The following is a 288,358-nucleotide window of genomic DNA, read 5'->3' as shown; positions in this document are numbered from 1 at the left end:
AAAAAATGCAAAAAAATAAACTTTTGCAAACCTTTATTATAATTTTACTTAGACCTCACCTGTCCTTATTTTAAGGTGGTGCACAGTGTAAGTATTGTATATAGGACACTGAGGACATCTAGTGGTGTTTTCACTAACAGCATCTTATTGCAGGTGTCTACAAGATGAAAAAAGAGATTCCTTTTAATGATGACGCAATTGCAAGCTTTTGAGGCTATTTGGGTCTCTTCATCAGGTGTCTCAGGTGTTATTACATAGATTTAATAAAAATATATAAATATCTGGAGTAATCCTGTTATTTTTACTATATCCATGGAAGATGTCTGAACCGCTTTTCTTATGAGATCTGTACAGCAGCATGAGGTATCTAGAAAGGGAGCAGGAAAGCTACTGAGCATGTTAGTCCACATCTGAATGCAGGAGAATAAGGACCAGAATTCTGACCACAGGAAATACAGCAGGAGGAGCTATTAGAGAGGAAAATGTAATGTGCATAATATAACTTACAATATTTGTATTGCATGTATCCTATATAATAAATCCCTGTATGAGTGCGCTGTGTCCCTATGTGTTTCACCAGTTTTGCACTGGGCATGCGCGGCAGAGCGTCCAATCAGGATACAGCGCTACACACACACACACACACAGCGCTCCATAACTGTTTAAGGCTGCATGCACACGTCCGTGGTGTGTTGCGGACCCGCAAATTGCGGGTCCGCAACACACCAGCCCGGCACCCCCATAGAAATGCCTATTCTTGTCCGCAAGCTGCAGACAAGAATAGGACATGCTCTATCTTTTTGCGGAGCTGCGGACCCAAAGATCGGGGCCGCGCACCGCAAATGCGGACAGCACACTGTGTGCTGTCCGCATCCAATTCGTCCCCATAGAGAATGAATGGGTCCGCACCCGTTCCTCAAAATTGCGGAACGGATGCGGACCCATTTTGCGGACGTGTGAATGGAGCCTAAGCCCTTCCATGCCGTGGTCCTTAGGCAGCGCCCCCGGCAGCGGCCCGATGGTTGAAGGGTTTATTCCCCCCCGCAGCCACCCCCCTTTCAAGATGGCAGAGCGTGCAGCACCCCCCCTCTTCCTGGATGCGGAGAAGGAGGGAGTCCCTCCCCACTGTGTGCGTCTGCCGCTGGCCATCAATGAGAATAGAGAGGAGTAGAAGGGAGGGACTGTGGCCACTGCGCCACCAATGACTGTGGCCACAGTCCCTCCCTTCTACTCCCCCTCTTCTCAGTACCTAAGACAATCACCCAAAAAATAAAAAAAATATGGCTTTCAGAAAATGGAAACACAAAAACATGATTTATTTTTCCAAAAATGCCTTTATTGTGTAAAATAAAAGAAAAAATGCAATATTAGGCATCGCTGTGTCCGTAACAACCTGCTCTCTAAAAATAGTATGTGATCCAACCTGTCTGGTTAACGCCATAAAAAAATAGAATAAAAAATTTGCCAAAAAAGCTATTTTTTATTACCTTACATCACAAAAAGTGTAATACCAAATGATCCTTTGTGGTGAAGCCATTCCTTTGTTGATTTGGATGTATGCTTTGGGTCGTTGTCATGCTGAAAGATAAAGTTATCCGCTAGTAGTCTTTGTAATTCTGCCTCATATTTTTTAGCATCCATAACAAATACTCCTCCCCCTTTATCCGCTGGCTTTATCACTATTTTGTGATTGTTCTCCAAACTTCTTAGGGATTCCTTTTCTCCCTTAGTCATATTATACCTGTATGGCTTTGTGTCCATTTTCTCTATCTTATTTAGTAGACCTCTTTTAAACGCATCCACACACTCGTTTTCTTTATTTTTGGGGTAAAAGTTTGATTTTTCTTTTAGCTGCGTATGGATTATATCACCTTCCTGCAGGGGCGTAGCTAGAAATGACTGGGCCCCATAGCAAAAAAAATGTATGCCCCCCCCTCCCGGATCTCCCATGTGTGTTTTGCGGATCCGCAAATCCACAAAACACGGACACCGGCAATGTGTGTTCCGCATTTTGCGGACCGCACATCGCCGACACTATATAGAAAATGCCTTTTCTTGTCTGCAATTGCGGACAAGAATAGGACATGTTCTATTTTTTCGGGAACGCAATTGCGGACCCGGAAGTGCGGATCCGCAATTGCGGATGCGGGCAGGACATGGTGTGTCCCCATAGAAATGAATGGGTCCACAATTCCGTTCTGCAAAATGCGGAACAGAATTGCGGACGTGTGAATGGACCCTTACCCCTACACCATGCATTACAAAATCCATACCCCATGCCATATAATATACAGTATAGTTCATACACCATGCTGTACACAGTATAATCCATACACAATAACCCCACAGTGTAGGTGTTATACTGTATATTGTATGGCATGGTGTATAGATTATACTGTATATTGTATGGCTTGGTGTATGGATTATTCTGTATATTGTACCGCATGGTGTATGGATTATAATGTATATTGTACGTCTTGGTGTATGGATTAGTCTGTATATTGTACCGCATGGTGCAGGGATTATACTGTATACTGTAGTCATCTATAGTGCCAGGTGTGGACACAGACAGCAGAGGGCTCCTGTGCAAAAAATGTGCCTGGGCCCCCCACCCCCATGCCAAATTCTCAACCTAACCTATTCTACTCTAACATTACATACAGCAATACAAAACATACAGGGTAAGGCTATTTTCACACCTGTGGCAGTACGATCCGGCCACCTAATCCGGCAGAAAATTCAAGGAATCGACTGGACACAAAGCACAGCATGCAGCGGTTTATGTCCCGCTGATTCTCTGCATTTTTGCCAGATTGTGGCCGGATCTCTGCTGTACCCCATTATAGTTAATGGGACTGGCAGGCATTCTGTCTGCATCCAGCAGTGTCGGATCCAGTGAATTTTCAGCTCGAACAGCTGGCCAGGATCACTAACGCAGATGTGAAAGTGGCCTCATACAGCGCCACATACCTCTTATATCCAGTGACGTCTCCTCTGATGTAAATGTTCTCTTTCTTCATCTTCTCCATTCAGACCAGACCGCCATGATGATTTCTTTCAGCCATCTCACGTCTCTGCTGAGTTTGACAGACATCTTAGTTTCCTACTTTTCATCATCCTCCAATTAACATCCCATCATCCACCCCCAATATTGAGAAGCTGTTCTCTCCAAAACTATACTGCAAAAAGAACTATGCTAAGCTGATGCTGTGCCAGGGTGCCCCCACAGTAATGGTGCTCCCAAAGTCCCAACAATAGTAATTATTTCTTTGCCAGAGTGCATTTAGTAGTAATAGTGCTCCTACAGTGCCCCCAACAGTAATTGTGTCCCACAAGTAATAATGCTCCAATAGTCCCCAAGTTGTAATAAAGCCCACCATAATGCCCCAATAGTAATAATTCTCTTTATAATGTGTGACAGTAGAACCCCCCCCCTTATAATGTGCACTAGTACAAAAAATGCCTCGTTGTGTGGCAGTAAAAAAAGAAATACCTCCTCTTAGTGCCCCCAGCAGAGCCAATGTCCCCAGAGTGCCCTCATATGTTCCAATGACCCGTACTGTGGGCCACTACAAAAAACTTACTGCCACCAGTTGAGCTTAGGTGCCCATAGTGACCTAATAATTTGTGCCAGTGTAAAATACTCCCATATAGTCCCCCCAGAAGATGCCCCTATAGTGCTCCTTCCCCGTCACCATAGTGCCCTCCATAATGTGGCACTATAAAATGCCCCTATAGACTGCCCCACATAGATGCCTCCATAATGCTTCTTTCCTCCCTTCCCCATAGTGGCACCAAAATGGGTGCCAGTATTAAATGCCCCTATATAATGCCCTCATAGTGCTCTTGTCCCCCACTTCTCCATAGTGCCCCCCTATAATGCGTGCCAGTATATAGGGCCCCCAGTAGATGCCCCCATAGTGCTCCTTCCCCTCTTCTCCATAGTGCCCCCCATAATGTGCCAGTATATAGGGCCCCCATAGTGCTTCCCCTCTTCTCCATAGTGCCCCCCATGTTGTGCCAGTATATAGGGCCACCATAGTGCTTCCCCTTTTCTCCATAGTGCCCCCCCATGTTGTGCCAGTATATAGGGCCCCCATAGTGCTTCCCCTCTTCTCCATAGTGCTCCAATATTGTGCCAGTATATAGGGCCCCATAGTGCTTTCCCTATTCTCCATAGTGCCCCGTATTGTGCCAGTATATAGGGCCCCATAGTGCTTCCCCTCTTCTCCATAGTGACCCCCCCATATTGTGCCAGTATATAGGGCCCCCTAGTGCTTCCCCTCTTCTCCATAGTGCCCCCCCCATATTGTGCCAGTATATAGGGCCCCATAGTGCTTCCCCTCTTCTCCATAGTGCCCCCCCATATTGTGCCAGTATATAGGGCCCCCCCATATTGTGCCAGTATATATGGCCCCAATAGTGCTTCCCCTCTTCTCCATAGTGCCAACCCCCCCCCCCATATTGTGCCAGTATATAGGGCCCCCACCCCCCTTCTTGCCACAGTATAGTATAAAATTAAATAATAAAAACAATAAACTCATATACTTACCTCCATGCTGCTGTCAGCGATGCGATGCAGGCCTCTTCCGGCCTGTGTCCCGCGCTGTATGGCTCAGGTGGCGCGATGATGTAATCGCTCCGCCTGCACCGGCCTCTGATAGGCTACAGGCCTAGTGCCTGTAGCCTATCAGAGGAACAGGCAAGGGAGACGCCTCTCCCCTGCTCCATTCATCTGTATCGCTGTCCTGAGGATGGCGATACAGATGAATATGGAGATGAGTGCTTCCACAATGGAGGCGCTCATCTTCACTCCTACTGCTACCACAAGAATAAAAAAAATAAAAAAACTCAGCCGGCGGCCCGGGTCCCCAGTGGTGTAGGGCCCCATAGCCATTGCTATGGCTGCTATGGCGATCCCTACGCCACTGCCTTCCTGTTGTGCATTCTTCAGTATTGCAGATTGATTGTTAATGCAGTATTTTGCCACATTAAGCTTTCTGATATATTTATGAACATCTACAAATGCTTGAAATGTATTTAACCCTTTAGATGGTGCAAACTTTAGTTCCTGTTCAGACAAGGTGTAGCTGCTGAGGTTAAAAACCCCTATTTCACTAGCTTGCTTTTTTTCCGGGTTTGGTCCTATGTTTTTTACCCCCTCTTTTTCCTCTAGGAGGAATCTTTTTGTGGGGTTCCCTGTTGGATTATACTCTCCTTTGTCCCGTCTTCTTTCTGTACTAGGTCTCCTATCTCCTCCCTTTGAATTCCCTTTGTCATTTTATGAGGAAAATTTTGTTCATTAATTGTTACTTCTATTTGCATCTGTGTCTCTATATTGGTGTCCTTTTTATTATTACTTTCACTTTGGTATCTTTGTTGGTAATTTCTTCTACCATCACTATATTCTCCATTATAGTACCGTCAATTTTAATTATTCCCATATTGGTGATAAAATTGTCTATATGGTGGTCTATTCATACCTTGTTGAAAATGATTGTAACTTTGTCTATAAGAACCTCCTCCCCCACTGTATGGTCTGTATCCTGTATGTTGATAATTCTGATAGGGTTCCCTCCATGTTCTATGTACTTGACCCTCCCTATTTCCATTATAGTGAGTCCATTTATTTGTTCATTCACTGCCATTATAGGGATTATAAGTCCTATTATTCATCTTCACCGTGATTTTCTGATCCCCGACTTTGCCACTCTGTATATGTGCACCTGTGTTCAAGTTGTCCCATTCCTCTTTTTTTGGTTGTTGTGTACCTTTTTTATTTTTTTTTCCATTTATAAATCTTATCATTTACATACTCATTGCATACTTTGCTATATTTCTTTTGTTTCTTATTTTTTATTTCTTTCTTCACTGCTACCAGATTCATTTGACATTTACTACTTAATTCCATTTATTCTTCTTGAGCTTTAAAAGGTTTTAGTAGTCCCTGTAGTCTTTCTACATTGTCATTAATTTGTTTGAGCTTTTTCCTTCGTATCCGTATAATATATTCTACTGCTTTCAGGCCGCAGTCATTCATGAACCTTTCCCATTCTTTCTGATCCTCCAGCTCATCTGAATTCAAAGGTAGCTGCCATCTCAACCCTTCAGGGATTTTTCCTTCAGAGAAAAATTTCTCTAGAGACAAAATATCACAGGTTGTGCTGATTTCCTTCATCAAATCTCTCTTTATCTCAACAAACATATCATCCAATAAGTCCACTTTTTCTTTTTCTTTAGTTGAAAAAGTGGACTCAATATCACATACCAAATTAGCCCTAAAATGAAAAATATCCATCATATAACGTAACTGGTAATCCCACAAATGACAAGTTTAGTCTTATACCTGTGAGTTGTGTGGTTGGGTTTATACTTAAATCACCTACAGGTGAAGTAGGGGGAGGGTGGAGTTGAGGGTAAAGGACTTGTGGGAAGGTTTTTGGATGTACGCCGCTGACGAAGCCAAAGGCGCGAAACCCGGGTCGGACTGTGAGAGGACGCGGGAGTTTTATACATTTATAGATTTTATGCCTGTTTTGTGAGTATAATAAACCCATTTATATCTACTGTGACTTACGGTACTTCATTATGGGTCAGAATTTCTGCTATCTGTAGGATTACTATAACAGTGAAGACAGAAAACAGAAAAAGGACAACAGATCATCATTCACCTGCCTACATCCCGCTTGTGTTTGTGAGTATTCTGGCAAAGATATAGCGGTGTTTGCTTAAATGGTGCTTCACTATCAGTGCACCTTTCTGATGTTTCACAGGATGTTTTAAGATAGAAGACGTCTGTGAGACTCGATTCCACTGTGAGGAAGCAAAAGTGTTAATACCTGTGATAAGTTGTGTGGAAGAAAAACGCGCGGCCTCATATATTTTTACTACATAATACTTACTCTTTTGTACTACATTGAACTGTCAGTATTAGGCCGAATGCACACGGCCGTGTTCCGCGGCCGAGAGCGGTCCGTGGTATGCCGAGCTGGATTCCTGTTCAGAGCGGGAGCGCACGGCGTCATTGGTTGCTATGACGCCGTGCGCTTCATGCCGCTGCTGCACTACAGTAATACACTCGTATAGATCATACGAGTGCATTACTGTAGTGCAGCGGCGGCATGAAGCGCACGGCGTCATAGCAACCAATGACGCCGTGCGCTCCTGTTCTGAACAGGAATCCAGCCCGGCATACCACGGACCGCTCTCGGCCGCGGAACACAGCCGTGTGCATTCGACCTAACACTGACAATTTACCTGTGAGACCCAGCCTGGGGGCTGGACCTGACCTCATAGGCCTCCATAGCTGTCCTGCCCCAAGGTCTTTGCAAGGCGTGGGGCTGCCATAGGAACTATAAGCCCCTCATAATCGCAGTGCTTGTGGTCTCCTCCTGGAAGCGCTGCATCAGATTTCCAAGGCTGCAGCTCTTGCTGACTCCTTCCCTCTTATTGCTGTGAAGAGACCAGGATAAGGACATAAGCGCTTATACATACATACATTGCTTAGGATACCAGTACTAAGTACCGGGGGCACATAAAAGAATAGCGTCCCAAGGTGCGGTCCATGATAGGGCCAAGGAGGGATGCTAGCTATCCTAGACTAATGCATAAAGCACAACTGTGGGGCTCTTATGCATCAGAGTCCTTGGGAATCCACAGTGGGATAACAGAGCTTCTTGGGTCTGCAGCTCTACTCCCAGAAACAGAGTACCCAAGCACATCTCCGCCCAGATGCATTTAAATCCTGAAGGTGGGCCATGCCCTTAAAAACATTGCGGGAAACAGATTCCCTCACTTGTGTTTCTTCAAAAAGAGTCACTGTAACACAAATGATGGGCACAAGGGGCTTAGGTAATCATCTGAGTCTACAAGTGGGTACAAGTGCTTGTGACATTGCAAAAACATCTCAAGGAGCACAGGTGGCATTTGGAAGAATGTGACAAAAAGTTTCTTAACAGATCTCAGGTGGGTCTTTCTGCCTAATCTGAGAAGGTAAGGTGCAATAGGCGCCAACTTGAAATAGATGGAGGGAATCACTTTTGTAGGCAAGGGTCAGGAGGGTGGCTGTGAAGAGCCCATACACTAAAACAGACAAACAGGGTCCAGTCTCATGTTTCTCGCTCTGGAGGGGCAGTGCTTCGATGCATTGAGTAACCTCTTCTGTGCCGGTGCACAATGAATGGAGTGTTTCTGGGCCGTTATATCAAGTGATGGTGAGTGTGAAACACCTCCACAGAGTTTGGTTAACACGAGGTGGCTGTAGCTTCCACTGAATTTCCTCTCACAAAGCAACAAAGCCTCTCTTAGGGTCCACACAATTAGGCCAATGATAATAAGGAACAAAGGTAAATCCTGTTTGGGATGCCAAATTATGTAGCGATCCCCTGTGGGAGCCAGTGTAGAGGATGGGAGTTGTAGTGGCCCTGATGTAGTGTAGTTGTGTCACAGTGTCCTACCTCAGGCCAACACTCCTGGGGGTCTGTTGCAGTGAAAGTTGTAGCACTGAAGAATGAAGCTTGAGTTGAACATAACAAAATCCTTTTTACCCTAATAAGTGTAATGTAGAACTTGAAAATACAAAGAGTAGGAGCAGGCTTTAGTGCAATTCTCTTCTGGCACCAGCAAGAATATTGCGGCAGGTGGTTGATGGCAATTCAGCACTTAGATGATAGTGGCCTATTGGTTGTTTGGTGATGTGGGTGGCATTAGCCGTATTCCCTTACTTCATAGCAGTGTCTGTAGAAGCTGAATATAGCAGTTCACTCTGCTGTCTTTATCCTCTCAAGACTTTGCTTGAGGCAATTTTGTAACGGTTTTGTCAGGAGGAATCTGTAACAGGAGTAGAAGCAAAGTAGGCTGTGTCCTCTCCACTCTGTAGCTACACGAGAACGTCCCTCTCTTCACTGGAAGCAGCACTAAACCACCCTGTTCCTGTCAACCTTTGCCATACCTTCCTAGCTGATAATAATAGCCTGAAAACAAACAGTGAAATACAATGCATAACAATTTGGAGTACCCCAGGTATACTATGCTAACATATGACAGGCAAACCTCTAGCCCACTGGTGGTCACTGGTAACACAGCAAAGCGGTATTTAGAGGGTGTTGGTATGGTTAAAGCGTACAGATAAGCAAATATACAGAAATAAAAGATCAGTGAAGTATCCACGGTGGAAGAACAGCTGAAAGTTGACCAGACCTACAATTAGGTGTATCTATGGGATTTGACCATGTGGGGTTTACAGTATGAGGTTTTTAAAGGGTTTCTGTCACCAGAATTTACCCTATTAAACTAGCTGACATTAGCGATGTGCTAATGTCAGCTGAACCTTAATAGCTTATTCCTACTGTTCTCTATGCCCCCGTTACTCCAGAAATATAACTTTTATAATATGCTAATTAGCCTCTAGGTGCAGGGGGGGGGGGGGGGTTTGCCCCTTCTCCTAGAGGCTCCATTCTCCCACCTCTGGCCACGCCCTGCTACACTATGCGGCAGTGTGATCCGGCAAGCAGTTCCATCGTCGGAACTGCCTGTCGGATCTGCCAATCTGGATGTGACTAAAAGCATTCGTGAAACGCATCCGGATGCGGATCCGTCTCACAAATGCATTGCGAGAACGGATCCGTCTCTTCACTTGTCATGCGGACAGACGGATCCGTCTTGTATCTTTTTTCAATATTCCAATATTTTTAATGCCGGATCTGGCACTAATACATTCCTATGGGGAAAAATGCCGGATCCGGCATTCAGGCAAGTCTTCAGTTTTTTTTGGCCGGAGATAAAACCGTAGCATGCTACGGTTTTCTTTTTTGCCTGATCAGTCAAAACGACTGAACTGAAGACATCCTGATGCATCCTGAACGGATTATAACAGTGCCCGGCCCTTTAACATTTACCCCCCCTTTAACAGTGACCTTCATAGTGGCTGCCCCTTTAACAGCGACTTTCACAGTGACTACCCCTTTAACAGTGACCTTCACAGTGAACGCCCCTTTAACAGTGGCCGCCCCTTTAACAGTGACTTTTACAGTGACCGCCCCTTTAACAGGGACTTTCACAGTGACCCCCCTTTAACAGTCACCGCCCCTTTAACAGTGACTTTCACAGTGACCTCCCCTTTAACAGTGACTTTCACAGTGACCCCCCTTTAACAGTGACCACCCCTTTAACAGTGACTTTCACAGTGGCTGCCCCTTTAACAGTGACCGACCCTTTAACAGTGACTTTCACAGTGGCCACCCCTTTAACAGTGACCACCCCTTTAACAGTGACTTTCACAGTGACCGCCCCTTTAACAGTGACTTTCACAGTGACCACCCTTTTAACAGTGGCCGCCCCTTTAACAGTGACATTAACAGTGACCACCCCTTTAACAGTGACTTTTACAGTGACCACCCCTTTAACAGTGACCACCCTTTTAAATGTGACTTTCACAGTGACCACCCCTTTAACAGTGACCACCCTTTTAACAGTGACTTTCACAGTGTCCGCCCCTTTAATAACAGTAACCTCCACTGTGCCCGCCCCTTTAAGCAGTTAAGAAAAATGGCTGGGTTGTTATGGAAACCTGAAGTAAAACTGTGTTTATAGCGGTTGGGATTTGAAGAGAAAGAATTGCAGGCTTGTATTGGCTAATGTGGGTAATTGTTTGGGAATATCTCAGGAGCGGTATATCCTAGAGAGCTGAGACCTGGTCTAAAACCTTCCGGGCACCTGATGTACCTGTGTGCCAAATTTGATGAAGATCGGTCCAGTCGTTTGGTCGCACATAAAGAACGTCCAGACAGACAGAAATTCATTTTTATATACAGTATATAAGAGATAAATCATTACAGTATTATTAGAGATGAGCAAATTTCTCAAAAATTCGATTCGGTTATCTGAATTTATTTGTGGTGAATCGTGTTAAAAAACAACTATTTCCTTGCTGCAGAGAGCCTATATAGTGGTGTAGAACAGTGTGTCTTGCAGTAACACGCATAGTGAGTCTGCTGTGGTAGTGAAACAATACTGTGAGTCAGTATCACTTCACACTTCACTCATTTGGTCAATTACAGGGCCCAAACTGACCAAATAACTCAAGTGTGAACTCAGCCTTACAGGTCAATGTTAGCACCAGGTATCAAGAACCGTGCAGAGGCCCAAGATTCTACTATAGCGTACAAGATCACACTCCTTCTACACCGTCGTCAGCTGATTCCACAAAACCTTTTCTATTAAACGCTTATACAAGTAAAGCCCCCCGACAAAGTGGAGAGGGTGTCAGCAGTAAGTTTATATTGACAACACTGATTATTTTGCCCTTTCTCTGATCCGTCAGAACAATAACCCCCAAAAAACTGATTCTGTCTGTTGAGCATCCGCCTTCACTTAGTCAGCATTTGGTCAGTAATCCATCTGTATTTTTAAAGCCAAAAAAAACAGGAGTGGATCCAAAACAGAGATGACTCGTCAATGGAATATTTGCATGTCTTCTGTGTTTTGTACCCACTCCTGCATTTGGCTACCAAATCATAAGCCAATTCTGATGCAAAATAGGGACCATGTCATACAGGCTTTACAGCTGCTACATAGACAGGATCTGTTGTGCGTCTCATATTTCATTCCTTCTGACAGATCAGAAGAAGGGTCAAATAAATGATGATGTCAACCAGGCCAAAAAGGAAAAAAAGTGGCCCAGTCATGGGCCCAGTGTTGAGGTGACAGCAGCATGACGAGACCACAGAGTGGCCCATTGAAAGAGTGTTGAGTTGGCAGCAGCATGAGGAAACCATAGAGTGGTGTTGTGGCAGCAGCATGAGGATACCAAAGAGTGGTGAGGTGGCAGCAGCATGAGACCACAGAGTGGCCCAGTGACACAGTGTTGAGTTGCCAGCAGCATGAGGAGACCACAGAGTGGTGATGTGGCAGCAGCATGAGGAGACCACAGAGTGTTGAGTTGGCAGCAGCATGAGGATTGATATGTAGAGAAAATCTAAATCGCACATCCTCATTCCTATGCTTCTGATATGACAACTGTTTTCAATTTTCAGCATTTCTATTTGATAAAGCATGGCTATACAGCACTATTATCAATCATTTGCTGTGCACTATAAAGAGGCATTAGTATACAGTTTGATCAATGAGCATAGGCCCACTTACCGCGAGAAGGTTGCCTCTTGTTTAAGTGGGAATCTACTCTAACCATGGCGCGGCGCCATGCGGCGACCACCCCGCCTCCACACCGCTCCAGCAGGCAATGGGATCCAGCAGCCGCACAGCGGCCCCACAGTACAATGAGGCCACCTGGGCCCTGGGTCTCATTACTCCACCGGCACGGCACAGAAGCAGCGATGGCCGCCGTCCAGCGCCGCATGTGAACTGGTGCAGAGAGCTCACCTGTTCACAACCTCTCAGGAACTCCAACTGAGATGTGGTAGGAATTTATAGACCCTTTGTAGACTTCTGCTAATTAAAAGCACCTGAGCCAAATGGGGAGGAGTGCTGATTCAGAGGGGGGAAAAAGAAGTTATAGCATAATATGTATTGATATGTAGAGAAAATCTAAATCGCACATCCTCATTCCTATGCTTCTGATATGACAACTGTTTTCAATTTTCAGCATTTCTATTTGATAAAGCATGGCTATACAGCACAGAGCGGTGATGCGGCAGCAGCATGAGGAGACCACAGAGTGTTGAGTTGGCAGCAACATGAGGAAACCATAGAGTGGTGATGTGGCAGCAGCATGAGGATACCACAGAGTGGTGAGGTGGCAGCAGCATGAGGAGACCATAGAGTGGCCCAGTGACACAGTGTTGAGGTGGCAGCAGCATGCGGAGACCACAGAGTGCCCCAGTGACGGAGTGTTGAGTTGGCAGCGGCATGAGGAGACCACAGAGTGACCCAGTGAAATAGTTTGGAGGTGGCAGCAGGATGAGGAGACCACAGAGTGGTGAGTTGGCAGCAGCTTGAGGAGAGCACAGAGAGGCCTAGTGACATAGTGTTGAGGTAGCAGCAGGTGTGGCATTAGGCGGGTGGCAGCATCAGAATAGTAGCTGAAGCAGGTAGCTAGAAGAAACAGGTCTCTTTTGACAAAGTGTAGGTGTGGCACCATGGATGATCTAGTCTGATGCATCAGGCACTGGTGTTTGAAAATCCTCGCCTGATTCATCTTCACAAAGGTCAGTTTCTTCACATTTTGGGTGGACAGGCGAGTTCTCCTTGGGGTAACTTTGGCCCCCGCCGCGCTAAACACCCACTCTCATGCTACACTGCTGGCCGGTCAGGAAAGCTTGTCTAGGGCAAACTCGGCCAGTTGCGGCCACAAATCGAGTTTGGCTGCCCAGTAGTCCAGGGGATCTTCGATGTTGGGTGGCAGGGTGCATTCCAAGTATGCCACAACCTTCTGGTTCAGGTTCTGCTCTATGTCTAGCTGTTGCTGCTAGTGAGTAGTTTTTTCAGTAGGCGGGTGAAGAAAACTGCTCATAAGCAACTCTAGACTTAAGTTGCTGCTGATGGAGCTGGTACTGCTCTTGCCCCCTCAGCAGCCATGGCAGTGGAACGTGAGCTCATAGGGCCCCCCCCCCCCCGCTCAGACCAGCGTGAGGAAGGGCGATGGCGCACAAAAGGCAGCGGCCAACATAGGATGTCTCGATAGTAGTTCAGTTTGTCCTCCCTCTCAGCGGGTGGAAAAAAGGCCTCCATTTTGGAATGGTAGCAAGGGTCTAACATGTTGGAGATCTAGTAGTCATTCCTCTGCCGAATGGTGACAATTCACCTGTCACTACGCAAGCAACTGAGCAGTCATCGGGCCATTTGCGCAAGTGACTCAGAGGGACTCCTTGCCTCCATCTCCACTGCATACTGCCACGGTGTGTCTGGGTCCTCTGCCTCGTCTTCCTAATCGCCCTGTAGCTTCTCCGGCTGCTTCTGCTCCTCCTCTCCTGTCACCTGTGTAGAAAAACCACCCATTTCTTTACGCATTGCTTGTGCTCGAATGTCCTCCTCCTCCTCCTCTAGTTCAGCCCCCACAGGGCTCATGTGGCCGTGAGATGTAGTCGCCACGTCTCCTGTCCCCTGGCCAGCCAGATTTAGCAGCATCTGTTCCAGGACATGAATCAGTGGAATGATGTTGTTCACCTCGTAGTCCTGGCGACTGACAAATAAAGTGGCCTCTTCAAAGGGCCCAAGCAAACGGCAGGTGTCACGCATGAGCTGCCACTGGCTAACATCAAAGCTACACAGGGAAGTACCTCTGTCCTCCTGTATCATCAAGAAATCATTTATGGCCTTTTGTCTGTTTATATAATCGGTCCAACATATGGAGGGTGAAATTCCAATGGGTGGAAACGTCGCATATCAGCTTATGTTGGGGGACCCCGTTCTGCTGCTGCGGCTCAAGGAGGGTGTGCTTTGCGGTGTATGAGTGGCTGAAGTGCATGCAAAGCTTTCTGGCCATTTTCAGGATGTCTTGCAGATGTGGTGAAGACTTCAGGAACCGCTTTACAACCAGATTGAACGCGTGCGCCATACAGGGCGCATGGCTCAGCCCTCTTTGACGCAGGGCCAACACCATGTTCTTCCCGTTGTTGGTCACCATGGTTCTGATTTTCAGTTGTCGAGGAGAAAGTCAGGATTCGATTTCTTGATGAAGGACGCGGAGCAGTTCCTCCTCTGTGTGACTCCATTCGCCCAGGTAAACTAGGTGCAGAACAGTGTGACACCGCCATCCCCTGCATGTGGTATGCTGGAGGAGCACTGTGAATTGTCCCTGCAGTGAAGGCTGAGAACATGTTGGAGGATGAGGAGGCAGAGGCGGACATTGTCGCAGGACCAACGATGTGATAACATAGACGCAGAAGCTGCGTCACCTGGCCAAGTTGCTGTTGTGGCTGGGCAGGAACCACATTTACCCAGTGGGCCGTAAAGGACATATATTGTCCTTGACCGTAGTTACAGCTCCACACGTCGGACCTGACGTGCAGTTTGGCAGACACCGACAGGCTCAAATAATGGCCCACCTTCTGTTCTGCATATGTGTGCAGGGCTGGTACTGCCTTTTTCGCAAAGAAATTACGGCTTGGGACTCTCCACCTCGGCTCGGCACAAGCCATTAGTTCTCTGAAAGGTGCAGAGTTCACCACTTGGAAAGGGAGGGACTGCAGCACCAGCAACTTGGCCATGAGCACATTCAGCTTCTGTGCCGTTGAATGAGTGCACACATACTGTTGCTTCTTGGCAATCACTTCGGTGATCGATTGCTGACGGAATGACTAATGAGGAGTAGGAGGAGCAGGAGCATCAGGACCAGCAGATGATGGGAAGGACAGACAGCTCCTTTCGGCTTAGGTGGTGGAACCTTCACTGCATGAAATTTGATGCATGCCACTGGGTTATGTAGCGGTTGCTGTGGCAGGCTAGACCACCACATCGGAGCCACGGTTCTCCAAGGCCACTTTATGGGGACGCTGCATGTGTTGACGCAGGGTCGTGGTGACAACATGGGCACCCTGGCTACGCTTCACCTTCTGCCCACAAATTCGGCAAATGACCATGTTTACCTCCTCTGGTGGCCTAACAAAAAATTGCAACACCGCCGAGTATGCCATTTTCCCCCCAACACTCCGCGCTGACTGCCTGCTATCGCTGCCTCCGTGAACCCCTGCACTGCTACATTCCAGGCAGGTAGAAAAAAAAATGAAAAACCTACAAGAACCTCTCTATAAACATAAATAATTACCCATGGACTAAATACATCTAGCCAAACCACAAAAGAAAACTATGGGATGCCAATATATATGAATATATAAAACAATCTTTATTGATCAATTACAAATATACATAATGAATCAATTAGCAGAAAAACACATGATGGAAAAAATAAATACAGAGAAAAAAAAAATAATATATATATATAGCCTGGGCACACCCAGTAGGAAATTGATTAGAGATAAGCGAATTTCTCAAAAATTTGATTCGGCCGGTTTGCCGAATTTCCGAAAAGATTCGCTTTGATCCGAATTTATTCACGGTGAATCGCTTTAAAAAACTGTTATTTCCGGGCTGCATTGAGGTGGAGGTGGCGGCAGCATCAGCATCAGGAGGAGGCCACAGAGTGGCACAATGACAGAGTGTTGAGGTGGCAGCAGTATGAGGTAGTCACCGAGTGGCACAATGACAGAGTCTGGAGGTTAAGACAGCAGCAGCATCAGTAGGAGGCCACAGAGTGGCACAATGACAGACTCTGGAGGTGGCGGCACCATGAGTAGGCCACAGAGTGGCACAATGACAGAGTGTGGAGGTGGCAGCAGTATGAGGAAGCCACCGAGTGGCACAATGACAAAGTCTGGAGGCGGCAGCAGCAGCAGCATCAGTAGGGGGCCACAGGGTGTCACAATCTCCAAGTGTGGAGGGGGCGGCAGCATCAGGAGACCACAGAGTGGCAAGGTGACAGTGTGGAGGTGGCGGTGGCATCAGGAGGCCACAGAGTGGCAAGGTGACATAGTGTGGAGGTGGCGGCAGCATCAGGAGGCCACAGAGTGGGAAAGTGACATAGTGTGGAGGTGGCAGCAGCATCAGGAGGCCAGAGCATGAGAAGGCCACAGAGTGGCACGATGACGAGAGATTGCGGAGGTGGCAGCAGCATGAGGGGGCCACAGAGTGGCATGACGACGAGAGATTGTGGAGGTGGCAGCAGAATGAGGAGGCCACAGAGTGGCCGCTTCGTCTATTCATTTATAGGGAATATGGGACAGAACAGAAGGTTAAAATTTCTCAACTTTATAAAATGTAGCTTAAAACACGATTTAATAATACACATTCTCCAGCACAAAAGGCTTGGCAAATTGATTGTCCATGAATTTCCCTCGAAGACTGGGATAATATATTGGCGAATTTAAGTTTACGTTCTTATAATTTTAATCAAGTTTTGGTTCAATTTAATATTAAATACAGACAATGAGAAGACACAGCGTCAAGATAGCTTTGAGCCCGGAAGAGTTGCAAAGTTCATCAAGATACGTCACTAAAGATTTTACCACATATAACCGCAGCGCTGACCACTGTATTAATTTTGTTTTTCGACCAAAATACTTCAATAAAGATTTTACCACATATAAGCGCAGCGCTGACCGCTGAATAAATTTCGTTTTTTGACCGAAATAGTTCAATAAAGATTTTACCGCATATAACCGCAGCGCTGACCACTGAATAAATTTTTTTTTTTGACCAAAATACTTCAATAAAGATTTTTACCACATATAACTGCAGCGCTGACCACTGAATTAATTTTGTTTTTCGACCGAAATACATCAATAAAGATTTTACCACATATAACCGCAGCGCTGACCGCTGAATAAATTTAGTTTTTTGACCGAAATAGTTCAATAAAGATTTAACCACATATAACCGCAGCACTGACCTCTGAATAAATTAAGTTTTTAGACCGAAATTGTTCAATAAAGATTTTACCGCATATAACCGCAGCGCTGACCACTGAATAAATTTTAGTTTTTCGACCGAAATACTTCAATAAAGATTTTACCACATATAACCGCAGCGCTGACCGCTGAATAAATAGTTTTTTCGACCGAATTACTTCAATAAAGACTTTACCGCATATAACTGCAGTGCTGAACGCTGAATAAATTTTGTTTTTCGACCAAAATACGTCAATAAAGACTTTACCATATGTAACTGCAGCGCTGAATGCAAAATAATTTTTTTTTCTACCGAAACACGTCACTAAAGGTTTTACCACATATAACTGCAAAAGTGAACGCTGAATATATTTTGTTTTTGTACTGAAATAATAATGACTGCAGAAGTGAAATGCGTATATATTTTTCGTTTTGTACAGAAATAGGACACTGAATGCTTTCACCACATATAACTGAAGAGGTGAAATGCGTATATATTTTTCCTTTTTGTATTGAAATAGGCCACTAAACTCTTTCAACACAAATAACTGCAGAAGTGAAATGCGTATATATTTTTCTTTTTCCACAGATATAAGCCACTAAAGGCTTTTCAACATAGCACTTGCACCCCAATAACAAGAACAAATTGCTGAAATGCCAGAGCTGTATAATGGCTATTTGGATCTCCAAATAATGTTTCCCTGCACTTGTAAATCGCTTTTTTTTTACAATGAGGTTTTTCCAGCACTGTCCCTAGCTACTTCAGACGTCTCTCCCTGCACTAAGATGCTGTTAAATGATTCCTCCCTATCGTTTCCCTACAATTTGAATAATGTTTCACTGCACTTGTTAATCGCTTTTTATTCACAATGTTTTTTTTTCTAGCACTGTCCCTAGCGACTTCAGACGTCTCTCCCTGCACTAAGATGATGTGAAATGATTCCTCACTATCATTTTCCTGCAATTTGAATAATGTTTACCTGCACTTGTTAAACACTTTTTTTTTCACAATGAGGTTTTCAGTATAACTCTCCCTAGTTAGACCAACCTATAAGAAAAAACCTCAAATTGGGTATATAGATACACTGGGGTCTTGTATGATATACTGAGCCAACCAACAAAAAAAACCAATAACCCCATATAGAATAAGAGAGCACACATATAAAATATATGTAGTTTATTAAAGACACATTAAATGACAATAAATATAACGTAAAGGCACAAAGTAAAGGGGGTGGTGATGCGCCCCATGTGGTGGGACCAAAATCAATATCCCTCACATATACCGGACTAACAGGGAAAAGGGGGTCACAGACATTGGGTATAAAGCTGCATACTAATGGGAGAGCTGTAAGTTCACACAAAGTAACCTATAACCATGTGTATGCTACTGTCACGGCCACGGTTTTTGCCGTGACTCCTTGGGAGCCGCATACAGTTGCCCGCGGTTTGGGTTGTTGTTTCAACCGCAGCTTGAGGCTTGATGTTGTTTGCCTCAAGTGCGGTTGCCGCGGACAACAGGTATGCGGTTGCTGCGGCAACAACCACAGTGTGTTTGTTGTGTTGGACACTGTTCCTTTAAGTTGGTGTTTTCCCTTTCCTGTGGTGCTGGAAGGGGTAACTCCCTTTCCAGTGTGTGTGATGTCACTGGGTGTGTCTGACCGTTGGGTGTGGCCTCTTTGGCCTATAAAGCCTCTTACTTTGGCATGGCTCAGTAGGTTGCTTCAGTCATGCTTTGCTGTTGCAGCCTCCTGTGATTTCCATCTTCTTGTAAGGGCCACCCTTCCGGTCATTAGTTCTAATACCGTGATGTGTTGTTGATGTCTTGTGTCTCTGTGTTTTGTGCAGCTATGGATGTCCTGGTCCCTGTGTGTCTTCATGTGTGTGCTGTTTACCTTGTCTGTGTGGACAGCCTTTCGTTAGCACGGGTTCCAGTCAGCAAGGCTGAGATAGATTTGTGTGGAACTGTTTGGTTCACCTGTTTTATCCATAGTCCTGTTTATGTACCCCCTTCTTCATGCTGCTTGGTCAGTGAGACTCCTGCTCCTCCGTGCCTAGGAGGAGTGGGTTGTCTTACCCTGCTCCTTAGCCCAGGGACCGTTCGGAGGGTAAGTCAGGGATCCGAGGTTCCTGCGCATGGGTCCTCCTACCATCAAGGTCGGCCCATGCAGGTAGGAGACAGGGTCAGCGTTAGGGACGCAACAGGAGGTGACCTGCTCCCTGATTCTGTGTTGCTGGTGAGTAGCGACTGGACATCTTCCCCCACCGCACGGCTGAGGATTTCCCCCATCCTCAGCCGTGACAGCTACATACAATAATACAAAAAAGTCAATGTGGTCACACACAGCACACCTACCCCCCAATGGTACCATAGATGGCAATCCGATAAATGCGGATTACCAAATAGTAACACAATCAAGGGCAGAGCAGGAATGCTGTGTGTAAGCAATGAATCATACTGAATTAACAAAGTAACAATGCATGAAACAAAAACACAAATTACCCATGGTATGCCGGAACCCAAGGTCTGTGACCAGAGCTGCACCTCTGTGCCTGCAACGTCTGTCCCTGCCCTCAGAAGGCTGGAAAAAGTCTGAATCTAAGATGGCCGCCATATTTATAGGGCTGTGACATCACAGGGCTGGCTAGCTGCTGATTGGCTGCATGCATGGCATTATTGGTCATCCCGCCTTACCAGAGTTCCTTGCCCCATGTCCTCACACGTGTAGCCGCCATTTTAGGAAAAATTGTGATTCATTACCACGAAGTGCGATGAAATTTGCATTCTTTGTGAATCTAATTTTTCCTGAAATTCAGATCGAATTCCACTTCGTCTGATTCAATTCGCTCATCTCTAATAGAGATGTCTAAGAAATAATAAAAAGTTAAAATGTGGGAGATATCCTATATAGCACCCTGGTACTTAAAGTTAAGGTTTAGGAGGTATCCTATATAGCACCCTAATACTTAACAATACTACCACTCATAGCCAAAAACCTCCTATGTAACCAAATGTTTGATAAATATCATCACAGATAGGTGATACCATATGCACAGGATCCTAAATCATAGTACAATACCTAATAGATATCACACATATATACTTGGTATTATGTCCTAATAAATCATATGCACAAGGTCCCAGACAATAATTTGGTACCATGGGTACAGTGCACTGTAAGCACAATTGTTGAATTACACATGCAGCGTCTCAAAACCCTCTGTACGTTGACTCTGTAATAGAATGTAATAGAATAACATGTAATTATAATGTGGCGCTGAAAGTGAGACCCAACATCGAGATACAAATGTTTATCCCACATAAATACTAATCAATACGTATTATGGGTATCTCCTCAGATGCAAATACATACTGTGGCGAAACCACCCTCGCCACTGGGTTTTGGAGAGGACTGGCTGCTGGCCTCTTGCCCCAGGATTATGGACCATATACTAACTTTTAAACCCCTGAACCGATTCAAGTGAATTTTGAATAGGTTTGTCCCCAAGTTATACTGTTTAAATTGATGTTAGTTATATGTATGGCCAATGTAAACTCACAAAGTTGTAACAATTTATAATAAGTGTAACTTGTCAGCTTGGGAGAAAATGCTGGGTGTGTTTCTATTGTGCCATTGTCCCATTGTGTGTTTAAATGGTGATGTCTGTTCTATTGTCTGCACATGTGTATTGGTGACTTCTCTTTGTCTTGAGAGATAATTGGATTACGCCTCGGGTGTCTCGAGGGCAGAGAGGAGGAAACCATGATGCATTGTGGGGATGTGTTGTGTCTGTGTGTCCTAAGTGCTGTTTATCTGTCTTATGTCACAGTCTTCATTCTGGTCCCCTAGGGGCGTGTACACCAGATGGGCTGTACTTACATTGTATGTGTTGTAAATTACTGATTGGTTGTATTTCAAACCCCTGTGGGCAGTACTATGTTTGTGGTTTAAGAATCAAAGAGGCTGTACGTGAAGTACAGTCAGACCACTGTTTGACCCTCAACACGGAGCCTTGTCTCGTTATTGGGGGGATTCGCTGTATGCTGTTAGAAGACCGATTGCCAGAAGTGTAAGCTGATCCCTGTTCGTCTGCTAGCAGCTATTCGTGAGGTTCCAGTTTGGAGTGCTACTTTGTATCCAGTTCGGGGGTTTGGTGTATCCTGCAGTAGCTGTGCCTGTCTCTCAGAAAGGGGCATATCGCCTAAACGGATTTTAACCCCTTGTCTGCTGAAACGGGCCGTTACATTGGTGGCAAGCAGCAGGATCGTTCCCACAGCCCAGAAGGACAGCTACAAAGAAACATCATTCCCTGGAATTACAATTTGAGGGCAACGCATGTCCCAGTACAGCGACCCTGACAGCACCAGAATGGAAACAGCAGTGGAGTACGATGAGGGTGTCATGGATGACCGAGATGCAGTCCGCAAAGGCATCTGGTACCAGGTACTGGGTATTGTGGAGTATATGCAGGACGAGAGACTCCCCACGGAAGACCAGCGGTTGCAGAAGCGAGTAGCCCTGCGGATGCCCTTCCTGGGAGAGCAGCCCCGGGAGGAATGGGTAAAGGAATTGGAACTCCTAGCATGGCGGGAGCTGTGGCTGGAAGATGCCTACCAGGCGCTCTGGTGGTATGGGGCACAGTACCTACCCAGGACAGCTGAGCATGACAAGCCGGAGGGAGAGGAGTTTGATGGTCCTGGCTTGTTATGGGAGACTTTTTTCAGAGCTGGAGTTTGGGAGCCCTACACAAGCCCGGTTCCATGATCTCTTGGAATGGAGGGAGAGCAGGTATGACTGGGACGACACTCATGAGATTGAGCAGGACCTGGTCCACCTGGTGACCCGGGAGATGGAGCTGGAACAGGGCTACCAGCAGCTGTTCCACGCCAGTGAGAAGGCTCAGCAGGACAGTAAGGTGACAGACCCAGTCTCCATTCCCCAGCGGCAGTGTGAATTGCAGGGAATTGGGAGCCCAGTCTCCATTCCCCAGCGGCAGTGTGAAGTGCAGGGAGAGGAGAGCAGCGTCCTCCCTCCCCAGCGGCAGGCTGAGTTACAGGGGGCAGAGGTAGTAGTTCCTGCCCCCCAGCAGCAGAGTGATATGCCGGGAAGGCAGTGTGAAATGCAGGGAGAGGAGAGCAGCGTCCTTCCTCCTCAGCGGCAGGCGGAGTTACAGGGGGCAGAGACAGTCGGTCCTGTCCCCCAGCGGCAGAGTGTCCAGCAGGGAATAGAGAGCCCAGTCTCCTTTCCCCAGCAGCAGGACACTGTATTGGGAGCGGAGACGGTCGGTCGCCCTCCCCAGCGGCTGGAAGTATGTATGGGAGAGGAGCTTGTTACCCCCTCTCCCCAGCGGCAGCTTAACACGCCAGGGGGAGACAATAAGCCCCACAACTGTGCAGATGGGACCGTGGTCTCTGCACTTACAGCACAGGGGGTAGAGACAGTCGGTCTCCCCCTCCAACAACCAGGCTCCAACCAGGCTTCTTCCGTGGTAGCGCTGGCACCAGGGCAGAGTACCGCTGATCCCTGCCCACAAAGCAACCTCCACTCCAAGCCAGGGAGCAACACAGAGACCGGGAGTACCAGCTTCCAACATAACCTTGGTGGACTCACTGGACAGAGACAGGCTACCAAATGCAACAGGTCCAGTATTGGGTTGTGGGTGGGCTGCCAGACTAACTCAGGTACCGACCGGCGTGAGGTCAGGTATCTGGTTAGTCTTCCCTGGGGGGGGGAGATGTGTGGCGAAACCACCCTCGCCACTGGGTTTTGGAGAGGACTGGCTGCTGGCCTCTTGCCCCAGGATTATGGGCCATATACTAACTTTTAAACCCCTGAACCGATTCAAGTGAATTTTGGATAGGTTTGTCCCCAAGTTATACTGTTTAAATTGATGTTAGTTATATGTATGGCCAATGTAAACTCACAAAGTTGTAACAATTTATAAGTGTAACTTGTCAGCTTGGGAGAAAATGCTGGGTGTGTTTCTATTGTGCCATTGTCCCATTGTGTGTTTAAATGGTGATGTCTGTTCTATTGTCTGCACATGTGTATTGGTGACTTCTCTTTGTCTTGAGAGATAATTGGATTACGCCTCGGGTATCTCGAGGGCAGAGAGGAGGAAACCATGATGCATTGTGGGGATGTGTTGTGTCTGTGTGTCCTAAGTGCTGTTTATCTGTCTTATGTCACAGTCTTCATTCTGGTCCCCTAGGGGCGTGTACACCAGATGGGCTGTACTTACATTGTATGTGTTGTAAATTACTGATTGGTTGTATTTCAAACCCCTGTGGGCAGTACTATGTTTGTGGTTTAAGAATAAAAGAGGCTGTACGTGAAGTACAGTCAGACCACTGTTTGACCCTCAACACGGAGCCTTGTCTCGTTATTGGGGGGATTCGCTGTATGCTGTTAGAAGACCGATTGCCAGAAGTGTAAGCTGATCCCTGTTCGTCTGCTAGCAGCTATTCGTGAGGTTCCAGTTTGGAGTGCTACTTTGTATCCAGTTCGGGGGTTTGGTGTATCCTGCAGCAGCTGTGCTTGTCTCTCAGAAAGGGGCATATCGCCTAAACGGATTTTAACCCCTTGTCTGCTGAAACGGGCCGTTACACATACATATACCAGGACATACTCTGAGACATGATATACAGCTACTTGGATGATGCCCAAAGCTCTGACACCTCAACGCGCGTTTCGCTCCTCATAGCTTCATCAGGAGGTAATGCCAGTTAGTAAAATAGGGGTATATATACAAGAAAGCGGAGCGATAAAGTCAAATCACCTGGCACACGCTGATAGTGGCGCAAATCCGCCATGATGTCCAGCTTTGTCGTTCGGCGCTCCCACGTCCCCGTGCCGCACACTTATGCTCAGCGCGATGATGTGTGACGAAGCACATACCGACAGAGCTGGATAGCGCATGTGTTGGATCGCGTCTCAGCGCGTGCCCGTGACTAGGATCTTAAAGGGGAAACCATCCTTGATAAGTATAGCTACAGGTGACATACACTGCCTGTCCAAAAAAAAAAGTCGCCACCTGAACTAAGCAAATAGTTATGAGCCTCCTATTGGATAATTACTGCATGTGCAATTATCTTTCAGCTGGCAATAAGTTATTTAACCCCAACTGGTGCAGTGAGTTGCTTCTCATTTCTTAAGCAACCATGTCGAAAGATACATCTCGTGGTCGTGGAAAAGATGTAGTCTGTTTGAGAAGGGTCAAATCATTGGCATGCATCAAGCAGAGAAAACATCTAAGAAGATTGCAGAAACTACTAAAATTGGGTTAATAACTTACTTTAATAGTGAAAGTAAGTGCATTTCCACACGCACAATACAAAGGGACTCAAGGGATTGGGACTGGACAGCTGTTGTCACAACTGTGACTGATCCAGACAGGTCTGGGAGGAGATGGTCGCAGCGACTTGCTACTCGCGATAGCTTGTGAGTTTGCTCCGTGGTTCAGGGTATGTCATCTGGGTTTTGCCTTGTGAACCTTTTTGTCCTGACTGGGAGTTTGTAGGCATCCTTCTCAGGTGAGTCCTGTCTGCCACTCCCAGCTACTATATTAGTTTCAGTTTCACTTGCAGTCATTGCCAGATATAGTCCTTACTTCCAGTGCTACTCTGACCTTGGAAGGAGATCGTTTGATGGTGTTGCTGTGGAGCTCTTGTCCGGCGTGGACTGTCGTGTTTGGGATCGCCTTCTCTGCTCGTGACTGGATAAGTCTATCTCTGCTGTTGTTTGTTTGTTGTTGTCTTCCCCTGTTGTTTTCCAAGACGTGAGTGATGGTGACTAGTGCTCCCATCGGCCTTTCCCCAGTCCAGTGTTAGGGCGACTGAGGGTTTAGGCATCCTGCTCGCCGCACGGGTTCACATCCCGTCTAGGGTATCAGGGCAGACAGGTGCCAGCTAGGGTTACTCAGGGGTGGCCATTCTATTTCCCATCCGTAGATAAGGGTCCCCCCTTCCCCTCCGTCTGGTGCGACACTGCTGGGATAGCGGTCGTGACAGCTGTGTAGCCATCAGAAACCACTAATCAGTGAGGCAAACCAGAAAAAAAGGCTTGAATTTGCTGGGAAGCATAAAGATTGGATTCTGGAGCAATGGAAGAAGGTCATGTGGTCTGATGAGTCAAGATTTACCCTGTTCCAGAGTGATGGGCGCATCAGGGTAAGAAGAGAAGCAGATGAAGTGATGCACCCATCATGCCTAGTGCCTACTGTACAAGCCTGTGGGGGCAGTGCTATGATCTGGGGTTGCTTCAGTTGGTCAGGTCTAGGTTCAGCAACAGTATGTGCTCCAAGAATGAGGTCAGCTGACTACCTGAATATACTGAATGACCAGGTTATTCCATCAATGGATTTTTTCTTCCCTGATGGCACAGGCATATTCCAAGATGACAATGCCAGGATTCATCGGGCTCAAATTGTAAAAGAGCGGTTCAGGGAGCATGAGACATCATTTTCACACATGGATTGGCCACCACAGAGTCCAGACCTTAACCCCATTGAGAATCTTTGGGATGTTCTTGAGAAGGCTTTGCGCAGGCAGTCAGACTCTACCATCATCAATGCAAGATCTTGGTGAAAAATTTATGCAACACTGGATGGAAGCTTATCGAAACAATGCCACAGCGAATGCGTGCCGTAATCAAAGCTAAGGCGGTCCAACGAAATATTAGAGTGTTTGACCTTTTTTTTGGTGGCGACTTTTTTTTTGGGACAGGCAGTGCATATGGAATATAAGTATTAGTAATAAAAGCAATCTATATTGCTAATAGTCATATATCAGCGATACATTAACTGATTATTCAGAAAGACAGCAAGTATATCTCTTAATGATATCCAATAGATAAATAAATTAAAGTAAAATTTCATAGATAGTTTAAGTCATTATATGTAATAATATATATACCAGTTTGCAAGAAAAAGTATGTGAACCCTTTGGAATGATATGGATTTCTGCACAAATTGGTCATAAAATGTGACCTGATCATCATCTAAGTCACAACTATAGACAATCACAGTCTGCTTAAACTAATACACACAAAGAATAAATGTTCCTATGTTTTTATTTAACACACCATATAAATATTCACAGTGCAGGTGGAAAAAGTATGTGAACCCCCTAGACTAATGACATCTCCAAGAGCTAATTGGAGTGAGGGTGTCAGCCAACTGGAGTCCAATCAATGAGATGAGAATTGAAGGTGTTGGTTACAGCTGCCCTGCCCTATAAATAACACACCAGTTTCTGGGTTTTGCTTTTCACAAGAATCATTGTCTGATGTGAATGATGCCTCGCACAAAAGAGCTCTCAGAAGACACAACGATTAAGAATTGTTGACTTGCATAAAGCTGGAAAGGGGTATTAAAGTATCTCCAAAGCCTCGTTGTTCATCAGTCCCACGGTAAGACAAATTGTCTATAAATGGAGAAAGTTCAGCACTGCTTGCTACTCTCCTAGGAGTGGCCGTACTGTAAAGATGACTGCAAGAGCACAGCGCAGACTGCTCAATGAGGTGAAAAAGGAATCCTAGAGTGTCAGCTAAAGACTTACAAAAGTCTCTGGCATATGCTTACATCCCTGTTAGCGAATCTACGATACGTAAAAGCACTAAACAATAATGGATTTCATGGAGGATACACAGAGGAAGCTAAAAATCTAAGGAAAAATGAATTCCTAAGTTTATCAAGACATTTTTGCAGGAGAACTTAAGGCCATCTGTCCACCAGCTGAAGCTCAACAGAAGATGAGTGTGTATGCAACAGGACAACGACCCAAAGCATAGAAGTAAATCAACAACAGAATGGCTTAAACAGAAGAAAAATACGCCATCTGGAGTGGCCCGTCAAAGTCCTGACCTCAACCCGATTGAGATGCTGTGGCATGACTTCAAGAAAGCGATTCACACCAGACATCCCAAGAATATTGCTGAACTGAAACAGTTCTGTAAAGAGAAATGGTCAAGAATTACTCCTGACCGTTGTGCACGTCTGATCTGCAACTACAGGAAACGTTTGGTTGAAGTTATTGCTGCCAAAGGAGGTTCAACCAGTTATTAAATCCAAGGGTTCACATACTTTTTCCACCTGCACTGTGAATGTTTACATGGTGTGTTCAATAAAAACATGATAACATTTAATTCTTTGTGTGTTTATTAGTTTAAGCAGACTGTGATTGTCTATTGTTGTGACTTAGATGAAGATCAGATCACATTTTATGACCAATTTGTGCAGAAATCCATATCATTCACATACTTTTTCTTGCAACTGTATCCAATAAATAAGTAAAATCAAAATTCATATGTAGTGTATCTAATTATATGTGGTAGTGAATACATAATCCAATATGTGCACGAATAAGAATAATAAAGCTTTCATATATATTATATGTCCCAAAAATAGCATTATAAAAGTGTCTAATAGATGGGCGGGATGTACTCACACCCCAAGGACCTAACGAAGCAGGCCTTGGTGGATGGGGTACATCTCCCCCAAATAATAAAAAAGTGTATAAGTGACGCAATGTGATAAAAAAAAATCTTATTTTATATATATAACTAAATGAGGCTTCCCGACCTCCCCCTTGCTGCCACCTGCTGAATCTCAGCAAAGCTACCACCCTGCTGGGTCAGGCCGCTGCCTCACGTGGCATGCTGCCACCCGCTTCTCCTAGATGACGATGATGATGCCACTTCTTCACCCGCTCCCAAGTGGCGATCGGCTACAACATCATCATAGTTTTGAGCACGAATATTCGAAAAGCTAATTTTTATCTCAAATATCGCTACTTCGAGAATTCGTGAATATTTCGAATATAGTGCTATATATTCGTTATATCGAATATCATCATTTTCTCTATCTGAACACATGATTCCTCCTTGCTTCTTGCTTGTGGCCAATGAGTCATTGGCCCACAAGCACTTAAGCAGGGAGGAATCATGACTTCAGATGGAAAAAAATGACGAATATTCTAAAAAACAAATATATAGCACTATATTCGATATAGTGCTATACACTGCGTGCAGAATTATTACCAAATGAGTATTATGACCACATCATCCTCTTTATGCATGTTGTCTTACTCCAAGCTGTAATAGGCTCGAAAGCCTACTACCAATTAAGCATATTTGTGATGTGCATCTCTGTAATGAGAAGGGGTGTGGTCTAATGACATCAACACCCTATATTAGTGTGCATAATTATTAAGCAACTTTCTTCCTTTGGCAAAATGGGTCAAAAGAAGGACTTGACACGGTCACGAAAAGTCAAAATAGTGAGATATCTTGCAGAGGGATGCAGCACTCTTAAAATTGCAAAGCTTCTGAAGCGTGATCATCGAACAATCAAGCGTTTCATTCAAAATAGTCAACAGGGTCCGCAAGAAGCGTGTGGAAAACCAAGGCGCAAAATAACTGCCCATGAACTGAGAAAAAGTCAAGCGTGCAGCTGCCAAGATGGCCACTTGCCACCAGAGTTGGCATATTTAAGAGCTGCAACATCACTGGAGTGCCCAAAAGCACAAGGTGTGCAATACTCAGAGACATGGCCAAGGTAAGAAAGGCTGAAAGACGACCACCACTGAACAAGACACACAAGCTGAAACCATCAAGACTGGGCCAAGAAATATCTCAAGACTGATTTTCTAAGTTTTTATGGACTGATGAAATGAGAGTGAGTCTTGATGGGCCAGATGGATGGGGCCCGTGGCTGGATTGGTAAAGGGCAGAGAGCTCCAGTCCGACTCAGACGCCAGCAAGGTGGAGGTGGAGTACTGGTTTGGGCTGGTATCATCAAAGATGAGCTTGTGGGCCTTTTCGGGTTGAGGATGGAGTCAAGCTCAACTCCCAGTCCTAATGCCAGTTTCTGGAAGACACCTTCTTCAAGCAGTGGTACAGGAAGAAGTCTGCATCCTTCAAGAAAAACATGATTTTCATGCAGGACAATGCTCCATCACACGCGTCCAAGTACTCCACAGCGTGGCTGGCAAGAAAGGGTATAAAAGAAGAAAATCTAATGACATGGCCTCCTTGTTCACCTGATCTGAACCCAATTGAGAACCTGTGGTCCATCATCAAATGTGAGATTTACAAGGAGGGAAAACAGTACACCTCTCTGAACCTGTGACTGGGAGGCTGTGGTTGCTGCTGCACGCAATGTTGATGGTGAATAGATCAAAACACTGACAGACATCCATGGATGGCAGGCTTTTGAGTGTCCTTGCAAAGAAAGGTGGCTATATTGGTCACTGATATGTTTTTGTTTTGTTTTTGAATGTCAGAAATGTATATTTGTGAATGTTGAGATGTTATATTGGTTTCACTGGTAAAAATAAATAATTGAAATGGGTATATATTTGTTTTTTGTTAAGTTGCCTATAATTATGCACAGTAATAGTCACCTGCACACACGATATCCCCCTAAAATAGCTAAAACTAAAAACAAACTAAAAACTACTTCCAAAAATATTCAGCTTTGATATTAATGAGTTTTTGGGTTCATTGAGAACATGTTGTTGTTCAATAATAAAATTAATCCTCAAAAATACAACTTGCCTAATAATTCTGCACTCCTGTATATTCGTATTTTAGAATAGTTGTCATTTTTATCCATCTGAAGTGAACACTGAACACTATTTAATATAGTGCTATTATTCCATTTTAGAATATTCGTCAATGACCTCACGCTGCAACTCCTGCTGCCATCCCCCCCCCTTTTCTTTTTTTCTGCTGCCTGTGACCGAAACATTTTGGCCACTGCCCGTTTCCTGTAACCTCACCATAGAACGGCAATGAAGACATATTCTTTTTCCTATTAATACACCCCAAAAAAAGAAATATAACAATCACATTTCACCCCAGAATGGCTATGGGACGTACGGAATATTTCCTTTTGATACACCCTGTAAATGGCTGTAGTACAATGTAACTTCACCGCTGAACGGCAATTAAGACAGATATTTCTTCTGATTAATAAATCCTCCCCCCCAAAAAAAATAAAAACACTCACCAATTCACCACAGAACAAAAATAGAAAGTAGGTTTATTTCCCTTCAATACACCCCGTAAATGGCTGTAGCTTCACTGTAACTTCACTGCAGAACGGCAATTAAGACGTATTCTTTTTCCTATTAATACACCCAAAAATAGTAATATAAAAATCACAATCACCGCAGAATGGCTAATGGTACGTACGTATCATTCCTATTAATACACCCTGTAAATGGCTGTAGTACAATGTAACTTCACCGCTGATGATGACAATTAAGACATACATTTTTTCAGATTCATAAACTCCCCACAATTCACCGCAGAACGGATAATAGAAGTAAGTTAATTTCATTCAATACACCCTGTAAATGGCTGTAGTACAATGTAACTTCACCGCTAAATGGCAATTATGACACAATTTTTCCTTTTTCCCTATTAATACACCCCCCAAAAAAGTAAAACAATGTAAAATCAACGCAGAACGGCTAATAGGATGTACGTATCTTTCTATTAATACACCCCGTAAAGTGGCTGTAGTACAATATAACTTCAGATCTAAACGGCAATTATGACATATGATTTTTTTCCTTTTATTTCCTATTAATACACCCCCCAAAAAATGTAAAACAACATAAAATCAATGCAGAACGGCTTATAGGACGTATGTATCTTTCCTATTAATGCACCCCATAAATGGCTGTAGTACAATGTAACTTCACCGCTGAACGGCAATTATGACATAATATATATATATATATAATTTTTTTGGCCTGTATCACATAGACCTTGCACCCCAATCACAAGCAAGGTTCTACACTCTCCTATTGTACACTCTCTTATTGCCACCTGTTCTCCTTTTATAGTGTGATAATGCCTCCTATCCTTTCCCTACACCTTGAATAATCTGTCCCTGAACTTGTAAATAAATTATTTCAACACCAGTGAAGTCTTTCCCTAGCACTGTCCCTAGCACCCGCTGACGTCTCTCCTGCACTAAGTACACTGGGAAAATGGCATAATCCAAGATGGCTGAGGCTTTTTACAGGGATGTGACATCACAGGCTGGCTGACTGCTGATTGGTCTGTATGCATGGCATTGTGGGTGATTCCCTCGTTCCCAGAGTTCTTCAGCCATGTCCTCACTCGTGCAGCCGCCATTTAGGGAAAAAATGTGATTCGTTACTCGAAGCGTGAAGAAAATTCGGATCTAATTCCACTTCGTCAACTTCGATTCGCTCATCTCTAATTATTATACAAAACAACAGCTCAAATCTAACATTTACCTATTGTGAACTGAGTTAAATTTTTTATAAGCTTAGCGTTTGTGAGGTTTCAAGAAGCTGGTTGCATGTAGTGTAGTTTTATATATCTGCTTGTTGTGCCGTCAGATAGACAAAATGTGTAATCTTTAATATATTTAGAATTAGGCAGATTTGTTCATACTTTTTACAACACATATTCATCCACTCTATAATGAAAACATATATGATATATGTATTATAATGATTAGTACACATCAACATCATGTGCATTGTAACATCCAGGATCATGTGGAGCCCTATATAAATTTGTACCTACTGGCTGGTCTGTATTGCGAATTATCCATGAAAAGGACTATTTTCTCAAGAGGATACAGTCCACTGGAGGAATGGTGATTCAAAATAGTATGGAACATTGAGGCCACTCAGCAACCAAAGTGGCTAAGGCTACTTTCACAATAGCGTTCGGAGCGGATCCGTCTGATGTTTCTCAGACGGATCCGATCCGATAAAGCAGACGTTCGCATCCGTTCAGAACGGATGCGTCTGCATTAAAACTTAGAAAATTTTCTAAGTGTGAAAGTTGTCTGAGCGGATCCGTTCAGACTTTCCATTGAAAGTCAATGGGGAACGGATCCGCTTGAAGATTGAGCCATATTGTGTCATCTTCAAGCGGATCCGTCCCCATTGACTTCCATTATAAGTCTGGACGGATCCGCTCGCCTCCGCACAGCCAGGCGGACACCCGAACGCTGCAAGCAGCGTTCAGGTGTCCGCTCACTGAGCGGAGCGGAGGCTGAACGCTGGCAGGCGGATGCATTCTCAGTGGATCCGCCTCCACTGAGAATGCATTAGGGCCGGACGGATGCGTTCGGGGCCGCTCGTGAGCCCCTTCAAACGGTGCGCACGAGCGGACACCCGAACGCTAGTGTGAAAGTAGCCTTACAGAGGTCACCTCTCTTGCTGGAGTTCATGCTGGTCTGTGTGATAGTCTGCACAAGACATCAATCTGCTCATTTAAAATATATTGCTCTCTGAGGGACATTATAAATATCATATACAGAAATAGAATCAAACCCTTTATCTTTATCTTTCCATGATCATGAAAAATAAAAAAAGATCAGACCTTCAAATGTGTCCACGGTTCCTCTATTGTTGGCATAATTGTATGTATATATTGTAAAGTAACATCATATAAAACATATATTGCAATCAAAAGTATTATTGAGAAATATACCATGCCTCCCTCCCTCATCACTATTTTGATTTAGACTGTGTGACAACTGGCTGCAGACAGAACACACTGACACTGCTCTGTCTACAGTAGGCAACCAGCTTTTCGCTGTAGCTAGTGACCCAATGGATCAAGGCTGAAAGGGTTAACTATAGTGTTAGGAGTATTATGTGAGAGTATTATTTTATTTCCTGCCTTTGTGCTGTTTGAAACTGTTATTCAGCTGTTTGTCACCTGTAGACTGGGCTTGGTCATTTTTAGTGGTTTAAGTAAGTGTGTATAGTGGGGTGCCACTTAAAGAGGACCTTTCACCAGAATAAAACATCTAAACTAACTATACAGCCATGTAGAGCGGCGCCCAGGGATCCCCCTGCACTTACTGTTATACTCGGCGCCGCTCCGTTCGCGCCGGTATAGCCTCCGGTATCTTCATAGTTAGGCTCCACCCAGGGGAACCTGACGGCGTCTCATTTCTCCCATGCTGTAGCGCTGGCCAATCGCAGCGCTCAGCTCATAGCCTGAGAGAAATAAAAACCTCTCAGGCTATGAGCTGAGCGCTGCGATTGGCCAGCGCTACAGCATAGGAGAAAGAGACGCCGTCAGGTTCCCCTGGGTGGAGCCTATACCGGGCGAACGGAGCGGCGCCCAGGTATAACAGTAAGTGCAGGGGGATCCCTGGGCGCCGCTCTACACGTCTGTATAGTTAGTTAAGATGTTTTATTCTGGTGAAAGGTCCTCTTTAAGCAGCTCTGTGCACAGGGAACAAACAGCAAAAATGAGACTTAAGGAGAACATTTTAGGTGGCATCCACTGAGAGAGAAAGATGAATAGTTTATTTCTGGATAGTAGAGTAGCCATTACAGAGGGATTGTGCATGAAGCAAGTCTGTAGAGGTAATCCTTGTGTAAGTCTTCTGGATATTTGGCTGGGTTAGAACCTTCTGGCTTGCAGTCATACCCAAGTGACTGTTTAAAGGTCTGCTTTGAGGTCTGCACGTGCAGCTGGGCATTGCAGACAGAAGTTTGTGAGAGAACCTGCAACCGCTCGGCTCATTGGGAAGGAGACTTACACAGTGTATTGGAAAGTGTCTGAGAGCCCTATACTGTACTCCGTTTGCCAGTCTTAGGTCCGTTGGCAAAGTTTAAGGAACCTTGGGTTGGACCACTTCTGGATGTTATATTAATGCTGCCTATTCTTCTTGAAAAGTTTTAATGTTAAAATTACAGCAGATGACTACCCCCATTGGTTTGGCAGCTTGCACTGCTTATTCACTTCATTTCTTATGCCACTGGCCATCCATCTCTATAAATACCAAGAGCATCCGCACCCAACATCAGGCAAAAAGATTGCAAATCAGGGTGTGCCCGAGGGGACAAGGGTGTGCTCCCATGCCACACTGTGTGTGGCCCCGTCCTCTTCACCTCACGTTTGCCACCCGGGTCTTGCTGCATTAAGAATCAGGAAGAAATATCTGTGGTCCCTATTAAAAGAGTTCTCCAGGAATGATTTGAAGTGGCTGCCAACAACCTGTCCTAGAATATGAGGAAGACTGGTATCTACCACTTCTGGTTCTAGAGCTGCCTAGGGGTGGTGAATGGCTGGGGCCTCACTACACACTACACTGGTTCTACAGTAGATTCTAATGATGTGATCCTACCTATGATATGCCATCATGGCTGAGCAGCCAGGCAGGAAACTGAGGCTACTAACAAAATGTGCAGTATATGCAAGTGCCAGAGCATACATGAAAAAGAAAAGGTTCCAGCATCCTGGATTGTAAATGTTGCCGTCGTCTTTATTAATCTCCGGTTAAAATACAAGTGTAAACATCACCTCCCCCCACCCCGCCCGGTTAACATGTTTCGAACTTAGTAGTTCTTACTCATAACATCATGTGGTGTCCGGTCTCAGGGGATAAAATAGTCTCCACCCTCCAATGAATGAATGGGGGTAAGGGAAAAATTAGTAAAGGGATGTATGCCATAAAATCCACAAACAACATCATATAAGGGGAAGTATGTACATACTAACAAACAGACTAGCAGGTCCCCTTACTGAAGTATATTGGATCAAAAAAACGCACTGTGTGAATGTATACACTGTGCTAATATACCAAAACAGTTGGATTAAAACCTCTGGGGAATAATCTGTACCACATTTCAGGTTATTGATTCCTAGTCCAAGTTATAAAAAATGGCTTATCTTTATGATATAACTAGCTGAAGGACCCGGCTTCGCTCGGGTATATTTAATCTATTTCATTTAATGTTTGTGTGTGTCGTTAAAAGATATCAACACTTTCCACTATAACAGTGAAATCTACAGCACCCAGCGCCCAAAATAGGGACCTCCACAGTCCCCCACCCCTTAACACTGACCCCCCATTTAAATTGGACCTCCACAGCAGCCCACCCCCTTAACTTTGACCTTTACAGCAGCCTTCCCCTTTAACAGTGATTTTCACAGCATACCACCCCCTTGACAGTGACCTCCACAGGGGCCTGCCCCCTTAACAGTGGCCATTACTGGATCGGGGGTGTGTCCTTTTGAACAGCTCACTCTAAGACAGCAGCACTCCCTCCCACCTCTGCAGCTAACGGAAGTTGATTTTTACCTTCATTTTTTAAATCCCTGTCGGCTAAGGAGTGGGGGGGGGGGGTGGCGTGGCCTAACCAGATATGGGCGTGGCTTAGTGGGACCTAGAAGTTGATTTTTAACTTAATTTTTTCAATCTCAGTCGGCTGAGGAGTGGGAGGGGGCGTGTCCTAACTGGATCAGGGGCATGTCCTTTTGAACAGCTCACTCTAAGGGTCCATTCACACATCCGTAGAATGGGTCCGCATCCGTTCCGCAATTATGTGGAACAGCTGCGGACCTATTCATTCTCTATTGGGCCGAAAAAGATGCGGACAGCACACAGTGTGCTGTCCACATCAGCATTTCTGGAGCGTGGCCCCGATCTTCCGGTCTGCAGCTCCAGAAGAAAATAGAGCACGTCCTATTCTTGTTCGCACTTGCGGCCAAGAATAGGCATTTCTATCGGGGGGGTGCCGGCTGGGTGTATTGCGGATCCGCAATTTGCAGATCGCAATGCACTACGGACGTCATTGAATGGGCCTAAGTGTAGTGGAGCCTAAGTGAGTGTGAGCTTGCAGGGAGAAAGGTCACCCTCCCCTCCCACCCCCCCTGCAGCTGACAGAAGTTGATTTTTACCTTCATTTTTTTCAATCCCCGTTGCCCTCAGGAGTTGGAGGGGGCGTGGCATAACCGGATCAGGGGCATGGCTTAGCAGGACCTGTGGGTAAGGTTTTAAGTATTTTGTTGGGTGGCACAATTGTGGCAGGGGGCGTGTCCTCGGGTTCCTTCCTGCAAGAATGACGCCCCTCTGGGCACCTTTACTGGTACATTTGCATATCAAATAAACTGGATTTTCAGAGGATAAAAACATCTATTGCTGGAACCAAGGCATATCTTGAAATAAGGTACTAAGTGCTATTAGGCCATGGCTTTACTTCAATAGTGATTATCCTGGTGACAGATTTACTTTTAAAGCTCTCCTATAGCTAGTGAAGATAAATGGGCTGGGTTGTTATGGGAACCTGAAGTAAAACTGTATTTGGAGGCTGAAGGAACCTGACAGCTTCTATTGGCTGATAAGGAGTCATGTGACCAAGCTTCTATTGGCTAACAGTGATGGTCAGTTCGCAGTGTTCGCCAGCGAACACATGCGGCTGCCATCTTTAGTAAGGTAGGCCTCCACCCGTCCGGCGATGCACAGGTAAGCCCTTTACCTGTGCCGGGAGCCGGTCTGAAATCAAATGCAGTCATCAGGAGCAGCAGTGTGCAGCCGCCGGGGGCCTCCATCGGACTGTTCTCGGAACTGCCTGCTCCGGTGGACGCATTTGATTTCAGACCCGGCTCCAGCACAGGCACAGGTAAGGGCTTACCTGTGCATCGCCGGACGGTGAGTCTACCTTACTAAAGATGGCAGCCCGCATGTGTTCGCAGGATGAACACTGCGAACTGACCATCACTGTTGGCTAATGCATTTTTTGGGAAATATCTCGGGAACGGTGCGTCCTAGAGAGCTGAGACCTGGTCTAAAACCTTCCCGGACCACCTGATGTACCTTGTGTGCCAAATTTCTTGATTGTAAATGCGATGGTGCAGATTCTTTAGCGGACATATATACATACACACACACATACACTCAGCTTTATATATTAGTACTTGTCCGTAAAGACCTTATGCTAAATTTCGCTTTAGGAGTAAAATATTATATATTTACCACATGTATTTAGTATAGCTCCTTTACTCTCAAGTCTAAATGCTCCATATGTACTCCATATCAGGTTAACATTGATATAAATACATGAGCTTTTTCCTTAGATTGATTCCCATGGGATAGCGAGTCTTCAATTTGAGATCCCAATATGCTTCACGTAGGAGAATTTTGTGTTTGAGGTTACCTCCCCCCCCCACTTAGATGGTATAAACACTTTTTCAAAAGCATAAGTGCGGAGACTATCGTTTTCCTATTATGTTTATTAATAAAGTGACTAGCCGCACTTGAAACACCCGTCGCCTGGGGGTTTAGTAATGTTAATTCAAGTGCTCCCGGAATCTGTTTTGAATTTCCTATTTGTGCTACCTGCATACATGATGTCACAGGTAGTACATTTGATTATATATATCACCCCCTCACTATTGCAGTTTATACAACTTTTAATAGGAAAGCTTTTCTGTGTGTGCTAGGCATCATCAAAAAACTTAGTTATTTGCGCATATTTGCAAGTTTTACAGGGGTATGTCCCACATCTAGTAAAACTTGATATTTCATCCAGGTATCTTTTGGATACTGCGAGTGCGCTTAAAGAGTGAAGTGGATAACCTACAGTCAGGTCCATAAATTTTGGGACATCGACAAATTCTAAAATTTTTGGCTCTATACACCACCACAAAGGATTTGAATGAAACAAACAAGATGTGCTTTAACCACTTGCCATCTGGGCCATTTGCCCCCTTCCTGACCAGGCTAATTTTGCAAAACTGACATATCTCCCTTTATGTGGTAATAACTTTAGAACGCCTTTACTTATCCAAGTCATTCAGAGATTGTTTTCTCGTGACACATTGTACTTCATAATAGTCATAAATTTGAGTCAAAATATTTCACCTTTATTTATGAAAAAATCCCAAATTTACCAAAAATTTGGAAAAATTTGCAATTTTCTAAATTTCAATTTCTCTGCTTTTAAAACAGAAAGTGATACCTCATAAAATATTTATTACTTAACATTCCCCATATGTATACTTTATGTTGGCATCATTTTGGAAATGTCATTTTATTTTTTTAGGACTTTAGAAGGCTTAGAAGTTTAGAAGCAATTCTTCAAATTTTTAAGAAAATTGCAAAAACCCACTTTTTAAGGACCAGTTCAGGTCTGAAGTCACTTTGTGGGGCCTACATAGTGGATACCCCCATAAATGACCCCATTGAAGAAACTACACCCCTCAAGTTACTTAAAACCGATTTTACAATTTTTGTTAACCCTTTAGGTGTTCCACAAGAATTAAGGAAAATGGAGTTCAAATTTTTTAATTTCACTTTTTTGGGCAGATTTTTCCATTTTACATCAAATTTTTTCTTTAACACATCGATGGTTAAACAGCCAAACAAAACTCAATATTTATTACCCAGATTCTTGCGGTTTACAGAAACAGCCCACATGTGGTCATAAACTGCTGCATGGGCACAAGGCAATGCCCGCAGAATAAAAGGAACTCTACATGGTTTTTAGATGCTATGTCCCATTTGAAGCCACCTGATGCACCCTACAGTAGAAACTCCCAAGAAGTGATCACATTTTGGAAACTAGGGGATAAGGTGCCAGTTTAAATTGCTACTATTTTTTGGGTAACATATGATTTTTTGATCATTCATTATAACACTTTATGGGCAAGGTGACCAAAAAATTGGTTGTTGTTAGCACAGTTTCTATTTATTTATTTTTACAGCGTTCACCTGAGGGGTCAGTCAAGTGACATTTTTATAGAGCTGATTGTTACGGACGTGGTGATACCTAATATGTATACTTTTTCTAATTTATTAAAATTTATACCAATAATAGCATTTTTGAAACAAAAAAATTATGTTTTAATGAGCTCCATGTTCTGAGAGCTATCGTTTTTTTTTTTTTTTTTTTGAGAGATTTTCTTATGTAGGGCACTTTTTTTTTGGGCGCTGAAGTGGTGATGGTTTTTATTGGTACCATATTGATGGGACATACGCCTTTTTCGAATCACTTGGTGTTGCAGGTTTTTGTGATGTAAGGTGACCAAAAATTGCTACTTGTTGTTTTGACACTTTTATTTTTTTTTTACGGTGTTCACCGAGGGGGTTGCGTCATGTATGTGATATATTTATAGAGTGGTTTATACGGACCCGGCCACTACCAAATATGTCTATTTTAATTAAATTTTTTTCTATTTTTAACTTTTTTTTTATTCATATCTTACTTGGGGAATTTTTTTTTTTAACATGAGAAACCTTTTTTTATTTTATTTATTTTTCTCAACCCTTTATTTTTTTTATTCTTTATTTTACACTTTTCGTCCCCCATAAGGTCATACAAGACCTCTGGGGGACATTTACTTCACTTTTTTTTTTTTTTTCACTGTTGATTTCTCCTGTAACTGGGGCTGACATACAGCGCTGTACAGCCTCAGTGCAGGGCTGATTGAGGTCTCTGAAAGACCTCACACAGCTCCTGCACTCTCCGGTCACGGCGGTCACATGACCGCCGGGCAGGAACAGGAAGCGATCTAGAAGGCAGGGACACCTGGGAACTGTCCCTGCCTTCTCTCTGGGTTGCCCTGCTGTCACTGACAGCGGGAAACCCGATCAGCAGCTGCACGATTAGTGTGCAGCTGCACTTTCTGAACGGACGTTCAGGAACGTCCATTCAGAAATAGAGAACCACCTCCCGGACGTTTATATCCTATGGGCGGACGGGAGGTGGTTAACTGCAGACTGTCAGCTTTAATATGAAGGTATTTACATCCAAATCAGGTGAACGGTTTAGGAATTACAACAGTTTGCATATGTGCCTCCCACTTGTTAAGTAACCAAAAGTAATGGGGCAACATAATAATCATAAATCAAACTTTCACTTTTTAATACTTGGTTGCAAATCCTTTGCAGTCAATTACAGCCTGAAGTCTGGAACACCTAGACATCACCATACGCTGGGTTTCATCCCTGGTGATGCTCTGCCAGGCCTCTACTGCAACTTCAGATCCTGCTTGTTCTTGGGGCATTTTCCCTTCAGTTTTGTCTTCAGCAAGTGAAATGCATGCTCAATCGGATTCAGGTCAGGTGGATGACTTGGCCTTTGCATAACATTCCACTTCTTTCCCTTAAAAAACTCTTTGGTTGCTTTTGCAGTATGCTTTGGGTCATAGTCCATCTGCATTGTGATGCGCCGTCCAATGAGTTCTGAAGCATTTGGCTGAATATGAGCAGATAATATTGCCCGAAACAGTTCAGAATTCATCCTGCTGCTTTTGTCAGCAGTCACATCATCAATAAATACAAGAGAACCAGTTCCATTGGCAGTCATACATGCCCACGCCATGACACTACCACCACCATGCTTCACTGATGAGGTGGTATGCTTAGGATCATGAGCAGTTCCTTTCCTTCTTCATACTCTTCTCTTCCCATCACTCTGGTACAAGTTGATCTTGGTCTCATCTGTCCATAGGATGTTGTTCCAGAACTGTGAAGGCTTTTTTAGATCTCGTTTGGCAAACTCTAATCTGGCCTTCCTGTTTTTGAGGCTCACTAATGGTTTACATCTTGAGGTGGACCCTCTGTATTCACTCTGGTGAAGTCTTCTCTTGATTGTTGACTTTGGCACACATACACCTACCTCCTGGAGAGTGTTCTTGATCTGGCCAATTGTTGTGAAGGGTGTTTTATTCACCAGGGAAAGAATTCTTTGGTCATCCACCACAGTTGTTTTTCGTGGTCTTCCGAGTCTTTTGGCGTTGCTGAGCTCACCGGTGAGTTCCTTCTTTTTAAGAAAGTTCCAAACAGTTGTTTTGGCCAAGTCTAATGTTTTTGCTATCTCTCTGATGGGTTTGTTTTATTTTTTCAGCCTAATGATGGCTTGCTTCACTGATAGTGACAGCTCTTTGGATCTCATCTTGAGAGTTGACAGCAACAGATTCCAAATGCAAATAGCACACTTGAAATGAACTCTGGACCTTTTATCTGCTCATTGTAATTAGGATAATGAGGGAATAACACACACCTGGCCATGGAACAGCTGAGAAGCCAAACGTCCCATTATTTTTGGTCCCTTAACAAGTGGGAGGAACATATGCAAACTGTTGTAATTCCTACACCGTTCACCTGATTTGGATGTAAATACCCTAAAATTAAAGCTGACAGTCTGCAGTTAAAGCACATCGTGTTCGTTTAATTTCAAATCCATTGTGGTGGTGTATAGAGCCAAAAATGTTAGAATTGTGTCGATGTCCCAATATTTATGGACCTGACTGTATTTGCTAGTGTACTTGGTCTTCTCAACACAATTCTGTATCCATTCTTGAGGACATTATATAAAATATTGTCCTCATATAAAATCGGGAGGCATTTACATATCGCTTGTTCTATTCGGGGAAACTGTCTACTATAGGTGAGGACAAGTGTGGGTTTCTCTATAACTTCTACTCCCCTTTGAGTTGCCAGAGCATAGTGTGAAGTGAGACCCTGATCCTTCACCCCTCTAGGCAGTTCTGCAAGTGGAGGCAACCAATACTGCTAGGACAGGTTGGTGGTAGCCGCTTTAAATGATTCATGGAGAACCCCTTTTTAAGGAATATAGACATTAGGGATGAGCGAATCGATTTCGGATGAAACATCCAAAGTCTATTCGCATAAAACTTTGTTCTAATACTATACGGAGCAGGAGCTTGGAACCGAACTCGAGTTCGGGAAATGTTTTTTTACAGTATAAATCAATTTCTGAAGTTATTATGCGAAGTCTCGAAAGACTTCGCGAAGTAATATCTTCGGCTCATCGGAGCCAATCCATTCTAATAATGTACATAATAAAATGGAACCTGATCCCTATAAAGATAGGAGTTTAGGAATTTTGGTTCAAACAGAAAAAAAAGGGTGGTTTAAAGATAAAAAGTAATTATTTCTGGCATGGCAGGCATTTCTAGCTTATTCCTGTGTGTCTAGTCAGGAGCAGGAAGTGGAGAGCAATCGGTACTGGAGCAGTGAATCAATGAGGTCAGTAATGATTTTTTTTAACCCCCTTCCTGGCCCCTTAAAAAAATAACCTGTTCCCCTTGACAACCCTTCTAGGTTTCTTTTACACATAAATTCAGGACTCTTCTTTGTAATGGCCACTGTGCAGTTTCTTTACCTCAGTTTTCTTTTTCCTCAGAGGCTGTTTCACTTGCTTTTTGGGGCTGTTACCTCCCTGTCTGTTGCTGCACTATCTCACACAGCTTGTCTCTCTGGCTCTGAGTCACACACTGTCTCAGCAGCCTCCTAGCTAAAAGGGTGGAACCAGCCACACTCATATACAACAATTAAGGGGCTGGCCGGCTGATTAATTCTCTACTCTCTCAAAACACAACCTCCGAGGTATACAGTGCATAAAGTACAGTACATTAACCCTTTGCAGTGGGCTTCCAGAACACTGCATATCCCTTTCTTCAAAGGAAGTCGTCCCCGGCACACTCTTGCCACAAATTTCTTGAACACCTGCAAAACATAAAAAGAGCATGCATGAATATACAACATCATTGGCATAGTTGACAAGGCCCAAAGACAGCTCTAGGACCTGGGGGTGATGATATTTGGATAAAGGCAAAGTCCATAATAATCCTTTTCACTCTATTAAACAGTTTATTTAGTTAAAAAAAATACATGGGGCTAAGGGGCTTAAAGGGTTTTTGCCACTTCAGCAAATAGCATTTATTATGCAGAGAAAGTTTCCATGGTTACGACCACCCTGCAATCCATCAGGGGTGGTCTTGCTTATACACTATAGAAAAAGCACCAGCTTAGGCTACTTTCACATTAGCGTTTTTTGCGGATCCGTCACTGATCTGCAAAAACGTTTCCGTTACAATAGTACAACCGCATGCATCCGTCATGAACGGATCCGGTTGTATTATGTCTTCAATTTGTCTTAAACACCATTGAAAGTCAATGGAGGACGGATCCGTTTTCTATTGTGCCAGATAGTGTCACATTGTGCGCCAGGACGGATCCGTTTGGCTCCACTTCGTCAGGCGGACATCAAAACGCTGCAGGCAGCGTTTTGGTTTCCGCCTCCAGAGCGGAATGGTGACTGAACGGAGGCAAACTGATGCTTTCTGAATGGATCCTTTTCCATTCAGAATGCATTAGGGCAAAACTGATCCGTTTTGGATCGCTTTTGAGAGCCCTGAATGGATCTCACAAACGGAAAGCCAAAACGCCAGTGTGAAAGTAGCCTTACTTGAGCTCCCACGGTTCCAGCCACCAGAGAGGCTGGCATCTTTTCTTATGGTGTGCAAGCATGACCACCGCTGATGGATTGCAGGGTGGTTGTAACCATGGAAACAAGCAGTGTCCTTTGCTGGCTTGGTTCATTTTTCTATCACATTATACACTACTCGTTTCCATGGTTACAACCACCCTGCAATCCATCAGCGGTCGCCATGCTTGTACACTATATAAAAAATGCCAGCCTCTCTGGTGGCCAGGACCGTGGGAGCTCATGTAAGCTGGACTGCAGGGTGGTCGCAACAATGGAAACTTTCTCTGCATAATAAATTCTATTTGCTGAAGTAGCAAAACCGCTTTAAGTTCTTCAGTGCTTGGTGGTTAAACAACTTTACAGAGGGCTTTAGGGCAAAAAGTCCAACTCTGGGCACATTTTTTTGAATTGTGCAAAACACAGTAAGGACGTCTTTGGAGAGAGTCCTTAGTGGAGACTCAGGAGTGACTTGGGCAACTACTAACCCACAAACAGACAAAACAGTGAGTCTCTCAACCTAGCTTTGTGGTCTCCAATGTCAGGACAAGGCTTGGCAGTACCTGTAGTGGCATGGTCTTGTCTTGTAATCGCCTCCTCACCGATGATCAAACAGCTAGAGTCATCCCACATGGCTTTGGGTCAGTAGCTGGCAGTGGGCCTCTCTGTGAAATCACTAATTGCGGCCACAGATAGTACATCTTCTGCTTCTTGATTAGTAGCCTCAGTTGATGGTATAGAAGTAGGCTCTGGAACTCCAGCAGTAGCCACTGTAGCTGCACTAAGAAGTCTGTGGGCTAGGATAGTTTCTCCTCTTGAGCCTGATAGGCTAGTATGGGGTCTTCTCAGATTTCAATTGGAGCAGGGAGAATTGGATGTGTAGGAATCCTGTTGCCTTTAGCATAAGGGCCCTGTGAGGTACTTGAGGCAGCCCATTGACATCACTCCAGCCAGAATGCACTCAGCTGCTTTAGGTTCTGTGGAAGCAGCACCAGTGGCTTCCGGTGTATGTGGTTGGTCACTGCTAGTCTCTGGTATCAGGGCTAGAAGGAGCTTGCTTAAAGAAGCTCTCCCACAACCCCTTTTTTTTTTTTAACAGTGACTGTATTTGTGAATGTGTCATGTGATCAGTACTTTTATTTCTAACTGACACAGCTAATTACGTGTAGACAGGAAACCAGTTTCTCTATGTATTCCTATGGGAGCCTCAAGGAATGAATAGCAAATAGTGGCCAATAGGCTAGAGAAAGGAGCTCATAGGGTAAGTATGTTCAGCAAATCGAATTTCTACTGTAAGAAATGGTTTGCTCACCTATTGCGGTTGCACCAATTGGGAGCAACCACAATGAAGGCCAAGTATAGAAGATCAACGGTTGGTGCAGCCCAAATTTATCCAATCACCTTGGGCAGTAGCCACCCCACCACTCGGGTAACAATAGGAAAGAAGGAAACGCTGAACTTTACGTTGAGCGTATGGACCGCAGAGGGCGCACTAACACAACCGGTCGTATAAGCAATTATTCAACTGAATAATTGCTTATACGACTGGTTGTGTTAGTGCGCCCTCTGCGGTCCATACGCTCGACGTAAAGTTCAGCGTTTCCTTCTTTCCTATAGGAATGAATAGAGAAGTAACTGACTTCCTGTCCTGTGTCAGTTGGAGTGCTGGTCACATGACACAGCTAAGGATCAGAAGGGAGGTTATATCTCACTGGTCACTGGTAAGGAGATTATCTTCACTATAGTTTACATCATGTACCTTTCGAACAGGTCAGAGAATACAAATTTTTGTGGAAGTTTTTCTTTAAGACAGCAGGGCTCCAGCATTGCATTCTCCATAGCACTATGGGCTAACATCCCCAGGACAGGACACTGTCATATGTGCTACATTCCTGCTGCTTATAGTACCAATCAGTCTGGCAAAATAGTCCACAGCAAAATTCCCCACCTACGGTTTTTCTTGATTATACAGTCCAAAACCAACACTTTTGCCTTGTGTTGCTATGGGTGATGGCTATTAAATAGGTGCATGTCTCTTTAAAACTTGTAGCTGCAATTCTGCTGGAGAGACTATGCTCCCAGGTGAATGCTGAAATATTGTTGCCCCCAGCAATACTTAGTATTGCTGTTTTTATTAATTCTCTTTCCCTTATGTCCAGCACAGGGGCCTGAGCAGTATTGGAGCACTGGCTCCCAAGATGGTGGCACCCTCTACTTCTGGGAGGGTCCAGCTGGTTTCTTTGTCCCCCAGGAACTATCTGTAGGAACTTCTGTGCCAGTCTTTTTCGGCACCCAAGTTCCACCTTGTGGGCAGGCTGTTTCTTTTCTCTCTCTGAGAGGGATGTAACTGCAATTTTTCCACACTAAGTGGGCGGTTCTCAGCAGTGATAACACATTAAGAATTCCTGTAGTTAACCCCTTGTGGACTGGTCAGCGTCAATTCATCTAGCACAGATGTCCATCTACTGACAGTACACAAGGTTAGCAAGATTACTAATGCACAACACAATAAAGTCTATTTTCAGCCTCACACATGAGGTAGGCACAAAGGAATGATCCTGTTTGTGACGCCAAAAATGTGGAGTGATCCCAGGAGGGTAGAGTGGAGAAGATGGGATAAATTTTACTCACAGTGGCAGCTTTCACTTTGGTGTTCCCTGAGTCATGCAGTGATAGGAGGAAGCACCCTTTTTCCGTCAGGACATATTTTGGTTCTGGGACCCCCTGTCTGGTAATAGAGGTGCCCATGTTGTAAATAGGTTTTGGTGTGCAAGGCAGAGTCCCTGAATTTTGCAATGCAATGCAGATGTTGGTACAGTCAATGACGAGGCCAATATTTTTACAACAAACAAGTCATACTTTACTGAGGAACTCGGCAGTTTACCCATCCATGCACTTGCATGATAGTACAGTCTTTACAGATATTTTAGAAAATTTCTTCCAAGGTTATGTGCATGGGAGAGTAAGCAGTTTACTAATCTCTGAGTTTTTCTCCAGGTAAGCAATAGAACCATTCTATAATCTGCACAATCTCCCTCAATTTCATCCAATCAATGGGGAGTCCCACTGTATGTCAGACTACTTTCTGTTCCTATCCCAGGTTGCTGACTCTCTCCATGCCCCAGCTAGATTAATAGGCCTTTTCTGCTGTACCTACTGCAGGAGCAGATTAGATCAGGTAAATCAGGCTGATTCTTAAAGGGGTATGTCCCACAAAATTTTTCTAAAGTTTGAACATCAGGACCTGAATCTGAATACTCTTGTAATTGTAATGTAATAAAAAAATTTGCATAGCCTTTGAGTTATTCAATAAAATGTATCTTTATAGCGCCCACCTGCGGCTTGTTTTTATCTTATTTCTTTGTCTGACTCACTGTGAAGGCCGCACATGCTCAGTTTCATCCTCTCAACCTGCTCCTGAGCTGTGATAGGGAGAGCATGGAAAGCTTCAGCAGAAAAGACACTCCCCTTGAGCTTGATATAAATCTAGCAGAGCAATGATGGGGAGATCTCTGTATCCCATGTGATGTACAGGGCTTTGTTCTAGCTTTCTTAAATAGAGATTGTCTTGTACTATTTTATCGGCCAGATTTTCTTTTTTTTACATTAGACATGGAATACCCCCTTTAAGTATACGAGCGATATCTGAAACTTCTAGTCCCACCAAATGGTAGTGAAATCCATAGCCGTAACTATAGCTTTACCTTTCACTAGCATGTATTCTCCAGGACTCTCCTTTGAAACGGCCGCTGTGCAGTCTCTTTTACCTCAGTTTCCTTTATTCACCTTGTTTTCCAGGCCTCTTATCTCCCTGTCTGTTCTCTGTATTCTCTTACACAGTTTGTGTTTTGGCTCTCAGCCACACACTGGACTCGGTGGCCTCCTAGTTAAAAGGGTGTAATCAGACACACCCAGATACAGTACTAGGGGATGGCTGATTAATTCCTACTCTCCATATGTAACATCCCAGAGTATGTCACTAAAACTCTGTCACCCAGCTCATGATGTTAAAGTGTTAATGTACTTTCCATCTGATGTAATCTCAATGTAACTTTGCCCATGTCTATGTCTGTATGGAATGTATATGCTGTAATATCCATGTACACCAGAAGGTGGCAGCAGTATGTAGCAGAATAAGCCAGTTCGTATATCTAGACTGGAATAGACCATTCCAGGCTAGCTTCCCCCCTATCTGAGGAGGAGTGGAAGGGTTCCCAGATCCTACTTCAGAGGGAGAAAGGAAGTTCTAGGCAGTGTACCAGCCACCCCCCCTGTTGGGGTAGCTGTGTGAATAGGAGCTCCGAAAAACAGAGATCTTAACCAAGGATTCAGGCCCTTGCCTGAGGCCCCAAAGCAATACTTCCCAGCCTGAGTTCCTTACCTCAGCTGGATGACAAAGAAAGCAGCCAACTTCAGAGCTACTAGATCTCCAGGAAGAAACCACCATTCCCTGCGAGCAGTCTGTAAGTACAGATTCAAAATACAAGGAGAAGATAAGTACCCTCCATAGCTAGTCAGGCCCAAACAAAGCAGACTACAGACAGAGCAGAAGATAGATACCTGCCAGACTCTTAAAGGTGTATGTTCAGATGCAGAATATAGATATAATTCCTGCCACATATTGCCAAAACCTGCTGGGACCTAAAGACTATTGCTGTAACATTGTTTGGATCTAGAGCTGCATAAGATAACCTCAAGTAAAGACAAGTTGGACCCTATTCTCTGTGTGGAATTCCATCATTCCTCCATTACTCCTAATTACAACACAGATTTTGTTGCATGTGAGCCAGGATACAGGAGTCCGGCCGTACTAAGGTAGGAGACACCGTTGACACAATACAGAGACAATATCCCCCTCTGGCATTCCTAACCTAGTACATGAGCTATACCATCTTAAAGGGCCCTTTTTACAGTACCTGCGCAAGCTGCAACTGGCATCACGAACTTAGTTACACCTAAATCTGACCCACTGCATAGCAGCCCCAATGACCCAGTGTCCTGCTCATTGCATCAAGTGGCGTCACGAACAAGATCGGAATATATTGTGTGTCCATCCCTAAACAGCAGAACCGCATCTAATTGCGCCAAAAAAAACCGGACTTAAACCGCATACTGCACAGTATAACAATCAGGGCTGAAGATTGTACAGAAATCGCTTAAAAAGTGATTGTCTTACTTGCATTGCTGTGCCAAAGAGAGCGCTGCACGTGCGCTGTAGCACTTGAAGAGTTAATTCGGCATTGTGGAGATTCGCCATATTCGCTCCAAGATGGCGCTGCATCTTCATGCTAGAAGACAAAGAAATCAAGAAACGCCCTCCAGGAGCGCGAAAATTAGGATACGCCCCCAGAAGCGGGAAAATATGACTACACCCCCTCAGGAAAAGCGCGCAGATATCGAATACGCTCCCTTCAGGAGCGGGGAAACTTGGAGAAACGCCCTCTATGGACTTGTCTATGATCAGGCCAGAGGTGATAAAAGCTCCACCCTCTGTGCCCCTCCTTTAGTATTAGCCATAAGCGTTGTGCCGGAGCACAGTAAGATGGCCTATCCACGACCAAGATGGAATGCCATGGCCATTGATGGGGAGGACGTATACCCCGAACAGCCTATGGAGATCCGGGTCTCTCAACTAATACAGAGACGCGGACCCTCAGCTCTTGTTGCCCGACAGGAGGCCGTGGATACCCCTGCACTCCAGATCCCTGCTGCATCGACTCTACCTGAGCTACCGGAGATGCCTGAGATGACTGATGAAGTCCCGGTTCCTGATAGCGGTGTTCCAGACCTGGTAATCGAGTACCAGGAGGCCGTGGATCCCTCCGCCGTGTACAGTGCACCCGCGGAAGCTGACGAACGTGCCCGGATGGATGTAGACGTCATACCCGCTCCCGCAGAGGCCGTCGCTGACGTCACCCCACCAGCAGAGAGGAGGCCAGTGAACCAGATGGCGCCTGAACCCCAGGAGGACCAGCGGAGGACACCGGAACCGGCCGCCCGGCCACGACATCAGGTAGGAGCTACCCCGCTCCCTGAGGCCCAGGCCTGGTCCATGTCCGCCCACCGCCACATCCCAGAGACCCCATCACCGCCAATCAGCCTGAGGCTACCAAGCCACAGCCACCTACTGGTGCGGTGGAGGCGGCCAGGGATTTCACTCCACCGCCCCAGCTACAGCCAGCTCAGCAGCCTCAACCCAGAGGTACCATGCGATCACGCAATTTGCGCCAAGACGGCTTGCGAATTACAAGTCGGCCGTAGAAGTGAGGAGTGAAGGCGTTCCTTGATAGCCCCAGTCGGAAGATCCTGTCCAGACCTGACGTACCGAACCGGTCCTATGGTGTCTGTAGAAAGAGGCGTAGGTTATCCTCCCGGGACAACCATTTAGGCACAGAAGTGTTTTGTAGGCCGCAGAATCAAGTGAAGCGACACTACTTGCCCAGGAGAGGCACAACTTCTACATTGGGGACCAAGTCGAAAATACCCACAGGCGGTCCATGCAAGGGACTATTTGCCAGCTGGAGTTACCTGCTCCAGAAACCTCTATCCTGCCTCACCCCAGAGACCTGGCAGGAGGATCCAGGCTCTGCAGCAAAGACCAGATGTCTGCAAGAAACCCCAGATGGCCGGCTGGTCTTCAAAGAGAAAGCGCAACCAGCCCCTGCACCTCTCATTCCAGATCTGTCACCTCCACCAACCCTGAGGGTAGGACAAATTAATAACTCAGTATTGACCTTTAATCCTAAGGTCCAACCATGCGTCATACCCCCCTATGTGCTCCCCTGGAAGCAGTCCCAGACATCTGCTCCCGCACTCCCTGAGCCATTGAAGCTAGAAGTTCTTCCCCTTCCTGCACCGGCTGTGGATCCCGCTCTGCAGCAAGCAACAGCTACCTTCTCTAGATTGGCAGTACAGCCAATCCCTACAGTAACCGGTAGAGGCCGCTGGCGCACCACCGTCAACACTACCCTCAGCCACCAGCAGAGGCAGGAGTTACCTCTAATGAGGTTCAGCAGCTCCAGTAGTGACGAGGAGCTGGACACCTACCTGTAAGGTGTCCCCACTACAGAAGAATAACCACCAGTGACATTGTTCTGGGAGCCACTCTGTGGACTGCTACCTGACGGGTGAGGACCTGTTGGCATGTTGTGCTTTTAACCGTTTTTGTTCCAGGTTGCCAGTTGTCCTCATCCAGATGGTCATGTCAGTAAGGACTCCCCCCATCAGCACTTTAACCCCTTACATCCAAGTTGGAAGTTTTATCCCCTTTCTCAGGTTACTTGATAGCTTGCTGCTATCATTATATTAACTTTTAACCCTTTGGATTACAATTAACTCATTGCCCTGTGGATTGCAAGATGACTTTTATCAGATTCCAGAGGATTCTACTTCAAGCACTTCCAGGAATACGGACTCAAGTTATTGTTGAGCCTATCCTTGCACTTATAAAATTTGCACTATTTTATAAAATGTTTTATTGCAACATAAAAGCTTGCACTTTATAATTTATGTCATTGTAATCAGTTTACAAATGTTATGTAACGTTCAAGATATCCTGCCCATTGTGTGTATTATCCTTCCAGGTGCCACAATGTGAATTTATGCACTGATCAAAATGATTGCACTTAACCATTGCACTTAACAAAAAATGTAGCAACTTACCTAAAGTGTGCCTTTTTACAGCACTTGTTCTCTCTCCCCTCATACGGACTGTCATCATACAGACGTTGTACACCAATGGCCTACACCCTGTGATGTATACCCATAGGTACCCAGGGTAGGACCAAATGGTAAGTCCTGACAGGTCCAGATTACTTCACAGGTACCCCTGCTGCTTCGGGAATCGTTAGAAGCCTTAGGCTGCTCCTTCCCGCTTGTTAAATGTTCCGGATTGTTCCCATCCGGAGGTGTCTCATTTCCAGGAGATCCATGGGAACGTACTGCCCTCCTCCTGTGACATTGCCAGAAGTGTACGGAGACGATAAATACCTCCCCTTCTGAGCCTTTTTGCCTAAGGTAAGGCGCCTCAAACCTTAGAGCCACAACTTAGCTTCCTCTTAGACATCATAGTGATCGTGCTATAAGCCAAATTTCTTCAGGCTATGATGCAGGGAAGGGAATACAGGATAAAGCCACCCTTTCATTTGCGGGCATTCCATTACATAATGGTGGGATTACGGAGTAAAGACACCCCCATTCTTTGATGTTTAAAGGATCCAGAACATACAAAGTCAGTTAGTAAAGGTTATGCTTTGTGCAGTTATAGGTTACCTGGTTATACCAAGATAAGGAAACTGTGTGTTGGACACCTTATGCTAGCGGGCAGGAACCTCGAGGAAATCGTTATGTGTTTTGTCTTTGTACGTCATTTATATGTATATTCATGCAGCACTTTGTATTGTATTGGGTACCCAGAGCTTGTTCCTTTTATTATAGCATACGCCGAGGACGGCTTAAAGTAAGCGGGTATGTAACATCCCAGAGTATGTCACTAAAACTCTGTCACCCAGCTTCATGATGTTAAAGTGTTAATGTATTTCCATCTGATGTAATCTCAATGTACATTGCCATGTCTATGTCTGTATTGAATGTATATGCTGTAATATCAATGTACACCAGCAGGTGGCAGCAGTATGTAGCAGAATAAGCCAGTTAGTATATCTAGACTGGAATAGACCATTCCAGGCTAGCTTCCCCCTATCTGAGGAGGAGTGGAAGGTTCCCAGATCCTACTTCAGAGGGAGGAAAGGAAGTTCTAGGCAGTGTACCAGCCACCCCCTGTTGGGGTAGGCTGTGTGAATAGGAGCTCCGAAAAACAGAGATCCCAACCAAGGATTCAGGCCCTTGCTGAGGCCCAAAGCAATCTTCCCAGCCTGAGTTCCTTACCTCAGCTGGATGACAAAGAAAGCAGCCAACTTCAGAGCTACTAGATCTCCAGGAAGAAACCACCATTCCCTGCGAGCAGTCCTGTAAGTACAGATTCTAAATACAAGGAGAAGATAACTACCTCCATAGCTAGTCAGGCCCAAACAAAGCAGACTACAGACAGAGCAGAAGATAGATACCTGCCAGACTCTTAAAGGCGTATGTTCAGATGCAGAATATAAATATAATTCCTGCCACATATTGCCAAAACCTGCTGGGACCTAAAGACTATTGCTGTAACATTGTATGGATCTAGAGCTGCATAAGATAACCTCAAGTAAAGACAAGTTGGACCCTATTCTCTGTGTGGAATTCCATCATTCCTCCATTACTCCAATTTACAACACTCATTTTGTTGCATGTGAGCCAGGATACAGGAGTCCGGCCGTACTAAGGTAGGAGACACCGTTGACACAATACAGAGACAATATCCCCCTCTGGCATTCCTAACCTAGTACATGAGCTATACCATCTTAAAGGGCCCTTTTTACAGTACCTGCGCAAGCTGCAACTGGCATCACAAGCTTAGTTTTACCTAAATCTGACCCACTGCATAGCAGCCCCAATGACCCAGTGTCCTGCTCATTGCACATACACAACCTCCGAGGTACACAGTTCATAAAGTACAGTACAGTACATTAACCCTTTGCAATAGGCTTCCAGTACACTGCACCTGCAGCGCCACCACAGAGTAAATTAAGCATTACATGTTCCCCATTCAAATCAATGTACTTTCTGTGCAATATATAGGGTTCGGACCGCGCTTCTGGTCCAGGTCAGTATGCAAGTTCTTTAATCCTTCTCACTTCCTCGTTTGCAGAGAGAGCCTGAGGGCTGCAAATACCCCTCAAGTAGATATCCTGCAACCAATGGAATTATAATAGTGTAAATCCGTATGTAACAATAACCTGCATTGCACTGATTGTACTCACACACTGCGTATCACACAAGGCGTAAATGTAATCTCTCCGTGGTAGGTTGCTCTTATTCTGTCGAAACAGCCACGTTTCCATACAATCTGGTTCAGTCCCCACACGGACTCAAATGGTATATACCACAGACAAATCTGTGTTTCCTTTCTTCAGATTCCTGAAAGTATTCTGTGGACAAGAATGGCTTCTGCAATAGTGAAGCTCCGTAATACTTCTTTAAAACTTTTTATTTGTCCATACTCACAAGACAACTTTCTTAAAACAGCTTTTAAAACACATAAAATTCCCAGCGTCTGCTGCTTCTGCCCGACCCGGGTTTCACTCCTAGAGCTTCGTCAGGGGCACACTTTCTGTGGAATGCAAGACAGGATAATGCTTTATTCACGGGTCAGTGTTTTGGTCAGTGATTTCCATCAGTGATCAGAGACAAAACCAGGTGCGGCTCTAAACACAGAACAGGTGCAGATCTTTCCCCTATACCTTATGTCTGTGGAGGCTCCAATCCTGGTTTTGGCAAATCACTGACCAAAACACTGATGTGTGAATAAGGCTTAAGTCCTCCACTGTGAGAGAAGCTCTTTGTAGCTGCTTAGTCACTTCGGCCAACAGATGAAAATCCTGAACAGAAGACTCCTTCTCTGACTCAATTTGAGCTAAAAAAACAGGTGTAAATATATGATGTGCTTTAAACACTTTTTGCGCCTTACTATACAGTTTTGAAATTGTCTTGAACAAAAAGCACGGTGTAGAGAAAAGTGGTGTGCCCTAATAAGTGCCAAATTGCACTCAAATTTTGGTGAAAAATATTGGTCTAAAGAAGAACAAATGAAGAAGTGGCATAACGAAAAGTGCCTAACATTGAGCCACTGTCATAAACTTGGCATATGTTCTGCCTGCCTGGTCTCTGCCTATGTTTCAAGCAGTGAATTCAAAAAAATCTAGCCCTATTTCTTGTTCAGTTTGGAACATAATACATTGACATGAGTAATTTTTGTTCCTGGATGCAGCAAGTCAATAGTTACTTGGTGTCTCAGGATATTTGATGACAGTGGTTAGGCAGACACAATTGATGTCGATGGGTGTACATATCTTGCCTAAAGGATAAGGCAATATGATTGCATAATGATGTTTTTTTACCATATTGTATTCACATAAAACAATCAGTAATTATAAGAGATTTTTTTACTTCTCTAGCAACATTGTATGGATGACATATTGCTAAAACTTATACCACCTGTGATTGCCATGTGATCCTAACACTACTGTTCAGTCCTCTCCTGACATGAACACTAACCTGACATGAACCTTTTGTGCAGTTCTACTAACCTTTATGCAGTTCTGCATGTTTGACCTACTGCATATGTGGAATTTCAAATCTATGTTTTCTACTATTTTTATGACAAAAACTTCTCAACCACTTCAAAAAGGTCAGTAGTTGATGACAGCCCTTCAAAGTCCAATAAACTTGTATCAATCTTAAAGTTGAAAAAATCATCATCCAAATCTTTTATACTTTCATCGCAGTCGTTGTCAATCTCGTCCTGCCCGTCGGAGATGCTGCTTTCTGAGGTAGGGATGATGACAATACGTGGAATTGTGGCATTAATGATCCAATCTAGACCTCCGCTCATGTCACTATCCTTCAGTGGGTTACTTACAATATTGTCTTTAACAATGGATTCTAAGCCTAGTGGATAGGTAACTGTGTTGAATGAATTTGATAGCAGAATCTCTTGTGTGCTCCTTTTTTCAGACCTCTTAAGTGGTTGGTGTAGCGTACATATGGTTGGCACAATCTAAAGAGGTAGAAATATAGGTACAGTTACTTAGACATAGGATTTTTACAAATTAATGATACTTACGGTACATAAAGTTAACGGTAGCGGCATATAATGAAGTGCTTTGCATATAATATTTACAGAAAAAGCAGTAAACAAAATTTAAAATTCACACTAAGTAATAGCTGTAGTCTTAGAAATATAATCAGGAGTTATACGCTTACAAGCGTTATACACTGCTCAAAAAAATAAAGGGAACACAAAAATAACACATCCTAGATCTGAGTTAATTAAATATTCTTCTGAAATACTTTGTTCTTTACATAGTTGAATGTGCTGACAACAAAATCACACAAAAAAAAAAATGGAAATCAAATTTTTCAACCCATGGAGGTCTGGATTTGGAGTCACACTCAAAATTAAAGTGGAAAAACACACTACAGGCTGATCCAACTTTGATGTAATGTCCTTAAAACAAGTCAAAATGAGGCTCAGTAGTGTGTGTGGCCTCCACGTGCCTGTATGACCTCCCTACAACGCCTGTGCATGCTCCTGATGAGGTGGCGGACGGTCTCCTGAGGGATCTCCTCCCAGACCTGGACTAAAGCATCTGCCAACTCCTGGACAGTCTGTGGTGCAACGTGACGTTGGTGGATAGAGCGAGACATGATGTCCCAGATGTGCTCAATTGGATTCAGGTCTAGGGAATGGGCAGGCCAGTCCATAGCATCAATGCCTTCGTCTTGCAGGAACTGCTGACACACTCCAGCCACATGAGGTCTAGCATTGTCTTGCATTAGGAGGAACCCAGGGCCAACCGCACCAGCATATGGTCTCACAAGGGGTCTGAGGATCTCATCTCGGTACCTAATGGCAGTCAGGCTACCTCTGGCGAGCACATGGAGGGCTGTGCGGCCCTCCAAAGAAATGCCACCCCACACCATTACTGACCCAATGCCAAACCGGTCATGCTGGAGGATGTTGCAGGCAGCAGAACGTTCTCCACGGCGTCTCAAGACTCTGTCACGTCTGTCACATGTGCTCAGTGTGAACCTGCTTTCATCTGTGAAGAGCACAGGGCGCCAGTGGCGAATTTGCCAATCTTGATGTTCTCTGGCAAATGCCAAACGTCCTGCACAGTGTTGGGCTGTAAGCACAACCCCCACCTGTGGACGTCGGGCCCTCATATCACCCTCATGGAGTCTGTTTCTGACCGTTTGAGCAGACACATGCACATTTGTGGCCTGCTGGAGGTCATTTTGCAGGGCTCTGGCAGTGCTCCTCCTGTTCCTCCTTGCACAAAGGCGGAGGTAGCGGTCCTGCTGCTGGGTTGTTGCCCTCCTACAGCCTCCTCCACGTCTCCTGATGTACTGGACTGTCTCCTGGTAGCACCTCCATGCTCTGGACACTACGCTGACAGACACAGCAAACCTTCTTGCCACAGCTTGCATTGATGTGCCATCCTGGATAAGCTGCACTACCTGAGCCACTTGTGTGGGTTGTAGACTCCGTCTCATGCTACCACTAGAGTGAAAGCACCGCCAGCATTCAAAAATGACCAAAACATCAGCCAGGAAGCATAGGAACTGAGAAGTGGTCTGTGATCACCACCTGCAGAACCACTCCTTTATTGGGGGTGTCTTGCTAACTGCCTATAATTTCCACCTGTTGTCTATCCCATTTGCACAACAGCATGTGAAATTGATTGTCACTCAGTTGCTTCCTAAGTGGACAGTTTGATTTCACAGAAGTGTGATTGACTTGGAGTTACATTGTGTTGTTTAAGTGTTCCCTTTATTTTTTTGAGCAGTGTATTTATGTGTATTCTGCAAATTTAAGATTATTATATTTGTGAGTTTATAATATAAACATTAAAGAGGTTGCCTGGAGAAAACCAGACAACTCAGGGGATCAACTTTTTTAAAGAATAGATCATTACTTACATAACAGATCTCATATCACTGCTTCAGTTCTCCTGGCAAGACTTTGTTTTCCCTGCTACAATGGTGACTTTATATCGACAACATGTGACACCACTTCTGCAGCCAATAACTGGCTTTAGCAGTGCACTGAAGAGGCCAGTGATTGGCTGCAGCAATCATGCACTGTCAACATGACATCACTGCTGCAGATGGGAAAACAGAGCCATGCCGGGAGAACCGGAGAGGTGTGGAAAAACGTGGCAGGGATGATGATGACGACTGTGTGTTGGACAGGACCTGGGAATTGGGTCAGGGTGACGAGGATGTGATGAGATCAGATGAGGTAGTGGTGGTGATATAGGGCAGAACTCATGTACTCTCAAAACAAAAACAAAAAAATTGACATGGGCAGATCTACTTCTTCGGTGCTGCCACTATTGTTAGTGTAGGGTCAAAAGCTGTTGGACCTAGGACAAGCTTGGGTAGCATTGGCTCTTTGTGGGCATCTCCCATGTAGACATTTTTATCTACATTTCCATTCACCAAAACCATTGCAGTGTGCAAGCTATGCAAGCAGAGAATGGGATGTGGCCTTGTAAGCACAAATGTAGGAAGTACTTTTTTTCTTCAACACACGTGGAAAAATTGAACTGCCCAGCAATGTGAGCAACACCATCCTCCTTCACCCTGTGGTTATTATAGTACACAGACCACATCCAGAAGTAGAGAAGTAGTACATGGTCGTTGTCATCATCACAATAAATATCAGCTACTGCTTCTCCTGCTCGTACAACTCCTCCTTCATTCCACTGTCAGTCATCCATAACTGAACAAGTGGGCAGGAAACAACAAGGTGCTGCTGCTATTACTATCCCTACACAGATGCTCTTCTCTGCCTTGTCCATCATGTCTCATATTGTGCTGCTGTCACTACTACTGCCCCTACACAGCTGCACATCTTCTGCCTTGTTCATTATGCCCTATACTGTACTGCTGCTGCTGGGAACCCTACCCTACACAGTATAACAAACATGAACCTGCTCCAAAGGGATCATTTTTTCATGACTTTTGTAAAAAGGTATTGCATCTTTACTTTCCATCACAATATATATATATATATATATATATATATATATATATATATACATACAGTACAGACCAAAAGTTTGGACACACCTTCTCATTCAAAGAGTTTTCTATGAATTAACACAATGTGGAATTATATACATAACAAACAAGTGTGAAACAACTGAAAATATGTCATATTCTAGGTTCTTCAAAGTAGCCACCTTTTGCTTTGATTACTGCTTTGCACACTCTTGGCATTCTCTTGATGAGCTTCAAGAGGTAGTCCCTTGAAATGGTTTTCACTTCACAGGTGTGCCCTGTCAGGTTTAATAAGTGGGATTTCTTGCCTTATAAATGGGGTTGGGACCATCAGTTGCATTGCGGAGAAGTCAGGTGGATACACAGCTGATAGTCCTACTGAATAGACTGTTAGAATTTGTATTATGGCATGAAAAAAAGCAGCTTCCAACAGGTCTTGAAGGAGTTCCAACAGTCTTGAAGGAGTTCCCAGAGATGCTTAGCACTTGTTGGCCCTTTTGCCTTCACTCTGCGGTCCAGCTCACCCCAAACCATCTTGATTGGGTTCAGGTCCGGTGACTGTGCAGGCCAGGTCATCTGGTGCAGCACCCCATCACTCTCCTTCATGGTCAAATAGCCCTTACTTTCAAAGTTTTCCCAATTTTTCGGCTGACTGACTGACCTTCCATTTCTTAACGTCACTGATGGCCACACGTTTTTCTATACTTCGCTGCTTTGTTCTTGCCCATAATACCAATTCTAACAGTCTATTCAGTAGGTCTATCAGCTGTGTATCCACCTGACTTCTCCTCAACGCAACTGATGGTCCCAAACCCCATTTATAAGGCAAGAAATCCCACTTATTAAACCTGACAGGGCACACCTGTGAAGTGAAAACCATTTCAGGGGGACTCCTCTTGAAGCTCATCCAGAGAATGCCAAGAGTGTGCAAGTAGTAATCAAAGCAAAAGGTGGCTACTTTGAGAACCTAGCATATGACATATTTTCAGTTGTTTCACACTTGTTTGTTATGTATATAATTCCACATGTGTTAATTCATAGTTTTGATGCCTTCAGTGTGAATCTACAATTTTCATAGTCATGAAAATAAAGAAAACTCTTTGAATGAGAAGGTGTGTCCAAACTTTTGGTCTGAACTGTATATATATACAGTGGGGGAAATAATTATTTGACCCCCTCACTGATTTTGTAAGTTTGTCCAATGACAAAGAAATGAAAAGTCTCAGAACAGTATCATTTCAATGGTAGGTTTATTGTAACAGTGGCAGATAGCACATCAAAAGGAAAATCGAAAAAATAACTTTAAATAAAGATAGCAACTGATTTGCATTCATTGAGTGAAATAAGTATTTGAACCCTCTAACAAAAAAGACTTAATACTTGGTGGAAAAACCCTTGTTTGCAAGCACAGAGGTCAAACGTTTCTTGTAATTGATGACCAAGTTTGCGCACATTTTAGGGGAATGTTGGTCCACTCCTCTTTGCAGATCATCTCTAAATCCCTAAGGTTTCGAGGCTGTCTCTGTGCAACTCTGAGCTTGAGCTCCCTCCATAGGTTTTCGATTGATTAAGGTCCGGAGGACTGACTAGGCCACTCCATGACCTTAATGTGCTTCTTCTTGAGCCACTCCTTTGTTGCCTTTGCTGTATGTTTTGGGTCATTGTCGTGCTGGAACACCCATCCTCCCACGACCCCATTTTCAGTTTCCTGGGCAGAGGGAAGGAGGGTTGTCGCTCAGGATTTCACGATAACATGGCTCCGTCCATTTTCCCGTTTATGCGAATAAGTTGTCCTGTGCCCTTAGCAGAAAAACACCCCCAAAGCAAAATGTTTCCACCCCCCATGCTTGACGGTGGGGGACGGTGTTTTGGGGGTCATAGGCAGCATTTTTCTTCCTCCAAACACAGCGAGTTGAGTTAATGCCAAAGAGCTCTATTTTGGTCTCATCAGACCACAGCACCTTCTCCCAGTGTTTCCAATGGTTTTCTTGGTGACTGTGGTCCCTGCTAATTTGAGGTCATTAACTAACTCCTCCCGTGTAGTTCTAGGATGCTTTTCACCTTTCTCAGAACCATTGACACCCCACGAGGTGAGATCTTGCGTGGAGCCCCAGAGCGAGGTCGATTGATGGTCATTTTGTGCTCCTTCCATTTTCGAACAATCGCACAACAGTTGTCACCTTCTCTCCCAGCTTCTTGCTAATGGTTTTGTAGCCCATTCCAGCCTTGTGCAGGTCTACAATTTTGTCTCTGACATCCTTGGACAGCTCTTTGGTCTTTCCCTTGTTGGAGAGTTTGGAGTCTGCTTGTTGATTGATTCTGTGGACAGGTGTCTTTTATACAGGTGACTAGTTAAGACAGGTGTCCTTAATGAGGGTGACTAATTGAGTAGAAGTGTCTAACCACTCTAGTGGGAGCCAGAACTCTTAATGGTGGTAGGGGTTCAAATACTTATTTCACTCAATGAAATGCAAATCAGTTGCTATCTTTTATTTAAAGTTATTTTTTCGATTTTCCTTTTGATGTGCTATCTGCCACTGTTACAATAAACCTACCATTGAAATGATACTGTTCTGAGACTTTTCATTTCTTTGTCATTGGACAAACTTACAAAATCAGTGAGGGGTCAAATAATTATTTCCCCCACTGTAATATATATATATATATATAGATCCAGAAAAAAGAGCGGCACTCCAGTAGATAAAAGCAAGTGAACCCTTTATTCACCCAGGTGGTGCAACGTTTCGGCTCCAAGCATGAGCCTTCTTCAAGCTTGAAGAAGGCTCATACTTGGAGCAGAAATGTTGCACCACCTGGGTGAATAAAGGGTTCACTTGCTTTTATCTACTGGAGTGCCGCTCTTTTTTCTGGATCCATTTATTGGGGTACAAGTCTATTCCCCCAGAGACGTGCACCCATACCTCTCCTTTTCAGCCAGTGCCGCCATTTTTTCTTCATATATATATATATATATATATATATATATACAGTGGATATAAAAAGTCTACACACCCCTGTTAAAATGTCAGGTTTCTGCGATGTAAAAAAATGAGACAAAGATAAATCATTTCAGAACTTTTTCCACCTTTAATGTGACCTATAAACTGTACCACTCAATTGAAAAACAAACTGAAATCTTTTAGGTAGAGGGAAGAAAAAATATAAAAATAAAATTATATAATTGCATAAGTGTCCACACCCTTAAACTAATTCTTTGTTGAAGCACATTTTGATTTTATTATAGCACTCAGTCTTTTTAGGTATGAGTCTATCAGCATGGCACATTTTGAATTGGCAAGATTTGCCCACTTTTTGCAAAAACACTCCAAATTTCTCAGATTGCGAGGGCATCTCCTGTGCAATGCCCTCTTCAGATCACCCCACAGATTTTCAATCAGATTCAGGTCTGGGCTCTGTCTGGGCCATTCCAAAACTTAAATCTTCTTCTGGTAAAGCCATTCCTTTGTTGATTTAGATGTATGCTTTGGGTCATTGTCATGCTGAAAGATGAAGTTCCTCTTCATGTTCAGCTTTCTAGCAGAAGCCTGAAGGTTTTGTGCCAATATTGACTAGTATTTGGAACTGTTCATAAATCCCTCTAGCTTAACTAAGGCCTCAAATCCAGCTGAAGAAAAACAGCCCCAAAGCATGATGCTGCCACCACCATGCTTCACTGTGGGTATGGTGTTCTTTTGGTGATGTGCAGTGTTGTTTTTGCGCCATATCTTTTGGAATTATGGCCAAAAGTTCAACATTGGTTTCATCAGACCATAACACCCTTTCCCCCATGCTTTTGGGAGACTTCAGATGTGTTTTTGCAAAATGTAGCCTGGCTTGGATGTTTGTTTTTTTTTAGTAAGAAAAGGCTTTCGTCTTGCCACTCTACTCCATAGCCCAGACATATGAAGAATGCAAGTACCACACAGCCAGTACTTGCCAGATATTCCTGCAGCTCCTTTAATGTTGCTGTAGGCCTCTTGGTAGCCTCCCAGACCAGTTTTCTTCTCGTCTTTTCATCAATTTTGGAGGGACGTCCAGTTCTTGGTAATGTCACTGTTGTGCCATATTTTCTCCACTTGATGATGACTGTCTTCACTGTGTTCCATGGTATATCTAAAGCCTTGGAAATTATTTTGTACCCTTCTCCTGACTGATACCTTTTAACAATGAGAGCCCTCTGATGCTTTGGAAGCTCTCTGTGGACCATGGCTTTTGCTGTGGGATACGACTATGAAAATTTCAGGAAAGACCAACTAGAGCAGCTGAACTTTATTTGGGGTTAATCAGAGGCACTTTAAATGATGGCAGTTGTATGCTGACTCCTATTTAACATGATTTTGAATGTGATTGCTTAATTCTGAACACAGCTACATCCCCAGTTATAAGAGGGTGTGCACACTTATGCAACCACCTTATTTTAGTTTTTTTTTCTTCCCTCCACCTAAACAATTTCAGTTTGTTTTTCAATTTAGTGGTACAGTTTATAGGTCACATTAAAGGTGGAAAAAGTCCTGACATTTTAACAGGGGTGTGCAGACTTTTTATATCCACTGTATATGTGTGTGTATATATATATATATATATATATATACACTCACCTAAAGAATTATTAGGAACACCTGTTCTATTTCTCATTAATGCAATTATCTAGTCAACCAATCACATGGCAGTTGCTTCAATGCATTTAGGGGTGTGCTCCTGGTCAAGACAATCTCCTGAACTCCAAACTGAATGTCAGAATGGAAAGAAAGGTGATTTAAGCAATTTTGAGCGTGGCATGGTTGTTGGTGCCAGACGAGCCGGTCTGAGTATTTCACAATCTGCTCAGTTACTGGGATTTTCACACACAACCATTTCTAGGGTTTACAAAGAATGGTGTGAAAAGGGAAAAACATCCAGTATGCGGCAGTCCTGTGGGCAAAAATACCTTGTGGATGCTAGAGGTCAGAGGAGAATGGGCCGACTGATTCAAGCTGTTAGAAGTGCAACGATGACTGAAATAACCACTCGTTACAACCGAGGTATGCAGCAAAGCATTTGTGAAGCCACAACACGCACAACCTTGAGGCGAATGGCCTACAACAGCAGAAGACCCCACCGGGTACCACTCATGTCCACTACAAATAGGAAAAAGAGGCTACAATTTGCACGAGCTCACCAAAATTGGACTGTTGAAGACTGGAAAAATGTTGCCTGGTCTGATGAGTCTCGATTTCTGTTGAGACATTCAAATGGTAGAGTCCGAATTTGGCGTAAACAGAATGAGAACATGTATCCATCCCTGATGGCTACTTCCAGCAGGATAATGCACCATGTCACAAAGCTCAAATCATTTCAAATTGTTTCTTGAAACATGACAATGAGTTCACTGTCCTAAAATGGCCCCCACAGTCATCAGATCTCAACCCAATTAGCATCTTTGGGATGTGGTGGAACGGGAGCTTCGTGCCCTGGATGTGCATCCCTCAAATCTCCATCAACTGCAAGATGCTATCCTATCAATATGGGCCAACATTTCTAAGAATGCTATCAGCACCTTGTTGAATCAATGCCACGTAGAATTAAGGCAGTTCTGAAGGCAAAAGGGGGTCCAACACCGTATTAGTATGGTGTTCCTAATAATTCTTTAGGTGAGTGTATATATATATATATAAAACACCAAATCTGTTGTTACTTCCCAAAGAGAGATACATTTTGGCCCACTTGTTAAAAATTGACCATTGCTTCTTCCAATGCCACTGTATGTATAAGCACCAGCAGGCATTTGCCCCCAAAAAGTAATAATTTTTGGACTCCTTATGAAAGTATAGTAATATTCAGTGATGGCCAGTTCGCCGTGTTTCCCCACGAACACATGCGGGCTGCCATCTTAAATCACAAGTCCGGCGATGCACAGGTAAGTCCTTACCTGTGCTTGCGCCGCGAGCCGGTCTGAAAACAAATGTGGTCACTGGGAGCAGGCAGTTCCAAGAAAAGCCACGTGGGCCTCATTGGGTGTTCTCGGAACTACCTGCTCCCGGTGACCGCATTTGTTTCAGACCGGCTCGCGGCGCAGGCACAGGCAAGGACTTACCTGTGCATCACCGGACTTGTGATTTAAGATGGCAGCACGCATGTTTTTGCGGGAGAACACGGCGAACTGGCCATCACTGGTAATATTCTGTAAAAAACAAAGTAGTTGACATTGTAGCAAATATTATTTTTTTTTAAATGTGCAGAAAAAACTAATTACAAAAATATAGAAAATGTAAATCACCCCCCCTTTCCTTAGAATAAAAAAAATAAATACATAAATAATAAAAAAATATAAACATCATGGGCATCACAACATCCGAAAATGCCCCTACTATTAAAATATAAAAATATTTTTCCGATATGGTAAATAGCATAAAGGAAAATTAGCATTTTTTTCATTGCCTCTCTTACTTCAAAAATTTTAATAAAATGTGATCAAAAAGACACACACACTGAAAATGGTATCATTAAAAACTACAGATCATCCTGCAACAAATTACCCCCAAATAGCTCATTAGACATAACTATAAAAAAGTTATGGGGGTCAGAGTGTGATGATGTAAAAAAAATATTTTTCAAAGTTTTAATATATATATATATATATATATATATTATTGTTATAATCGTACTGAGAAAAAGAATAAAGGGCACAGGTCAGTTAGGGAATGCCATGGGGAAAAAACATGCAAAACTGTGGAAGAATTAAGATTTTTTCCAATTCCACCCCATTTGTAATTTGTTTCCTGCTTCCCACTATATTGTATAAAATGGTGGCATTAGAACATACAACTTGTCCTGCTAAAATAAGCCCTCATATGGATATGTGAACAGAAAATTTTAAAAGTTAAGGCTCCAGGAAGACAGGGAAGAAAAATGAAAATGCAAAAACAAAAAAACCTAATGCTGTATTGTTGTTATAAAATATTAAAGACCATTAAAGGGGTTGGATATTAAGAGACCTCAAAGTGTCATACATGATTTTCCATGTCTTTTGTGGTACTTTTAACTGGGGTCACATTTATTCAGAACAAATTCAAAGTGACAGAATTGCCACCAGGACCCCAAATGGAGGCAGCATGAACTGCATGACTTAGGTGGGAGATGTACATAATAATTAACAACTGTTATCTATTGGGGATCATTAAATCATTTTAGCTGTAGTAAACATTGGGATTAGTTCCATTCTTTCTACTCCACAGCCACTAGATCCCAGTCTTAAAGGTCATCCTGGGAAGTGGTGGAATGGGAGATTGGCAGCATATATGTCCATTGTGCAACTAACAAATCTGCAGCAACAGTGTGTTGATCTTGTTTTCAAATTGGCTCAGATCTGCAATTTTTCTCAAATTCATGCCACAAAAATGTAAACTGTCTAGAGTTGCATTAAACAAAGAAGCCCTTTCCTTACCACCATGTATTACCTTTTCTCCTGGTAACGTATTGCAGCTCCATGCCTTGAGAGATTCTCTCCTTTTGGTCTTTTTTTAGATTTGAAGAAAACGAATTGCTTCTTTGAAAACAAAATATTCTTGAAGACAGCCTCTTGCTCCACATCACTTAATATCTACATGTAAACTAACAATGGGGAATTATCATGAATTTTCTATCTTCTTTTCTTATTTATTATTGAAATCCATGTTAGTTAAGATGTTAGCCAAGGGTTACCGTTCTACTATGGAATTGCAGTCACATAGGAATACTGCATAGTTTTGTAAAAACCATTATGACTTAACCTTGTAAGTTGTAACCATATAAGAGGATTCACTGCTATTTCTTCATATACCTGACATTTGATTTCAAGATGATTTCAAGAATAAAATGCTTTTTCCCCCCTCCGCATTAAGAGTATTAGGCCTAGTTCACATGTCAGTGTTATATTCAGTGATTTTCCATAAGTAAATGTGAGCCAAAACCAGGGGCAGGTGTCATGCCCCTGCTCAGGCTATGTGCAGAGGTCTGCCAGATTAGCAGCACGTTGTCTAGGTTTTTGTTTTGTTTTGGAGTCAAGCTAGATCCGCCCTCCCTTCAGGTACACTGGGTGGGGTTGTTGGTTTCAGTTTAATCACACCCACTCCAGTGTTCCCTGCGGGTTATAGCTTCTGTCTGGCTCTGTGTTTGCAAGGAAGGAAGGACTTGGCTGTTCCTGCTCAAAAGATAAGTTGGGTTTTTGTTCTCTTGTGGTTTGCTGTCTAGGCTGTTAGAGAGACGCCTGCCCCTTCAGGTTCTGGAGGAGCAGCTGCCTCTATTTCCCCTTTCATCATCTTAGGGATTTTTAGGGTATTCTCAGCCCAGGCACGAGGACACGTTATTCCCACCTTAAGGGTCTGAACGTGGGCTTAGCAGTATATGGAGAGCTGGTAGGGATTTATCAGGAGGTGACCTTGATTCCCAGTTTCTCGCATAGAAACTTGTTTGTTTATTTATCTGTGTTTCTATATCCTGTCCGCCGTGACAGCAGGTCAGTAACACAGAACAGGTGCAGATCTTTCCATTATACCTCCTCTCTGTGTTGGTTCCACTTCTGGTTTTGGCTCACAATCACTGATGGAAATCACTGACCAAATGAGTGTAAAAGTGTGACCTAGGCCCAAAGGATTTTCTGGGCGTAGAATATAAATGACCTATCCTCAGGATAGAACATCATAGTAACATGGTACATAAGGCCGAAAAAAGACATTTGTCCATCCAGTTCAGCCTGTCATCCTGCAAGTTGATCCAGAGGAAGGCAAAAAAAAACAAAACTGTGAGGTAGAAGCCAATTTTCCCCACTTTAGGGGAATAAAAAAATTCCTTCCCGACTCCAATCAGGCAATCAGACTAACTCCCTGGATCAACGACCCCTCTCTAGTAGCTATAGCCTGTAATATTATTACGCTCCAGAAATACACTGCTCAAAAAAATAAAGGGAACACTTTGTAAAATATAAAAAACTAACCACTATTTTTAGTAGGATAGGTTATTTAAAGGACCATGCAAGGGCAGCACTTGTGTTGAAGTGATCACTTTTGACAGGTTGAGACGACATATAGCATTTGGGAAGGTTAGGAATTCTCCTTCTCAGCATATTATTATTAGCTTTACAAATAAGGTATACATAGAAATCCCTTGATGTAAGGGAATTTACTTGTTAAACCATATATGTCTGTTAGAATGTTAAATTTAGGATACAATGTATCTCTATGTAGAGTCAACCTATAAAATGGCTTTGTTTCATGACATAGGCAGAGCATTCTTGCACGGACACCCTGTTGCTCTCACACACACAGACACACACCACAGATTCACCCATACACGTTATTTTGGGGAAATCTGCTTTTTCACATTATTTAATTGTTTAATTGCTTGCTTGTAACCTTTCAAGACTTATTGCTGTGCTATATTTTTCTCTTTCTAAACTTTGTGACTTTCTTTTTATGAGAATTAAATCCTTCTAATTTTTATCTTTCATCACGAACTTTGCACATTTTGTTGGGCTCCTTCTAAAGCATTTCTTGAAAAATAGAGTAATGCAGGACGTTATTCTACATTGGCGAGCCAACGGATTTTTGTTGAATTCCTTCAGTTTGTAAAGAGGTGGGCCCAAGAGAGTAATTACTATTATTACAAGCTTCAGGAAAACAACAACAACGAATCTAAAGAAGAAGACGTGAGCCACACATCTGTTGCAAGTGTCACTTCCCAGACGTATTACAGACGGAGGCTTGTGAAGAAACTACACAGAGATCCTTCCATTGACTGTGGGAAGAAGACGTAAGAAGGGGACTTCAAGGATACGGTACCTGAGTAAGTAATGGAATTTCTTAATTCTTATTCAGATAAAAGTAAATTGGAGTTTAAAGTTGTAAGTAGTCATACTAATGCACAATTATGGGCAAGTTTATATAGTCAATGTGAAGAAGAAAACATAAGAATTGACAAAAAGTTGTTGTGTATGGATAAATTGCAAAAGAAGCTCAGGAATGTATTACATATGGTGAAAATATTCAATACATTAGTTCTTGAAGACAGGCAGCCACAGACTCAGACACATAGTATATGTGTGAATAATAAGGACACACATGATACAGACACACAGGAACACATAGAAGAGGATGATTTTAATGATTGTCCAAAGTGTCAAATTTTGGCACAACACATGGAAGATCTGGAAGATCAGATGGAAACTAGGACACAGCTTATATCAAAATTATGCCATCGTACGAAAAAAGTTTCTATTATTACAAAAAGTGGCATAGATACGGGTGCGTCCTACATTCCAGACACTAGTCCAGCTGATGTAAATGAAGACATAGAGGCTGAGGAAGTCAAAAGGAGGAAATTACATGACAGGGCAGCCAAGTTAAATTTAAAAATACATGATCAGTTAATAAAAATTTGTAAAGATATCCCAGCTTATACGGATAAGATGGATGCATTTCACAATGCTGATATCTTTGAATCTAATGCTGATAAGTTCAATCTAAATAATGAACAGAAAAACAAAGTATTTAAATTATGGCTTCCCTCATATATGGCAAGGAGATTAGAGATCACACCAAGAGTAAATGATGAACGTGAAATAATACATAGTTCCCCAGCAGATCGATTGAGGCAACTACTTTTATTTACTACTGGAGAATCTACTCCTACAAAAGCGGCCAAATTAGAGACCGAGAGATTAATTGCCAAACAGAGTAAAACTAACCCTAAAATGTTCTTCAATTATATAAATGTTAAAAAGTATAAATCTGAAGGTGTCGGCCCTTTAAAGAGTAATGAGGGGGGAGTCGCAGAGAGCGACGAGGAGAAAGCAAAGCTGTTAAATATTTTTTTCTCCAATGTATTCACTGAGGAAAATAAACTGTCAGATGAAATGCTGAATGCTGAAATAAATTCGCCATTAAAAGTGTCCTGTCTGACCCAGGAAGAAGTACAACAGCGACTTAAAAAAATCAAATAGACAAATCGCCAGGACCGGATGGCATACACCCGTATCAAAGGAATTATGTAATGTCATAGCCAGACCCTTATTCTGATATTTGCGGACTCTGTACTGACAGTGGAATGTCCACAGGATTGGCGCATGGCAAATGTGGTGCCAATATTCAAAAAGGGTCCAAAACAGAGCCTAGGAAACTATAGGCCGGTAAGTTTAACATCTGTTGTGGGTTAAACTGTTTGAGGTTTTCAGAGGAGATGCTTTGTTAGAGCATCTTATGGGAAATAAGCAAATAACGCCATATCAGCATGGCTTCGTGAGGTTCGGTCATGTCAAACTAATTTAATCAGTTTCTATGAGGTGGTAAGTACTAGACTTGACAGCGGCGTATCAATGGATGTGTGTATCTGGACTTCCTCCAATGCATTTGACACTGTACCTCATAAAAGGTTAGTATATAAAATGAGAATGCTCGGACTCGGAAGAAAACGTCTGTAAGTGGGTAAGTAACTGGCTCCAATGATAGAAAACAAGACGGTGGTTATTAACGGTACATACTCAGATTGGGTCACTGTCACTAGTGGAGTACCTCAGGGGTCAGTATTGGGCCCTATTCTCCTTCAATATATTTATTAATGATCTTGTAGAAGGCTTGCATAGTAAAATATCAATTTTCGCAGATGACACTAAACTGTGTAAAGTAATTAACACTGAAGAGGACAGTATAATACTACAGAGGATCTGGATAGATTGGAGTCTTGGGCAGATAGTGGCAGATGAGGTTAACACTGAGAAATGTAAAGTTTATGCCACATGGGAAGGAATAATGCAAGTCACCGTACATACTAACTGGTTAAAACACTCGGTAACACTGACATGGAAAAGGATCTAGGAATTTTAAATAAACAGCAAACTAAGCTGCAAAAAAACAGTGTCAGGCAGCGGCTGCCAAGGCAATAAGATAATGGGTTGCATCAAAAGGGGCATAGATGCCCGTGATGAGAACATATTCCTACTACTTTTCAAATCACTGGTCAGACCACACATGGAGTACTGTGTACAGTTCTGGGCTCCTGTAAACAAGGCAGACATAGCAGAGCTGGAGAGGGTCCAGAGGAGGGCAACTAAAGTAATAACTGGAATGGGGCAACTACAGTATCCTGAAAGATTATCAAATTAGGGTTATTCACGTTAGAAAAAAGACGACTGAGGGGAGATCTAATTACTATGTATAAATATATCAGGGGGCAGTACAGAGATCTATCCCATCATCTATTTATCCCCAGGACTGTGACTGTGACGAGGGGACATCCTCTGCGTTTGGAGGAAAGAAGGTTTGTACACAAACATAGAAAAGGGTTCTTTACGGTAAGAGCAGTGAGACTATGGAACTCTCTGCCTGAGAAGGTGGTGATGGTGAGTACAATAAAGGAATTCAAGAGGGGCCTGGATGTATTTCTGGAGTGTAATAATATTACAGGCTATAGCTACTAGAGAGGGGTCGTTGATCCAGGGAGTTATTCTGATTGCCTGATTGGAGTCGGGAAGGAATTTTTTATTCCCCTAAAGTGAGGAAAATTGGCTTCTACCTCACAGGGTTTTTTTTGCCTTCCTCTGGATCAACTTGTAGGATGACAGGCCGAACTGGATGGACAAATGTCTTTTTTCGGCCTTATGTACTATGTTACTATGTTACTATGTTACATTTGAAATCCTTGACATGTTAAAGCCCACTTTACAGGATGATCCATTTGCATTCTTGATAAAATTTGAACAGGCGTATAGAATGGTCATGGAAATTGAGGATGAGTCTGAACCCATTGCAATGATAAAGTCATTTGTAAAACGGTTCAAATATCTTGATCCAGTCTCCAGGGAGTTAGCACTAGGAAAGCCTACGTTACAGGAAGCGGCAACATTTATTGATCAAATAAGGAGATCCATAAAACAAAGTAGTATAAGGGTCAAAGTTGCTGCAGTCCAAAAAAAGGATGAAAATCAGGTAACAAATTAAAATCGTCCTAAATCAAACCCCTCCCATGAAAGAGACCAATATAAACAGAAAGGAAAGGTGTCATTTCAAAGAGGACAAGTTACTTGTTATTATTGTGGGAAAATAGGACATTTAAAATGGCAATGTAGGAAATTCCTAAATGAGACACAGAATGCAGGGAAAGAAAATGGTTTTGTGCCAACTGCTCCTTCTCCAGAGCAGGATCAGTCACAATCACCATATGCACCTCTAATAAGACAAATTAGAGAAATAACATTGAATAATTCGTACAAGGGGAAATCTTATGGTAATAAAATTGAGGAGACAGCTGGTTTGTTACCTTCCCCATGACTAGGACGAACTATGACCTCTCGTCCTTTGGAATTAGTAGCTCCAGTTTCATTAGATGACTGTGGAAGACCTTTTGTAAGGGGATCCTTACAGGGCAATGAGGTGACATTTCTCATTGACACAGGAGCTCAATTAAGTGTGACTAAAGAGGATTTGCCTCTAACTCCAAATGCACCTGTTTGTACAATTGTTGGTTTTAGTGGAAAGAACGGAACTAAGTCAATTTTAGCACAGAATGTTAATTTAGAAATACCAGGCTATCTGAAAACTAAAATAGACATTTGGCATAGTACTAATTCTGAAAACATCATAGGAACTGACCTAATGAAAAAATGGGGTTGGGTCATTGACTTATAAGGTGATCTGGAAAGATGTTGATGGATCTAAACCGGTAGTCATTGATCCCACTGAATACAGTCATGTTGGTACTGTTTGCCTAACTGAAGTTGTTTCTTCTGAACATTTGTGGCCAGAAACTGGTGATGATGAAGTTCTAAAAGAAATTGTACAATGTACTCCTTCTTTGCGGGCACAATTCAGGAATGATGTGGGCACAATGAAAGATGTATTAGTCAATGTCGAGGGGAGAGACCCTCCTCCCCAAAAGCAGTACAAATTGCCACCTGAATCAATTGGTCCCATGTCTAAAATCATACAGGAACTGCTTGATCAAGGTGTCATTAGAAAAGCTAATTCAGTAACAAACAATCCTTTGTGGTGTACTGTGAAGCCTGATGATTCATACCGAATGTTATTGGACCTAAGATTGCTGAATAAGTATACCCCAAATGTGGCACCCATTGTTGCAGATACTCATGACATAATGGCACGACTGAATGCTAAGGCAAAGTTTTTCTCTGTTTTAGACATCAGTAATGGTTTTTTCAGCATTTCTCTTGCAAAGAGCTGTCAATACAAATTTGCATTTTGTTTCATGGATGAACAATATGTATTTTGCAGATTACCTCAAGGAGCACATTTATCACCTAGCATATTTCATCAGGCAGTTGCAAAAGTATTGTCCAAATTTTCAAGACCCGATTGTCTGTTGCAATATGTTGATGATATTCTTTTAGCCACTGAGGATAGAGAGTTGCATTTGTCTCTCTTAGCAGAATTATTTTCGTTGATGCACGAAGCAGGTTTGAAATTGAACACCAAGAAAGTCAATCTGTTACAGACTGAAGTGAGATATCTTGGAGTGTTAATCAGTCATGGAAAGACAGCCTCTTCAAGAAAGGATTGAGGCTATTGCTTCTCTTCCCATTCCAACATCACACAAGGCTCTGAGACATTTCTTGGGTCTGGTAAACTTTTCCAGAGAATTCATAGAAGGCTTTGCAGAAAAAGCTAAACCTCTTTATGATCTCTTGAAAAATAATGATGATGACTCTTTTGGACCATGGGAAGAGGAACAACAGAAGGCATTTGAACTTTTAAAGCGAAGTATGCAAAAGTCTCCAGCATTGTCAACAGCTATGACTCAGGCACCTTTTGCTTTGCAGGTTCACACCTCAGACACGGCTGTGTCAGCTGTACTCTTGCAGTTGCAAGGGGGAGAATGGCGGATTTTGGGCTATTTCTCTAAGCTTCTCACACCTGTGGAAAAAGGGTTTGAAATTTGTGCAAAACATTTGGTGGGTGTTTATTTTGCTGTTAAGGCAACAGAACACATTGTTGGATTTAAAAAAATCATTCTGCAGACTCCTCACTCCACACTAAAACTTCTCCTTGAGAAAAACCTACCAGGTGTGTCAAATCAAAGATTTGCACATTGGTTGTTGTCCTTATCATCAAAACAAATTGAGATTGATCACAAGGCCAAGTATGTACTTCCTCAATTAATGCAGTATGAAGGGAAAACTCATGAATGTTCAGAAACATTTTATGAATCATATCCTAGCTTGTTTAGGAGAGATGCAGAGAACAGTGATGAACCAGTATTTGTTGATGGTTCAAGATATTGTTCAGGGGGAAAGTATTATACAGGTTATGCTATCTTGTATCCTAAAAGAGGATATGTAGTTCAGCATAGACTGCCAGGACATTATTCAGCTCAGAGAGCAGAGTTAGAAGCTGTCAAGACAGTACTGACTATTGATGAGAAAGAAAACAAGAGTCCCTTGGTTATTTATAGTGACAGCTCATATGTCGTGAGATCACTGACAGACTATTTACTAGTGTGGGAGAAAAGAGGATTTGTAGATTCCTCTAACAAAGTCTTGGTTCATAGTGATACACTAAAGGACATATTCAAAATAGCTTCAAAACATCCTAATAGCTATGCTATAGTCAAAGTCCCAGCACATAAGAAAGGCGAACATGAGTTAGTTATTGGAAACAACACTGTAGATGCATTGGCGAAGGAAGCAGCTATGACAGGAGAATTGAAGGAAGAAATTGAATCTTTGAAAGCTTTACCAGTGAGGAAAACAGACACGCATTTTCCTTCTTTTGCAGAAGAACAAGCGAAGGATTCGTCCCTTGCAGCTTCTCAGGTTGATCCAAAACCTCCCTTTGTTTGTGAAAACGGGGTTTTGTGTCATGACTGTCAGGGGGAATTGCGTCCTGTTGTCCCAAAGCATTTACAAATGGAATTCACCAAATACAATCATGAGAGTTTAGGTCATTTGGGTCAGGAAAAATTGTTAGGAATTCTCAAAGAGAAATTTTATTGGGACAAAATGGAGAAGACTGTCCAAGATGTTGTTCAGTCATGTCTCATTTGTGCTCAAGTCAACCCACGACCTAAAGGACAAAAACCTCCATTTTTACGAATTGCACCTGCTGATTAGTGATGTCGCGAACATAAAATTTTCAGTTCGCGAACAGCGAACGCGAACTTCCGCAAATGTTCGCGAACTGGCGAACCGGGCGAACCGCCATAGACTTCAATAGACAGGCGAATTTTAAAACCCACAGGGACTCTTTCTGGCCACAATAGTGATGAGAAAGTTGTTTCAAGGGGTCTAACACCTGGACTGTGGCATGCCGGAGGGGGATCTATGGCAAAACTCCCATGGAAAATTACGTAGTGGACGCAGAGTCGGGTTTTAATCCATAAAGGGCATAAATCAACTAACATTCCTAAATTGTTTGGAATAACGTGCTTTAAAACATCCAGTGTGTGTATACGATCAGGTATGATGTTGTATCGATCAGGTAGTGTAAGGGTTACGCCCGCATCACAGACATTGACAGACCAAACTCCCCTTTTAATGCACCGCAAACAGTTCATTTGCACAACCGCAAACTCCCCATTTGCACAAGGTTGGATACCAAGCTAGCCACGTCCCGGTGATGTCATTGAAGGTTTCTTCCTCCACCCAGCCACGTACAACACCAAGGGTCCCCGAAAGGTCAATTGAATTGATTTTTCGAACGGGGAGATGGTTAAAAAAACGCTGGCTCCCTCCCCTTTGTTTTTATCCACGGTGACTGCGTCTGCGCCGTGCAATTTACTGTCACACCCGATATGAGTGGTATTTTCTGTAGTACTATTCTCATCAGTTTAATCCCTCTAACGTCCCCAATCTGGGTGCCATTTATTGAATAGATTTTTCGAACGGGGAGATGGTATCAGTGGTTGGCACTGGCAGTGGGCACACTACAGTCAGTAGAAGCGGGCCTGACACACACTGGCAGCAGGCAAGCAACTGAAATTACACTAAAGTGTAAAAATTAAATGCCTTATTTATCGGCAAGCTACTGTGCCACCCGGTATGAGTGGTTGGCACTGGCAGTGGGCACACTACAGTCAGTGGAAGAGGGCCTGACACACTGACTGGCAGCAGGCAAGCAACTGAATTTAGACTACTGTCTAAAAATTAAATGCCTTATTTATCGGCAAGCTACTGTGCCACCCGGTATCAGTGGTTGGCACTGGCAGTGGGCACACTACAGTCAGTGGAAGCGGGCCTGACACACACTGGCAGCAGGCAAGCAACTGAAATTACACTAAAGTGTAAAAATTAAATGCCTTATTTATCGGCAAGCTACTGTGCCACCCGGTATGAGTGGTTGGCACTGGCAGTGGGCACACTACAGTCAGTAGAAGCGGGCCTGACACACACTGGCAGCAGGCAAGCAACTGAAATTACACTAAAGTGTAAAAATTAAATGCCTTATTTATCGGCAAGCTACTGTGCCACCCGGTATGAGTGGTTGGCACTGGCAGTGGGCACACTACAGTCAGTGGAAGAGGGCCTGACACACTGACTGGCAGCAGGCAAGCAACTGAATTTAGACTACTGTCTAAAAATTAAATGCCTTATTTATCGGCAAGCTACTGTGCCACCCGGTATCAGTGGTTGGCACTGGCAGTGGGCACACTACAGTCAGTGGAAGAGGGCCTGACACACACTGGCAGCAGGCAAGCAACTGAAATTACACTAAAGTGTAAAAATTAAATGCCTTATTTATCGGCAAGCTACTGTGCCACCCGGTATCAGTGGTTGGCACTGGCAGTGGGCACACTACAGTCAGTGGAAGAGGGCCTGACACACACTGGCAGCAGGCAAGCAACTGAATTTAGACTACTGTCTAAAAATTAAATGCCTTATTTATCGGCAAGCTACTGTGCCACCCGGTATCAGTGGTTGGCACTGGCAGTGGGCACACTACAGTCAGTGGAAGCGGGCCTGACACACACTGGCAGCAGGCAAGCAACTGAATTTAGACTACTGTCTAAAAATTAAATGCCTTATTTATCGGCAAGCTACTGTGCCACCCGGTATCAGTGGTTGGCACTGGCAGTGGGCACACTACAGTCAGTTGAAGTCGGCCTGACACACACTAGCAGCAGGCAAGCAGCTGAAATTACACTAAAGTGTAAAAATTAAATGCCTTTTTTATGCAAAGTCCTGTGCCAGCCGGTATGAGTGGTGGGCACTGGCAGTGGGCACACTACAGTCAGTGGAAGTCAGCCTGACACACACTGGCAGGCAACTAACCTTAGATTAAAGTGTAAAAATTAAGTGCCTATTTTTTAAGCAAAGTCCTGTGCCACTCGGTATGACAGGGGTGGGCACTGGCAGTGGGCACACCACAGTCAGTTGAAGTCGGCCTGACACACACTAGCAGCAGGCAAGCAGCTGAAATTACATTAAAGTGTAAAAATTAAATGCCTTTTTTAAGCAAAGTCCTGTGCCAGCCGGTATGAGTGGTGGGCACTGGCAGTGGGCACACTACAGTCAGTGGAAGTCAGCCTGACACACACTGGCAGGCAACTAACCTTAGATTAAAGTGTAAAAATTAAGTGCCTATTTTTTAAGCAAAGTCCTGTGCCACTCGGTATGACAGGGGTGGGCACTGGCAGTGGGCACACTACAGTCAGTTGAAGTCGGCCTGACACACACTAGCAGCAGGCAAGCAGCTGAAATTACACTAAAGTGTAAAAATTAAATGCCTTTTTTATGCAAAGTCCTGTGCCAGCCGGTATGAGTGGTGGGCACTGGCAGTGGGCACACTACAGTCAGTGGAAGTCAGCCTGACACACACTGGCAGGCAACTAACCTTAGATTAAAGTGTAAAAATTAAGTGCCTATTTTTTAAGCAAAGTCCTGTGCCACTCGGTATGACAGGGGTGGGCACTGGCAGTGGGCACACTACAGTCAGTTGAAGTCGGCCTGACACACACTAGCAGCAGGCAAGCAGCTGAAATTACATTAAAGTGTAAAAATTAAATGCCTTTTTTAAGCAAAGTCCTGTGCCAGCCGGTATGAGTGGTGGGCACTGGCAGTGGGCACACTACAGTCAGTGGAAGTCAGCCTGACACACACTGGCAGGCAACTAACCTTAGATTAAAGTGTAAAAATTAAGTGCCTATTTTTTAAGCAAAGTCCTGTGCCACTCGGTATGACAGGGGTGGGCACTGGCAGTGGGCACACTACAGTCAGTTGAAGTCGGCCTGACACACACTAGCAGCAGGCAAGCAGCTGAAATTACATTAAAGTGTAAAAATTAAATGCCTTTTTTAAGCAAAGTCCTGTGCCAGCCGGTATGAGTGGTGGGCACTGGCAGTGGGCACACTACAGTCAGTGGAAGTCAGCCTGACACACACTGGCAGGCAACTAACCTTAGATTAAAGTGTAAAAATTAAGTGCCTATTTTTTAAGCAAAGTCCTGTGCCACTCGGGATGACAGGGGTGGGCACTGGCAGTGGGCACACTACAGTCAGTTGAAGTCGGCCTGACACACACTGGCAGGCAACTAACCTTAGATTAAAGTGTAAAAATGAAGTGCCTTTTTTTTAAGCAAAGTCCTGTGCCACACGGGATGACAGGGGTGGGCACTGGCAGTGGGCACACTACAGTCAGTTGAAGTCGGCCTGACACACACTAGCAGCAGGCAAGCAGCTGAAATTACACTAAAGTGTAAAAATTAAATGCCTTTTTTATGCAAAGTCCTGTGCCAGCCGGTATGAGTGGTGGGCACTGGCAGTGGGCACACTACAGTCAGTGGAAGTCAGCCTGACACACACTGGCAGGCAACTAACCTTAGATTAAAGTGTAAAAATTAAGTGCCTTTTTTTAAGCAAAGTCCTGTGCCACACGGAATGACAGGGGTGAGCACTGGCAGTGGGCACACTACAGTCTGTGGGCCTGCAGCTCCTCACACACAGGCAGGCCAGGCAACTGCAATATGTATATAAAGGAAAAAAAAAAAGCAGACTAATGTTGCAGCCCTAAAAAGGGCTTTTTGGGGTGCTGTCAGGACGCTGTCCTTACAGCAGAGATCAGATGAGTCTTTCAGGACTGGAGTGGACACTGAATTCACTAGCCTAGCTATCGATTTCCCAATTAAATCAGCAGCAGTTACAGTCTCCCTCCTCTCACTAAGACTGCAGCTTCAGAATGAATCTAAAATGGATGCTGTGCAGGAGGTGGGAGGGTCTGGGAGGGAGGGTATGCTGCTGATTGGCTGGAATGTGTCTGCTGACTGTGAGGTACAGGGTCAAAGTTTGCTCAATGATGATGTATAGGGGGCGGACCGAACATCGCATGTGTTCGCCCGGCAGAGGCGAACGCGAACAAGCTATGTTCGCCGGGAACTGTTCGCCGTCGGATAGTTCGGGCCATCTCTACTGCTGATGGTTCTTGGTCTACATTACAGATAGACTACATTGGTCCTCTACCTTCAGGAAAACATGGACTCAGGTATGCATTAGTGGTGGTGGATGTATTTTCAAAATGGGTAGAGATCTTACCTGTCAGGAAAGATGATGCTCTGGCTACAGCAAGGGCATTGGTAAATCATGTGTTTTGTACTTGGGGGATCCCAAGAATGATTACCTCTGACAGAGGAAGTCATTTTACAGGAAAAATCATGCAAACTGTTTGTACTATTCTAGGAGTACAACAACAGTTCCATGTAGCGTATCACCCACAATCTGCAGGCATTGTGGAAAGAATGAACCGAACAATTAAGACAAGAATTGCAAAAATGTTATTAGACAAAGGAAATACATGGGTTGATGCAGTACCCTTTGTTCTTATGAGTATAAGAAGAACCGTTTCTTCTACAACACAGTATACTCCATTTGAATTAATGACGGGAAGAACAATGCCATTAATATTCCCAAACGAACCATTCTTGTCTACACCTCAAAAAGATGCAATAGCAAGGTCCAAGTGGTTACAGTTATTGCAGGAGAATTTAAGTACAATTCTTCCATATGCTGCATCTAAAATGCAACGCATGATACCACCTCACTCTTCTAAATTTGTAAAAGGTGCTTTTGTAATGATTAAGACCTTCAGGAAGAGTGGACCTTGGGAAAGCAATTGGGAAGGTCCCTTCGAAATAATTGACACTAGGGGACAAGTAATGATTTTGGTTCAAAGAGCACCAAATGCTTCAAAGAATACTCGCAGACAACAAAAACTGTGGGTACATGTTGATCAGTGTAAATTGTATGTACCAAAATAATGATACTGCTTTTCTTCACAGAGAATGAAACTCTTCACGTTATACACAATCCACAACAAACAAGGATGTCTTCGGAAAAGCTGTTTCATGATGGGAATGTCATTGTTGATGATGATATTTACAACTGCTACGTTCGCAGAATTCCTTGATGATAAAAAGAATAATCATGACAAAGAGACTTCAATCCTTGCACGAAGAAGAAGAGGATTTCGTCTTGAGGATTTTCTGGAAGAACAAATTCAGGACAATTCCAGAGACATTTCCGGAAGTCTTTGTATGGGTTTTGGTGCTAGCTGTTGTATTGAAATACACTTCAGACATGATACACACATTGAATTACATGTAACAGCAGGACCCAAACCAAAGTTCACACAATTACAAGGAACATTTATACATAACAATAGAACTGGTTCATGGGAATGTACATCAATAGATGTATTATACTGGAGTATTGTGATAAAAGGAAATGAGCCAGCTACATGGTCCGGAGATCTCACAAATGATAAGATAGCATTAGGAAAAGTGGGAAAATCTCAAGAGGAAATTTGGTTTCAAACCCAGAACTATGTAAAAATAATGGATCCATCAATTCTTCCCATAACAGGAAAGGTTGATGAAGATTGGGTGAAAAATTGGAGATTCCAAATAATTAGGGAACCTGTTATAGTTAACATAACCATTAACTTCATAGGAACAAATGTTATTAATCCCGAACTTCAAGTTTCTCCAACATTGGTAAATATTCAGGAAGAAACTAATCCATTATATTTAAAATGCAGCACAAGATTAGAGATTCCATCCGAATCTGTGATAACATGGACTAAAGGAGAGGTATTTTTAGGTAGTTTATCAAATGGTCCAACTAATGTAATTCATAGAGGTCAATTTGGAAATGTGAAATGGTTTGATAAAAAGTTTATATTTTATCAAGATCATCCATCTCCTAAAGATTCAGGAATTTATCAGTGTTGCATATTAACTATAAACAACCATAAACAATGTGAAACTGTAAATGTTACTGTATGGTCACCTACAGAAAATATTTGTACCAAAGTTAAATTTGAATCATCTAGTCCTTTCCAGATTAACCATTTCCAGTCCAAGCCTCTTTTGAGGAATGGTAAATATGTCACCATAATGTGGACATTTAATATATCAGACTGGAAAATATCATCAAAATATCCTAAATGTGGAAAGCATCTTGCTAATATGGAGGAAGGTTTAGAAAGATGGTTTAAAAAGAGTGTTTCCAAGCAAACCAGAACTAAAAGAGGTATAGTAGAAGGTATTTTAGGAGGAATAGGTACCTTTGGAAGCTTGATAAATACAATGAATGTAAATTCATTACAATCAGATTTAAAAACCATAGGTTATCTGGAAAAGAAAGGAATTAAAGTACAGAAAAGTCTAAACCAACTTTTAGAGAAAATGATTGTTAATTCTGTAGTTGTTTTAGGATCTTCTGTTTCACATCTTCAAGATGTTACTTTAGATTTGATCCAAAGTGAACAAGAGTCAGAAGTAGCCAGGGCATGTATGGAAATCCAAATAGAATATTCTACGAATTTAAAAATAATGGCTCAGGCTTTACAAAGTGGAATTACTCCACTTGGTTTATTGGAAAATTTACCTATGGAATATAATTATAGTATGAGACATATAGATTTATGGGTAAATAAGTGGTTAGGATGTAATAAGAACACATGTATAGCTACCTCATTGATTCCAGTAGCTGGGAGAGAACAAATGGTAGTTCCAGTAACTGTTTTAGGAGTTCCCGTGAGTGAAACACAGTGGATTTTTTATCAATTGCAATATACGGAATTTGCATATGATGGTTCTCATATAGAACAATTGGATCTTTCTTCATGTTTACACTTTGTTTCTAAAATAATCTGTTTACCGGAACAAGATAAGGAGATTTATTATTCTTGTTTCCATAATCAAACTTCTTGCCATGCACGAATTGAGAATGTATACTCAATTCATGATTTGGTAACTCAAGTTGGTCCAAACAAAGTTTGTGTACAAGTGATGTCTAAGAAAGAAAAGGTTGTAGCATTCTTTTCTTCTTGCGTACATCACGAGAATTTAACCAAGGGTTTATATTGTTTGGAAGGAGACTGGAGAGCAATCTCTATGAATTTAGGAAGACTCAATATTTCTTCCATAAATACAACCCAATTGAAAATCCTTCCAATGAAATTTAATCTCACTCAAATTGACAAATTTCCGTGGGATGAGTGGACTAAAGAAATTAAAAAAGATAAAGGTCTTTTAAAAATATTAAGTGAACAAATAAAAGAAGCAGAAATTGCATTTCATCATAAACAAGGACAATTATCAGAAATAGAACATGAATGGAATATCATGTCTGGAACATCTTGGTGGGGAAAATTGAAGAAATCTGTAAATATGTGGTCAAAATCTTCTACACAAACAGCAGTTGAGAATACGTTATCCCATCCTATTATTATTATATTTATTATTATATTTTTGTGTATTATATATCAAGTTTTTGTTATGTATAGGATCAAGAAAACATATAGTAATATAAAGAAAGAAATTAACAAAGGAGATAACATTTTGAAAGAAATGTTAAAAAGAACTCAGTATACCAATTCTATATGGAATACTGAATCAAAAATGGATCAAACAACCAAGTGCTATAACATGGTCAATGAGTGAATGTGATACGAATGAGATACGAATGATGAGTAATTGCGTTAGATTAGGAGGTTATGATTGAAGATTTATATTTCAAATCATAATCAGGGGGAAATGTAAAATAATAAAACTAACACTTTTTTAGTAGGATAGGTTATTTAAAGGACCATGCAAGGGCAGCACTTGTGTTGAAGTGTCAATTTTGACAGGTTGAGACGACAATAGCATTTGGGAAGGTTAGGAATTCTCCTTCTCAGCATATTATTATTAGCTTTACAAATAAGGTATACATAGAAAACCATGATGTAAGGGAATTTACTTGTTAACCATATATGTCTGTTAGAATGTTAAATTTAGGATACAATGTAACTCTATGTAGAGTCAACCTATAAAATGGCTTTGTTTCATGACATAGGCAGAGCATTCTTGCACGGACACCTGTTGCTCTCACACACACACACACAGATTCACACATACACGTTATTTTGGGGAAATAAGCTTTTTCACTTATTTTAATTGTTTAATTGCTTGCTTGTAACCTTTCAAGACTTATTGCTGTGCTATATTTTTCTCTTTCTAAACTTTGTAACTTTCTTTTTATGAGAATTAAATCCTTCTAATTTTTATCTTTCATCACGAACTTTGCACATTTTGTTGGGCTCCTTCTAAAGCATTTCTTGAAAAATAGAGTAATGCAGGACGTTATTCTACACACTTAAACAACACAATGTAACTCCAAGTCAATCACACTTCTGTGAAATCAAACTGTCCACTTAGGAAGCAACACTGAGTGACAATCAATTTCACATGCTGTTGTGCAAATGGGATAGACAACAGGTGGAAATTATAGCCAATAAAGGAGTGCTTCCTGGCTGATGTTTTGGTCACTTTTGAATGCTGGCGGTGCTTTCACTCTAGTGGTAGCTTGAGACGGAGTCTACAACCCACACAAGTGGCTCAGGTAGTGCAGCTTATCCAGGATGGCACATCAATGCGAGCTGTGGCAAGAAGGTTTGCTGTGTCTGTCAGCGTAGTGTCCAGAGCATGGAGGCGCTACCAGGAGACAGGCCAGTACATCAGGAGACATGGAGGAGGCCGTAGGAGGGCAACAACCCAGCAGCAGGACCGCTACCTCCGCCTTTGTGCAAGGAGGAACAGGAGGAGTACTGCCAGAGTCCTGCAAAATGACCTCCAGCAGGCCACAAATGTGCATGTGTCTGCTCAAACGGTCAGAAACAGACTCCATGAGGGTGATATGAGGGCCCGACGTCCACAGGTGGGGGTTGTGCTTACAGCCCAAAACCGTGCAGGACGTTTGGCATTTGCCAGAGAACACCAAGATTGGCAAATTCGCCACTGGCGCCCTGTGCTCTTCACAGATGAAAGCAGGTTCACACTGAGCACATGTGACAGACGTGACAGAGTCTTGAGACGCCGTGGAGAACGTTCTGCTGCCTGCAACATCCTCCAGCATGACCGGTTTGGCATTGGGTCAGTAATGGTGTGGGGTGGCATTTCTTTGGAGGGCCGCACAGCCCTCCATGTGCTCGCCAGAGGTAGCCTGACTGCCATTAGGTACCGAGATGAGATCCTCAGACCCCTTGTGAGACCATATGTTGGTGCGGTTGGCCCTGGGTTCCTCCTAATGCAAGACAATGCTAGACCTCATGTGGATGGAGTGTGTCAGCAGTTCCTGCAAGACGAAGGCATTGATGCTATGGACTGGCCCACCCGTTCCCCAGACCTGAATCCAATTGAGCACATCTGGGACATCATGTCTCTCTCTATCCACCAACGTCACGTTGCACCACAGACTGTCCAGGAGTTGGCAGATGCTTTAGTCCAGGTCTGGGAGGAGATCCCTCAGGAGACTGTCCGCCACCTCATCAGGAGCATGCACAGGCGTTGTAGGGAGGTCATACAGGCACGTGGAGGCCACACACACTACTGAGCCTCATTTTGACTTGTTTTAAGGACATTACATCAAAGTTGGATCAGCCTGTAGTGTGTTTTTCCACTTTAATTTTGAGTGTGACTCCAAATCCAGACCTCCATGGGTTGAAAAATTTGATTTCCATTTTTTAATTTTTGTGTGATTTTGCTGTCAGCACATTCAACTATGTAAAGAACAAAGTATTTCAGAAAAATATTTAATTAATTCAGATCTAGGATGTGTTATTTTTGTGTTCCCTTTATTTTTTTGAGCAGTGTACATCAAGGCCCCTCTTGAATTCCTTTATTGTACTCACCATCACCACCTCCTCAGGCAGAGAGTTCCATAGTCTAACTGCTCTTACCGTAAAGAATCCTTTTCTATGTTTTTGTATAAACCTTCTTTCCTCCAGACGCAGAGGATATCCCCTCATCACAGTCACAGTCCTGGGGATAAATAGATGACGGGATAGATCTCTGTACTGAACCCCGATATATTTATACATATTAATTAGATCTCCCCTCAGTCGTCTTTTTTCTAAAGTGAATAACCCTAATTTTGATCATCTTTCAGGGTACTGTAGTTGCCCCATTCCAGTTATTACTTTAGTTGCCCTCCTCTGAACCCTCTCCAGCTCTGCTATGTCTGCCTTGTTTAAAGGAGCCCAGAACTGTACACAGTACTTCATGTGTGGTCTGACATCAATATCTAATCAGTGGTGGTCTGACTCTAGACACCCCAGCGAATTAGCTGTTTGAAGAGGCCACTCTGGGAGCCTTTTCTTAGGCCAGTGTTACTGTTTGCATCCACCACTGTAGTGTACCTAATCTTATAACTATTTATTCAGAATATAAACAAAACCATTTTTTTATTGAACAAAGTCATAAAAACATGAGAGGAAAATGCCTACACAAATGGGGTGATACAAAGGTACTACAATAAACCATAGCAGATGCGGTATAACACCAGCAATTACCATTATAAATAATAAAATAAAGTGCATAAGCTAATATTGGAACTAAGGATATCGACTGAAGTAGAGCACTGGCCTCAGGGTTTTCCGATAACTAAAGGTGAGCGAATCGAAGCTGATGAAGTGGAATTCAATCCGAATTTCAGGAACAATTTGATTTGCACTGAAGCGAATAGTGTAGGGAAAGGATAGGGAGGCATTATCCACACTATAAAAGGAGAACAGGGTCCAATAGGGGAGTGTACAGCCTGGGTAAGAGGAGAGATTCTATTACACCTTGCTGCACTAACTACAAAATTGAAGACGGTCGGCACTCCTCTTGCAGAGTCGTGGTGCTCACGTCCAGGATAAGAGAGCCCACTTACGATATAGAACAAAAGACTGGCACTTCACTTCTGGTCACGAATCTTTGCTTTATTAGAGCATGGAGGAAAACAGCGCAGATGCGACATGTGTTTCGGCTCAAATGTGAGCCTTTGTCAAGCATAGTACGCAGTAATTCACTATGCTTGACAAAGGCTCACATTTGAGCCGAAACACATGTCGCATCTGCGCTGTTTTCCTCCATGCTCTAATAACGCAAAGATTTGTGACCAGAAGTGAAGTGCCGGTCTTTTGTTCTATATTGCTGCACTAACTGGGGATCCAAATTGCTGTTATACTGCTGCTGAGTAATTCCAGCAGACATTGCTTGTTATTGGGGTGCAAGTGCTGTGTGATACAGCCATTTGTATTAATATGAAATATACGTATGTCCTATTAGCCGTTTTAACAATGATTTTACATTGTTAGGGTACTTTCACACTAGCATTTTTGTTTTCCGGTATTCAGTTCCGTCACAGGAGCTCAATACCAGGAAAAAAGACAGCAGGAGTCACAGTGAAAGGCTTGAGCTCCCAGGGTCATCTAGCGGTAGTGTCTTGACCAGCAACCCAGCTGTGCTTGAATGGTTGACTCGGTCTTCGACTTTGTCGCAAGTGACATCAGACACCCCAGCCAAGAGTCGGATGGTTCCTCTGATACAACACTAAGTTGGCATGGCCCGGGAGTAGGCGCTGTGCCCCCAACTGTCCTCAACCTGCCTCTGTCATTTTATGTTCCCTCAGCGTGAGAAAAATTTTATGCCATAGGCTCAGCTCCACTTTTCAGCGGGGACGAGCTACTAGAGGACAGTCAGTAGCTACTGGCCAGCCAAGATGTGGAGGAGACATCTGCCGCTTCCTTCGGTAGGCGGGCAAGTAGTGATGATGAGCTAGTCTTGCGAGCAGTCAGGCTCCTGACGCTGAGAACGTTGAAGGGGACATCAGTGACGTGGAGACAGTGGTGGATGATGATGATGTAGGCCATTGCACTTGGGAGCTGGGTGAAGAAGGGGCTTCATCATCATCAGAAGAGGGTGGCAGCTTGCCCGAGAGGCAGCCGATGATCCAGAAAGGTTGTAGCCTAGCCGTGAGTCAACAGGGTGGCAACAGTGGGAGTTCATGCCCGGGGTAGACCACTGCTTCGCAGGAGCTTACCTGCCTGGAAAGCAGCGGTGCAGGGGTCCACAGAGGCAGCGGTAGCAGGCAGTCAGTGCAGAGTGTTGGGGGAAAAATGGCATACTCGGTGGTGTGGCAGTTTTTTGTTAAGCCGCCGGAGGAGGTGGCCATTTTCTGAATTTCTGGACAGAAGGTGAAGCATCAACATAAAGTGGCCTGGGAGAACCGTGGCTTCAATGTGGTGGTCCAGCCTGACGCAGCAACTGCTGTATCACCCAGTGGCATGCATCCGATGTCATGCAGTGAAGACTCCACCACCTCAGCCGAAGGGAGCTGTCTGTCCTTCCCATCATCTACTGGTCCTAATGCTCCTGCTCCTCCTACTCCTCGTCAGTCATTTCATCAGCAATCGATCACCGAAGCGATTGCCAAGAGACAATAGTATGAGTGCACTCCACTGCAGAAGCTAAATGTGCTCCTGGTCAAATTGCTGGTGCTGCAGTCCTTCATTTTCCAAGTGGTGGACTCTGCACCTTTCAGAGAAATGATAGCTTGTGCCGAGCCGAGGTGGAGAGTCCCAAGCCGTCATTTCTTTGCAAAAAAGGCAATACCAGCCCTGCACACATATGTAGAACAGAAGGTGGGCCATTACTTGAGCCTGTTGGTGTCTGCCAAAGTGCACGGCAGCGATGACTTGTGGAGCTGTATCTTCGATCAAGGACAATATATGTTCTTTACAGCCCACTGGGTAAATGTGGTTCCTGCCCAGCCACACTAGCAACTGGGCCAGATGACGCCGGTTCTACCTCCACGTTCTCACACCCAGGCTCGGACTGGCCCACAGGGGTACAGGTGAGTCCCAGGTGGGCCCCTGAGTAAGATGGGCCCCTAATCTCCCATAAGTGACACAACACAGTAGACTTACTGCACTACATACATATATTCAATGCACAGCACCTCAACCAGCCAACCAGTTCATATAAAAAACTTGATAGATTATTAAAGAAACTCCACAGTTTATTATTATAGACACGATCAAAGCTGAGATGTCTTCTAGGTATAGAGGAAAGCTGCCAGTATCCTCTTTTCCCAAGGACCTACTTCTCAAAGTTGCTGCAGGGACCCCCATATTCAATCATCTGGTAGCATCTTCCTGCTGTGTGAGGAGTTAATATTTAAATGTATCCGTATGGTGGGCTCCAAAATAAATTTTACTGGTTGGCCCTAGGTCTGACACTGCCCGTGCCATTGGTCCTGCGACAATGTCCGCCTCTGCCTCCTTATCCTCAATCATGTCCTCAGCCTCCACTGCAGGGACAATTCACAGGGCTCCTCCAGCATACCACATGTGCAGGGCATGACAGTGTCATGCTGTTTTGCACCTAGTTTGCCTGGGTGAACATAGTCACACAGGGGAGGAACTGCTCCACGTCCTTCGTCAAGAAATTGAATCCTGAACTGAAAATCAGAACCATGGTGACCGACAACGGGAAGAACATGGTGTCGGCGCTGCGTCAAGGAGAGCTGAACCATGCCCCCTGCATGGCGCACATGATCAATCTGGTTGTAAAGTGGTTCCTGAAGTTTTCACCCCATCTGCAAGACATCCTGAAAATGGCCAGGAAACTTTGCATGCACTTCAGCCACTCATACACCACAAAGCACACCCTCCTTGAGCTGCAAAGGCGGCTCTTCCATTAGGCCCTTAGGCCGCCGCCTAAGGCCTCGCGCTGGTGGGGGCCTCGCTATGGCTCCGAAGTACAAATGTACTTGCGGCGGTGTCGGGTGGGAGCGTCCTTAGGTCCAAACATTCCAGGCTTGAGCCAGTGCCCCAAATTCTATTCCCCACCCCCTTGTACTTGTCCACTAATCTGCTAGGCCGCTGCGCCGCACGGTCATGAATTCAGTCACTTCAGAGAGCAACCCAGTCATGCGGTGCGTAATCCCACGAGACCCGCCGCGGGAGGTCACGGGTCTCGTGGGATTACACGCCGCAGGATGGGGTTGCGCTCTGAAGTGACTGAATTCATGACCGCGTGGCGCAGGAGCCTAGCAGATAAGTGGACAAGTACAAGGTGGTGGGGAATAAAATTTGGGGCACTGGCTCAAGCCTGGAATGTTTGGACCTAAGGACGCTCCCACCCGACACCGCCGCAAGTACATTTGTACTTCGGACCCATAGCGAGGCCCCCACCAGCGCGAGGCCTTAGGCGGCGGCCTAAGGGCCTAATGGAAGAGCCGCCTTTGCAGCTCAAGGAGGGTGTGCTTTGTGGTGTAGGCAGTGTGGGGGGCAAATTACTTAATGGGGGCAGTGTGGGGGGCAAATTACTTAATGGGGCAGTGTGATGGAGAATTTATTTAATGAGGGCAGTGTGGGGGGCAAAATACTTAATGGGGCAGTGTGGGGGCAAAATACTTAATGGGGCAGTGTGGGGGGAAAATTACTTAATGGGGGCAGTGTGGGGGAAAATTACATAATGTGGGGCAGTGTGGGGGCAAATTACTTAATGGGGCAGTGTGGGGGGCAAATTACATAATGGGGGCAGTGTGGGGGGCAGTATTACTAATGAGAGCATTCTAGAAGGGAATTACTATTGGTCGGACTATGAGGAGCACTGTTACTATGGGGGGGGGCACTACTTTTTCTTCAGTATAGTATTTGGGGGTATTAGGGGGCACAGTGAGCAGCAGGATAACACTGTGGGGACTCCAGGTTGGGAGATAATGATAGAAAAGTGACGACACTAAGATGTCCGTGTGTCACACTCTGCAGAGACGAGGCGGCTGAGAGAAGATGCCCGGACCGAATGGAGAAGATGATGACAGAGAAGATCTACATCAGAGGAGATGTCACCTGGAGGCCCTGGATGTGACAGGTATGTGCTGCTGTATGGCAAATACAGCAAAATGCGGTGTGTGGGGGAGGGTCGATTTAGAGAACTGGGCCAGGGTTAATGCAAAGTATTAATATGCATTGTGAATATAAGCCCTGTACTGTGTTGTCCCTGTGCATATTAACCCTTTACTTTAATGTCACTGCATATTAAAGGGGTACTCCGGGGTAGGAAAATAAATCTGTCTCATCGGAGGGGTCTGGCCATTGGGATCCCCCACGATCTCCTGTATGGTACTCCGGATCTCCTTGTGTCGGGGCGCTGTATGGGAGATCACGAGCATCCCAATGATCTTTGTGGGGGCCTCATGTTCTAGTTTCACCTAAGGCCTCTCAAAGTCTAGAGCCACCTCAGCAGAACGGCATCCCCAAACAAAGGCTGATATGCAATGTTTTCACCCATTGGAATTCCACCCTCCATATGTTGGACCGATTATATGAACAGAGAAAGGCCATAAACGATTTCTTGATGATACAGGCGGACAGAGGTACTCCCCTGTGTAACTTTGATGTTAGCTAGTGGCAGCTCATGTGTGACACCTGCCATTTGCTCGGGCTCTTTGAGGAGGCCACTTTATTTGCCAGTAGCCAGGACTACGGGATGAACAACATCATTCCATTGATTCATGTCCTGGAAAAGATGCTGCTAAATCTGGCTGGCCAGGGTACAGGAGACATGGCGACTACATCTCACGGCCACAAGAGCCCTGTGGGGGCTGAACTAGAAGAGGAAGAGTAGGAGGAGGAGGACATTTGAGCACAAGCAATGCATAGACTCTTGCTACAGTTCCAAAATGGGGGCCTTTTTTCCACCCACTGAAAGGGAGGACAAACTGAACTACTATCGAGACATCCTATGTAGTCAGTTGGCCGCTGCCTATGTGTGCCATTGCCCATCCTCACGCAGGTCTGACCAAGGGGGCCCTCTGCAATCATGTTCCACTGCCATGGCTGCTGGGGTGAGGCAGGAGCAGTACCAGCTCCATCAGCAGCAACTTAAGTCTAGAGTCACTGATGAGCAGTTTTTTTCACCCACCTACTGAAGAAACTACTCACCAGCAGGTAGACATAGAGCAGAAGTTCACACTTGCGTTATTTGGTCAGTTTTGGCCCCATAACTGCCCAAATAAGTGAAGCATGCAGTGATTCTAAGAGCGACACCTGTCATCTGCGTGTCATACTGACTCACAGTATTGTTTCACTAACACAGACTACCTATGCGTGTTTCTGCAAGGCACAGTGTTCTACACCAGTATCCAGGCTCTCTGCAGCCAGGAAATAGGTGTTTTTTTAATGAGATTCGACACAAATTAATTTGGATCGAATCAAATCTTTTTGGAAAATTCGGCGAACCGACCAAATCGCATTTTTGAGAAATTCGCTCATCTCTACTGATAACCATTTATCCAAAAAGGAAATAGAATTTTGTGAGAAGTTAGAAGTGAAACATAAATTATCATTGTTCATGTGGGCAACAAACACTGGTATGGACTCTGACGTGCCTCCCCAAAGGAGGCACATGCTAATGATATAGCACCCCATGCTCTCTCTGCTGCTGAGGTGAGAAAAAAAGTTTCTAGACTTATCGCTCTGCCTCTGGACTATTTTATTAGAGGAAAAACAGATATTATTCGAAAAGAACCAAATTGAGCTTAGGTAGTGTATGTATGCCACCAAAATGTTCAACACCAAAAGTTCTCTATTTTGGGCAAAATTAAGCTGTGTTCTAATAACAAGTTGAAAAATGTACTGCCCAATTGATATATAGGAAACACTTTCTAAATGAGAGCAGTCCTAGTCTGAATCTGCCAATAGTTTGACTGAATCTGAAACCACCCATTATATGCTAGCCCCCAAATCGTAATCCCTGAGAGGGCACGCCAAGGGTTGGGGGTAAAAGGGGGAGAGGTGGTAACAAGAGATGGGTTCTCTTAGGCAGGGGACCTGTGATATCCAATTTTCTTATTTGGGATAGAAAGGATCACCAGTAAATTACTGATCCAGGGGTTCACTGAATGACTTATTACTAGGGATGAGCGAACCCGAACTGTAAAAGTCCGGGTTCGGGTTCGGTGTTCGGCGCTTTCTTGGCGCTTTTTGAAAGGCTGCAAAGCAGCCAATCAACAAGCGTCATTCTACTTGCCTCAAGAGGCCGTCACAGCCATGCCTACTATTGGCATGGCTGTGATTGGCCAGTGCAGCATGTGACCCAGCCTCTATATAAGCTTGGGTCACGTAGCGCTGCACGTCACTCTGCTGATACAAGTGTAGGGAGAGGTTGCAGCTGCGACGTTAGGGCGAGATTAGGCAGTGTTTAACTCCTCCAAAATACTTCATTCAGTGATCGATCTACAGCTGTGGATCATTGAACTGCTGCTATTCAATTGCTCACTGTTTTTAGGCTGCCCAGAGAGTTTTTCATTCACTTTTTTCTGGGTTGATCGGCTGCCATTTTGTGTCTTGTGGTGCGCCAGCACTAGCTGCCACCAAGTACATTTAACCATCAATAGTGTGGTTATTTTTTGCTATATCCTACATCAGGGTCAAGCTACCATCAAGTGCATTTAACCATCAATAGTGTGGTTATTTTTTGGCCATATACTACATCAGGGTCAAGCTGCGCCTGTCATCAAGTTATTCTCAATAACTTCACACACACGCTACTGTTCAATTCCAAGTCTAATTCTGTGTGTAAACGTATACCTGTCACCCAGAGCCTAAAAAATAGGCCTCAAATTTATATTCATCCAAATCTGTCATTATTGCTTTAGCTGGTCAAGTTATTTAGTGTCCGTCAAAGCACAGTTTTTGTTCTGGGTTGAAATACAATTCCCAATTTTGCAATTCTCTAAATTAGTGGTTTCTGCTGTATCAGGCCTACTTTAAATATATCCCTAAAAGGGAATATAAGATTCAAGGTGCAGATAGGGTTATTCTCAATAACTTCACACACACGCTACTGTTCAATTCCAAGTCTAATTCTGTGTGTAAACGTATACCTGTCACCCAGCGCCTAAATAATAGGCCTCAAATTTATATTCAGCTAAATCTGTCATTACTGGTGTGCCTGTATTAGTGTAATACGGTACCTAAATAGATAGCCAGATAGTGTTAGGTGTCTGTAAAAAAAGGCCTGAATTTGAATTCAATACATAATATTTTTCTTATTGTGGTGAACGGTAACAATGAGGAAAACATCTAGTAAGGGACACGGACGCGGACATGGTCGTGGTGGTGTTAGTGGACCCTCTGGTGCTGGGAGAGGACGTGGCCGTTCTGCCACAGCCACACGTCCTAGTGTACCAACTACCTCAGGTCCCAGTAGCCGCCAGAATTTACAGCGATATTTGGTGGGGCCCAATGCCGTTCTAAGGATGGTAAGGCCTGAGCAGGTACAGGCATTAGTCAATTGGGTGGCCGACAGTGGATCCAGCACGTTCACATTATCTCCCACCCAGTCTTCTGCAGAAAGCGCACAGATGGCGCATGAAAACCAAGTCCATCAGTCTGTCACATCACCCCCATGCATATCAGGGAAACTGTCTGAGCCTCAAGTTATGCAGCAGTCTCTTATGCTGTTTGAAGACTCTGCTGGCAGGGTTTCCCAAGGGCATCCACCTAGACCTTCCCCAGCGGTGGAAGACATAGAATGCACTAACGCACAACCACTTATGTTTCCTGATGATGAGGACATGGGAATACCACCTCAGCACGTCTCTGATGATGATGAAACACAGGTTCCAACTACTGCGTCTTTCTGCAGTGTGCAGACTGAACAGGAGGTCAGGGATGAAGACGATGCAGGGGACGATGAGGTCCTAGACCCCACATGGAATGAAGGTCGTGCCACTGACTTTCACAGTTCGGAGGAAGAGGCAGTGGTGAGACCGAGCCAACAGCGTAGCAAAAGACAAAGAGGGAGCAGTGGGCAAAAGCAGAACACCCGCCGCCAAGAGACTCCGCCTGCTACTGACCGCCGCCATCTGGGACCGAGCACCCCAAAGGCAGCTTCAAGGAGTTCCCTGGCATGGCACTTCTTCAAACAATGTGCTGACGACAAGACCCGAGTGGTTTGCACGCTGTGCCATCAGAGCCTGAAGCGAGGCATTAACGTTCTGAACCTTAGCACAACCTGCATCACCAGGCACCTGCATGCAAAGCATGAACTGCAGTGGAGTAAACACCTTAAAAACAAGGAAGTCACTCAGGCTCCCCCTGCTACCTCTTCTGCTGCTGCCGCCTCGGCCTCTTCTGCTGCTGCCGCCGCCTCGGCCTCTTCCTCCGCCTCTGGAGGAACGTTGGCACCTGCCGCCCAGCAAACATGGGATGTACCACCAACACCACCACCTGCGTCACCAAGCATCTCAACCATGTCACACGGCAGCGTTCAGCTCTCCATCTCACAAACATTTGAGAGAAAGCGTAAATTCCCACCTAGCCACCCTCGATCCCTGGCCCTGAATGCCAGCATTTCTAAACTACTGGCCTATGAAATGCTGTCATTTAGGCTGGTGGACACAGACAGCTTCAAACAGCTCATGTCGGCAGGGCCCCAGGCGGAGAGCTGTTTGGCGCACGTCCTTCCGCCGCCAAGGATCGCAGGGCAACATTCTTTGCCTCCTGTCTCCTCCTCCTCCTACTCAGCTTCCTCCTCCTCTTCTTCCACCTGCTCATCCAGTCAGCCACATACCTTCACCACCAACTTCAGCACAGCCCAGGGTAAACGTCAGCAGGCCATTCTGAAACTCATATGTTTGGGGGACAGGCCCCACACCGCACAGGAGTTGTGGCGGGGTATAGAACAACAGACCGACGAGTGGTTGCTGCCGGTGAGCCTCAAGCCCGGCCTGGTGGTGTGCGATAATGGGCGAAATCTCGTTGCAGCTCTGGGACTAGCCGATTTGAAGCACATCCCTTGCCTGGCGCATGTTCGCGCTTCCGGCGTTCACATCCTGCCGCTGCTCGCCTGTCTGCGCTACAGCGTAACTTCGGCATTCCCGCTCACCGCCTCATATGCGACGTGCCCACCAGGTGGAACTTCACCTTGCACATGCTGGACAGACTGTGCGAGCAGCAGCAGGCCATAGTGGAGTTTCAGCTGCAGCACGCACGGGTCAGTCGCACTGCGGAACAGCACCACTTCACCACCAATGACTGGGCCTCCATGCGAGACCTGTGTGCCCTGTTGCGCTGTTTCGAGTACTCCACCAACATGGCCAGTGGCGATGACGCCGTTATCAGCGTTACAATACCACTTCTATGTCTCCTTGAGAAAACACTTAGGGCGATGATGGAAGAGGAGGTGGCCCAGGAGGAGGAGGAGGAGGAAGAGGGGTCATTTTTAGCACTTTCAGGCCAGTCTCTTCGAAGTGACTCAGAGGGAGGTTTTTTGCAACAGCAGAGGCCAGGTACAAATGTGGCCAGACAGGGCCCACTACTGGAGGGCGAGGATGAGGAGGAGGTGGAGGAGGATGAGGATGAAGCATGTTCACAGCGGGGTGGCACCCAACACAGCTCGGGCCCATCACTGGTGCGTGGCTGGGGGGAAATGCAGCACGATGACGATACGCCTCCCACAGAGGACAGCTTGTCCTTACCTCTGGGCAGCCTAGCACACATGAGCGACTACATGCTGCAGTGCCTGCGGAACGACAGCAGAGTTGCCCACATTTTAACGTGTGCAGAGTTCTGGGTTGCCACCCTGCTGGATCCACGGTACAAAGACAATGTGCCCACCTTACTTCCTGCACTGGAGCGTGATAGGAAGATGCGCGAGTACAAGCGCACGTTGGTAGACGCGCTACTGAGAGCATTCCCAAATGTCACAGGGGAACCAGTGGAAGCCCAAGGCGAAGGCAGAGGAGGAGCAAGAGGTCGCCAACGCAGCTGTGTCACGGCCAGCTCCTCTGAGGGCAGGGTTAGCATGGCAGAGATGTGGAAAAGTTTTGTCACCACTCCACAGCTAACTGCACCACCACCTGATACGGAACGTGTTAGCAGAAGGCAACATTTCACTAACATGGTGGAACAGAACCTGTGCACACCCATCCACGTACTGACTGATGGTTCGGCCCCATTCAACTTCTGGGTCTCCAAATTGTCCATGTGGCCAGAGCTAGCCTTTTAAGCCTTGGAGGTGCTGGCCTGCCCGGCGGCCAGCGTTTTGTCTGAACGTGTATTCAGCACGGCAGGGGGCGTCATTACAGACAAATGCAGCCGCCTGTCTACAGCCAATGTGGACAAGCTGACGTTCGAAAAATGAACCAGGCATGGATCCCACAGGACCTGTCCATCCCTTGTGCAGATTAGACATTAACTACCTCCCCTTAACCATATATTATTGTACTCCAGGGCACTTCCTCATTCAATCCTATTTTTATTTTCATTTTACCATTATATTGCGGGGCAACCCAAAGTTGAATGAACCTCTCCTCTGTCTGGGTGCCGGGGCCTAAAAATATCTGACAGTGGCCTGTTCCAGTGGTTAATGACATGAAGACTGATTCTCTGCTATGACATGAAGACTGATTCTCTGCTGACATTAAGCCAGATTCTCTGCTATGGGACCTCTCTCCTCTGCCTGGGTGCCTGGGCCTAAATATGTGACAATGGACTGTTCCAGTGGTGGGTGACGTGAAGCCTGATTCTCCTCTATGACATGAAGACTGATTCTCTGTTGACATGAAGCCTGAATCTCTGTTATGGGACCTCTCTCCTCTGTCTGGGTGTCGGGGCCTAAAAATATCTGACAATGGACTGATCCAGTGGTGGGTGACGTGAAGCCTGATTCTCTGCTATGACATGAAGACTGATTCTCTGCTGAGTCGCTGACATGAAGCCAGATTCTATGTTATGGGACCTCTCTCCTCTGTCTGGGTGCCGGGGCCTAAAAATATCTGACAGTGGCCTGTTCCAGTGGTGGGTGACATGAAGACTGATTCTCTGCTGACATGAAGCCAGATTCTCTGCTATGGGACCTCTCTCCTCTGCCTGGGTGCCTGGGCCTAAATATGTGACAATGGACTGTTCCAGTGGTGGGTGACGTGAAGCCTGATTCTCTGCTATGACATGAAGACTGATTCTCTGCTGACATGAAGCCTGAATCTCTGTTATGGGACCTCTCTCCTCTGTCTGGGTGCCGGGGCCTAAAAATATCTGACAGTGGCCTGTTCCAGTGGTGGGTGATGTGAAGCCTGATTCTCTGCTATGACATGAAGACTGATTCTCTGCTGACATGAAGCCTAAATCTCTGTTATGGGACCTCTCTCCTCTGTCTGGGTGCCGGGGCCTAAAACTATCTGACAGTGGCCTGTTCCAGTGGTGGGTGACATGAAGCCTGATTCTCTGCTATGACATGAAGAATGATTCTCTGCTGACATGAAGCCTGAATCTCTGTTATGGGACCTCTCTCCTCTGTCTGGGTGCCGGGGCCTAAAAATATCTGACAGTGGCCTGTTCCAGTGGTGGGTGACATGAAGCCTGATTCTCTGCTATGACATGAAGACTGATTCTCTGCTGACATGAAGCCAGATTCTCTGCTATGGGACCTCTCTCCTCTGCCTGGGTGCCTGGGCCTAAATATGTGACAATGGACTGTTCCAGTGGTGGGTGACGTGAAGCCTGATTCTCTGCTATGACATGAAGACTGATTCTCTGCTGACATGAAGCCTGAATCTCTGTTATGGGACCTCTCTCCTCTGTCTGGGTGCCGGGGCCTAAAAATATCTGACAGTGGCCTGTTCCAGTGGTGGGTGACATGAAGCCTGATTCTCTGCTATGACATGAAGACTGATTCTCTGCTGACATGAAGCCTGAATCTCTGTTATGGGACCTCTCTCCTCTGTCTGGGTGCCGGGGCCTAAAAATATCTGACAGTGGCCTGTTCCAGTGGTGGGTGACATGAAGCCTGATTCTCTGCTATGACATGAAGACTGATTCTCTGCTGACATGAAGCCAGATTCTCTGCTATGGGACCTCTCTCCTCTGCCTGGGTGCCTGGGCCTAAATATGTGACAATGGACTGTTCCAGTGGTGGGTGACGTGAAGCCTGATTCTCTGCTATGACATGAAGACTGATTCTCTGCTGACATGAAGCCTGAATCTCTGTTATGGGACCTCTCTCCTCTGTCTGAGTGCCGGGGCCTAAAAATATCTGACAGTGGCCTGTTCCAGTGGTGGGTGACATGAAGCCTGATTCTCTGCTATGACATGAAGACTGATTCTCTGCTGACATGAAGCCAGATTCTCTGCTATGGGACCTCTCTCCTCTGTCTGGGTGCCGGGGCCTAAATATATCTGACAGTGGCCTGTTCCAGTGGTGGGTGACATGAAGCCTGATTCTCTGCTATGACATGAAGACTGATTCTCTGCTGACAAGAAGCCTGAATCTCTGTTATGGGACCTCTCTCCTCTGTCTGGGTGCCGGGGCCTAAAAATATCTGACAGTGGCCTGTTCCAGTGGTGGGTGACATGAAGCCTGATTCTCTGCTATGACATGAAGACTGATTCTCTGCTGACATGAAGCCAGATTCTCTGCTATGGGACCTCTCTCCTCTGCCTGGGTGCCTGGGCCTAAATATGTGACAATAGACTGTTCCAGTGGTGGGTGACGTGAAGCCTGATTCTCTGCTATGACATGAAGACTGATTCTCTGCTGACATGAAGCCTGGATCTCTGTTATGGGACCTCTCTCCTCTGTCTGGGTGCCGGGGCCTAAAAATATCTGACAGTGGCCTGTTCCAGTGGTGGGTGACATGAAGCCTGATTCTCTGCTATGACATGAAGACTGATTCTCTGCTGACATGAAGCCTGAATCTCTGTTATGGGACCTCTCTCCTCTGTCTGGGTGTCGGGGCCTAAAAATATCTGACAATGGACTGTTCCAGTGGTGGGTGACTTGAAGCCTGATTCTCTGCTATGACATGAAGACTGATTCTCTGCTGACATGAAGCCAGATTCTCTGCTATGGGACCTCTCTCCTCTGCCTGGGTGCCTGGGCCTAAATATCTGACAATGGACTGTTCCAGTGGTGGGTGACGTGAAGCCTGATTCTCTGCTATTACATGAAGCCTGATTCTCTGCTATGACATGAAGACTGATTCTCTGCTGACATGAAGCCTGATTCTCTGCTATGGGACCTATCTCCAATTGATATTGGTTAATTTGTATTTATTTTATTTTTATTTTTATTCATTTCCCTATCCACATTTGTTTGCAGGGGATTTAACTACATTTTGCTGCCTTTTGCAGCCCTCTAGCCCTTTCCTGGGCTGTTTTACAGCCTTTTTAGTGCCGAAAAGTTCGGGTCCCCATTGACTTTAATGGGGTTTGGGACGAAGTTCGGGTCGGGTTCGGATCCCGAACCCGAACATTTCCGGGAAGTTCGGCCGAACTTCTCGAACCCGAACATCCAGGTGTTCGCTCAACTCTATTTATTACCTTTCAAGGAGGGTCTTACACACATCACAAATCTACATGCTCAGTACAGGTTTATCTTTGCATCCATCTCACAAATGTAATCATTTTGATTGGGTCACAAACCTCCATTTGTTCACACATAAACTAAAATGTAAGAATTTCTTTGCAACCTATGATTGATGTCAATGCACTGAACACATGAGGACCTTCCCATGAGAGGAAGATTTGGACAAGAGATTGTTCCAGAAGAAGGCACTATGGATATTCAGGTTGCATACAGTATGACTGGGCGGCCTTAATGATCAGATTAGCTACACCCATTTCATTTAATAAATCTTAGTACATATTACACCTTCTGGCCCCCCAGCCTGTTTTTGGATGCCTGTTCACATCTCCTGGTCTTGATTGTACATTCCTTTGTTTGTTGTTTGTGGTGCAATTTACAGTCTTAATTAGTGGTCTTACTGACCCTTTGCATTAGGGCAGTGGTCAGCAACCCGCGGCTCTGGAGCCGCATGCGGCTCTTTTGAACCTTTGCCGCGGCTCTGGCATGGGCATGAGCAGTGTGTGTGCGGCATGAGCAGTGTGTGTGCGGCAGCAGGGCAGGCACTGTGCGGCGGCAGGGCAGGCACTGAGATGAGCGCTTCCATTGTGGAAGCGAAGCGCTCATCTCCATAGTGATCTGTTTGCATCGCCATCCTCAGGACAGCGATACAAACAGAAGGCTGTGCGGATGAGCAGGGCAGGGAGGTGTGTCCCTTTCCTGTTCCTCTGATAGGCTGCCGGCACTACTAGGCCGGCAGCCTATCAGAGGCCGGCGTAGGCGGCGCGATGACTTAATCGCGCCACCTGAGCCGTACAGCGCCGGGAGAGGCCTGCATCGCATCGCTCCAAAGAGGTAAGTATAAGTGTTAATTTTTTTTTTTTTAACTGGCAGTCTGGCACATAATGGTATTATACTGGCACATGATTGGGGAATTTGGTGGGGGACCCTGGAATTACTGGCACATGATTGGGGGGGGGGGTCTGGTATTACTACTGGCACATGATTGGGGGGGGTCTGGTATTACTACTGGCACATGATTTGGGGGGGGGGGTCTGGTATTACTACTGGCACATGATTGGGGGGGGTCTGGTATTACTACTGGCACATGATTGGGGGGGGTCTGGTATTACTGGCACATGATTGGAGGGGGGTCTGGTATTACTGGCACATGATTGGAGGGGGGTCTGGTATTACTGGCACAAGATTGGAGGGGGGTTTGGTATTACTGGCACATGATTGGAGGGGGGTTTGGTATTACTGGCACATGATTGGAGGGGGGTCTGGTATTACTGGCACATGATTGGAGGGGGGTTTGGTATTACTGGCACATGATTGGAGGGGGGTTTGGTATTACTGGCACATGATTGGAGGGGGGTTTGGTATTACTGGCACATGATTGGGGGGTCTGGTATTACTGGCACATGATTGGGGGTCTGGTATTACTGGCACATGATTGGGGGTGGTCTGGTAAAGGTAAATTCAATATTTTAAATAGCTATTCATTTGCAAAAATATATTTTACATTGTTAAGTGAAAAAGTCCTTTTTTTCTTCAGATTGACAGCTGACTGCACGATCCTGTATATAGCATTAAGGTAAGAAACAATATATGCAGTGTTATATTTGTTTTAAATGTCGCAATGGTTTTGCGGCTCCCAGTTTTATTTTTCCTTCGGAAACGGGTCCAAGTGGCTCTTTATGTCTTAAAGGTTGCAGACCCCTGCATTAGGGCAACACCTATATGTATATCAGTCGCATGCCATCAATGTCCTAGGCCTGCCTCGGAAATAGTTTTGTCTCTACCGACCTGGCTGTGCTCATCTATAAGGGATATGCGGTTGATGGTTGTTTGGAATATCGTCAGCATTACATCTGACTTCACAGTGATTTTACCCCTCTATGTTTGATATGCTTATGTGTGGAACATTATGACGGGCTGGATGAAAATGGTATAAAGTCGCTATGACGCCCACAGGAAAATTTATCTCAGTGGACAGATTCTGAGTGAAGCACTGACCAACAAAAACTTGATTGTGAAAGTCCATTAGCATACACACTAGCCTCATCCTGACATCACAGGCGGGGGTGGGGGGTGGGGGGTTGGCTATTGGGGGAATTTGCAGACCTTCTTAAGGCTACTTTCACACTTGCGTTGTTCTTTTCCGGCATAGAGTTCCGTCACAGGGGCTCTATACCGGAAAAGAACTGATCAGGTATGTCCCCATGCATTCTGAATGGAGAGTAATCCGTTCAGTTTGCATCAGGATGTCTTCAGTTCAGTCGTTTTGACTGATCAGGCAAAAGAGAAAACCGTAGCATGCTACGGTTTTATCTCCGGCTAAAAAAACTGAAGACTTGCCTGAATGCCTGATCAGGCATTTTTTCCCATAGGAATGTATTAGTGCCGGATCCGGCATTCAGAATACCGGAATGCCGGATCCGTCCTTCCGGTATGCGCATGCGCAGACTGAAAAAAAGGTGAAAAAATAAATGCCGGATCCGTTTTTACCGGATGCCACCGGAAAGACGGATCCGGCATTTCAATGCATTTTTTCGACTGATCAGTCATTTTTAAGACTGATCAGGATCCTGATCAGTCTTACTAATGCCATCAGTTAGCATACATTTTGCCTGATCCGGCAGGCAGTTCCGGCGACGGAACTGCTTGCCGGATCTCTCTGCCGCAAGTGTGAAAGTAGCCTAAGGTGTATGTGTTGCTGTAGCAAGTTGTCATTTCTTTGGAGGACAATTTGTTTGATGATCTGGCCGACTTTCCTGCTATCCCCCGGCAACCGTACATCTACGTTTCATAATGTATTATGTTCTTTCTTTTATCCCTTTTATTATTAAACTGTTATTTTTTTAATTGTATTTGTCAGTCCTTTTCACGTTGTGATATCTGTATTTTTTGTACGGACTGTCCTTTAGATATTAAAACTTTGCTTTAATGAAAACCTTCTTGTTTTCCAAACAATTTCACAACCCCAGAAGAAGCATTATGTGTATTGGTGTAGTAACCTAGTGAATGCTAGAGAGAGAAGCGGGTGAGAGTGGGTAGTTGTTAGTTGCCAAGTTTATGGCATCTTGTCTGCTTAATATGATAAGTAGCGGTAGCTATTGCGTTGGCAGGTTAATTAATATGTGTTGCAGACATCATGCAGCCCTTTAATGCTATCAGTATACTTACCTGGTGGATTGGTCTCCACAACAGCTGTGTTCACAGTTTCTTGACCCCATAAATTGCTGCAGAATTCATGGCAGAGTAGTTGGGAGCTGTATATTTGCAGTCTCCCATTCATAGCATTTATTTGCACCAATAAGTAGGGTTGAGCGAACCCGAACTGTAAAGTTCGGGTTCGTACTGAACTTTACGATTTTTTGACCCCGGACCCGGACTTTTCGGTAAAAGTTCGGGTTCGAGTTCGGTGTTCGGTGATTTAATGGCGCTTTTTGAAAGGCTGCAGGGCAGCAAATCAACAAGCGTTTAACTCGTGTGCCCTTAGAAGTCATCACAGCCATGCCTACTAATGGCAGTGGCCAGTGCAGCATGTGACCCAGCCTCTATATAAGCTGGAGTCACATAGCGCTGCACGTCACTCTGTTCTTACTAGTGTAGGGATAGGATAGGAAAGAATCTATCTGATATTAGAACTTGTTGTTAACTCTGCGATATACAGTGATTTTTTTGTGTGGGTGCAATGCAACATTTCTGTACCCTGCCCTGAGCCCAGTGACACTTTTGTGCAAGTTCAGTGCACCAGCACTGCATATGTGCCAGGGACAATAATTTAATCCTGTTCTTTTAGTTCAGTGGGCAACATATACTAATTTTTTAAGTGCACCTGCACTGCATATGTGCCAGGGGAAGGGAAAATAATATAGGTAATCTGTCTGTGAGTTCAGGGACCCAGGTGGTGACATATAAAAAAAAAATTCTGTAAAGTACCACTGTGCCGCATATGTGAGTGTAATCAATTCAGTAAATCCATCTGTTAGATTCTGGGGGGACAAATATTTTTTTTTTTGCTAAAAAGTACCGTATTTATCGGCGTATAACACGCACAGGCGTATAACACGCACCTTAATTTTAAGAGGGAAATTTCAGGAAAAAATTTTATATTGTATGGGGGCGGGGGCCACAGGGTGACGTTATACTGTATGGGGGCAGGGGCCACAGGGTGACATTATACTGTGCAGGGGCAGCCGCTTGGTGACGTTATACTGTATGGGGCACTAGGGCAGCCCCAAGGTGACGTTATACTGTATGGGGGCAAGAGGGAGACGTTAGTATGGGGAAGTCCCCGTCCACCCCCTATTCATGGAGGGTGAGTGGCTGGAAGTTGGAACCTGGCTGCACTCCTATTGACACTTCAATGCCAGGGAGAAGAAGCAGAGCGGCAGCCTGACAGCAGAGCATAGCTGACCCAGAGCAGTCACCACACACACTACCTGCTGGGCTATCTATCACGGCACAGGCTGCCACCATGTCAGGAGCTCCTACTACAGCCGCTGACTAACTTGTGCCTCCGCTGGGAGCTGACTTCCGGCCCGCGGCGCCCGACTTCCGGCCTGCACAGGAGCGCTGATAACACTGCGGTAAGCAGCCCGAACTTGCTGCACCGGGCTGTGTATTAGAGGAAAACCCGGCGCAACCCTAGCCCTGCTACCTGCCCGCAGGGCTAAGCTGCCTGCACAAGCTACCTGCCCGGCGCCCGGAACTGCATGTCCCGGGCGTCGGGCGATAGGAATTCCACATCCCTGTAACATTATATCGGCGTATAACACGCATACATCATTTGCCCCCTATTTTCAGGGGGAAAAAGTGCGTGTTATACGCCGATAAATACGGTACATTTGCGCCTTGCACTGCATTTGTGATAGTGAAAGAAAATCCATCTGTTTAATTGTTGGTGAAAAATTCTTATTTTTTTCCCCATAAAGTACCTTTGCGGCATGCAGTGCAAATCTGATAGTGAAATAAAATCGGTAAATCCATCTGTTTCATTGTGGGTGAAAAAATCTTATTTTTTTTCCATAAAGTACCTTTGCGGCCTGCGCTGCATTTCTGACAGTCCAATACAACCGTTAAATACTGCTGTTACATTGTCTTTTGAAAATAACTCACTTTTTGTGCTAGATAGTACATTTGCAGCCTGCACTGCATTTCTTAGGCCCCTTTCACACGGGCGAGTTTTCCGCGCAGGTGCAATGCGTGAGTTGAACGCATTGCACCCGCACTGAATCCGGACCCATTCATTTCTATGGGGCTGTGCACATGAGCGGTGATTTTCACGCATCACTTGTGCGTTGCGTGAAAATCGCAGCATGCTCTATTTTGTGCGTTTTTCACGCAACGCAGGCCCCATCGAAGTGAATGGGGCTGCGTGAAAATTGCAAGCATCCGCAAGCAAGGGCGGATGGGGTGCGATTTTCACGCACGGTTGCTTGGAGACGATCGGGATGGGGACCCGATCATTATTATTTTCCCTTATAACATGGTTATAAGGGAAAATAATACAATCTACAGAACACTTAACCCAAACCCAAACTTCTGTGAAGAAGTTCAGGTTTGGGTACCAAACATGCCGATTTTTCTCACGCGCGTGCAAAACGCATTATAATGTTTTGCACTCGCGCGGAAAAATCGCGCATTTACCCGCAACGCACCCGCATCTTATCAGGGCAAAAAACATGACGCCCGTGTGAAAGAGGCCTTACAGTCCAATAAAACTGTTAAATACTGCTGTTACATTGTCGTTTGAAATAAACTCACTTTTTGTGCGAGATAGTACATTTGCGGCCTGCGCTGCATTTCTGACAGTCCAATACAACCGTTAAATACTACTGTTATATTGTGGTTTGAAAAAAACACCCTTTTTGTGCTAGATTGTACATTTGCGGCCTGCGCTGCATTTCTGACAGTCAATACAACCGTTAAATACTGCTGTCATATTGTGGTTTGAAAAAAACACCCTTTTTTTATATTTCCCAATGTTTTGGGATTTACCCAAATTTAAACAAAAATAAAATAAAAACAAAACCAAAAACCACTGTTGGCTACCAGGGCCGGCATTTGGGGTGTGCGGGCTGTGCGGCCGCACAGGGCGCCATAGCAACAGGGGCGCCGGGCGGCCGACAGCCCGCCGCAAACTAAGTCGACTTACTATTTTGTTTCGGCAGCCGCCCGCTGGCCAACTAACAGCACGGACTATAGAAAGAGTGAGGAGGGGGCGGGGCCCGCGGTCGCTCTGAGCTCCGCTCTGCTGCCTGGCCTGTCTGTCTCTTTAAGAGAGCAGACCAGTGGCTGCTGGAGCGTGACGCAGCTGCCGCACAGGCACGTCTTCGCTTTTGACGTTGCCACTGAGCTCCGCCCCCAGATAGAAGAAGGAAGGAGCGAGCCCGAGCGCCAGCCAGCAGCCACAGCAGACAGAGCCTGAGCCAAGTTCCACCATAAGTTACAGGTATTTGGTAGTACAATTTTGGACAAAGATAACAACTGGATGGATCCCATCTGCCACTGGCCCATGATGGAGTGGGAGAAATGTGCCATGGGGGAGGGGGGGGGCTCATAGAGGACAGGGGGACAGTCTGTGCTTTCCTGCTACTACATCAACCCCCCCCCAGGGTTTTTCAGGGCCATTAAGGGTTGGACTTTAACTCCTTGCTGCTGATGTTGAGTGTGCCACCAATCATATTCCCCTCCCACCAATACATCAGTTACCTTTAGGAGGGGAGATATGATTGGTGGCTATGTACACACTCCGCATCATCCAACCCCTAATGCCCCCCAAAATGCCCGGTGGGGGGGTGGTATGACAGGCAGGAGGGGCGATGTGTATGCGGGCCCTTGCCCTGTACTCGCTCAGCTGTGCTCGCATACATATCGTGCCCTGTGTCCACTGTCCTGTGCCCACTCTGCTAAAGCCTGGCATAGTCCAGCTATGCCCTGCTTTACCAAAGCAGACAGGCAGGAGCCGTGTGGTGATCATATTTATTGTATGTATGTGTGACTGTCCATCCCTGTGTGTGTGTGTCCGTCCCTGTGTGTGTGTCCGTCCCTGTGTGTGTGTCCGTCCCTGTGTGTGTGTGTGTCCGTCCCTGTGTGTGTGTGTCCGTTCCTGTGTGTGTGTGTGTCCGTCCCTGTGTGTGTGTGTCCGTCCCTGTGTGTGTGTGTCCGTCCCTGTGTGTGTGTGTCCGTCTCTGTGTGTGTGTGTCCATCCCTGTGTGTGTGTCCGTCCCTGTGTATGTGTGTGTGTCCGTCCCTGTGTGTGTGTGTCCGTCCCTGTGTGTGTGTGTGTCCGTCCCTGTGTGTGTGTGTGTGTCCGTCCCTGTGTGTGTGTGTGTCTCTACCTGTGTGTATCACCATGCCCACAGTGTTCCTATGTCTTGACGCAGCTGCTTCAGAACGTTCTGTGCGGGGCAAGAAGAAGATGGAAGAGGAGGCAGCGCCAGCATGGAGTCTGTGCGATAGACACAGGGAGGCACACTAAGGACGAAGGTAACACTTTCACATGCACTGCAGACAGGCAGGAGCCGTGTGGTGATCATATTTATTGTATGTATGTGTGACTGTCCATCCCTGTGTGTGTGTGTCCGTCCCTGTGTGTGTGTCCGTCCCTGTGTGTGTGTCCGTCCCTGTGTGTGTGTCCGTCCCTGTGTGTGTGTGTCCGTTCCTGTGTGTGTGTGTGTCCGTCCCTGTGTGTGTGTGTCCGTCCCTGTGTGTGTGTGTCCGTCTCTGTGTGTGTGTGTCCATCCCTGTGTGTGTGTCCGTCCCTGTGTATGTGTGTGTGTCCGTCCCTGTGTGTGTGTCCGTCCCTGTGTGTGTGTGTCCGTCCCTGTGTGTGTGTGTCCGTCCCTGTGTGTGTGTGTGTCCGTCCCTGTGTGTGTGTGTGTGTCCGTCCCTGTGTGTGTGTGTGTCTCTACCTGTGTGTATCACCATGCCCACAGTGTTCCTATGTCTTGACGCAGCTGCTTCAGAACGTTCTGTGCGGGGCAAGAAGAAGATGGAAGAGGAGGCAGCGCCAGCATGGAGTCTGTGCGATAGACACAGGGAGGTACACTAAGGACGAAGGTAACACTTTCACATGATCTACACTAGTGTTATCTGTGGTTTTACATAGGACTGCAGGTAACACTAACACATTATTCAGCACTAGTGTTATCAGTGGTTTTACATAGGACTGCAGGTAACACTACCACATTATCAGCACTAGCGTAAGGAGGGGAGGGGGGCGCCACAAGGTTAGCTCGCACAGGGCGCCTGAACACCTAAGGCCGGCCCTGTGGCTACCTCCTCCTCCTCCACCGCCGCTTCCACCTACACCGTCACATCCACCACCTCCTCAACCTCCTACTCCATATGGACCTCCTCCTCCTAGATCAAGATTATTATTTTTTATTTTTACGTATTTTTTGCTATTTTAAGTCATTTCCTTGTTTGCAGAGAACTTGCCATGCTCTTATGCACAATTTGCTGCCTTTTGCAGCCCTCTAGCCCTTTCCATGACTTTTTTTAGAGTCATTTTAGTGCTCCAAAGTTTGGTTCCCCATTGACTTCAATGGGGTCCGGATTCGGGGTCAAGTTCGGGTAAAGTTCGGGTCCTGAAGTTCGGTCGAACCCGGCGAACCCGAACATCCAGGTGTCCGCTCAACTTTACCAATAAGCATATTGTGGCACGTTATGCCACCCCAGCAGAGCCAAATACCACAGTCCATCACAAAATACTACCAGTAGCACAAAATACATCCTGTAAAATTCAACTGATCGGACCCTGGGCTTCGGCCCACCGGGAAATTTTCCTTTAAGGTCTATGGCCAATATGCCCCTGCACATGCTATCACTAAGGTCGAGATGTTTTCATTCGAAACACGCAAGCGTCTTTTTTTAATGTTAGGCTACTTTCACACTTCCGTTGCCTGAACTTCCTGCCTGATCAGGCAAACTGTATGCAAACGCATGTAATTTTTTCTGACTGATCAGGCATTTTTCAGACTGATCAGGATCCTGATCAGTCTGAAAAATGCCGGATCAGTCAGAAAAATGCATTGCAATACCGGATCCGTTTTTCCGGTGTCATCAGGCAAAACGAATCCGGTATTTATTTTTTTCTCATTTTTAAAGGTCTGCGCATGAAGGACGGATCCGGCATTCCGGCAAGTCTTCAGTTTTTTCGCCGGAGATAAAACCATAGCATGCTACGGTTTTCTCTTTTGCCTGATCAGTCAAAATGACTGAACTGAAGACATCCTGATGCATCCTGAACGGATTACTCTCCATTCAGAATGCATGGGGATATGCCTGATCAGTTCTTTTCCGGTATAGAGCCCCTAGGACGGAACTCTATGCCGGAAAAGAAAAATGCTAGTGTGAAAGTACCCTTACAAATGAATATTTGGAGATGTTTTAATGTTGTGACAATAAAATCTATTTGATTTCATGAGTGCTGGAGATACTTCCTTTTTAGTTTTTTGGATCATTCACGTATGTGCCTCTATGCCGATTCCAAATTTCCTCCCTGCACCTGTTATATCTGGAGCAGTCTACTCATTTAGTGAGCTATATTTCGTCTATATTTCATGTGGTTTGCCTACAAGCCATTGTGCTTGGTTTAATAAAGGATTTCCTGCTGGCAAATTCCCTTTAAATAGTGTATTTTGTTCTAAAATATAACGATGCTTCAAAAAAAGGACCTACAATTGTAATTACATCTGACTATGTCTTCTCTTCTTGTCAAAAATATCTGCACAATCTGTCTAAGCTGGAGCATGCTTGTTTTTTTAGCACATCCTTGCTTTGCATATCATAATAGATGTGTGTTTTCACCTCGGAGCAAGCAGCTGTTGATTAATTGTAGCAGACAGGAACATCTTCAAGAAATACTCTCCAAACAGGAGGCAGCATACAGTCTCTGCTTGGGGCCTACCATGTCTGAGTTTCAAGCTAAGAGGTAGATCCACTAAGCATCTAAATACAACTGCAGCTATGTAATTATAGACTATTTGGGTCAGAGCTGAAATTCAATATACAGTGGATATAAAAAGTCTACACACCCCTGTTAAAATGTCAGGTTTCTGTGCTGTAAAAAAAAAAATGAGACAAAGAAATCATTTCAGAACTTTTTCCAACTTTAATGTGACCTATAAACTGTACCACTCAATTGCAAAACAAACTGAAATCGTTTAGGTGGAGGGAAGAAAACAAAAAAACGAAAATAATGTGGTTGCATAAGTGTGCACACTCTCTTATAACTGGGGATGTAGCTGTGTTCAGAATTAAGCAATCACATTCAAAATCATGTTAAATAGTAGTCAGCATACACCTGCCATCATTTAAAGTGCTTCTGTTTAACCCCAAATAAAGTTCAGCTGCTCTAGTTGGTCTTTCCTGAAATGTTCTTAGTTGCATCCCACAGCAAAAGCCATGGTCCACAGAGAGCTTCCAAAGCAACAGAGGGATCTCATTGTTAAAAGGTATCAGTCAGGAGAAGGGTACAAAAGAATTTCCAAGGCATTAGATATACCATGGAACACAGTGAAGACGGTCATCATCAAGTGGAGAAAATATGGCACAACAGTGACATTACCAATAACTGGACGTCCCTCCAAAATTGATGAAAAGACGAGAAGAAAACTGGTCTGGGAGGCTACCAAGATGTCTACAGCAACATTAAAGGAGCTGCAGGAATATCTGGCAAGTACTGGCTGTGTGGTACATGTGACAACAATCTCCTGTATTCTTCATATGTCTGGGCTATGGGGTAGAGTGGCAAGACGAAAGGCTTTTCTTGAGAAGAAAAACATCCAAGCCAGGCTACATTTTGCAAAAACATATCTGAAGTCTCCCAAAAGCATGTGGGAGAAGGTGTTATGGTCTGATGAAACCAAGGTTGAACTTTTTAGCCATAATTCCAAAAGATAGGTTTGGCGCAAAAACAACACTGCACATCACCAAAAGAACACCATACCCACAGTGAAGCATGGTGGTGGCATCATCATGCTTTGGGGCTGTTTTTTTCAGCTGGAACTGGGACCTTAGTTAAGCTAGAGGGAATTATGAACAGTTCCAAATACCAGTCAATATTGGCACAAAACCTTTAGGCTTCTGCTAGAAAGCTGAACATGAAGAGGAACTTCATCTTTCAGCATGACAACGACCTAAAGCATACATCCAAATCAACAAAGGAATGGCTTCACCAGAAGAAGATTAACGTTTTGGAATGGCCCAGCATGAGCCCAGACCTGAATCCGATTGAAAATCTGTGGGGTGATCTGAAGAGGGTTGTGCACAGGAGATGTCCTAGCAATCTGACAGATTTGGAGTGTTTTTAAAAAGAACAGTGGGCAAATCTTGCCAAGTCAAAATGTGCCATGCTGATAGACTCATACCCAAAAAGACTGAGTGCTGTAATAAAATCAAAAGGTGCGTCAACAAAGTATTAGTTTAAGGGTGTGCACACTTATACAACCATATTATTTTATTTTTATATTTTTTCTTCCCACTAACTAAAAGATTTCAGTTTGTTTTCCAATTGAGTGGTACAGTTTATAGGTCACATTAAAGGGGGAAAAAGTTCTGAAATGATTTATCTTTGTCTCATTATTTACATCACAGAAACCTGACATTTTAACAAGGGTGTGTAGACTGTATAGGCACAATTACAATCTGGAGTCCTTATAAATGGGAAAAAATTGTTCCCAAAAATTTGCGATTGTCAAATCCAGGAGACAGGCACAATTTGGTACATGGAACAGGCAAACAAGGTCACTTTTGTAGGAAACTAGCATACTGGAACCTATTGCTCAGGCAGCTTCCCACAGGGGAAGGTGCCTTAAGTACCCCAAGGTAACCAGCCATTGGCTGGCAAAGATTAGGTTGTGTGTGCTGTGGTCCTTTAAGAGCTGGACTGAATCAGAATCTTCAACAAACCTTATCGATGCTGCAAATTTGACTTTCAAGTGCCATATTATACCAGCTGATAGGCAATAATAATTGGGAATAAATAATGTTTTGGGATAAATGATCATTGCTACATTTATCCCCATACAGTTTCATTGTTTGTCGGCAGTACGCCACTGTTTACACAGCATGATGTGTTTTCAACAAACAAGTATTTCTGTTGCTGTATGAAAGATACTATCATCCAACAAAAAAAAATGTCCTCATTTGTAAGGTGGTCAGCGGCATCTTTAAACTAGATAATTTTAGAGAATGAGCACAGGGGAGGTGGAGAGGATGGAAGTGGTGGCTGCAGCAATGATGATGGTTGGAGTACTCACGGTGGCTCTAGTTTTTCCCAGCAATCCCTGGGGCCAGTGCACAATGAATGAAGGGGCGCATCTTTTCTCCCCCTCAGGGCACACCCTGGTGATGATCTCCTGCCTGGTGGTGGGTTGGGGGTGCGCAACAAAACTCTATTTTTAAATATTGTTTGTTTCATCGCATTCAAGGACATTTTTATTTTGCTGTCTATAGAGCTGTGTGAGGACTTGGATATGACATTTTAGTCACTTTTTATTGCATTTTTTCAGGAGTTGGAATAAACAAAAAAAAAATGCAACTTTGACATTGTTTATGTTAGTTTTTATGTTTATTTTTTATTGTATGGGTCAATATGTACATGGCAATATCAGTTATGTTTAGGTTTTTACATTTTTATCTGTAAGTCAAGAATGCAATTTTCATTTCTTTACTTGCTTTTTTAAAATGTTTACTTCTAAGTCCCACAAAGGGACCTGATAATCTGATCTGCGCTTATAATATACCATGTTACTTCTGTACTGCAGTGTATTATGCCAGTTATAGCAACTCTGACATACAATAATGCATATGAGGCCTTGCAAAATGCAGGGCCTCATAGACATCAGTATATGATAGGCCTAGGGAACATTGTTAGGCCTCTGGCTGCCACTGAAAGTGCTTGGCACCCCACGGGAGCCCCTCACTCTCTCTCCCTTAGATGACGTGTGCAGTATTGATTGTGGCGTCTAAGAGGTTAAACTGGCAGGATCAAAGCTATCTCTATGATGTGTGTAATAGTATGGCAGCTCATGGGAAGTATGTACATCAGATGATGTACTACTACAGAGCAGGGAGGGGTTAAAGTCTATAGTAAAATATTATTCAACATTAACATTTTGATGGCTGACGTTTTTGTAATGCTTTAGGTGTGTAGGCATGGTGTTTTTTTCTGTTGTATTCCTCCATATTTTTCTCTATGGAATAAAAAAAACTGCAGGAAAAATTCCAGTACAAAATTTGACAAAATGTTAATCTTTACCCCTTTCGCTACCAGCACCCGCTCCCTTTCGCTGCCATAGGCGCTGGACCGATGGGTAAACATGGCGCCCACTCCCCCGTGCATTTGGTGCCTTGTCCAGCGGTTCTAAGCTGTTTCAAACAGCAGAGACCCGCAGATAATGACCGTGACTGGCAATAATGCCGATCGCGGTTAATAAAGCCTTTAGATGCCGTGATCAAGTGTGGCCGATTCATCAGTTTTTCATCACTTCTATTACCCCCAATTTTTTTATAAAATGTAATCAGAAAGTCACACACTCCAAAATGGTATCAGTTGTGACAGGACCAGGGGAAAAGTGGTAGAAGGAGTCTACATTTCACCTAGGTTCCTGTCCTATATGTTCTAAAAAGAAGCCAGGGAATTGACAGCAAGTAAAACTAGGTTTTCTCTTTGCAAGGGTTTTGTTAAAAAACCTGGTTAGAAGGGCCTGGCTGCTTGGAGCAGGGAGAGTTGGGTGGGTCTCTGCTCCAATTAGCCACTCCAGGTATTCAGGGTAACTGTGGCTAATTACCTTGGAACCTGAGTGTGCTATTAAAGGGCAAACAGCTCACTAGCTGATCCCTCTGCTCCTGGGAAGAACCCTGCTGGGTGAGTGAAAAACAACAGTGTGTTTTTGTTGATGGAGCTGGGCACAAGGCTCAGTTTCATGTAGTTAGGGACTACTGCCTGTTTAGACGTAGTGGCCAGACATTTCATTTGTTTTGAACTGTTTTGTTTAATATTTCTTTTTCTGCAAAAGTCAATAAAACTGGCTGAGGCCAGTTGCACCATACTTGCTTGGACTGGACTGTGTTTTATGTGCCTATAGCGCCCGTCTATCCCAGGAGACGGCGGTCCCGTGAGCTAATCCCGTTACATATGGTGGAGGCTGCGCTGGCACAAAAATCCAGCAAGTTTTATGTCCTGGGTTAAGTCTGCTGTTCTGAAAAAAACAAACAGTGCAGATATGGAACAAGTGCTGAAACAGCTGGTCCAGGCTAGCATACAGCTACAAAAGGCGACTGCTAACCAGCAGGAAACCAATCGGTTATTCATGGAGACTACGCAAGCTGGTTTCAGAGAACCGCAATCGCTTAATAAAAGTCTGGTGGAGCAGATAGCAGTGCTGGCTGAAAGGCCCCATGTCCAGGAGGAATCCATCTCTGTGGGGAGGAGAGTGCAAGCTTCCCTTCAAAAAATGGTAGCAGGGGATGATGTGGAGACTTACCTCACCATTTTTGAAAGAGCCGCTGAAAGAGAGAAACTCCCAGCCGAACAGTGGGCAGGCACCCTTGCTCCATTTCTGAGTGGGGAGCCACAGAAAGCCTACTATGATTTGAGTGAGCAGGATGCCAGACAGTACCCAAAACTGAAAGCAGAAATTCTTGCTCGCTTAGGTGTAACCTCTGCGGTCAGAACCCAGCGAGTGCATAACTGGACTTTCCAATTGGATAAACCAGCGAGGTCGCAAATGTATGATCTTTTTCACCTGGCTAAAAAATGGCTACAGCCAGAGGTATCTACAGCCACTCAGGTGGTGGAAAGAGTGGTCCTGGACCGATTTGTTCATGCTCTACCAGTTCAGATACAGCGCTGTGTGGGACAAGCGGACCCCAGGGATGTGGATCAGCTCGTCGCCCTAGTGGAGCGGTATCTGAACACCGAGGAGTATCTCCAAGACCTCTCTCCTACTTGGCCGGCCCCAGGGAGCCAGAAGTCTACTGATCGCGGTAAGACTGTTCCTAATTTAAAGGGGGCAAGGGAGGGCCGTAAACTAGGAACTGAGACTGACCTATTAGCCAGACCTCTTAAGCCAGTTAGCCCTAGACAGCCTTGGGCAGTCAAAAACATTGTTTGCTGGCGATGTCAAGGACTGGGCCACGTGGCTGCCAACTGTCCTTTGGCTGATGAGCCTATGGAGTGTGACAGTGGGCGGAGGAGGTCATTGTTTGAGGGACCTGCCTACTCTGCTTTGCCGACCCCAGATATGGAGCGACAAACTTGCAGCTTGGTGATTGAAGGACACTCAGTTCAAGCTCTGTTGGACTCTGGTAGTCTAGTGACTCTTGTGCATGGCAGCCTGGTGGACACTAGGAAGCTGCAAAAGAGACAGATGGGGGTCATCTGAATACATGGGGATACAAAGGAGTACCCCACTGCTATAGTCTCTTTTGAAACCCTGTGTGGGAAAGTAACCCATGAAGTGGGGTTGTAAACAGTCTGTTGCATACTGTCATTGTGGGGTGTGATTTTTTTATTTTTTTTTCCCTCTGTTTTGGCAAATGTGGAATATGCTTGATAAGTGTTTAAGTGGGTCTGCTGTAGATCCCATTCCCCTGGCTGAACCTGAAAATGTGCAAACAGTAGGGGTGACCCAGAGTGAAACCGAGAATTTTCCCTTAGCAGTGCTTGCAGGTGATACTGATGATGTCCCGGAAATTGGTCTCCCTGACTTGCCAGTCACCAATGATAACTTTGGGACAGCTCAACTCAGGGACCCTACGTTAACCCACGCATGGCAAAGTGTGCAAGTAGTGAATGGGGTGCCTCAAGAAACGGAGGTAGAGAAAATATTTCCCCATTTTTCTATAGAGAATGAACTCTTATATAGACTTGATGAGCAAAATGGACAAGTTGTGGAGCAACTTGTGGTCCCAAAATCGCATCGCCAAAAGGTGATGGATCTAGCCCATTCACATGTGCTAGGAGGGCACTTGGCTTATGAAAAAACCAAAGACCGGATTTTGCTGAGGTTTTATTGGCCCGGGGTACATAAAGAGATAAAAGAATACTGTGATTCATGCCCAGAGTGTCAATTACACAACCCGGTAGCGACCTTTAGGAGTCTGTTAGTGCCACTCCCGATTATTGAAACTCCCTTTGAGAGGATTGCAATGGATTTGGTGGGACCTCTTGTTAAGTCTGCCAGAGGTCACCAATACATTTTGGTTGTCCTTGATTATGCTACCCGCTATCCTGAAGCAATACCTCTAAGGAAAACCACTGCAAAAGTGATAGCCAAGGAGTTGTTCCAGATGTTTACTAGAGTGGGCGTACCTAAAGAAGTACTCCCTGACCAGGGGACGCCCTTTATGTCAAAGGTTACAAAAGAGTTGTGTAAACTGTTGAAAATAACTCACTTGTGTACCTCAGTTTATCACCCCCAAACGGATGGACTAGTCGAAAGGTTCAACAAAACCTTAAAAGGGATGCTCAGAAAAGTGGTGGCACAGGATGGGAAAGACTGGGATTGTCTTTTACCATATCTTATGTTTTCTGTACGGGAGGTGCCTCAAGCATCTACCGGATTTTCTCCCTTCGAGCTAGTGTATGGTCGGCACCCTCGGGGTCTTTTGGATATTGCCAAAGAGACCTGGGAGAGTGAGGCTACACCCTACAAAAGTGTGATTGAACACTTGTCCCAAATGCAGGAAAGGATTGAAAAAGTAATGTCCATTGTAAAAGAACACTTGCTGCAGGCCCAGGAGAGTCGGTCCCGGGTTTACAACAGGTCGGCTAAAGTAAGAAACTTCTACCCTGGGGATAGGGTATTAATCCTTGTCCCCACAGTAGAAACAAAATTTTTGGCCAAATGGCAAGGACCTTATGAAATAGTTGAGAAGGTCGGAGAGGTGAATTACCGGGTTCACCAACCAGGTAGACGTAAGCCCTACCAAATTTATCATGTGAACCTAATCAGCAGTGGAAAAAAGGGGATGTGGCCTTGAGATACCAGAGGTAAAAATTGCGGACACTTTGTCGGGATCTCAAACCCAAGAGGCAAAGGAGTTTGTACAGAAAAATAAAGATGTCTTTTCTGAACTACCTGCTCAAACAGATATAATTCAACATGATATTGTAACCGAACCAGGGGTCAGAGTCAACCAAAAGCCTTATAGAATACCTGAGGCTAGACGTAAAGCTGTCTCCCAAGAAGTCCAAACAATGTTTCAGTTAGGGGTTATAGAGGAGTCCCATAGTGAAAAGTTTGTTTCGATCCGAATAAATTTGCGATTAATTACTTTAAAAAGCGGCTATTTCCTGACTGCAGAGAGCCTTCCTTGGGATGTAGAACACTGTGCAGTAACACGCAGAGAGAGTCTGCTTTGGTAGTGAAATAATACTGTGAGTCCGTATGACATGCAGATGACAGGCGTCACACTTAGAATCACTGCATACTTCACTTATTTGGGCGAATAATGACCAAATAACTCAAGTATGAACTCAGCCTTACAGGTCAATGTTAGCGCCAACAAGAAACACACTCCTTTTACAATGTCATCAGCTGATTCCACATAGATATCTACAGACCCTGTTCTATTAAACACATATACCAGTAGAGCCCCCCGACAGAGTGGAGAGGGTGTCAGCAGTAACTTTGTGTCAACGTCACTCATTATTTTGCCCTTCCTCTGATCCGTCAGAACAATAACCCACAAAAAACGGATCCTGTCTGTAAAGCATCCGCCTTCACTTGGTCAGCATTTCGTCAGTAATCCATCAGTATTGCTAATGCCAAAAAAAAACAGAAGTGGATCCAAAACAGAGAGGACACGTGAAAGGAATATTTGCATGTCTTCTGTGTTTTGTACCAACTCATGCTTTTGGCTACCAAATCATAAGCCAATTCTTATGGGACCATACAGGCCTTACCGCTGCTACACAAAGAGGACCCTTTGTGCGTCTCATTTTTCCTTCCTTCTGACAGATCAGAAGACGGGTTAAATAAATGATGATGTCAACCAAGCCAAAAAGGGTAAATAGTGGGCCCAGTCATGAAGTGGGGCGGGTGGGAACAGCATGAGAAGTAGAGATGGCCTTGTGGTTCGCCTGGCGGTCATTTCGCGGTGAACTTTGCTTGTTCGATTAACAGGCGAAAAGATGGCGATGTCCGCCGGTGCCATATTCTATTGCATTGTACAGAACTTTAACCAATGACACATCCATAAAGTGGGACAGGACAGCCAATTGAGACGTTTCAGCACATGGACACACCCCCTACCCTATAAATAAACCCGATCTGGCCGCCATTTTACATTCAGTCTTTTGCCAGTGTAGGGAGAGGTTGCTATGTGGAGCACGGACAAACTGTTAGGGACACCAAACGCTAGCTAACAGGGCCACAAAATTCCTTTTACGGACTGGTATAGGTGTGCTATCGATAGGTGTTACATACTGAGGGGTGAGATATACTTATAATATACTTTTTAACATAGAAAGTATATTATAGTGCATTTGTATTGTGCAGCAGTTGTGTGCGGTTCTGCTGCGATACTGCAGCTATACGGAGGGACAAACACTATTAGAACAACTAATTGCAATTGGTGTGATATACCAGTTGCCTCCCCAAAAACTGATTGAGGCAGGGGTGTGATATACCTATAATATACTTTCTATATAGTGCATTTGTATTGTGCTGTAGTTGTGTGCGGTTTTGCTGCGATACCGCAGCTATACAGAGGGACAAACGCAATTGGAGCAACTAATTGCAACTGGTGTGATATACCAGTTGCCCCCCAAAAAAACTGATTGAGGCAGGGGTGTGATATACCTACAGTATAATATACTTTCTATATAGTGCATTTTTCTTGTGCAGCAGTTGTGTGCGGCTCTGCTGCGATATCGCAGCTTTACAGAGGGACAAACGCTATTGGAACAACTAATTAAAACTGGTGTGATATATTAGTTGCCCCCCCCCCCCCCCCAAAAAAAATGATTTGAGGCAGGGGTGTGATATACCTATAATTAGAGTTGAGCGAACACCTGGATGTTCGGGTTCGAGAAGTTCGGCCGAACTTCACGGAAATGTTCGGGTTCGGGATCCGAACCCGAACCGAACTTCGTCCCCAACCCGAACCCCATTGAAGTCAATGGGGACCCGAACTTTTGGGCACTAAAAAGGCTGTAAAACAGCTCAGGAAAGAGCTAGAGGGCTGCAAAAGGCAGCAACATGTAGGTAATGTGGATAGGGAACATGTAACAAATGTGGATAGGGAAATGAATTAAAATAAAAATAAAAAAAATAAAAATGACCCAATATCAATTGGACAGAGGTCCAATAGCAGAGAATCTGGCTTCACGTCAGCAGAGAATCAGTCTCTTCATGTCATAGCAAAGAATCTGGCTTCATGTCAGCACAGAATCAGTCTCTTCATGTCATAGCAGAGAATCAGGCTTCACGTCACCCACCACTGGAACAGGCCACTGTCACACATTTAGGCCCAGGCAGAGGAGAGAGGTCCCGTAACAGAGAATCTGGCCTTATGTCAGCACAGAATCAGTCTTAATGTCATAGCAGAGAATCAGGCTTCACGTCACCCACCACTGGAACAGGCCACTGTCACACATTTAGGCCCCGGCACCCAGACAGAGGAGAGGTTCATTCAACTTTGGGTTGCCCCGCAATATAATGGTAAAATGAAATTAAAAATAGTATTGAATGAGGAAGTGCCCTGGAGTAGAATAATATATTGTTAAGGGGAGGTAGTTAATATCTAATCTGCACAAGGGATGGACAGGTCCTGTGGGATCCATGCCTGGTTCATTTTTATGAACGTCAGCTTGTCCACATTGGCTGTAGACAGGCGGCTGCGGTTGTCTGTAATGACGCCCCCTGCCGTGCTGAATACACGTTCAGACAAAACGCTGGCCGCCGGGCAGGCCAGCACCTCCAAGGCATAAAAGGCTAGCTCTGGCCACGTGGACAATTTGGAGACCCAGAAGTTGAATGGGGCCGAACCATCAGTCAGTACGTGGAGGGGTGTGCACAGGTACTGTTCCACCATGTTAGTGAAATGTTGCCTCCTGCTAACACGTTCCGTATCAGGTGGTGGTGCACTTAGCTGTGGCGTGTTGACAAAACTTTTCCACATCTCTGCCATGCTAACCCTGCCCTGAGAGGAGCTGGCCGTGACACAGCTGCGTTGGCGACCTCTTGCTCCTCCTCTGCCTTCGCCTTGGGCTTCCACTGGTTCCCCTGTGACATTTGGGAATGCTCTCAGTAGCGCGTCTACCAACGTGCGCTTGTACTCGCGCATCTTCCTATCACGCTCCAGTGTAGGAAGTAAGGTGGGCACATTGTCTTTGTAACGGGGATCCAGCAGGGTGGCAACCCAGTAGTCCGCACACGTTAAAATGTGGGCAACTCTGCTGTCGTTGCGCAGGCACGGCAGCATGTAGTCGCTCATGTGTGCCAGGCTGCCCAGAGGTAAGGACAAGCTGTCCTCTGTGGGAGGCGTATCGTCATCGTCCTGTGTCTCCCCCCAGCCACGCACCAGTGATGGGCCCGAGCTGCTTTGGGTGCCACCCCGCTGTGAACATGCTTCATCCTCATCCTCCTCCACCTCCTCCTCATCCTCGTCCTCCAGTAGTGGGCCCTGTCTGGCCACATTTGTACCTGGCCTCTGGTGTTGCAAAAAAACCTCCCTCTGAGTCACTTCGAAGAGACTGGCCTGAAAGTGCTAAAAATGACCCCTCTTCCTCCTGGGCCACCTCCTCTTCCATCATCGCCCTAAGTGTTTTCTCAAGGAGACATAGAAGTGGTATTGTAACGCTGATAACGGCGTCATCGCCACTGGCCATGTTGGTGGAGTACTCGAAACAGCGCAACAGGGCACACAGGTCTCGCATGGAGGCCCAGTCATTGGTGGTGAAGTGTGTCTGATCCACAGTGCGACTGACCCGTGCGTGCTGCAGCTGAAACTCCACTATGGCCTGCTGCTGCTCGCACAGTCTGTCCAGCATATGCAAGGTGGAGTTCCACCTGGTGGGTACGTCGCATATGAGGCGGTGAGCGGGAAGGCCGAAGTTATGCTGTAGCGCAGACAGGCGAGCAGTGGCAGGGTGTGAACGCCGGAAGCGCGAACAGACGGCCCGCACTTTATGCAGCAGCTCTGACATGTCGGGGTAGTTGCGAATGAACTTCTGCACCACCAAATTCAGCACATGCGCCAGGCAAGGGATGTGCGTCAAACCGGCTAGTCCCAGAGCTGCAACGAGATTTCGCCCATTATCGCACACCACCAGGCCGGGCTTGAGGCTCACCGGCAGCAACCACTCGTCGGTCTGTTGTTCTATACCCCGCCACAACTCCTGTGCGGTGTTAGGCCTGTCCCCCAAACATATGAGTTTCAGAATGGCCTGCTGATGTTTACCCCGTGCTGTGCTGAAGTTGGTGGTGAAGGTGTGTGGCTGACTGGATGAGCAGGTGGAAGAAGAGGAGGAGGAAGCTGAGTAGGAGGAGGAGGAGACAGGAGGCAAAGAATGTTGCCCTGCGATCCTTGGCGGCGGAAGGACGTGCGCCAAACAGCTCTCCGCTTGGGGCCCAGCCGCCACTACATTTACCCAGTGTGCAGTTAGGGAGATATAGCATCCCTGGCCGTGCTTACTGGTCCACGTATCTGTGGTTAGGTGGACCTTGCCACAGATGGCGTTGCGCAGTGCACACTTGATTTTAGCGGACACTTGTTTGTGCAGGGAAGGCACGGCTCTCTTGGAGAAGTAGTGGCGGCTGGGAACAACATACTGTGGGACAGCAAGTGACATGAGCTGTGTGAAGCTGTGTGTGTCCACCAGCCTAAATGACAGCATTTCATAGGCCAGTAGTTTAGAAATGCTGGCATTCAGGGCCAGGGATCGAGGGTGGCTAGGTGGGAATTTACGCTTTCTCTCAAATGTTTGTGAGATGGAGAGCTGAACGCTGCCGTGTGACATGGTTGAGATGCTTGGTGACGCAGGTGGTGGTGTTGGTGGTACATCCCATGTTTGCTGGGCGGCAGGTGCCAACTTTCCTCCAGAGGCAGAGGAAGAGGCCGAGGCGGCGGCGGTGGCGGCGGCAGCAGCAGAAGAGGCCGAGGCGGCAGCAGCAGAAGAGGCAGCAGGGGGAGCCTGAGTGACTTCCTTGTTTTTAAGGTGTTTACTCCACTGCAGTTCATGCTTTGCATGCAGGTGCCTGGTCATGCAGGTTGTGCTAAGGTTCAGGACGTTAATGCCTAGCTTCAGGCTCTGATGGCACAGCGTGCAAACCACTTGGGTCTTGTTGTCAGCACATTGTTTGAAGAAGTGCCATGCCAGGGAACTCCTTGAAGCTGCCTTTGGGGTGCTCGGTCCCAGATGGCGGCGGTCAGTAGCAGGCGGAGTCTCTTGGCGGCGGGTGTTCTGATTTTGCCCACTGCTTCCTCTTTTGCTACGCTGTTGGCTCGGTCTCACCACTGCCTCTTCCTCCGAACTCTGAAAGTCAGTGGCACGACCTTCATTCCATGTGGGGTCTAGGACCTCATCGTCCCCTGCATCGTCTTCCACCCAGTCTTGACCCCTGACCTCCTGTTCAGTCTGCACACTGCAGAAAGACGCAGCAGTTGGCACCTGTGTTTCGTCATCATCAGAGACGTGCTGAGGTGGTATTCCCATATCCTCATCATCAGGAAACATAAGTGGTTGTGCGTTAGTGCATTCTATCTCTTCCACCCCTGGTGAAGAGCTAGGTGGATGCCCTTGGGAAACCCTGGCAGCAGAGTCTTCAAACAGCATAAGAGACTGCTGCATAACTTGAGGCTCAGACAGTTTCCCTGATATGCATGGGGGTGATGTGACAGACTGATGGGCTTGGTTTTCATGCGCCATCTGTGCGCTTTCTGCAGAAGACTGGGTGGGAGATAATGTGAACGTGCTGGATGCACTGTCGGCCACCCAATTGACTAATGCCTGTACCTGCTCAGGCCTTACCATCCTTAGAACGGCATTGGGCCCCACCAAATATCGCTGTAAATTCTGGCGGCTACTGGGACCTGAGGTAGTTGGTACACTAGGACGTGTGGCTGTGGCAGAACGGCCACGTCCTCTCCCAGCACCAGAGGGTCCACTAACACCACCACGACCATGTCCGCGTCCCTTATTAGATGTTTTCCTCATTGTTCCCGTTCACCACAATTTTGAGAATGGCAAATTTGGGAATAGTTTTTCAACCCAGAAAAAAAAATGTGCTTTTACGGTCACTGCAAATAACTTGACCAGCTAAAACAGTACAGATTTGCTTGAATAGAAATGTGAGACCTGTTTTTTTTTCACTGTGTGACAGGTTAAGGTTTAATCTCAGAATCAGACTTCTATCTGCACGGTAGCGTGTGTCTTAGGTTTTTCTGAATGACACTATCAGTACCTTCAATGTAAGATATCCTTTTTGGGATAGATTTCAAGTAGGCCTCAAATACCAGAAACTAGTTATTTTGAGAGTGGCAAATTTGGGAATAGTTTTTCAACCCAGAACAAAAAGTGTGCTTTTACGGTCACTACAAATAACTTGACCAGCTAAAACAGTACAGATTTGGTTGAATAGAAATGTCAGGTCTATTTATTAGGCGCTGGGTGACAGGCTCAACTTGCCCCTGATGTAGTATATGGCCAAAAAATAACCAGACTGATGGTTAAATGCACTTCGGTGACACAGGCTCAGCCTGCAGCTGATGTAGTATATGGCCAAAAAATAACCAGACTGTTGATGGTTAAATGCACTTCGGTGACACAGGCTCAGCCTGCAGCTGATGTAGGATATAGCACAAAATAACCACACTATTGATGGTTAAATACACTTGGTGATAGCTTGTGCTGGCGCACCACAAGTCACAAAATGGCCGCCGATCACCCCAGAAAAAAAATGATCTAAAAACGCTCTGGGCAGCCTCAAAAAAGTGAGCAAGTCAATACTAGCACTTCAATGATCCACAGCTGCAGATCGATCACAGAATGAAGTCTTTTGGAGGAGTTAATCACTGCCTAATCTCGCCCTAACGTCGCAGCTGCAACCTCTCCCTATGCTTCAATCAGCAGAGTGACGTGCAGCGCAATGTGACCCAAGCTTATATAGAGGCTGGATCACATGCTGCACCGGCCAATCACAGCCATGCCAATAGTAGGCAAGGCTGTGATGGCCTCTTGGGGCAAGTAGTATGACGCTTGTTGATTGGCTGCTTTGCAGCCTTTCAAAAAGCGCCAAGAAAGCGCCGAACACCGAACCCGGACTTTTACGAAAATGTTCGGGTCCGTGTCACGGACACCCCAAAATTCGGTACGAACCCGAACTATACAGTTCGGGTTCACTCATCCCTACCTATAATATAATTTCTATATAGTGCATTTGTATTGTGCAGCAGTTGTGTGCAGTTCTGCTGCGATACCACAGCTATGCAGAGGGACAAACGCTAATGGAACAACTAATTGCAACTGATGTGCTATAACAGTTGCACCCCAAAAAAACTGATTGAGGCAGGGGTGTGATATATGTAGCTGGCCAGCTAAGACCTTTCCTCGGCTGCTAATATAGCTTATATTTTTATACAGCTAGACCTGCCAATAACCTTAATACAGAGTTATTTACAGTGACTTCATGTTTGGATGTGATATAACTGTTATATATTGTGTTCACAGAAGCAGAAAAGATAATATGCCTTTAAGATTCATTATATGGATGTGAGGTAAGCTCAATGACACAGCAGAAACAACAGAAAGCATAGAGTTAAATTGTTGTTGCTGGGCAGGAGTCTTGACCAATCACAGCCAGCATCGCACACAGCAGGAGTTTTGACCAATCAGTCAGCCTCACACACAGCCTGTCTGGGATATCCCCTTAGCAGGAGCTGCTGGAATCATTACACCAGAGGAGAGAAGCTGAACAGACATTCACTCCACTAAGAGCTGTGTTTTATGGAAGCAGAGAGGCCAAAATAGGCATTTAAAACAGTTAAATAATGTTCCTACTGTTAATATAGTAATTAGAACTGTATACTGAACCAGTTATGTGTGTTTACTTACAGTTCCACCGATTGCAAATTACAAAGTTCACAATTGCAAATTCAAATTCCATATTGCAATCCAAATTGCATACAACCATACCAGATCATACTTAACCAATCTGCAAATAGTTACTGCATACTGCAAATTGCGACCAAATTAAGCAAGTAGAACTATTAGTTAGACCTTAGATATACCTCTTAGAGAGATCATAAAGTGCTTAAATAACTTAATGTAAGAGTACAGATACTCAAGAAAGAAATATATCCACCATTTTATGTTGAATGACAAGATTGAACAGAGGGACAAATGCTAATGGAACAACTAATTGCAACTGGTGTGCTATAACAGTTGCCCCCCCAAAAAACTGATTGAGGTAGGGGTGTGATATACCTATAATATAATTTCTATATAGTGCATTTGTATTGTGCAGCAGTTGTGTGCGGTTCTGCTGAGATACTGCAGCTATACAGAGGGACCAAACGATATTGGAACAACTAATTGCAACTAATGTGCTATAACAGTTGCCCCCCAAAAAAACTTATTAAGGGGTTTGATATATCTGCTTCCAGCAAATAATCATTAAGGGGTTCTATATACCTGCTTCCAAAAATACTGCTCTTCTATAGGGACTTTTTCACAGGGTCATTTTGAAAATGACAGGCAGAGGAAGAGTCAGGCCATTCCGCAGGGGTGGTAGGGGTTGGACAGGTGCACCAGGCCAGAGGATAAGTGGGAAGTTGGAGAAGGTGCGTGCGATTATGTCAAAGGACGCACCAAAGTTGGTTGAGTGGTTAACTCAGCCTTCCGCTTCTGCACCCTCCTCATCCTCTGTATCTGCACCCTCCTCACTCTCTGCTGTGTGCACCCCCAAATACACCACCACCACCATAGCCCCTCCACTCGAGTCAGAAGAATTATTTTGCCATCCATTCCCAGACCTTACCGATGAGCAGCCATTCTTGGCATCGGATGAGGAACAGGAGTTAACAGTACGACAGTACCTAGATCAGCCCAAGGAGGGTGGTCCCCGCTGTTGCTGCCTACTCCAAGATCTCTAAAGTCAGTGGTGGTGAATGTGATGATGATTTTGTGTCGATGGACGTCACGTGGGTGTCCACAAGAGAGGAAGAGGAGGGGAGTTCAGAGAGAGAGACGGAGAAGCAGGCAGAACTCACAGTGCACAGAAGGCAAAAAGCAGACTGCAAATGTATCTTGAGCGAGCCATCCACCATGCACATCTGGCGCTCCCAGGATGCTGGCACATGGCTCTGCAGTGTGGGCTTTTTTTTTTTTAAGTGTCAGCTGCCATCTGCAGCCTGTGCTGTCAACGCATAAGTCGCGGTAAGCCCAACACTTACCTAGGGACGATCGTCTTAAGAAGGCACCTGGCCTTCCATCACCGAGCCCAGTGGGAGCAACACTTTTAGAACCCACAAAGCCACATCCTGGTGCTCCAAGTCCTGCCTCTACTCTTTCTCCTTTCATTTGTCCTCCACTCCACCTTCCACCGTACCATCGTCAAGTTCATCTGGCAAAAGGCCCAAATGTTCTTCCGTGGCCCAAATGTTCAAACTTAAAAAGTTGATGACGCCTGATAACCCTCTTGCCCGATGGGTGACCGCCGCTTGTCAGAACTGCTAGCCCGCCAACTACTGCCATATAAACTAGTGGACTCGGAGGCCTTTAGAAGATCCCCGGAAGAAAATATTTCTCCCAGAAGGGCATCCCAGAGCTATATGGCCATGTTCAGCGGAAAGTTAATGTATCTCTGGCATACAGTGTCGGTGCCAAGATACATTTGACTACAGACACGTGGTATATCACAGAGAGAAATGACTTTTCATCTAAAACATAACTTACTATCGTTGGTTAAAATATTACCCTATCTAAATATGAATGTTAAGCTACGTCAATGGGCCCCGAATATTTTATTCTGGGGGAGATACATTAACAACGTGTTTATCATATGGGATGGCACCAGTGACTCCTTTTCTGAATTTGTCACTCACCTTAATATCAACAATATAGGTCTCAGATTCACTTATGAAAGTAACAGAGACAGTATTGCCTTTTTGGATATACGCATCACTAAGCGTCAGGGCGAGCTGCATACCAAAACTTACAGAAAACCAACGGCTACCAATAGCTTGGTGCGGTGGGACAGCTATCACCCTGAGAGTTTAAAATGCGGTATCCCAAAGGGACAATATCTTAGAGTTAGAAGAAACTGTTCCTCATATAAATCCTTCCATCACCAGGCAGCCGATATGTGTAAGAGATTTCAACAACGGGGATATCCCAATTTGAGGAATGCGTTTCAACACTCTAGCAAAATTGAACGCCAAGCCTTGTTAGTTAGCAAGACCCAGAATGCTAAAAATACCATAATACCATCAGAATTATCGGCACTTTTGACCATCAAAATCAGAAAGTTAGGGGTATCCTAAGTAGATATTAGGATGTTCTCCTGACTGATCTAGATATAAAAGATGTGCTCCCCCCAGACCTGCGATTACATAGACGTGGACGATCTTTAAAGGACAGACTGGTACACAGTCACTACCAGAAACCAGTAGGAACCACCACATGGCTTAATCCCAAACCAACGGGAACCTACAAGTGTGGTGGAAACTGTCTGTTGCCCCTTTATTTTAAAATCAAAAGCTTTTACCAGTGTCAGCACAGGAATAACATACACTATACGGGATTTTGCCAACTGTCGTACCCAAGGGGTCATCGATCTGTGTACTTGTAGCTGTCCCCTAAGTTATGTTGGAAAAACCAAACGCGAATTTAGGAGACGGGTTGGGGAACACTTGGGTGATGTTAGGAACCGCAGAGAGAAACCGATCGCACGTCATGTACTTGAGGTACATGAAGGCGATGTGAGTACACTCAAATTCCAAGTCATCGAAGTCATACGGCAGTCACCAAGGGGTGGCGACTGGGATAATAGAATTCTCTGCAAAGAAGCCCAATGGATATACCGCCTCAAAACAGTATTTCCCATGGGACTAAATGAGCAGATTTCCTTCGGTTGTTTTATTTAGTCTCCCTTGTTTTCATATAATGGCCATAATCTATAGTGACCTTTTCAAATATGTGATTCTAGAATAACTTGCCTTGTATCGGACCAAAATTGGTTCATTTTGATATATACCATAATGGGGGGCCTGTTCTTTTGACAGGAATGTATGTCAATACAGTTTATTTATCTAGCCCCTCTTCATACCCCCTCTACATGTATGTGGGACGGTTTGCTTATAAAGATGCATATTTTTGTAAATTATGGCTCTAGAACTTATATATCTATTATTCCTCCCCTCCCCCTTTTAATCATGTGGGCAGTATCGTTATCTGCCTCCTTGATTCTCCTCACACACTCCTGCAAGCGTTCCATAGGCAGGAAGTGACGGGGAGAATGACGCCCACTCACTTCCGGTTTTGGAATCACATGTGCGTTCCACCTTGCGCCGCGTGCGTTCCAAATACCGGAAGTGGTGCTGTGTTCGATATCAAGGCAGTCATAGGGTTATCCAGGAGGTGGGGCATTCTTTTAGGTGCCAAAAACAGATATTTGAACCGACTATCTAGCAATACCAGTGCACCTTATATAGCAGACCTCCTGGTATCATAATTATCAGTTTGCCCTATAATATCAGATGGGCAATTATCTAATGAAACCTGCAACAATTGATCATCTATCCTGAGTCCCCTGATGAACCACTTTTTACAATTACTGGGGAAACGCGTCGGGACAAACTGCTAAGAAGGGACGAACATCATCAATCCTTACAGGCAGGGTAATATTAGGCGACAGCGAGGGCTTAGCCACCAAGAGGTGGGGTTCCCCCTTTCGGGGCAAGTGCTCCGCCTGTAGGCAGGGGTACATTGAGGGATGTATTAGGGACTTTGTTCCCCCTCCTCCTCATCTATCCCCGGCACAGACTTCACCTTTCACCGTCTGGCCAGGTCCACAGTCATCTAACTGTAAGTTGCCGTTATTTTTTATATATCGGACTGTACTATCCTGGATACAACCAAAGTATGGCCTTGTCTATTCATTTTGACTTAGCCTAACATTGATATTTAGATGGGGTAATATTTTAACCAACGATAGTAAAAGTTATGTTTTAGATAAAAAGTAATTTCTCTCTGTGATATACTATATTGATACTTTTCGCAACCCTATAATACTACTGTGATTTGTTTACAGACACGTGGTGTAGCAAACACGGGCAGGGAAGTTACATAACTTTTACTGCCCACTGGGTGAACCTTCTGGCGGCTGTCAAGCATGCAACCCGTGGCACCCGTGTGGATTTGGTTTTACCGCCACGCATTGCATGCAGGCCTGCCTCTTCTCCTCCATCTCCTCCTTGGCTGACTCCTCCTTTTCCACTGCTACCGCCTCTTCCGCTGCACCCTCCAGCTCCCCAGAACCTATTCCATGTGCCACGTGAGATGTTGCCATGCTGTGCTGCGGCTGATGTGCCTGGAAGCCAAGAGCAACACCGGTCCCGCACTCCTTTCAGCTCTGCCCTCACAGTCCGATCAGTGGCTAACCCCGCTCAATTTGACAGTTGGTTTAGTGGTGTGCAACAACGGTGACAATCTGCTGAGCTTGCTGAAACAGGGTAAAATGACACACGTGCCGTGCATGGCACACGTCCTGAACTTAGTCGTGCAGCAATTCGTTGCAAAATACCCCGGGGTCCATAACGTCTTGCGGCAGGCCAGGAAAATCTCTGGCCATTTTAGAAGATCTTACATGGCCATGGCTCGACTTGCTGACGTTCAGCGGCGACACCACTTGCCCGTCAGATGTCTGATTTGTGAATGCCTGACGTGCTGGAACTCCAGAATTTTACTGGCCAACAGTAAAATTGTTATACGGTGAACGCCTAATGTACCTCCAGCCACATTATCAATTGTTCTTTTCTGTCCGGTGACTGAATCATTTTTGGGGCCTGTAGTCCACTGGCCTGCAGTAAAAATGATATACATTGACCGTCTAATATACCTCCAGCCACATAATCACTTGATCTTTTATGTACGGTGAATGCCTAATTGTTGGGGCCTCGGAGGATTTCAACACCTGTGATGACCACGTGTGTAACGGACCGTTTCAGCAGACAAGGGGTTAAAATCCATTTAGGCGATATGCCCCTTTCTGAGCGACAGGCACAGCTACTGAAGAACACCAATGTCCCGAACGGGATACAAAATAGCACTCCAAACTGGAACCTCACGAATAGCTGCTAGCAGAAGAACAGGGATCAGCTTACACTTCTGGCAATCGGTCTTCTAACAGCATACAGTGAATCCCCCCAATAACGAGACAAGGCTCCGTGTTGAGGGTCAAGCAGTGGTCTGACTGTACTTCACGTACAGCCTCTTTTATTCATAAACCACAAACCTAGTACTGCCCACAGGGGTTTGAAATACAACCAATCAGTAATTTACAACACATACAATGTAACTACAGCAACCAATCGTTCACACCCCCAGAGGACCAGAATGAAGACTGTGACATAGGACAAATACAACATATCCCCACAATGCATCATGGTCTCCTCCTCTCTGTCCCGGAGAAAACTGAGGCGTAATCCAATTATCTCTGAGGACAAAGGGAGATCGCCAATACACATGTGAGGACAACAGAACAGACATCACCATTTAAACACACAATGGGACAATGGCACAATAGAAACACACCCAGCATTTTCATCCCAAGCTGACAAGTTACACTTATTATAAATTGTTACAACTTTGTGAGTTTACATTGGCCATACATATAACTTACATCAATTTAAACAGTATAACTTGGGAACAAACCTATCCAAAATTCACTTGAATCGGTTCAGGGGTTTAAAAGTTAGTATATGGCCCATAATCCTGGGGCAAGAGGCCAGCAGGCAGTCCTCTCCAAAACCCAGTGGCGAGGTCGGTTTCGCCACAACGTGTTATCGAATTTCACCTATTATCATTTGGGGTCAAGAGGGGGGATTTCGTTAGCCATGTTTTTAATCCAATTTTATATTTTTAGTTCTTTTAAACATATGTATTTGACATGTGTCTGTATTGGCCTGCAGTAACATTGATATCCAATGACCGTCTAATATACCTCCAGCCACATAATCACTTGATGTTTTCTGTCCAGTGAATGCCTAATGTTTGGGGCCTCTACTCCCGTGGCCTAAAATAAATTTTTTCTAGACTCCAGCAAGCCACATTTTTGACAGTTTCCCTTTAATACACATAAAAAATGGCCCCTGATTAAAATACATATATTTTGTGGGAATTTATGCCATTGATCCCCCTCTGATATGTCACTGTCCATGTTGTGGGACGATTTGGGCTCTTCTACTAAGTATTAGGTGGCTGCAAATATGACTTGAAGGATTTTCAGGTTCGCCTGCCATTAAAGTGAATGGGGCCTGCCGCAAACTTGCGGATCACGAACATTTGATCACTTTTGAAAATCGTCCCGGACGATGCTCGTCCATCACTAATTAGAAGTCCACAGTGGCCCTATGACATAGTGGTGAGATCGAAGCAGCATGAGGAGACCACAGAGTGGCCCAATGACAGAGTCTGGAGGTGGCAGCAGCATCAGGAGGAGGCCACAGAGTGGCACAATGATAGTGTGGAGGTGGCAGCGGCAGCATCAGGAGGCCAGAGTGGCACAATGACAGAGTGGTGGCAACATCAGGAGACAACAGAGTGGCACAGTGACAGTGTGGAGGTGGGTGGCGATACCAGTACCAGATGAAGATGGTGGGTGAAAGAAGGAGCACTTGGCATCAGATGTGTGGCATCAGGCGGTTCACAGCATTAGAATAGTAGCTGAGGCAGGTAGCCAGAAGAAACCGGTCTCTTTTGTCAAAGTGTTGGTGTGGCACCATGGATGATCTAGTCTGATGCCTCAGGCATTGGTGGGTGGAAATACTGGCTGATCCACTCCTGATTCATCTTGACAAAGGTCAGTCTCTCCACATTTTGGGTGGACAGTTGAGTTCTTCTTGGGGTAGCTATGGCCCCCGCCGCACTAAACACCTGCTCTGATGCCACACTACTGACCGGGCAGGACAGCTTTTCCAGGGCAAAGTCTGCTAGTTGCGGCCACAAATCCAGTTTGGCTGCCCAGTAGTCCAGCGGAGCTTCAATGTGGGGTGGTAGGGTGCTGTCCAAGTATGCCACCACCTGCTGGTTCAGGTCCTGCTCTATGTCTAGCTGAGTAGTTTCTTCACTATGCTGGTGAAAGAAGCTGCTTATCAGCGACTCTAGACTCAGACTGCTGCTGATGGAGCTGGTACTGCTTCTGCCACCCCATTCCTCCCCAGCAGCCATGGCAGTGTAACGTGAGCGCAAGGGCCCCCCCCCCTGTAACGTGGCAGAGGCCAACTGACTACATAGGATGTCTCTATAGTAGTTCAGTTTGTCCTCCCTCTCAGCGGGTGTAAAAAAGGCCCCCATTTTGGACCGGTAGCGAGGGGTCAAACAAGGTCATCCCTCTGCCGAATGGTGACAATTCAGCTGTCACTACCCATGCAAGTGAGCATACAGCGGGCCATTTGCGCAAGTGAGTCGGAGGGACTCCCTGCCTCCATCTCCATTGCATACTGCCACGGTGTGCCTGGGTCATCTGCCTCATCTTTCTCATCTCCCTCTTGCTCCTCCGGCTGCTCCTCCTCTCCTGTCACCTGTGTCGAAAAACCACCCATTTCGCTAGACATTGCTTGTGCTCTAATGTCCTCCTTCAGTTCAGCCCCACAGGGCTGATGTGGCTGTGAGATCTACACACAGATCTCCAGTCCCCTGATAAGCCATATTTTGCAGCATCTGTTCCAGGCCATGAAGCAGTGGAATGTCGTCGTTCATCACGTAGTCCTTAGGACTGACAAATAACGTGGCATCCTTAATGGGCCTGAGCAAACGACAGGTGTCATGCATGAGCTGCCACTGGCTGACATCGAAGTTACACAGGGGAGTACTCCTGTCGCTTGGATCATCAGAAAATCGTTTATGGCCTTTCTCTGTTAGTAAACGTCGCATATCAGCCTATGTTGGGGGATGCTGTTCTGCTGCTGCAGCTCAAGGAGGGTGTGCTTCGCGGTGTACGAGTGGCTGAAATGAATGCAAAGTTTCCTGGCCATTTTTATGATGTCTTGCAGATGGGTGGAAGACTTCAGGAACCGCTTGACAACCAGATTGGCCCTCCTTAACGCAGCGCCAACACAATGTTCTTCCCGTTGTTGGTCACCATGGTTCCGATTTTGAGTTGTCGCGGAGAAAGCTAGGATTAAATTTCTTGCTGAAGGACAAGGAGCAATTCCTCCCCTGTGTGAGTCTATTCACCTAGGCAAACGAGGTGCAGAACTGCGTGACACCGCCGTGCCCTGCACATGTGGTATGCTGGAGAGGCACTGTGGAGGCTGAGGACACGGTAGAGGATGAGGAGGCAGAGGCGGACATTATCGCTGGACCAACGGCGTGGCAGCGTGGAGGCGGAAGTGGCGTCACCTGGCCAAGTTGCTGGTGTGGCTGTGCAGGAACCACATTCACCCAGTCGGCATTAAATGACATGTATTTTCCCTGACAGTGGTTACAGATCCACATGTCGGCGCTGCCGTGCACTTTGGCAGACACAGACAGGTCCGCCTTCTGTTCTACATGTGTGTGCAGGGCAAAGAAATTACAGCTTGGGACGTTCCACCTCTGCTCGGCACAAGCCATCAGTTCTCTGAAAGGTGTAGTGTCCACCACTCGGAAAGGGAGGGACTGCAGCACCAGCAACTTGGACAGGAGCACATTCAACTTCTGCGCCGTTGGAGGAGTGCACGCATACTGTTGTCTCTTGGCAATCGCTTCGGTGATCGATTGCTGACTGAATGAGTGACGAGGAAAAGGAGGAAGAGAAGCAGGAGCATCAGGGCCAGCAGATGATGGGAATGACAGACAGCTCCCTTTGGCTGGTGGAGTCTTGACTGCCTGAAACCGGGTTGGTGCCACTGGGTGATGCAGCAGTTGCTGCAGTAGGCTGGACCACCACATCGGAGCCACGGTTCTCCCAGGCCACTGTATGGCGACGCTGCTTATGTTGACGCAGGGTCGTAGAGCCAACATTGGCACTCTGGCCACGCTTCACCTTCTGCACACAGATTCTACGTATGGCCTCGTTCACCTCCTCCAGTAGCTTAACAAAAAACTACCACACCGCCGAGTAGCTGATTTTATCACCAACACTACGCAATGACTGAATGCTACCGCCGCTGCCTCCTTGTACTCCCGCACCGCTACTTACCGGGCAGGTAGGCTCCCGCGGAGTGGGTGGTCTACCCCTGACACGTTTGGCTCCTGGCCTCCCACTGCTGCCACCCTGATGACTCCCGGGCATGCTAGCGACTTGATGGCTCCACCGCTTGCTCATGGGCAAGCTGCCACCCTCTTCTCCCGATGATGATGAAGCCCTTTCATGACCCGGCTCCCAAGTGCGATCAGATTCATCATCATCATCATCAAGTACTGTCTGCACGTCACTGTTCTCCTCAACTGTCTCTGGGTCAGGAGTCTGACCGCTCACTACACCAGCTCCCACGCTACTTTCCTCATCACTACTTGCCCGCCTAGCGGAGGAAGCGGCGGATGTCTCCTCCAGATCTTGGCTGGGCAGTAGCTGCTGACTGTCCTAGTACCTCGTCCTCTATGTATAGTGGATCTGAGCCCACAGCATACAATACTTCTGTGGCTCTGGGAACAGAAAAGGACAGAGGCAGGTTGAGGACAGGTGAGGGCACAGGTCCTGCTCCTGGGCCATGCCAACTAAGGGTTGTGTCTGACGAACCCACTGACTCTTGGCTGGGGGTGTCTGATGTCACTTGCGACGAAGTCGAAGATAGAGTCAAGAACCGCTGGGTTGCTAGATATGACAGCTAGCTGAGACTGGGAGCTCAGGCCTCTCGAAGTGGGCCCTGATGCCACGGCCCCTTACTCTTCTGCAAATTAACGTTGTAACATGATATTGTACATGTCAGATTCTATGCCGCCCAGTGCTTGTGCATGCCTTGAAGTACTTTATTTGTGTATGAAGATGACAATTATGATTTCATAATAAAATGTTTTAAAAACTAAAAAACACACACCAGTTCTGGGTTTGCTTTTTACAAGAAGCATTGCCTGATGTGAATGATGCCTCGCACAAAAGAGCTCCCAGAAGACCTACGATTAAGAACTGTTGACTTGCATAAAGCTGGAAAGGGTTATAAAAGTATCTCCAAAAGCCTTGCTGTTCATCAGTCCACTGTAAGACAAATGGTCTATAAATGGAGAAAATTCAGCACTGCTGCTACTCTCCCTAGGAGTGGCTGTCCTGTAAAGATGACTGCAAGAGCACAGCGCAGACTGCTCAATGAGGTAAAGAAGAATCCTAGAGTGTCAGCTAAAGACTTACAAAAGTCTCTGGCATATGCTAACATCCCTGTTAGCAAATCTACGATACGTAAAACACTAAACAAGAATGGATTTCATGGGAGGATACCACAGAGGAAGCCACTGTTGTCTAAAAAAAAACATTGCTGCACGTTTACAGTTTGCACAAGAGCACCTGGATGTTCCACAGCAGTACTGACAAAATATTCTGTGGACAGATGAAACCAAAGTTAAGTTGTTTGGAAGAAACGCACAACACTATGTGTGGAGAAAAAGAGGCACAGCACACCAACATCAAAACCTCATCCCACCTGTGAAGTATGGTGGTGGGGGCATCATGGTTTGGGGCTGCTTGGGCAGTTATTAAATCCAAGGGTTCACATACTTTTTCCACCTGCACTGTGAATGTTTACATGGTGTGTTCAATAAAAACATGGTAACATTTAATTCTTTGTGTGTTATTAGTTTAAGCAGACTGTGATTGTCTATTGTTGTGACTTAGATGAAGATCAGATCACATTTTATGACCAATTTGTGCAGAAATCCATATCATTCCAAAGGGTTCACATACTTTTTCTTGCAACTGTATACTGTATGGAGGAGGATGAGAGAAACAAGATTCAAACATATACCCTTTTTTCACAGTGAAAAGGGTGCATCTGAATCTTGTGGATTTAGTACATTATAAAGCATACATTTAAATTGCGTTTTTGTTCCTCATTAGCTCAGCTTTCCTCTGGTGGAATGGAGAAGTCAGGGGCAAACCAGGCCTTTCTCATTTTTATCTGAGTCAACCTGTCAGCATTGTCAATGGACAAGCGGATACGCTTATCTGTTATATGCCACCAGCAGCACTAAATACCAGCTCAGACAAAACGCTGGCGGCAGGGCAGGCCAGCACCTCCCAAGCGTAAAGTGCCAGTTTGTGCCACGTGTCCAGCTTGGACATCCAGTAGTTGTAAGGCACTGAGGGATCATTGAGGACGCTGACACGGTCTGCTATGTATTCCTTCACCATCTTCCAAAACTTTTCCCTCCTTGGGACAGTAGGCCGCTCTTCAGGGTACAAATAATCTATCTGCTGGAATACTGTATATATGGTTGCGGCCTAAACGCACACACAGATGTGCCCAAAAGTAGTTAAATGTGTCCCAAATAAAATGTATTCTCTGCTGGAATACTGTATATAACGTTTGTGGATTGAACGCACACACAGATGTGCCCAAAACTAGTTAAATTTGTCCAAAATACAAATAATTCTCTGCTGGAATACTGTATATATGGTTGCAGCCTAAACGCACACACAGATGTGCCCAAAACTAGTTAAATTTGCTCAAAATATTAATAATTCTCTGCTGGAGTACTGAATAGAACGGTTGCGGATTGAGCACACACAGATGTGGCACAAATTAGGTTAATTTCCCCAGATTTTTTTTTTCTCTGGCGCGGTGTATATCTCACTAGCAGGCACACTCTAGTGAATAAGCCCCTTTTTTATAATGTCTGCTAAACACACTGCTTTCTGATGGCGCACTGTAGATCTCACTAACATCAAATCTTTCTGTCTTTTAAAAGCTTTTGGGTACTTAAAAAAAGCAATTTTCCAGCCCTGCACTGTCCCTTCCTGAAGACGCCTGTCCCTGATGCTGCTGAATTTAACCCCTAGTAAAAAAAAAAAATGGTGCTGCACTGCTGTCAAACACACACTGTAGTCCTAAAGAGGACTGTTTGGTCTTTCAATATTTTTTTTTAGTTAAATCTGTTAATTTCCAGCAAAACGCTATCTGTCCCTGCCTACTATCTGCTCTCCCTGACGCTGAATGATCCCAGCGCGGGACATCGGCTCCTATATAAACTGGTATCACGTGTTCCGGCCAGCCAATCAGTGTAAGGCTAATAGCTAACATGGCTATGTTATTACACTGAAGGGAATTACTTACCTGATTGGCTGCTTAGGAGGCGCCAAACGTGCGTGGAGGAGACTCGAGCAATGCGACGAGCACACGTGGTATTCGGCCGAGTAATGCTCGAGCCGAATCGGTACTCGGCTGAGCATGCTTGCTCATCACTAGTGATTACCTCTCTCCGACAGAGGAGCTCTGGCAATCGCTGAATTGGAATCTGAGACGTGTGCTAGGCTGGAGACCTGAGTTTGAGAGGTCTGCTTTGTCCTGAGTAATGCCGATCGGGTGTGAACTAACACCTAGGATAACAGGTTACTGTGTTGCTGTATGAACTGTCTAGGTGTGAACAAACACCAAAACTGCAAATGGTCTGTTGTACTGTTTTTTTGTTAAGGGTGAATAAAACTGAAGTTTTTTGAATAACAATCTGGTCTTTGCCTCTATACTGCGTCAGCTTGTTCTGTCTAGCAGAGCGAATCCTCACAATTGGTGGTGGATGCGTGCATCACAGTGAGGCTGGTGTGAAGGCCGAAATATTTTAGTTTTTCCGGGCACGGTTGTATGTCCTACATCAAACCAGCGAGATTACAACCCGTGTCCCTCGACAAAATGAAAGCCGTTGTGAAAGCCCTCATGGAGGCTAACCTGCAACAGCGGGAGGCCAATAAGCAGCAGCAGGAAACAAACCATGTTACACCATGTGATGGCTTTGCAAGCAGCAGGAGCATCCCAGAGCGTCCATGATGCCCAGAAAGCGATCCCCAATGTCACCCCCGCAGATGACGTTGAGACCTATTTGGCGATCTTCGAGAAGGTAGCTGTGAGAAAGAAGCTACCCCGGGAGCAATGGGCTGAGGTTTTTGCTCTGTTCCTGGCGTCTGGACCCCAGCAGGTGTATTTTGACTTGCCAGATGATCAAGCGGCTGATTACCCGACAGTAAGGGGTGAGATCCTGGCGAGACTGGGGGTAAATGTATTAGTCCGGGTGCATCAGTGGGAGTTTAACCGGGCTGAGCCAGCGAGGCCCCAGTATTATACCCTATTACACCTGTTGCAAAAATGGCTGCAACCTGATGTGCTGAGTACCACTGCTATGTTGGACAGTCTGTTGGCTAATGTGTTCTGGAGGGCTTTGCCGTACCCCCTCCAGTACTGGATCGGCCAGGTGTCTCCTGGTAATGCCCTTGAGATCGTGGACCTGGTGGAACGCTATGAGGCTACCATGAATTTGAAAGCAGGTTTATTTGGGAGGGGCCAGCCAAACCCCAGCAATCTCCATCACAGACCCAGAGACTTATGCCAACCAAGCCTGCCCCTGAGTCAGGGGTAACTCCAGCAGAGTGGCCTGGCTCGGGCGGGACGCCAGAACCCTGGGAACCCGAGGCCGAAGGGCCCGCGGTAGGGGTTATCAACACTGCGGTGGAAGAGGGGGAGACAACCCTGCTGAGTGTGTTGGTAGGAGACATTGAGGACTTGCCGTCGGGTCCTTAATTGGCAATTCTCAATGTCTCCGGTGACAATTTCGGAACCGCACAACAACAGGACCCAACCTTATCCCGGGCCTGGGAGAATGTTGAAATAATTGATGGTGAACCACAAAAACCAGGGGCCGAGTCGATGTTTCCCCGTTGTCGTTCACCAGGAAATCCTGTATCGGGTAAACCAACTACGGGGTGAGCATGTTGAACAGTTGGTGGTGCCTAAGGCGTATCGCAAGCTTGTTTTGGAGCTTGCCCACCAACATGTTCTTGGGGGTCGCTTGGGATGGCAGAAAACGCTGGACCGGATACTACAGCGGTTTTACTGGCCCAGTATGTTCAGAGAGTTAGATGTATGTTCAGAAGAGTTTTGTAAATCTTGCCTGCTAAATAGCCCTCAGCCACATTTCCGGAGTCCCCTGGTACCTCTCCCAATTATCGAGGTCCCGTTCGAGCAAGTCGCTATGGATCTCATAGGCCCAGTACCGAAGTCTTCTAGAGGGCCCCAGCACATCTTGGTCATCCTCGACTACACCACTGGGTACCCGGAGGAGGTGCCACTGCGACATACATCAGCCAAACTCATAGCTAAGTAGTTAATGGAGATGTTTTCCCGAGTGGGACTACCTAAAGAGGTTCTGACCAACCAAGGGACCCCTTTTTTTTTTCTTCAATCAAATCGTTTTTATTATTCAAATAAAATTGGCATATTACAAGACAGTTTGTGTCTACAATTTTCTGTTATTTCCCCCCCTCCACGTCCCATATACAAAGAATTGTATAAAACATTATCACATATCCAGATACTTGATACATCTCCCACAGTTATTGTACATAATATATATACCAATAAAAGAAAAACAGTTACAGAATTATTTGACTGTTTAAACCCAACAATCCCCCCCTCCCCCAACTACCAGCCCCCCCCCCCCCCAGATCAGAGCATGAATTTCCAAGACCTTATTATATTACGACATGAGTGTGAGACAACCATTCATTCCACAACTTCTCAAACTTCTGAGGACAACCTCTCCTAACAAACGCTCCCCTCTCAAGTCAACATATCATGCACCTTTCTCACAAATTCCTCCACCGTTGGCGGACTCCCCTGGATCCACCTAAAAGCAATCAACTTCCTGGCCACATACAATAGTCTCCCAACTGCCACCTTGACAGCCTCTCCCCCACCAATCTCCTTCACATATCCCAGCACACAAATCTTTGGGTCCTTCTGCACCCTCAACTCCAGGTTACGATTAATCAAAGTCAACACCTCATCCCAAAAACTACTTAACACTGGACATGACCAAAGCATATGAAACAGATCGGCACCTTCCACCATGCATTTTGGACAATTGTCATCAGTTCTAACACCGATTTTCCGTAAAAACACAGGAGTTTTGTAGACTCTGTGGATGATAAACAGTTGTGACAACTTGCCCTGTTCACTTACAGACACTCTTGGGACTGCCTCCAATATATCTTCCCACTGATCCTTAGGGATGTCCCCCAAATCCTTTTCCCATTTCATCATCCTTGTAAGAGGGAATCCCATCAAAAATTTGTCTAAAAGCAGAGTATACACCTGGTATATCAGACCTCTCTTTCCTCCAGCTGGAAGAACCAGTTTATGGACCACATCCATTTTCGCAATGATGCAACCCTTCCTTGTCGTGACATCATAGGCGTGTCTCAGCTGCAAATATTGATAGAACCACACTTTAGGTTCTAGGCCTTGAAATGATTTAAATACATTAGTATCGATCAATTGACCTATCCTCATTACTCCATGGGATTCCCAATAAGGGACCCCTTTTATGTCCAAGATCATGAGGGAACTCTGTAAGTTGCTCCACATAAAACCGCTACGGACGTCCGTGTATCATCCGCAAACAGATGGCCTGGAAGAAAGATTTAATCAAACAATAAAAAACATGTTAAAAAGAGTGGTGTATAAGGATGGGAGGGACTGGGACCTTCTTCTGCCCTATCTCATGTTCACAGTGCGAGAGTTGCCCCAAGCCTCTACTATGTTCTTGCCCTTTGAACTGCTATATGGCAGACACCCTCGTAGTCTGTTGGACATAGCCAAAAAAAACATGGAAACAACAACCCACACTGCACAAAAGTGTTGTGGAGTACGTTACCCAGATGCAAGGACGGATGGAGACAGTGTTGCCTCTGGTCAAGGAGCATATGGAGGCAGCGCAGCGAGCCCAGAGTAGGGTCTATAATCGGCAGGCTCGGGTCTTCAACTTTAACCCGGGGGATCGGGTTTTGGTTCTTGTACCAACCATAGACAGTAAGTTCCTAGCTAGGTGGCAGGGGCCCTACGCGGTACTCGAGAAAGTTGGATAAGTAAATTACAAGGTACACCAGCTGGGGAGGTGAAAGCCGGAGCAGATGTACCATGTGAATTTACTAAAACCATGGAAAAATAGGGAGTCCTCTACTGAAGACAGCCCACAGCCAGGTTCTCTAGGAGAAGATGTTCAGGCCCCTCAGTCTGATACAAGAGAGGCAGTTGCCACAGTAAAAATTACTGACAGGGTCTCCTCTAAACAGGCTCAGGAAGCCAGGGAGTTCATTAGTCAGAACACGATGTGTTCTCGGACCTCCCTGGATGCACTTCCAAAATCCAGCATGACATTGTCACTGAGCCTCAGGCAAAAGTCCCGTTAAAACCATACCGGGTACCCGAGGCTGGGTGACAAGCCATCTCGGAGGAAGCGCAGCTAATGTCCTTGAGGAGTCCAAAAGTGAATAGGCCAGTCCGATAGTCCTAATACCCAAGCCGGATGAGACGTTACGGTTCTGTAACAATTTTCGCAAACTAAACGAAATCTCCAAGTTCGATGCATTTCCCGTGATCCGGGTAGATGAGCTTATCGAGAGGTTAGGACAAGCCTGATATTTTTCTGTTTTGGACCTCACGAAGGGCTACTGGCAGGTGCTGTTAACGGAGGTTGCCAAAGAAAAAACTGCCTTTGTCACCCCTGAGGGGCTGTATCAGTATAAAGTGTTACCCTTTGGTCTGCATGGTGCCCCCGCCACATTCCAACGACTCATTGACATTGTACTTCATCCACATCGTCGGTACGTGTCGGCTTACCTGGACGATATCGTCATCCACAGTACATATTGGGAAAGTCGGCTGTAGTGGACTCCCTTAGGAAGGTTGGACTGACCGCTAACCCAAAGAAATGCGTGATAGGGTTAGAAGAGACTAAGTACCTGGGGTACGTCATTGGAACTGGAGTTATCAGACCCCAAGTTAATAAAATAGAGGCGTTTCGGAATTGGCCCCGACCTGTCACCACTAGGCAAGTAAAGTCGTTTCTGGGAATGGTGGACTATTATATGAGGTTCGTTCCCCATTTTGCCATGTTTAGCGGCTCTGTTGACAGGGTTCTTGAAGGGACGAAAGTCCGTGATGGTCCGCTGGAATGACCAGGCGGAAGAAGCTTTTTCCGCGTTGAAGTCAGTCCTGTGCAGGTCACCGGTTTTGGTGACTCCCGACTTCAAGAGGGAGTTTATAGTACAGACCGATGCTTCCAAAATAGGCCTCGGTGCTGTACTGTCTCAGGAAATGAATGGGGAGGAACATCCTGTTTTTTTCCTGAGCTACAAACTCACCCCAGCCAAGACTAGGTACAGTATAGTGGAGAGAGAGTGCCTGGCCATCAAATGGGCACTCGAGTCTCTCCGCTCCTATCTGTTGGGGAGAAAGCTTAAGTGAATGAGCCAGGCCGAAGAAAGGAATGCTCGGGTCACCAGATGGTTTTTGTCATTACAGAACTTCAAGTTCCCAGTGGAACACAGGGCAGGGAAACGTGGATGCCTTGTCCTGGGTACACTGTCTGGCAAGTGTTCACCCCCTCAGGGTTGAACAAAGGTGGAGGTACAGTACTGATCAAAAGTTTAAGACCACTTGAAAAATGGCAAAAAAATCATATTTAGCATGGCTGGATCTTAACAAGGTTCCAAGTAGAGCTTCAACATGCAACAAGAAGAAATGGGAGTGAGACAAAACATTTTTTGAGTATTCAATTTAATGAAAACAACGAATAAACTGAAACAGGCTGTTTTTCAGCTGATCAAAAGTTTAGGACCACACCTCCAAAAAAAAACTAAACCCCGCCAAAATAGAAATCCAACTTCCAAACATGAACTCAGTAATGAGTAGTTCCGCCGTTATTGTTTATCACTTCCAAAATTCGTTTCGGCATGCTGATGCAAGCGTTTCCATGAGGTGAGTGGGAACATTTCTCCAAGTGGTGAAGACGGCCGCATGAAGGCCATCTACTGTTTGAGACTGTTGTCCATTTTTGTAAACTTCCCTTGCCATCCATCCCCAAAGGTTCTCAATTGGATTTAGATCAGGGGAACACGCAGGATGGGCCAAAAGACTGATGTTATTCTCCTGGAAGAAGTCCATTGTCCTGCGGGCATTGTGTACTGTAGCGTTGTCCTGTTGAAAAACCCAGTTGTTACCACACAGACGAGGGCCCTCAGTCATGAGGAATGCTCTCTCCAACATCTGGACATAGCCAGCGGCCGTTTGACGCCCCTGCACTTCCTGAAGCTCCATTGTTCCACTGAAGGAAAAAAGCACCCCAGACCATTATGGCGCCCCCTCCACTGTGGCGCGTAGAAAACATCTCAGGTGGGATCTGCTTGTCATGCCAGTAATGTTGGAAACCATCAGGACCATCAAGGTTAAATTTTTTCTCATCAGAGAATAAAACTTTCTTCCACCTTTGAATGTCCCATGTTTGGTGCTCTCTTGCAAAAGTCCAAACGAGCAGTTCTGTGGCGTTCAAGGAGACGAGGTCTTTGAAGAAGTTTTTTGTTTTTTAAAGCCCTTCAGTCTCAGATGCCATCTGATGGTTATGGGTCTGCAGTCAGCACCAGTAAGGGCCTTAATTTGGGTCGAGGATCGTCCAGTGTCTTGACGGAGAGCCAATTGGATCCTCCGGCTCAGTGCTGATGAAATTTTTTTGGGTCTTCCACTTGACTTTTTTGTTCCATAACCCTCAGGACCATTTAAGAAATTCCAAATGACTGTCTTACTGCGTCCCACCTCAGCAGCGATGGTGAGCTGTGAGAGACCCTGCTTATGCAGTTCAACAACCCGACCACGTTCAAAAAGGGAGAGTTTTTTTGCCTTTGCCATCACAACGTGTAACTACCTGACAGAAAATGACAATGAATCCACATCTTTGCACAGATTTGGCCTTTTAACCTCCCTGACGGTATTCCCGAGCGTGACTCGGGGTTAATTTTCGCTGCCAGGAGCGGTAACCCTGAGTCACGCTCGGGGTAACATTGCAGAGTCCCTTCACCTTCTGCCGGCGATGTCCTCCGCTTGTGTTCTGCCAGATATCCATACTTTGCGAAAAGTCTATACCGGAATTGACGCGGCCGCACCGGAAGTGACGCAGCCTCACAGGAATCAGCTGAAGGATAGTGCTGCCGCACAGAGCACTCGCTGCAATACACAGGACTGAGAGACAGGAAGCTGGACTGTTCAGCCTAAGGTCCAATGTCTGGCAATCTGTACATAACATCTCTCCATCATCAACAGAGTGACGTAATGTGCTGTATTGGCACATCGGCTGGCAGCAGGCAGTTAAAGGGACTGCTGCCAAGAATAACAATATGTGAGGGGGCACATATCTGAGTCTAACGAGGGTATCTGCTTTTGTCTTTTGCCACCTTTTACCTTCACCCTTATTATGGAGCCGCCAGCTACAAAAATCCGTACGGATCTGTTCATATATGGAATATCAGTCGGCAACATCCTCAGTCGCATTCATCCTGATTTGATCTGATGATTTGTGCGCCCGTGCGCACTCAGGGGTAGGGAGATCTGATGCAACATTTTGGGCTGCAAAATCTCTATACCCCTAAGTGCTCACGCGCGGTGCACGAATACTTCTATCGCGGCGCTGCAACGATTCTTTCCTAAGCCAGTGGATATGCGCTTGTGCAGCGCCGCGCACACCCTCCTCCAGCTGATTCCTGTGCGGCCGCGTCACTTCTGGTATAGACTTTTCGCAAGGCATGGAGATCTGGCAGAACACCGGCCGGCATTTGACTTCCTGGTTCCGTTCCCTGCGAGCAGCAGCTGCGCATGGGAGCGGAACTGGGCGGGAAATTCAAATAAATATAAACATTAAAAAGTGACAAACACACATAAAAGAGGTTATACAGTGTAATCTGAGAGGATTACACTATATAACCTCAGATCTGACATTTGATGACTGTACAGTGCCCCTTGCCTGCCATTTTACTGTCATTTGTGCCCATAAAATATTTCTGCAAAAAATTGTACCACTTTTGGTACAAAATTCCTGACATAATCATACCGCCAGGGAGGTTAAAGGCATGTGGTCCTAAAATTTGGATCAGCTGAAAAACAGCCTGTTTCAGTTTAATCGTTATTTTCAATTAATTGAATGCTCAAAAAATGTTTTGTCTCACTCTTATTTCTTCTTGTTGCATGTTGAAGCTCTACTTGGAACCTTGTTAAGATCCAACAATGTAAAATATGATTTTTTGCCATTTTTTCCAGTGGTCTTAAACTTTTGATCAGGACTGTATGTAGGAAGGCGCAAGGGTCTGTTGGTGACGGAAGGTATGTGTCACCGAGGTTCCTGGCCTCGGTGGAGTAAGAGCCAGTTTTCATGTGTCAGCAGCAGCTGCTGTTTGACTACTAGCTATTTAGTATAGATGTATAGCTGATCCGAGACTAATACACGTCACAAAAGGCTCAACAAGAAATAACTGCACTGCAGAGCGGCAAATGTATTTTTCTTTTTGTGCTAATACACATCACAAAAGGCTTAACAAGAAAATCCTGCACCGCAGGGTGGCAAATGTATTTTTTTCTTTTTGCTCTAATACACCCCACAAAAGCCTTTACTACAGATAACTGCACCTCTGAGTGGCAAATATATTTTTTCTTTTTGTGCTAATACACGTCATAAAAGGCTTTACAAGAAATAACTGCACCACTGAGCGAAAATATATATTTGCTTTTTACGCTAATACACATCACAAAAGGCTTTACAAGAAATAACTGCACCGCTGAGAGGCAAATATATATTTTCTTTTTCCGCTAAAACACCCCAAAAAAGCCTTTACTACAGATAACTGCACAGCTGAGCGGCAAATATATTTTTCTTTTTCCACTATACTGTAACAATCCACAAAAGCCTTTACTACAGATAAGTGTACCGCACAAGGGCAAATAAGACGTAGAAATATTTCCTTGTAATAACCCCTGTTAATGCCTGTATCACACAGCACTTGCATCCTAATAAGAACGGTTTGCTAGAATTACAGAGCTGTATAATGGCAATGTGGGTCCCCAGTCAGTGCAGCAAGGTCTAATAGGAATGTTCCTATTACCCAGGCTGTCACCTCCCCAACTGAACCCTGTTCAACAGAAATGCAGTGGAATGATTCCTCCCTATCCTTTCCCTACACCTTGAATAATCTTTCCCTTCACTTGTAAATATTTTTTTTTTTTTTGCACAATTATGTTTTTTTTATATCACTGTCCCTAGCGCCTGCAGACACGTCTCTCCCTGCACTAAGTACGCTGGTGAATGGCAGACTCTAAGATGGCTGCCGTATTTATAGAGCTGTGACATCACAGGGCTGGCTGGCTGCTGATTGGCTACATGCATGTCAGTATGAGTGATCACTCCTTCCCAGAATTCTTTTCTCCATGTCCTCACACGTGCAGCCGCCATTTTAGGAAAAAATGCGATTCGTTACCACGAAGCGAGACGAAATTTGCATTTGGTGCGAATTGAATTTTTTCTGAAATTCAGAACTAATTCCACTCCGTCAGCTTTGATTCGTTCATCTCTATTAGAGAAGAAAAATTAAAATGCAAAAATGAAAAAACCTCTGGTATTTAACACATTCAAGCTAAAGAACGTTCATCCATAAACGGACACTTCTATTAGAAAGTGGTATTTTGTAACTCAATATTAATAGAAAGATATTTTTCTAGAATTTTGACTCCTTTTCTTTTCCATTTTGGTAGTACTATTGTAAGTAAGTAAAGTTTTGGAAATAATACACTGCTCAAAAAAATAAAGGGAACACAAAAATAACATCCTAGATCTGAATTAATTAAATATTCTTCTGAAATACTTTGTTCTTTACATAGTTGAATGTGCTGACAACAAAATCACACAAAAATTTTAAAATGGAAATCAAATTTTTTAACCCATGGAGGTCTGGATTTGGAGTCACGCTCAAAATTAAAGTAGAAAAACACACTACAGGCTGATCCAACTTTGATGTAATGTCCTTAAAACAAGTCAAAATGAGGCTCAGTAGTGTGTGTGGTCTCCACGTGCCTGTATACCTCCCTACAACGCCTGTGCATGCTCCTGATGAGGTGGCGGATGGTCTCCTGAGGGGATCTCCTCCCAGACCTGGACTAAAGCATCTGCCAACTCCTGGACAGTCTATGGTGCAAAGTGACATTGGTGGATAGAGCGAGACATGATGTCCCAGATGTGCTCAATTGGATTCAGGTCTGGGGAACGGGCGGGCCAGTCCATAGCATCAATGCCTTCGTCTTGCAGGAACTGCTGACACACTCCAGCCACATGAGGTCTAGGATTGTCTTGCATTAGGAGGAACCCAGGGCCAACCGCCCCAGCATATGGTCTCACAAGGGGTCTGAGGATCTCATCTCGGTACCTAATGGCAGTCAGGCTACCTCTGGTGAGCACATGGAGGGCTGTGCGGCCCTCCAAATAAATGCCACCTCACACCATTCCTGACCCAATGCCAAACCCAATGCTGGAGGATGTTGCAGGCAGCAGAACGTTATCCACGGCGTCTCCAGACTGTCACGTCTGTCACATGTGCTCAGTGTGAACCTGCTTTCATCTGTAAAGAGCACAGGGCGCCAGTGGCGAATTTGCCAATCTTGGTGTTCTCTGGCAAATGCCAAACGTCCTGCACGGTGTTGGGCTGTAAGCACAACCCCCACCTGTGGACATCGGGCACTCATATCACCCTCATGGAGTCTGTTTCTGACCGTTTAAGCAGACACATGCACATTTGTGGCCTGCTGGAGGTCATTTTGCAGGGCTCTGGCAGTGCTCCTCCTGTTCCTCCTTGCACAAAGGCGGAGGTAGCGGTCCTGCTGCTGGGTTGTTGCCCTCCTATGGCCTCCTCCACGTCTCCTGATGTACTGGCCTGTCTCCTGGTAGCGCCTCCATGCTCTGGACACTATGCTGACAGACACAGCAAACCTTCTTGCCACAGCTCGCATTGATGTGCCATCCTGGATAAGCTGCACTACCTGAGCCACTTGTGTGGGTTGTAGACTCCGTCTCATGCTACCACTAGAGTGAAAGCACCGCCAGCATTCAAAAGTGACCAAAACATCAGCCAGGAAGCATAGGAACTGAGAAGTGTTCTGTGGTTACTACCTGCAGAACCACTCCTTTATTGGGGGTGTCTTGCTAATTGCCTATAATTTCCACCTGTTGTCTATCCCATTTGCACAACAGCATGTGAAATTGATTGTCACTCAGTGTTGCTTCCTAAGTGGACAGTTTGAGTTCACAGAAGTGTGACTGACTTGGAGTTACATTGTGTTGTTTAAGTGTTCCCTTTATTTTTTTGAGCAGTGTATATGCATTATATTGCATTATATTTTATAGATAATTATGGATTTATTTGTGTGAATTAGAGATGGGTAGGTTACTGTACGTGTGTATACTTCATTAGTATGTATCTAACGTATTTTTCGCCCTATAAGACGCACCTAGGTTTTAGAGGGTGAAAATCAAAAAAAATATTATTTTGGACAAAAGGTATAGTGAATGTGGCCAGAGCGGACTTCCGGTGGCACATGTAGGCTAGCGTTAGTATGCATTCGGCAGGCTGTTCCTGCCAGACACTGCTAACGCTAATGTGAAGGTAGCCTTATTCTGCTGCTGACACAATGTTATTGGGTGGGGGGGGGGGGGGGTTCTGCTGCTGACACACTTATTGGCGAAGGGGGCAGGCTATCCTTTGACACTTTAATAAGGGGTCACTTTATTAGGGGGTAGACTTTATTGAAGTGGGCACTTTATTAGCGGTACCTTATAGATGACACAGCTCTCAGGGCACAACAGGAGCAGACACATGTGAAGACCGAGAGGGGGAGTAAGCATGTGTGACAGGGAAGCCTGTTCCACCCCTCTTCTGCCTGCTCACGTGCTTCCATCAACCTCTCACAGTGCAACTTCTGGCCGGCCGGTTCATATCACGAACACCTGCCACGGCCGGCCGGTTCATATCACGAACACCTGCCACGGCCGGCCGGTCCATAACATGGAGCACCCGCAGAGCCAGCTGGCCCCTGCCTCCTACCAACTGCAGCAGCGGCCGGTCCCTGCCTCCCCCACCATCTGCAGGGCCGGATCCCTGCTTCCCTCACCATCTGCAGCGACGGCCGGTCCCTGCTTGCCACGCCATTTGCAGAGGCAGCCGATCCCTGCCTCCCCCACCATCTGCAGCGGTGTCAGGCCACTTCCTCCCAACACCTGCAGCGGTGGCCAGGTAGTATTAGGCTGGGTTCACACCTGAGCGTATTCGTTAAGCGCTTTTTACAGGCATTTTTATCGAGCGTTTTGAGGCGTATTTTGGGGCGTTTTTGTATTTTGGAAACGCGCGTAGTACGCGTGTTTGTGTGATTGACCACAGGGGCATCCAATGAATCTATGGGCGGGAACGCGCGACAATACGCCCCAAAGAAGCTCCTGTACTGCTTGAGGCGTAGGGCATTTTACAGCGCGTTCGTACGCGCTGTAAAACGCTAAGGTGAGAACCATGCCCATAGGGAAACATTGGTTTTTGCCTGTTGAGCGTTTTACAGTGCGTAGGAACGCGCTGTAAAACACTTAGGTGTGAACCTAGCCTAAGATGTCCGGCGGCAAGCTGAATTTTTTTTTTTTTCCTGTATTCACCCAATTAGACACATTAACGTTTCCCCCCCTTTGGGGGGGGGGGGAGTGCGTCTTATGGGGCGAAAAATACGGTAGCTCCTTTTTGTCTTACTCTGATTCTCACAGATAAAGGTCCTTGAATATCCTGTATCTCTTATATATGCTGATTGGTAGAGAAAAAAAAAGCACCCAAAATGTGTGAATAAGAGCAGTGTCATAAAATGCTGGGCAGGCCCACAGACTCTCAGATAACCGATATGGGGCGTTGGCAAGGATGGGGGTTGAGAGCTTTCAAGGAATAAACGATCCATGCTTTGGGGTATATGGAGGAAAGCTGGAGGAAAATCTGGAGGAGGCTAGGAGAAAGTTGGAAGGAGACAGGAGAGGAGACTGGTGGACAGACTTAAAAAGGCTCTGTGTGGTAAATATGTATTGTAAGGTTTAAGGAGTTGTCTGTTGTATAAGTCATCTTGGATTGGTGAAGTAATTGCCATTATTATGTGTGTATAAGTCTCTCTCTATGTAATATTTATTTATTTTTGTTCCACTGTAACTCCTTATATACTCATCAATAATAACTATGGTATAAATTTTCCACATTATACAATATATATATTTTTTTTTTATACGTTCATTTTTGTGTCTCATTTATTGCATCCAGTCTCGAATCAGACCCAGTAAGAGGGTGTGTTATATATATATATATATATATATATATATATATATATCATTTCTTTCACTATGCCACTGAAAATTAAATAACAGATCTTGCCTTCTGTAGCAGTAAGCACAGAGATAAAACTCTTATATAGATAGGGAACCCACTGTCAGTTTGCTGCTTCTGTGAGGAAAGATGCTATCTGAAGGGTAATTCTCACTACAATAGAGATAGGATAACAGCTCTATTTTTCTCTTGATAGACACTAATAAAGATATCCACAGATGAGCACTACTTATCAGTGTATAATGCGTGATGCTCCAACTGAGCCACTTCAGGACTGCTCTCTTTGGTAATAGAAAATGATTTAACTGAAAAGTTAAAAGAAATGTGTCACCATAAATTTTCTCTGCCAGTAAAAACCAGATAGCAACACATATCCTATTTTGTAATCTAATTTTATTTTTTGATTACAGATGTTTTAATTCCATTTCCTGAACATAATTATGGGACAATCTTGTCTGATCTGTTCTTAACAGCTTTTATAAAGCATTAAGAAAATTGCTTTACTGCAGCGCCAATTGACTCACTGAATTTTATGGGAGAGTTTTCTAGGCATACTCTGTGATCCCTGGAGAGGTTATTGTACAAAGAATGAATAGACAAGCTTTGAAAATCACCTATTGCGAATGGTGGACCTTGTTTTATCTATACACAGAGGTGATATCCATACAGGCAGGATTAGAATGACAGAAAAGCAGGTAACTGCAGTAAAGTGATCTGTACAGACCGAGAAATAGTGCCTTTTGTCAGGAGGGAAGCGTTCCATCCCGGTAATCGCTTGCTCGCTAGTGGAGGAGATTGCAGCAATCTTCCCCGCAGCATGGGGAGGAGTGATCGGTATGCCATCGCTCATCCCCATTCTGTATAGTGACTTGCTGGCTGCAGATTGTTATTAGACACCACAATCTGCTGCCTGCAAATGATAATTTTTAAAATGTTACAAGATTTGGGTTGCCCGATGATCGAGCACTTGCTCGTTCATCAGGCAATCGGTGGTAGTATTACATTACAGATGATCGCTAACGAGTATTCATGTGCACGCTCTTTAGCGATTATCTGCTGGAAAATCAGGCAATGTAATACCAGCTTAAGGCCTCTTTCATACTACAGTATGTCGATTTCAGTGTTTTGCATTCCGTTTTTCACGGATCCGTTGTTACTTTTTTTTGTTTCCGTTGTGTTTCCATTTCGGTTCCGTTTTTCCGTTCAGTTTTTCCGTATGGCATATACAGTAATTACATAGAGAAAAATGGGCTGGGCCTAACATTTTCAATAGATGGTTCCTCAAAAAACGGAACGGATACGGAAGACATACGGATGCATTTCCGTATGCATTCCGTTTTTTTGGCGGACCCATTGACTTTAATGGAGCCACGGAACGTGATTTGCGGCCAAATATAGGACATGTTCTATCTTTCAACGGAATGGAAAAACGGAGATACGGAAACGGAATGCATACGGAGTACATTCCGTTTTTTTTGCGGAACCATTGAAATTAATGGTTCTGTATATGGACCGTATACGGAACGCAAAAAACGGCCCGCAAAACAAAAAAAAAAAAACGGTAGTGTGAAAGAGGCCTAAGGCTTAGTGGCTAGTATGAAACTACAGGATCTTGTGGTTTTTGTTTAAATATAGATATTGACATGGAACATTTAAAATGTTATCACCAAAAATTCTTTAACCTGATCCGGACATAGGGCGTACAGGTACGCCCTGATGTCCCGGTACTTAAGGACACAGGGTGTACCTGTACATCCTATGTATTTCCGATCACCGCTGCGCGGCAGACGGTGATCGTAACTAGGTGCCTGCTCAAATTATTGAGCAGGCACCCTGGGACAATGCGCCGGGGGTCCTGTGAATCCCCCCCACCCCCTCCCGAGTCGGCGATCGCAGCAAACCGCAGTTCAATTCAGACCTGCGGTTTGCTGCGTTTCTGGGTTATTTGGGTCTCTGGGGATCTGATAACCCGGAACAGGATGGTGATCGGTGGTGTGATAATACACAACCAATCACCATCCTGCGATCCTGAGAGGTGATGGTGACATTACCTCTCAGGATCGCCTCTCATTGGTCGGCTGGGCAGGCATTTCAAATTACAGCAGCGCTCCTCTCCTCCTCCTTTTCAGTCTGGGAGACGAGGAGAGAGGAGCGCTGCACATCGGATCCTTAAGAGGTCATAAACCAGCACCCCCATCTGTGCCCAGCACCCCCATCTGTGCCCAGCACCCCCATCTGTGCACCACCTGCAAGGTATTTAGGGAAAGGTTAGGGACAAGTTAGGTTAGGCAGGGATATTCAGGGAAAGTTAGTGGAAGTTTTTGATTGCATCACCCTAAATCGGGTGTCTGGGGTCCACAGCACAGCTGTGTGACCCTAGACCCCCCAAGGGTGCTGCAGTTTGCCCCCCTGCCCCCCCACAACTTTTTTTTGGGGCGCAAGCATTTTTTTTTTCGCATACGCTGACGGTGGCCGGCACTCTTAGCGTCCGACCACTGTTAGCGCATCTCACACCCCACCGCTGATCAGCTTTAGACGGCTGATCAGCGAGTTTGAATAAAAAAAAATATATAAAATTCTCATTTTTTGCCCTTTTTTTTTTAGTTATTTTTTATTTTTTTGTCTGTTAGGTTTAGGGTAAGTTTGCGAACACCCGTGCCCCCACACACGCACACCAAATAAAGTTTAACACGCACGCACACACATGCACACTCCCCTATGGCCCGCTGGATGTTCACGGCCGAGGAGGCATACGCCCAGCTTGCCTCTGAGTCCAAGAGCCCCAGTGAGGACGAGGATGACCCCACTTTCCTTTTGTCATCCGCGTCCTCCTCATCTAGCGATGATGATGAGCCCCCAAGGCGGCGGAGACGCTGCCAGGCGGAGCAAGGGGACCGGCATGCTCGGGACCCTGTGGCCCACACTAGTACGAGCAGATCTGGGGCTCATACTATTTTTCTGGCCCACCAGTTAAGTCTACCGGAGCCCCCTGCCGGTGAACTTTCATGGTATACCCCAGAGCGTTTTGGGGGCCAACCAGTAATCTAGATTTCCACAGTGGGCTTCACTGAATATGACTACTTTAGTCTTTTTTTCAGTGACCACTTTGTAAATCTAATGGTGGAGCAAACAAACCTGTACGCCCAACAGTTTGTTGCTCAACACTCAGGCTCCTTTTTGGCTAGGCCCGGTGGCTGGACTCCGGTCAGTGCAGCCGAGATGAGGACATTTTGGGGCCTCGTGCTGCACATGGGCCTAGTCAATAAAACCTAGTGTCAGGCATTACTGGAGTGGGGACGTCCTCTACCAGACCTCACTTTACAGTACGGCCATGACACGCTCCTGGTTTGAGGCTATCCGGAAATGCCTGCATTATGAAGATAATGCAGCATGTCCCCCCCCCCCCCCCCAAGGTGATCCTGCCTATGACTGCCTGTACAAAATCAGGCCGGTCACTTTGGGGCCAAATTTGTACAGGCCTATGTACCTGGAAGGGAGGTCGCGGTTGTTGAGTCTCTCATTGCTTTCAAGGGGAGACTCATTTTCCGCCAGTATGTTCCCTCAAAGCGGGCGAGGTATGGTGTGAAGCTGTACAAACTTTGTGAGAGTACCTCAGGGTACGCTTACAAGTTTCGTGTGTACGAGGGGTTAGATTCCCGTATTCAACACCCAGAATGTCCCCCCACTCTGGGTGTTAACGGGAAACTTGTGTGGGATCTTATGCACCCACTGCTAGATAAGGGTTACCACCTGTACGTGGATAACTTTTATACTAGTATCTCCTTGTTCCAGTCCCTCGCCGCCAGATCCACGTGTGCTTGTGGGACCGTGCGAAAAATCTACGCGGCCTCCCTACCCACCCCCTCCAGGTACCTATCCCCAGGGGTGCAACCTGTGCCCTTACCAGTGGAAACCTGTTGCTGGTCAGATATAAGGACAAGAGGGATGTCCTTGTACTGTCCACAATTCATAGTAACGGCATCACCCCTGTCCCTGTGCGAGGTTCCCACGGCAACGGTCCTCAAGCCCAATTGCATCGTCGACTACAATCGGTATATGGGAGGAGTTGATCTCTTTGATCAAGTCCTCAAGCCATATAATGCCATGCGCAAAACCCGGGCATGGTACAAAAAAAGTTGCGGTCTACTTGGTACATGTTGCCTTGTACAACTCTTTTCTGCTGTCCCGGAGTGCTGGCAACACAGGGACATTCCTTCAGTTCTGTGAGGCAGTCCTCAAGGCTCTGATCTTTTCTGACCGGGAAAGAGCAGGCCGGAGTACCTCGGGAACTGGAGGCGCCTGGATCGTCCCTGGCCAACACTTTCCAGGTGTGGTCCCCAATACTGGAAAGAAGGGACGGACCCAAAAAAAGTGCAGAGTGTGTCACAGGAGGGGGGAAAAGGAAGGACAACACTACTCAGTGTGACACATGCCCCGATCATCTGGCCTCTGCATTGACGGTTGCTTCAGGGAGTACCACACTTCCATGGAGTACTAAATTTATATCCCAATTTAGCCACTGACAATCGGATAAAAAACTATTATTCTCTCACTTGAGACACTAAAACTATATATATTTTTTTTATATTATTTTGTAAAACTAAAATAAATAAACATATACATAGACATATTAGGTATCGCCACGTCCGTAAGAATCTGCTCTATAAAAATACCCTATGACCTATCCCCTCAGATGAACAATTAAATTAAATAAAAACGGTGCCAAAACAGCAATTTTTCGTAAAATTTTCCATTTTAATCCGTTTTTTTTTCCAGTAACAAAGCAAGGGTTAACAGCCAAACAAAACTTAATATTTATTACCCTGATTCTGCAGTTTACAGAAACATCACATATGTGGTCGTAAACTTCTGTATGACCAAACGGCAGGGCGTAGAAGGAAAGGAACGCCGTATGGTTTCTGGAAGGCAGATTTTTATGGCCTTTTTTTTTTTTTTGCACCATGTCCCATTTGAAGCCCCCCCTGATGCACCCCTAGAGTAGAAACTTCATATAAAGTGACCCCATCTAAGAAACTACACCCCTCAAGGTATTCAAAACTGGTTTTACAAACTTTATTAACCCTTTAGGTGTTCCTCAACAGTTTATAGCAAATGGAGATGAAATTTCAGAATTTCTATTTTTGGAAACCTTGCCTCACAAAAATATTATATAGATAAACCAAAATTCATATATACCCTAAAAATAGTCCCAACAAAACTGCCACCTTATCCCGTAATTTCCAAAATTGGGTCACTTTTATGGAGTTTCTACTCTAGGGGTGCATCAGGGGGGCTTCAAATGGGACATGGTGTAAATAAACCAGTCCAGCAAAATCTGCCTTCCAAAAACAACACGGCGCACCTTTTCCTCTACGCCCTACAGTGTGCCCGTACAGTAGTTTTACGTCCACATATGGGGTGTTTCTGCTAACTACAGAATTGGGGCAATAAATATAGCATTTTGTTTGGCTGTTAACCCTTGCTTTGTTACTGGAAAAAATTATTAAAATGGAAAATTTGCAAAAATATTTAAATTCTCAAATTTAATCTCCATTTGCCAATAACTCTTGTGCAACACCTAAAGGGGTTAACAAAGTTTGTAAAATCAGTTTTGATTACCTTGAGGGGTGTAGTTTCTTAGATGGGGTCACTTTTATGGAGTTTCTACTCTAGGGGTGCATCGGGGGGCTTCAAATGGGTAATGGTGTAAATAAACCAGTCCAGCAAAATCTGCCTTCCAAAAACCACACGGTGCACCTTACAGTAGTTTAAGGCCACATATGGGGTGTTTCTGCAAACTACAGAATCAGGCCAATAAATATTGAGTTTTGTTTGGCTGTTAACCCTTGCTTTGTTACTGGAAAAAATGGATTAAAATGGAAAATTTGCCAAAAAATCTAAATTCTGAAATTTTATCTCTATTTGCCATTAACTCTTGTGAAACACCTAAAGGGCTAACGACGTTTGTGAAATCAGTTTTGAATACCTTGAGGGGTGTAGTTTCTAGAATGTGGTCATTTTGGGGTGGTTTCTATTATGTAAGCCGCACAAAGTGACTTCAGACCTGAACTGGTCCCTAAAAATTGTGTTTTTGAAAATTTCTGAAAAACTTCAAGATTTGCTTTTAAACTTCTAAGCCTTGTAACGTCCTCAAAAACTAAAATGTCATTCCCAAAAAGATCCAAACATGAAGTAGACATATGGGGAATGTAAAGTAATAACTATTTTTGTAGGTATTACTATGTATTATAGAAGTAGAGAAATTGAAACTTGGAAAATTGCTAATTTTTTTAACAAATTTGGTAAATTTGGTATTTTTTTATAAATAAAAATGAATTTTTTTACTTCATTTTACCAGTGTCATGAAGTACAATATGTGATGAAAAAATAATCTCAGAATGGCCTGGATAAGTCAAAACGTTTTAAAGTTATCACCACATAAAGTGACACTGGTTAGATTTGCAAAAAATGGCCTGGTCCTTAAGGTAAAAATGAGCCCGGTCCCTAAGGGGTTAAAAAGGTGTTAAACTTAAAAATGTGATTTAAACAATAGACCATTTTCTGATGACACATTCCCTTTATGTCAGACTGTTTGCTGTGCTAAAAGTCCAATCAACAGAGGAAGTAAAGAGCCAGGACAGGAAGTAGAATACATGGAGGGACTTCATAAGATTACACCCAGAATGTTATCCATTCTCCTAAATAGGATAATTTGGGGATTTTTTTTAATTTTAGAAATCATAACAAATTAGACAGTAGTGTGTTATTAAGCAGGCTGCTTGCAATAACCAGGTGTTTACCCCTAGCCACATATTTTATTAACTGTCACTTTAAGATTAGTTATGCTGTCTTGGTGTTAAAGAGCTTGAAAATAGTTGCATACATTCCTAGGAGGCCCACTCTGTTTAGAGTCATTATTATTTGTACCCAAATTGAATAATCCGACTGATTTAGTAAAGTCTTACCCAAAACGAATTTCAAGAAATTCACTAATTTATATTTACAAGGTGAGTTCTGATGAATATATGATTTTGAGCATAATTTCTGAGTAAAATGGAAAGTACGGCGACTGACAGCTTTCTGTATACACTGACTGATAGAGTGAGAGTCCATTGACTCTCAATGTCTCTCCGAGAAGTCCTGTCAGGAGCTTTTCATTCAGAAATCCTGCTAGAAATCATATAAATCTATATACCGTATTTCATGGAGCTCAGCTTCTTCCCTTCTATCCTGCTCTCAGATAGGGCAGATTTCACCTGACAGGTTCATTTAACTCAATGTCTATGCATTGTTTACAATATAGAAAAAAATCTAAAATCGCACATCCTCATTCCTATGCTTTTTATATAACGACTGTATAAAAATACAGCATGATATGGCAGTGAAGCACTATTATCAATGTGTTGCTGTGCACTATTAGGAGGCATTAGAATACAGTTTGATCAAAGAGCATAGGCCCACTTACCACGACAAGGTCGCCTCCTTTCAAGTGGGCCTATGCTCTTTGATCAAACTGTATACTAATGCCTCCTAATAGTGCACAGCAAATGATTGATAATAGTGCTGTACAGCCATGTTTTACAAAAAGAAATGCTGAAAATTGTAAACAGTTGTCATATCAGAAGTATAGGAATGAGGATGTGCGATTTAGATTTTCTCTACATATTAATTCAATGTCTATGCATGATTTATATAATGATGATGATTAATAGGAAATAAATCAACAAAGAACATTTACTGATTTAGATCAATAATTAAGATTTAACTCTTTCAAACATACTATACATTTCTGATGCATATATTTTGGTATTCACATGTTAATCATGCTATTAATTTACTCAGTAAATCCTTGTTCACCTAAACTACTGAAAAATAAATACTTATAGAGTGCTTTTTCATTTTTAATAGGGGCTCTCTACATTGCTTTTTATGTAGTGTACATAAATTATGCTTATTTCTGCCGTTAATCATCTCACAGTGTGGATTCTTGAATACCCATTAATATAAAATATTTGAAAATAGAAAGGAATTATTTATTTTCTGCAGTGCTCTGCCATCAAAGGCTTTAACATTTCAACCTTGACATGATTTATAAAACTTAACACCATATTCTTTATATTTTCTGAGAGTTTGAACTCTGGCAGTCCATTGATGGTTTACTCTGCTGCTCGAGAATTCAAATAATAATCTAAAGTATAGAAGCAATGATTATTCTTAAAAATGTATCGGTTATGTTGAATGCACAGCCATATGACTACCCAATTCCAGCAAAAAGAAATAAAAAATATATATCTACACTGTCCCTGAAGGGAACAACAGTACACGGTATATTCTTATAATTCAAATATTTCATGGTAAAGGACACTGTACTGGTTTTGTACTAAGTAGTACCGTATGTGTTAAATTAGAACTTTATTGCTAGATCATATAACTAAAAATAAAAATAACATGAGAGATGCATGGTTGCTGATTCTTTGCTTAAAGAGGTTGTCCCATGAAAAAAATATTCTATAGTATTCAAACCAGCACCTGGATCTGAATACCTTTCTAATTGCATGTAGTTATACATTTAGCACATTTAAAGTATATCTGTATAGCGCCACTTGCTGTTTGTTGTTTTCCTTTTTTTTTTTCCTTTCTAAGAAGGCCGCACATGCTCAGTTTCATCCTTTAAATGCCTCGTGAGCTGTGATAGGAGAGAGCAACAGAAGAAAGACACACTCCTTAAGAAAGAAACTCCCCTTGAGCTGCCAGCTTGATATAGATCTAGCAGAGCAATGAATGGGGAGATCTCTGGATCCATCTGAGGTACAGGGCTGGTTCTATTAGTAAGATTGTCATGTACTATATGATGTCTGATTTTCATTTCTGACATTAGTCATGGCATAACCCCTTTAATGTTAGTATGCACAATTCTGATCCTGGAGATAAACAGTATCTGCCATGGGGCCCTCATGGTCAAGGTATCTGTATATTACAGCAAGTACTTGCATACAACTGTACAAACAGCATAATGTGGTGTAGCTAAGCCTGGCATGTTAGAAAAGTTGTCATTGTTGCTGTGTCCAATATATATTTTTATTATAATATTATTTAACCCTTTAAAGGGGTATTCCCATCTGAGACAATGGGAGCATATTGCTAGGATATACCCCCATTGTGTGATACGTGCGGGTACCACCTCCTACACCGAGAACGGAGAGGGAGAGTTGGTGCCTGGAGGATCCTGGGTTTCACCAGGTCTCGCCACTACCAAGTGTTCTCCCCATAGTACTGAATGCACTTTTGCAGCCACCGCTCCCATTCATTTCTATGGGGCCAACGGAAATAGTTGGATAAAATGTGGTGGGAAGCAGGAACAAAGTTCCAAATGGGGTGGAATTATTTAAAAAAAAAAAATCATTCAAACACAGTTTATGTTTTTTCTTTACACCATTTCCTATGTGGTAAAATTGACCTGTTACTTTTATTCTCCATGTCAATATGATTATGGCGATATCACATGTTTATAATTTTTCTTTCGTTTTAATAATGAAAAAAATTAAAAACCTTTTAAAAATGTTTGCTATATTCTGACCCCTCTAACTTTTTTGTAGTTATGTGTATGGAGCTGTGTGAGGGCTGTTTACGACTTTTTGATCACTTTTTTTTAAAAAAATTTGTGGAAGGTGGAGTGAACAAAAAAGAAACGGAAAATCAGCCATTTAGTCTTTTTTTTCTGTTTCACCTTTTCCATATGGGAAAAATATTTTTATATTTTAATAGTATAGGTGTTTTCATTTCCCCCCAGTAGTACACCCTGTATTTTATGTCCTCTAGCAATGCCCCCAGTATTTTTATGTCCCACAGCAATGCCCCCTCATTGTTGTTCCTGGTATTTGTATGTCCTGCAACATTGCCCTCGTTATCTGTATGTCCCTCAGCAGTGTCCCAGTATTTGTATGTCCACCAGTAGTCCTTCCTGTAATTTTATGTCCCCCAGCAATGCCCCCAGTATTTTTATGTCCCTTAGCAATGCATGCTCTATTTTTATTCCCCCAGCAGTGTTCCTGGTATTTGTATGTCCCCCAGCAGTTCCCCAGATTATAGCTTGCTGCTTTTCCAAGACTGCTTACCAAGAGCTGATTTACAAGAGCATTGAGATATTCAGGAGACCAACTTAGTCTAACTCAGAGTTTTTCCACTGTAGCAGAACTTCAGTGGTGTTTCTGGTCAATACTCAGACACTGTGTTTGAAGAGAGGTAAGGAATTTGCTAGACACAGGATCTCTATTGTCTGATTGCAAATGAGCATAGGCAAGTAAGGTGTTAATTTGCTGTTGGGGGAGGAGCCTTTGTGGGAGGGTGTGTATATATACCCACACAGTATTAGCTTGCTAATTATAGCTTGCTGCTTTTCCAAGACTGCTAATTAAGAGCTGATTTACAAGAGCATTGAGATATTCAGGAGATACTCAGGAGGTAATCTGGAGGTGGATACAATCTAAACAAGTAAGATTTGTTTGTTTAAAATCTTTCCCCTCATTACAATGGCAGACCTGGTTCTGTGCAGGAATTGTTGTGCTTTTATTTCAGGTTCCACTCTTCAGAGGTTTGGATACTGTCTGATCTGTAGACAGCTCTCCATAATGCAGCAGGAAATTAACTTTTTGAAATATGAGCTTTTTAAATTAACCACTAAACAAACTCAGGCTGAGAACATTGCAATGCCACTGCCACAGAGGCCCCCTAGAATAGGGAGATGGGTTACTGTAGGTTCTGGTAGACTGAGAGTTGTGGATAGAAGGCATGTCCCACAGTCTGTGGCTCTCCATAATTCATTTGCAGCACTTTCAGAGTGCAAGAGCAACATGGAGGATGGCTCAAGCACAGTGGGTGAGAAACAATCATCTCCCATGCCTAAAGTATGTAAGACTGCAGCCAAAGACAAAAAGGAGAAGGTGAGGATTGATAGTAAGCAGCTGTTGGTGGGCGATTCCATCATAAGAGGTGTGAAGTTTGAGGAGAATGGTGTTGTGAGATGTCTCCCTGGTGCTACCGCTAGCAGGGATAGACGACGGATCCCTTATATTGTTAGGCAAGCAAAGCAGGAAAGGGAAGTGGATGTTATTCTCCATCTTGGGACAAACGATCTGGCTTGCAATGAGGTTTCAAAGGTGAAAGAATCTTTTCACACACTTGGAAAGGATATACGGGAGGTTGCATCAACTGTTTCATTCTCTGCAGTTTTGCCTGTGCATAACCGTCAGCATGACAGGAAGATGCGCATTAAGGAATTCAATGTATGGCTTGGTGAATGGTGTCTGAACCAAGGGTTTGGCTTTGTGTCTCATGTTAGCTCTTGTTGGAATGGAAAAGAACTGTACAAGAAAGATGATTTGCATCTTTCTCTCAAAGGAACGAATGTCCTCGGTGAACAGATCCAGGTATTTGCTAAGAAGCATTTAAACTAGGAAAGGGGGGCAAAAGAGTGATAATCCAGCAGTCCAACTGCCCCCCGGAACAATGCCAGAAGAGGCCAGTAGCACAAAGGTTAAGGAATGACAAGCTCAGAGTCTTGTCTACAAATGCTCGCAGTCTAGGGAATAAGATCAATGAACTTGAGGCTATAATGGCATCTGAGAATATAGATGTAGTGGCTGTTACTGAGACGTGGTTCAAGGGGAGTAATGACTGGGATATATCAATACCAGGGTTCTCTCTATACAGGAAAGACAGAGAAGGCAAGGAGGGGGGAGGGGTGGCCCTGTATGTGAAAGATAACATAAAATCTAATTTGATACAAGTTAGCGAGAACAATTTAGGGTCAGTTTGGGTTACCGTGCAGCTTGATAATCATAAGGTAACTCGTGTAGGTGTGATATATAGACCACCTAGCCAAGTCAAAGAATTAGATGATCTACTAGTTGAGGAAATAGCTAAAATGACATTGAAGGGGGAAGTTATCATTATGGGAGACTTCAATCTTCCAGATGTAAACTGGAAAACCAAAATAGCTAGTTCTGCCAGGAGTACAGATATTCTAAATTCCCTACTGGGATTATCTCTACAACAAGTAGTGGAGGAGCCAACCCGGAAGGAGGCCATTTTAGATTTAGTATTCACAAATGGGAATTTGGTATCTGATATTACTGTAGGGGAAAGCTTGGGATCTAGTGATCACCAGTCAGTGTGGTTTACTATAAGTACAGTGACTGAGTCACACCACACAAAAACAAAAGTTTTAGATTTTAGAAAAACAGACTTTTCTAAAATTAGATTAGTGGTATACAAGTCCCTATCAGACTGGAACAGTTTCATTGGAGTCCAGGAGAAATGGGACTACTTAAAAGTGGCACTATTGAAGGCAACAGAAAATTGCATTAGGCTTGTCAGTAAAAGCAAAAAAAGGAAGAGACCACTGTGGTACTCAGCAGAAGTGGCCAAAATCATTAAAAACAAAAAGATAGCATTTAGGAATTATAAAAAAAAACAAAACGAGGATGACAGACAAATTTATAAGATTAGGCAGAGAGAGGCCAAACAAGTTATAAGAGCTTCCAAAGCACAGGCAGAAGAGAAATTAGCTCAGTCAGGGAAAAAAGGCGAGAAGGCATTCTTCAGATACATAAATGAAAAAAGGAAACTAAAACAAGGAATTACCAAATTAAAAACAAAAGAAGGAAGGTATATAGAAGAAGATAAAGAACTAGCTGACTGCCTCAATGAATATTTCTGTTCAGTTTTTACAAAGGAAAATGAAGGAGAAGGACCTCAGTTAGGAAAGAAGACTAATGAATCTTTTAATGCATGTGTCTTTACAGAGGAAGAGGTTCTAAGTCAGCTGTCTAAAATTAATACAAATAAGTCACAGGGGCCTGATGGGATACACCCCAAGCTATTAAAAGAGCTCAGCGTTGAACTAGCAAAACCATTAACAGATTTACTTAACCAATCGCTGGCAACAGGAGTCGTCCCAGAAGATTGGAAATTAGCAAATGTTGTGCCCATTCACAAGAAAGGTAGTAGGGAGGAATCGGGCAACTATAGGCCAGTAAGCCTGACATCAATAGTGGGGAAATTAATGGAAACCATACTTAAGGAGAGGATTGTGGAACATCTAAAATCCCATGGATTGAAAGATGAAAAACAGCATGGGTTTACTTCAGGGAGATCATGTCAAACTAATCTTATTGATTTTTTCGATTGGGTGACTAAAATAATAGATGGAGGAGGTGCAGTAGACATCGCTTATCTAGACTTTAGTAAGGCTTTTGATACTGTCCCACATAGAAAGCTTATCAATAAAGTGCAGTCTTTGGGCTTGGACTCCCATATTGTTGAATGGATTAGGCAGTGGCTGAGGGACAGGCAACAGAGGGTTGTAGTCAATGGAGTATATTCAGACCAAGGTCTTGTTACCAGTGGGGTACCTCAGGGATCTGTTCTGGGACCCATATTGCTTAATATCTTTATCAGCGAAATTGCAGAAGGCCTCGATGGTAAGGTGTGTCTTTTTGCTGATGACACAAAGATTTGTAACAGGGTTGATGTTCCTGGAGGGATACACCAAATGGAAAAGGACTTAGGAAAACTAGAGGAATGGTCAAAAATATGGCAACTAAAATTTAATGTTGATAAGTGCAAGATAATGCACCTGGGACGTAAAAACCCAAGAGCAGAATATAAAATCAGTGATACAGTCCTAACCTCAGTATCTGAGGAAAGGGATTTAGGGGTCATTATTTCAGAAGACTTAAAGGTAGGCAGACAATGTCATAGAGCAGCAGGAAATGCTAGCAGAATGCTTGGGTGTATAGGGAGAGGAATTACCAGTAGAAAGAGGGAGGTGCTCATGCCGCTCTACAGAGCACTAGTGAGACCTCATTTGGAGTATTGTGCTCAGTACTGGAGACCATATCTCCAGAAGGATATTGATACTTTGGAGAGAGTTCAGAGAAGAGCTACTAAACTGGTACATGGATTGCAGGATAAAACTTACCAGGAAAGATTAAAGGACCTTAACATGTATAGCTTGGAAGAAAGACGAGACAGAGGGGATATGATAGAAACTTTTAAATACATAAAGGGAATCAACAAGGTAAAAGAGGAGAGAATATTTAAAAGAAGAAAAACTGCTACAAGAGGACATAGTTTTAAATTAGAGGGGCAAAGGTTTAAAAGTAATATCAGGAAGTATTACTTTACTGAGAGAGTAGTGGATGCATGGAATAGCCTTCCTGCAGAAGTGGTGGCTGCAAATACAGTGAAGGGGTTTAAGCATGCATGGGATAGGCATAAGGCCATCCTTCATATAAGATAGGGCCAGGGACTATCCATAGTATTTAGTATATTGGGCAGACTGGATGGGCCGAATGGTTCTTATCTGCCGACACATTCTATGTTTCTATGTATGTCTCTCAGCAGTGCCCCGGTAATAGTATGTCCCCCAGTATTCCTTCCTGTAATTTAATGTCCCCCAGCAGTGCCCCCTGCATTTTCACATCCCCAGCAATTACTGTAATGTCTCCCAAAAGTGCCCCCTTTAATGCCCTCACCTCTGTACTTTGGCTGCTGCATGTCGCTGTCTGCAAAGTATTGCCTGTGCCCTGGCACAGGCGGCACAATGACATCATCACATCCATGCTGGGATGCAGGGAGCATGATGTCACGCCGCCTAAGAGCCAGGAGGTTGCAGTAATCGTTGCAGCCTGTGCCATTGTACTGCTTCATAGACTTCAGGGCTAGTGGCCTGAGTCTTATAAGAGTGAATGGTGCTGTCTGACTCACCTGACAGGGGGATTGCATTGTTTGCGTAGTGGTCAAGACTACTGCTGTGTGTGACACACAGTATTGCATACAGTCTATCACACAGTATATAATAACATGCATAAACCTAATATAAAAAAAAATAATGGCATTTTCTAGCAACAGTCACTTTACAGTTCAAGTAGGTAGCATTGCCACTGCAAAAGGGTCAAACAGTAGCCCACACACAGCGTCTTCTGAAAAAATACACCTGAAATAATAAGTAGTTACATTTTAAATTTGCATTAGGCCTAAAAGGTGAATGGTGGGGCAGGACAGAACATTACCTACATTGATGGATTATTATAACTACAGTGTCTAGTAGATGGCGTGATGTGAAAAATTTAACTTACTGTTTCTGCAGTAGATACTGTGGAAATGCAGCTGTTTTTTTTCCTTAAAGCTATGGACTGGCGGCTGTAAATCGATCCTCTAACAGACGAGTTGAAATTGCCTGTAGATATACTGTCTTTTCTTGGTAGTCTGATGAGGAACCGAAGACACGGAACAGTCCTGTGAATAGTTTCTCTAGGAGGATAAATTACTTTATTATTTAATATATTGATGAAATACAATTTTAATCACAATCTGTATCGGAATCACAAACTTTATTTAACCATTAGGCTACAAACACTGTTTGCATTGCACAGAACTCATTGTGGCACCTTCAATATGCGCAGCTAAAATATATTTATAAAAAGTTAAAACAATTGGAGTATGAGGTGTTCAAGAGGACTTGTAAATTACTCGCATTACCCATACAATAACAATTCTGGATCATATTTTCATATACCGTAACTCTATGTTGTGCCATTTTTATATTATTCCTATTAGAAGTTTGTGATTGAATTGCTAGCAGTTTGCAGTAAAGGTCCATCTGGGTGTTACCAGTTGGGGGGGGGGGGGGGAGTTGTTCCTGCAGAGTCTGACAGTGGCAGCACTGATTGGATAGTGTCAGTTTCAGATGCAGTTTCAGATGCAGTACAACGCATTTGGAAAGTCTTCACACCTTTCACTTCTTTCACATTTTATTATGTTGCGTCCTTGTACTAAACTAAAATAAAACATTCAAGTTTTTCCTCATTATTCTGCACTCAATACCCCATAATGAGAAAATGAATACAGAATGTTCAAAATCTTTGATAACTTATTGAAAAGGAAAAACTTAAAGGGTTTCTGTCACCCCACAAAACTCATATTTTTTTTTTTGGATAGTTAGATTCCTTATAGGGCGATATAGGAGAATATAATAGTCTTACTTACTTTCATGCGGCCGATTCTTTATAAAACGAAGTTTTATAATATGTAAATGAGGGCTCTACCAGCAAGTAGGGCGTCTACTTGCTGGTAGCCGCAGCAGCAATCCGCCCCCTCGCCGTGTTGATTGACAGGGCCAGCCGGGATCTCCTCCTCCGGCCGGCCCTGTCAGTAATTCAAAAATCGCGCGCCTCTGGTCATTCGGCGCAGGCGCTCTGAGATGAGGAGGCTCGTCTCCTCAGTGCGCCTGCGCCGATGACATCACCGAAAGAGAAGACGTCATCGGCGCAGGCGCACTGAGGGAGTGCTGAGGAGACGAGCCTCCTCATCTCAGAGCGCCTGCGCCGAATGACCAGAGGCGCGCGATTTTTGAATTACTGACAGGGCCGGCCGGAGGAGGAGATCCCGGCTGGCCCTGTCAATCAACACGGCGAGGGGGCGGATTGCTGCTGCGGCTACCAGCAAGTAGACGCCCTACTTGCTGGTAGAGCCCTCATTTACATATTATAAAACTTCGTTTTATAAAGAATCGGCCGCATGAAAGTAAGTAAGACTATTATATTCTCCTATATCGCCCTATAAGGAATCTAACTATCCAAAAAAAAAAAAAAGAGTTTTGTGGGGTGACAGAAACCCTTTAAATATTGATTTGACATAACTAATCTGACCCTTTACTCAATACTTAGTTGAAGCACCTTTGGCAGCGATTACAGCCTCCAGTCTTCTTTGGTATGATGCCAAAAAGTTTACATTCCTGAATCTTGGGATTTTTCTGCCATTCTTCTCTGCAGATCCTCTCAAGCTCTGCCAGATTTAATGGGGGCCATTGGTGGACAGCCATTTTCAGTTCTCTCCAGAGATGTTTGATTGGGTTCAAGTCAGGGCTCTAGCTTGACCACTCAAGGACATTCACAAAGTAGTCCCTAAGCCACTCCTTTGTTGTCTGTGTGCTTATGGTCATTGTCTTCTTGGAAGATAAACCTTCAGCCCAGGCTGAGGCTCCGTGATCTCTGGATTAGGTTTGCATTAAGAATAGCTCTGTCCTTTGGTCAAGGTTGAGGGAAACCTGAATGAAACAATCTCCCCATCCCAGTTGCTGAAAAACACCCTCACAGCATGTTGGTGCCACCACCATGCTTCACTGTAGGGATGATGTTTAGAATTTAAGTTAATTAGTTTAATCTTGATTTTATCAGACTATAGAATCCTGTTTCTCACAGTATGAGAGACCTTTTAGATGCTTTATTTCCAAAATACCATGTGTATTTTACTGAAAAGAGATTTCTTTCTGGCCATTCCACCATAAAGCCCAGATTGGTGGAATGCTGCAATGATGGTTGGCCTTCTGGAAGTTTCTCCCATCTGCACACAGAATCTTTGGAGCTCAGCCAGAGTGACTATTGGTATCTCGGTCATCTCTATTACTGTCACGTTCCAGTGGGTGTTAACCCACTGTCCACGTGTCCTACCCCCTTTAAGGGCATTGTCTAAGTGAACCCCTCGATCTTCACAGTACCCCTGATGGTGGGGAAGGACTTTCACGAGGGGAATACCAGGTCACTACCCTTTTGAGGAGGATTGGCACACAAGGCAGCTGGTACCAAAGCAAGGTACCAGAAGTACAGAAGCAGTCAGCAGGCCGAGTCGTAACCAGGAGCAACAGTGCAGGACCGAAGGATGAGGCAGAGGCGAAGTCAAACAAGCAATAGGTCAGGGCAGGTGGAACAGGTACATGTCAGGCAATCCGGATTGGCAAAAGGAGAGTCAAAGCAAGCAGGCAGGGATCAAACAGGTAGCGGATTCCAGAAACACAAAGGAGTCAGGTACACAAGGATCTTAATGCTGAGGCATCTGGAAAGGGGGCTGAGCCACTTATATACACGCAGGAGGGCTAGGATTGGTCGGCGAGGTCACGTGATCCAACCCAAGTACTGCAGGGAACAAGCAGAAAGCATGCTGTGGCCAGGGCTGAATGGAAACTGTGGAATGGATCCCAGAATGGACTGAGCCCAGGACTACAGTGAATGGGAAAGCACTGGTAGCAGATCACCTCTGAACACGGCGCCCAGGACCACGGCGGCAAGCAGGGGTACAGCGGCGCACAGCAGCTGCTGTTACAATTCCTTAATTTGGTGGGGTGCCAGCTCTAGGAAAAGTTCTAGTTGTTCCAAACTTTTTTCCAATAATTTAAGAATTATGGAGGCCACTGTGCTTTTGGTAACTTTTAGTTAAGCAGACATTTTTGTACCCTTCTTTAGATCTTTGCCTCCACACAATCCTGTCTCTAGGCTCTACAGTAGTGTTGAGCGCGAATATTCGAATTGCGAATTTTTTTCTCGAATATCGCAATTTCGAGATTTCGCGAATATTTAGAATATTGTTCTATATATTCGCGAAATAGAATATTCGTTTTTTTTTTTTTTTTTTTTTTTTTTTATTTTTTTTTCTTTCCCACTTCCCTAAAGTTGTTCTTACCTGTCCTTTGGATTCCTGGCTTCCTGGCTGCTCCAGTCAGTGGCGTTTTCAACTTACTGCTATATTCCATATTAGCTAAATTACAATCTAATCTATATGTGTATTTTACGAAATTTCGCAATAGTCGCAATTGCGATGCGAGTAATATAACACGAAATATTCGCATGAAGATTTCAACTTAGCACTGCTATACTCCATATTCTAGCCTAATATGGAATATAGCTGTGCTAAGTTAGCACTGCTATATTCCATATTAGGCTAGAATATGGAGTATAGCTGTGCTAAATTGAAATCTTCATGCGAATATTTCGTGTTATATTAGTCGCATCGCAATTTCGACTTTTTCAAATGTTCTTAATATTGCTCTAACTTCGTCTTTTAGAAATTTCGTAATATTGCTCTAACTTCGTCTCTTAGAATATTACGAATATTCTAAAAGACGAAGTTAGAGCAATATTACGAAATTTCGTAAAATACACATATAGATTGTAATTTAGCTAATATAGTGCTATAATCCCTTTTTTTTCCTGTAATTTTTTTTGCCTCTTCTGAACTTAAGTTTTGTAAAATATGTACACTATTAAAAATTATTACTATAGCAGTATATTAGCTTAAATACAATCTATGTGTATTTTACGAAATTTCGTAATATTGCTCTAACTTCATCTTTTAGAATATTACGAATATTCTAAAAGACGAAGTTAGAGCAATATTAAGAACATTTGCAAAAGTCGAAATTGCGATGCGAGTAATATAACACGAAATAGTCGCATGAAGATTTCAACTTAGCACAGCTATATTCCATATTCTAGCCTAATATGGAATATAGCAGTGCTAACTTAACACAGCTATATTCCATATTAGGCTAGAATATGGAATATAGCAGTGCTAAGTTTAAATCTTCATGCGACTATTTCGTGTTATATTACTCGCATCGCAATTTCGACTTTTGCAAATGTTCTTAATATTGCTCTAACTTCGTCTTTTAGAATATTCGTAATATTCTAAGAGACGAAGTTAGAGCAATATTACGAAATTTCGTAATATACACATATTAGCCTAGCCATAGTCATTAGCATAGGAACGTTGCCTTATACTATCAAGATAAATTTTCGCAATATGCGAAAAATAATTTCGCGATAATTGGAATAATTGCGAATATTCGATTTCGACGAATATAACACGAATATTCATGCGAATATTCGCGAAATATCGCGAAACCGAATATGGCACCTCCCGCTCATCACTACTCTACAGGCAGTTCTTGCCTCCTCATGGCTTGTTTTTTGCCCTGATATGCATTGTCACATGTGAGACCTTATATAGACAGGGGTATGTCTATCCAAATCATGTCCAGTCAACTGAATTTACCACAGGTGGACTCCAATCAAGGCCTGAATACTTTTTCCCATATCATCACCATGACGGCCACAAGGAGATTGACCCATGACATCTGTGGGGGCAGGAAACAGAGAAGAGGTTAAATTGCCCCCTCCCACCACCACACCTCAGTGTTCCTGTCCCCACTGTGGCCAGGGTCAGAGAAGAGTCTCCCTGCGGTCGGCAGGGAGATGAAGATAGGAAATCGTCTTCTTTTTTATTTTCTTCTTCTCCAGGAGGGTCCGAGGACGGTCTCCTGGTTACCTGAAGCTCATCGGAGCTCCCCCAGTCCGCCGGCGGCTGTGTGCTTATGCTGGGCTGGGGGGTATCGGGAGGACTCGTTCCGGCAGGTCTGGAGCCTGCTCCCGGGCCGCAATCTTCCTCCTCCTCCTCCTCCCCTGTGGGTCGGGCTGGTAGCGGCCGGCGTGTGCGCACGCCGACGTCCATGACGTCACTTCCGGGTTCGGTCATGCGACGCAACCCGGAAGTAAAGCGCAGGAGGACAGAGCAGTTTGAATAAAAGGCGGGACGGCCATAGGAACGCTGATCTGAGGTCTGTGAGTACTGCAATTGCACTTTACTTCAGAATATGTCAGGTCCTGAGGTACAAACTGTTATGGAGCTTGATGCTCCCTCTCTGGCTCCTGTAAGTATCCCTCTGGGGGTCCGCTTTTCTTATGGCACTGTATTTTTACTAGGCTATTTCTGATGCCTCTATTCCATATTTATTTCAGGATAAAGAGGCGCAAAAAAAGGTTAAAAAACCTCCTCGCTGCATCTCTTGTGCTAAAAGACTGCCTGAAGAATATGGAAAGAAGCTTTGTAAGGAGTGTATTTCTGATGTGGTCCAGCAGGAACAATCGTCCCTTATGGAGAATATCAGATCTGTGGTTCAGGAAGAAATCAGGGCCGCTACAGTTGCTCCGTCTGATCCCCAGGACGAGCCCTCTCGCAAGCGTCCGCATTCTAGGATCATTACCTCTGGATCCGAGGATGCTGACGATAAAGCTTCTACTTCCGTGCAGTGGGAGGATGATCTCTCTCTCTCTCTGAAGGAGAAATCTGCGAAAATAATAGGAAATTTTATTTTTCCTCAGAAGAGATGAGTGACTTATTAAAGGCAGTCAGAGTGACAATGGGGATTGAAGAAACCCCTAGGTCCTTATCCATTCAGGATGAAATGTTCGGGGGACTCAGGGTGAAAAAATCCAAGGTCTTCCCATAAACGAACACATTAGAGAAATGATTCTGGAGGAATGGTCGGAACCAGAAAAACGATTGGGGATTTCCAAAGAATTTAAAAATCGACTATTGTTTGACCCCTTTCAGTCTAAGTTGTTCGACGAGACCCCTAAAATAGACGTGCAGGTGGCAAAAGTTAACAAAAAAACTGCCCTGCCGTTTGAGGATGCCGCCCAATTGAAAGATGCTATGGAGCGGAAGGCAGGTGCCCTTTTAAGGAAAGCTTGGGAGGCCTCCATGTTTAACATCAAGACCAACATCGCAGCAACGTCTGTCGCCAGGTCTATGTACTTATGGTTAGGAGAGCTTGAGAACCACCTAAGCAGTAAGACCTCCAGGGAAGAAATCTTGCAGTCCATCCCGCTACTTAAATCAGCTACGGGGTTCCTGGTAGATGCATCGGCTGAATCTATTAGATTCTGTGCTAAGGAGGCAGGGCTTTCCAATGCGGCTCGTCGGGCTTTGTGGATGAAATCTTGGTCGAGCGATAGAATTTCTAAACAAAAGTTAATATCTATCCCCTTTACAGGAGAATATGTATTCGGCCCGGTCCTACACGAGATTCTTGAGAAAGCGGCCGACAAGAAAAAGGGATTACCTGAGGAAAAGTCCTTTAGAAAGAACCAGTCCTTTCGGTCTTACGGTGGACAAAACAAGGCTGTTAGAGGGAAAGGCAAGTCAGGCCGCTGGTCTTATCCCAAAGGGGGTAGAGGAAGAGGCTTCCTTCTTAAGCCCCAATCCAAATTCGAGGACAAACAATGACGCCATTGTAGGGGGGAGACTGAAGGATTTCCTGGGTCCATGGTCACTAACATCAAGAAATCCTTGGGCCTTGGATATCATTCGGCAAGGTTACAGGATCGAGTTCACCTCTCTCCCCCCTCCAAGATTCGTCTTCACAAAGATGCCTACCAGATTCTCCAACCTAAATATTTTCCAAGGAGTCCAGGACTTGGTGAAGAAGGGTGCAGTAATCCCAGTTCCCGCGTCTCAAAGAGGTCGAGGGTACTATTCAACCCTATTTTTAGTAAGGAAGAAGGAAGGAGACTTCCGGACCATCATAAACTTGAAACAACTGAACAAGTTTATTCTTTACAGGAAGTTCAAGATGGAGTCTCTCAGATCCATAGTACCGTTGATAAAGCTAGGGGCATTTATGTGTTCGGTCGACCTAAAGGACGCCTATCTGCATGTCCCCATTCACCCAGATCACCAGAGGTTTCTAAGATTTGCTATCCTAGACCCTTCCAATCGGCTTCTTCATTTCCAATTCATAGCACTACCCTTCGGGATTTCAGACGCTCCAAGGCTTTTCACCAAATTAGTGATAGAAATGATAGCCCCACTCAGACAGGAAGGGTTAAATATAGTGCCATATCTGGACGACTTTCTAATTATAGCAGACTCAAAAGAACTCCTGCTGTCGGACTTGGAAATATTTCTGTCCCGCCTGTCTCAACTAGGATGGATAGTGAACGAATCCAAGTCAATGTTGGTTCCATCCGAGAAGGTGAGGTTCCTGGGAGTTACTCTAGACTCCGTAACTCAGTCAACCTTCCTACCACAGAGCAAGATCCAGTCCCCGATAAACAAGGTGAGGCACTTCCAACGCCGGAAAGGATGCTCAGTGAGGGAAGCAATGAGCCTACTCGGCCTCCTAACCTCCTGTATACCTTCTGTCGAGTGGGCACAGGCTCACTGTCGAGTGATACAGAACTGGCTATTGTCCCACTGGAACAAGAAGAAGGGCTCTCTGGACTCCAAGCTTCCAATTCCAGGATCAGTAAAGAGATCTCTCTCATGGTGGATGAAGGAGAAGAATCTTTCCCAGGGAGTCCCATGGATCAAATCGCCTTCAATTACCATCTTCACGGATGCCAGCCAATCCGGTTGGGGAGCGAAAATCGACAAAGCCTATTTCCAGGGAACGTGGAAGCATCTGATATCTGCCCAATCTTCAAATTTCAGGGAGCTGTATGCGGTAGGAGAAGCTCTACTCTCCGCCAGACAGTTGATAAGAAATCAGCATGTGAAAGTCCTATCGGACAACGTGACCGTGGTCTCCTACTTGAAACATCAGGGAGGTACTCGATCAAGGAGACTCCAGAGTATCTCAGAGGAAATTTTCTCCTTTGCAGAGAAAGAACTAAAATCCATCTCAGCAATGCACCTGAAGGGATCCCAGAATCTAGAAGCGGACTTTTTGAGCAGACAAGTGGTAGATCATACAGAGTGGGCACTGAATCCAGAGGTCTTCAATATGCTAAACCAAAGATGGGGGCTTCCTACAATAGACCTGTTCGCATCAAGGAAAAATACGAAAGTACAAACATTCTGCTCCCTAAATGCTGGAGATCATCCCTGGAGAATAGATGCCTTCTCCCTAAAATGGTGCTGGGATCTAGGGTACGCATTCCCTCCATTGGTTGGAAGGTTCTCCAATCGGTTGCCCCCACCCATAAAAAATAATTTTATAACTCTCCTTGTGGCCGGTTTTCCATGCAAAGTTTTAGTTTTTAATATATTTGCAAACATTTCTAAAATTCAATTCTTATTTTTTTATTAAGGGGGGCTGAGTGCAGAAAAAAAGTAAAAGGGTCTGAAGACTTTCTGAATGCAACATCCTTTTGTACATTTATTAATAAACTTTTGTTAGGAATAGGAGAGGAACAATGCAACATAGAGTGATAAGAAAAAATGCTCCAGAGTTGTCATTTCATGTGGGGTGCAATTATTTTCTAAAGCTATATACATCTGCAGCTGCACGCTAATTGTGCAGCTAAGAGACTGAGGAACCTGCTGTCAACATGACTCCCCATAGAGAAGACAGGGATAATTTTTTACTATTCCGGTCTTACTCATTGCGCTATACACACTGCTCACTTTCTGCGTCTACTAATCATGTGATCACCATGGGCCGGGCACCTGCATGACACAGCTCATCTCTGCAGTAAGGTTGTACAGCCTAGTGTTGATCACGAATATTTGAATTTTGAATTTTTATTGCGAATATAGGTACTTCTAAAATTCTCAAAAATTTCAAATATAGTTCTATATATTCGAAATTTCGAATATTAGAATTTTTTCCGAATTTTTTTTTATTTTTTTATCAGTACACATGATCCCTCACTGCTTCTAGCTTGTGGGCCAATAAGAAGGCTGCAATATACTTGACTTTAGGAGTAGTAGTGTTTGCGAATTTTGCTCTATATTCTTTTTTTTTAATATTCGCTATATTGCTATATATTCTTGTTTTAGAATATTACGAATATTCGAAAAAACGAAGTTATAGCAATATAGAGAATATTCAAAAAAAATCGAATAGAGCAATTTAGCTAATATAGTGATATAGTCTTCTTTGTCTAATAGTTGTAAATTGAAAAATTCGCAATAAAAAATTTGAATCCGAAAATTCGAATTCCGAAAATTCGCATATTACACAATCATTACCTTTCCGATTTTTTTTGAGTAAAAAAAAAATAAAAAATCTACAAAATATTCGCAAAATATCGCGAATTCGAATATGACCCCTGCCGCTCATCACTAGTACAGCCCTGTACAACTGCTCTGTGGGCTGTATTCCCCCTGTGACTGGGGCTAATATGTTAACCCCAGTTACAGGAAAAATCAGAAATATAATGAAAAAGTTGTATTATTCTTGTATGGCCTTTAAAATAAAAATAATAAAAAAAAGGCCACCACATGCCACACCCCAGATTTTAGCCCCACCCTCTGTGACCATAACCCATACATCCCACATAATTAAAAATATTTTAGTTAAACATTTTATTAACAAAAAAGACCATTTTCCCCCCTCTTTACATTTTCCTGGGTACAAAAAAATACTAAAATGAAAATAAGTAAAATAAAGCTTCAGATATTTAAAAAAAAGTGCAATAATTATTCGCATACCCGAAGAAAAAAAAAGTTATGGCTTTCATAACAAAAAAATGGAAATAAGCCTGGTCAGGAAGAAGGGGGTTAAATGGCCGGGTAAATTCTACTTACACAGTCTTTCTGGAAAGGATATGCAGGAAGTACCTATGGTGGACAGCCCTGCCAGTACTTTTTTCTTTATACTACATGCTTAGGGCTCATGCACATGAACATATTTTTTTCCGTGTCCGTTCCATTTTTTGCTGCCTGTATGTGGAACCATTCACATAAATGACTGTTCATTCTGTGTTCGTATATCCGCATGGCTGTTTCACAAAAAAATAGAACATGTCCTATTAGGGGCTGTAAGTTCAGTTCAGAAAAATATGGAAAGCACACAGCCGGTATCCGTGTTTTGCATCTGCAATTTGTGGACCGCAATACATCCCATGGTCGTGTGCATGAGCCCTCGGCTGTAAGTTCATGGTCATTTTTATTATAGTCAGGTGACTACTATATTTCTTTTTTGTTGAGTTTTTTTTTCTCTCCTGTCAAATGTCTGCTTTCCATAGGCATTATTAACCCCTAGGATACCAGAGGTTTTTTCATTTTTGCATTTTCATTTTTCTTCCCTATCTTCCTTGAGCCATAAATTTTTTATTTTTCCATTCACAAAGCTGTATCAGGGCTTATTTTCTGCGGTACAAGTTGTAATTTCTAATGCCACCATTTAATATGGCATACAATGTAATGGGAAGCATTCCAAATGGGTTGGAACTGAGATGTTAAGTGCACTAAGAGAGGGTCAAAGCCTCAGTGCACCCTACCTGTGCCACTGTACATAAGTCCCACCTTTCCTTGGCTGATTGACAGGGCCAGCCATCTGGATTCTGCTGTTGCCAGGACCCATAATCTAACATTTGCACTGCACGCCACAATTTCAGCACATGCACAGTACAGCATCTGATTCCTGCATGGGAGAGAAGAATTTTTCTAGGTATATACCAAAATTGCGTCGCACTGCGGCAGTAGTTTGTGGGGCCAAGCGAATGCAGCATTCACATGCCTGGTCCCATCAGTCAACCAAGGAATGGAGAGCCTTCTTATGTAGATCACCAGAGCTAGGGTGTACCAAGGGGCTAAAGCCACAAACCCACTGTTTTTGGCAGGGCCAGCCAAAAATCTAATATGTGTAGGAAGAGAAGATGACATTGGGGAAAAGAAGAATTAGGTTTGTTGAATTTCAACACCCAATCCTTTTGCTCTGGGAGATAAGCCTCTCACTCTACTCAAAGCACATACATGCTCAGCCATGCCTAATGAGTATGTGTATGTGGAGTCAGGAGAGATAGATGTCAGCTATTCAGGGTGTATTTATTGGCATCTTAAGAGTAAATTATAGTTCTCTTTCAAATCAGCCAACACCAAATCAAATGTGCAATGTGCACTTAAAGCCTACTACAGTTGAGGCAGGAAGAAGATTCCCTTCAACCCTTTTAGAACAGCGATTTAGGTGTACAGTATATCAGTGATTTAACATAAATTATGAAAAAATGGTTGTGACAGTATTAACTCATCTGTAGATAAATGACCGTTGACATGGTGTACTATTAAATAAATCATTTGCCCATTTCTCTTCAGTATTAGATGTATTAAACTTAGAAAATGATTTGCCTGTGTCGCAACCAGCCCATGAGGAGCAGAGGAAGGGAGTGGTAGTGGCAAGCATGGGATTCAGCTGGTTCTCACTGGTTCTCTAGATCCGGTTGTTAAAATTACAGCTGGATCGTAGTACCGTGTTACCAGCTGAGCCCCGATCCGGTGCTCTGGCGGCAGTGGAAGGGCAGCTGGAGATGAGTGCTTTGTGGAAGCGCTCATCTCTCTACATTCATCTGTATTGCCATCCTCAGGACACAGATTAATGCTGCAGCAGGGCAAGGAAGAGGCGTCTCCCTTTCTTGTTCCTCTGATAGGCTGCACACATTGCACACATACTTGCACACATTATGGGGGCACTATGGGGGCATTAGCACAATTGGGGGCACTAAGAGTGGGAATGTGTTTGTACTAGCACACAGAATGGTGGCATTTTTGTATTAGTGCACATTATTAGGGATCAATTTTGTACTGGCGCACATTATAAGGGACATTCTGTGTACTCGTACTCATTTTAATTGTGCCACTGTGCCCCCTACAGTCAGTGTCGGACTGGGGAACCTAGGGCCCACCAGTAAAATTTATTTTGGGGGCCCACCGTACGGATACATTCAAATATAATACATATTTTAACAAGTTTTTTATATGAACATAGACTGGTTGAGGTGCTGTACATTGTATATATGTATGTAGTGCAGTAAGTCTACTGTAGTATGAGCCACTTGTGCAGGGGGTGGGAGACTAGGGGCCCACCTTGCTCACGGGCCCACCGGGGGATTCCCCTGTACCCCTGTGGGCCAGTCCGAACCTGCCTACAGTAATAGTGTTCCCCAAAGTCCCACCAATAATAATAATTCTCTGCTAGTTTGCACTTAGCAGTAATAATTTCTTCACTGTGCCCCAGAAGTAATAATGCTCCCATAGTGCCCATAATAGTATTCATGTTCCCCATGGTCCCCCAGTAGTAATTGGGGGGACATAATGTTTACACTATGTAAGGGACACTATTTGCTGGGCGCAGTTATTTTAGGACACTGTGTGCCAATAATTATTGAGGGCACTATCTGTGTGATACTAGTATTATCAGGGGGTTTATCTGTTTCTGCTGAATAGTATTGGTGAGCACAGCGGGCACAGTATTGGGGACAATATCTGTGTGGTACTAGTATTTTTAGGTGTACAGTTTCTGTAGTATAGTATTGGGGAGCACAGCGGGCACAGTATTGGAAAAGTAAGAACCCAAGATGTCTTTTTGTCAAACTGCAGAGATGAGAGATGGGTGAAAAATCATCATAGGCGTCTGGTCTGAAAGGAGAAGATGAGGAAAGAGAAGGTCTACATAAGAGGAGAAGTCACTGGATGTAAGAGGTATGTGATGCTGTATTCTTCTGTATGTTTAATAGCACTAAATATAATGTGTATGCAAATCTTTAGTGTTAGGTAGAAAATGTGTATAAAATGTATATGGAGTAGGTATATCTACTGTAAGTGTAGACTATGTGTAATTTATATACTGTATGGTGTATCGTATATGGGTGTATATTGGTGTATATTGATTTATTTATGCCAGTGTAGTGTATACATGATATATGTGAGTGTAGTGTCTATATTGTCTGTTTATCTATGCATAGCTCCAAACAGTCCCAGATCTGGCATAACTACTGTGTGGGGGGCACAATGGAGACTAGGCAGGATTGGGACATGTACAGATAGACATTGGGTGGAGTTAGAGGTGTGGCCTAGCATTTAAAAAAAATTGTGGCTATTTTTGTGCCGCTGATAATTTAGCTACTTAGGCTTTTTAAAAGTTGGCCGGTATGTAAGTGTGGTGTATATATGGTATATTTATGTATGTGTACCATGTATACGGTGTATTTATGTGTATGTGTGTTGCATATATATGGTGTATGTATATGCAAATATGTTGTGACACTGCATGTCTGCTGTTGAGTAGGGAACCTGTTGTTAAAAATTTCAATCCCACTCCTGGGTAGTGGCCCTAGCTGTAACAGTCAATCACAGTGGCAAACCTTACACCGATGAAAGGAGGATGCAACCTTTATTTCCTCGCTGGCACACCCTGAAGTTGGGGCTCCTACCTGATGGTAGATAAAGTGCAATTGCAAAGCAGGAGGTACAGGGTACAAAGTCTGGCATATGGTGCAGGAATCAGTAACCAGGCCAGATGTAGAAAATAAACGTCTCTCCTTACTAAAGTGCATATTGGGAATTGTAGTACATCCAACGGTATTAAAGGGACACTGACAGGCCCAAAAAGCATATTTAGGTATATATATATGACAGTACAGGTCTTATAAAGTGTATTAGAATCATCTAAGTATCCCCCCTGTCCACCTTTATAAATACAGTAAAATTAAGTTTTATAACCTGCTTGAATCGTGTTCAATCTGCCCAAGGGGTTGGTGTTTTATCTCAACTTGTGCCCAGCCAGCCTCGCCACAACTGCCGTTTGAAGCGCCGCCCAGCTCATCAATATTCACTTTGCTGGGTGGCTACTAGCGTCCCCGGCTATCTTCAGCGCATGCGCCCGGCACCCTCACTGGCCGGGATCGCATCGCGCCTGCGCACAGTCTGATTCTCAGAGGCTGATGCAGCCTCTGCTTTATGCGCATGCGCCGGGCACAGTTCAGAGCAGCGCTTCAGAGTAGCCACCCAGCGAAGTGAATATTGATGAGCTGGGCGGCGCTTCAAACGGCAGTTGTGGCGAGGCTGGCTGGGCGCACGTTGAGATGAAACACCGCCCCTTGGGCAGTTTGAACACGATTCAAGCAGGTTATAAAACTTCATTTTACTGTATTTATAAGGTGGACAGGGGGGATACTTAGATGATTCTAATACACTTTATAAGACCTGTACTGTCATATATATACCTAAATATGCTTTGTGGGCCTGTCAGTGTCCCTTTAAGGCACAATTCCAACAATTCAAAGTGAAAATCTCCCCAGATATGTATGGATTTGAGTAATGATGGGGAAAAGTGGTAACTCATTTCTCTCTATCTTCCCAAAATCTTTTTCTGCAGAATCTATATGGCTGGCAATATTACTTTTGCAATGCTAGCTTTAATTTCCAACTGAGGGATAGAGAGAGAGTTTAAGATTAGGGATGAGTGAACCCGAACTGTATAGTTCGGGTTCGTACCGAATTTTGGGGTGTCCGTGACACGGACCCGAACCCGAACATTTTCGTAAAAGTCCGGGTTCGGTGTTCGGCGCTTTCTTGGTGCTTTTTGAAAGGCTGCAAAGCAGCCAATCAACAAGCGTCATACTACTTGGCATGGCTGTGATTGGCCAGTGCAGCATGTGACCCAGCCTCTATATAAGCTTGGGTCACGTAGCGCTGCACGTCACTCTGCTGTTACAAGTGTAGGGAGAGGTTGCAGCTGCGACGTTAGGGCGAGATTAGGCAGTGATTAACTCCTCCAAAACACTTAAGACAGTGATCGATCTAAAGCTATGGATCATTGAACTGCTGCTATTCAATTGCTCACTGTTTTTAGGCTGCCCAGAGCGTTTTTCAGTCACTTTTTTCTGGGGTGATCGGCGGCCATTTTGTGGCTTGTGGTGCGCCCCAGGGGCTAGCTGCCACCAAGTCCATTTAAGCATCAATAGTGTGGTTATTTAAATCTATCCCTAAAAGGGTATATTAGATTCAAGGTGCTGATAGGGTCATTCTCAATAACTTCACACACACGCTACTGTGCATATCCAAGTCTAATTCTGTCCTTAAACGTATACCTGTCACCCAGCGCCTAAATAATAGGCCTCAAATTCATATTCAGCTAAATCAGTGGCTATTGCTGTAGCTGGTTAAGTTATATTGTGTCCGTCAAAGCACAGTTTTTGTTCTGGTTTGAAATACAATTCCCAACCTAGCAATTTCCTAAATTAGTGGTTTCTGCTGTATCAGGCCTACCCGGCGGCCAGCGTTTTGTCTGAACGTGTATTCAGCACGGCAGGGGGCGTCATTACAGACAAATGTAGCCGCCTGTCTACAGCCAATGTGGACAAGCTGACGTTCATAAAAATGAACCAGGCATGGATCCCACAGGACCTGTCCATCCCTTGTGCAGATTAGACATTAACTACCTCCCCTTAACCATATATTATTGTACTCCAGGGCACTTCCTCATTCAATCCTATTTTTATTTTCATTTTACCATTATATTGCGGGGCAACCCAAAGTTGAATGAACCTCTCCTCTGTCTGGGTGCCGGGGCCTAAAAATATCTGACAGTGGCATGTTCCAGTGGTGGGTGAGATGAAGCATGATTCTCTGCTATGACATGAAGCCTGAATCTCTGCTGAGTCGCTGACATGAAGCCAGATTCTATGTTATGGGACCTCTCTCCTCTGTCTGGGTGCCGGGGCCTAAATTATATGACAATGGACTGTTCCAATGTTGGGTGACGTGAAGCCTGATTCTCTGCTATGACATGAAGACTGATTCTCTGCTGACATGAAGCCAGATTCTCTGCTATGGGACCTCTCTCCTCTGCCTGGATGCCTGGGCCTAAATATCTGACAATGGACTGTTCCAGTGGTGGGTGACGTGAAGCCTGATTCTCTGCTATGACATGAAGACTGATTCTCTGCTGACATGAAGCCAGATTCTCTGCTATGGGACCTCTCTCCTCTGCCTGGGTGCCTGGGCCTAAATATCTGACAATGGACTGTTCCAGTGGTGGGTGACGTGAAGCCTGATTCTCTGCTATGACATGAAGACTGATTCTCTGCTGACATGAAGCCAGATGCTCTGCTATGGGACCTCTCTCCTCTGCCTGGGTGCCTGGGCCTAAATATCTGACAATGGATTGTTCCAGTGGTGGGTGACGTGAAGCATGATTCTCTGCTATGACATGAAGACTGATTCTCTGCTGACATGAAGCCAGATTCTATGTTATGGGACCTCTCTCCTCTGCCTGGGTGCCGGGGCCTAAATATCTGACAATGGACTGTTCCAGTGGTGGGTGACGTGAAGCCTGATTCTCTGCTATGGGACCTCTCTCCTCTGCCTGGGTGCCTGGGCCTAAATATCTGACAATGGACTGTTCCAGTGGTGGGTGACGTGAAGCATGATTCTCTGCTATGACATGAAGACTAATTCTCTGCTGACATGAAGCCAGATTCTCTGCTATGGGACCTCTCTCCTCTGCCTGGGTGCCTGGGCCTAAATATGTGACAATGGACTGTTCCAGTGGTGGGTGACGTGAAGCATGGATTCTCTGCTATGACATGAAGACTGATTCTCTGCTGACATGAAGCCAGATTCTCTGCTATGGGACCTCTCTCCTCTGTCTGGGTGCCGGGGCCTAAAAATATCTGACAGTGGCCTGTTCCAGTGGTGGGTGATGTGAAGCCTGATTCTCTGCTATGACATGAAGACTGATACTCTGCTATGGGACCTCTCTCCTCTGCCTGCGTGCCTGGGCCTAGATATCTGACAATGGACTTTTCCAGTGGTGGGTGACGTGAAGCATGTTTCTCTGCTATGACATGAAGACTGATTCTCTGCTGACATGAAGCCAGATTCTCTGCTATGGGACCTCTCTCCAATTGATATTGGTTAATTTTTATTTATTTTATTTTTATTTTAATTCATTTCCCTATCCACATTTGTTTGCAGGGGATTTAACATTTTGCAGCCCTCTAGCCCTTTCCTGGGTTGTTTTACAGTCTTTTTAGTGCCGAAAAGTTCGGGTCCCCATTGACTTCAATGGGGTTCGGGTTCGGGACGAAGTTCGTGTCGGGTTCGGATCCCGAACATTTCCGGGAAGTTCGGCCGAACTTCCCGAACATCCAGGTGTTCGCTCAACTCTATTTAAGATACAACTATCCAAGTTCAGCTCCAATGCTCAGCCATACAGACTCTAGACCCTCTTGGCTCTTTATCTCTCTTTTTCCTGTGTACTGTAGAAATGGTCACCTCTTTCTCTCAGTAGATAATCCTCAGAGAAGGTGATTCTCTGTAACGTTGGTTCAGTCCTGTGAGGACTGGAGCACATGTAGCAGCTTCCTCCTCTGCTAACACACTACCAACTAATTGATTTAGGGCTGGATCCAGAATCCACACCTAATTTCCTGCAGGGGATGAGGTAGGTTGGTTAACCGTGTTTCATTCATACTAAAGCTGTTTTGTGTACATTACAGGATATAAGCACATAAAATAACATTAGGTAACATTAAGCAGCATTACAGAACAAAACTATTTGCAAGCACCTGGAACTGGGGTACTACACTTGTACAAAATGAGCCTGTGGGTGCTCTATTGAAGGTCATATTCGTTGCCCAACTGAATAGCCAATCAAGGACTTACATTTCTGTTGTTTTGTGCTATACCATTAAATGTACTTAAATTTGGTTCGAACAGTGTGGAAATACAGGACATATGGAATTAAAACTGGACAAGAAATGGGGAAAATATACAATAATATCATCTTCTACATCATAGATTATCACAATGTATATATCAGTAGACTATAAATAATCTGAAGCAACAAAACAATTACCTGTACTTTGGATGTATTATTCCATAGATAATAGGATTATAAATTGCAGAAGCTTTAGCTATAACTGCAGGAACTGTCTTGGAATATGGCGTTAAAGATTTGCCATGGCTAAAATAGAAATGAGTAAGTAATCAGATAAAAATCATTTAAAGGACTATTCAGAAGTGATGATAGAGAGATAGATAGATAGGTAGGTAGGTAGATAGATAGATAAAGATTTTTAGTAACAGCTAGATAAAATCTATAATAATTATTCAACGGAAAACACAAAACCACACAAGTTGAAATAAAATATATGGGGCAGATCTTTGAGATATGAGGAATTCTTTCTTTGTGAGAAAAAAAAAATCAGTTTATAATTTATGCTATGCTTCCAGTGTATCAATAGGGTGCAGGTGCCTTCTGATCTTGTCTTATGGAATACCCACACTGGAAATCAAACCTATCCTACTCCTCTCTTTAAAAACATTTAAGGCTATGGCTAAGTTTGTACCAAAGATATATATATTATTTTCCAATTATAGATCACACATCTCAAACAGATAAAATTACTGCATTAAGTTCGAGACAGAGAGAAAGACAATCCAGTGAGAAGCAATTTGTGCTATATTTCAGTATAGGAGCTGTTAATCAACGTTCAAGTGTGCACCTCCCTTGTAGAAGCAGTCAAAGAAAGTTAGATTCACTGCAAAAAGACTGTCAGTGTCTTGGTTTCTGCCAGTTTCAGTAAGAACTCTCACTGTTAGTGTTCCTTCCACTAGGGGTGTTACAAAGACACTGTCACCGCCAGTTCTGTGAGAAGGTCTGTTAGACGTTCTTCTCTACCTCTTGCATGACATTCTTTGTTTTGGTTTCACTTTGTCATCTCCTTTCCTTCTCCCAGCTGTCATCTATTTACACTGATTGTCTCCCTTTATATTCCCTCCAATACTGCCTCACTTTGCAGTTTATACTTCTTCCTAGATGAGTTGTTCACTGCTGGAGGCTGCTACTGCTGATTCCTCATAGAAGTCCTTTTCCTTTATTTGTGTTTTCTTGCTGGCTTGATTCTAGATGACCCTGACTCCGTCCGTATTAAGTGCAGGGGGCCAGTGGTCGTGTCCCCTCACTATTATAGGGTTTTCAGGTGTCACACAGTATGAGGTACGTGGGCATGCAATCGTCTACCATAAAGACCTTTGCATTGGCATAGCAGTCAGGAAGAGCTCTAGGGGTTTTATAGGGCTCACCCATATGCTCCTTAGTTTGGGATCAAGCCAGTCGGATGTTTATTTATAAGTCCCAGCTTTCTGCAAAACCATCCGTGACAGACACATGTTAAAGGGGGTATCTCATAAATGTAAAACTTGTTTAATTAACATATCTGAATAACTTGTTTGCATTTCTGTGGGTGGTTAGCAGCTCATTAAGCAATTGCATTTCCCACAATTTCCTTCTCTACTGTCTAGAAAAATATATAGCTGTATCCTTTTATGGATTTAGAAGTAGTGATGAATGAAATAAAGGTATCTGGGCTGCTTTACCTGCTTCTCTATAAGATGACTACATCGGCATTGAGGGGAAGGGAGCAGGGAAGCTACTGAGCATGTTAGTCCACCTCTGAATTCAGGAAAAGGTGGTCTAGTAGGGTGAACAGCAGAAGGCTTTACCACAGGGGAAAATGAACATAAAAACAAGCAATATTTGTATTGCATGTATATTGCAATAATACTTAATTTAAAATATTTTAGTGATTGTGCAGTAATACTTTTTGTGGGATAACCCTTTAGCCCAATACTCACATAAATTATTATTATTATTATTTCACTTACCCAGCCCATGCAATCAATGTGACACATGCATAAGGAGACCAAGACAACACGTAGACAACTATAATGACAAATGCAATCTTTGCCATTTTCCATTCATTTTTCATAGATATCAAGGTTTGCCGTCCACAGGATGCTAGCTTCTGAACGTTCCTGAGAAAAATAATACAATTAATACCACACATACATAAACTGGAACATCTGGGCATTGGTTTCAATTATGAGTCAAGATCCTTATTAACTTTTACATTATGTATTAAATGCTTATTTTTATGGATAGTTTAGTACTCAAGTAAACTTTTTCCACCCTGAACTCCTAAACAGAAAAATCCAGCATCTGATAAATAACAGTTAAGATCCAGTACGGAAAAAAACACACACTTCTTACGCATTTTGGACCAAGTAAAGCCCTTACTCATAGGCTTATAATGGATAAACAGTGTATTTTTCCTGGTATTATTAAAGCCTAAGAAGTTTTACCTAAGTTGGATGTTTAATTTTTCTTTTTACAAGATATATGCATTATGTCTGAGGTGTGTCCTTGTATCCATTTAGCAAACAGGTAAACGTTACTGTTGTTTTAAAGATTCCACCCATAACTGTATTAAAATATGCCAATTAGTGCTAAGTTTAGTCACTTTAAAAATATACAAAGATTCTTAAAGGAAATGTGACATTGATTAAATCCAAAAGTTTATTTAACATACTTTTTAGAATTTATATGTTTTTTTTATTTAATGTTCCATGTCTCTATCTCTATTTAAAAATAATCCTAAAATCACACTGGCCACTAGGCCTAAATATGTCTACACTATGTTTTTTCAGAGTATCCACATGGGACACAGACAAAATTGACAGGAGGGGACCTTATTGACTTCTATGGGACAGTGTTCTATGCATTCTACAGTATGTGACTGTTCAGAGGGAGTAGTGTGAATGGTACAGTAGATCCAGTGTTATCTATACAGAGGTGATAGCTGTCATTGTAATTCTGCCTGTGATGATAATGAGATGGCTACTGAAAAGTTTCCTGTACAGAACAGGAAATCTTGACCTATTGTTAGGCCTAGTGGCCAATGCAAAAATTGCTGAATTATATATTTTTTTAAAAATAGATGCTGATATAAATTATTAATTCATAACTTAGGTGGTTCCTCCGACAGCTATGGGCTTTATTAAGACCGGGGTCTAAAACTCCTTAGCAGCTGCTCCACTAGAAAACATTGGAACAGATTTTTTATCTAATTCTAAATAAGGTTCATGCGAGCTGTAGTCAGTAACAAGGACAAGTGAGCTTGATGTATAGAGATGTACAAATACTCTATTCTGTAGCCATTTTCACAAAACTTAGAACCAAGAAGTTTAGAGAGAGCTCAACAATAAGGATGTTAGAAGCTCACAGTTGGAAATGGCTTCTTGTCACAGTTGAGATTTAAATAGACAAAAAGCCTGACAAAATTCCAAAAGGTGACCTGTGGAAGGGATATGGCAATGTAATAAAAGTTATATTAAAGGGCATATGTCAGCAGAATCAACAGGGGCCAGGACAGTAAGATTTACTGTGCATGTGCTGAGGATGAAAGGAACAGTGCAGGGACAGGATTACAGGCTGAGACGAGCTGACAAAACAAAATCTTGGCCCTTTTAATGAAATGGAGGGGGGGAGTGTCCAGGGAAGTAGAGCAGGGGAGCTAAGGTGAACAAAGTGACTAGGACACGCCCTTGAGGAATTTAAGCCTTAACTTGCATTTTTTTTAAAAACAATTATTCCTCAAAATAGCAATAGGTATGTTTTTATCAGCACGGTCATTTCAGGGTCAACTAGGCATTATGGTTGGTTCGATAGGGTTGATCCTGCTGAGAGATGCCCTTTAAATATACACAATATCACTAATTTATTATATAACACAATGGGACAGATTTACTAAGATGGACGTTTCATATGCCAGACTAGTAAAAGTCAGCTGGAGTGAGATGCACCAAATTTATTAAGAGGCATCAGCCTCTCAATAACTGTGACACATCTTCTGACAGTCTATGTGGCAGAAATTCAAATCTACACCAACTACGAGCTTGTAGATTTGAACTATAATTTACAGCAGTTTCTGATTGAAATTATAGTAAATCTTGTCGCTTGTCACTGGCCCCTCCCCTTTTCTTGACATTTTTGAAAAGTGCAGAGAAGCTCAAAAATTCTATAATTATGAAAAAAATATGCCGTTTGCCATAATTTGCAACTTTTTATGTCCCAAAATAAATACCCATTACACACTCATTGACAAAAAAAATGACGCACCAAGAAGGAGTTGTTAAAAATTAATTAAACTTTATATGTGTGAATATAATGATATATGTAAGTGATTACAATGTTACATTGGGGAAAACTGTACAGTTGAAAGGAGGCTCTAATACCCTGTTGGGCTGCTTCAAGCCTGGATACAAGAAGAGATACAGTTGTACATAGAGGCATACAGGTTCCATATAGTATCCTGCCGCACATTTGCCCACAGATGTTGCAGCTGGGCCTATAGACCCTGCACACTCGTAGGTCACCGAAGTTGGCATCCCAGTTAGTCCCATAAATTTTCAAATGGCGATAAATCCGGAGACTGGGCAGGCCAAGAAAGTGTTGCAATCCAGCAGAGACATTCTTGGTAAATTCTAGTTGTGTGTGGTGAGCATTATCTTGCTGAAAAATGCCAGCTGTCGCCCCAAAGCAAAGGTAGGATTAAGGCGCTGACCACTAGGACTCCATACTTGAATCCAATCATTGTCAGATCCCAAACAGAACCTAGATTTGTTGCCGAAAGATGATATGGTCCCAGTCTGTGTAGCAGTCCAGGTGTCTTGTTCACGACACCATTGCAAACAAAGGTGACGGTGGCTGGCAGTCAATGGCAGGACACGTAATGGGGACCCTGACAGCAAATTTCCTTCTGCTATACGCCTGAAAATGGCCCTGGCCAGGGACAGGGCTATGCAATGATGGTGTCCTCTTTGTCTGAATGGTGGATAACGAAACTGTGGGAGCAGCACATGCTTGTTGGCGGCTCAAACAATGCTCTTTACTGGAAGTCTGTCTGTGTGTGCCCCCACGTAACCACTGCTCCCAACAACTCCTAACAGCTGGGTCAGAGCAGATCAGATGATGGCAATTAGTCAAAATTACAATTCTGCTTCCCTCTGTCCAATGATGTACCCCCTCTCAAAGTCTAGCAATTGGACAAAATGTCTTAGAGTGCATCGCAGAGGTATGACTAGAAGTCAACGATCTCTCACAAAAAGTTACACTACCCAAAAGTAGCCTCTGAGAGCCTTTTTATAAGACAGCAGGAGAAGCACTTTTACACCTTCTTGTGGCAAGATCCAATGTCTAATCAGACCACACCGGTAATTATTTACATACTGTATCTGCCTGAGACAGAACTGCATGCTGAGTTTTGCAGCAATCTGACATTTCTATCTGGGTGCATAATTAAATGTTGTCAATGAGGGTGTTTTGGAGACTAATCCATTTATTACTTCAAAGATTCAGACTCTTGCGGATTGCATTTGATCTTCTTATTTCATTTTCTATGAATTCTGTGTCAAAGAGAGCTGTAAAACTAACTAGATTGCTTCAGTCTCAGAAGGCATTCACCAAAATAACTGTAGTAATTGAATTGAACTTATTGAACTTTTGGATAGTATGTAATGGAAAACCACAAAGGTTTACAATGAGCAGTACCCTGTTTACACACAAATAGTTCTTTGCTGAACATTTCTTTAGATGACAGCTAAAATACATTCAGAAACTCTTCAGACATTTTACTTTTTTCCCATTTTGTTACGTTACGGCCTTGTGCTAAAATAAAAAAAACAAGTTCAGGTTTTTCCCTATCATTCTGCACTCATTACCCCATAATGGTACAGTGAAAATAGAATGTTAGAAATCTTTGCTAAATATTATATTGACATAATTATTCAGTACTTAGTTGAAGTACTTTTGGCAGAGATTTCAGACTCCAGTCTTCTTGGCTATGATGCCACAAGGCTTGCACACCTGAATTTGGGGATTTTCTGACATTCTTCTGTACAGATCCTCTCAAGCTCTGACAAGTTGGATGGGGACCATCAGTGGACAACCATTTTAGGGTCAATGTCTTCTTGGAAAGTGAACATTCAGCCTAATCAAAATATCTCCATACTTAGCTCCATTCAGTTTTCTCTCAATACTGACCAGTCTCACTGTCCCGGCTGCTAAGAAACACCCCCACAGCATGATGGTGCCACTACCATGCTTCACCAGGGATGGTATATTTCAAGTGTCTTTTATTGAAGAATGGCTTTTTCTGGCTTCTGTCACGGATGATTTTGCAGATAGCTGGAAGTTATGGATAAACATCCGACTGGCTTGATCCCAAACTAAGGAGCATAAAGGTGACCCCTATAAAACCCTAAGAGCTCACCCTGACTGCTAAGCACATACAAGGGTCTCAGAGATAGACGATTGCATGCCCTCGTACCTAGACTGTGTGACACCTGAAAACCCTATAATAGTGAGGGGACACGACCACCGGCTCCCTGCACTTAATACGGAGGGAGTCAGGGTCACCTAGAATCAAGCCAGCAAGGAAATACAATACATTAAAGGACTTATCTGAACAAGCAGCAACAGAAGTCTCCAGCAGTGAACACTTCAAATCCAGGAAGTAGTATAAACTGCAAAGTGAGGCAGTATGGGAGGGAATATAAAGGAAAGAGGATTAGTCTAAATAGGTGACACCTGGGAGAAGGAAATGAGATGACAAAGTGAAACCAAAACAAAGAACATCATGCAAGAGGTAGAAAAGGACGTCTGTCAGACCTTCTCACAGAAGTGGCGGTGACAGCTTTTCTTCCATAAAGCCCAGATTTGTTAAGTGCTGCCTTGATGGTTGACCTTCTGGCAGTTTCTCCCATCTGCACACAGGATCTTTAGATCTCAGCCAGAATGGCCATTGGGTTCTCGATCCCCTTTCTTCCCAAGGCCCTTCTCGCCCAATTACTTACCCTTTTCCAGATCTGTGCCTCCACACAATCCTGTCTCTGAGCTCTACAGGCAGTTTTTTAATGGCTTGTTTTTTGCTTTGATATACACTGTCAGTTGTGAAGTCCTTATATAGACAGGGGTGCATCTTTCCAATTCCAAATCATGTCCAATCAACTGAGTATTTCACAGGTGGACTCCCATCAAGGTATAGAAACATCTCAAAGAAGATCAAGAGAAATAGGAATCTCTGATAACTAACTTTCAAGACTCATAGAAAATGGTTTGAATACTTGTGTCCATGCCACATTCTAGTTTTTTCTCCAATGCTGCTTTTACTTTGTCATTATGGGGTATTGAGTGTAGATTGATGGGGGAAAACTTTATTTTATTTTTTTATTTTAGCACAAGCCTCAACATACCAAAATGTGAAAAAAGTGAAAGATCTGAGGAGTTTCTGAATGCATTGTATCTTCCTTGACTTTCCTAGTCTGCAAGGCAGCTTTGGCTTCACTTCAATGTTGTTTCCTCTTACAACTTACAGCTGGGCAGACCCAGACAAATCATATTGTTGGAATCTGCTGATGTTAAAGGTATTCTCCAGGATTTACATATTGATGACCTGTCCTGATAGGTCATCAATATGTAAATTCCCAAGAACCGCTTTAAATATGTAAGGCTGCTTTTTGGTCTTGCAGCTCAGTCCTGATAAACCAATCATTAAAGGTAGGGATAAAGCTTCCTTCTAATACTGTACGGAGCAGGAGCTCGGTACAGTATTAAAATGTATAGGCTCCGATGAGCAGAGGTTATTGCGTAATAACTTCATAAATTAATTTGTACTGTAAGAAACCATTTCCTGAACTCGGGTTCGGTTCCAAGCAATAACTTAGGCTCATCGGAGCCAATACATTCTAACACTGTACGGAGCTCCTGCTCCGTACAGTATTAGAACAAAGTTTTATGCGAATCAACTTCAGATGTTTCATCCAAAGTCGATTTGCTCATCCCTAATTAGAGGCGTTGTCTCACTTCAGCAAATGGCATTTATCATATAGACAAAGTTAAAACAAGGCACTTACTAATGTATTGTGATTGTCCATATTGCCTTCCTCTTTTTCCATCACATTATACACTGCTTGTAACTAAAAGTTATGACCACCAGCAATCCAGCAGTGCTGGCCATGCTTGCACACCATAGGAAAAAGCACCTACCTATGCACGCTCCCACACCACAGGAGAGGCTGGTTCTTTTTCCTATAGTTCGCAAACACGTCCCCCACTGCTGGATTGCAGGGTAGTCATAACCATGGATACGAGCAGTGTATAATGCAATAGAAAAATGTATCAAGTCAGAAAAGGAGGCAATATGGAGAATCACAATACATTAGTAAGTCATGTAAGTGCCTTGTATTAACTTTGTCTACAGTACACAATAAATGCCATTTGCTGAAGTAAAATAACCCTTTAATATACAGTATGTATGTATGTATATATATATATATATATATATATATATATATATATATATATATACACATGTCTAGTCATAAGCAAGAAGATGAGTTATTATCACTAGGGTCTTACCTACTGGTACTTCTGATTGCCAGGAACATGAGCAGATAGCAGTGAAATATCACAATAAGTGGGATGAAGAAGACACAGCAGCACAGCATCATAGTGTAACTTTTATTTGCAGCTGTAGATGTGACATAGTCCCAAGTACATGATATCATTAAACCTTCAGGCACATAGGAACCTAATAAAAATGAATAAGCAATTATTAAACGACAAATTAAGGAGATGCAGTACATGCATTTCTATCTGTGGGAAGCATGGAAGCCACAGCTACTGTATCTGGTATAAAATGAAAATTGATGGCGTTTTAAATATTGTTTAGAATGTAATTCAATGATATAATGTCCGAATCCCCACAAGTGGGAGAAATAAAAAAAATATATACAAAACTCAAAATAACCTATACTTAAAAAATATCTAGTATTTTTCTTTATTTCCCCTCCTCACAGCAGTACCTGTAAAGGCTATACTTACCTGCTCCCCGCCGCTCTGTTCCACTCCTTTGTTCCCGCGTTTGTTCCTCACAGAACTTCCGGTCCCTGCCTGTCAACATCATGGACAGGGTGATGTGTGTCATTGCAGACAATGACTGGTCTCAGTGTGTCTCCAAAATACATGCCTTTGCTGGATCATGTGCCACCTGGGGACATGTCACTGCTGAGGCCAGTCATCGACGGATTTGACCTCGTTCTTACAGGAAGTTGAAAGTGGGAACAGGAAGATCAGTCAAGGAGCCATGGAGCCAGAATGGAGTGGCAAGTGGTAATTTTAGGTGTCTTCACAGGTATCACTGGGGAGGGAGGGAATTAAAAAGATCCTTTACTTCTCCTTTAATGCAAGAATTGTAAAGTACCTGAGTAAAATGATATCTGTCAGTAAAGTGCTTAGAGCTGCTGGCAGTATGACCATCAGTTTATAGTTGCAGCTACACAGAATACAGGTAAACAGTAACAAAGATTTGATGACAGCAGTCACAAGGCAGCGGGTAATTTAAAATTTACTGCAATACATAGGGACTCTTATTCCTGCCCAGCATAGGTAATCAATATCAGATTGGCAGACGTCCAACTTCTGACACCCCTGATCTGCAGTTGGAAGCAGTCGAGACATGGGTGCTCTTGAAAAGTTTAACTGTTGAACATATTTCATTAATAGTATGCTACTGCACAACCCTTTAACCCCTAGACAACCAGTGCTGTACATGTACAGCGCTGCAGGATGTTACTTGCTGTACTGCGCAACAAAAAACTGGTCACCAGTCCTAATTGCACACTGACCAGGCTAAGATGGCTGTTCTGCCTGACGAGCAACCATCTTAGTTAAGGGTCCAAAGAGATTGTATCTGCCGTCCTGATCGCTGCGATTGGCCATTCAGTGCAGACCAGCCAATCAGAGCTTCCTCGCTGTAAAAACCAGTGAGGGAGCCGCAGGTGGGCTCCGTCATGGGTGATTAGTGCTGAAATGGACAGCACCAATCACCCCAAGGTTAGACAGGAGACATCAGGATTTGGCATCCCCTGTTAGCACTGCAATTGGCTGGTATGCTATACCAGCCAATGCTAGTGTTAAGCTACTTTCACACTCGCGTTTTGGGCAGATCCGTCATGGATCTGCACAAACGGATCCGTTTCAATAATACAACCGCGTGCAACCGTCATGAACAGATCCGGTTGTATTATCTGTAACATAGCCAAGACGGATCCGTCATGAACTCCATTGAGTCACAATGGGAGAAGGATCAGTTTTCTATTGTGCCAGATTGTGTCAGAGAAAACGGATCCGTCCCCATTGACTTACATTGTGTGCCAGGACGGATTCGTTTGGCTCAGTTTTGTCAAGCGGACAGCAAAATGCTTGTGAGAGCCCATGATGGATCTCACAAACAGAAAGCTAAAACGCGAGTGTAAAAGTAGCTTAAGGCCCCTTTCACACAGGCGAGAATTTTGCACGGGTGCAATGCGTGATGTGAAGCAAGCAAGTGCGGATATGGTGCGATTTTCATGCATGGTTGCTAGGTGACGATCGGGATGGGGACCCGATCTTTATTATTTTCCCTTATAACATGGTTATAAGGGAAAATAATAGCATTCTTATTACAGAATGCTAAATAAATTAGGGATGGAGGGGTTAATTTTTTTTTTATTAAACTCACCTCATCCACTTGTTCGCGCAGCCTGGCTTGTTTTCTTTCTTCTTCTTTGAGGACCTGGGAGAAAAGGACCTTTCGTGACATCACTGCGCTCATCACATGGTCCATCACCATGAGTGCAGTGACATCACCAAAGGTCCTTTTCTCCCAGGTCCTCAAAGAAGAAGAAAGAAGACAAGCCGGGCTGCGCGAACAAGTGGATGACGTGAGTTTAAATTGTATTTATTTTTTTAACTCCTCCATCCCTAATTTACTTAGCATTCTGTATTAAGAATGCTATTATTTTCCCTTATAACCATGTTATAAGGGAAAATAATAAAATCTACTGAATTCCTAACCCAAACCCGAACTTCAGTAAAGAAGTCCGAGTTTGGGTCTGGGTACCACATTCAGTTTTTTCTCACGGGCGTGCAAAATGCATTGTACTTGCGCGGGAAAAACTGAAGAATATGCAACGCAATCGCATACAAAACTCACCCACTTGCAGGCAAAATCGCACACGTTTTTCCCGCGACACACCCGCATCCTATCCGGCCCTCACACGCAATGCCCGTGTGAAAGAGGCCTAAGAGAGGCAGAGGGAACAGGAAGGACCTCGCTGCAAGCAGCCATTCTAGTTGGTGACTGCATGCAGAGAGGACTTATGGTCCACCAACCCAGGTGATCCTCAGTGCTCTTCAGTGTTGCTGTAAAAAAAAAGATTGTCTGGATATGCTGCCGTGATCACAGATTTTTTTTTTTATTCATCTGCAGTAGTTCCAGATCCCTGATCCGTACTCACTAAGGGGGAGATTTATCAAACTGGTGTAAAATAGAACTGGCTTAGTTGCCCATAGCAACCAATCATATTCCACCTTTTATTTTCCAAAGGATTTATTAAAAATGAAAGGTGAAATCTGATTGGTTGCTATGGGCAACTAAGGCAGTTCTACTTTATACTAATTTGATAAATCTCCCCCTAAGTCCTTATTCCAATCCCTACACTTTTCTCCTGTCCATAGTCGTCAGATGCCAAGCTATCTGTGACAGTTTTTTTGTCTTTTTTTTCCAGCTCTGCACTAGTTTTTCTGTGTGCGAACTGTGATCGCCAAGCACTGATTGATGCAAACGTCTCTGATCAACACTTGTGCTCAGTTTTTCTGCCCAGGATTATTTTTTTAAATCTCATCTGTGCAAATTTTTTTGGCATAGTCTTTTTTTTCCCTGTCGGAAAAAAATAATAGTTAGTAGTTAGGGTTTACTATATATATAAAGTACAGACCAAAAGTTTGGACACACCTTCTCATTCAAAGAGTTTTCTTTATTTTCATGACTATGAAAATTGTAGATTCACACTGAAGGCATCAAAACTATGAATTAACACATGTCGAATTATATACATAACAAACAAGTGTGAAACAACTGAAAATATGTCATATTCTAGGTTCTTAAAAGTAGCCACCTTTTGCTTTGATTACTGCTTTGCACAGTCTTGGCGTTCTCTTGATGAGCTTCAAGAGGTGGTCCCCTGAAATGGTTTTCACTTCACAGGTGTGCCCTGTCAGGTTTAATAAGTGGGATTTCTTGCCTTGTAAATGGGGTTGGGACCATCAGTGGCGTTGAGGAGAAGTCAGGTGGATACACTGCTGATAGTCCTACTGAATAGACTGTTAGAATTTGTATTATGGCAAGAAAAAAGCAGCTAAGTAAAGAAAAACGAGTGGCCATCATTACTTTAAGAAATGAAGGTCAGTCAGTCAGCTGAAAAATTGGGAAAACTTTGAAAGTAAGGGCTATTTGACCATGAAGGAGAGTGATGGGGTGCTGCGCCAGATAACCTGGTCTCTATAGTCACCGGACCTGAACCCAATCGAGATGGTTTGGGGTGAGCTGGACCGCAGAGTGAAGGCAAAAGGGCCAACAAGTGCTAAGCATCTCTGGGAACTCCTGGAAGACCATTTCAGGGGACTACCTCTTGAAGCTCATCAAGAGAATGCCAAGAGTGTGCAAAGCAGTAATCAAAGCAAAAGGTGGCTACTTTAAAGAACCTAGAATATGACATATTTTCAGTTGTTTCACACTTGTTTGTTATGTATATAATTTCACATGTGTTAAGTCATAGTTTTGATGCCTTCATAGTCATGAAAATAAAGAAAACTCTTTGAATGAGAAGTAGGGATGAGCGAACCCGAACTGTATAGTTCGGGTTCGTACCGAATTTTGGGGTGTCCGTGACACGGACCCGAACCCGAACATTTTCGTAAAAGTCTGGGTTCGGGTTCGGTGTTCGGCGCTTTCTTGGCGCTTTTTGAAAGGCTGCAAAGCAGCCAATCAACAAGCGTCATACTACTTGCCCCAAGAGGCCATCACAGCCTTGCCTACTATTGGCATGGCTGTGATTGGCCAGTGCAGCATGTGACCCAGCCTCTATATGAGCTTGGGTCACGTAGCGCTGCACGTCACTCTGCTGATTCAAGCATAGGGAGAGGTTGCTGCTGCGACGTTAGGGCGAGATTAGGCAGATTAACTCCTCCAAAAGACTTCATTCTGTGATCGATCTCCAGCTGTGGATCATTGAAGTGCTAATATCGAATTGCTCACTTTTTTTAGGCTGCCCAGAGCGTTTTTATATCACTTTTTTCTGGGGGGATCGGCGGCCATTTTGTGGCTTGGGGTGCGCCAGCACAAGCTACCACCAAGTGCTTTTAACCATCAATAGTGTGGTTATTTTTTGCTATATCCTACATCAGCTGCAGGCTGAGCCTGTGTCACCGAAGTGCATTTAACCATCAACAGTGTGGTTAATTTTTGGCCATATACTACATCAGGTGCAGGCTGAGCCTGTGTCACCCAAGTGCATTTAACCATCAACAGTGTGGTTAATTTTTGGCCATATACTACATCAGGGGCAAGTTGAGCCTGTCACCCAGCGCCTAAAAAATAGACCTGACATTTATATTCCTCCAAATCAGTACTGTTTTAGCTGGTCAAGTTATTTGTAGTGACCGTAAAAGCACAGTTTTTGTTCTGGGTTGAAAAACTATTCCCAAATTTGCCATTCTCAAAATAAGTAGTTTCTGCTATATCAGGCCTACTTTAAATCTATCCCAAAAAGGATATCTTAGATTCAAGGTGCTGATAGTGTCATTCAGAAAAACTTAACACACACGCTACCGTGCAGATACAAGTCTAATTCTGTGATTAAACGTATACCTGTCACACAGCGCGAAAAAAATAGGCCTCACATTTCTATTCAACCAAATCTGTACTGTTTTAGCTGGTCAAATTATTTGTAGTGACCGTAAAAGCACAGTTTTTGTTCTGGGTTGAAAAACTATTCCCAAATTTGCCATTTTCAAAATTGTGGTGAACGGGAACAATGAGGAAAACATCTCATAAGGGAAGCGGACGTGGACATGGCCGTGGTGGTGTTAGTGGACCCTCTGGTGCTGGGAGAGGACGTGGCCGTTCTGCCACAGCCACACGTCCTAGTGAACCAACTACCTCAGGTCCTAGTAGCCAGCAGAATTTACAGCGATATTTGGTGGGGCCCAATGCCGTTCTAAGGATGGTAAGGCCTGAGCAGGTACAGGCATTAGTCAATTGGGTGGCCGACAGTGCATCCAGCACGTTCACATTATCTCCCACCCAGTCTTCTGCAGAAAGCGCACAGATGGCGCATGAAAACCAAGCCCATCAGTCTGTCACATCACCTCCATGCATATCATGGAAACTGTCTGAGCCCCAAGTTATGCAGCAGTCTCTTATGCTGTTTGAAGACTCTGCTGCCAGGGTTTCCCAAGGGCATCCACCTAGCCCTTCCCCAGGGGTGGAAGAGATAGAATGCCCTAACGCACAACCACTTATGTTTCCTGATGATGAGGACATGGGAATACCACCTCAGAACGTCTCTGATGATGACGAAACACAGGTGCCAACTGCTGCGTCTTTCTGCAGTGTGCAGACTGAACAGGAGGTCAGGGATCAAGACTGGGTGGAAGACGATGCAGGGGACGATGAGGTCCTAGACCCCACATGGAATGAAGGTCGTGCCACTGACTTTCACAGTTTGGAGGAAGAGGCAGTGGTGAGACCGAGCCAACAGCGTAGCAAAAGAGGGAGCAGTGGGCAAAATCAGAACAGCCGCCACCAAGAGACTCCGCCTGCTACTGACCGCCGCCATCTGGGACCGAGCACCCCAAAGGCAGCTTCAAGGAGTTCCCTGGCATGGCACTTCTTTAAACAATGTGCTGACGACAAGACCCGAGTGGTTTGCACACTGTGCCATCAGAGCCTGAAGCGAGGCATTAACGTTCTGAACCTTAGCACAACCTGCATGACCAGGCACCTGCATGCAAAGCATGAACTGCAGTGGAGTAAACACCTTAAAAACAAAGAAGTCACTCAGGCTCCCCCTGCTACCTCTTCTGCTGCTGCCGCCTCCTCCGCCTCTTCCTCCGCCTCTGGAGGAACGTTGGCACCTGCCGCCCAGCAAACATGGGATGTACCACCAACACCACCTGTGTCACCAAGCATCTCAACCATGTCACACGGCAGCGTTCAGCTCTCCATCTCACAAACATTTGAGAGAAAGCGTAAATTCCCACCTAGCCACCCTCGATCCCTGGCCCTGAATGCCAGCATTTCTAAACTACTGGCCTATGAAATGCTGTCATTTAGGCTGGTGGACACAGACAGCTTCAAACAGCTCATGTCGCTTGCTGTCCCACAGTATGTTGTTCCCAGCCGCCACTACTTCTCCAAGAGAGCCGTGCCTTCCCTGCAAAACCAAGTGTCCGATAAAATCAAGTGTGCATTGCGCAACGCCATCTGTGGCAAGGTCCACCTAACCACAGATACGTGGACCAGTAAGCACGGCCAGGGACGCTATATCTCCCTAACTGCACACTGGGTAAATGTAGTGGCGGCTGGGCCCCAGGCGGAGAGCTGTTTGGCGCACGTCCTTCCGCCGCCAAGGATCGCAGGGCAACATTCTTTGCCTTCTGTCTCCTCCTCCTCCTACTCAGCTTCCTCCTCCTCTTCTTCCACCTGCTCATCCAGTCAGCCACACACCTTCACCACCAACTTCAGCACAGCCCGGGGTAAATGTCAGCAGGCCGTTCTAAAACTCATATGTTTGGGGGACAGGCCCCACACCGCACAGAGCATTCCCAAATGTCACAGGGGAACCAGTGGAAGCCCAAGGCGAAGGCAGAGGAGGAGCAAGAGGTCGCCAACGCAGCTGTGTCACGGCCAGCTCCTCTGAGGGCAGGGTTAGCATGGCAGAGATGTGGAAAAGTTTTGTCACCACGCCACAGCTAACTGCACCACCACCTGATACGGAACGTGTTAGCAGGAGGCAACATTTCACTAACATGGTGGAACAGTACCTGTGCACACCCCTCCACGTACTGACTGATGGTTCGGCCCCATTCAACTTCTGGGTCTCCAAATTGTTAACGTGGCCAGAGCTAGCCTTTTATGCCTTGGAGGTGCTGGCCTGCCCGGCGGCCAGCGTTTTGTCTGAACGTGTATTCAGCACGGCAGGGGGCGTCATTACAGACAAAGCAGCCGCCTGTCTACAGCCAATGTGGACAAGCTGACGTTCATAAAAATGAACCAGGCATGGATCCCACAGGACCTGTCCATCCCTTGTGCAGATTAGACATTAATTACCTCCCCTTAACAATATATTATTGTACTCCAGGGCACTTCCTCATTCAATCCTATTTTTATTTTCATTTTACCATTATATTGCGGGGAAACCCAAAGTTGAATGAACCTCTCCTCTGTCTGGGTGCCGGGGCCTAAATATGTGACAGTGGCCTGTTCCAGTGGTGGGTGACGTGAAGCCTGATTCTCTGCTATGACATTAAGACTGATTCTGTGCTGACATGAAGCTTGAATCTCTGTTATGGGACCTCTCTCCTCTGCCTGGGTGCCTGGGCCTAAATATGTGACAGTGGACTGTTCCAGTGGTGGGTGACGTGAAGCCTGATTCTCTGCTATGACATGAAGACTGATTCTGTGCTGACATGAAGCCTGAATCTCTTTTACGGGACCTCTCTCCTCTGTCTGGGTGCCGGGGCCTAAATATGTGACAGTGGCCTGTTCCAGTGGTGGGTGACGTGAAGCCTGATTCTCTGCTATGACATGAAGACTAATTCTGTGCTGACATGAAGCCTGAATCTCTGTTATGGGACCTCTCTCCTCTGTCTGGGTGCCGGGGCCTAAATATGTGACAGTGGCCTGTTACAGTGGTGGGTGACGTGAAGCCTGATTCTCTGCTATGACATGAAGACTGATTCTCTGCTGACATGAAGCCTGAATCTCTGTTATGGGACCTCTCTCCTCTGCCTGGGTGCCTGGGCCTAAATATGTGACAGTGGCCTGTTCCAGTGATGGGTGACGTGAAGCCTGATTCTCTGCTATGACATGAAGACTGATTCTCTGCTGACATGAAGCCTGAATCTCTGTTACGGGACCTCTCTCCTCTGCCTGGGTGCCTGGGCCTAAATATGTGACAGTGGCCTGTTCCAGTGGTGGGTGACGTGAAGCCTGATTCTCTGCTATGACATGAAGACTAATTCTGTGCTGACATGAAGCCTGAATCTCTGTTACGGGACCTCTCTCCTCTGTCTGGGTGCCGGGGCCTAAATATGTGACAGTGGCCTGTTACAGTGGTGGGTGACGTGAAGCCTGATTCTCTGCTATGACATGAAGACTGATTCTCTGCTGACATGAAGCCTGAATCTCTGTTACGGGACCTCTCTCCTCTGTCTGGGTGCCGGGGCCTAAATATGTGACAGTGGCCTGTTACAGTGGTGGGTGACGTGAAGCCTGATTCTCTGCTATGACATGAAGACTGATTCTCTGCTGACATGAAGCCTGAATCTCTGTTACGGGACCTCTCTCCTCTGCCTGGGTGCCTGGGCCTAAATGTGTGACAGTGGCCTGTTCCAGTGGTGGGTGACGTGAAGCCTGATTCTCTGCTATGACATGAAGACTGATTCTCTGCTGACATGAAGCCTGAATCTCTGTTATGGGACCTCTCTCCTCTGCCTGGGTGCCTGGGCCTAAATATGTGACAGTGGCCTGTTCCAGTGGTGGGTGACGTGAAGCCTGATTCTCTGCTATGACATGAAGACTGATTCTCTGCTGACATGAAGCCTGAATCTCTGTTACGGGACCTCTCTCCTCTGCCTGGGTGCCTGGGCCTAAATGTGTGACAGTGGCCTCTTCCAGTGGTGGGTGACGTGAACCCTGATTCTCTGCTATGACATGAAGACTGATTCTGTGCTGACATGAAGCCAGATTCTCTGTTACGGGACCTCTCTCCTCTGTCTGGGTGCCGGGGCCTAAATATGTGACAGTGGCCTGTTCCAGTGGTGGGTGACGTGAAGCCTGATTCTCTGCTATGACATGAAGCCAGATTCTCTGCTATGGCATGAAGAGACTGATTCTCTGCTGACATGAAGCCAGATTCTCTGCTATGGCATGAAGAGACTGATTATCTGCTGACGTGAAGCCCGATTCTCTGCTATGGGACCTCTGTCCAATTGATATTGGTTAATTTTTTATTTATTTATTTATTTTTTAAATTCATTTCCCTATGTCTACATTTGTTTGCAGGGGATTTACCTACATGTTGCTGCCTTTTGCAGCCCTCTAGCTCTTTCCTGGGCTGTTTTACAGCCTTTTTAGTGCCGAAAAGTTCAGGTCCCCATTGACTTCAATGGGGTTCGGGTTCGGGGCGAAGTTCGGGTCGGGTTCGGATCCCGAACCCGAACGTTTCCAGGAAGTTCGGCCTAACTTCTCGAACCCGAACATCCAGGTGTTCGCTCAACTCTAATGAGAAGGTGTGTCCAAACTTTTGGTCTGTACTGTATATATATTTATATTGTAGGGATTTGCTCAGATAGGCAGGGCAAGCGGATGCAGTACAGAGGCAAAAACCAGTTTGTAAAGCAAAACTTCAGTGTTTATTCACACATAAGTTTCCCCTACACCCGGGTTTCACCCCCCCAACTCGGCACAAGCCTCAGATCTCAACACAGAGAGATCCCCTCTGCTGATGTTCCCAGCTGTCTTTTAAAGGCAGCTAGGTGTTGCCAAAGCGCCAGACCGGCACCTGAGATCCAGTCCGGTGTTTGACCCCACCTGGCCACCAATTAGTCCCGCAGCACACATTGGGAGGAAAATACCTGTTTTCCCAGACAATACCCTTCACTGAGTCACATACCCCCCCTTTTTTCAACCCTGAGGGGGTGAACACATGCCAAACAGTGCAACTGGGACAGGGCATCCTTAGTTCCCTGCAACCCACCTGCCCTGTGTTCTACTGTGGCTTGTCGCCAAGCCTTGGCTACCCGGTATGGTTTTAGCCGGACTTTCACCTGAGGCTCAGTGACAAGGTCATGCCAAATTGTGGAAGCGTGTCCAAGGAGGTCCAGGAACACATCTGTGTTCCAACTAATGAATTCCCTGGCCTCCTAGCCTCCTGAGCCTGTTTAGAGGAGAGGCTGTCAGCAATTTTTACTGTGGCAACCACTTCCCTATCTGTCCAAGGTTTGAGTAAATTAACATGGTAAACCTGCTCCGACTTTCACCTCCAATTTTCTCGAGTACCTCGTAGGGCCGCTTCCACCTAGTGCAGAACTTACTGTCCACAGGCAGTCTACAAACCAAAACCGTATCTCCCTGGATAAAGTTACGGACCCCAGATGCTCGATTATAGGTCCGACTCTGGGCTTGCTGAGCTATCTTCCAATCTTATTCCGTAGGGTTGTCTCCCCCTCATCCACCGGACTTACCATGGGCCCCTCAGCCTTGGGTTTCCTGTGTTCTAACACCTCAACTGGGACAGGCCTCGCTACTGGAGCTTTCCCTATCTCTCGGGGATCAGTATGTACAACGGCCGGCCACAGGGCTGGGAACAACGGAAAGTCTCTTCCTAATATCAAATCATAGTGCATGCTCATGGTTACGGCCACCTCATGGATCCACCTGCCGGCACACGTACTTAGGGACACCAGAGCAGTGGGGTACTCTTTTAAATCTCCATGTACGCTGAGCACCTCGACTTTCCGGCCCATAAACTCAGTGGGTTGCATCAGGGAAGCCCTCACAAGGGTCACCCGACTCCCTGAGTCCAGCAGCACCACCACGGGAGTGACTCCCACCTAAACCTGACACAAAGGTTCGTTATTGAGAGTTTCTGGAGTGTCTGACGCACTGACCCTTCTGGGATACCATGACTGTCGATACTCAAAGTTTATGTCCATGTGCTCGACCAGTTGGGAACAGTCAGCCTGTACATGGCCGGGCTTATGACACTGCCAGCAGATTATCGGGTTCCAATCCCCAAAGGGCACATCCCATGCGGTCTTTCTCATCTCAGGCCACCGGCTCTGGGGCGGGGATTTTCTGGATTTTGTTAAACCCTTCCCCAGAGTTCAACCCTGGAGTTCCTCAGTAGCCCCATACCGTTCGACCAGGTCCACCATCTATAGGGCACTAGTAGGAGACGTCTGGCCAACCCAGCGTTGGAGGGGTTGTGGCAATGCCCTCCAGAATTTGTCAGCTACAATACGGTCCAGCATAGCAGTAGGACTCAGTACATCAGGTGGTAGCCATTTTTGCAAGAGATGAAGCAAATTATAATACTGGGGTCTCGCTGGCTCAGCCTGTTTAAACTCCCACTGATGCACAAGCTGGGCTCAGATCAACACATTCACCCCCAGTCTCGCCAGGATCTCACCCTTGACCTTATAGTAGTCTGCCGCTTGCTCATCCGGTAAATCAAAGTAAACCTATTGGGGTCCTGACGCCATGAACGGAGCGATGACCTCAGCCCACTAGACTCTCCCTCATGGCCACCTTTTAAAACACCGCCAGGTAGGTTTCGACGTCATCAGTCAGTGCCATCTTGGGGATCGCCGCGGGGCATCGTAGACTCCCTGAGATACTCCTGTCTTCTCTAAGGCCATCACGTGTTGCAGCAGCCACTGGTTCGTTTCTTGCGGTCGCTGATTAGCCTCTAGCAGTTGTCTGTTAGTCTCCTGCTGCTGCTCCATGGCCTGTTGTTGCCTTTGGTTGGCCTGCACCAGCTGCTTCATCATCTCCTCCATCTTGTCCCGTGATGCTGGTTGCAACTTAGCAGGCTTAATCCAGGACATACAACAGACTCCCCAAAAAATGCAACAAAAATATTTAGGCTTTACGCCAGCCTCACTGCGATTGCACGCATCCTCCACCAATTGTAGGGATTCGCTCTGGCAGGCAGGGTAAGCTGACACAGTAAAGAGGCAAAAAACAGTATGTAAAGCAAAGCTTCAGTGTTTATTCACACATAAGGTATAGCACAAAACGCAAGTCATTTTGCAGTCTTGGTGTTTGTTCACACACACGAAAAGTTCATAAAGCAAGAAAGTCACCTTATCTCCTGGGTGTTAGTTCACACCCTCCTGGCAGTTCTGCCTCGTCAAGTCCATAAGTAGGCTTTAGGAGGGCTGTTTCCCCTACACACGGGTCTCGGCCCTCCAACTCAGCACAACTGTCTTTACTGTTAATTAGGGCGTGGTACAAAACATCTGGCAGCTAGGTGTTGCCAAAACCCCGGAACAGCACCTGAGATCCAGTCCGGTGTTTGACCCCACCTGGCCGCCAATTAGTCCAGCAGCACATACTGAGAGGAAAATACCTGTTTTCCCAGACAATACCCTTCACTGTGACACAATATATATATACATATATATTTCTCTCAGCCTTGTTCAGATTTTGCAAGTAGTAAATTCTTAAACTACAGTTTTTGCACACACGCAACATTTGCTTTCGTCCGTCCTGCATCCGCTGAGCGACGATCAGTATGATAATTATTACTGATGGCGTATGTGCTCCGTTTTCTGTGCAGATTTTGTAGGAGGTGTATGAAAGCCTATTTTTAACTAAATTTTTATCTTCATTTCCCGCCCCCTCTTTTTCTTTCTACTAAGGCTACTTTCACACTTGCGTTCAGAGCGGATCCGTCTGCGGTCTGCACAGACGGATCCGTTCCTATAATGCAGACGTTTGGATCCGTTCAGAACGGATCCGTCTGCATTATAGCTTAGAAAAAATTCTAAGTGTGAAAGTAGTTCAGACGGATCCGTCCAGACTTTACATTGAAAGTCAATGGGGACGGATCCGTTTGAAAATTGAGCCATATTGTGTCATCTTCAAACGGATCCGTCCCCATTGACTTACATTGTAAGTCTGGACGGATCCGTTTGCCTCCGCACGGCCAGGCGGACACCCGAATGCTGCAAGCAGCGTTTGGGTGTCCGCTTGCTGAGCGGAGCAGAGGCTGAACGCTGCCAGACTGATGCATTCTGAGCGGATCCGCATCCACTCAGAATGCATTGGGGCAGTACCGATGCGTTCGGGGCCGCTTGTGAGCCCCTTCAAACGGAGCTCACAAGCGGATCCCCGAACGCTAGTGTGAAAGTAGCCTAATTCAGTTTGAAATTTATTACAAGCCCCTTCACACGTGAAAGCATAACATACACACCCCTGGGAATAAATAAAATATATGCACATTTTACACATGTTATATCACACACCCCAATAAAAATAAAAATGGACCTTTCATCCAAAACTGTGTATTCAGCTGAGGAAGAAGCATGCACTATTCTTGCCTCTTAAATGTATATGGCCAACAAGGGAGAAGAGGATGCCACATTCCTCTACTCTTCTTCCTCCTCCTCATCATCAAGTGATGAGGGACCCTCAAGAAGGCACACCAGAACAACAGCTGAGGCAGCCCCCCAAACTGATCCCATATGGACCTCATTCCTGGAGGATTATCAGCCTCAAACTCCGGAGTTTGTGGGCAGCTCCGGCATTCAGGTTGTCACTGGGGGCTTCGCCAAATTTTTTTTTTTCAAAAATCTTTTTCTCTGAAGATTTTAAAAATTTAATGGTGGACCAAACAATTTGTTAACCAGAAACCCACATCACCATTTAGTCGAACCCTGGGTTGGACCCCAGTAAATGCAGCAGAAATTTTGGGGGCTCGAGCTGCATTAGGACCAGATGTTTTGTACCACGCCCTAATTAACAGGAATGCCATGGCCTGAAACCAATTTGAATTGCTTCTGAAATTTTTTACATTAGAATTATTGTTGAGTGAAGTATTCAAAGTGAACTTCGATCTGAAATCCAGGGAAAATTTGAAGCCAAATTTCCTTGTGCTTCAATGTAACATAGTAATATAGTAACATAGTAACATAGTACATAAGGCCGAAAAAAGACATTTGTCCATTCAGTTCGGCCTGTCAAAAAAAACTGTGAGGTAGAAGCCAATTTTCCTCACTTTAGGGGAATAAAAAATAATTTCCCGACTCCAATCGGGCAATCAGAATAACTCCCTGGATCAATGACCCCTCTCTAGTAGCTATAGCCTATAATATTATTACGCTCCAGAAATACATCCAGGCCCCTCTTGAATTCCTTTATTGTACTCATCATCACCACCTCCTCAGGCAGAGAGTTCCATAGTCTCACTGCTCTTACCGTAAAGAATCCTCTTCTATGTTTGTGTACAAACCTTCTTTCCTCCAGACGCAGAGAATGTCCCCTTGTCACAGTCACAGTCCTGGAGATAAATAGATTATGGGATAGATCTCTGTACTGACCCCTGATATATTTATACATATTAATTAGATCTCCCCTCAGTCGTCTTTTTTCTAAAGTGAATAACCCTAATTTTGATAATCTTTCAGGGTACTATAGTTGCCCCATTCCAGTTATCACTTTAGTTGCCCTCCTCTGAACCCTCTCCAGCTCTGCTATGTCTGCCTTGTTTACAGGAGCCAAGAACTGTACACAGTACTCCATGTGTGGTCTGACTAGCGATTTGTAAAGTGGTAGGACTATGTTCTTATCACGGACATCTATGCCCCTTTTGATGCAACCCATTATCTTATTGGCCTTGGCAGCAGCTGCCTGACACTGGTTTTTGCAGCTTAGTTTGCTGTTCATTAAAATTCCTAGATCCTTTTCCATGTCAGTGTTACCGAGTGTTTTACCATTTAGTATGTAGGGGTGACTTGCATTATTCCTTCCCATGTGCATAACTTTACATTTGTCAGTGTTAAACCTCATCTGCCACTTATCTGCCCAAGCCTCCAATCTATCCAGATCCCTCTGTAGTAGTATACTGTCGTCTTCAGTGTTAATTACTTTGTAACAAATCCATTTTCACTGAAATGGCGGTAGAAATAAAAAATCATACTCACCTAATCCATTTGAGCTCGAAGAGGCCGCCGCAGCCATCTCCGCCATCTTGCTTGAAAATCCAGTTCGAAATGTAATGCGCGGTGACATATGACATCACCACGCTGGCCAGCACCACGCAAGATTTCACTGTAGATTTCCACTATAGAGGTACCGCTGGTTCTCTTAAAATGCGACATAGCACACGAAAAGCATTTCTGCAAAATCTGCTCTACATGTCTCATAGTGCTCCTTCCGTTCTGAGTTCTGCAGTCTGCCCATTCAGCCATTTACAAGCCCATATGGGGTGTTACCATATTCAGGAGAAAATGTGTAATAATCTCCTTTAATTTTTCAATTTCACTGCCAAGTGTTTTTTAAATTCTATGAAACACCTGTTGGATCAAAGTGCTCACTACACCTCTTGTGGGGTGTAGTTTCAAAAATTGGGTCATTTCTTCAGGGTTTTTACACTACACCAGACCTGGGGGTATCTGTAATATTTTGATTTGTTATGTTCAGGCCATGTTCTTGTATACCTTAGGCTGCGTTCACACGGGCGAGATTTCCGCGCGGGTGCAATGCGGTAGGTGAACGCATTGCACCCGCACTGAATCCGGACCCATTCATTTCAATGGGGCTGTTCAGATGAGCGATGATTTTCACGCATCACCTGTGCGTTGCGTGAAAATCGCAGCATGCTCTATATTCTGCGTTTTTCACGCAACGCAGGCCCCATAGAAGTGAATGGGGTTGCGTGAAAATCGCAAGCATCCGCAAGCAAGTGCGGATGCGGTGCGATTTTCACGCATGGTTGCTAGGTGACAGTCTATTCACTGTATTATTTTCCCTTATAACATGGTTAACGTGGTGATGGACCATGTGATTGGAGCATGTGATCTGACGTCACCAAAGGTCCTTTAGCCCACAACTCATCATACCGGGAACTTCGCGAACCAGAGGAGAAGGTGAGTTAATTTGTTTATTTTTTTTAACCCCTCCAGTGCTATTGTACTAAGCATTCTGTATTCAGAATGCTATTATTTTCCCTTATAACCATGTTATAAGGGAAAATAATACAATCTACACTACAACTAACCCAAACCTGAACTTCTGTGAAGAAGTTCGGGTCTGGGTACCACAGTCGGTTTTTTATCACGCGCGTGCAGAACGCATTGCACCCGCGCGATAAAAACTGAACATCGGAACGCAATCGCAGTCAAAACTGACTGCAATTGCATTCCTACTTGCGCGGGTTTGCAGCAACACATCGGGACGCATCCGGACCTAATCCGGACACGCTCGTGTGAACCCAGCCTTATACACCAGCAGATAAAGTATGGTTGGCATTGGTTGGTATTAGGAATGGGACTAATACCTGAAAAGCTACAGCATTTAAATTCAGTAGAGTGACCAAAAAGGGGTCACTTATTGGGGGTTTCCACTGTAGAGGTACCTCAGGGTCTCTTCAAATGCAACATGGCGCCTGAAAACTATTTCTGAAAAATCTTCTCTTCCTTTCTGCGCCCTGCTGTGTGCCCATACAGCAGTTTGCGGTTTGAGGTTTGTTTTCCTGTTAATCCCTGCTGTTTTACAGGAACAAATAGATTAAAATGGAAAATCAGCAAAAACAGAAACTTTTAAATTTCACCTCCATTTTGCTTTATTTTTCTGTGAAACACCTAAAGGGTAGGGATGAGTGAACCCGAACTGTATAGTTCGGGTTCGTACCGAATTTTGGGGTTTCCGTGACACGAACCCGAACATTTTCGTAAAAGTTCGGGTTCGGTGTTCGGCGCTTTCTTGGCGCTTTTTGAAAGGCTGCAAAGCAGCCAATCAACAAGTGTCATACTACTTGCCCCAAGAGGCCATCACAGCCATGACTATTATTGGCATGGCTGTGATTGGCCAGTGCAGCATGTGACCCAGCCTTTATTTAAGCTGGAGTCACGTAGCGCCGCACGTCACTCTGCTCTGATCAGTGTAGGGATAGGATGCAACTGCTGCTGTTAGGGCCCGATTAGGCAGTGATTTACTCTTCAAAAACACTTAATGAAGTGATCGATCTACAGCTGTAAATCATTCAACCTCTGCTATTTAATTGCTCACTGTTTTTAGGCTGCCCAGAGCGTTTTTCTGTCACTTTTTTCTGGGGTAATTGGCGGCCATTTTGTGTCTTGTGGTGCGCCAGCACAAGCTGCCACCAAATGCATTTAACCATCAATAGTGTGTTTTTTTCTTTTTGCTATATCCTACATCAGGTGCTTGGCTGTGCTTGCTATTTTATTGAGGGGTGAAATACAATTGCCAAAATAGCAGTACCCTAAATCTGGTGTTTCAGCTGTGGCTAGCCAATTGTAATACTGTCTACTGTCTGGCAAAGGATATATTTTTGTTCTGGGTTGAAATACAATTCCCAACTTAGCAATTCCCTAAATCAGTGGTTTCTGCTGTATCAGGCCAAGTTTAAATCTATCCATAAAAAGGTATATTAGATTGAAGGTGCTGATAGGGTCATCCTCAATAACTTCACACGCTACCGTGCATTTCCAAGTCTAATTCTGTCCGTAAACGTATACCTGTCATCCAGTGCCTAAATACTAGGCCTACAATTTATATTCAGCTAAATCTGTCGTTACTGCTGTGCCTGTATTAGTGTAATACGGTACCTAAATAGATAGCCAGATAGTGTTAGGTGCCTGTAAAAAAAGGCCTGAATTTGAATTCAATACATTGGGCCAAATAATTTTTTTATTATTGTGGTGAACGGTAACAATGAGGAAAACATCTAGTAAGGGACGTGGACATGGTCGTGGTGGTGTTAGTGGACCCTCTGGTGCTGGGAGAGGACGTGGCAGTTCTGCCACAGCCACACGTCCTAGTGAACCAACTACCTCAGGTACCAGTAGCCGCCAGAATTTACAGCGATATTTGGTGGGGCCCAATGACGTTCTAAGGATGGTAAGGCCTGAGCAGGTACAGGCATTAGTCAATTGGGTGGCCGACAGTGGATCCAGCACGTTCACATTATCTCCCATCCAGTCTTCTGCAGAAAGCGCACAGATGGCGCCTGAAATCCAAGCCCATCAGTCTGTCACATCACCCCCATGCATATCAGGGAAACTGTCTGAGCCTCAAGTTATGCAGCAGTCTCTTATGCTGTTTGAAGACTCTGCTGGCAGGGTATCCCAAGGGCATCCACCTAGCCCTTCCCCAGCGGTGGAAGACATAGAATGCACTGACGCACAACCACTTATGTTTCCTGATGATGAGGACATGGGAATACCACCTCAGCACGTTTTCTGATGATGACGAAACACAGGTGCCAACAGCTGCGTCTTTCTGCAGTGTGCAGACTGAACAGGAGGTCAGGGAGGAAGACTGGGTGGAAGACGATGCAGGGGACGATGAGGTCCTAGACCCCACATGGAATGAAGGTCGTGCCACTGACTTTCAGAGTTCGGAGGAAGAGGCAGTGGTGAGACCGAGCCAACAGCGTAGCAAAAGAGGGAGCAGTAGGCAAAAGCAGAACACCCGCCGCCAAGAGAGTCCGTCTGCTACTGGCCACCGCCATCTGGGACCGAGTACCCCAAAGGCAGCTTCAAGGAGTTCCCTGGCGTGGGAGTTCTTCAAACAATGTGCTGACGACAAGACCCGAGTGGTTTGCACGCTGTGCCATCAGAGCGTGAAGCGAGGCATTAACGTTCTGAACCTTAGCACAACCTGCATGACCAGGCACCTGCATGCAAAGAATGAACTGCAGTGGAGTAAATACCTTAAAAACAAGGAACTCACTCAGGCTCCCCCTGCTACCTCTTCTGCTGCTGCCACCTCGGCCTCATCCTCCGCCTCTGGAGTAACGTTGGCACCTGCCGCCCAGCAAACAGAGGATGTACCACCAACACCACCACCTCCGTCACCAAGCATCTCAACCATGTCACACGGCAGCGTTCAGTTCTCCATCTCACAAACATTTGAGAGAAAGCGGAAATTCCCACCTAGCCACCCTCAATCCCTGGCCCTGAATGCCAGCATTTCTAAACTACTGGCCTATGAAATGCTGTCATTCAGGCTGGTGGACACAGACAGCTTCAAACAGCTCATATCGCTTGCTGTCCCCAGGCGGAGAGCTGTTTGGCGCACGTCCTTCCGCCGCCAAGGATCGCAGGGCAACATTCTTTGCCTCCTGTTGCCTCCTCCTCCTACTCGGCTTCCTCCTCCTCTTCTTCCACCTGCTCATCCAGTCAGCCACACACCTTCACCACCAACTTCAGCACAGCCCGGGGTAAACGTCAGCAGGCCATTCTGAAACTCATATGTTTGGGGGACAGGCCCCACACCGCACAGGAGTTGTGACGGGGTATAGAACAACAGACCGACGAGTGGTTGCTGCTGGTGAGCCTCAAGCCCGGCCTGGTGGTGTGCGATAATGGGCGAAATCTCGTTGCAGCTCTGGGACTAGCCGGTTTGACGCACATCCCTTGCCTGGCGCATGTGCTGAATTTGGTGGTGCAGAAGTTCATTCACAACTACCCCGACATGTCAGAGCTGCTGCATAAAGTGCGGGCCGTCTGTGCGCGCTTCCGGCGTTCACATCCTGCCGCTGCTCGCCTGTCTGCAGCAGCAGGCCATAGTGGAGTTTCAGCTGCAGCATGCACGGGTCAGTCGCACTGCGGAACAGCACCACTTCACCACCAATGACTGGGCCTCCATGCGAGACCTGTGTGCCCTGTTGCGCTGTTTCGAGTACTCCACCAACATGGCCAGTGGCGATGACGCCGTTATCAGCGTTACAATACCACTTCTATGTCTCCTTTAGAAAACACTTAGGGCGATGATGGAAGAGGAGGTGGCCCAGGAGGAGGAGGAGGAAGAGGGGTCATTTTTAGCACTTTCAGGCCAGTCTCGAAGTGACTCAGAGGGAGGTTTTTTGCAACAGCAGAGGCCAGGTACAAATGTGGCCAGACAGGGCCCACTACTGGAGGACGAGGATGAGGAGGAGGTGGAGGAGGATGAGGATGAAGCATGTTCACAGCGGGGTGGCACCCAACGCAGCTCGGGCCCATCACTGGTGCGTGGCTGGGGGGAAACGCAGGACGATGACGATACGCCTCCCACAGAGGACAGCTTGTCCTTACCTCTGGGCAGCCTGGCACACATGAGCGACTACATGCTGCAGTGCCTGCGCAACGACAGCAGAGTTGCCCACATTTTAACGTGTGCGGACTACTGGGTTGCCACCCTGCTGGATCCCCGGTACAAAGACAATGTGCCCACCTTACTTCCTGCACTGGAGCGTGATAGGAAGATGCGCGAGTACAAGCGCACATTGGTAGACGCGCTACTGAGAGCATTACCAAATGTCACAGGGGAACAAGTGGAAGCCCAAGGCGAAGGCAGAGGAGGAGCAAGAGGTCGCCAACGCAGTTGTGTCACGGCCAGCTCCTCTGAGGGCAGAGTTAGCATGGCAGAGATGTGGAAAAGTTTTGTCACCACGCCACAGCTAACTGCACCACCACCTGATACGGAACGTGTTAGCAGGAGGCAACATTTCACTAACATGGTGGAACAGTACGTGTGCACACCCCTCCACGTACTGACTGATGGTTCGGCCCCATTCAACTTCTGGGTCTCCAAATTGTCCACGTGGCCAGAGCTAGCCTTTTATGCCTTGGAGGTGCTGGCCTGCCCGGCGGCCAGCGTTTTGTCTGAACGTGTATTCAGCACGGCAGGGGGCGTCATTACAGACAAACACAGCCGCCTGTCTACAGCCAATGTGGACAAGCTGACCCACAGGACCTGTCCATCCCTTGTGCAGATTAGACATTTATAACTACCTCCCCTTAACCATATATTATTGTACTCCAGGGCACTTCCTCATTCAATCCTTTTTTTATTTTAATTTTACCATTATATTGCGGGGCAACCCAAAGTTGAATGAACCTCTCCTCTGTCTGGGTGCCGGGGCCTAAAGATATCTGACAGTGGCCTGTTCCAGTGTTGGGTGACATGAAGCCTGATTCTCTGCTATGACATAAAGCCTGAATCTCTGCTATGGGACCTCTCTCCTCTATCTGGGTGCCGGGGCCTAAAAATATCTGACAGTGGCCTGTTCCAGTGGTGGGTGACGTGAAGCCTGATTCTCTGCTATGCCATGAAGCCTGATTCTCTGCAATGGGACCTCTCTCCTCTGTCTGGGTGCTGGGGCCTAAATATCTGACAATGGCCTGTTCCAGTGGTGGGTGACGTGAAGCCTGATTCTCTGCTATGACATGAAGTCTGATTCTCTGCTATGACATGAAGCCTGAATCTCTGCTATGGGACCTCTCTCCTCTGTCTGGGTGCCGGGGCCTAAAAATATCTGACAGTGGCCTGTTCCAGTGGTGGGTGACGTGAAGCCTGATTCTCTGCAATGGGACCTCTCTCCTCTGTCTGGGTGCCGGGGCCTAAATATCTGACAATGGCCTGTTCCAGTGGTGGGTGACGTGAAGCCTGATTCTCTGCTATGACATGAAGCCTGATTCTCTGCTATGACATGAAGCCTGAATCTCTGCTATGGGACCTCTCTCCTCTGTCTGGGTGCCGGGGCCTAAAAATATCTGACAGTGGCCTGTTCCAGTGGTGGGTGACGTGAAGCCTGATTCTCTGCTATGCCATGAAGCCTGATTCTCTGCAATGGGACCTCTCTCCTCTGTCTGGGTGCCGGGGCCTAAATATCTGACAATGGCCTGTTCCAGTGGTGGGTGACGTGAAACCTGATTCTCTGCTATGACATGAAGCCTGATTCTCTGCTATGACTTGAAGCCTGATTCTCTGCTATGACATGAAGCCTGATTCTCTGCTATGGCACCTCTCTCCTCTGTCTGGGTGCCGGGGCCTAAATATCTGACAATAGCCTGTTCCAGTGGTGGGTGACGTGAAGCCTGATTCTCTGCTATGACATGAAGCCTGATTCTCTGCTATGACATGAAGCCTGAATCTCTGCTATGGGACCTCTCTCCTCTGTCTGTGTGCCGGGGCCTAAAAATATCTGACAGTGGCCTGTTCCAGTGGTGGGTGACGTGAAGCCTGGTTCTCTGCTATGCCATGAAGCCTGATTCTCTGCAATGGGACCTCTCTCTTCTGTCTGGGTGACGGGGCCTAAATATCTGACAATGGCCTGTTTCAGTGGTGGGTGACGTGAAGCCTGATTCTCTGCTATGACTTGAAGCCTGATTCTCTGCTATGACATGAAGCCTGATTCTCTGCTATGGGACCTCTCTCCTCTGTCTGGGTGCCGGGGCCTAAATATCTGATAATGGCCTGTTCCAGTGGTGTGTGACGTGAAGCCTGATTCTCTGCTATGACATGAAGCCTGATTCTCTGCCATGAGACCTCTCTCCAATTGATATTGGTTAATTTTAATTTATTTTATTTTAATTTTAATTCATTTCCCTATCCACATTTGTTTGCAGGGGATTTATCTACATTTTGCTGCCTTTTGCAGCCCTCTAGCCCTTTCCTGGGCTATTTTACAGCCTTTTTAGTGCCGAAAAGTTCGGGTCCCCATTGACTTCAATGGGGTTCGGGGCGAAGTTCGGGTCGAGTTCGGATCCCGAACCCGTACATTTCCGGGAAGTTCAGCCGAACTTCTCGAACCCGAACATCCAGGTGTTCGCTCAACTCTACTAAAGGGTTAACAAAGTTTCTAAATTCAGTTTAGAATCTTTTGAGAGGTGCAGTTTTTAAAAAGTAGCAATTTATGGGTGGTTTTTATTATGTAAGCCCATCAAAGTGACTTCAGAACTGAAATGGTCCTTAAAACCAGTTTTTGAAACTTTTCTTAAAAATGTGAAAACTTGCTTATAAAGCTAATCCTTTTGACATAACATTTACAAAATACATAAAGTAGACATATGGGGAATGTGAAGTAATACTATTTTATGAGGTATCACTCTCAAAAGCAGAGTAATTAAAATTTAGAAAATTGTGGATTTTTCCACATTTTCTGTAAATTTTGATATTTTTTTTATTATAAATAAATGTAAAACATATTAACGCAAATTTACCACTAAAATGAATAAAATTTGTGTCATGAGAAAACAATCTCAGAATCAGTTGGATAAGTAAAAGCATTTCAAAATTATTAGCAAATTTGTCTTGGTCCATAAGGTGAAAACTGTCCTGAAGGGGTTAAAGTTTTAAGCTTTCAGTTTTTTAATCTTAAGTAATATTACATAATATAAAATCTATTTTAATCCAAGATAATGATTAAGCCTTTATACAATGTAGGTAATCAGTCTGAGTGCCTCTTTTCTATAATTCAGTTTCTATATGTATTCTCAAAAATTTCATTACACTTACTCCAACCAAGTAACGGTGCCATGCTCCACATTAATGAATAGAGCCAAACGAGAACAATTACTTGCACTGTTCGCTTTTTTGATGTCCTTTGCATAGATTTCAATGGTTTGGTTATAACTAGGTAACGATCAACGGCAATGGCCAGTAATGTCATCATCGACGTTATCCCAAATAATGCCCCACAGAATGCATAGATATTACAGGCTGGAACAAAGAATAGAAAAACATGATTGGAGTCAGAATAAATAGATCAGAAAACATTCTAAATGCATGCAAATACTTAAATGTATGAACATAGCTATGATATCATAAAATTAGGTTAACGACAGAAAAAATCTACTTCAAAAGTTGATAACATTTCGCCTATAGAGTGATTCACCAATACTAACATTTCTGGGCCTGAAATATGTATTAATTCAAATTTTCCACCAAGGAATCCGTCAGCACAATAAATGAACCATATGCTGGGGAATTTGAAATTCCTGTGACTGTCTTGTTAAGCAGACTAGTAGCTATGCCTTCCTTTACCGCGGACAAATATATAGTTTGCTACCCTAGCCCATGTCTTAATACCCTCATTAATGCAGAGTGACTTGTCGGCTCAGCCCATGGCACTCTGCATGAAAGGCCCGGGCCGCTCAAGCCTCCTAGCTACATCCATGCATTAAGTGAGAGATTATTATTACAGGCAATTGCTGCTGATGCAGTTCTCTAAAAGTATGTCCACACGTAGTGTTTTCCATCTATTTGTAAGAATGACAAAAATAGTTTCCTTATTTTTACATACACATGCCAAAAAGTTGATAAAAACACAATGACACATGAGAACATGCATTAATGGGTGTCAGTTTGAAGGGTCATTTAGATGGGAGACATGTAGAGCAATTAAATACGGTTCAAAGTATTGGCTTATCCTTAGGATAGGCCATCAATATTAGATCAGTGGTAGTCAGACTCTGGACACCCTTACTCCAATCAGCTGGTTATAGGAAGGCGGAATGCACTGCAGCCCCTTCATTATTTACATTGGTACAGAAATTAGCAAGTGTTTCCAAATGCTGTGGTAGTGAAGTGTATTGCAGTTTTGACTCATTCCCTTGCCTCGTTCAGTTGAATGGGATAAAACTGCAATACCCTGCACCACTGCAACTTTTAATCCACTCCGCACTACAAAGTATCTGCTGGATGTTCGCTAACTGTGAATTGTCCTAGAATCTCTGCACCTTTGCTGTCGAGACATGGTTATAGTCATTTCCTAGGTGGAAATATTAGGAACTGAACTTATCTCAATAGACCTTGAGACATGACTTGGATATTAAATAAGCCAACACTTCGTCTGCAAACAGCTGTTTTGGGGTGATTGCCCCTCATCAGTGCAGAGCAGAGAGTACTGGCTTAACTGGGTGAGAGGCCTAAATAAGGATTTTGGGGGGTACTATCTCTCCTTGGGGAGAGAGCACCTTAGTTGGCGTCAGGAGACTTATAGGCCATACATGCTCTTCTGGAATTCTGGGAAGAAAGGGATGCCAATGAGCTCTCAATAAGCTCTGCCTCTAATGCCACCAGATATCCAAGCCATGTCTTAAGGCCTATTTAAAGGGTCGAACATTGAGCTCATTTGCATTCCTTTGTTCCCAAAATTCCATTGTATGGCCTATATGGTCTCCTCACGCCGATAAGCCGCTCTCTCCCCAAGGAGAGATAGTACCTACAAGTTATTCTTGGTCATGCAACTAGTATGACCATCCACCTAGGTATGTTTTAACTGCTTTACATATCACTTATCTAGTGCTTTCAATATTTTACAGGTTCAAATTATTGACAGACTCCCTTTAACCCTTCCCGACATATGATGTAATAGTACGTCATGGCGGCAAGTGACTTGCCACATTTTGACATACTATTACATCACGGTGATCAGGGGGGCAGTCCCTGATAGTCCGGACCCTGCTGTATCCACCGGCATTGCTGTAAAAACCGATGTCGGTGAACTAACCCCTTCTATACCGTGGTCAGCGCTGACTGCGGCATAGAAAGTGCATGCGGCGGGTGAGGAAGCCCATCGGGTCCCCACACTGCTGTGGTGGAGACTCGATGGGTGACAAGAAAGCCCGATGCCATGCACAGGCTGCCCAATGCCTTGCACGGCATCGGGACCTGCCTTCTACGGGGGCCGAGGAGATTCAGCCCCAGGCTGGGTCTCCTAGGCAACCTGTTAATGTATTACTGTAATACACTAACAGGCAATGCATTACAATACAGATGTATTGTAATGCATTGCAGAGGGGATCAGACCCACAAATGTTGAAGTCCCAGAGTGAGACAGAAAAGTTGAAAGTTGAAAAAAAAAAGCAAAGTTAAAAAAGAAAAAAACACCCCTTTCCCCTGATTTTATAGTAAAACAATAGAAAAAAAGGAAAAAGCATACATATTAGGTATCACGGCATCCATAACGACCGGCTCTATAAATATATCGCATGATCCACCGTCTGATAAACCCCTAAAAAAAAAAAACTGTTAAAAAGCCATTTTTGTCACCTTACATCACAAAAAGTGCAACACCAAGTGATCAAAAAGGTGTATGTCCCACAAAATGGTACCAATAAAACCTCATCCCGCAAAAAATGAGCCCCTACATAAGAAAATCTCTCAAAAAAATAAAAAACTATAGCTCTCAGAACATGGAGACATTAAAACATAATTTTTTTGTTTCAAAAATGCTATTATTGTGTTAAATTGAAATAAATAAAAAAAGTATACATATTAGGTATCGTCGCATCCGTAGCAACTAGCTCTATAAAAATATCATATGACCTAACCCCTCAGCTGATCACTGTAAAAAAATAAAATAAAAACAGTGCCAAAAAAGCCACGTGATCAAAAAGGCGTATGCCTCCTAAAATAGTACCAATTAAACCATAACCTCCTTCCACAAAAAATGATACCCTACCTAAGACAATTGGTCACAAAATAAAAAAAAAAGCTATGGCTCTCAGACTATGGAGACACTAAAACATCATTTTTTGTTTTTTAAAAATGTTATTATTGTGTAAAACTTGAATACCGTATTTTTCGCCCCATAAGACGCACCTAGGTTTTTGAGGAGGAAAATAAGAAAAACATTTTTTGAACCAAAAGATGCGCTTTTGGTGGGTTTTGAACTAATGGTGGTCTGTGGATGACACTATTATGGGGGATCTGTGGGTGACACTGTTATGGGGGATCTGTGGGTGACACTGTTATGGGGGATCTGTGGGTGACACTGTTATGGGGATCTGTGGGTGACACTGTTATGGGGGATCTGTGGGTGACACTTATGGGGGATCTGTGGGTGACACTGTTATGGGGGACCTCTGGATGGCTCTTATTGGGGTCTCTGGATGGCACTGTTATGGGGATCTGTGGATGACACTGTTATGGGGGGATCTGTGGATGACACATATATAGCATCTTATCCTATGTGTCATCCACAGATCCCCCCCATAATAGTGTCCCTGCGGTTTGAATGACCCCCAATACAGGGGGTGGGGGTCGCATCTGGTTTTATAATGACAGCGTGGCCCGTGCAGTGACTGTATTCTACTACACGGGCCCCGCTCACTGTATATAATCTTATCTATAATTGTAGGCATTGTTAATATATAAAAGTTCAGGGTAATCAGCGCCTGTAAACCGCACTTACAAGCGCTCGTAGCAGAGAGGAGGGAGGAGGCAGGCCGGGAGGACGGGTGCTTGCAGCGTGAGTCACTACGTCATGCGCCAACGCCGCGTGCTTCATTCATAAAGTGGGTGGCGCAGGCGCGTGACGTAGTGACTCACGCTGCCAGCGCCCGTCCTCCCGGCCTGCCTCCTCCCTCCTCTCTGCTACGAGCGCTTGTAAGTACGGTATACAGGCGCTGATTACCATGAACTTTTATATATTAACAATGCCTACAATTATAGATAAGATTATATACAGCCCCTCCTCCCTCTCAGCTGATACACCCGCCGCGCAGCATCGCTGGCGCAGCGTATCATTGAAAATTCTGAAAAATGCAGCATTCGCCCCATTTCCACGTCCGTAACGATCTGCTCTTTTAAAATGTCACATGACCTAACCCCTCAGGTGAACGCTGTAAAAATAAATAAATAAATAAATAAATATAAACCAATTTTTTTGGTCACCTTGCCCCATAAAGTTTAATAATGAACGATCAAAAAATCATATGTACCTAAAAATGGTACCAATAAAAATGTCAACTCTTCCTGCAAAAAACAAGCTCCTGCATAAGACGATCGGCAGAAAAATAAAAAAAATATGGCGTAAAGAAAATGGAGACAAAAAAACCCCATAATTTTTGGTGAGATTTCTGTGTTTGGACAAGGTGTTATAAAGATCATGAAACTTTAACTGAGAATTAATTGAATTCCTTAAAGACACTGGCACCAGACTTTATGATAGATGGGTATTCATGGTGCCTGCTGTTCTGACCATCTAAGCAGGGCATGGAGATTTAGACCAGATACTGAAAAGACTCTCTGTGTGAAAATAAATGTATGTCTTTGCTAATCTCACCGGTCTATACAAGAACACATATTACACTGTTTTCAGACAAGACATATCTTGTTATATCTAAACATTTCAAATGTCATTAAATTCCTTCAAATTTTCTTAGAATGAAAAAGACTAACCAATTCCCACAAAATAATAAATTGTGACGCAAACACTAACTCAAACCAGGACTATGTAACTCTACATTGACATTTTTAAATATTTCAGGTTAAACTTTAAAAAAGTGTTATAAATGTTTATGAAGAAATAGTGGACAGCAAAAACAACTAAGTTGTGTAGTAGTTTCAACTCAGAAACTTACAGTCAGTGTTATGTGCAATATATATGCAGGAGCATAGAAAACATATATAGTTTAGTACAGGGGTTATATGTGGCAAGAAAACATTTGGAGCTGCTCTCCAATATGGTGCTAAAACTTTGGGGAGTTTGTGCCCTTTTGGAGGGTACTGTCTAACTACAGTGAGTTGTTAATGAAAGTAGTGATGTTCGACGAAAACAATTTTTGCAGTTGCTACAGGGTTAATAGGGGCCCACAGGAGAAGGTGCCTAAAATAGCCCAGGGCAAGCAATTATTGGACAGAGACAGATTTGGCCACATACACACTGGTCCATTAAGAGCCAGAGAGAAAGCATACACCCTAACATAGCAGGAAGTAGAAGGGAAGAGACAGCATGGAACTAGAGCAGATACATGCTATCTGCGGCACTAACCATGCCTAAGACCATCAAGACCAGAGAGAAACTGTTGGCCATGACCCGATAACATTACAAATGTCAACCTTTCTAAAAACTGAAATTACTTTATAGTGACATGAATATACACAATGGGAAATAAAAAGTAAAGTACTTAGGACAGAAAAACACTGGAGACAAATTTGGATGGTGTGCAGACAGTATGACATCTGGTGCTGTGGTGGCCATACTGTCCATGTTATCAGAGGCAGACAGCCAGGGCCGGATTAAGAGCATCATGGGCCTGGTGCTGAGGATTTTGCTGGGCCTTTTTACGGAACTGCACTCAGTGTCTTAATTACATATATATTTTATCGATACCATTAAAGTATTTTGTTCCTGCAACTACCCCTTCATTTGGCATCTATCTTGGCAACATGGAGGGGGACCACGGGAGGGGGACCCTGAGCGTGGGGCACCCTCAGGGCACTATAGTGTCAGGAAAACCGCTTTGTTTTCCTGACACTATAGTGATCATTTAACATGACTATGAAGATTACTGTTTTCTAGCTGCTGTGGACTGTGGACAACAGCAGCTAGAAACAGTAATTTTCATAGAGCTGTGTTATGATTTATGGACACAGCACTCAACATGCTTAGCCAGTCAGATAGAAGGCTGGCTAAGCATGCTGAGAGCTGTGTCTAAATAACATAACACATTAAAGGGATTCTGTCACCAGGTTTCACCCCTGTCAGCTAAACATATGCTGATGTTCAGGGCGTCTTCACGATTCCTAATGTGGGCTTATAAATGTCATCTGTGGAATTATTTAGCTAAAAAACTGCTTTTACTAACCTGTCAGTCAAACAAATAAGGTGCCCAAGGGGATGTTAATGAATGCAAGGTGTCGGCCGCACCCGCCGCCATTCGTGCCCAGCGCCGCCTTTCCAGACTTCTGCGCCGCCTCCTAATCCTCTGTGCCGCCTCTCGCTCTCCCTCCCTCCCCCTCCTCCTGCTGTAAGATCTCGCGCATACAGGGGTTGAGCAAAGTGACGGCGCATGCGCACTTCGCTGTAAGAAGCCAAATGGAGAAGTCTGCACGGGCGCATCAGGCAGAGCCCTGTACGCAAGCGCGAGATCTTACAGCAGAAGGAGGGGAGGGAGAGCGAGAGGCGGCACAGAGAATTAGGAGGCGGTGCAGAAGTCCGGAAAGCCGGCGCTGGGCACGAACGGCGGTGGGTGCGGCGGGCATCTTGCACCCATTAACATCCCCTTGGGCACCTTATTTGTTTGACTGACAGGTTAGTGAAAGCTGTTTTTTAGCTAAATAAGCCCACAGATGATATTTATAAGCCCACATTAGGAATCGTGAAGACGCCCTGAACATCAGCATATGTTTAGCTGACAGGGGTCAAACCTGGTGACAGAATCCCTTTAAAGAAATTACTGTTTCTAGCTGCTGTGGACTGTGGACTAGCAGCTAGAAACAGTAATTTCTTTAATGTGTTATGTTATTTAGACTGAGCTCTCAGCATGCTTAGCCAGTCAGTAATTTCCATAGTGCTGTTATGATTTATGGACACAGCTCTCAGCATGCTTAGCCAGCCTTCTATCTGGCTGTGCTTCTTGAGAGTCACAGTCCACAGGCTCAGAAACAGCCAGATAGAAGGCTGGCTAAGCAGGCTGAGAGCTGTGTCCATAAATCATAACAGCACTATGATTGCCCTCCCTTCCAACTGGATGAGTTTATCTGATACCTGCCCTGTTCCAGAAGCTCCTGCTGTCTCACGGGCCGGTGTGGCTGAGCGCTGTGGGCCGTGTGCTGGTCGAAACTGCTGAGTAGGTTGTACACAGCGCAGCGTGCAGGAGGGATAACCGCGGGCGCACTGAGGTCATATCCAGCGGGCCGGCATTACAGGAACCGCACCAGCTGCTCTGACATCCTGCCGCTGGATATCCTGTGACGTATATCCGGCGGCAGGACGTCAGAGCAGCTGGTGCTGTTCCTGTAATGCCGCGGCCCGCCGGATATGACCTCAGTAGTGATGGGAAGTTCGGATCTTTCAGATGAATCGGTTCATGAATCGGATCTTCGGTTCACTTGCTGAGTCACTGACTGCTGAGCTGACTCGCAAGTGAACCGAAGACTCTAGGTGCCGGTGCGCATGCGCAGATGCTATCTATTCGATTCACTTGCTGCTGCTGACTCAGTCGGCTCTTCAGCTCTCTAATGAGTGAGTCCGGATCAGGAAGAGTGATTGATTATAGTGATAGTGAAGGGAAGCTGAGGCTGACGCCGGACAGGAGGACTCAGGAGCAGTCACTGTGGTGTGCATTGTTGTCTGTTGTGCATTGTTCCCCACAGTGACAACCGTCTGACACTGACAGTAGTACAACGAACCAAGTGAAGTGAAATGTGAATGCACGCACAGGGAAAACTATGTGCTGAATTGATAACAGTATTACAGTAACACAGTCACTGGCTGATAATAAATAGTCCCCACTTAACGGAATCCATAAAGGAGATGTGAACCCACCCTTAGTTATATAGCTACTGAATGAGATGCCTTTAACATATATACAGTATCTCCTGAGAAGCCAATTTGATCCTAAAGGGTTAATTCAACCTGTAATCTAAACTCTGTGTCATCTGTCACTTCTCTTATCTCTCTGCTCCTGTCAAAGGCGTACATAGAAATCACTGGGCCCCATAGCAAGAATCTAAATTGGGCCCCCATTCCCCTTTTATAGCCCCTCCCACTACCCATTCCAGGCCTCTCTCTTTGTTCCATGAACTATGTTCGCTGCTGTTTTATAATTTATGCCATCAGGGCCGGATTGGGATTACAAAACAGGCCTGGCACACAAAAGAGGCATAATAGATACAGTGTGTACAGATGTATAGTGTATACAGCAGTGTACCGATATGTGAGGAACGTGGTATAATATATGCAGTGTGTTCAGGTATATAGTATATACAGCAGTGTACTGATATACACTGCGTGCAGAATTATTAGGCAAATGAGTATTTTGACCACATCATCCTCTTTATGCATGTTGTCTTACTCCAAGCTGTATAGACTCGAAAGCCTACTACCAATTAAGCATATTAGGTGATGTGCATCTCTGTAATGAGAAGGGGTGTGGTCTAATGACATCAACACCCTATATCAGGTGTGCATAATTATTAGGCAACTTCCTTTCCTTTGGCAAAATGGGTCAAAAGAAGGACTTGACAGGCTCAGAAAAGTCAAAAATAGTGAGATATCTTGCAGAGGAATGCAGCACTCTTAAAATTGCAAAGCTTCTGAAGCGTGATCATCGAACAATCAAGCGTTTCATTCAAAATAGTCAACAGGGTCGCAAGAGGCGTGTGGAAAACCAAGGCACAAAATAACTGCCCATGAACTGAGAAAAGTCAAGCGTGCAGCTGCCAAGATGCCACTTGCCACCAGTTTGGCCATATTTCAGAGCTGCAACATCACTGGAGTGCCCAAAAGCACAAGGTGTGCAATACTCAGAGACATGGCCAAGGTAAGAAAGGCTGAAAGACGACCACCACTGAACAAGACACACAAGCTGAAACGTCAAGACTGGGCCAAGAAATATCTCAAGACTGATTTTTCTAAGGTTTTATGGACTGATGAAATGAGAGTGAGTCTTGATGGGCCAGATGGATGGGCCCGTGGCTGGATTGGTAAAGGGCAGAGAGCTCCAGTCCGACTCAGACGCCAGCAAGGTGGAGGTGGAGTACTGGTTTGGGCTGGTATCATCAAAGATGAGCTTGTGGGGCCTTTTCGGGTTGAGGATGGAGTCAAGCTCAACTCCCAGTCCTACTGCCAGTTTCTGGAAGACACCTTCTTCAAGCAGTGGTACAGGAAGAAGTCTGCATCCTTCAAGAAAAACATGATTTTCATGCAGGACAATGCTCCATCACACGCGTCCAAGTACTCCACAGCGTGGCTGGCAAGAAAGGGTATAAAAGAAGAAAATCTAATGACATGGCCTCCTTGTTCACCTGATCTGAACCCCATTGAGAACCTGTGGTCCATCATCAAATGTGAGATTTACAAGGAGGGAAAACAGTACACCTCTCTGAACAGTGTCTGGGAGGCTGTGGTTGCTGCTGCACGCAATGTTGATGGTGAACAGATCAAAACACTGACAGAATCCATGGATGGCAGGCTTTTGAGTGTCCTTGCAAAGAAAGGTGGCTATATTGGTCACTGATTTGTTTTTGTTTTGTTTTTGAATGTCAGAAATGTATATTTGTGAATGTTGAGATGTTATATTGGTTTCACTGGTAAAAATAAATAATTGAAATGGGTATATATTTGTTTTTTGTTAAGTTGCCTAATAATTATGCACAGTAATAGTCACCTGCACACACAGATATCCCCCTAAAATAGCTAAAACTAAAAACAAACTAAAAACTACTTCCAAAAATATTCAGCTTTGATATTAATGAGTTTTTTGGGTTCATTGAGAACATGGTTGTTGTTCAATAATAAAATGAATCCTCAAAAATACAACTTGCCTAATAATTCTGCACTCCCTGTATGAGGTATAAATTACAGCTCGTACCTCACATATCAATCCAATACTGTATATACAATATACCTGTACACACCATCTATTATACCTCGTACCTAACATATCACTACACTTCTGTATATACTATAAATCTGTACACACTGCATCTATTATACCTCATACCTCACATATCAGTACACTGCAATATATATTATATATCTATACACACTGCATCTATTATACCTTGTACCTCACATATCAGTACACTGCTGTATATACTATATATCTGTACATATTGCATCTATAATACTGTTTAATATATGGTGTGTGTGTGTGTGTGTGTGTGTGTGTATATATATATATATATATATATATATATATATATAGATAGATATAGATATAGATGTGAGGCATACAAGGTATAATACTGTAGATGCAGTGTTTATAGAAATATGTGGTCAGTTATGCATTATAGTCACTGTGTGTGTGAAGTACATGAGGTAGTGGTCACTGTACCTGTCTGAAGTATTATACATGAGTGAGCAATGAGTAAAAACAGGGCATGGAGGGGGGGTAAATGATGAAAAGTGGAGGACCTCCTCTTACCACTCCATTCCAGTCTGTATGGATCAATGCAGAGCTGATTGTGAACTTCTAATACTTGCTGTTAGGGGTTGAAGGACCTGTGATGATGTCATCACAGGTCCTGGCAGATGTACCTTTCAAACCTAGGAACTACACCATTTTTGGTGCAGTTCCTTTGCTAGATTCTGCAGGACCTGTGATGCTGAAGATGATGTCATCACAGGTCCTAGCAGATGCACTGTTCTAACCTGGGAACTACACTTTACACTGTGCAGTTCCCTTACAGGACCTGTGAAGACTCCCTGTACTACTCAGACGACTCAGAGCTGCTAGTGCTTGCCTTGCCTCAGCTCTGATTGGTTGGTGGGCGGGGAGGGGAGGGGCTGGCAGAAGCAGCTTCCACTCTAGGATCATATTACGCTCCTCCCGAGTCCCTCCCTCAGGCTCCCTGTTGCCAGCGTGAGGTGAGCGTCTCTGCATTGTCTGTGCTCTATGTGACAGCTGACAACAGAGGACTTTTAGCGCAGGCTGCTCCCGACGGCCTTTTGGCTGGCGGATGGGCCTATTTTATAGTAGGGGCCTGGAGCTGCAGCTCCATCAGCCCCTACGTTAATCCGGCCCTGCAGACAGCTACATTAAAAAAGCCACAATCCTATCCTCAATTTATCTCTAAGGCTACTTTCACACCTGCGTTAGGTGCGGATCCGTCTGGTATCTGCACAGACGGATCCGCACCTATAATGCAAACGATTGTATCCGTTCAGAACGGATCCGTTTGCATTATGAAGAACAAAGTCAAAACGGATCCGTCCTGACTTACATTGAAAGTGAATGGGGGATGGATCCGTTTTCAATTGCACCATATTGTGTCAGTGAAAACGGTGCAATTGAAAGTGAATCCGTTTGGTTCCGCATCGCCAGGCGGACACCAAAACACTGCAAACAGCGTTTTGGTGTCCGCAGTCCGCATCCAGAGCGGAATGGAGGTGGAACTGAGCCAAACTGATGCATTCTAAACGGATCCTTATCCATTCATGCATTGGGGATGAACTGATCCGTTTTGAACAGTTTGTGAGATCCCTGAAACGGATCTCACAAACGGAATTCAAAACGCCAGTGTGAAAGTAGCCTAAGCTACTCCTGATGAAACCTGGGGTCAACCCACGTAGAAACGCGTTGAGGACTACATTAGGGAGGACTTTGGCAGGCTATACTTCTGTGTGGCACCAGTGTCTGTATATGTATTTAACTGAACGCCGGTTGCCACAAGTGATTAGCCCAGTATATAATTTTAGGGCTAGCACACCATTTAAGTGGCAATAACGTCTACTGTGTGTTATGGGTCAATATAGGGATCTCCTACTTGTATATTTAGTGTCTTGCTACACATTGCCACACAGTGGCTATATTCAATTGGTTACTGAGGACAGGGGTACTTATACATCTATGATAAAAAAAAATACATTTATCATCGGAACCACTTGTCTACTACATTAGTGGTAGATTGGGAGAGGCAATATTTGTACCCCAATAGCCTGCAATGTAATACTGGGCCGTTATGCCCCTCGGTTATATATTTATATTGTTTGGACTAGTGTAAGGGAGAGCGTATGTATAAGGCTGAGGAGGCATACCCATTTATCTGTTCTGATACAGAAAGTGCAAGCGAGATAGAAGTGAGACACTAGTGATGACGAGCCACGGCAAAGTCGCAGACGAGACTCTATGCCTGGCACTAGTGCCATTGACCCCGAATGAATGCCCACAGAGTCATATACACCATCTGTTTCAGAATTTAATTCTGTCACAGGTATCCTTTATGATATTATGGGGTTTAGGGGGGGGGGGGGGTGGAATTTTTTAAAATCTTCTTATCAGAAGAACTGCTAAATTTGATGGTTGAGCAGACCAATTTATACTCTGCTCAATTCATCGCTAGTCACCCCACCTCATATTATGCCAAGAATGGCGTATGGTGCCCTGTTGTTGTGGCGGACATTTAAAAATTTTGGGGTCTCCTTCTAAATATGGGTCTACTATAAGATCTTATTGGTCATCTGATGTATTGTACGATACCCCCATGTACAGGGAAGTAATGACAAAACAGCAATATGAGACAATCCTGCGATTTCTTCATTTTGCTGACAACACACCGTGCGCCCCGCGTGATGACCCCAACAAGGACAGGCTTTATAAAATTAGACCCCTTATAAAAAAGTTTATTAAAAAATTTGAAGAGGCCTACACCCTAGAAAAAAATATTGCCGTTGACGAGTCACTTGTCCTTTTTAAAAGCAGGCTTCAATTTCGCCAATATTTACCAAAGAAGAGGGCATGATTTGGGCTAAAAATTTATAAGCTCCGTGAGAGCAGATCTGGCTACACCTATAAATTTATACTGTATGAAAGCAAAGATACCCAGTTTTGCATTCCTGAATGCCCCCCTTCCCTCAATGTGGCAGGTAAAATAGTGTGGGATCTTTTCCACCCTCTTTTAGATAAGGGGTACCACTTGTATGTCGACAATTATTACACCAGTGTACCCCTATTATTACACCAGTCAGAAAGACAGTGGCATGTGGCACCATACGCCGCAATCAAAGAGGCCTGCCCAAGCCTTTAGTCAACCAAAAATTGAAGTCTGGGGAAATAAAGGGCCTTTGCAATGGGGACATCTTACTTGTAAAATATCAAGACAAAAAAAGATGTCCTCATAATGACATCTATACATCCAGACAGTAACAGCCCTGTTCCTGTGCGCGGCACAAATACCATACAATAAATATATGGGTGGGGTGGGGTGGACCTTGCAGCACTATAGCGCGGTCAGGAAATCCCACATTTGGTATAAGAAACTTGCAGCCCACCTTATGCAAGTAACCCTGTATAATTCTTTTGTCATGTTCCATAAAGCAGGGAACCAAGGAACATATCTTGATTTTCAAGAACAAATCCTTAAAAATGTAATATTTGGAGAGCAGCGCCAGTTTAGCAGTGGGATAGCGTCATCTAGTCATGACATCAGAATTATCCCAGGGCAACATTTCCCATCAGAGGTGCCCCCTACTGCAAAAAAAAAAAAGCAGAGCCCAAAAGAGATGTAGAGTCTGTTACAAGAATGGGATACGGCAGGATACCATATATCAATGTGACACCTGTCCAGATAAGCCTAGACTTTGCATTAAGCAGTGTTTCCGCATTTACCATACTTTCCTAGATTATTAATCTAATCAATTTACTTTTTTTTTTTTTTACTTCTTTTATGCACTTTTGGACATTTTTAATTTATTATGCAATCCACAGTTTTTTAACACTCCACATTTCATTATATTATCAGACAATTATAATTTGGAAAATTAGACAAACTCCAAAATGTTAAAATAAATACTCATTATACCACTAGATGAATACAGCAAAATAATAACATTTTCACTACACCCCTAGATGAATACTTTAGGGGGTGTAGTTTCCAAAATGGGGTCACATTTTGGGGTACCTCAGGGTAACTTCAAATGCGACAGAGCGCCTGAAAACTTGATGGTAACATAAAGTAGACATATGGGAAGTAATAACTATTTTGTGAGGTATCACTATCTGTCTTAAAAGCAGAGAAATAAAAATTTTGAAAATTATAAATTTTTCCAAATATTCTGTAAATTTTAGATTTTTTTGTTTTATAATTAAAGGTGAAACATATTGACTGAAATTTACCTCTAACATGAAGTACAATATGTCACAGAGTGGCTTGGATAAGTAAAAGCATTCTAAAGTTATTACCACATAAATTGGCATATGTCAGATTTGCAAAAATCAGTCTGGTCACAAAGGTGCAAAATGGCCAGGTCATTAAAGGGTTAATATTTTTTTTGTTTTAACGTTCTAATCAGGCTGAATTAATATTACCATCTTGAGCAAAGGCTAACAAGTTCATAGTATGATGCCTCTAGCCCTGATATGATGTACAGTCCTGATCAAAAGTTTTAGACTTGATCTAAATCCAATTGAGAACCTTTGGGGATGGAAAAAATAGAAGAAAAGCTCCAGCACCACGACTTTTTTCCAATCATTACTGAGGACTGGCTTGAGTCCGCCCCGTGCACCGCTGTGCAGGACGCAAAGGTGAGCTGGCTTTAACCTTTTCTAAACCTTTGGGGATGGATGACAAGGGAAGTTTACAAAAATGGACAACAGTTCCAGACAGTAGATGGCCTTCGTGTGGCCTTCTTCACCACTTGGAAAAATGTTCCCACTTACCTCATGGAAACGCTTGCATCAAGCATGCCGAAACAAATTTTTGAAGTGATAAACAATAACAGCGGAGCTACTCATTACTGAGTTCATGTTTGGAAGTTGGATTTCTGTTTTGGGGGTTTATTTATTTTTTTGGAGGTGTGGTCCTAAACTTTTGATCAGCTGAAAAACAGCCTGCTTCAGTTTATTTGTTGTTTTCATTAAATTTAATGCTCAAAAAATGTTTTGTCTCACTCCCATTTCTTCTTGTTGCATGTTGAAGCTCTACTTGAAACCTTGTTAAGATCCAGCCATGCTAAATATGATTTTTTGCCATTTTTCAAGTGGTCTTAAACTTTTGATCGGGACTGTATTATCCTGGTATGACCAAAGGTAATGGAATGCCTTGGTGCTGCGAAGAGAATCTACATTATTATACAGATTGGATCTCTAATCTATTCCAATAAGTCTTCAATACAAAACTAAATGAGGAGGAATTTATCATGAATGTGTTATTTAAAGTAAGTTTGCGTGAGTCTGCATTGATGACCTTTGCACCGAATTTTTTAAGCAGCACTTGAATCTGGTGCATCTTTAAACCTGTCACTTTCGTCTAGAAATAATACTCCATTGTTCTACACCATGCTCATCCTGGAGTAGCTTTGGGGCCTTTTTTTGTGACTTTTTAAAAAGGTCCCAGTCATAAACCTGAAGTGAAACTCATTAACATAGCTAACCAAGTCCACATTCCCACCTACTTTTTTTTAAACTGCAATGAGTTGTGTAAAAATGCAAAATGTCTCAAATTATGTGCAAGTGACCTCAAAAATCGCAAAAGCCCTATTTCCGACTTCCTGAATACAGAATTCTGGAGTGCAGGGTGTGATAAATTACCCCCACTGATTAGAGCAGACACTTTCCCTTACATTGGTGATTTCTCATATAGGGGCAGTTTTACAAATTAAAATGTACTGAGGCAGAATTCAGGCCCACACGAACATCTTGCTTTTTGCATCTCATGGGACAAATGGAAGTGACTCGTGACAAAGGGAATGACATATCGCAAAAGGGGTGTGAATAGAAATGTACATACAGAGATAAAGATAGCATACCTTCATGATTCACCTTGATCTATCTGGTGCAGTGCTCTGCCAACTTCATGACGTCACATCCTGAAGCAGCTTGGCTGGAGTGCCAACGATAATCTAAGAAGCTGCCAAAGAAGAAAGGAGTGACGTCAGAAGATGGGCAGGTTAATGAAGGCATCACACTAACAAAATAATTAGATCAATGCCATGCACAAACCTATTCACAACCCCACCAGACAACCAAGGGAGATCATAGAAAAGAAAGAGGTACAGAATTCTCCATCATTACATTCACTTCTAATGTTACCCAACTATAAGAATGTATATGAATATGGTTTGGGGGGTGCTCTCTCACCATCAGGAGAGCACCTTAATCGGCGTGAGGAGGCTTACAGGCCATAAATTCTCCTATTTAAAGGGTCGAATAATGACTTATAGGATGGCTGCCTTACATCTGGTGGCATTAGAGGCAGAGCTTACTAAGAGCTCATTTGCATTCCTTTCTCCTAAGATTATGATGTAAAATAAGACTGATGTGCAAGCTTTACTAGGATAAAGTAGAAATGCCATATCTTTTACCACAATTTATACATTCCTTAAAGGGTTATCCAGGCAATCGTGTGTGGTGGCCACTTCCAGGATCATATGCTGTGCATTAGGTATGTGATCCTAGCCTGGAGATACAACCCACAATGCATCCAGACTCATGCATGCGCTGCAGGTTCTAACGCCAGGCTAGGACCACGTGCCCAATGCATGGCATGTGATCCCAGAAGTGTCCGCCACATGGTTAACTCAGATAATCCCTTTAAATAATCACTGTACATTTGCACAACTTTACATAAATTAATAATGCAAGTGAATATAAGAAACTTTGTAGTATAGCTTATCAGAGAAAACTCCCTTGTTCTAGAGCAGGGATCAGCAACCTTCGTCAGCTGTGAAACTATAACTTCCAGCATGCACACTTACTAGGCTGTGAAAGGAGGATTCTGGGAGTTGTAGTTTCAGAACAGCTGGAGTGCCAGAGGTTGCTGCTCCCTGTTCTAGAGATATTACCCTTTTCTCTCTTACCCTCCCTTTTTAAACTTTTTCTTTGAAATTTGTGAGAAATCAGTATTTTTAAATCCAAGACAGACTGCCTGTTCACTGAAGGATCAAATTATCCCTTACAAGTTTTTGGAAAAGGGAGAAGAGAAGGAGGAGGAAGGAAGGAAATGCAGAGAGAAGCATAGTCATGCAGCAGCAAGTAAGTTGCACAAATGTTTTTGGTCACACAAATCTTGCTGTCACTGTTTAACCTCAGTCTTCAGATATGCAGCATGCAAAGGAAACAACTACTAAACTACTAAAAATGCCAAATAGAACTCATATAAAGGTCAGATATAGTGGTATCATTCAGTTGTACACATATGACAGCTTATTCTGAAAAGTTATCTAAAATGACAGGTATGTGTTAGTGAATAGGTAATGTTGCCTATATTGTAAACTTACATAGAAATATGTCCATACCTTACTGTTATTTGCAGTATGACAAACTGGAATATTGTCTGAATTCTGCACGTGAAGACTAAAATGTTAGTTTTGTAAGGATTACTCTGAAAGTATATATCAGTCATCATTTTTACTATAAATTGCTGGGTCATGTGCCGCTTGCGGACACGTCCTCACTGAGTCTATTCATTGAGTGAAGCAGTGCATGTGACACCGTCCATCAAGACATTTACAGGGAAGGGGCTGGAGACTGCTGAATGAAGCCAAGGAGCCAAAACGGAGCAGCAGGTGCATATGATTTTTTAAACAGGTACAGCATGCTGCTAGCAAAAATGTAAAATGTTCAAAAAGCTGGAGAAAGCTTGTACGTGTTGTATTGGGCTCTGTGTTGCCAGGAACCATGCTTTCTCTTCTATTTATACTCACTATGAGGGTCCAGCTGCTACTTTTGATCTTCTGCAGGGATCAGGCGCATATGATTTTTTCAACAGATACTACATGCTGCTAGCAAAAATTAAAAATGTCCAGAAAGCTGGACAAAGCTTTTAAAGGGGTTGTGCAAAAATGGGGGGACCTGTAAAGGGAAATTTACTTACCTGCTGCACAACGCTGGCTCTTTGCTCCTTCTCCTCCAGGCCCCCCTCGCCTGACATCACCACAGCCAAGCACTGTCCGTAGCACTAACAGGATCCCCTTACGTCATGTGACTATTTGTGATGGCGTAAAGGGAGCTGTTCCCTGCTGGATGTTTACAGAGAGGGAGCCGAGTGGAGCATCACAGGCCTGGATGAAAAGGAGCAGGGAGACAGTGCTAGGAAGCATGTACGGTGCCTTGCAAAAGTATTTACCCCCCTTGACTTTTTTCTTGTTTTGGTGCCTCACAACCTGGAATTAACATGGATTGTTTGAGGATTTTCATAATTTAACTTACAGAACATGCCCACAACTTTGAAGATTATTTTTTTTTATTGTGAAGCAAACAACAAATAGGACAAAATAACAGAAAAAGTCAATGTGCATAACCAGGGCCGGCCTTTGGGGTGTGCGGGCTGTGCGGCCGCACAGGGCGCCATAGCAACAGGGGCGCCGGGCGGCCGACAGCCCGCCGTGACGCGAATCTTTATTCTGCAGGGCCGAAGGGGGCGGGCGGCGCCGGGCGGCGGACTTAACACAGTCACAAACAATGACACTCACAGTGTGACACTGCGCTCCGGTCCGGACTGAAGGAGTGAGGAGGGGGCGGGGCTCGCGGCCGCTCTGCGCTCCGCTCTGCGCTCCGCTCTGCTGCCTGGCTCACTGGCTGGCCTGCCTATCTCTTTAAGAGAGCATACCAGTGGCTGCTGGAGCGTAGCCACTGAGCTCCGCCCCCAGAGAGAAGACAGAGCGCGCCCAAACAGCAGACATAGCAAGGCCCACGCGGCAGCCGGCAGCACTACAGCTAGAGATTAGAACAAGTAGGTATTTTTTATTTGGAGAAATGATTATGATTTATCATTTTGTGAATGTGCCAACAGTGCCATGGGGGATGGGGGGACGGCACAGAGATGTGCTGATGCTGCCCAAGTGGAGGGGACAGGGAGAAGTGTGCCAATGCCATGGTGACTGGGGGGGGGGGGACAGAGTCTCTGTTGCCCCCCCCCCGCCCAGTCACCATGGCATTGGCACATTTCTCCCTGTCCCCTCCAGATGGGCAGCATCAGCACATCTCTGTCCCCCCCCACCCCCGCGTCACCATGGCATTGGCACATTTCTCCCTGTCCCCTCCAGATGGGCAGCATCAGCACATCTCTGTCCCCCCCCCCGCCGCCGCGTCACCACCGCCGCGTCTTCTCTCTGGGGGCGGCAGCATCACCACATCTCTGTGACAGGGGTGGGACAGAGATGTGCTGATGCTGCCCATCTGGAGGGGACAGGGAGAAATGTGCCAATGCCATGGTGACTGGGGGGGGGGGGGGGGCAGAGATGTGCTGATGCTGCCCATCTGGAGGGGACAGGGAGAAATGTGCCAATGCCATGGTGACTGGGGGGGTGGGGGGGACAGAGATGTGCTGATGCTGCCCATCTGGAGGGGACAGGGAGAAATGTGCCAATGCCATGGTAACTGGGGGGCGGGGGGGGGGGGGGGGACAGAGATGTGCTGATGCTGCCCATCTGGAGGGGACAGGGAGAAATGTGCCAATGCCATGGTAACTGGGGGGCGGGGGCGGGGGTGGGGGGTGGGGACAGAGATGTGCTGATGCTGCCCATCTGGAGGGGACAGGGAGAAATGTGCCAATGCCATGGTAACTGGGGGGCGGGGGTGAGGGGGGGACAGAGATGTGCTGATGCTGCCCATCTGGAGGGGACAGGGAGAAATGTGCCAATGCCATGGTAACTGGGGGGCGGGGGTGGGGGGGACAGAGATGTGCTGATGCTGCCCATCTGGAGGGGACAGGGAGAAATGTGCCAATGCCATGGTAACTGGGGGGCGGGGGTGGGGGGTGGGACAGAGATGTGCTGATGCTGCCCATCTGGAGGGGACAGGGAGAAATGTGCCAATGCCATGGTAACTGGGGGGCGGGGGTGAGGGGGGGACAGAGATGTGCTGATGCTGCCCATCTGGAGGGGACAGGGAGAAATGTGCCAATGCCATGGTGACGCGGGGGTGGGGGGGGGGACAGAGATGTGCTGATGCTGCCCATCTGGAGGGGACAGGGAGAAATGTGCCAATGCCATGGTGACTGGGCGGGGGGATGTGCTGCTGCCAGCCCACTGGCCCATCTGGAGTGGGAAAAGTGTGCAATGGGTGAGGGGGGAGGCTCAGAGAGGACTCAGGGGGGGCTCATAGAGGACCCCCTGCTGATGTTGAGTGTGCACATAGCCACCAATCATATTCCTCTCCCCCAGCACATCAGTTACCTTTAGGAGGGGGGAGGGGGGATATGATTGGTGGCTATGTGCACAATCCGCATCATCCAACCACTAATGCCCCCCAAAATGCCCGGTGTGGGGGGGGGGTATGACAGGCAGGAGGAGTAATGTGTATGCGGGCCCTTGCCCTGCACTCGCTCAGATGTGCTTGCATACATATCGTGCCCTGTGTCCACTGTCCTGTGACCACTCTGCTAAAGCCTGGCATAGCCCAGCTATGCCCAGCTTTACCAAAGCAGACAGGCAGGAACTGTGATGTGATCATATTTATCATATGTATGTATGTGTGTGTGTGTCCGTCCCTGTGTGTGTGTGTGTCTCTTCCTGTCTGTCACCATCACCATGCCCACTGTTTCCTATGTCTTGACGCAGCTGCATCAGGACGTTCTGTGCGGAGGAAGAAGGAAGAGGAGGCAGCGCCGCCAGCATGGAGTCCGTGCGATAGACACAGGAAGGCACACTAAGGACTAAGGTAACACTACAACATGATCTACACTAGTGTTATCTGTGGTTTACATAGGACTGCAGGTAACACTACCACATTATCAGCACTAGTGTTATCTGTGGTTTTACATAGGACTGCAGGTAACACTACCACATGATCTACACTAGTGTTATCTGTGGTTTTACATAGGACTGCAGGTAACACTACCACATGATCTACACTAGTGTTATCTGTGGTTTTACATAGGACTGCAGGTAACACTACCACATGATCTACACTAGTGTTATCTGTGGTTTTACATAGGACTGCAGGTAACACTACCACATTATCAGCACTAGTGTTATCTGTGGTTTTACATAGGACTGCAGGTAACACTACCACATGATCTACACTAGTGTTATCTGTGGTTTTACATAGGACTGCAGGTAACACTACCACATTATCAGCACTAGTGTTATCTGTGGTTTTACATAGGACTGCAGGTAACACTACCACATTATCAGCACTAGTGTTATCTGTGGTTTTACATAGGACTGCAGGTAACACTACCACATTATCAGCACTAGTGTTATCTGTGGTTTTACATAGGACTGCAGGTAACACTACCACATTATCAGCACTTGTGTTATCTGGGGTGTTACATAGGACTGCAGGTGACATCTACTACATTATCTGTACTCAGAGTTATCACTGTGTTATATGTGGTGGTAAATAGGAGTGCAGATAAACTTTTATGGTATATTCACAGGAGTCCCATAGATTCAGATACCGTATCGTGTAGTAGCAGGTAGCAGCATCATGGGTCCCAAAAAACTCTCCGGTTCCCAAAATCGAAAACGTAAGGTGCTTATGAATTTAGAGGACCAGAAGAGTGCAGGGGCTTTAAAAAAGTTCTTGGGAAGATCAACACATAGTGCTTCCGAAGCAACTGAAGAAGAAAAACTAGATGACGTTAGCTGCAGCAGTCAAGCTGATGATGTCCATCTTGAGAAGAAAGAACCTTCAACATCAAGTTCATGTCTACAACATCTGGATTCAAGTGCTCTCTCTAACCCACTGTCTTCTAATAGTCCCCCTGACTCAGTGTCTTCTGAGACAACATCTGAAAGTCTATCAGATCCTGCTTTATGGCCGAAATTAATTTCCAAGAATGTTGACCGTATTTTGGAATTTGGCCCTGTGCAGGTAACAAATATGGAGTTTAAAAAAGATGTTCATAATCGCCACTTCTCTGCTACATTCTATAAGCGAAAGTTAGAAAGTGGAGAAGAGCAGACAAGGCGATGGCTGGTGTACTCTCCATTTGCAGATAAAGCTTTTGTTTTTCTTGCAAGTTATTTGACTGGAATGCAAAAAGTTCTTTGGCTTCAGGAGGGTCAGAAGACTGGAGACATATGGCAAATATTCTCAAATCTCATGAAACCTCCAGCAGTCACTTTTTAGCTCAACAGATGTGGATGGAAACACAACTCAGATTGAAGTCCAAAAGTGCAATTGATCACAATTTACAATCTCTTATGAGCCAAGAAAGAAAACATTGGAGATCAGTAATGGAGAGGCTACTAAACATTGTTCACTTTTTAACTGAGCGTAACTTGGCATTTAGAGGATCTTCAGATCGTTTGTTTACACCCAATAATGGCAATTTTCTTGGGCTTGTGGAATTACTGGGAAAATATGACAATGTGATGGCAGAGCACTTACGCCGTGTGGCCTCAAAAGAGACAGCAGACCACTACTGTGGAAAAACAATTCAAAATGAATTAATAAACCTAATGGCAAAACAGGTACTTGAGGACATTTTGGAACGTTGTAGAAAAGCAAAATACTACTCAATAATCCTGGATTGCACCCCAGATATTAGCCACAAGGAACAGATGTCATTTACAGTTAGATTTTTGGATAACAGCACTGGGGATTTGAAAGTAAAAGAACATTTTATTGGGTTTCAAACAGTAGATGACACAACTGGAAAGGGACTGGCTGACTTCCTCCTTCAATTTTCTATCTGAAAAAAAAACTGGATATTGATGATTGCTGTGGACAAGGGTACGATAATGGGGCAAATATGGCAGAAAAAACAGTGGTGTCCAGTCAAGAGTTTTAAGTATTAACCCAAGAGCCATATTTGTACCATGTGGATGTCATTGCCTTAATCTCGTCATTGGTGATGCAGCACGGTCAGGCAAGGAATCACTAGAGCTGTTTGGAGTAATTCAACGCATTTATGTTTTATTCTCTGCATCTGTAAAGAGGTGGAAGATTTTGACAGACCATGTATCTGGCCTCACGTTAAAGCCTCTATGCACTACACGGTGGGAATGTCGGATCAACTGCCTTAAACCTTTCAGGCATAATCTTGTTGAGATACAGGATGCATTGATTGCATTGTCAGAGGAAGAACACGCAGAACCAAGTGTCTGTCACGAAGCTCTGACATTGTCTCAACAGGTTGGCAATTTCAAATGTATTATGGCATTATGTGTTTGGTATGAGATATTGTACCAAGTCAATATTGTCAGTAAGGCAATGCAGGGCGAAACAGCGGACTTGATTTTGGTTACAGAGTTAATAGAGAAATGTAAACACTTTGTGCAAATCTTCAGAGACACTGGATTTGAAAGTGCATTCCTTATTGCAAAGGAAATAGCGGAAAAGCTTGAAGTTGAGCCTGTTTTTTTATCATCTGCACGCATTAGAAGGAAAAAGGCTTTATTCAATTATGAGGGGAAAGATGAACCTTTAACTAATCCAAAGGAGAGATTTAAAATTGAATTCTTCTATGCTTTAGTGGATACAACAATTATGTCATTGGATGAGCGTTTTGACCAGTTGAAAAATCATACCAAGGTTTGGGGATTCCTGTATGCCATAAAGTGTTTCCCAGCAAGGGAAAATTTGAAGGAATGCTGCTTGATGTTACAGAAGGCTTTAGAGAAAGACAGCCAATCTCTTATCAGTGGAATCGACTTAGCAGAGGAGCTTTGGCACATTCAAGGCCTTATTCCCCAAGAATCAACAACGCCACTGAATGTACTTAACTTCATTGTTAAGAATAGACTCACTGACACATTCCCAAACATCTGGATTGCACTACGAATACTACTGACAATCCCTGTTTCTGTGGCATCGGGAGAACGCAGCTTTTCTAAATTAAAGCTGATTAAAACTTACCTCAGATCCTCTATGAGTGATGAACGACTAAGGCCTCATGCACACGACCGTATTTTTTTGCGGTCCGCAAAACGGGGTTCCGTTTTCCGTGATCCGTGACCGTTTTTTTCGTCCGTGGATCTTCTTGATTTTTGGAGGATCCACGGACATGAAAAAAAAGTCGTTTTGGTGTCCGCCTGGCCGTGCGGAGCCAAACGGATCCGTCCTGAATTACAATGCAAGTCAATGGGGACGGATCCGTTTGACGTTGACACAATATGGTGCCATTTCAAACGGATCCGTCCCCATTGACTTTCAATGTAAAGTCTGGAGTCCCTTTTATACCATCAGATCGGAGTTTTCTCCAATCCGATGGTATATTTTAACTTGAAGCGTCCCCATCACCATGGGAACGCCTCTATGTTAGAATATACTGTCGGATATGAGTGAGATCGTGAAACCTCATTTCCGACAGTATATTCTAACACAGAGGCGTTCCCATGGTGATGGGGACGCTTCTAGTTAGAATATACTACAAACTGTGTACATGACTGCCCCCTGCTGCCTAGCAGCATCCGATCTCTTCAGGGGGCCGTGATCAGCACAATTAACCCCTTAGGTGCCGCACCTGAAGGGGTTAATTGTACTATCATATCCCCCTGTAAGAGATCAGGGCTGCCAGGCAGCAGGGGGCAGACCCCCCCCCCTCCCCAGTTGAATATCATTGGTGGCCAGTGCGGCCCCCCCCCTCCTCCCTCTATTGTAATAATTCGTTGGGGGCACAGGGTGCCCCCCCCCCCTTCCTCCCTCTATTGTAATAATTCGTTGGTGGCACAGTGTGCCCCCCCCCCCCTTCCTCCCTCTATTGTAATAAATCGTTGGTGGCACAGTGTGCGCCCCCATTGGCCCCCCCTCCCTCTATAGCATTAACAACATTGGTGGCTAGTGTGCGGCCTCCCATCTCTCCCCCCCCCCCCCCATCATTGGTGGCAGCGGGTTACTAGCAATAGTACAATAGTAGAAGATTCATACTTACCTGCTCCAGGCTGCTGCTGCGAGGTTCGTGTCCGGCCGGGAGCTCCTCCTACTAGTAAGTGACAGATCATTAAGCAATGCGCCGCACAGACCTGTCACTTACCAGTAGGTGGAGCTCCCGGCCGGACACGAACATCGCAGCAGCAGCCTGGAGCAGGTAAGTATGAATCTTCTACTATTGTACTGTTGCTAAGTAACCATGGCAACCAGGACTGTAGTAGCGTCCCGGTTGCCATGGTTACCGATCGGAGCCCCAGCGATTAAACTGGGACTCTGATCGGGACTCCGCTGCCACCAATGATGGGGGGGGGGGGGGAGAGATGGGAGGCCGCACACTGGCCACCAATGTTGTTAATGCTATAGAGGGAGGGGGGGCCGATGGGGGGCGCACACTGTGCCACCAACGAATTATTACAATAGCGGGAGGGAGGGGGGGGGGGCGCACACTGTGCCACCAACGAATTATTACAATAGAGGGAGGGAGGGGGGGGGCGCACACTGTGCCACCAACGAATTATTACAATAGAGGGAGGGGGGGGGGGCCGCACTGGCCACCAATGATATTCAAACTGGGGAGGGGGGGGAGGGTCTGCCCCCTGCTGCCTGGCAGCCCTGATCTCTTACAGGGGGCCGTGATCAGCACAATTAACCCCTTCAGGTGCCGCACCTGAAGGGGTTAATTGTGCTGATCACGGCCCCCTGTAAGAGATCGGGTGCTGCCAGGCAGCAGGGGGCAGTCTTGTACACAGTTTGTAGTGTATTCTAACTAGAAGCGTCCCCATCACCATGGGAACGCTTCTGTGTTAGAATATACTGTCGGTTTCTGAGTTTTCACGAAGTGAAAACTCAGCTTTGAAAAAGCTTTTATGCAGACGGATCTTCGGATCCGTCTGTATAAAACTAACCTACGGCCACGGATCACGGACACGGATGCCAATCTTGTGTGCATCCGTGTTCTTTCACGGACCCATTGACTTGAATGGGTCCGTGAACCGTTGGCCGTGAAAAAAATAGGACAGGTCATATTTTTTTCACGGCCAGGAAACACGGCTCACGGATGCGGCTGCCAAACGGTGCATTTTCCGTTTTTTCCACGGACCCATTGAAAGTCAATGGGTCCGCGAAAAAAAACGGAAAACGGCACAAGGGCCACGGATGCACACAACGGTCGTGTGCATGAGGCCTAACATCGTTATCAGTGCTGTCCATTGAAAATGACGTTTTCAAAACATTGGATCTTAACAGCACCATTGATGGATTTGCAAAGGCAAAAGCACGTAAAGTTGTGTTTTGAGCTTGTGCATGTGTAATCACTTGCATACACAGTTAAATTGTACCAATTTTTTTGCACTTTTACATTTAAAGCTTTATTTGAAAAGCTGGCACTTTTGTAGGTTTTATACTCCTGGATTATTGCACTTTCAGACTCCTCTTTAAAAGTATTAGTGCAGGAAATAAATAAATACCAAGTGATGAGGATCTGCAAGGGGTGTCTTAGTACTCATTTGAGTTTGTGGAGTTCTAGTTTACATTTTACTTTGTTACACGTGGTGCACTTTGTTATAGTAACAATCTAGTCTAGGTTTTGTGTTCTGTTTTTTGTTTTTACTTATCTAGATGCACTTAAAAAAAAAGGGTCTGCGGGGCAACTGACACTTTCTTTTATAGACTCTATTTTAGTTTGACATTTATTGTTTAACACTTGATTGTCTACTGTTGTTTATTTAATATGTATGATTATATTGTGCTTACAAGTTTAATACCTTTTGAATAAAAGTTGTATTTTTATCATAGCTTGTCATCTGTTTTTTGGGGACTTAACGGAATGGAAGGTTTAAATTGAGCAGATATTGGAGAAATGGGTGTGACCACTGAAAGGGTGTGGTTACTGAGGGGTGTGGTTACTGAGGGGCGTGGTTACTGAGGGGCGTGGCCACTATGGGGCGCTGTAAAGTTTTCTCGCACAGGGCGCCTAAAGGCCTAAGGCCGGCCCTGTGCATAACTATCATCCCCTTAAGTCAATACTTTGTAGAGCCCCCTTTTGCGGCAATCACAGCTCCATGTCACTTTGGATAAATCTCTATGAGCTTGCCACATCTTACTGCAGCGTCCCACTCAGGACACGTTGTAACTGCAAAATTACTGTGAAACGGCATTATCACATTACATGTCATTTTGTATTACAACACCTGTTGTATCCCTATTCATAAGCTGCTCTGGTGTAATTTTATACATCCCACCACTAGATGGGGATAGTACTTAGGGGGGTCATATAAATACTTAGGTCAGGCCTAGTGTAAGAGAGAGAGAGTGTGGAGGAAAGTAGAGAAAATTGAGGAGATGATAAGAGCAGAGTGAGTTGTTAAGCTGAGCTACACACTACAGATCAGTGGGTGAAGCCAGCTGCAGAATGAGGTAGAGCCAAGGTATGAGGCGCAGGAGAGCGTTTTCCTTCTGTGATCCTCTTAGTTCCTACATCCTACAACCAGAGGATAGTGTATTCGTCCCTGGAAGAAACCCAAGCTAAGAGAGGACATCGGTGATAACAGCAACTACTAAGGGCTTAATGGGCACCTTTGCACATGGTGGAGGACAATCTAGCTACAGGCAGCCTCACATATATTGAAGAATACAGATTAGTTACCTGTTCAAGGGCTTGGAAGAAACAGAAAGAATAGGACTAAGCATACCAATAAGCATTACAGGTAACCTCACCAAATAACTCTGGTTTACAAGGGACCTGAAGCAAAGTCACCTACAGAAATACTTATACAGAACCACAATCTAAGTCTAAACCCAGCCAAACCTATTAACAGTGGATCAACAGAATTCCTCTAAATTGCAAAAGACTGTATTCTGTCTGGATGTATATGCCGCAACTGGAACCAACATCAGTAAAAGTTGTGAGTTGTATCCTACCACTGTCTACTTCATTCTTACAATTGGTTGTACCACTATTAACGGTACTGGCATCACGACAAATAACACCAAGGGACCCAGCCGCCACAAGCACCCTAAACACCACTCCCATCAAGGGCACCTCGACCTCCATCTAGGCTGGTGCTTCCCTACCACAGAGTGTGCCCCGGAGGATTTCGTGCTGTCTTCCTCAACACTGACAGCCCAGGGAGGCTTTCTGCTAACCGTGAGTAAACCTGCATATCTTTATTGGCGTCACGAACAGGATATTAACCCCTGCGCCATCTTTGAAAGACTGTCGCATGAGAATAAGCCCCTTTTGCTTTATTGAGAGACTTTTACTTATTGCACACTGTATTGGGCTACAGAACTGTTTAAACTATTTGGGAATTACATGGAAGTGCTATACTAGTCATCAGCATAAAAATCTCAGTGTTAAAAGTGAGAAAAGCAGACATTTGTGTGTTACTAAAACGGCTTGCTGTTATTGAATAGACTGTTTCTATACACTTAAGATGGCGGCGGCCGGAGGCCTTCTTGTTTGGAGAAAAATACTGCGCCATCACTGTGGATAAGTTAGTGACACCCCCTGAAGAGCGGGAAAACCTAGTGCCGCCCATTTATGCAAAACTGTCCGGCCAACCCGTCCTACCTTTGCTGTATCAACTCTGAGAGGCCGAGCCTATATGCAAAACGCAGCGACGCCTCCTCTGCCCTACGAAAAGTTTTGCCACAGAACGGAATGAGTGGAACCATGTGTGGAATATCGATGTGCCCACCTAGGGGATGTTGTGACAAAAACACAGCGCTTATGAATATCTTAATGCACAAAGACTGTTCCATTATTGTGTGTCACCAAACCACCAAACCCAATTGGAGTACTGACCATTGTCGCTCCGGACACCCGACTCCCTGAGAGCACCCCATGTACGGTGGATAATGGTTGCATCGCCCCTGTCATTCATACAGACCTAGGAGGCGGGCCCAGTACTCAGGAAGAGCATGACGTGCGGGCGAACGTTGAAAAGAGAGACGCTGATTGCTTCATGGAGAGAGAGAAGTGTATTGCAGAAGCAGCATGGCGGAGAAGCGAGTGAGCTCTGCGCAAGAGACTGGAGCCGAACGGGCCCTTTTCGCTGCTCCGACGTGGACCCCTACGCCTATTACTCCTGAACTGCAGGTTCGTGTCCAGGACTTATGGGATCGCCACTGGAGGGAACGCAGTGTGGATCGCAAGACTGAATCGGCGGATTACAGTGCAGGTCAGCACAGAGTCGCGATGCCGCAAAACCGGCCTCAAAAGTATGCCGAAAGGTCCGGTCTGGTTGCAGATTCCCCACCCTGGCGTGGCCCACTACTGAACAGACGCACTTTGGGCCAAGTTGTCCGCGGAAATTAAGTCAGCTCGACTCCCGCGCACCATGCTTGCAAAAAGTATAATGAAGGCTTGACTCGCAAGTTACTAGAGGAACCTGTAAAGACTTCCGGTTCCTGTACGGAGATTGGGCCGTGTTCTAGACTTCTGTAAGCAGCGAGGATTTGGATTTATCCGTGATATGGAGATCAAGAGAGATTATTATGTGAATCGCCGGTCTGTGAAGATGAAGGAGCTCCCTAGTTGGCTACATAGTTTATATGTCAATGAGACAGTGGAGTTCACCCCTGTAGAAGGTACGCGTGGACCTTACGCTGCTGCAGTGCGTCGGCCAGGACAGCCCACGGAGACCCAGGAGCTTGCCAAAGACTCAGAGTCTGAGGAGGATCTGGAACAAGAACCTTCTACCGCCCCCGTGCGGCCTGCTGTAAAGTATGTGCCACCTAGTATTCAAAACCAATATGCCACGGGATTTGCAGGCACCAACATTCTATGGCAGGCCCGCCATTGTTACTAAAGACCCTGTCAGTGAACCTAGACCTCAGAGGGAATGGGTTAGGAGAAAAAGGCCCAAACCAAAAAGCCTCAGTACAGCTGTAGAGGACTGTGCGGTTCTATTTCAGCAACTAGCCGTACAGCAGCATCAGGGATTCCCTATACCAACCTGTAAAGGTGAATCCGTTAATCCTTCATTAATGAAAAAATCCACCGAAGGAATCAAACCCTGTAACCGGGATTGACCCTGCAATTGGGCTGGATTACAACATCAAGAAAGAGCAACCCCCTATCTTTGAAAAGGTGAAAAAGGAACTGAATCTGCCATCCACTCCTAAACAGCGGATAATGGAGGGAAAACCGAAAGGATCTTCCCCTGATTCATGGGATTCTGGAAGTCCAATCCCTACGGTGTGTCGTCCTGTTCAGATCCCTACAATTAAAGTAGGCCGTTCACCAAATACTTATATGGAGCAGGAGCTGCCATTGTTTTGAGAGGACTTCTCTTCTTGTTTTTGTTTTGAGCCCCTCTCTATGTTTTATTTGCAAGGACTCCATCATGGACTCCGCTTGAATCCCAAAAATATTTAAATAAAATCGCACTTTATTTGTGTGTTTTATGCTTTTTAACCCCTTTCTACCCCATTTTCAGGTTATCAAGGGACTATGTTGATGTAACGTTTAAAAATACAGTACCCAGAAAGACTTTTCTGTGCTCATCCTTTTTATACCAAATTTAGCACTTTAAATAGTTTTTATACATGTTTTATACCCCATTTTAGGTATGGACTTTATCTTTAAACCCGTATCATGGACTTTACTGCCCTCATGTGAGATCATTATTTAATTACTATTTTTGGCCGTAAAGTATCAACCAATAAGAAATGTATGTGATATATTATATATTTGCCTAGAATGTGTTTTTGTGCATAACCCTTTATTTACAGGAGGTTATCGAAGAGTCATGATAATACATTGCAATGTCTATATCCATATGTGCATATTTGGTGGTGTGTATTTGGTGTATTTCAGGACACGGCTTAGAGATCCACAGCTGCAGATATTACCAACGTCGAGGGTGACTTATATTTTACCATGGGGGTATGCAGCGTCCCACTCAGGACACATGGGAACTGCAAAATTACAGTGAAACGGCATTATCACATTACATGTAATTTTGTATTATAACACCTGTTGTATCCCTGTTCATAGGCTGGTCTGGTGTAATTTATACATCCCACCACTAGATGGGGATAGTACTTAGGTCATATAAATACTTAGGTCAGGCCTAGTGTAAGAGAGAGAGTGTGGAGGAAGGTAGAGAAAAGTGAGGAGATGAGAAGAGCAGAGTGAGTTGTTAAGCTGAGGCTACACACCACAGATCAGTGGGTGAAGCCAGCTGCAGAAATGAGGTAGAGCCAAGGTATGAGGCGCAGGAGAGCGTTTTCCTTCTGTGATGCTCTTAGTTCCTACATCCTACAACCAGAGGATAGAAACCCAAGCTAAAGAGAGACATCGGTGATAACAGCCACTACTAAAGGCTTAATGGGCACCTTTGCACATGGTGGAGGACAATCTAGCTACAGGGAGCCTCACCATATATTGAAGAATACAGATTAGCTACCTGTTCAAGGGCTTGGAAGAAACAGAAAGAATAGGACTAAGCATACCAATAAGCATTACAGGTAACCTCACCAAATAACTCTGGTTTACAAGGGACCTGAAGCAAAGTCACCTACCAGAAATACTTTTACAGAACCACAAGCTAAGTCTAAACCCAGCAAAACCTATTAACAGTGGATCAACAGAATTCCTTTAAATTGCAAAAGACTGTATTCTGTCTGGATGTATATGCCGCAACTGGAACCAAGATCAGTAAAAGTTGTGAGTTGTATCCTACCACTGTCTACTTCATTCTTACAATTGGTTGTACCACCATTAACGGTACTGGTGTCGCGACAAATAACACCAAGGGACCCAGCCGCCACAAGCACCCTAAACACAACTGCCATCAAGGGCACCTCGACCTCCATCTAGGCTGGTGCTTCCCTACCACAGAGCGTGTCCCGGAGAATTTTGTGCTGTCTTCCTCAACACTGTGCTGCCAGCCCAGGGAGGCTTTCTGCTAACCGTGAGTAAACCGATGAACTGTGTTATTATTTGGCCCCTCATCGGCCCACCGTGCACCTCACATGTTGCCCCTGAGGTTCTGGCTGGCTGAATTACCACTGGGATTTTTGCCAATTCCTCCTTGCAAAACTGCTCCTTCAAGTTGGATGGTTTGCGCTTGTGATCAGCAATCTTTAAGTCTGACCAAATATTTTCTATTGGATTGAGATTTGGGCTTTGACTAAGCCATTCCAACATATTTAACATGTTTCCCCTTAAACCACTCGAGTGTTGCTTTAGCTGAAAGGTGAACCTCCGTCCTAGCCTCAAATCACACACAGAGTGGTACAGGTTTTGCTCAAGAATATCCCTGTATTTAGCAGCATCTTTCCCTCAACTCTGACCAGTTTCCCTGTCCCGGCTGCTGAAAAACATTCCCAAAGCATTATGCTGCCACCACCATGATTCACTGTGGGGATGGTGTTCTTTGGGTGTTTTGGGTGTTTATGTGTTGGGTTTGCGCCAGACATAGCGTTTTCTTTGATGGGCAAAAAGTTAAATTTTAGTCTCATCAGACCACATACACCTTCCTCCATACATTTTGGGAGTCTCCCACATGCCTTTTCGCAAACTCACAACGTGCCTTTTTGTTTTTTGATGAAAGTAATGTCTTTCTTCTGGCCACTCTGCCATAAAGCCCAACTCTATGGAGCGTACGACTTATTGTTGTCCTATGTACAGATACTCCACTCTCTGCTGTGGAACTCTGCAGCTCCTCCAGGGTTACCTTAGGTCTCTGTGCTGCCTCTCCTTGCCCAGTCCGTGAGTTTTGGTGGGAGGCCATCTCTTGGCAGGTTTGCTGTTGTGACATGATCCTTCCATTTGGTATGATAGATGTGATAGTGCTCCTGGCGATCATCAAAGATTTGGATATTTTTTTTTAACTTAATCCTGACTTGTACTTCTCAACAATATTGTCCCTTACTTGTTTGGAGAGTTCCTTGGTCTTCATGGCAGTGTTTGGCTAGTGATGCCTCTTACTTAGGTGTTGCAGCCACTGGGGCCTTTCAAAAAAGGTGTATATATGTAATGACAGATCATGTAACACTTAGATTGCACATAGGTGGACATCATTTCACAAATTATTTGACTTCTGAAGGTAATTGGTTGCGCCAGAGCTTTTTATGGGCTTCCTAACAAAGAGGTGAATACTTACGCACATGCCAATTTTCTGTTTTCTATTTCTAAACAATAGTTTCTAAACAATAGTTTAATTCTTGTGGAACACCTAAAGGGTTAACAAAGTTTGTAAAATCAGTTTTGAATACCTTGAGGGGTGTAGTTTATAGAATGGGGTCATTTTTGGGTAATTTCTATTATGTAAGCCTCGCAAAGTGACTTCAGACCTGAACTGGTCCCTAAAAATTGGGTTTTTGAAAATTTCTAAAAAACTTCTAAGCCTTGTAACATCCCCAAGAAATTAAATATAATTCCCAAAATGATCCAAACATGAAGTAGACATATGGGGGATGTAAAGTAATAACTATTTTAGGAGGTATTACTATGTATTATAGATGTATAGAAATTGAAACTTGGAAATTTGCAATTTTTTACAGATTTTTGGTAAATTTGGTATTTTTTTATAAATAAAAATGAATTTTTGTCATGAAAATATCCAATGACCACTCCCATCCGGGCCATCATCTCTTCAGACGTCTAAAGTCCGGCCGCAGGTATCAGGCCATCCCTGCAAGGACATCGAGGAGGCTGAACACGTTTCCCAACGGCCGTCAGACTGCTGAACTCACCACGCCCCATCACCCGCTTATAACCCCTCGCCCCTGCTGTGCCCATCGCAGAACCTTACCACCCCCCGTGTTCCCCACCGACTCTTGTCAACCACTAGTACTATACCTGTACCTGTGCCTAACCCAATTCCGGACACGATCGATTGTGTCGTGTTTGGCGATTAAAGCTGATTCTGATTGGCTCACATGCTAACAGTCTGCAGGAACATTTCTTTTTTTTCCCCATTTAAATTATTATTTTTTTTGGTGGGAGAGTAAGCTCAATACTGTACAATACATGTTTTAAAATTCAGAGGATAGTCAACGTTTGAAATGTCAGTGAAAACACGTGAAATACTAGGAAGAAATCTTTGTCAGGGATCTCTAGACGGTCCATTTTTAGGGGGTTTGGGAACATGGCAATACACATGTGCAACATGTGTCTTACATTACACAGGGTCGCGTTTTAATTCTCTGAATGAGATCACAGTCACAGCAGGATGACGTGTAGGTGACTTCCGAGTCTGACACTGTGCCAACATTACTCCTGCTTCTCCTCCTTGCAGTCCCAGAGAAGGTTTTCAGTGGAGTCCTCTCTGTCTTCAGTGCCAGTGGCAACAAAACCCCACCACACACTGTGTAAGATAATCAAGAGAGTGTCCCTGTTGATGCTTGTGTGAGAGCAGTTAGCATTTGAACAGCCCTGAGAAGGAGTTTCAGGAGGAGGCTGGGGGCCCTGTGCAAGCTCTTCAAGGTGTGGGCAGGCAAACACAAACTTAGGCACCACAGCTCTATTGAACCACATGAAACAGCATCACACCATCCCATGGATAAATAAAAATGGTTGTCAACTACTGCAAGAAAAGTTTCCTCCTTCTCCTGGCCTACATTGTGCCAACCAGGCACCACAGTATGGTGTCTTTCACATCATCATCATCATCATCATCATCATGACTTTCTGCTTCTCCTGCTCAGACTCCTCCTTTGCTTCATCATTAGTCATTAATACTAGAATTCATGGCCAGGAAACAACTGTACACTCCCAGCAATCTGCAGATGCGCAAGCTTAATTTTCACCTGGCCAAGTTGCTGGCAGTGCAGTCGCTGCTGTACCATTTAGTGTACTCAGTCTTGCTGGAAGATACCTTATTTCTCCCAAAAAGCCATCCCTGCCTTGTACTCTTATGTGGCAGACAATGTGGGCCGCTCCTTGCAATTCTCACTGTGTGGCAAGGTGCAAGCCACAGTAGACACCAGGAACATCTGGGCAACCATAATACATGTCTTTCATGGCCCACTGGGTCAATATGTTTTGTGGCAATGTCAAGGCAGGACCTCAGAAACAAGGCCAGGTCATTTTGACCGCCCCCATGGTCACGCTCCCGCCCCCAATGTCAACAGGGCATAGCATTGCTCCTACTCCTCCTTCTTCCTATCGCATGTGTCAAGTCAAGCATTGCCATGCGGTGATCAGCCTGGATGAAAGTAGCCACACAGGCGAGCAGTCGCTAAAGTACATCAAGCAGCAAACATCCTGCGGCCTGCCACCCCACCTTTCTTAAGTGGTGAGGAACGCTCTTCTGGAGTCTGTATAAGCACCAGACCACCTCAACTGCAGCATGAACGATCTCATTACCCTCATATTTATATTAGAACAGACACTGACGCCCATGGAGCAGTGAAAGAAGAATGCCTAACGCATCTTTGTCTCTGCCCTGTAACTGTTGGGGAACCACACGGAGAAACTCCCAAGAGGATGAAGATGAGGAGCTGCTACTGGAGAAGAAGTCTAAGGTGGAGGAGCAAGAGGATGATGATGCAGATGGTACTGGCTATGACACCAAATCATCTCATTGGGGGTGGGGGGGGAGGGGTAGGCACCAGAAAGAAATTATTCCTCAAGCATGCTAGCCAGAATTGCGACTTGTATGCTCGCTTGCTTTTTGCATTGACAGGCTATCATTGACATGAAGCAGTCTGGTGATCACTGGATATCCATGCTTTTAAACTCTCGCTATCAAAGCAAAATGGGGAATGTTTTTCCTCCCTCTGAAAGGGAGGCCAAATTAGCTTATGCCAGAAAACATTGTGTATGCAGCTTGCACAGCCTTCAGTGAGAAGATGCCTGACGCCAGCATGTCTTTAAGTGAGACCCACCCCGTCCCCCGCAGAGTCACCTACCTCCTGCTCCACAAGCAGCAGAATCTGCAGCAGTAGTAGCAGCAGCAGCAGCAGTCAGTTCAGTCGCCCTCAACGGATAGAGCAGTTTTTTTCACGTGCCGTGCCAAGCCGAGGCAAATCAGTAAGCCAAGACCTTTTTCCTCAATGCCATGGTTCAGGCCTACCTACACTCTGGCCTGTCTCCAGTGCATAACCTGTTCCCTAACCTGAGGGACTTCTGGCAGGCAGACTGGAACGGTGGCCCAAACTGGCCATAGTACACTCTGTCTTCTTTCTTGCTCAACCTCCAGTGTCATCTCGGAGATGCTTTCAGTGCCGCAGGGACCACGTTGTCCACCTCCAGTGTCGAAACATCACATTTGTCAGTATGAACCAAGCCTGGATTCTGGATAATTTTCAGATTTCTCAGGCTGACGCCATTTATAGATCTGGCTTGCTGACGATGCCCCATCTTGCCACCATTTATGTCTGCCTGCCTGTCTACCATCATGTTGCCTGCCTACCATCATGTTCTGAACAGCTGCTGCCACCATCAGGCCACTGCCACCATCATACCATTGCTGCCGCTTGCCTACCATCTTGTTCTGTATTGCTATTGCTGCTGCCTCCATTATGCTGCTGCCTGCCTACCAATGTGTACCATATGGCTGCTGCTGGCGCCACTGCCTCAGCTACTACTCCACTCTGCTAATCCTCTACTGCCACCACTATTAACGCTATGTATCTGCCACTACTGCTACTTCTACTACTTCCACTATTACTACTTTTACTACTACCACCAATAGACAGCTTATCTACTGCCCTGTATGTTCCATGCTATGATGCTGCCGCTACTATTGCAGCCTCGTGCCTCTAATACTGTACCCTTTCCTCACCCACACTGCTGCTGCTGCCATTTAAAAAGGAGAATTTTAATAGGCTCGATCACTAAGAGCCACTTTTTCTCCTGACAATTAACACTTGTGCGTATCATATGGGCAAGGTTTCTGACACCGTCAAGGAAACATTTTATGTACGCTTTGTCCCCCAACAGTCCACATTTTTCCCCCATAACACCATGTGTGTTTAAACACCATCTGCTTCTGATAAAGGACAACTTTTGGAAGCTTTAGAATATGAAATAGAATAACACGTCATGGTGCGATGTGTTTTTAAACACGCTGTGCGTTAACGCCATCAAACATGAGATTACCCATAGCTATGTATGTCAGTGTCACTCAGACACAATTTACTATTGCTGTCATTGCGTTCAAGAGCTTAGAAATAGAGGAGGGGGAGAGAAAAGCAACAATTCATAAAAAAAAAAAAATGAAAAGAGATAGCATGTTTTTCTAAAAAATAAATTTGAGTCCTAGGAGACTAGAGGGTGTCATATACCAATTTCCAGGGCAATCAGTGCCAATTTGGTTAGACCTGAACCAATTCAGGTTCAAACCAAACTTTTTCAAAGTTCGCTCATATCTCGTTGTGACTAGTGGGACCAACAGCATTCCCAAGAACAGTGCTCTTTCAGTCCCATAGAAGTGAATGGAGTGGTGGACCAATATGCACTCTACTTTTCCTCAAGATAGGTGTTGAATGCTATTCGTGGGATGACTCTTTTAAGTGCAAAATTGAATATCTAAGATTTCATTTTGTGAGTCCTGGAATCAAGCAAAGAAATTCTGATCATATCAAAGTATTTTAATATATGTGTGTAGAACTGAGATTTGATTAAAAGTGGAGATACAAGGAACTCCTTGTAATTAAAGCTGCTTGTAATTATTCTCTTCTATTCAAACCTAAACAGTAAATTCTAATTAACAAAACAGAATGGATATTTTAATGCAGTTGTATTACCTATTCCACCAAGGATCCACTGCCTGTTGAAACTGTTCACGAAACAAATTGGTGCTTGGGAAGCAGACATGAGCAAGTCACTTACTGCTAAATTCATTATGAAGTAGTTTGGTGCTGTTTGCAGATGTTTGTTACTGAAATTACAACGAACTAGTTAATAATAATAATTATATGTAACATTGAGTAAAAGAAACTGGACCAAAAATATATAAAACACTAAACAGTAAAAATGTAACATTACTTGGTGCCTTTATAACTTACTCAAAGTAATATTAAACAGAAAATCAACAAAGAGATAAAAATATCTAGGCAATTCCTTCCTCAATTTTCTTTTTTTTCATAAATTCTAATTTGTCTCATATATGACATATATGAAGAAATTGTCTATATGTTCCCCAGGAGATCAGCCATGGTCCCTCCTCCTCTACATGAACCTCTGTATGGTTGTAAGACAAACAGTTGCAGCAGGAGCTGTGGTAATGTGGGTTGGTGTAGCCCAGAGCCAAGGGGGCTTAGCAGGGGTGCTGTTGGGCTACTGTGAGTCACCATGTGATGCTGCATCAAATTAGTGTAGGGATGAAAGAGGCAACCATGATGTGGGGGGGTGTGCATATGCATTTGTTTAAATTGTATGCTAAGAACTTTTTGTTCATGTTTAGAAATTGTGCTAAGCAACAATAGCTCAACGCATGCCATGTGGATATGCAATCCATGTCTTTTTCTCTACAGGTGTTGCAAGTGCTGCTGCAGAAGCCTATGGACTACTGACTTGTCTACTGTAGGGCACAAAAATTGTAAAAATATACCCCTTAGCTAAGCTTTCCCCCTGCCCCCCACCTGTTCACCCAAAAAAGGAAGGCTTCAGCAAAACTTTAAACCTTGTTCTCTTGGCTGGTTTTCTACCAGATTTTTTGTCTCACTAAGGGTGGGTTATAACGGAATATAATGGAGTTTTAGGATGGAATGCAAAACGGAACCCTTTAAGAGGCATTTCATTTTGTTCCATCCTAATACATGTCTATGGGCACAAGTAACGGTTCCGTTTTCTTCCGTTATGCATAACGGAAAAAAAGTCCTGTCGACAGGTTCCATTTTGCATTCCGTCCTAAAATTCAGTTATATTCTGCTATAACTCTGTTAGAATGGAACACTATAATGGAATTTCTAGCGCTAACGTGAACATGCAAAACAATCAAAATGCCCTAACATGCAAAACATCATGCAGACTGACAAACACACAGGACAAGTTTATATACTCTTATAATTGATGTCTAGATTTAGTTTTCCTTTACATGAAATCTGTTACTAGGAAACGCACTGTTAAACCAGGCACCATGCCTTGTTGAGCGACCTCAGCAGAATCTAATGGTACCTTTTACTTAGTGATCCATTGCTCCATTCTGGAGAAAAAGTACTTTTAAGCCATATGCAAATTAGAAATTAAGTGCACCAAGGGTGGGCCCAAGCCACTCTGTGCACAATTGCTCCTCTTGCTTCTTCTGCTTGCCTCTCTTGCCCTCTTGGTCAAGGCCAGACAAGATGACTATGCAGGAACCTTGCACTAGCAATTAAGAAGGAGAGGGAGGAGAGCAGGAGGAGCAATGGTGCACAGAGTGGTTTGGGCTCGCCCTCAGGGAACTTAATTGCTTATTTGCATATGGCTTAAAAGTACTTTTCTTTTCCAGAATGAAGCAATGGATTGCTAAGGAAAAGGTATCATAACATTCAGCTGAGTTAGCACAATATGGGCTAGTGCATGGTTTCACAGTTAATTTTCTGGTCACAGACTCCACCTCCCCTAACAGTTAGATGATCAGACATTTATGTCTCATGTGTATGGCCATATAATGTTTAGATACAATTGCCAAGGTGTTTAAAGCTGTAACAAGGCACTTTCAGACTTCTACAGGAACCTAGTACCCTACCGTACCTCTGTACAGTATGCCACCAATTTCAGTTTCAAATGCAGGCATATAGGGTTTATGCAGCACTCTACCTCCGAGATATTCTGTGCTTCTAGGTGAGAACAGCTGTGTAATATCAGTAATGTAGCTGGGGGCAGATACATTTGTAATTAATCAATATTTTAACAGAACTGCATAATAATAACAATAATTTCAAAACTGTACCTGTAAAATGCATAAAGAACTAGTAGATTTCCAACAATGCCAACTGAACCAATAATAAGAATACAGCTTCCAATCGTGTGCAAAATTTGATCTGGAACTTCTGGAAGGGACACACCTCTCTGAGGTCCAAGTGCCTAGGGAACAAAGACAGTTTTCAATATTCCGTATAATTAAATGTGAGTACATTTTACGAGACTTAAATTGGTTTTCCGGGATTGTAATATTGATGACCTATCCTCATAAAAAGTGATTGGCAGCGCATATAAAACAGGCTTATTATCAGGAACAAGCGTTCGTATTAAAGTTTCCTCCCGATAATCAGCCTGAAAATTGTGTAGTGTAAGACTACAATAACAAGTGATGTGTTGGAGGGGTAAGTAGTAGTAAATCGAGCTTCCTCCCACAGGTTGTCTGCAAGCAAGGATTTAGTCATAGCCCTGGAGAACCACTTTAACAAGGAATGTCTAGGATGAACAGCAAAGATAAAAATTCCAACCATAGCATCAGAACCATGCAGGATGCTACGCGGTCAATAATAAGTACTTACTGACCAAGGCATTAGAGTGGTGAGCTCTTGATCCCTATGTGATATACAGTTTACTGTATAATCTGTTGTGCATATATACTTTCCACTATGATAGACCCAAAGCTTTGTCACAGATTTAGCCACCATTATTTTGACAGGTATAAAGGCTATGTACAACTTTGGTGGCAATTTTGTTTATGATTGCATGTTACTTATTTTTGGCTAAAAATCTTTTTTTTAATTGGCCTTTAGTAAAAATATTGAGCTGTTCTGTCACAAAGGGTTACCTGTTTTTCTAGCTGTGTGACTGGTACTTTCACTTTGTGCCCATCATATAATAAAACTTATCTCTAACCTACTGGGAGTCATAAACACTTATTTAGGCTACATTCTTATCAGTAAGATGAGAACTGAGCTATAATGAGTGTTTATAATATCAGAGAGCAGAAATAAGGAAACTCGGCCCCTGGTCTGACGGAAAAGACAGAAAATCCAAAGGGGGCTACTAGAGCATGTCCTCTCTGTACAGAACATAGGACACCATATTTTTTTAATAAAGATCAATAAAAATAAAAAAATTGTTCAAAATGAAGACAATGCAGTAATATACATGCTGTACATAGCCTTTAACGTGTTAACACAACCATAACAGATTACAGTAATACAAAAAATCGCAATAAAGTGATCATCCTGTCACTGCTGGTGTCAATATAACTATGTTTCAGTAATGCTTTTATACTGTATCTATAGGTTCTACATGGTATCTACTATGTTCTAATTACAATTTAAACCTCATGGAAAGGTGACAACCATTCATATACTCTAGACTAAAATCTGAACAGTATCAAAATAGAAAATACTAAACTATCCATTTAAAACAGTTCCAGGTTGCCAAATATCAGATTTTATTTGTGACTAATTAATAATCTGATTCCTAGAATTGGGACATCACTAAAAACTGGCCTAGATTTTTGAGTAAAGTTAGCTTCTTCCTGTCCATTCATCAATCAATCATTAAATGGAATCTACATTAACAGGAGTGTTAAAAAGCATTCTGATTAGTGGACGGTTCAGCTAACAAGGTGATCTTCCTTTACAAGCACTAAACATGTCTAAGCATAAAAGCAAATAACCTGGAGGTGTAAAAATGACAAAAATAAATCAATTCAAGTCACGTTTATTATGCACAGTTCCCAAATAATACAAGACACTAAAAATAAGTACTTCATATATCAAGAAATATTGCATCCAAAGAGAGAATTAATTAGACATTTCTTCTGAATACAGATAAACCCAAACCATATAAATATGAAATCAATTGAATACACAATAGATGGACCAATTACTCACCCTAATAATGTTCACTTCCATGATCCTAATCAAATATGAGAAACATAATGACTTAAGATCTACACTTAACAAATAAAAATTTGTCTAACAAGGTTTGTTAGACAGCCCATTAAACTTGCATATGGAACAATTAAGGGCCCATGCTAAGGACAATATAGCTCTCTGCACAGGGGTCAAACGGTGGGGGGAAGGGTTTGCAGACATAAAAAAAAAAAATCCTGGACAACCCATTTAATGGCATCAACTAGGACAATGTTCTCAAAAAGAAAAATGCACAGGTTAAATAGGACATGTTTAAATCTATCTTAAATAGATCCTATGAAAGAGATATACTCTATAGTAAAAATAACAGGAGAAAACCAATGTGGATAAAGGTAACCCGTTACCATGAAAATGTATAGTAAGCTGCAGCCAGTGTGTTATAGAACAGGAGGATCTGAGAAGGCTGATATATATAAAAAAATTCAGTATAGCTTGTATATCATCAGGAGCAGATTAAGTGCATCATAGGCCAGGGGCTGTCTACCCGACTTGGGTCTCCTCCCTCCATTTTCCCCTGACATCCCCCCTTCCATGTCTTGCCCAATAGTTATTTTTTCTGTATGAAGAGGCTGCAGCTCTCCATGTGCGCTTATGCCTCTTCCTTGGCCACCATCACATTCATCAGTCACATGACCTAGAAGGAGCTCAGTCCCATCCAAGTGAATGAGGATGAGCCACAGTACCAAGCACAGCCACTATCAAATGGACAGCAATGTGCTTGGTAAGCAGTGAGGAGGCCGCAGCACTCACTGGAGCACCACGATGTCCTCAAACAACTGATCGGCAGGGATGCTGGGAGTCGGACCCAGCCAATCTCATACTGATCACTAGGGATGAGCAAAGTTTTCACAAATTCGATTCGGCAGCTTTGCCCAACTTCATCAAGAACTCTGATTCGTTACGAATTACTTCATCACAAATAGTTTTTTATTGTACAGAGCGGGCACAATAATGGTGAACGGCAATTTTGCCGTGCCCAGTCATTTAAACCCTCAGATGCCACGTTGAACGCGGATCACGGCATCTCAGACTCACATTCAGGTGTTCAAGGGCTTAATCCGGGGTTTAAAATAAATTCAATTACACTCTCCTCATCCACTTGATCGCAGAGAGGCCGTCCACTCCTGTCTTGATTGAAGAAAACCCACCAAAGAAACTGCAGCTAGCGTGACAACGTCATCAAGTGATCACTCCGTCTGCACGCGGTGACGTCATCACGCTCTCCGTGAGTACTTTGGCGTTTTTTTTTCAATCAAGACAGGAGTGGTGGAAGGGGAAAGTATATATATTTTTTTTCCAGCCACCATTTTAGGAAAAATTGATTCGTTATCACGAAGCACGAGAAAATTCGACTTTGTGGCGAATCAAATTTTTCCTAAACTTCAGATTGAATTCGGCTTCGGATGCTTTGATTCACTCAACACTACTGATGACCTATCCTGTAAATCCTTGAAAACCCCTTTAACTTATGTTATCAGAGGTGTTACAAAGGACTGCAGGTACCATCTACTACATTATCTGTACTCAGAGAACTATAACTGTGTTATCTGTGGTGTTATGTGTGGTGAGCTGTGCCCTTCATTCTCTGGGTCAGTATGATTGCAACTGTACCACATATGTAGAGGTTTTATATGTTTAAATACTGAAAAAATTTATGAAAACTTAGAAATTATTATTTTTACATCACCATATTCTGACCCTGCTTTTTTATAATTATGTCTACTGAGCTGTGTGGGGGCTAATTTTTTGTGAGATGACCTGTAGTTTTTATTGATACATGCGTGTGACTTTTTGATCACATTATATTAAATTTTTTCGGGTAAGAGAAGCAGTGAAAAAATGATGAATTGGCCATTTTCATACTTTTTTCCGCTACACCATTCTTCATACTGAATACACGGGTATATTCTGACTATTTAATTTAATGTTTGCGTGTGAGGTTAAAAGATAGCCACAGTGTTCCCCTTAATAGTGACCTCCACAGCAGTCCACTTCTTTAACTATGACCTCCACAGCAGCCTGCCCCTTTAACATTGACCTGCACAGCCCTCCGCCCCTATAACACTGTTCTCCACAGCGGTCCGTCCCCTTATCACTGACCCTCCACAGCACCCTTCCCCTTAACAATGACCTCCACAGCAGCCCACCCCCTTAACTTTGACCTTCACTGCAGCCTGCCCCATTAACTGGGATCTCCACAGCGCCCTTCCCCCTTTACACTGACGTACACAGTGGCCCACCCCCTTAAGTCACCTCACACCGCTTCTTAAAAAGAACCTCCACAGTGCTCCGCCCCCTTAACATTGACCTCCACAGTGGCTCATTCCCTTAACAGTGATCTTTACAGAGTTGCCCCCTTAACAGTAACCTCTACAGCACCTTGGTCCCTTAACATTGACCTCCACAGTAACCCAACCCCTTAACACTGACCTCCAAAGCAGCCCGCCCTCTTAACAGTGCCCCCCCCACAGAAGCCCACCCCTTAAGAATAACCCCTACAACATTCTGCCCCGTTAACAGTGACCTCCACAGCGGCCTTCCACCTTAACCGTGACCCCCCACAGTGCCCTGCACAGCAGCCCATCCCTTAACATAGACAGGCACAAGTCCCCTCCCCTTTAACAGTGATCCTCCTGCTGTGCCACACCCCCTTAATATAAGACCTTCACAGCACCCTGTCCCCATAATATAAGACTTCCACAGCACCCTGCCCTCTTAAAATGTGACCTCCACAGCAACCCACCCCCTTAACAGTGACCTCTAACAGAGAAGAAAAATGGCTGAGTTGTTATGGAAACTTGGTGTAACTGTGTATGTCTAGACTGAAGGACCTGCGAGTTTCTATTGGATAATAAGAGTCATGTGACTATGTGAATGGCTGAATGTAAGTAAAGCTGCGAGCTCCTATTGGCGAATACATTATTGGGGAATATCTCAGGAACGGTACACCCTAGAGAGCTGAGACCCAGTCTAAAACCTTCCCAAACACCTGATGTATCATCTATGTGCCAAATTTGGTGCACATCATTTCAGTTGTTTGGCTGTGCATAAAGCACAGACAGACAACAGACAGAAATTCATTTTGATATATATATATATAAGAGATGTATTTTTTTATTCTAAGGCTAGGGGGTGATTGAAATTTTTGTATTTAAAAAAAAAAAAAGTATTGTGTTGTAGCCCCTACAATGTCCACTGCTTTGTTTTTGTTTATAGAATGTTACTGTACTGCCTTAGGGAGTATAGTAATACATGGATTGCTGATCTCCTATGTTGGCCTGCAACCTGCTGGCCAATATAGGAACTACACCTCTAATATGCTGGGTCTCTTCACAGAGACCTAGCCTATTAGAATTAAAGATTGGCATCCCCAATCACCCCACAGGAATGCTGGTCTTAACCCGGAAGCACAGACTTCCAAGTTTTTCACCATTTAGATGCCGTGATCACACTTGATCATGACATCTAAAGGTTGTAATGTCTGCAATCGGCAGAGACCAGCTAGCTATGGCACCCACTTCAAGCACAAGGCAGTTTATAATGGGGATGGATGTCTTTCCTAAACAATCCTTGGAAGCACATGTTGCAGTACTTCCTAAGGAGGGGAAGGACTTAGCTGTAGTATGTGTAGTAGCTATAGACCCATCTCACTTCTTAATTGTCACATCAAGCTTTGGGCCAAGATTCTGGCCTGACGCCTTCAATCCTTCCTCGCCTCTCTGATAAATGAGGAACAGGCATATTTTGTACCATCTAGAAAAGGTAAAAACAATGCTACTAGAGTCTTGAATGCTATTCAATTTGCCTATGCTCCTTTTCAGCACTGATACCGAGAAGGCTTTTGATAAAATTGAATGGACCTTTATGAAAATTGTTTCATTGCTGTAATTCTCCTTATATGCTTCACTGCACTCTCGTGTTAAAGTTAATAATTACCTGTCACCCACATTTTTTATAACTAATGGAACTCGATAGGGATGTCCCCCTTTTTCCCAGTCCATTTGTGTTATGTGTGGCAACCATTAGGCTATCAGGGATACATACAACAGCAGCATATGCTGATGATATGATTTTAATTATCACAAATCCTGTTAAGACTTTTCCCCATAATCCGACCCTTTTTGATAAATTTTACTCGCTTTCTAATTTTAAAATAAACTTTGAAAAATATGAAGTACTTAACATCCCCCTTTTCTTAGCGACATTCTTTCATTATTATGGGCATGTAAGTGATCTTTCCAGGGTTTATGATCTGAACTACATACAGGGCCTTAGCTAATCGCTCATGGGTAGAGTTGAGCGGGCACCTGGATGTTCGGGTTCAAAGGGTTTGGCCGAACTTCACAAAAAAGTTCGAGTTTGGGACCCGAACTTGACCCCGAACCCCATTGAAGTCAATGGGGACCGAACTTTGGAGCACTAAAATGGCTCTAAAAAAAGTCATGGAAAGGGCTAGAGGGCTGCAAATGGCATCAAAATGTGGTTAAGAGCATGGTAAGTGCTCTGCACACAAATGTGGATAGGGAAATGACTTAAAATAACATAAAATACATACAAATAAAAAATTATAATCTTGATCTAGGAGGACGAGGTCCATATGGAGTAGGAGGTTGAGGATGCGGTGGATGTGGCGGTGTAGGTGGAAGCGGCGGTGGAGGAGGAGGAGGTAGCCAACACTGTTTTTTGGTTTTAATTTTAAAATTTTTTTTTTTTGGGTTTAAATTAGGGTACACCCCAAAACATTGGGAAATATAACCTGTGATAACCCCCTCCAGCCATGCTAAACAAACGTTCAGACAATACACTGGCTGCGGGGGCAGGCCAGCACCTCCAAGGCTTAAAGGGCAAGCTCAGGCCATGTGCCCAATTTGGAGACCCAGAAGTTGAAGGGGGCAGACCCATCAGTCAGTACATGTAGGCATACTGGCCACGATCCAATTGGATATCTGCTCTATCAACTTTCAATGTTCTTTTCTGCGCGTACCATGTTGATCACGGTTAGCGGCGAATCGGGGTTCCACGCCGGAAAGGGAGCATGAGAAAGGGAGACCACATCCAAGGGAGGTCAATGTATGAAATTAAATGTGATCAAGCGGAAATGTGGGACAAATTATTGAAGCCGAAGCTTCCAAGTACAGGAGGGGGCGCGCAGCAATGACGGGGAGGAAGTGACGATAAATAACAATGCAGGACTCTTAAGATGCCCTGTTATGGGAATGATTAATAAAAAATTATAGGGAATGTCACCGCAGTATTTTGGATTAGGAAACGTTAGATAGGAGAGGCCCTGTTGCTGCTTTGTTGACTCTAGATAACTTCTGCCTGATCGCAAGTCCCCGTGACGTCTACGATCCATTTGGATATCTTCTCTATCAACTTTTGATGTTCTTTTCTGCGCCTACCATGTTGATCATGGTTAACGGCGAATCAGGATTCCACGCTGGAAAGGGAGCGTGAGAAAGAGATACCACATCCAATCGAGGTCAATGGCTCCAATGTGATCGAGTGGAAATGTGGGACAAGTTGTTAAAGTTGAAGCATCGAATGAAAGGAAGGGGCGCGCGTCAATTAAAGTCGAATTTTTGAAATTTAATTCCCTGTCACCTATGCAGAGCAGGGGTTTTTCATCGCCAAAAAGGGGTTAATGTTACCCACCAATGGAACAGACGATTTTTTTACATTTCGTTCCCTGTAACCTATGCAGAGCAGGGGTTTATTCACGGCAAAAATGGTAAAATGTTACCCAAGAATGTAACAGACGAATTAGTGAAATGTATTTCCTTGTCCACTAGGTAGAGCAGGGGTATATCACAGCCAAAAATTCGTAAATTTCACCGACAATGTAACAGACAAATTAGTGAAATGTATTTCCCTGTCCACTAGGTAGAGCAGGGGTATATCACAGCCAAAAATTGGTGAATGTCACCCGACAATGTAACAGAGAAATTAGTGAAATTTATTAACCTGTCCCTAGGTAGAGCAGAAGTATATCACAGCCAAAAATTGGTGAATTTTACCCGAAAATGTAACAGACAAATTAGTGAAATTTGTTTACCTGTCTACTAGGTAGAGCAGGGGGATAACACAGCCAAAAATTGGTGAATTTAACCCGAAAATGTAACAGACAAATTAATGAAATGACATAAAATAAAATAAAATACGTACAAATAAAGAAAAAATAATCTTGATGTATGAGGTGGAGGTCCATATATTGTAGGAGGTTGAGGAGGCGGTGGACGTAGCGGTGTAGGTGGAAGCGGCGGTGGAGGAGGACGAGGTAGCCAACACTGGTTTTTGGTTTTAATTTATTTTACATTTTTTTAAATTAGGGTACACCCCAAAAGAGTGGGAAGTATCAAAAATACAACAATGAGCAATTGCGCTGTAGCATAACAATGGCTAGGTAAGGCCGGTATACATGTCTATTCTGCACAAGGTACGGACAAGTCCTGTGGGATCCATGCCTGGTTCATTTTAATGAACGTGAGCTTGTCCCTATTGGCTGTGGACAAATGGCTGCACTTGTCTGTGATAACGCCCCCCTGCCGTGCTAAATACACGTTCAGACAATACACTGGCTGCAGTGCAGGCCAGCACCTCCAAGGCGTAAAGGGCAAGCTCAGGCCATGTGCCCAATTTGGAGACCCAGAAGTTAAAGGGAGCAGACCTGTCATTTAGTACGTGTAGGCATGTGCACACATACTGCTCCACCATGTTGCTGAAATGCTGCCTCCTGCTAAGACGTTCCATATAAGCTGGTGGTGCTGGTTGTTGTGGCATGCTGACAAAGCTTTTCCACATTTTGGCCATGCTAACCCTGCCTTCTGAGGTGCTGGTGGTGCTCCAGCTGCGTTGGCGACCTCTTCCTCCTCCTCTGCCTTCACCTTGTGTTTCCACTGTGCCCGCGCTGTCAGGTGGGAATGCCACCAGCAGCGCGTCTACCAGCGTGCGCTTGTACTCGCGCATCTTACGATCACGCTCCAGTGACGGAATTAAGGACGGTACGTTGTCCTTGTAACGGGGATCCAGCAATGTGGCCACCCAGTAATCAGCACAAGTTAGAATGTGGGCAACTCAAAGGTCGTTGCGGAGACACTGCAGCATGTAATCGCTCATGTGTGCCAGGCTGCCCAAAGGCAACAACTAGCTGTCCTCTATGGTAGGTGTATCGTCTGTGTCCTCTGTATCCCTCCAGCCACGCACCAGTGATGGCCATGAGCTGGTTTGGGTGTCACCCTGCTGTGAACACGGTTCCTCCTCCTCCATCTCCTCATCCTCCACCTCCTCATCCTCGAGAACTGTGCCCTGGCTGGTTAATTGTGTACTTGGCGTTTGTGGGTGCAGGAACCCACCTTCGGAGCCACTTGTGAATGACTGGCCAGAAATCCTATGAAATGATCCCTCTTCCTCCTCCTCCTCCTGTGCCACATAGAAGTGGGATAGTAACGCTGAGAATGGCGTTATCGGCACTGGCCATGTTGGTGGAGTACTCGAAATAGTGCAACAATGCACACAGGTCTTGCATGGAGACCCACTCATTGGTGGTGAAATGGTACTGTTCCGCAGAGCGACTCACCCGTGCGTGCTGCAGCTGAAACTCCACTATCGCCTGCTGCTGCTCGCACATTCTGGCCAGCATGTGCAAGGTGGAGTTCCATCTTGTGGGCACGTCGCATATGAGGCGGTGAGCGGGAAGGCCGAAGTTACGCTGCAGCGCTGACAGGCGAGCAGCAGCAGGGTGAGAACGCTGAAAGCGAGGACAGACGGCCCACACTTTCTGCAGCAGCTCTGACATATCGGGGTAATTTTTAAGGAACCTCTGCACCACCAAATTCACATACACATGCGCCAGGCAAGGGATGTGAGTCAAACCAGCTAGTCCCAGAGCTGCTGCGAGATTTCGCCCATTATCGCACACCACCAGGCCAGGCTTGAGGCTAACTGGCACCAACCACTCATCGGTCTGTAGTTCCATGCCCGTCCAGCTCCTGCGCGGTGTGGGGTTTGTCCCCCAAACAGATACATTTTTAAACTGCCTGCTGTCATTTACCCCTGGCTGTGCTGAAGTTGGTGGTGAAGGTGTTACGCTGACTGGATGAGGAGGCGGTAGAGAATGAGGAAGCGGAGTAGGAGGAGGAAGCAACAGGAGGCAAACTGAAGGGCCCTGCAATCCTTGGTGGTGGAAGGACATGTGCCAAACTGCTATCCGCCTCAGGCCCAGCCTCTACTGCATTTACCCAGTGTGCTGTTAGGGAGATATAACGTCCCTGACCGTGCTTACTGGTCCACATATCCATAGTTAGGTGGACCTTGCCACATATGGTGTTGCGCAGTGCACACCTGATTTTGTCCCCCACTTGGTTGTGCAGAGAAGGAATGGCTCGCCTAGAAAAGTAGTGGCGGCTGGGCACGACGTACTGTGGGACAGCCACCGCCATCAGATTCTTTAAACTGTCCGTGTCCACCAGACAGAATGACAGCATTTCAAAGGCCAGTCGTTTTGAAATGCTGGCATTCAGGGCCAGGGCTCACAGGTAGGTAGGGGGATACTTCCTCTTCTGCTAGAGTGTTTGGGAGATGGAGAGCTGAACGCTTCCGTGGGACATTGTGAAGATGCTTGGTGACCCAGGTGGTGGTGTTGCTGGCAGATCCTTTGTTTTCGGGGTGGCAGGTGCCACTGTTACTCCAGAGGTGGATGAAGAGGCCGAGACTGCAGCAGAAGAGGAAGCAGGAGGAGCAGAGACCTTTCTTGGTTTTTGAGGTGTCTACTCAACTGCAGCTCGTGCTTTGCACTTAGATGCCTGGTCATGCAGGTTGTCGTCAGCACATTGTCTGAAGAACTGCCACGCCAGGGAACTCCTTGGAGCTGGCTTTGGTGTGCTCGGTCCCTTGCTGCGTTGGGCAGTAGCAGGCGTACTGTGTAGGGGATGGCCGCTCTGCTTTTGCACCCTGCTCCCTTTTCTGCTGTGCTGGTGGCTCTGTGCGACCACCGCCTCTTCCTCCGAACTATACAGGTCACTCGCATGACCTTGATTCCATGTGGGATCGAGGACCTCATCGTCCTCCACATCATCTTCCACCCAGTCTTTACCCCTGCCCTCCTTGTCGGGTCTGCACACTGCAGAAAGCCACAGCATTTGGCACCTGTGTTTCGTCATCATCCGAGACGTGCTGCGGTGGTCCTCCCATTTACTCATCCTGAAACATAAGTGGTTGGGCATCGGTGCACTCAATATCTTCAACTTCTGTGGATGGCCCTGGGAAACCCTTCTAGCAGAGTCATCAAAAAGCATAAGAGACTGCTCCATGACTTGGGGCTCAGACTGCTTGGCTGATTTGCAAGGGAGTGAGGTGAAGGACTGATGGACATGGGCTGCAGGTGCAAACTCTGATCTTTCAGCAGGAGACTGGGTGGGAGACAATGTGAAGGAACTGGAGGCACTGTCAGCCACCCAATCTACTATCGCCTGTACTTGTTCTGGCCTCACCATTCGTAGAGCCGCATTAGTCCCGACCAAATAACGCTGAAGGTTCTGTCACCTACTCTGGACCTGAGGAAGCTGTTTCACTTGTGCGCGTAGCTTGCACAGATCGACTACATCCTCTCCCTGCAACAGGAGCTCCGCCAGCAGCACCACGACTGGGGCCACGTCCCTTATTTGACGCTCTCCTCATTCTCCGCAAATTTATTATTTTGCCCAAAATGGGTGTTATTTTAATAGCAGAATATAACAGCAGTATCTAACACGTGTATTTCACACTGACAGATGCAGCAAAGGCCGCAAAGTTAGTATTTTGCCCAAAATGGGTGTTATTTTAATAGCAGAATATAACAGCAGTATCTAACGCGTGTATTTCACACTGACAGATGCAGCAAAGGCCGCAAATTTAGTATTTTGCCCAAAATGGGTGTTTTTTTTTAACCCAGAATATTATTGCCGTATTTCAAGCTTGTACATCACACTGAGAGATGCAGCAAACACCGCAGATTTGGTATTTTGCCCAAAATGGGTCGGTTTTTAAAATAACAGAATATAATAGCAGTATCTAACGCTTGTATTTCACACTGACAGATGCAGCAAAGGCCACAAATTTAGTATTTTGCCAAAATGGGTGTTTTTTTAATAACAGAATATAACAGCAGTATCTAACGCGTGTATTTCACACCGAACCCAGAAAATGATTGCAGTATTTTAAGCTTGTATTTCACACTGACAAATGCTGCAAAGGCCCCAGATGTAGGGTCTTGCAAAAAATGGGTAATTTTTTTCAAACCCAGAATATAATTGCTGTATTTCAAGCTTGTATTTGACTGTCACAAATGCACATATGCTGTGCTGCTGCACTGAACTTGCATAAAATGGCCCCCGACGCCCACCTAACTAACAGACGGATAAAAGTTATTTTTCTGTGTCACTGGGCTCAGGGCAGGGTAAAAAGATTGTGCACGGCACCAACAAAACAAAATCTATGTAGATCGCTGAGGTAACAAACACTTCTGATTAAAGATTCTTTCCTATTCTCTTCCTCACAGCAGCAGCATCCTATCTCTACACTAATCAGAGCAGAGTGACGTGCAGCGCTACGTGACTCCAGCTTATATAGATGCTGGGTCACATGCTGCACTGGCCAATCACAGCCATGCCATTAGTAGGCATGGCTGTGATGGCTTCTAAGGGCACACGAGTTAAACGCTTGTTGATTGGCTGCTCTGCAGCCTTTCAAAAAGCGCCATTAACTCGCCGAACACCGAACCCGAACCTTTACTGAAAAGTTTGGGTTCGGGTCCATTGCCCAAAAATCCTAAAGTTCGGTACGAACCCGAACTTTGCAATTCGGGTTCGTTCAACCCTACCCATGGGCCCTGGTGCAAGAGTTCAGATTGGGCCCCCTGTCTCTCAGTGCTTTGTGGCCATGGGCAGGGGAGCACATTGCCTTTCTGCCTAAGATAAAAATTGAAATGGCACCCCCCATGCCAAATTCTCAACCTAACCCCTTCCCTCCAGCCCTACTGTTGAAGACATACTTGGAAAATATTACCTACAGCTCTACAAAACATATAGGGTAATAGAGCAGTTGAGGAAGGCTGGATGGGCCAAAAAGCATCCTTTTTATCTTTGATTATCTTCTGAAATAAAGAATATACCTTATTGAAACACTGAGAGTTTGCTGGGATTCTTCTGACATAGACCCCCATATCAGACCTCAGATCTGACCCTCATTAGGCCTCCATGTCAGACCCCCGCACCAGACCTCAGATCAGCTCACCCTTTAGACCTCAATGTCAACCCCCACATCAGACCTCAGATCAGGTCTCCATGTCAGACCCCCCATATCAGACCTCAGATCAGACCCTCATTAGACCTCCATGTCAGATGCCCATATCAGATCTTAAAATAATAAAATTAACTTACTTCTCCTGCTCCGCTGCCACTCTCCAGGTCCAGGGTCCTCTCTTCCAGCAGCACTCCCTGGTCTTCCTCCGGGCCCATGCTGCACTATCACCTGACTCTGTGCCACCAATAATGTCATTGACCCCAAACCATTGGAATGCCAAATTACTAGTGAATTATGGTGGGGGGGAGGGGGGGAGGGGGGGAGTTTATCTAATAATTGTGACCTGCAGTTCTGGGGGTTGATCTTAAAGTGGCAATGTGACCTGCAGGCACATAAGAAATCAGATGGTGGCTGTGGCCGCCGAACAATCTGCTTGCTGATGACCAATACAGTGTAATACTACATGTTTATATACAGAACACAGAGCACTGACAGGTTCATAACCTCACTTAGGCTTTTATAGTGTAACTGTTATTCATGTTTTTGTTTTTTCTTAAATGTGTAGGGCAAGTCAAGTGATTCTGATTATTTTTTTACCACATACTTTGTTTTATACACTGTCAGTGGTGAGCGCTCACAGTGTATGTGTGATCTGTATTGCTGACCAATCACACAACCATATTTTTTGTCTGCATCCAATCCAAATTTTTTGCAGATGGGATGTGGAACCATTCATTTCAACTGGGCCGCAAAAAATGCAAACAGCACATCCCTTTGTCCATACCGAAGTCCTGCAAAAATATTGAACATGTCCTAATTTTGTTCATTTGTGGACAAGAATAGGCGTTGTTACAATGGGTCTGGGGAAAAAAACTGATGCAACATGGACGTCACACAGACGTCATCTGCATCTTCTGCAGATCTGCATTTTTCAGACTGCAAAATATATACGGTTGTGTAAATGCACCCTAATTAGCCCCCAGGAGAAGAATGAGATCACTGTCTGATCTCCTGCATTTCCTGGACAGATCACACATATCGATCACCACAGACGGTGTACTGATGTCAGCCAGACAGGGCAGAATATGTATAGTATATATGGCCAGTGATATAGAAGGGAGGCAGTAGGTGCATCAACAGTGAGCCATGGGGGTCTTCACTGTTCAGTACTGTGCTGTGAAGACGGATGAGGGAAAACTTCAAAGGCAGTTTTGTAATAATAATCTGAATCACTTGACTTGGCCTACACATTTATGAAAAAAAGACACCAATAAAGTGAAGTTTTAAAACACCAATAATATACATGAGGAAGGTAGTAGTGTGGGAATACAGTATTTTTTGCCTTGAGGGCCAATTTGAGAGATGGGAACATATGGATAAATCATTGAAACCATACTATTCCTGATTAGCCACCAACCATCTACTAAGGTCACAAGTATGTATACTTAAATACATACAGTACAGACCAAAAGTTTGGACACACCTTCTCATTCAAAGAGTTTTCTTTATTTTCATGACTATGAAGGCATCAAAACTATGAATTAACACATGTGGAATTATATACATAACAAACAAGTGTGAAACAACTGAAAATATGTCATATTCTAGGTTCTTCAAAGTAGCCACCTTTTGCTTTGATTACTGCTTTGCACACTCTTGGCATTCTCTTGATGAGCTTCAAGAGGTAGTCCCCTGAAATGGTCTTCCAACAGTCTTGAAGGAGTTCCCAGAGATGCTTAGCACTTGTTGGCCCTTTTGCCTTCACTCTGCGGTCCAGCTCACCACAAACCATCTCAATTGGGTTCAGGTCCGGTGACTGTGGAGGCCAGGTCATCTGGCGCAGCACCCCATCACTCTCCTTCATGGTCAAATAGCCCTTACTTTCAAAGTTTTCCCAATTTTTCGGCTGACTGACTGACCTTCATTTCTTAAAGTAATGATGGCCACTCGTTTTTCTTTACTTAGCTGCTTTTTTCTTGCCATAATACAAATTCTAACAGTCTATTCAGTAGTGTGCAAATCAGTAATCAAAGCAAAAGGTGGCTACTTTGAAGAACCTAGAATATGACATATTTTCTGTTGTTTCACACTTGTTTGTTATGTATATAATTCCACATGTGTTAATTCATAGTTTTGATGCCTTCAGTGTGAATCTACAATTTTCATAGTCATGAAAATAAAGAAAGCTCTTTGAATGAGAAGGTGTGTCCAAACTTTTGGTCTGTACTGTACAAGCAGGCACACCTCATATGAGAACCCACACATGCCTCCCCTTCTCCTCTGTCACCTGTAGTCTGCTGTCAGTTTGCTTCCTCAGACTTCCAGTTCTGATCCCTTCTATCAGGAAGTAGATGGAGACTCCCTGCCCATGCCGAGCTGCATGCAGTGACAGGAGACTAGCAGACCTGTCAGGCTCCATCTAACAGCCGGAAAGTCAGCCACCAGTCATCCTACAGTACCTTGCAAAAGTATTCACCCCCTTGACTTTTTTAGTGTTTTGGTGCGCCACAACCTGGAATTAACATGGATTGTTTGAGGATTTGCATCATTTAATTTACAGAACATGCCGACAACTTTGAAGATTTTTTTTTTTTTTTTGTGAAGCAACCAATAATAGACACAATAACAGAAAAAGTCAATGTGCAGAACTATTCACCCCCCTAAATTCAATACTTTGTAGAGCCACCTTTTGCAGCAATCACAGCTCCATATCACTGTGGATAAGTCTCTATGAGCTTGCCACATCTTACCACTGGGATTTTTGACCATTCCTCCTTGCAAAACTTGTGAACAGCAATCTTTAAGTCTGACCACAGATTTTCTATTGGATTGAGATCTGGGCTTTGACTAGGCCATTCCAACACATTTATGTTTCCCCTTAAACCACTCAAGTGTTGCTTTAGCAGTGTGTTTGGGGTCATTGTCCTGCTGGAAGGTGAACCTCTGTTTTGCTCAAGAATATCCCTGTATCTAGCACCATCCATCTTTCCCTCATCTCTGACCAGTTTCCCAGTCCCAGCTGTTGAAAAACATCCCCACAGCATGATGCTGCCACCACTATGTTTCACTGTGGGGCTGGTGTTCTTTGGTTGATGTGTTGGGTTTGCGCCAGACATAGCGTTTTCTTTGAAGGCCAAAAAGTTTAATTTTAGTCTCATCAGACCAGAGCACCTTCCTTCATACATTTTGGGAGTCTCCCACATGCCTTTTCGCAAACTCACAATGTGCCTTTTTGTTTTTTGCTGAAAGTAATTGCTTTCTTCTGGCCACTCTGCCATAAAGCCCAAATCTATAGAGCATACGGCTTATTGTCGTCCTACTGTATGTACAGATGCTCCAGTCTATGCTGTGGAACTCTGCATCTCCTCCATGGTTACCTTAGGTCTCTGTGCTGCCTCTCAGATTAATGCCCTCCATTGAACTTAAAGCTGTAATGTAACAAAACATGAAAAAAGTCAAAAGGGGTGAATACTTTTTCAAGGCACTGTATGTTGAGGGCTCCTACTCTGAAAAGTTATGCTGGGAGTGGGGGATGGGCGCAACTAGCGGAGCTCAAAAGCAGGCCTCATGACAAGAGGAGGAGGGGGCAAGGTAACAGCTGCTATAGAAGAGGAGACTGCAGCACGCAGGACTGGACGCAGACATCCTCATTGGTAGCTAATGTCTTCTTTTACAGAGCATCCAGTCCTCCAGCTCGTATTTATCGGCTCTCATGCGCCCTTAAGGGGAAAATGTGATGCGCACTGTGCAGTCCTACAGCCCAAAGCCACCTCCCCCTGCACTGCGTCTTGGCTGAGTGCCACTGGCAAGGAGGGCCCTGTGGGCCCCCCTGGATTAGGGGCCTGGTAGCAATTGCGACCGCTGCGACCCCTATAGTTGCGCCACTGACTACATATAAACCCCTACTCAATCAAGTGGGCACCCAATTAAATAGACATAATATTCCATTTCTTTCTTGGATATAGAGGAAACATTCTTTTACTACATACATTCTACCTAAGTTTCTTTATCGTATGTAGATAGCCCCCATTTACTTCCCTGCCTCCCTTTTTCCACATTTATATGGAAAAGTGCTCACTCTTGTTTGAGTTACCTGCTTCTTTCTCTTGATAGGCCATTGGGGGGAATAGGCCTTCCTGACCTTAAAGCATACTATACAGCTATCCATCTCCAACGCTGGTTGGATATTAATAAATATTCTGGAAACTCCTTGTTGGACTTGTTGGAGAGAGATGTGTTGGCCCATCTTTTCTACCTCTTATGTGAAAACCCCACCACAACATACTATTGCTACTGTACCTAACAACATGACCAAAGAACTTTTATATGTTTGGCATAATGTCCATTCTCATCCCTCCTTCTCTCCCTTCCCTATGACCCCAGCACAATACTTACCATATTTATGGGACGGTTCCCCATTCCCGTCGAATTCCAAGCCTTTGTGGGATCAGCTACTGTACACTCCTGTACAATAACATCCCTACTTCATAACAGAAAAATTTCCTTGCAATCTTTGCCTTCAAATCGTCTCACTTCATCATCTTTCATAAATTTTTTGTAAGACTCTCATTTTCATAAGGTTTACCCAAATAGCTACATCACTTTTCTGCACCTCCATACTGCCAGCCGTCCCCACATCTACCAAGTGTCTGCTCAATGACCAGCAAATTCCTTTCCATATTGTCAAGGCATCTTAGGCTACTTTCACACCGGCGTTTTGGTTTCCGTTTGTGATATCCGTTCAGGGATCTCACAAGCGGTCCAAAACGGATCAGTTTTGCCCTTAATGCATTCTTAATGCATTGTGTGAGCTGACGAGAGTGTTTTGATCCCAAGTGTGCTTTGTCTTAACCCCTTAGTGGCCACGCCTTTTTACTGACGTAAACAAAGAGGGTTTAGGCTAGACTGCTGGCTTTAATCAATAATTATATGTACCTAAAATGTTGCATTAAAAACTATAGCCTGTCCTGCAAAAAATAAACCCTCATATAGGTACATTGATGAAAAAAACAAAAAATGTATAGCTCTTGGAAAGTGATGATGAAAAAATTAGCATATGTGACTTGAGATTAAGTGACTTTAGATTCAGGGACTTTAGGAGGGAACTGTATATATTCACTTGTTTATATTTTAATTGCAAGTGTATAATGTATCTTGTTTTTTTTTTTTCTGGTGTAATCCCCAGCAAATATGTGTTCCCTGACTGCCAATACAGTACAGTGCACATCTTGTGCGATTTATGCAGTCCAACAGACATTTGAGGGTGCACATTGCTGTGCAAAATGTGAAAAAATTGCATGTTGGGAAGCCCATATCCTGCAACTAAATGTGTGCATTTCAACACTAAGGCTACTTTCACACTCGCGTTTGGTGCGGATCCGTCATGGATCTGCACAAACGCATCCGTTCAGATAATACACCGCATGCATCCGTTCAGAACGGATCAGTTTGTATTATCTTTGGGGGTCTGATCTGAGGTCTGATGGAATTTTTATTTTTATTTTTTTTCTCCTCCTAGGTGCGTCTTATAGTCTGGTGCATCTTTTAGTCCGAAAAATACGATACTAAGGCCTCTTTCACACTTGCGTTGTCCGGATCCGGCGTGTACTCCACTTGCCGGAATTACACGCCGGATCTGGAAAAACGCAAGTGTACTGAAAGCATTTGAAGACGGAACCGTCTTCCAAATGCGTTCAGTGTTACTATGGCACCCAGGACGCTATTAAAGTCCTGGTTGCCATAGTAGTAGTGGGGAGCAGGGGAGCGGTATACTTACAGTCCGTGCGGCTCCCGGGGCGCTCCAGAATGACGTCAGAGCGCCCCATGCGCATGGATGACGTGATCCATGCGATCACATGATCCATGCGCTTGGGGCGCCCTGACGTCACTCTGGAGCGCCCGGGGAGCCGCACGGACTATAAGTATACTGCTTCCCCGCTCCCCGCTACACTTTACCATGGCTGCCAGGACTTTAGCGTCCCGGCAGCCATGGTAACCATTCAGAAAAAGCTAAATGTCGGGTCCGGCAATGCGCCGAAACGACGTTTAGCTTAAGGCCGGATCCGGATCAATGCCTTTCAATGGGCATTAATTCCGGATCCGGCCTTGCGGCAAGTGTTCCGGATTTTTGGCCGGAGCAAAAAGCGCAGCATGCTGCGGTATTTTCTCCGGCCAAAAAACGTTCCGTTCCGGAACTGAAGACATCCTGATGCATCCTGAACGGATTTCTCTCCATTCAGAATGCATTAGGATAAAACTGATCAGGATTCTTCCGGCATATAGCCCCGACGATGGAACTCTATGCCGGAAGACAAGAACGCAAGTGTGAAAGAGCCCTTAGTTACATTGGGCTCATAGAAGCTTGTAGCATTGTGTCCATTGTGCTATTCTAATGTATTCTACAGTGTTCCAGTCAAAAGAAGAGAACACAAAGAATGCCATTACTGTTATGCTTTAATAGATCGTGCAGTCATTAATTGATCCTTAAAGGAAAATTCCACACAAAAGAGAAAATGTGTTTATGCTTAAGCTTTTAGCACCTCACTCCAAGAGACTAATTTGATTTATATATACCTTGTTCCAGAAAATGACAGGCTACGTGGGTCTCCTCCTAGATAGTAATGGTGAACAATAAAACTATATTGCTTTGATTGCAAAACTGAGTCTGTTCTTTGTGGGAAAAAAATAAGAATGTACTCTGCTGATAAATTCTGTGCAAATGCAAGTATGCATATTAATTGTTTTGGATCACAGACTGCAAGTGAACAAAATGCTAGGAAATAAAAACATAATGTTTAATATCCCAGTCTGACATCAGCATTAATATTTAAAACAAGATTGTCCTTATCCTCACATGGCAGGACAGCTGTCTGCAAATAAATATGTGCTTAAATTATGGCTCAAGAATGAAAAATATATTTGTTGTTCTACTTTTCAGTTCCAGAAATGAAAAGATGCTTACAACTGTGCTTGATGTCTAAAGAGCTTGACAATAGAGCTGTCAATTGGAAAACAGTCATTTTATAGCCACAAGAAAAAAGGTTTATTGTGTTGTCTAGGTTGCTGGTGAATGCAATCACTAGTAGAGTGTATGCAACTTCCCCGCAACCAGTTCAATAGTAGTTGCTGGTACTACTGAGATATACAGTACAGACCAAAAGTTTGGACACACCTTCTCATTCAAAGAGTTTTCTTTATTTTCATGACTATGAAGGCATCAAAACTATGAATTAACACATGTGGAATTATATACATAACAAACAAGTGTTTAACAACTGAAAATATGTCATATTCTAGGTTCTTCAAAGTAGCCACCTTTTGCTTTGATTACTGCTTTGCACACTCTTGGCATACTCTTGATGAGCTTCAAGAGGTAGTCCCCTGAAATGGTCTTCCAACAGTCTTGAAGGAGTTCCCAGAGATGCTTAGCACTTGTTGGCCCTTTTGCCTTCACTCTGTGGTCCAGCTCACCCCAAACCATCTTGATTGGGTTCAGGTCCGGTGACTGTGGAGGCCAGGTCATCTGGCGCAGCACCCCATCACTCTCCTTCATGGTCAAATAGCCCTTACTTTCAAAGTTTTCCCAATTTTTTGGCTGACTGACTGACCTTCATTTCTTAAAGTAATGATGGCCACTCGTTTCTCTTTACTTAGCTACTTTTTTCTTGCCATAATACAAATTCTAACAGTCTATTCAGTAGGACTATCAGCTGTGTATCCACCTGACTTCTCCTCAATGCAATTGATGGTCCCAACCCCATTTATAAGGCAAGAAATCCCACTTATTAAACCTGACAGAGCACACCTGTGAAGTGAAAACCATTTCAGGGGACTACCTCTTGAAGCTCATCAAGAGAATGCCAAGAGCGTGCAAAGCAGTAATCAAAGCAAAAAGGTGGCTACTTTGAAGAACCTAGAATATGACATATTTTCAGTTGTTTCACACTTGTTTGTTATGTATATAATTCCACATGTGTTAATTCATAGTTTTGATGCCTTCAGTGTGAATCTACAATTTTCATAGTTATGAAAATAAAGAAAACTCTTTGAATGAGAAGGTGTGTCCAAACTTTTGGTCTGTACTGTACCTCTCCAGCATCTGATACCACCATACAGCATGAAATACCTCCCTAACAGCTCCAAATAAATACCAACATGCAGCGCAAAATACCTTCCCAACAACGCCAAATAAATACCACCATGCAGCATAAAATAGTTTTCAATCGGCACAGTGGCGTGCCCAAGGGGGGGTGGGGGTCGGCTCTCATGGGGGTGCCAGCAGGCCCAGATGCAATGTTTGTTGGTCGCCTTGCTTGCACCTGCCTTTTCAGCTTTACCCATACATTTTCAATAGGATTGATATCAAGGCTTTGTGATGGCCACTCCAAAACATTGACGATGTTATCCTAAAGCCACTTTGTAACCAGTTTGGCAGTATGCTTCGGGTCATTGTCCATTTGGAAAACCCTTTTCCGCCCAAGCTTTAACTTCCTGGCTGATATCTTAAGATGTTGCTTCAGTATTTCCACATAATCTTCTTTCCTCACAATGCCATCTATTTTGTGAAGTGCACCAGTCCCTCCTGCAGCAAAACAACCCCACAACATGATGCTGCCGCCCCAGTGTTTCACAGTTGGGATGTTGTTCTTAGGCTTCCAAGCTTCTCTTTTTTTCCTCCAAACGTAATTATGGTCATTATTGACAAAAAGTTAAATTTTACCTTCATCAGACCACAGGACATGTCTCGAAAAATGTAGGTCTTTGTTCCTGTGTGCATTTGCAAACATTAATCTGGCTTTTTTATGTTTCTTTTGGAGTAATGGCTTATTCCTGGCAAAGTGGTCTTTCAGCCCTGTGCTGATAGAGTACTTGTTTCACTGTGGATATTGACACAATCTTACCAGCTTCCGCCATCATCTTCACAAGGTATTTTGCTTTGTTCTTGGGTTGATATCCACATGTCGGACCAAAGCACCTTGATCTCTGGGACAGAGAACCCGTCTCCTTACTGAGCAGTATGATGGCTGGACATTCCCATCTTGTTTGTACTTGAGTATAATTGTTTGTGCAGATGAACGAGGAACCTTCAGGTATCTTGAAATTGCACCCAAGGTTGAGCCAGACTTGTCCAAGTCCACAATTCTCTTCCTGATATCTTGGCTGATTTCTTTAGACTTTCCCATGATGCTACATAAAGAAGCAGTGTGTTTCAGGTGTGCATTTAAATACATCCACAGGTGTGTCTCTAACTCAGATGTTGCCAAAAAACCTAACAGAAGCTTCCAAACACATGCCATCATCATATGGGCAGTCCAGAATTGTTTAAAGGCATAGTAATCTTAGTGTGTGTAAACTTTTGACATTGCAGAAAGAAATGGGCCCAAATTCCGACCAACTATTGTAAGAAGCTTGTGGAAGAATATTCAAAACGTTTGACCCAAGTCATACAGTTTAAGGGCAATGGTACCAAATATTAATGAAAAGTATGTAAACTTTTGAATTTGCAGAAAATAATAAAAATGCCTTAAAACATTCTCTGATTATTCTGGCATTTGGCAAATAATAATAATAATAATTATGTTAAATCTAATTGACCAAAAACAGGAAAGGTTTATTCTGATTTCATGTCAGATATTGAGAAAAACATGCATATGTGTCTTTTTATATAGTGTATCTAAACTTCTGGTTTCAACTGCACCTTGACGGTTAGTGGAAAGTAACTTCATACCATAAATCGTAGCCTATATAGAAGGGCAGATTTGTATTGGCTAATTTGGGGTGACATTCTGGATGTAAGAAAAAATACTGTGGGAATGTTATTTACAGTATAAGTGAATGCTAGCTTTCTATGTTTCATCAGACACAGACTCAGCAGCACGGGGTGAAGCAACGTTGATCAGCTCTGTCTGCTGTATTGCTCTAGGCTATTTCTAACCTTCTTCTTGTTTTGTACAATCACGGACATACTGCCCCAAAGGCTTTAAACTTCTACCTGAAACATAGTCTTTGTTTTTAAAATTTTCTAGCATTGTGAAGATTTCACTAGTAGCAACAGGGAGTCACATGTAATAATGAAATACTCACAGAGCACCAGCGAAGTTGTAAAACATTATAGTAATAAAAGTATAGAGTTAGAAACTCATTTGTCATTACTTCCTATAATTCTCTTACATTCACAATTAGGGGTTTGAGGGGTTCGATGGGTTCGACCGAACTTTGGTTCAAAGGAGGCAGAGGAGGTAGCCAACACTGTTCGGAAATGGCAAACAGAATGAACAAACTGTGCTGGAGTATAACAACAGCTGGGTGTAGCCGGTATACCTCCCTACTCTGCCCAAGGTACGGACCAATCCTGTGGGATCCATGCCTGGCTCATTTTAATGAACGTGAACTTGTCCACGTTGGCTGTGGACAGGCATATGCACCTGTCGGTGATCACACCCCCTGCCGTGCTAAACACACGTTCAGACAATTCACTTGCCACAAGCCACCACCTCCAAGGCTTAAAGGGCAAGCTCAGGCCATGTGTCCAGTTTGGAGACCCAGAAGTTAAATGGGACAGACCCATCATATACGTTGCATGTGAGTTGGTGAGAAGGGAAGGCAGAAGTTACACTCCAGCGCAAACAGGTGAACAGCAGCACGGTGAGAATGCGAAAGCACGCACAGATGGCCTGCACTTTCTGCAGCAGCTTTGGTAATTTTTCAGGAACCTCTGCACCACCAAATTCAGCTCATGTGCCAGGCAAGGGATGTGCATGAAACCAGCTAGGCACAAAGCTGCTATGAGATTTCGCCTGTTATGGCACACCACCAGGCCGGGCTTGAGTCTCAGTGGCACCAACCACCATCGGTCTGCTCTTCGATGCCCATCCACAGCTCCTGCGCTGTGTGGGGTTATTCTCCCAAACAGATGACTTTCAGAACAGCCTGCTGTTGTTTCCCCCTGGCTGTGCTGAAGTTGGTGGTGCAGATGTTACGCTGACTAGATGAGGAGGCGGTAGAGGAGGAAGCGAAGGAGGAGGAGGCAACAGGAGGCACCGAGAAATGCCCAGTAATCCTCAGTTGTGGTAGGACATGCACCAAACTGCTTTCTTCCTCAGGCCCAGCTGCCACTACATTTACCCAGTGGGCAATTAGGGAGATATAACATCCCTGACCATGCTTACTGGTCTACATATCAGTGGTTATATGGACCTTGCCAGTGATGGCAATGCGCAGCGCACACCGGATTTTGTCTGCCACTTGTTCGTGCAGGGCAACGACGGGCCACCTGAAAAAGTAGTGCCGGCTGGGAACCACATACTGTGGGACAGCCATCGTCATAAGGTTTTTAAAACTGTCCGTCTCCACTAGATGGAATGGCAGCATTTCAAAGGCCGGGAATTTTGAAATGCTGGAATTCAATGCAGGGCTCGAGGATGGGTAGGTTAACTCTGTGATCTACAGCGATTTTTTTTGTGTGGGTGCAATGCAACATTTTTGTACCCTGCCCTGAGCCCAGTGACACAGAAAAATAAGTTTTATCCGTCTGTTAGTTAGGTGGGCGTCGGCGGCCATTTTGTGCAAGTTCATTGCACCAGCACTGCATATGTGCCAGGGACAATAATTTAATCCTGTTCTTTTAGTTCAGTGGGCAACATATACCCATTTTTTAAGTGCACCTGCACTGCATATGTGCCAGGAAAAGGGGAAATAATATAGGGACTCCGTCTGTGAGTTCAGGGACCCAGGGGGTGACATATTCCTATTTTTTTTCTGTAAAGTACAATCCAAGTAAATCCATTATTATTTTTTTTTGCTAAAAAGTACATTTGTGCCCTGCACTACATTTGTGATAGTGAAAAAATCTTATTTTTTTCCCCATAAAGTACCTTTGCGGCCTGCGCTGCATTTCTGACAGTCCAATACAACCGTTAAATACTGCTGTTATATTTTTGTTTTAAAAAACACCCTTTTTGTACAAGATACTACATTTGCGGTCTTTTCTGCATTTCTGACAGTCCAATACAGCCGTTAAATACTGCTGTTATATTGTGGTTTTAAAAAAACACCCATTTTGTGCTAGATACTACATTTGCGACCTTTACTGCATTTCTGACAGTCCAATACAAGCGTTAAATACTGCTGTTATATTTTTGTTTTAAAAAACACCCTTTTTGTACAAGATACTACATTTGCGGTCTTTTCTGCATTTCTGACAGTCCAATACAGCCGTTAAATACTGCTGTTATATTCTGGTTTTAAAAAAACACCCATTTTGTGCTAGATACTACATTTGCGGCCTTTGCTGCATTTCTGACAGTCACATATAACCGTTAAATACTGCTGTTAAATTTTTGTTAGAAAAAAACTGCCATTTTGTGCTAGATACTACATTTGCGGCCTTTGCTGCATTTCTGACAGTCCAATACAGCCGTTAAATACTGCTGTTATATTGTGGCTTTAAAAAAACACCCATTTTGTGCTAGATACTGCCTTTGCGGCATTTGCTGCATTTCTGACAGTCAAATACAAGCATTAAATACTGCTGTTATATTGTGGTTTTAAAAAAAATAAGCATTTTGTGCTAGATACTACATTTGCAACCTTTGCTGCATTTCTGACAGTCCAATACAAATGTTAAATACTGCTGTTACATTGTTGGTTGACAAATTCACATTTTTTGTGACTGTGAAGTAATTGCATAAAGTTCGCCTGTCACACTATTGTGTGACCTCCAGAAATGTTTCCTCTTCATGACACCGGCACAGACTTACTGTCAGTGAACTTAATTGTTCACTATTGGCAGTTACATTGTCGCCTGACATAAACCATCTGTTAGTTTGGTGGGTGAACGCAAAGAATGATGAGAGCGTCAAAAAAGGGACGTGGCCCTGGTCGTAGTGCTGCTGGTGTTGGTGGAGCTCCTGTTGCAGGGAGAGGACGTGGTCGATCTGTGCCAGCTACACGCACATGTGAAACATCTTCCTCAGGTGCGAGTAGGCGACAGAACCTTCAGCGTTATTTGGTAGGGCAGAATGCGGCTCTACGAATGGTGAGACCAGAACAAGTACAGGCGATAGTAGATTGGGTGGCTGACTGTGCCTCCAGTTCCTTCACATTGTCTCCCACCCAGTCCCCTGCTGAAAGATCAGAGTTGGCACCTGCAGCCCATGGCCATCTGTCTTTCAACTCACCCCCTTGCAAATCAAGCAAGAAGTCTGAGCCCGAAGTCATGCAGCAGTCTCTTATGCTTTTTGATGACTCTGCTGGCAGGGTTTCCGTGGGCCATCCACATAGCCCTGCCCCAGAAGTGGAAGAGATTGAGTGCATTGATGCCCAACCATTTATGTTTCAGGATGAGGACATGGGAAGACCACCGCAGCACGTCTCTGATGATGACGAAACATAGGTGCCATTTTTGCAGTGAATAAACCCCTGCTCTGCATAGGTGACAGGGACCGAAATTTTAAAAAAATCGTCTGTTCTATTGGTGGGTGACATTAACCGATTTTTGCCATTGAAAAACCCCTACTCTGCATTTGTCTTTAATTGACACACGCCCACTCCTTTCATTGGATCCTTCCGCTTTAATAACTTCACAATCACAGAGTGTCATATATTAATGTGGAAAGCTATCATCAATAATATCACAGAATATAAAGCTATCCAGCTTAAAATTTAACTTTTACTGGGTAATATTTAAAAGGAGGATTATTCCAAGTATTTCATGATATTAAATTCTAACAAAGGCCAGACTAAGGTAAAGCGAGACCCACCGTTGGCATCAAGGTAACAAGTCACTTTGTCGATAGGAGGTAAAAAATGGCACTTACAGTTTGAAGATTTCCTTGTAAGGTAGATACATTTCGGGTGAGGCCAGGAGGAATTAGTATCCTAATAGATACCCGGTGGCTAGACCCTTTTCTTACCCTCACGTGACCCTAAAATGATTACTCACAGTGGACTGCTTGTTTTAAGGACAAAATTATTGTCCTGGATGGTATATTAAGGATAGTATATTAAAGAAGGACTGTCCCGACGCGTTTCCCCAAGTAAAAAAATCCTTGGTTCATCAGGGGACTTTGTATTTTTAATTCCCATAGCCGAAAGATGGTGGCTATATGCTGGCGATGATAAAGGCTGATGATATGCAGCCTCTATGTGTTGGAGCAGAGTTTAAATAGCAGACTTTTGGCGCCAAGTAGTTGGTAACGCCCCCTCTGACTACACAGGTGAGTGATGCATTGTGTGGCCAAACATTACGGGTGTGTTGTAATGCCGGTGTTATCATTGGTGTTAAGCATAGGTATCACGATAGTGACGTACCTGTTATCCGGCCCCGCTACTATTTTCTACGATGTACGCCGATAGTATTATGTGTCACATCCGGTCACGTGATCGGGAGTTCGGTCTTCACGTGATCGCTACTTCCTGTCTATGGAACGCAAACCATTGCCGTTGGTTACTTGGTTGTGGAACGCATCGCCTAGTGTTGGTTTGTTCCCTATCGGATCACTTAGTTTTATAAAAACATTTTCTATTGTTAATATAAACTAATACTCTGCAGTTAGATATCAACTAAAGAAATTAAGTTGGAATATATATGTTTAATTGATGTCTTGATTTGATGAGAATTTCTGAATAAAGAGATATATAAGACTTATGAACCTATTCCGGTTCTGATATAATCTGGATTCCTAGTCATAGATTTCCATTAATGGATCCCATGTCTGTGGTTAAATAACTAGAGACATTGCTGGGCATGAGGGAGGAGTTAATTTAGATAAAGCATGTATAGGAGATTTGCTCATTGAGTCCCTGAGGGTAAGTTGTTCTTAATCTATGGATCCACTGGGCTTCTTTTCTCAGTATTCTGTTATCCCAGTCTCCACCCCTGGGTGATTGTCTGACCACCTCAACCACTTGAAACTTTAGTGTTTTAGCATCCCCACCGTGATATTCATTACCATGGCGTGCTATTGGTTTGTCCCTTTTGTTCCTAACATCACCCAGGTGTTCGCATACCCTACGTCTAAATTCACGTTTGGTTTTCCCAATGTAATTTAGTGGGCAGTCACAGGAACACATATATATTACTCCTTGGGTACGGCAGTTGGCAAAATCATAATTTTGGTATATTCTGCTCGTGCTACTGCTAGTAAAGCCGTTGGATTTTAATATATATGGACAGCATACACATGTACTTCCACATAGTAGCGGGGCCGGATAACAGGTACGTCACTATCGTGATACCTATGCTTAACACCAATGATAACACCGGCATTCGTTCCTGGCGGTCTTTTCCCAAGCCAGGTGGGGTCACTGGGTGGTTTCTGGTAATGGCTGTGTATCAGTCTATCCCGTAATGACCTACCATGTCTGTAGGTGATGGTGGGGGTGGTTGGTAGGAATTCAGCTATGTCGGGATCAGACAGTAGGATACCCCCTTAGCCTCAAACGAGGCATTCCCAGGGGCCAATATCTGCGTATGAAAAGAAATTGCTCATCCCACTCCTCATTCTATAAACAATCTGCAGACTTACGGGGTAGATTCTTACAGCGAGGATACCCTGATCAGATATTAAGGGAGGCATTTCAACATGCCAATCAGAGAGATCGTCACTCTTTACTTGTGACAAATGCCCTTGGCTGTCAGACTGACACCATAACGATAATCATTGGCACCTATGATAAACGGAGTCAGAAAGTGAGAGATATCCTGAACAATAACTGGGGTATCCTACTGTCTGATCCCGACATAGCTGAATTCCTACCAATCACCCCCCTTTGTTGATAGGAGTTTTTACCTCCTATCGACAAAGTGACTTGTTACCTTGATGCCAACGGTGGGTCTCGCTTTACCTTAGTCTGGCCTTTGTTAGAATTTAATATCATGAAATACTTGGAATAATCCTCTTTTTAAATATTACCCAGTAAAAGTAAAATTTTAAGCTGGATAGCTTTATATTCTGTGATATTATCGCTTTAATAACTTGTCCCACATTTCCGCCCAATCATATTTCAGCCATTGACCTCCCTTGGATGTGGTATCCCTTTCTCATGCTCCCTCTCCGGCATGGAACCCTGATTCCCCGTTACCTGTGATCACCATGGTTGGCGCAGAAAAGATCATCGAAAGTTGATAGAGAAGATATTAAATTGGATCGTGGACGTCACGGGGATGTGCGATCAGGTAGAAGTTATCTAGAGTCAACAAAATGGCAGCAGGGCCTCTCCTGTCTAACGTTTCCTAATCCAAAATACCACAGTGACATTCCCTTAAATTTTTTATGAATCATTCCAATAACAGGGCATCTTAAGAGTCCTGTATTGTTATTTATCCTCACTACCTCCTCGAGTCGGGAGTGGGTGTTTGCCGCGCGCCCTCTCCTTTACTTGGATGCTTCCGCTTTAATAACTTGTCCCACATTTACGCTCGATCACATTTCAGCCATTGACCTCCCTTGGATGTGGTATCCCTTTCTCATGCTCCCTCTCCGGCATGGAACCCTGATTCTCTGTTACCCATGATCACCATGGTAGGCGCATAAAAGAACATCGAAAGTTGATAGGGAAGATATCCAATTATAAAATAATAAAACAAAATAAAAAACAAAAACAAAAACAAAAACCAGTGTTGGCTACCTCCTCCTCCTCCACTGCCGCTTCCACCTACACCACCACATCCACCGCCTCCTTAACCTCCTACTCCATATGGACCTTCTCCTCCTAGATCAAGATTATAATTTTTTAATTGTATGTATTTTATGTTATTTGAAGTCATTTCCCTATCCACATTTGTTTGCAGAGCATTAGCCATGCTCTTAACCACATTTTGATGACTTTTGCAGCCCTCTAGTCCTTCCCATGACTTTTTTAGAGCCATTTTAGTGCTCCAAAGTTCGGGTCCCCATTGACTTCAAGTTCGGGTCAAGTCCCAATTTTTTTTGTGAAGTTCGTCCGAACCCGTCGAACCCGAACATCCAGGTGTCCGCTCAACTCTATTCGACAGCGGTGAAATCCTTAACTGACATGACTAAGAAAGGGACAGATGTCTCAGTGTGGTCTGATTCAGTGTTGCGAGTCTTTTCTGGAGTTAAGGAGTGCTTCTCTTCTGCCCCTATATTGGTGCAGCCGGATGTATCACAACCTTTCATTGTGGAAGTGGACGCGTCCAAGGTGGGAGTAGGAGCAGTTTTATCGCAGGGCCCCGTCATCTGGTAAATGGCATCCATGTGCCTTTTTCTCTAAAAAAAACTATCTTCCGCAGAGAGAAATTACGATGTGGGTAACAGAGTTACTGGCCATTAAGTTGGCTTTCGAGGAATGGCATCATTGGTTGGAAGGATGATTCATCCGATCACGGTGTTCACAGATCATAAAAACCTGGCTTACCTGGAGTCGGCTAAATGACTAAACCTGAGGCAGATGGTCTTTGTTTTTCACCAGATTCAATTTCACTGTCGCTTATTGTCCTGGGGTTAAGCACGTCAAGGCAGATGCCTTGTCACTTGGTTTTCTTGGAGGTGGTGATTTTGAAAATCCAAGTCCTATTTTGTCGGAAGGGGTGGTGATATCCGCTTTATACCCTGACTTAGAGGTGAAGGTGTGAGAGGCCCAGGGAGACACACCAGATTCTTAGCCCTCTGGGAAATTGTTTGTGCCATCCGAATTGCGTCACAAGGTGTTTGAGGAACATCACTGTATGGTTCTTACGGAACACCCTGGGAGCAGATCCACTGCCGACCTCATCTCTCGTAGATTCTGGTGTCCGGGGTTGCGTAAGTGTGTTCAGGACTGTGTCGGCCTGTAGTGTCTGTGCACGCGCTAAGGTGACACATACTCGGCCTTCCGGATCTCTACTTCCGTTGCCCATCCCGTCCAGACCATGGACTCACTTATCCATGGATTTTATCACTGATCTACCTAATTCTTCAGGAAAGATGGTTACTCTGGTGGTAGTTGATCGCTTTAGTAAAATGGTGCACTTTATAGCGTTGCTGGGCCTACCTAATGCTAAAACACTTGCACAAGTGTTTGTTGACAACATTGTGAAACTCCATGGCATTCCCTCTGACGTGGTCTCAGATCGTGGGACTCTGGAAGGCGTTCTGTACTCGACTGGGGGTACAACTGTCCTTTTCTTCGGCTTTTCATCCTCAGTCGAACGGACAGACGGAGCGCATTAATCAGAGTCTGGAGACTTAATTGAGATGTTTTGTCTGTGAGAACCAGGAGGAGTGGTTTTTGTTTTTGTCTTTGGCAGAGTTTGCCATAAACAATCATAGACAGGAGTCCATTGGTAAGTCGCCGTTTTTTGGGGCATATGGGTTTCACCCGCAGTTTGGCACATTTTCTGGTTCTGATACTTCTGGTATCCCTGAGGAGGAACGTTTTTCATCATCACTGTCATTTATATGACGGAAAATTCTAAATAACTTGATGAATATGGGCTACAAGTATAAACGAGTGGCTGACAGGAAAAGTATGAATGGTCTGGACCTAAGAGTAGGTGATTCTGTGTGGCTGTCCACAAGAAACATTAAGTTGAAGGTACCTTCTTGGAAGTTGGGTCCAAGATTTATTGGTCCATATAAGATTACTGCCATTATTAATCCTGTAGCTTTTAGTCTTGAACTTCCTCAGGCCCTGAAAATTCATAATGTGTTTCATAAATCTTTGTTGAAGAGATATGTTTGGAGCCGTCTTCCTTGCCACCCACTCCTGTCATGATGGACGGTAGTTTGGAATTTCAGATCGCCAAGATAACTGACTCTCGAGTTTTCCGTAAATCTCTTCAGTATCTTGTTCACTGAAAGGGTTATGGACCATAGGAGAGGATGTGGGTACCGGCATCTGATGTAAATGCCAGTCGTTTGGTGAGAGCTTTTTACAGGTCTCACCCGGATAAGGTTGGTCCTGGGTGCCTGGAGGTCACAGACGTTCCCAGGTGGCAGGAGATCGGTGAGACTGGCAACACGTGGTTTGATCTGACAGGTTTTCCTTGTGGATCAATAGGCATCTGTGTTGTCTCTGGGAATGGCCACACCCCTTGCCTCAGGTGTTGCTTATGTGGCCATTTAACCTTCCTTATTTATAGTTGCTTCTCCCACTATGCTGTGTGGTTTATAGCTTCAGCTGTGGATTGCTGATGTGTGGATCTCGGCTGAGTTCCTAGGGCTTTCATTGAACCTTTGACGTTAAGTCTTTCCTTTCCCCTTTTGTATTTATTTGGGTTCTGTGTGTTGCCTTTTCCCAATTGTTTGTATTAGGACTGTAGGAGACTCCTGTCTTTCCTTTTGGAGGAACAGGTAGTCTTTTCCCTGCCATTAGTACCAGGGTCCTATAGGGCTAGATAGGACTCTAGGTATTCCTGCGTATGAACACACCTACCTCTGGGGTCTGTTCATACTGGTAGTCAGTCAGGATTTTGGTTAGGGTTTTACTAGGAGGTGTCTATCTTCCTTCCCTAGTCCTCAGGCCTGATTCCCTGTTTCCCCCTTCCCTCTTATGCTCGGTGTGGTGTTTCCCTCCCACACCGAAGCGTTACACTCACCTACCTCTGGGCTCTGTTCATCTGTTCATACTGGTAGTCAGTCAGGGCTTTGGTTAGGATTTTCACTAGGAGGTATCCATCTTTCTTCCCTTATTTCCTTTCCAATTTCCCTCCTATGTTCGGTGTGGGGTTTCCCTCCCACACTAGAGCGTGACATGTGCAAGGGGTTGATGTGGAACACAGATTCCAAAGGGCCGCAGGTGGCAACTCTGCGCTTTCAGCAGGAGACCGGGTGGAAGAAAATGTACAGGAACTGGAGGCACTGTCAGACATCCAATCTAATACCGCTTCTACTTCTTCTGGTCTCACCATTCATACAGAGGTATTCGAGCCTACAAAATGAGGCAGAACCTCTTGTCATCTGCGTGCACCTGATGATGGTGTTTCATTTGGAGCGCGTACCTGGCACAGATCGACAATGTGTGAAGCACCACCAGCAGGAGCTTCACCACCACCAAGACCAGCAGCACCATGGCCATGTCCTTTATTTGATGCTCTTCTCATTCTTTGAGGGCTCCCACAAAATTGACAGCCAGATTAACTATTGTATTTCTGTGTCACGGATGCAAAGGAGGTGTATCTAAACCCAAAAAATGGGTTTATGTCACCCACAGAATTAACAGACAGATTAACTATTCTATTTCTGTGTCACAGATGCAAAGGAGGTGTTTTGCACCCAAAAAAATGGCACATAGAATATAAATACCTACTTTATTTCATCTTAAAATATAATCAGAATAAAAAATATTACATAGATTGCAGTTTGGACTTATACTACAGACAACGTCCCCAGGAGGACAAACTTCGGGGTTGCTCACCCCCTAAACTCTGGGTCTGTATGTTATTATGTTGCTTCACCTTGTAATTACTTGCTTGTATACATATCTACATTGAATGCGTTATTTGCACTTTAGATTATGCTGCATTTATTACAGAAGATGATGGTTGTGGTATGGCTGTGATATAGGGATGATGATTTTTCAGTCACGCTTGTGACTTATAATTAGTGGGTGATAGCATTTAGTTACTTCGCTTGGCTTTACCCATTTTCTGCCTACCATTGTACCACCCAATACTTCTTATGCTGGGTGGATTTGATTTGACCTGGAGTTTTGGGGGGTGGGGTTTGTCTGTAGTGTAAGTCCAAACTGCAAACTTTGTAATATTTAATATTCTTATTAGTGATGAGCGACATAGGCAATATTAAAATTCGTGATATTTCGCAAATTTTTTGCTGAATATTCGCGATTGCAAAAATCGGCAATGTAATATGCACGTATTGCGGGCACAATTTCAATACCTATAACAAACAATCACACAAAGGCTGTATGCCAAAACCTGGGTATTTGCAAGCTGACAACCTATCCATGAGACAAGTACAATCAGCATACCTTACAATGACAGCCTTGTACACTATGAAAGATTCAAGGCCAGTTCTCTATCCACACAGACTTAAGAGCCAGTGAACCTCAAAGTTACTTGACTT

At 44.4% G+C, this 288,358-nt stretch overlaps 1 protein-coding gene across 1 annotated transcript; it reads right to left on the bottom strand.

Moving 5' to 3' along the window:
* Positions 1-54,954: 54,954 nt before the first annotated feature.
* LOC120991688 (melanopsin-B-like) lies at positions 54,955-232,382 on the bottom strand. The gene is made up of 8 exons (XM_040420485.1): positions 232,357-232,382; positions 214,606-214,809; positions 190,890-191,061; positions 184,298-184,447; positions 182,487-182,594; positions 164,425-164,599; positions 65,532-65,674; positions 54,955-55,084 (listed from the first exon to the last, which is right to left on the bottom strand). Exons 2-8 carry the CDS (start codon positions 214,760-214,762, stop codon positions 54,976-54,978), a joined length of 1,014 nt encoding a protein of 337 aa, XP_040276419.1. The 5' UTR covers positions 214,763-214,809; positions 232,357-232,382; the 3' UTR covers positions 54,955-54,975.
* Positions 232,383-288,358: the final 55,976 nt, after the last annotated feature.

The sequence above is a fragment of the Bufo bufo genome, chromosome 2 (genome assembly GCF_905171765.1).
Source record: "Bufo bufo chromosome 2, aBufBuf1.1, whole genome shotgun sequence".
NCBI classification, from domain to species: domain Eukaryota; kingdom Metazoa; phylum Chordata; class Amphibia; order Anura; family Bufonidae; genus Bufo; species Bufo bufo.
The sequence above is the reverse complement of the archived record's forward strand: the minus strand, read 5'-3'. Positions and strand labels throughout refer to the sequence as shown.

What these genes read in the sequence shown, in the direction of transcription:
- LOC120991688 (XM_040420485.1), bottom strand. Translation starts at nt 214,762, where the DNA reads ATGATGACATTACTGGCCATTGCCGTTGATCGTTACCTAGTTATAACC. An exon ending in GCAATCAGAAGTACCAGTAG is followed by an intron (nt 184,448 to 190,889) that starts GTAAGACCCTAG and finishes TATTTTTCTCAG; the next exon opens with GAACGTTCAGAAGCTAGCAT. An exon ending in ATACGTTACCAGGAGAAAAG is followed by an intron (nt 55,085 to 65,531) that starts GTAATACATGGT and finishes CTACCTCTTTAG; the next exon opens with ATTGTGCCAACCATATGTAC.